At 43.2% G+C, this 243,803-nt stretch overlaps 4 protein-coding genes, 2 long non-coding RNA genes, 1 other non-coding gene and 1 pseudogene across 16 annotated transcripts; 3 read left to right on the forward strand and 5 right to left on the reverse strand.

Annotated features, from left to right (window-relative positions):
- Positions 1–21,014: 21,014 nt before the first annotated feature.
- LOC118966941 (uncharacterized) lies at positions 21,015–61,695 on the reverse strand. The gene is made up of 3 exons (XM_073240035.1): positions 61,650–61,695; positions 60,457–61,213; positions 21,015–21,164 (listed from the first exon to the last, which is right to left on the reverse strand). Exons 1-3 carry the CDS (start codon positions 61,693–61,695, stop codon positions 21,125–21,127), a joined length of 843 nt encoding a protein of 280 aa, XP_073096136.1. The 3' UTR covers positions 21,015–21,124.
- A 3,465-nt stretch (positions 61,696–65,160) lies between these two features.
- NKX2-3 (NK2 homeobox 3) lies at positions 65,161–68,762 on the reverse strand. The gene is made up of 2 exons (XM_017681265.3): positions 68,069–68,762; positions 65,161–66,559 (listed from the first exon to the last, which is right to left on the reverse strand). Exons 1-2 carry the CDS (start codon positions 68,421–68,423, stop codon positions 65,817–65,819), a joined length of 1,098 nt encoding a protein of 365 aa, XP_017536754.2. The 5' UTR covers positions 68,424–68,762; the 3' UTR covers positions 65,161–65,816.
- Positions 68,763–70,290: 1,528 nt separating this feature from the next.
- Positions 70,291–92,044, forward strand: LOC118974153 (uncharacterized). Of its 7 annotated transcripts, XR_005063771.2 has the most exons (6): positions 70,291–70,613; positions 86,265–86,417; positions 87,997–88,171; positions 88,294–88,426; positions 90,160–90,681; positions 91,087–92,044. It is a non-coding gene; the product is annotated as an uncharacterized lncRNA (long non-coding RNA). The 7 variants fall into 7 exon arrangements; XR_005063766.2 differs by having other exon boundaries at positions 87,997–88,426; XR_005063767.2 differs by lacking the exon at positions 87,997–88,171 and having other exon boundaries at positions 88,294–88,513.
- LOC108410287 (uncharacterized) lies at positions 88,290–150,655 on the reverse strand. Of its 2 annotated transcripts, XR_012133081.1 has the most exons (4): positions 150,311–150,655; positions 146,746–146,854; positions 101,803–101,905; positions 88,290–90,075 (listed from the first exon to the last, which is right to left on the reverse strand). It is a non-coding gene; the product is annotated as an uncharacterized lncRNA (long non-coding RNA). The 2 variants fall into 2 exon arrangements; XR_012133082.1 differs by lacking the exon at positions 101,803–101,905.
- Positions 100,542–101,024, forward strand: LOC118974152 (large ribosomal subunit protein eL21-like; annotated as a pseudogene).
- Positions 150,656–150,689: 34 nt separating the features above from the next.
- GOT1 (glutamic-oxaloacetic transaminase 1) lies at positions 150,690–174,555 on the forward strand. Its single transcript, XM_017681266.3, has 9 exons — positions 150,690–150,913; positions 159,969–160,150; positions 167,031–167,154; positions 167,630–167,742; positions 167,956–168,060; positions 169,836–169,986; positions 170,072–170,237; positions 170,974–171,116; positions 174,164–174,555. Exons 1-9 carry the CDS (start codon positions 150,796–150,798, stop codon positions 174,301–174,303), a joined length of 1,242 nt encoding a protein of 413 aa, XP_017536755.1. The 5' UTR covers positions 150,690–150,795; the 3' UTR covers positions 174,304–174,555.
- A 545-nt stretch (positions 174,556–175,100) lies between these two features.
- Positions 175,101–237,156, reverse strand: CNNM1 (cyclin and CBS domain divalent metal cation transport mediator 1). Of its 3 annotated transcripts, XM_017681268.3 has the most exons (12): positions 234,014–237,153; positions 205,789–205,932; positions 203,666–203,806; positions 201,618–201,787; positions 199,846–199,945; positions 199,435–199,482; positions 196,031–196,093; positions 189,623–189,786; positions 182,848–183,031; positions 182,547–182,696; positions 180,790–180,891; positions 175,101–179,601 (listed from the first exon to the last, which is right to left on the reverse strand). In XM_017681268.3, the coding sequence occupies exons 1-12, from the start codon at positions 235,575–235,577 to the stop codon at positions 179,522–179,524; spliced, it is 2,910 nt and encodes a 969-aa protein (XP_017536757.1). In that variant the 5' UTR covers positions 235,578–237,153; the 3' UTR covers positions 175,101–179,521. The 3 variants fall into 3 exon arrangements, with proteins under 3 accessions (XP_017536757.1, XP_017536759.1, XP_017536758.1); XM_017681270.3 differs by lacking the exon at positions 203,666–203,806 and having other exon boundaries at positions 234,014–237,156; XM_017681269.3 differs by lacking the exon at positions 196,031–196,093.
- Positions 180,143–180,331, reverse strand: LOC118966963 (U2 spliceosomal RNA). Its single transcript, XR_005053717.1, has one exon. It is a non-coding gene; the product is annotated as a U2 spliceosomal RNA (small nuclear RNA).
- Positions 237,157–243,803: the final 6,647 nt, after the last annotated feature.

The raw sequence follows: 243,803 nt of genomic DNA on the forward strand, positions 1-243,803 counted from the left end.
TGGGGCTCTGCAATATGGATTTAGGAGTTAACTATACAGAGGCTATAGTTAAAGCCATTGAGTGGGTGGAAAATGCATCAGCTGGAATAATGGCTCTTTCTTTTTTTAAATCCTTTGAAAATAACGTGCATAAAATGCCTATATAACATAAAGCACACAGCTTGATAAATTTTTACATATGCACACACCTGCATAACTACTACACTGACAGAGAATGTTTCCAAAACTCCAGAAGGCTGCTTGGTGTCCTCTCACAGTTAATAGCATCCCCCAAAAGGGATTGCTCTTCTGATTTCCGTTATAATAGATTAGTCTGGCCTGTGTCTGAATGTTAGAAAATGGATTCATATGGCACATACTCTGTGCCAGGTTTCTTTGGCTTAACATGATGTCTTAAAGATTCATCTCTGTCACTGCATGTAGCTGTTTGTTCTTTCATTGCTGTGTAGGTTGAATATACTACAATATATGTATCCATTCTCTCGTTGATATTTGGGTTGCTCCTAGTTTGGGGCTATTTCCAATTTTTTCTACTATAAACATTCTTATAACTGTCCTTTAGTGGATATAAGCACTCTTTTCTGGTGGGTAAAAATGTAACAGTGAAGTTAATGGCTTATTGGTAATATTTAGTAGATATTACCAAACAGTTCCAAAGTGGTTCTATCAATTTATGCTTCCATCAACAATGTGTGAGAGTTTCAGTCCAGTGCAAATATTTTTTTCTACTTTCCGACTTCAAATTTGTATATAATTTCACAATTATAGAAAAGTTGCACCAAAACAGTACAAAGAACTCCCATAAATTATTTATCCAGATTCTCTGCTAACATTTTGCCCCATGTGGTGGTTTGTCCATTTTTCTCTCTGCATCTGTCTGTCTACCTGTCTAACCTATTTAACCACACACATATTTTTTTAATTAAAGTATCATTGACCTACAATGTTATGAAGGTTTCACATCACACACATATTCTTAACCATACTTTTTTTTTAACTTCTTTCTCCATTTATTATTATCATTGTTATCCATTATTGGTTATTATTGTTATCCAACTACTATGCCTTCTTTACCCATAAATACTTCTGTGTGTATTTTCTAAGAATGAGAACTTTCTCTTAATCACAACACATTTGTCAAAATCAGATACAAAATTATCTGATCCACAGTTTATATTCAAATTTCACCAATTCCAACTATGTCCTATTTTATAGCTTATTTTTTCCTGATCCATCATCCAATCCAGGATCACACATTGCACTTAACTATCACAGCTCTTCAGTGTTTTTAGTGTAGATCAGGTCCTTAGCCTTCCTTTACCTTTCGTGAACTTGACTTTTTTTCTTTTTTAGATTACAGACCAGTTATGTCTTAGAATACCCTCCGATTTGGTTTGCTTGATGATTCCTCTTGAGATTCAGGTTCTGCAGCCCTAGCAGATGTGCCATAGAAATAATATTGAGACCCTCTCGGGGCATCGTATCAGGAGGGACATGAGGTCAGTGTGTTTCTCTATTGGTATTGTTAACTTTGACTAATTGTCTACGGTTGTGTTCACCAGGTTAACCCACTATGGAATTACTACTTTTCCCTTTGTAGTTAATAAGTGATTTTTAGGACAGTGCTTTCAGTTTATGTAACTAACATGTTCTTCCTCAAACTTCCAAGTTTTGGCATCCACTGGTAATTCTTGTCTACATCAATTATTACTATGATGGTTGCACAATGATGACATTCTAACCGCATCATTCCATCTACATTTATTAGTTGATACTCTGCTGTAAAGAAGAGCTCTCCCATCTTCCTTATTTATTTACATCAGTATGAGCTCATAGAATTTTATTATTCTATGAATATTCTATGGTAATATTGCCATTGTCATTTATTTTGATGTTCAGATTGTTGCAGATTTGACCAATGGGAGCCCCTTCTGGTTCTTCTGTTCTTTTGACATATTGCCACTATCATATCAGCACTTCTTTGCATTCTGGTACAACATACTATTCTAGGCTCATCTCATACTTTCCCTCTCTGAGCCCCCAAACCAGCCATTTCTCCAAGGCATTAAATGCATTTAGTAGATAATGGCATTTAAAAACCACTATCTGGGTGCCAGATATGCTCAGTGCTACTCACTGTCTACCTCTAAGCCCTTTAGCAGATAGAACTAAGAAATATAAATACATATTTATATCTTAATTTATTTCTTTATCTGTACACACACACACACACACACACACACACACACACACACACACACACACAACCATGAACTCATACAGATACATCCAGTTCCAGTTAAATACCAGAAGATTCACTGTAATCTTCCCTTTCTCATTTGTAACTCTCTTCTCCAACAGCAAGAACTGGCTCCCTTTATGCCCAGTATATTAACTCATTTGTTTGATTTTACAGCACACAAAAAGTATTTCAGGATTGCTAACACATACCACTATAAGTAAAACTCCTTCTAACTAGAATTCAATATTCACTATGTTTTTGTTTGTTTAATCTCCCTTCAGTGTGGTAATATTATTCATTTGAAAAAGAGTTAAGTTCATTTGTTTCTATTTGTGGTCCCTTTCTAGGTTGTTTTGTTTTCTCCTGTCCTCATGCTTGTTGATTTTTTTTTTTAAGAGCAGAGTGTCCCCCACCTAATGCCTGTGGGATTTATGAATAGGCTTCATGGGGTCTGTAAACCCCCTGGAGTTTTATGCAAACTACTGGATATGTGTGTGCATTTTTCTGGGGAGAGAATCCATAGCTTTCAAAATATTCTCAAAGTGGTCTTTCACCTGAAAACTTGAGGGGAGCAAGAGAGAAAAGCAGGGATCCAGGGACCCTCCTAAAATTCCCTCACCAGTCGGGTCAGAAGTTCCACTGGACTGTGGCATTCTCCAAGGCAGACAGGATCCTATTTCTCTTATATCTCCAAGGCCAAGCACACACACAGATGCCGAGTGAACAGGAACTAAAGGAGAGAAGAGAAACTCGGGAGCAAGCCGGCTTGTTGAAGCAAGCTCAGGACGGCTCTCTCTTCCTCAGGGCCTCCCACCAGTAACAACATGGTATCAGGTCAGACGTGTTAGATGCTGGGCCTCCCAGAGAGGCCTCAAACCAACCCCGAGTTGAGGTTGTGCAAGATACAGATTAGGTATTCGACTACAGGTGTACACAGAAAATAAACTAGGAGAAAAATCTCAATTTGCTGCAGAGACACGGATGCAAGGCTCTGACACACCCCTTGCATGAGTTTCTTTTGGCTGCAAGCTCCCTGCCAAATTGGAGAAAAAGAGTGATTATACCTGAGCAGGGAAGCTGTGATTCATGCAGGGTTTTTACCCTGCAGGTACCAGCTGAAAGCTTTCCCTGGGTGTGGTGGAAGGGTAGGGACCCACCCTGTTAAGATCTGACACAGGATGTTTCATAGAAGGGCAGCACCGCTTCTCAAAGAGCTTCTGCTGCGAGAGAGGTCCTGGGAATGTAGATGATGAGATGCGAGCCTCATGGCCAAGGACGGCCTCCCCAGAGTGCCTCCTCTATGCAACACATCCTGCCAAGTGCTGGCCAGGAATTCAAAAGAAATGGGAGACCTAGTGCTTGCCACATGGCGGCTCAAAGAATGTTTAGAAAGTCATGAGTGGGCCACAGCAAAATCACTGAACACTAACTGAGCCCTTACAACTAAGTCATCAGTGGAGTGGGTAAATCAGACAGTTTCCCAAAAGACGAGTTGATACGGACTTTGAAGAAGGGTTGAGGCTGAAGAGAGAAGAGAGAAAAGACAAAGGTGTTCCATCTGGCAGTGATGGCTCAAGGCATAAGCAAGGGGTATGGAGAAGAGATGGCTGGTCCTGAAAACAGAGAAGGGAGGTTGCTTCAGAGATGACCTGGAGGGTGCTGAGGTCATATGCCCATAAAAGACACTGATCTCCAAGAGGGACAATGAGATGAAAATGTCTGAGGAAGAGCCTGTGTGTAGGGCTGAACTGGAGAGTTGCCAAATGAAAAAAGGATGGCAGAGGAATTATTAAACTCAGCTGGATGGGAGATATTTGCCTGGGCTGGGACAGATAGCAGAACAACCCTACCTGCCAGCCACTCAGTAAAAGGTGAAAAGAAGAATTTATACTTTATAAGGCTCTGCGGTCTAAGACCACATTTGCATATATAGAACTCTTACAAACAACAACAAGAATTATTTATCATTTATGGAGTGTCTGTTATGTGCTGGTCATTGTGTTAACTGCCCTGGTGAGCCTCATAAGCAGTGTCTGAAGGAAATATACAGGAAGCCATGTACTTTCTACCACTTGATAACATGTGTTGTAAACTTGCTCAAATGTGGGTCTCATAAGAACCCTGTGTGGTAGGGGCAGCAGGAATTATCCCCAGCTTGTAGATGAGAAAACAGATGCTTAAAGGTAAAGACACTTTGTCACAGCCACGCAGCAAAAGACCACCAACCAGACAGCTCTTCACACCTGTAGTTCAGGGATCATACATCTTACTTGTACTCTGATGTCATGCACACAGTATTGACAGAGACCTCCAGCATAAGACACCACTGTGGCCTAGATCTGCTGCCCAGTTCAGCTAAACACACCAAATTCCTGGCATTGATTTACCAAAGGTTAGTAATTCAATTTGTTCAGGGTCACTCAGCTGAGTCTGGTCGGCCTGCCCAAGGAACAGACGTAGAGGTGAGGGCAGGGGGATCAGTCCTCCTGGTCACCTCCCCATCTTTGTGAAGATGTAAACACTCCATTTCCATGCCTACCAATTCAGAGAGCCTGGGTTTCCGGAAGGCGGAAAGCAGGCTGCCCGGCAGACTGAGTGAGGGCAAGGCCCCGAGGTCACCATTAAGTCTAAGCCAGGGCTGGATCTTAGGGAAGCAAACAAAACATTGACAGGACTACAGCAAGCGAAGAGGAGACCCCTGGGGAGGCACTGTCCATGGCCTTCTCCTGCAGGGCACCTGTCAGTGCCGGAATCCACTCCCACTCCCTAGCCACCTTCAGCCATCAGCTGACTGGCCACGTAAGTGCCAAGTGCTTCTCCTCAAGGGGTTCTGCCCTTTTCCCCTCAAAGTCTCTCTCTTTCAGGACCATGAACTGCTTGTTTCAATTTTTCTAACCTACACAATCACATAGGTAGTTGTGAACAAAGGTAGTTCTTACTGATACCACCTTTGAAACATGTGAACCCCAGGTACGTTTTTCATCTGGCCAAGTCCTGAGATCTCTGCTTTATCTCTTGCCTGACTCACCTGATTCTATAAGACCACTTTCCACAAACCGCAGAGATGGCTACAACCAAGCCCTGGGGAGGGGGTGGGAAGTACGAGGCCCACACACGCTCTGGGAGGGCCCGGGGGAGACCCCAAGTGCAGGAGCTGGAAGACAGTCAATGCCTAGGGGGGAAGTGAATGGGCTGCTTTTTAGCTTCAGGTGAAGATCAGACACTGTATCTATTCTTATCAAGTTAATGGTCTGACATGTTTTCCATCTGAGAACAAGATATTCAAGCAGGCCCAGAAGCAAGGAGTTGGATTTGGGATTTAGCTCACTTGCCTGTCGCACAGAAGTTCCAAGACATATGGGACGGCTGTGTCCCTCCCTGGGGCCACTGCACACTCCTAGAAATAGCAGCTGCTCTAAATAGGAAACTCTTTATACAAGCATTTTCATACTCCAGAGCATTTCGTTCCATGAAATGGATTAAGCACTTACTATATGCCAGGCATCTGGAATGTGGTCACTGATTGAGCAATTTTGCACTTACTATATGCTGGGTTCTGTTCATTCATATCAGCCCTGTGGCTTAGCTATAAAAATGCCCCAGTTTTACAGATGAGGAAACTGAGGCTCAGAAAAATAAGAAATGTGCCTGAATTCACACATCAAGTACATGACAGAAATGGGATTCCAACCCAGGATTCCCAGGAAAGGCTGTGTGGCTTTCCACTGCCCCCCAGGGTCACTGGGAAGTGAGAGGCTGTCCTGCCTACAGGAGTGTCCCAGGGGGACGGATGTGTAAACAGATCATTAAACGTAAGGTGCTCCTGGCTCTAATAGGGACATGGAGAAAGTGCTTGCTTTCTCTTTCTGCCTGTTCCTTCAGTGGTGCTCACAGGTAGGACCCCAGGACCTCTGGAAATGTCAAGTTTAATACTTGTCTTTCTGTGGCTCTCACTTCTTTGCTAGTTGTTAGAGAGTCAAGAGGCCAGTAGGAATCGCACCTTGGAAGGTCCTTGCATTCAGATGACATCCAGATTTGATAGGCCAGGACTGTCACTTCCGCTGTCTCCCTTAGGCCTCTGCAGCTGCAGCTGCTGTTCCCTCTGCAGGAATGTGCTTCCCCAGATGCCACCCTGCTCCCTCTCTCACTTCCTCCTGGTCTCTGCTCAGGTCTCCCCTCCCCGAAGAGGTCTTCCTTCAGTCCCTTATCGAAAACAGTGTCCTCCACCCCCTCATGCCTTTCCGGCTGCTTAATTTCTCTTATTGCACTCATCACTGTCTGAAGTTTCATTATGTACTTATCTGCTTTTTGTCTGTCTCCCCAAAAGAAGACTGGGCCTTTTACTGTCTCAATCACTGCTCTACCCCTAGTATCTAAAACAGGATCTGGAACACTCTAGATGAGTAATTTGTTGAGCAAGTAAATCAATTTATAGCAATCCTGCAAGGAAAGTATCATTAGCATCATGAACCTTATCACCTTTTTAAAAATAAGGGAACTGGCGTAGAGAAGTCATACAGCAAGTCAAGTTAGGCAGGGCATACCATCAGCCTGGATGTGTGCCCAGGCCTCTCTCATTCCCACACCACCCTCTGGCCCAACATTGCCCTCCCCTCATCCCTTAACTCAATCCACAGTTCTGTGGTCCAGCGACTGTTAGCTGACTGAAGAAAGGAAAGAAACCCAACAACACCCAGGAGAGCCAGTTACAATCCTGGGCAGGGCAGAGTGGTGTCCTCTCAGAAGGGTAACACCACGTCCATGTCACCATCTCCCTTCCAGTTGCCACTTGGTGTCTAGCGCAGCACAATAGGCAGCACCTGGATCACCCCCCAGACAGCAAGAGCAGCTCAACGTCGCCCGCACTGCTGGGGTCACTTGCCTACGTCCCTTCTGGTCTCCCACCAGGAGCCCTGCGGCAGAGCCCCCATGTTCTGTCTCAGTGGGTCCCCTGGGGAGTGAAACAGTCCATCCCACCAACATGTGGATGAGGCCCCCACGCAATGGGCAGCTGGCCACTCCCAGCACTGTGAGGGTGGAGACCCTGGTAAAGACCCACCTTGGGTTCACTGTACTAGGCAGAAGCCACCAGAGGGAGGGGAAGTGAGGGCAGGACAGCATGTGTGTGAGGCGGCGGCAGTGCTCCAGAGCACCGGGACAAACGTGGTCTGGGAGCAAGAAGAACAGTTAAAAGTGGTGGGAGATCCAGGTTTGTGTCACAGTCCACCTCTTATCAGCTCTGTGGTGTGACATTAGGGAAGTTAGTTTTTGTCAAATGAGGAGAGTAAAATAATACCTGCTTAGAATACTTCTTACAGAGTAAGAATAAAATCCAATAACAAATATTCAATAAAAAGAAAGCATCTTAGAATCTCTAAAGTATCTGTAGACACAGAGATGTGTTATATGTATATTTTTTCTGGTTTAGAAAAGGAAAAATGACTCACCATAGAAAATATAATGGATATAATCAAATATAAAAGTATAAAGAAGAGCGGGAGCCAAGATGGCGGCGTGAGTAGAGCAGTGGAAATCTCCTCCCAAAAACACATAGAGCTATGAAAATATAACAAAGAAAAATCTTCCTAAAATAGAGACCACAGGACACAGGACAACATCCAGACCACATCCACACCTGCAAGAACCCAGCGCCTTGTGAAGGGGGTAAGATACAAGCCCCAGCCCGGCGGGACCCGAGCGCCCCTCCCCCCGACTCCCGGCGGGTGGAGAGAAACCGGAGCAGTTTTTTTTTTTTTTGGCGAGCGCTTTTTGGAAGCCTTAGAGGGACGGGCCCCCGTTGCTGGGGAGGCAGGGTGGCGGGACCGGTGAGGAGGTGCCTGGGAACGGCGCCGGAGGACAAAGAATATCCCGCGTTTCTCCCTGCGAGACCTGGGGGCGGGTGCCTGAGACCGGTGCCTGAGGACGGAGGAGGTCGCGCGTTTTTCCCCTTTTTTTTTTTTTTCTCTTTTTGGCAAGCGCTTTTTGGAAGCCTTGAAGGGACGGGGACCCCAGTGCTAGGGAGGCACGGTGGCGGGACTGGTGAGCGGGTGGCTGGGACCGGCGCCTGAGGACAAAGAATATCCCCCGTTTTTCCCTGCGGGACCGGTGGGCGGGTGCCTGAGACCGGCACTTGAGGACAGAGGAAATCGCGCGTTTTTCCCCTTTTATTTTTCTCTTTTCTGCGAGTGCTTTTTGGAAGCCTAAAAGGGACAGGGACCCCGGTGCTAGGGAGGCAGGGCGGCGGGACTGGTGAGCGGGTGCCTGGGACCGGCACCTGAGGACAAAGAATATCCCGCATTTTTCCCTGCGGGACCGGTGGGTGGGTGCCTGAGACCAGCACCTGAGGACGGAAGAAATCGCGCGTTTTTCCCCTTTTTTTTTCTCTCTTTTTGCCAAGTGCTTTTTGGAAGCCTTGAAGGGACAGGGACCCCGGTGCTAGGGAGGCAGGGCGGCGGGACTGGTGAGCGGGTGCGTGGGACCAGTGCCTGAGGACCAAGAATATTGAGCGTTCCTTCCCTGCGGGACCGGTGGGTGGGTGCTTTTTGGAAGCCTTGAAAGGACAGGGACCCTGGTGCTAGGGAGACAGGGCAGCAGGACCAGTGCGCGGGTGCCTGGGACCGGCACCTGAGGAAAAAAAAAAAAATCGCGTGTTTTTTCTTTTTTTTTTCCTTTCTGTTCCCTCTCTCATTGTTGCTGTTGTTGTTTTGGTTTGGAGAGTGCTTTTTGGAAATCTTAAAGGGGCAGGACAGGTCACTTAGACCAGAAGCAGGGAATCTGGGGATCTCTGGGCACTCTAACCCCCTGGGCAGCAGGGAGCACAGAGGCCCCTTACGGAGATAAATAGTCTCCTGGCTGCTCCCCCTCTAACGGGGCTCCACCATTTTGGAGGAACAGCCCCAGCCAGGCCAAGCCCACAGCAACAGTGGAGATAAACCCCAAAGCAACTGGGCAGGAAGCAGAAGCCCTGTCTGCGCACAGCTGCCCAGCACAAGCCACTAGAGGTCGCTATTCTCCCAGGAAAAGGCTACAAACCAACAAGAAGGGAAGCTCTTCCAGCGGTCACATGTACCAGCTCTGCAAACTATCTCTATCACCATGAAAAGGCAAAACTACAGGCAGACAAAGATCACAGAGACAACACCTGAGAAGGAGACAGACCTAACTAGTCCTCCTGAAAAAGAATTCAAAATAAAAATCATGAACATGCTGACAGAGATGCAGAAAAAAATGCAAGAGCAATGGGATGAGATGCAGAGAAAAATGCAAGAGCAGTGGGATGAGATGCAGAGAAAAATGCAAGAGCAGTGGGATGAAGTCCGGAAGGAGATCACAGATGTCAGGAAAGAGATCACAGAAGTGAAACAATCCCTGGAAGGATTTATAAGCAGAATGGATAAGATGCAAGAGGCCATTGAAGGAATAGAAGCCAGAGAACAGGAACGTATAGAAGCTGACATAGAGAGAGATAAAAGGATCTCCAGGAATGAAACAACACTAAGAGAAATATGTGACCAATACAAAAGGAAAAACATTCGTATTATAGGGATACCAGAAGAGGAAGAAAGAGGAAAAGGGATAGAAAGTGTCTTTGAAGAAATAATTGCTGAAAACTTCCCCAAACTGGGGGAGGAAATAATCGAACAGACCATGGAATTATACAGAACCCCCAACAGAAAGGATCCAAGGAGGACAACACCAAGACACATAATAATTAAAATGGCAAGGATCAAGGACAAGGAAAGAGTTTTAAAGGCAGCTAGAGAGAAAAAGGTCACCTATAAAGGAAAACCAATCAGGCTAACATCAGACTTCTCAACAGAAACCCTACAGGCCAGAAGAGAATGGCATGATATACTTAATGCAATGAAACAGAAGGGCCTTGAACCAAGGATACTGTATCCAGCACGACTATCATTTAAATATGATGGTGGGATCAAACAATTCCCAGATAAGCAAAAGCTGAGGGAATTTGCTTCCCACAAACCACCTCTACAGGGCATCCTACAGGGACTGCTCTAGATGGGAGCACCCCTAAAAAGAGCACAGAACAAAACACACAACATATGAAGAAGGGAGGAGGAGGAATAAGAAGGGAGAGAAGAAAAGACTCTCCAGACAGTGTATATAACAGCTCAATAAGCGAGCTAAGTTAGGCAGTAAGATACTAAAGAAGCTAACCTTGAACCTTTGGTAACCACGAATCTAAAGCCTGCAATGGCAATAAGTACATATCTTTCAATAGTCACCCTAAATGTAAATGGACTTAATGCACCAATCAAAAGACATAGAGTAATAGAATGGATAAAAAAGCAAGACCCATCTATATGCTGCTTACAAGAAACTCACCTTAAACCCAAAGATAAGCATAGACTAAAAGTCAAGGGATGGAAAAACATATTTCAGGCAAACAACAGTGAGAAGAAAGCAGGGGTTGCAGTACTAATATCAGACAAAATAGACTTCAAAACAAAGAAAGTAACAAGAGATAAAGAAGGCCACTACATAATGATAAAGGGCTTAGTCCAACAAGAGGATATAACCATTCTAAATATATATGCACCCAATACAGGAGCACCAGCATATGTGAAGCAAATACTAACAGAACTAAAGAGGGAAATAGACTGCAATGCATTCATTGTAGGAGACTTCAACACACCACTCACCCCAAAGGATAGATCCACCGGGCAGAAAATAAGTAAAGACACACAGGCACTGAACAACACACTAGAACAGATGGACCTAATAGACATCTATAGAACTTTACATCCAAAAGCAACAGGATATACATTCTTCTCAAGTGCACATGGAACATTCTCCAGAATAGACCACATACTAGCTCACAAAAAGAGCCTCAGTAAATTCCACAATATTGAAATTCTACCAACCAATTTTTCAGACCACAAAGGTATGAAAGTAGAAATAAATTCTACAAAGAAAACAAAAAGGCTCACAAACACATGGAGGCTTAACAACATGCTACTAAATAATCAATGGATCAATGAACAAATCAAAATAGAGATCAAGGAATATATAGAAACAAATGACAACAACAACACTAAGCCCCAACTTCTGTGGGATGCAGCGAAAGCAGTCTTAAGAGGAAAGTATATAGCAATCCAGGCACACTTGAAGAAGGAAGAACAATCCCAAATGAATAGTCTAACATCACAATTATTAAAACTGGAAAAAGAAGAACAAATGAGGCCTAAAGTCAGCAGAAGGAGGGACATAATAAAGATCAGAGAAGAAATAAACAAAATTGAGAAGAATAAAACAATAGCAAAAATCAACGAAACCAAGAGCTGGTTCTTTGAGAAAATAAACAAAATAGATAAGCCTCTAGCCCAACTTATTAAGAGAAAGAGAGAGTCAACACAAATCAACATAATCAGAAATGAGAATGGAAAAATCACGACAGACTCCACAGAAATACAAAGAATTATTAAAGACTACTATGAAAACCTATATGCCAACAAGCTGGAAAACCTAGAAGAAATGGACAACTTCCTAGAAAAATACAACCTCCCAAGACTGACCAAGGAAGAAACACAAAAGTTAAACAAACCAATTACAAGCAAAGAAATTGAAACAGTAATCAAAAAACTACCCAAGAACAAAACCCCGGGGCCGGACGGATTTACCTCGGAATTTTATCAGACACACAGAGAAGACATAATACCCATTCTCCTTAAAGTGTTCCACAAAATAGAAGAAGAGGGAATACTCCCAAACTCATTCTATGAAGCCAACATCACCCTAATACCAAAACCAGGCAAAGACCCCACCAAAAAAGAAAATTACAGACCAATATCCCTGATGAACGTAGATGCAAAAATACTCAATAAAATATTAGCAAACAGAATTCAACAGTATATCAAAAGGATCATACACCATGACCAAGTGGGGTTCATCCCAGGGATGCAAGGATGGTACAACATTCGAAAATCCATCAACATCATCCACCACATCAACAAAAAGAAAGACAAAAACCACATGATCATCTCCATAGATGCTGAAAAAGCATTTGACAAAATTCAACATCCATTCATGATAAAAACTCTCAGCAAAATGGGAATAGAGGGCAAGTACCTCAACATAATAAAGGCCATATATGATAAACCCACAGCCAGCATTATACTGAACAGCGAGAAGCTGAAAGCATTTCCACTGAGATCGGGAACCAGACAGGGATGCCCACTCTCCCCACTGTTATTTAACATAGTACTGGAGGTCCTAGCCACGGCAATCAGACAAAACAAAGAAATACAAGGAATCCAGATTGGTAAAGAAGAAGTTAAACTGTCACTATTTGCAGATGATATGATACTGTACATAAAAAACCCTAAAGACTCCACTCCAAAACTACTAGAACTGATATCGGAATACAGCAAAGTTGCAGGATACAAAATCAACACACAGAAATCTGTAGCTTTCCTATACACTAACAACGAATCAATAGAAAGAGAAATCAGGAAAACAATTCCATTCACCATTGCATCAAAAAGAATAAAATACCTAGGAATAAACCTAACCAAGGAAGTGAAAGACTTATACTCTGAAAACTACAAGTCACTCTTAAGAGAAATTAAAGGGGACACTAATAAATGGAAACTCATCCCATGCTCATGGCTAGGAAGAATTAATATCGTCAAAATGGCCATCCTGCCGAAAGCAATATACAAATTTGATGCAATCCCTCTCAAATTACCAGCAACATTCTTCAATGAATTGGAACAAATAATTCAAAAATTCATATGGAAACACCAAAGACCCCGAATAGCCAAAGCAATCCTGAAAAAGAAGAATAAAGTAGGGGGGATCTCACTCCCCAACTTCAAGCTCTACTACAAAGCCATAGTAATCAAGACAATTTGGTACTGGCACAAGAACAGAGCCACAGACCAGTGGAACAGATTAGAGACCCCAGAAATTAACCCAAACATATATGGTCAATTAATATTTGATAAAGGAGCCATGGACATACAATGGCAAAATGACAGTCTCTTCAACAGATGGTGCTGGCAAAACTGGACAGCTACATGTAGGAGAATGAAACTGGACCATTGTCTAACCCCATATACAAAGGTAAACTCAAAATGGATCAAAGACCTGAATGTAAGTCACGAAACCATTAAACTCTTGGAAAAAAACATAGGCAAAAACCTCTTAGACATAAACATGAGTGATCTCTTCTTGAACATATCTCCCCGGGCAAGGAAAACAACAGCAAAAATGAGCAAGTGGGACTACATTAAGCTGAAAAGCTTCTGTACAGCGAAAGACACCATCAATAGAACAAAAAGGAACCCTACAGTATGGGAGAATATATTTGAAAATGACAGATCTGATAAAGGCTTGACGTCCAGAATATATAAAGAGCTCACACGCCTCAACAAACAAAAAACAAATAACCCAATTAAAAAATGGGCAGAGGAACTGAACAGACAGTTCTCCAAAAAAGAAATACAGATGGCCAAGAGACACATGAAAAGATGCTCCACATCGCTAATTATCAGAGAAATGCAAATTAAAACTACAATGAGGTATCACCTCACACCAGTAAGGATAGCTGCCATCCAAAAGACAAACAACAACAAATGTTGGCGAGGCTGTGGAGAAAGGGGAACCCTCCTACACTGCTGGTGGGAATGTAAATTAGTTCAACCATTGTGGAAAGCAGTATGGAGGTTCATCAAAATGCTCAAAACAGACCTACCATTTGACCCAGGAATTCCACTCCTAGGAATTTACCCTAAGAACGCAGCAATCAAGTTTGAGAAAGACAGATGCACTCCTATGTTTATCGCAGCACTATTTACAATAGCCAAGAATTGGAAGCAACCTAAATGTCCATCTGTAGATGAATGGATAAAGAAGATGTGGTACATATACACAATGGAATACTACTCAGCCATAAGAAGTGGAAAAATCCAACCATTTGCAGCAACATGGATGGAGCTGGAGAGTATTATGCTCAGTGAAATAAGCCAAGCGGAGAAAGAGAAATACCAAATGATTTCACTCATCTGAGGAGTATAGGAACAAAGGAAAAACTGAAGGAACAAAACAGCAGCAGAATTACAGAACCCAAAAATGGACTAACAGGTACCAAAGGGAAAGGAACTGGGGAGGATGGGTGGGCAGGGAGGGATAAGGGGGGGGAAGAAGAAGGGGGGTATTAAGATTAGCATGCATGGGGGGGAGGGAGAAAGGGGAGGGTGGGCTGCACAACACAGAGAGGACAAGTAGTGACTCTACAACATTTTGCTAAGCTGATGGACAGTAACCGTAATGTGGTTGTTAGGGGGGACCTGATATAGGGGAGAGCATAGTAAACATAGTATTCTTCAGGTAAGTGTAGATTAAAAATTTAAAAAAAAAAAAAGAAAGAAAGAAAGAAAAGGGGGATTACTCCTTAACAGGATAAAACTATTGGTAAATCAAAGATCAACGCATGCTTTAAATATCCTTAATGTTGATCACTTAAAGGGTGTCAGATGATCAGCTATGGAGGTACTCTTTTCTGATAATATTCCTTTCTCTTAATTAAAAAAAAAAAAAAAAAGCAGTTACTGGGTGCTGACCTCCAATGAGTTCTGCACAGTGGTATAGAGGGCATGTCAAAGTGTGGGCAAAGGGTCTGTTTGTTTCTACGCAGAAGATCAAGGCCTAGCTTGGATACCCAGAAAATGAACTAAGATACGATATGAGGAGGAGCTTCCGGCATCAGCACTCTCTGGAGGACTCGTGCCGGGGGATGATCATCAAAAAGCCTCCACAGGGATCCGGACGATGCTGCAGTTGTGGCTGCATCCAGCCCACCATCTCCTGGACTTGCCATAAGAAGGAGGAGGGAGATGTCTAGGCTGGCATGTGCATACAGTGAGACAACGAATTTGACTGGATCTGTACTGTTGGAACTCAACCAGGAGTTGGGAGGGGTGCAAGTTGTAGCACCCCAAAATCTCATGACTATAGACTATCTATGGTTAAAAGAACATATGGGATGTGAACAGATCCCAGAAATGGGCTGCTTTAATTTGTCTGATGGTTCAAGTACAGTTGGAAAATATCCATCATATCATAGATAAATTTTCACAAATGCCTAGGGTGCCTAAATGGTTTTCTTGGCTTCACTGGAGATGGCTGGTAATTATAGATTTGCTTTGTTTATGTCACCGTATTCCTATTATGTCAATATGTGTGTGCAAATTAGTTAGTAGTTTAAAACCTATACATACTTAAGGTACTATACAAGAAGATATGTCAAAGAAATAATCAATCCTCCCAAGTTTCCTTCATATGCTACATCTATAGCTTTTCTTCTTCCTTCCTAATTACAAACTTTAAATAGAATTCGTGCCTCATATCGAATTTACCGAGTATCATAATTCCTCCAGGTGGTAAAGATACCTCGAGACAAGTGCTGGGCATAGAAGCCACAGGGCATAAATCTGCAAAGAAGTAAAAAGCTAACCTTTGCAAACAATATGGCTTCTCTCTCACTTACCAACTTTACATTTCCCTGTATGGCCCCGGAAGATGACTGGTTAGCCAGAGACGGGTAAGATTCCTCAAGGGAGGAACAACCTAAGACAGGCACAGTCGCAGGGGGGCCATCAGGTGAGAATTTGGGGATCAACAGAGGTGAGGCTCAGAACCTCACCCCCCCTGCTTTGAGAGAAATCTTCTGCATCCGTGGATGTCTTGCTGCCCTTGTCTAGCCTGGATTAATACTTAGTCCATAGGCACACACCTGATCATCTGATCATCTACATTTGCCTTCTTACAGCACTAAACTATGTTTTCTACCTTTATCTTGCATCTACCTACCACTTCAGCATTTTATTAAAAATAAAAATAATAATAATAATAGGAGAAATGTGGGATCAACATATAAATCAAGTACAAAAATCAAATGAATATTCATATTTGACCTGATGGTTTATAGGTCATATTGCATGATCAAAACCGAAAGTTTCTGTGATGACTGCCCTTGTACTGTTCACCATGTAAGAATTTATTCACTCTGTAAGAATTCGTTCACCATGTAAGAACTTGTTCGTTATGCTTCAGAAGATTGGAGACTGACGAGAATTAGGCTTGAGATGGATTAATGATTGTACATTGAGCATTGACCCCCCTATACTGAATTTTATTGTTGTTAACAACCATTTGATCAATAAATATGAGAGATGCCCTCTCAAAAAAAAAAAAAAAAAAAAAAAAAAAAAAGTATAAAGAAGAAAATAAAAATGACCTATGCTCACAAATAATCACTATTAACCACATTGTATATCCCTTTCAATTTTTTATCCAAAGCACATATATGCAAAAATATATGATATATGCATTGGCCCACTCGCCACAGACTGCATTGCACAAATTGTAGCTCCAAGGGCTTCTTAGCATTTTTTTCACTAATTTCATTAGAGTAGTAATCTCAGGAACTTTATCATTGTTCTGGCTAAGTAAGAAGCTTTAGAAGCTTACTGTTAATTCTTCAGTCCTCTAGTTTAGTAAATATGCAGTAATCTGGGAAACCATTACACTGGGAATCAGGGGATCTGAGCTCTTTCCCAGTGTCTTCCAACAAAGAGCAGCGGATACTCTGGCAAGAAGCCCGTGGGTTTCAGTTTCCCCATCTGTGAAATGAAGGTGATAGTTTATGCCTTGAGGGTCAGATGAGATCATGCAGGAGACAGCGCTTAGAAATCGCCCAAAGCAGCACCAGTTGGGAGGTACAGTTTGTAGCATCTCCACATACATTAAGAGTAGCTGAGGAGATAGGCCCGCGTTAATCCGGATCCGATTTAACAAGTCCTAACGTCTGAAGGCAAAGACTAGGGTGAGAGAGTCTGCTAGTTTCTGAGGTGCTGACACCATTCCCTTTGCCTCCAGCCCTTACTGAGTCATTCCTGCCTAAACCAGAGCTAAAGTTTGCCCAAGTGGTTGACTGTTACCCCAAGAAAAGGGAATACAGGACACCTCCCAGTTCCAGAGGCCCATCCTTGAGGAGCCAGAGCACGTCCTCTCTGAGGCCATCAGGTCCTGTTTTCTCAGAGGGAATTCTTGCAACAGCCTACAGCTGGGCTCCTGAAACATGAAGGTTCCCAGGGCCCCGGACCAGAGGCAAAGTCCTTGCGGGTGAAGCTCAGGAATCTACATGTTAACAGCTAACCCCCACATGGTTCGGGATGCACTCAAAGTCTGAGAACTGAAAACACCCAGCCTCTCAGTTTAGACAGGAAAATTGAGGTTCAAGGTTACAAAGCTATGAGCAAGTAAGTCGGGGCCACAGGACCAGAACTCAGACTGAGGTACTTTCTCAATCTCTCTCTGCTTCTTTCCCCTTCTGTCCTTCTTTCCTTCCTCCTTTCCTTCTTTTCTCTATTTCGAGAAAATAGACCTTTTTTCTCTAAGCACATACAGTTTAGCACACTGGTTCCATTTCACTGGACAGTTCTGCTCTATATAGTTGTAGAATTCAGATTTCTTGTTTGTATTTAAATAATGTTCTCAGGGTTTTTTCTTTTAAGGTCAACTCCTTTAAAAATCAGTAACAAGGAAGATGGTTTGAAACATAGTAATGAGTAGCCGTGATTTCTCATCTGCCAGAGGAAGTTCAGACAGGGGAAGAGGGAAACAGGGTGGAATGGGAGCGAAGAGAAAGTCGTTTTATCCATTTGTTTATGCGTGCACACGTTCATTTATTCACCAGACCATCATTAAACTTCTAGTAGGTGTTGGTGCTAGGGGTACCACAGCCCCTAAGACTGGGTCCCTCCTGCCTTTGTTCTACGTCAGCTCACATCACTGCATCACTGCCTAAAAGCAATGCTGAGGGAAGCGCTGAGGGAAGGGGTCCAGCAGCAGCCAGCAGGGGGAAACCACCGACCCCGGCCAGCTTTGTTCTTTCACATGACCATGCTCCTCAGCTACCCTCTTCTTGGAGAGGCAGAATCAGCAGTTCAAGAATCGCATATAGTGTTTCTGTTCCCAGACTGGCCACATCCTTGGTTCGGGAACAGAATCTAGGCTGGGGTAAGAAGGAGACACTTCCTCCCCTCCAGAACACCCATCAGTGTCTGGCATGCTGGGCACAGCAGAAAGTCAATGTGTGGTGCCCCTTGACAGCCTGGCAGGCTTAATAGACCATGCAGAGCCAATAAACATCACCTCCCTGGACTGTATTAAGGTTTGAATGGGATCCCACTTAAGCAGTCCTTGAGAAACTTGGAAAATACAACTGAATATGAAATTTTTATTAAGCAGAATGTTGGGAAAATTAATGGTGTCATTTAGCACCCCCCCAAAATAGCTTTAGCATTAATATGCTTTGTCCTAGGTGGTCTCCTAGCCATTCTTGTCTTCTTTCCCCTCTGTCTCTCTCCTAATCCCAGTGACCCTTTGAAATCATATAATGTCCTTCAGTGGGATTTGTGCAGCTTTGAGCAGGATTGTAAAATGGGAATTGTACAAAAACTGAGGTCAAGGAAGGTGTAACAACGATGTAAACAAAGGCCACTTTATGTTCAACCTGAATGTCAAAAACATAAAAACCATTCTAAAATACATGCTGTTTGAGTATATGGATAAAAATATTTCCTTTGGAAAATAAACTTTGTCTTATACAATCAGTTCACTATACACCATCACAAAAGTGTGGTCCAGGCAGGAGAAGAAGCATTGCAAAGGCAGATAAAGGAGTAAAAATTACCCAGTGGGTTCAGAGTGGGGAAAAGTCAGGGTGGCTGTAGCACAGGAGGTGGCTGAGGTTGAGGAAACTGCTCAGGGTTTCTGTCTCCCTCTTCAGCCACCTGGTCAACTCACCATTACCCACCTGCAAGAGGCAGAAAACAGAATGGAGAAAATAATAGCCACCAATGTTTACAGCCACCATTAGTGTGTGTCTCCAGATGCAGAGTGCTGTGTGAAGACATTTCCATACATTCTCTCACTTGATTTTTCCCACTTACTATGCCAGGAAGGCATTACGTATTCCCTATTTCACAGATGACCATGTCTATGTCATGATCATCTAGCTCAGGTGGGATTTAAAGTCAGGTCCCACATATTCCAAAGTCTATACTTTATCTTTTAACCACATTACAGAGAAGATGAATATAAATATCTATGCCTGTGATGGCATGAGCATTTCTCATGGTTTCCCCATATTTATTAATATATTTTGTATTTGAAAAATCTTAAAAAGAAACAACATACAAATCATACATAGGTAGTACATTCTTATAAAAGTCAAACAATTCAGACTGAACAGAATGACAAGACTTCTCTTTGATATTTCCTGTAATGAAAACTATAGATATAACAGAAGAATATGGGAGAGAAAATTTTTTAATAAGAAACAAAATCCCTCCACTTTAATAAAACAATTAGAGTGATTTAGAGTACTACTCTTCAGTCTGGCTTTTCTATGCTTGTGGGTTTTGCTGTGTGATGTACACACGATGTGTTTTGCATCCTGCTTTCCTGTAATTACATCATGGGTGTTTTCCATGTTACCTGCCTGGTCTTCTTACTCCTCAGTTAGGGGCTGGGTAATAGTTAATTGAGAACCATAGTTGGCTTAACAATCCCCCTATTGCTGAGCATTTAAAATTGTTTCTAATGATTTGCTATTATCAAGTGTGCTGTGATTAAGATCTCCATGCATTCTTTTTTTTTCTTTCTTTCTTTCTTTAGTTTGGACTATTTCCCTAGTATTCCCAGAAGTAGAATTACTGGGTCAAAGGGTGTGAACATTCTTAAGGCTCTTGCTCCATAGTGCCAAACTGTTTTCCAAAGGGATTGAACCAATTTTTTGCCATTTGGAAGCTTGATACTTCCTGGGGAAAGTAGCAAGAAGTTCTGGGGAAAAGACTTTGTTTAAGGCTTGTTATTCTGCTTAACTGAAATCACTACACTTTAATTTTACTATTTCATACGGCCCCTTTCAAAGTGCGTTGACTATGTTTGACCATCTGATTACTGGATGGAAGATTTATATTGGTCTCCCTGTCCCCGGGCTCTTCCTGCCTTCAATCTGTTTTGCATACTTTAGCTGGATTAATTCTTTTGGAAACCTCACTTGCCTTGTGTCACTGCCCTGTTCAGTAACTAGTAGTGATTCTATTTCCTCTGGGAGCATCCCCTGGGCTTTGAAGACCCTCCATGACAGGATCCCACAGCCCTTCTCAATTCCATCTCATCTCTACCACCCTCAGCAGACTTTGGCCACTTCCCTACTGATCCCCAGTTATGCTCTGTCTGCTTTCCAACCTTTTGCTTCTGTTTTCTCCCATCTGGAGTGCTTCTTCCTCCTTTCTACCTAAGTCCAAATCGTCTGCTCTCAGGGTGGTTCAGTCCCACCCAGTCAGTTAAGAATTCTGCAAGAAGAGCCATGGAAAGTAGGAAAAGACCTACTTTTGCAATGCAAAAAGAGGGGGAAATAAAGGTGGAAAGTGGTGGGGATCCCATTCATGCTATCAGGGGCCCAGAAGACATAGGTACCCCCACATTAAAGGCATGAATGGATTGGCAACAGAGATTGGAATCAAGGCAAAATTCTTTGTACTACTGATGACATTTAGGCTGTTTCTAATGGCCTAAAGAAGGGATCTGTGAGAGAACAGAACTGTAGGCTAGGGCTAATAAAATAATGTGACACCATTGGTAATAATTGTAGTAGATTAGCTAGGATTAGCTTCACTTACAGAAACTAAGACCTGAAAAATAATGGCTTTAATATTAGAAAAATTAATTTACATTTTATGAAAGAAATCCTCAGGAAGTCCAGAGATGGAATGGCAACTCCCTGCTCATCAAGGACCCATGTTCTTTAGCTCTCTGCAGTGCCTTCCCAGGGTATTGCCATCCTCTTCATGCTTCAAAATAGCAGTTGGGGCACCAGTCATCACATCTAGAGTTCAAATCAATAACAGGCAGAAGGATGATGAAGAGGATGTCCTTTCTTTAGGGAGACTTCCTGGAAGTCCCATGTCACACTTCTGCTCAGAACTCATGGCCTAATCACAAATCACATGCCTGCACCTACCTGCAAGGAAATGTATGTGCTCAGATGAAAACCAGGGTTATATTACTAAAAGAGAGAGAACAGGTTTGGGACCACACAGCTAGCAGTCTGTACTACCATCTGTTGAGGCACTGTGATAATCAATATTATCTCTCTTAATTTTTACATCAATTCTACAGGCAATTACATAGTGGAAAAGAGAGTAAGACCTAGACTGTGTCTGAGTCCAGAGCCTGGACTCTTTTTTTCTTTTTAAGCTTCATGGAAAATTTTTTCATGATATAAAAATCACAGAATAATTGGTAAATATCTCTTTTTTGGCTTGGCCACACACACACACACACACACACACACACACACACACACACACATATATACACAGAGTTTACCTTTCAGAGATTGAGTCTTACAATCTCTGAAATTGCATCTCACCATACAGAACTCACTGGAGTCCCTCCTTTACCATGTGTTCAGTTACATATTTTTTGGTGCATTACAGGTTGTATTTGTGAAGCATATATAAGATTCTCTAGGAGTGTAAAACACAAGCAATTCTCAATAAATAGTTTTGAAATGATGTTCGACAGGGAAAAAACAGCAATTAATTAATTAATTAATTAATTAAGGTATATTGATATATAATTTTATGAAGGTTTCACATGAGCAACATTGTGGTTACTACATTAACCCATATTATCAAGCCCCCCAACAGACACCCCATTGCAGTCACTGTCCATCAGCATAGTAAGATGCTATAGAGTCACTACTTGTCTTCTCCATGCTATACTGCCTTCCCTGTGACCCCCCTACATTATGTGAACAGCAATTTATTTTTGAGAACATTGAAGATAAACAGTTTTCACAAATGAGAAGTTTACTAAAATAGCTATGAATGTGAAAGAGAGTAAGACGAAATTCTTCCTCATTCAATTTGTATTGTTTTGGATTGTTACTCTACTTTTCCTGTACAGCAAATGAATGGGAAAATTGCCACATAGAGAGGCTGGGCAGGTCAGCAAATGCTAATTTTGTGATTGACTGGTGTCTAAGAAGAAGGGAGCATGAGCTCTTGGTGGTGTTGCGTGACTATCACAGCCCTGACTGGAGAGAGAGGGTGAGGGTGAGGCAGGATGGTGGGGGGCAAAGGGCATATTTGAATCACAAATGGAATGCTGTTTGGAAAAAGGGGTTCAGACTGATAGCGGCTGCAGACAGAGAAGGAAGAGAGTCTAGGGCAGAGGCTAGTTAAAAAGAAATACAGTAGGCATGGAATGGGGGAGGGGGTGCAATTGGAGTTTAAGTGTTTGCAGCTAAGGCAGTTTCAGTTTCGTGCTACTGGCTACCCTTGGTTCCTCCCAATCTCCCAAGCCTGAATTATACACAAGGCAGCTCATGAATGATCAGACCAAGTAACTGTCTCGTCCTGTCATTGTGCCCTTCCCTCTGTGACTGCGTAAGCCTGAGTTTCGTGCAGGCTACGGTGAGGGCGGGTTTGCATTCTGGAGGATGACAAATGCTGGGTGTTGCCAAGAGAGGGGAGCAACGGAAAACCACAGAGAAAGGCTAGTTCCTAGAATGTAAACAGTCAGAGGGCAAGGACCAGGCCAGTCATGTTCCACGCTACATCCGCATGTTAACTACAGTGCCTGGTCCATGGTTCCCTTTACCCTTACCAGTGAGATTTTGTTGAGTGAATGAATGAATGAATGAATGACTGTCCCTGACGTCACAAGCTTAGGAGGATCCATAAGTAACTTCCTGTTGGCCCTTTACAGTGAACAGTGGGAATATCAGGAAACTTTCTATGGGAGGCAGCCCTGGCCTATTTCAGCACATGGACAACTGTGGTTGAAGTTGGAGGCTGGTTACAACAATGTGGTGGGTCTCTGGTGTGGGGTCCAGGGCCTTAAATGGCAGAGACTGATAAATCAGTGAAATCAGATAAAGGGAGGACTTAGTCTTTTCTGTGCCTTTTTTCTCCCTCTTCCAACCATTTGTTGACCCCTTACTAAGTCTCAGGCATCATCCCAAAAGCTGTACATATATTATCTCATTTAGTCTCCTGATAATCTAGGGAGATTTACATTCACATCCCCATTTTCCAGTTCAAGAAACTGGAACTTGAGGTTAAAGTTTGACAGCTCTTTTATTTATTTATTTATTTATTTATTTATTTATTTATTTATTTATTTATTTATTTATTTATTTATTTATTTTTATGAAGGGATCATTGATATACACTCTTATGAAGGTTTCACACGAAAAACAATGTGGTTACTACATTCACCTATATTATCAAGTCCCCCATATTCCCCATTGAAGTCACTGCAAAGTATGACAGCTCTTAAGTGGGAAAGCAAGATACTAACCCAGCCCTCATCTTAAGCACTCCACTCCTGGCCTCTATCTGCTCCCTTCCCTGCTGTCCCTAATGTTCTTGTGCACTTACTCAACTTCTTATCTTGAGATATTTTCAGATGAACAGACACTTTTCAAAACCACTATGAAGAGTCCCCATATATCCTCCATCCCAATGGGCCAAATGTTGGTCTTTCACTGCTGGGAGTAAATATTAATTACATTTTCTGACTACATTTTTATATTCTCTTGGATTTAAATTGTCATTAATTTTTCAGACCCTTGCCAAGGGCAAGAAGAAGAAGCAACGTGGCAGCTGGCTGGTGGGCAGAAGGCTCCACTGACCACATGGGAACTCTGAGCCCCTGGAACAGATGTGTCGACTCCCAGCATTCCCTCAGAGGACAAGAGGGTCATCCAGTGATTCGCCTAGTGGGGAGGCTTCTGAGGAATGTCCCAGACTCCAGCCTTGAGAGATTCATTAACTACAAAAGATGTCTAAACAAGGCAAAGATTAGCAATGACAGCCCCTTAGAATAGTTCCACCTTGCACGCTGTCAACAAGGCTTATGAACCTACTGTGTGTTGAGACTGAATAAGATGTCAACGATGCTGTCTCTGTTGACTAGAAAAGATAAGGGACTTCGTAGGAATTTCCTCACTAGTCATGCTGAGGGACCCTTGGTTGGAGAAAAACCTCACAATTATTTTGGAAACAATATCAGGAGGCTGGGCGGTGTGGGCGAGGGAGGTAGGGGAAGATGAGACAAGTTCTCGCATGAAAACTAGGCAGCCCAGCTCTGTTCCCTACCTCATGCTGGAGGTCTCTGGGAGCAGGGGCAAGGGGGCCCTGATAGGTTTGGCCAGAGAAGCCACGGGGCCACAACACTACAGTTCTAAGGGCAGAGCAGGTCAGCAACACAGGCAGATCCCAGTTCAGCCCCCAAGCAAATCTACAGACCGTAAAAAGGAGAGGGGATTTGGCTGATGCTTCTGGGACAAGCTTTGCATAAGGTAGGGGCAGAAGCCCTGGAGAGCCAGGAAGAGGCTGTGCCCCACCACCCTGGGGATCATTCACTGTACCCACAAGCCTTCCCAATCCTCTTCCCTTGCATGTTTTCTTTGCCTTCCTTATGCCTAGTTTTACCCCGCAGACCTTCACTGACCAAAACAAAGCAAAACCCCCTGGGGATATGCTGAGGCTCTCAAGTCAGACAGATCTTGATCCAGGTCCCAATTCTGCTACTAACCAGCTAGATGGTCACATAACCTCTCCGAGCCTCAGCTCCTCAACTGTGAATTGGAGGTGTTGAAACTCTTTTCATAAATTTGATGTGAGGATTGAAAGAGATCATGTAGGTAAAGTGGACAGAGTGACTCTAGGCAAACAGTCTTCTTTCTGACCTCTCAGGCCACTTTTCCCTCACACCTGCCTGTCCTTGATCTCTGATAATGTCCATGACCTGTGTGCAGCTCTCTCTGTGTGCATTTTTTTCTATGTTATGGTGGAAACATACCAAGGAGCCTGCATCTGGGTTTAACTTCTGGTTCTGCCACTCAACAGCTATGTGATCTTGGACAAGTCACTTAACCTCTCTGAACTCTAGCTTCCTCGCTTGCAAAATGGAAATTGTACCTTCCTCAAATGAGATAATGTAGGGAAGTGCTTTGTAAGTGTTAAAGCACCTCATGAGAGTCAGCTGCTGCTCTGCTGCCTTTTCCCCCAGAACTCTCCCATGGTCCACCCTTCACCCCACTACACCAAGCACAACTTGGGTGGAAGGAGCACTGAACGGGGAGTTAGGACTCTGAGCTGGGATCCCAGCCCCATCATCAACTTTGGTTCCTTCAGTAAACCATGACCTCCCAGGGCCTCAGTTCCCTTACACATAAATTAAAGTGTTTGAACAGAATAGTTTTCATGGCCTGCTTCTACCATGAGGTTCTACACATTCATCACTGAAGGGGTCAGGAGTTCATTTTCCGACAGGAACACAGTTGGGCTTTGAGGCTGTCCCTGCTTCTGTGCTCTAATCTGCCCTCATTGCATTCTTCTATTAACATGGCCAGGATCATGCACTAGGGTGTCCAATACTCAGTTTAGGGTAATTAGTCTTTTTGACCCCAGCAGGGGAAATGTCTCCAGTTGGGGGGAAATGAAGTTGTCAAACACAGTCCTTAAGGAGAGGGAGATTTATAGGGGATCACATACAAAAGCACAGGAATTAAACAAACAAACAGGGAAAGGGCACTTAAAAGCCCAGCTCAAACAATATATACAGCACGCTATGCTCAGGCAGGTCAGCCAGTGGTCCGAGGTCTCCCCAAGCACCACCCAGGCATAACAGCCCAGACATTGTTCATCTTCCAAGAAGCCCTTCCCAGAAACCATAGGGCTGCGGAAGGTAAAGCCAATGACTTCATCGAGGGTAAGGAGCAGCAGTGGTCAGTACACGACGTTGGTGACGATTTTGTTCTGTACAATTTGCCTTTGGGTAGCCCAGGACTTCGGCCTGCTGCTCCCCTAACCCTCCTTGCAGCACCCTGCTCCGACGGCCCCAGTCGCCCTGCTCCACTCTGTGTACCTCCAGCTCCGCTCCCCTGTTGGCCGTCTTTCAAGTAGGGTCTCCATAAAATGCAGGATGTCCAGTTAAATTCAAATGCAGGTAAATGACAAGCACTTTTTTTAGTATAAGTATGTCCCATGCAATATATGAGATATGCTCATACTAAATATTTTACATGGTTTAACTGAAGTTTAAATTTAAGTGAGCATTCTGTATTTTTACTGACTAAATCTGACAACCTACTTTCAAGGTATTTTTACTTGCTGTTATCTCTGCCCAGAACACACATATCTTCCCTTGGCCAGCTCCTTGTCATCCAGGCTCCACTCAGTGTCCCCTCCTTGGGGATATGCTCTCTGGCCAATTTAAATTCCACTCTGACCCCATAGTGCCTCTAGCACATTCCCCTGCACTACTTTTTCACTCTGAAATGCATTTGCTTATTGGTTTTCTTGCTTAATGTCTGTTTCCTCCAGCTAGAATGGTAGGCATTGCTGTCTACTCTCCATCACCTGAAGGTTGCTGGCATATACCTGGCATTTAAAAAATATTGGTTGAAAGAATGCATAAGTGGAATGTATGCGTCAGAGCAGTGCTTCATAAACTGGAAGGAAAACCCTAGAGATTTTGTTCAATTCTACTAAAACCCAGATTCTGATTCGATAGGTTGGACCTGAGCTTGTGCATTTCTAACAAGCTTCCACTGATGCTGATGCTGCTGGTCTGTGGACCACACTTTCTGAGGCAAAAGAATTCTCTGTGATGAGGAAAATGTCCTAAATATGCACTGTCCAATATAGCAGCCACTAGCCACATGTGGCAACTCAATACTTGAAATGTGGCTAGTGTGACAGAGGAACTGAATTTTAAATGTGGCTAGTGTGACTGAGGAATTGAATTTTAAATTTTATTTAGCTCTAATTATTTAACTGAAATAGCAACATGTGGCCAGTGGCTACTATATTGGACAGCACAGCTGCAGGGAAGCAGTTCTCAATCTTGGGTGCATGTTAGAATCACGAGAGGTATATTAAAAAACACAGATGGCTAGGAACCACTCCAGACCAATTAAATCAGAATCTCTAGGTTAGGGGCTTAGAGCACTGGTTATTGTTCTTGTTTTTTAAGGCTGCTGCAGGTTATTCCAAAGTGCATCCAGAGTTCAGGCCCCTGCCTTAGAATTTCAACATAGCCACGATTTCCTGCTCATTTAATCCTAGACAGCAAATAAGACAAGTATGACTAAATATCATAAATCGTATTTTACTGGGAGGAACTGAGGTTCAGGAAGGTGAAGGGATTTGCCCACGATACACAGCCAATAACTGACACAGCTAGGACCCGCACAGCCCTTGTGATCCCACAGCCAGCCTCTGCCTCAAATTCTTTGGAAAAAAAAGACAAATGTTTATCCATCAGTTACCTCTGTGAAAAGAGGCTAATGTCCCGTATCATTTCCCAGGGAGGTGAGCCAGTTAGAATCCTTACTGTTTTCATCATTAAAAAAATTTTTTTATTAAGGTATTATTGATATACACTCTTATGAAGGATTCACATGAAAAAATAATGTGGTTCCTACATTTACCCATATTATCAAGTCCCCACCCATACCCCAATGCAGTCACTGTCCATCAGTGCAGTAAGATGCTACAGATCCACTGTGTGCCTTCTCTGTGCTACACTGTTCTCCCAGTGATCCCCCACACCATGTGTACTAAACATAATACCCCTCAATCCCCTTCTCCCTCCCTCCCCACTCGCCCTCCCACACCCCTCCCCTTTGGTAACCACTAGTCCCTTCTTGGAGTCTCTGAGTCTGCTGCTATTTTGTTCCTTCAGTTTTGCTGAATGAGGGAAATCCCACAAATGAGGGAAATCATTTGACACTTATCTTTCTCTGCCTGGCTTATTTCACTGAGCATAATACCCTCTAGCTCCATCCATGTTGTTGCAAATGGTGGGATTTGTTTCTTTCTTATGACTGAATAATATTCCATTGTGTATATGTACCACATCTTCTTTATCCATTCATCTACTGATGGACACTTAGGTTGCTTCCATATCTTGACTATTGTAAAAAGTGCTGCAATAAACATAGGGGTGCATATGTCTTTTTGAATCTGAGAAGTTGTACTCTTTGGGTAAATTCCAAGGAGTGGGATTCCCGGGTCAAATGGTATTTCTGTTTTTAGTTTTTTGAGGAACCTCCATATTGCTTTCCACAGTGGTTGAACTAGCTTACATTCCCACCAGCAGTGTAGGAGGGTTCCCCTTTTTCCACATACTCACCAGCATTTGTTGTTCTTATTCTTTTCAATGCTGGCCATCCTTAGTGGTGTGAGGTGATATCTCACTGTGGTTTTAATTTTCATTTCCCTGATGATTAGTGATGTGGAGCATCTTTTCATGTATCTGTTGGCCATATGAATTTCTTCTTTGGAGAACTGTCTGTTCATATCCTCTACCCATTTATTAATTGGGTTATTTGCTTTTTGGGTGTTGAGGCGTGTAAGTTCTTTATATATTTTGGATGTTAACCCCTTGTCAGATATGTCATTTACAAATATATTCTCCCATACTGTAGGATGCCTTTTTATTCTGTTGATGGTGTCCTTTGCCATACAGAAACTTTTTAGTTTGATGTAGTTCCATGAGTTCATTCTTGCTTTTGTTTCCCTTGCTCAAGGAGATGCATTTAGGAAGAAGAAGTTGCTCATGCTTATATTCAGGAGATTTTTGCCTATGTTGTCTTCTAAGCGTTTTATGGTTTCATGACTTACATTTAGGTGTTTGATCCATTTTGAGTTTACTTTTGTGTATGGGGTTAAACAATAATCCAGTTTCATTCTCTTGCATGTAGCTGTCCAGTTTTGCCAACACCAGTTGTTGAAGAAGCTGTCATTTCCCCATTGTATATCCATGGCTCCTTTATCATATATTAATTGACCAAAGATGGTTGGGTTTATATCGCAGCTCTCTAGTCTGTTCCATTGGTCTATGGGTCTGTTCTTGTGCCAGTACCAAATTGTCTTGATTACTGTGGCTTTGTAGTGGAACTTGAAGTTGGGGAGCATAATCCCCCCAGCTTTATTTTTCCTTCTCAGGATTGCTTTGGCTATTTGGGGTCTTTTGTGGTTCCATATGAATTTTAGAATGATTTTCTCTAGTTTGTTGAAGAATGCTGTTGGTATTTGGATAGGAATTGCATTGAATCTGTAGATTGCTTTAGGCAGGATGGCCATTTTGACAATATTAATTCTTCCTATCCATGAGCATGGGATGTGTTTCCATTTACTGGTATCTTCTTTAATTTCTCTCATGAGTGTCTTGTAGTTTTCAGAGTATAGGTCTTTTACTTCCTTGGTTAGGTTTATTTTATTCTTTTTGATGCAACTGGTTTTTCATCATTGATTAATTAAAGAATGGGTCTCTCTCTACCAGACAAGAAGGAAATCCAAGTTTGAATGGAAAAGGGCACCTTGCCATGGAACTCACCACTCCCAGGGTGGGGTCTCCAACCAGAGCCAACTGCTCCTTCCTGCAGCACATGCCCCCACAGACTGAGGGGTCTTAGGGAAGAGAGGCCAACTGTGGGGTGACCCAAAACCAGTTGGGGGTCACATGGTAGGAGTGGACATGTGTGTTGGTGATCCACTGAGAACTTCTAAAATGTTTAATATTTGTGTATTTATTTTAAAGTATACTAAGAAAAATATAGTTCAGTAAATCTGTAATTTCATAGATATTTCTGATATTAAGTTCCTGGCAAATTATTTAAGAAAAAGGGGAGCACATTTAAAGCAAAATGTTAAAGAAATAATAATAATACAAGCAGGACTTGGATATGACCAACATGGTAATGACAGCTGCGTGTATCCCGAGCGTGCCATGGGAGGGGGTGGATAGTGTCCTTTTACGGAAGGTCAGAGTGGAAGGGAAGGCTTTCGTGGAAACATTCTTGTCAGCTGCATGTCTTTCAGTAATAAGGAATTACTGCTGCTGACAAGAAATCTATTATCTTGGAATAATGGCCAGGAATGAAAACAGACAGCCTCAAGCCTCCTAGGCCTGCAGTGAGGTCCAGCTGAGGGAAGGGACTAGAGCTTCTCTGGCCCTTTCAAGCCTCAACAAGCCGGCGCAAGACCACACTTAGTCCTGCTGAAGACACGCCAAGAGAAATGCGCTCGTTGGAGCCCAGTGTCCGAGGATAGAGCCGCAGGGAGGCCAGAGAGCCTGGTCCCAGCTGTCCAGGCACAGGATTTCCTCTGTCTCACCAGCCCCTGCCTGGAGCCTGGATTGACTCCAGAGTAGTTACTGCTTAAAAGACACACCCATGTACACCTAATTACCACCTTTATTTCTCACTGGGTCTCAGAGTTCCCTGGCCAAGGGAAGACCTGGGACTCTGGGATGGGGAATTGATGCATGCTCAGTTAATGGGCTAGAAGTCACAGTCTGAGAATGCAAAGGGACTGGATCCAGTTTTTAGGAATGAGAGTTGCCATCTCAAAAAGTCCCAAGTTGGGGAAAGTATGAATAGGCAAAGCACAGAAGATTTCTAGAGCAGGCAGTGACAATACTGTGTGTGACACTGTAACGGTGGATACATCTGTCCAAGCCCATAGCGTGTACAACATCAAAAGTGAGCCCAGCTGTAAACTGTGGACTCTGGGTGATTGTGTATTGATGTATGTGCATAAAAGTAACAAAAGTAACTCTCTGGTGGGAGATGCTGACAGGGAGAGAGACTGTGCACGGATGGGGACAGGGGGCATATTAGAAACCCTTGTATTTCTCTCTTAATCTTGCTGCGGACCTAAATTGCTCTAAAAAAATTAAGTCTTGCAAGTTTTGCAAGAATAAAAGAAGCCCCTCAAGAATCTGTGAACACCCAAAATCCAATCAAAGTACCCTGGGGTGGGGGCAACTTCAGGGAGACCGACTTGATTGTGGGTTAACTGAGAAAGCTTAAACTGTCTATGTAGTGGAACTCTAGCTAAAGAAAGAATGGACACAGAGCCAGCATGGTGTGTACAGGGCGCTCATGAAGGAGTGCTCACAGAGGTGGCCGGCCCTTATGTGCTCAGGACAATGCAGGGGATAAGGTACCCAGACCTACCACCTGGAGGTCGTTCAGAGGCAGGTAACAACCAGCACCACAACCACATCAAAGGCTGACATTAAAGGAATCCTTACCATGCCAGTCACCATTCTAGAAGCATTTCATCTTTACAACAACCCTAGGAGGTAGGCACTAATATTGTCCCCACTCCACACATGAGGAAACTGAGGCACAGAAACATTTAGTGACCCCCGAACCCACATCTTGCTAGTGGACAGGGAAATATCCCACATTCATAGCAGTTTGATACTGCTGTCAAGACCATCCAAGCTACACCCATGCTCTGAGCTCATGCTCACCAAGCCATCCTCAAAGGCAGTGCTGGCTAAGAGTCAGCGGAGTGGGGTTCAAATCTTGCCTTTACTTCTTTTTTTTTTTCTGTGATTTATTTTATTTTCTTTTATTAATTTTTTTATTAAGGTACTATTGATACACACTCTTACGAAGGTTTCACATGAAAAAACAATGTGGTTACTACATTCACCCCTGTTATTGTGTCCCCCCATACCCCATTGCAGTCACTGCCCATCAGTGTATTAAGATGCCACAGAGTCACTATTTGCCTTCTCTGTGCTACATTGTCTTCCTCCTGATTCCCCCCCACCATGTATGCCAGTCATAATACCCTCAATCCCCTTCTCCCTCCCTCCCCACCCACCCTCCCCCACCCCTCTCCTTTGATAACTGCTAGTCTCTTCTTGGAGTCCGTGAGTCTGTTGCTGTTTTGTTCCTTTTGTTTTGTTTCATTGTTATACTCCACAAATGAGGGAAATTATTTGGTACTTGTCTTTCTCCACCTGGCTTATTTCACTGAGCATAATATCCTCCAGCTCCATCCATGTTGTTGCAAATTGTAGAATTTGTTTCTTTCTTATGGCTGAGTAGTATTCCATTGTGTATATGTACCACATCTTCTTTATCCATTCATCTACTGATGGACACTTAGGTTGCTTCCATATCTTGGCTATTGTAAATAGTGCTGTAATAAACATAGGGATGCATATGTCTTTTCGAATCTGAGAAATTATATTCTTTGGGTAAATTCCTAGGAGTGGGATTCCCAGGTTGCCTTTACTTCCTTAACAGCTTTACATTGCAGTCCCTCATCTGTAAAATGGGAATGACAACACCTGGAGGGGTGTGCAGAGGAAAGGAGAAGATACGCTCAAAGCCCTAAGCAGCATTCATGACTCCAGTAAAGCCCTCACAGTTATTCAGGGTTACTGACCAGTTTAACCTCCCCTACAGGTAAATCTTGGGAAACCAAGTAACAATGTCTCCCTTTGCTGCCCGCTTGCCACATTCTCTGCTAAGAGCTTTAGGTACATTCTGCAAGGCAGACATTACTCTAATTCCAAACATTTGAGTTCTGGTTTATCCATTTACTTCCTGTGAATTTAATCATTTCCCCAGAGACAAATGTCTTCTGGGAATAGAAACCAAATAGCACCATTGGCTGTCAGCTGTCAAAACTGAGGCCCAGGCCCCGGACGGCTTTGTGGGGGTGCCCAGCAGGCCCCTGCCAGGCATCAACCATGACACCTGGAGTCACCTCTGTAGGCTACCACAGGATATACACCTGGGACACCCTCAGCTGCTAATCCTAGCATCAACACTGTGCTTTTCCTGGTGGGATTGCCTTCCCTTTAAGGAAATTGGTATTGACTAATATTAACACATAATCACAAATTGTTAACACCAATGCTTGTTTGATGTGTGGCTTCCTAGACATTTTCATATGTATATACACATCCTTTTTTAAAAAGACAAAAATGGGACACATGTACTATTCTTGCTTTTTCACTTAATGTATGATAGAAATCTTTCCATGTCAGAATGTATAGTTTTATATCATTTTTAAAAATGCTACATAGAATGCAGCATGTTCCTTTTTTAACTGGTTAAGGAAGATTGAACGTTTTTCCTTTTTACTCATTTGCATTTTGTAATTTTTCAACAAGGAAGATACATTGCTTACATAAAAAAGAGATCATACTTGCTTTTTAAAAAAATAGTATTGAAAAGATAATGCAGCAACACTTTTAAAATAAACACAGCTAGTTTCATTTTGGTTATTTTCCAGTTCTTGTCCACATAAAGAACGAGAACAAGTATTTTTACCCAGTTAGAACCAGACTGAAATACTCCTTTATCACATTATCTCAGACATTTGTCTGTGTTTCTACAGAGCTCCCTTAAAGGCTTCTACCAAGGGGTGGAGGGCGTGGGGAAGGTGTCGGGCTAGTCCATAGGGCTGTGTGTAGAGCAGAGCCCCAGGGGCAGAGCCCTCAGCAGTCTGGTGAAACCCTTGGCCCTTTCTCAGGATAACACTTTCATAAGTATAGAAGAAAACATACAGGATTACAAAAGAAACCAATCCCATTGAAAGACAATTATCAAAATAAAAATACATGACACAGTAATAATTTTGTGTACTTCTTTGTGTAATAAAGAACAAAAAGTCTAGCCATAAGTCTAATTTCTATCATAATTTCAAAGTAGTGATGAACATAAAAATTTCATGATATCTACAACACAATAATGTGATTTGAGAACATCTGCCATTTCTATTGGTGATAAGTCTCAGGTTCATTAAATAGCTGCAGTCTGTTGTATACTTCTGTAACTGAAGAAAATGCTATATTTCATTTTATGTTAGTAAAAATGAAGATGTCTTTTTTTTCCCCCACCCAAGTTCATACACCTCCTGAATTCTACAAGGGTAGTGGGTCTAAGTTAACAGATGCCTGTTCCATAGAATTCTATTCTTATTAGCATGGAAATGGTGAGGGGAGAAAATAATTTCCAAATCTCTTTTCCTTTTCATTTTTTTCTATCCTTTCTATCCAAACCACCAGCCTCTCCAGCTTCCATGACTATGAAATCATTTCGAATTAATTTTGGGGTTTCTCCCATCTCCAGCCATCTGCCCAGCCCCCAACCACTTTTGCTTTCTGGTCATCCTCTGCACATACATAGAAAGAAGCCTGTCTTGCCATCCTCCGGCTCAGCCTGTTTCATATTTACGCGCACAACCTCCTTCCTTCCTGGTAGTTATGAAGTCGTCTAACAAGTCCCGTCAGTTCTGAACGAAGGAAACTGGATAATCTACCTGCTAACTGGAGGTTACCTAATCCACAGAGATGTTTTTCATCACTGAAGGTATTTCTCAGGACTCTGCAAATCCGGAGGATCCATTTCCTTCCTGCACACAACTATTGGACTGGATTCACTTCTGAAATCAACAGCACCAACTAGGCTCTGGTTCTGAGCTGGGCTTTCAGAAATTATCCGCGACTGTTCTCTCTCTGTATTCACCAATGATTATAACATACTGCATTTGTATGGCACCTTATGCTCTCAGAAGTAATGTTCACATACAAAACGCTGTTATTCCAGAGGAGGACGTGGACACAGAACTCTGGATTCCTAACCCAATGATCATTCTATGATGTGCTGATTCAATTACTACTATTAGTTGTTAAAACATAGAATTCCTTAAAATTGTACATTGGTTTACCTTTAGCCAGCCATGAAAATCTCATGCTCTCCTTTAATATTATTTGAAAATTTAAAATACTAAAGATAAGAGCAATGGGACTTTTAGGCATACTCTCAATTTTATTTTTTTAAATACTAGTCTTTTTATTTTTAAAAATAACATGTATTTAACTTCAAGTATACAATATCCTAGGGTGATCAAATTGTCCCAGTTTGCTGGGGACTGTCCCAGTTTTAAAACTGAAAATCCTGCAGTCCACACACCCCTTAGTCTCAGGTAACCCCTCAGTCTCAGACAAACCCTCCGTCCTAGGTAACCAGGATAGTTGGTCATACTAGATGTCACTGTGAGCTGTGATACAGATTACTGGCCACAATTCTTATTTAATCCTGCATCGGATCAAAGAGTGTAAGGGTTATTTTCATCACCACACCTGTGCTGCTCCACAGAGATGTGTGGCTTCTTCCCCATCAATGCCGCACTAAATGGTCACATTTAGACAGAAAAATTAAATCAAATACTTATTTCTCTAAATGATTTTAAAAATTAGAAACATACCGAATGTCAAAAAGGTAGCCCTCATTTGTTGTGAACAACAGAAATTAACTAATTCTAATTTAGACAAAAAAGGAATTTCTCAAAAAATTTGGAGTAGCTCACAGAATCCAAGGAAAACTTGAAGAACCAGGCTTTGGGATAGTCAGGAACCAGGATTGCTCCTGGGATCTAGGGAACAGGAATTAATGGGCAATTCCTTTAGTGTAGAGCTTAGCAAATCTGTAGTGTAAAAGTATAGGTAATACGTATTTCAGGTTTTATGGGACAGTCTTTATTACAACTACTCAATTTTGGCACTGTAGCATGAAAATAGCCATAGAAAATACATAAACAAAAGATTGTGTCTGTAACCCAATAAACTGTTATTTACAAAAATCGCTGGTGGGTTGGATTTGGTCTGTGGCCATCCTCCTGCTTTACGTCCTTTGGCATGAATCTGTCACCCGTGGACTGCCTCATGTTTCAAGTGAAAAGTACACTCCAGAGAGAGAAGAGGGGTCTGCCTGAAACCAAAAGCAGGCCAGCTCACAGGATTAGGTTGGCTTTTATATTTTTGTAAGATGACAGGAAGTCCTGCCCTGCAGTTTACGTCATTTGATTGACAGGTTGATCGACAGCTCTAGATTACACAACCTTTTTCTCAGTGCTCATGCACCTTACCCATAAGAACCTAAACGAAGCCCACAGGGAGCCAAAATGACAATGCTAATTAGATTTAGAGGTTATTTTAATGAGGTGGGGATTATTTTCAGACAAGGTCTTCGGACCTTTTGCATACACTGTAATCAGGGAAGCCCCTGTGTTCTTGTCGCTCTTGACAATCCAGGTGTCCTTGACTGCCTGGGAGTAGGTCCTGAGAGGCAAGGTGTCCTTGACTGTGTAACTGGGAACTAAAGAGGGCTTACCGGCTGGCCAGGAAGGAGTCCTCCTTGGTGATGGGCTTGCCCCTTTCCCCTGCTTATGTCTAACTAACTGCTCACTCCAACAGATGTGCTCTATTTTCAATCTTCACATCAATTGACTCAACATTCACCTTCAAGGAACACAGCATGTGATTGGCAGAACTTGGGTCTCTTGCTCATTCTTTGACCAGGGGAGAGTAGGGTGCTTTGACTGGCCAGACTTTATCCAATCAGGAGGGGCGATTCCCCAAAGCAAAATTAAAGACAGTCACCAAAAAAAGGGGGAATGGATGCAGGTGAAGCTGAAACAACAGATATTCACCTTGTCATCTTGTAAGTTTCTCTCACTTTACTTTCTAGGGAAGGAGTCAAAGAAACCCAGAAGGTGCTAGCGTCAAGATAAATATTTTTTCGACCAACACTTACTAAATAAGCGTTGTGTATCAGGACCTCATTTCTTCCAGTGCAATGCTTAGAATTGAACCATAAGGACTGTCAATTGAATGATAAAGACTATCGTCAACTGCAGCCCTTCATTTTGTAGAGGAAGAAATGGAGGGCCGAAAAAGATATGGGGCTCCCTATATTGCTAGCTCCAAGGGGTCAGTCACCCGTCTCTCTGAACGTCATCTACCTCCTGCAGGGCGGCTCTGGGAAAAGTGGGTGGCTAGGAGTTAGCATTAGTTCATGAAAGGGATGGGAATGAGAACTCTGTTTTCTGACTTTCAGTCCAGCCCTCTCTCCATTACACCATTAAATTTAGTCTAATTAAGCCCACAGCTCAATCTCTCCAATACAAACAATCCTCTCTCTTCTCCCCTCCAGCCAGCCAGGACCTGACAGTGTTGTCCTTTTGCATTCAGAGCCCGCTGCACAGTTCTGCCGAATAAGCATAGCTTTGAGGTAGGATTTGAGAAATACACACTGAACTTCCTCATATCCCACTAGCCTATCACAGGGCTAAAGTTAGAATAATCAGTGAGTGAGGAAGATAGCTGCTCTTTTACATTCTAGCAAATCAGTCCCGGAAGACTGCTCTGTGTTTCTTTATTCTGGAAACAAAGTATTCCCAGTCTCCAGAATCCTGGAATCATTCTACTTTGTGTTTTTGTCTAGCCCTATTTTGACCCCCATCCCCACTTATCCTCTCCCAACACCTCCCCCACCTTCTTGGTGGTGGGAGTCGGGGCTCTTTGATCTTGGCTCAGGTGGAAACCAGAGGAAATCCCTAGATTAGGCTCTGATGGCCAAAGAACGTCCACCAGGCCCCAGGGAGGGGTAGTCAATGGGGATGAAATAAGAGAATGGATTTTATGTTAATGAAAAAAAACAGCATTTTGTGATATTTCTGCAAAAGTTGCGCTGATCAAAGTAGCTACTGAGTAGTACAGTTTTGATGGAGAAAACAAGCCCACATTGCACTTGGCAATAGGGTTAAGGGTAACCAAACATTCCAGTTTTCTTAGGATTGAGGGACTTCCCAGGATTTGGCACTTTCAGGGATAAAACTAGGAAAATCCCAGGCAAAGAGAAATGAGTTGGTCACACTAGGGGTAAATAATAGTAATAACAACAATTTACTAGGTGTTGGGCACTATTCTAAGCACTTTACATTCATTTACTACTCAACCAGCTCAGTGAGAGAGCTACTACACTTATTTCTGTTTTACAAATGAGGAAATTGAGGATCAGAAAAGGCAAGTACCTCATCCCAGGTCACACAATGTTGCGCTCCGTTTCCTTGAGTCCCCCGTGTAGAGCCGCAGTCACCAGGCTCAGTCACGAGATGCAAGAGCAAAACAGGTCTTTATTGCTAGCTTGAGCTAGGGTCTCCATGGCCCATCAGAACACAGGTCTGAGACCCTGAACAAAGTTCCCTTTTTTGCTTTTATACCTTTGGAAAAAACAGGTAGGGGCTTTCCAAGGGGGTAGTTTATTGGTGACCTTAGCTGATTGACTGAGGAGGGTCAGGGTCTTGTTACACAGGTTGCTGGGCATGGTTTCCATGGGAATGGGTGTGGCTTGAGCAGGAAACTTCTTACTCAAGATGGAGTAAACAGAACAAAATGGAGGCAGGGGGTCAAGCTAACCTTCCCGGGGTTCCACAACAACAAAGCCAGTTCTGTCTGGCTCCCAAATTCATGTTTTGAACCATGTTCTTAATCATGATAATTTTTTTCCTTCAAATATTGATGAAAGTAGACATACATTATCCTTATAGGGATTAATGTATTGAATTGGGTGGTTTGGGACAAGCCACATTTCTATGCCCACTCCTCAAACTGGAAACAGGTTTAGAAAAAAAATTTTTTTTGAAACATTATGCTTAACTATTCTTGTAAATTAAATAGAATGTTCAGAAATAGACACAAATACATATAGAAACTTCCTATTTGATAAAGATAGGATATCAAATAAGAGGGGGAAATGTGAACTAATCAATTACTGTTGCTAAGACAATTACATAGCCATTCAAAAAAAAGAAATAAAGCTGGGTCCTAATTTTATACTTTATACTAAAATAAATTCCAGTGGAACAAAATTTTATGTGAGGAAATGAAATCAAAGAAATACTAGAAGTATGGGAGTGGAGAGCCTTCTGAGTATGATACAAAATTCAGAAGCCATAAAAGAAAAATTGATAAATTCAACTATATTTAAAAAACACTCTGCATTGCAAAACAAAGTTAAAAAGATAAAACCAGCTGTGGGAATATTTTCAATGCATCTCAAACCAAGAATGAATTTCCTTAATGGATGAAGCATTTGTACAAATCATAAGAAAAAGATTAATGAAGACTACAACACAATAAAGAAATCATGGGGCAGTTTGCAGAAGACACTGACTACCACCCATTTAAAATGATATTCAGCTTTACTGATAAAAAGATGAATGAAAATCAAGACTACCACAAAGCATTGTGTCCCACCCATTGAACTGGAGAGCCAAAAATCTGATAACTCTGTATTAGTGTAAATTGATACAGTATCTTTAGAGGGCAACTGGCAAGGTCAATCCCAATTTTAAACAAACATAACCTTTGATTTGGCAATCCCACAGAATCACATGAGTAGGAAAATGATCTGCAAGGATTTTTGTTGCAGTATTTCTAGTCAACGGAAACAACTTATTCATTGATCCAAGAGAACTGGTTAAATAACCGCTATATCAATATGGTGGAATATTATATGGCTGTGGAAAAGAATTATGTAGTGATAAGGAATGACCTCCAGGACATATTGTTAAAAAAACAAAAGTCAGAACAATGTGTAAGGTGTGCTACTATTTGTATGTGTGTGTCAGAAGGAGAGTAGATAATATATTGTGTATATGTATGTTTGTAAATAAATGAAAATCTCTGGGAAGATACACAAGAAACTGGTAACAGTAATAGAGATTTCCTTCCCTAGAGATTTACTTTTATATTTTTTAAAATTTATAATACATTAATGTCCTATTTATAAGTAAATAAAAAATGATTTTTTTTTTAATGAAGAGAGACTAAGGGCTAGTTTTGTGGATGTACCCGTATTATATGTTTGCAAAGGGCCCTGCACTTGGTTTATTGCTCTGATGTTGCCTCTTGAAATTCTTAATAATTTTTGAACAAGGGACTCTTCACTTTCATCTTGCACTGGGCTGTACAAATGATTTAGCCAATCCTAGAGAAACTTGGTTTCCAAGTGCTCTCCGAGGCGGAATCCTGATTTAGAATTAGGTACTTGTGGAATTCAAAGACATTTTCATTTATTTGTGGCCACTAATGACTACTCACAAAAAATAAAAATAAAAAAATTTACAATTCCAGTGCAAACAACCAAAACAATCGGTATTGACCTGATTACCAAAAGCCACACATTTGTCAGCAGGAATACCTGTCCTCAAAAGATGAGGTCCACTGCCCAAACTGGAAAAGCCATTTAGAGTTTTTCAAAAACCACCTGACATTTTAGCATTTTGTGAAATGAAGGTCCGCACAATAAAAATATCATGTGGTTTCTGCCTGCCAAGGAGACTAAACAAAGTGATGTTTCTGTTAAAACATATCTGCATGAAATATTTGGCTTTTAGGCATTTTGTTATGATAACCTCAGGAGGCAAACACACACAGCAGCACACGCTCCTACTTGGCTGGGCTGCAACAGTCTTTCCGTCTCAAATCCAAATAGTCCCTTCAATTGGGGCTGTTTCAGTAAAGATGCTATCTGCAAGTGAATGGATTATACATATATTTTATTATAAGTTTAGAATAAGTGCCAGAAACACAACAACAGAGTGAACCAAAGACAACACTCAAAGGGTCGGGAGGGAGAAAGATGCAGGTGAAACAACGGTGGTGTGCGCTCCTTGTACACTTAGTTTCTCTGCTATAAAATGAGTAAAACATTACCTATCTCACATAACCATGCCATGGACTAAATGAGATAATAGATGTAAGCATGCTTTGTAAACTGCTAATTGCTAAGGGATCATCATCCCCATTATTATGTCAGGATATTATTTTGAGTGCATATTTGTGTTTTTATAGCCAGAGCTGTTTTGAATGGGAAAGGGCAGCCACATTTAGTATCTATTACACTAATTAAAATAAATTCTTTTCCCCCCTCAGGACAAAAGCAATACAGGGCCTCACAGTGTAAAACAAACAAACAACCCAGAAATAGATAAGATGAAAAGTGAAAGTTCCCATTTACTTTCTACCATAAATTCTACTCCTTTATTAGCATAGTATGAATTCTTCCAGGAGATTTTTTTTAACACATCTGAGTAATTTAAAATATAAAACCACTAGAACTCTCTGAAATGTATCACAGCTCTCTCCCCTGCCTTAGGGAATGTCATTGCTTCTTATGGGATAATATCCTCACCACTAAACCCTTTGCAGAATCAGAGATGCCTCCAACTCCTAATCTTACTTCATTAAATAAGTTGCAATTGCTTCCTGGCTGTTGAGAATATTCCCAAGCTGTCATTTTAAAAGTAGACCCTGCCTTAGATACTAGAATAATTTTAAAAGCACTTTACATGTATCAACTGTACAGTTTTTACAAAGACCCTACGAGGTAGGTAGGATTCTTAGTCTCATTTTAGAGATGAAGAATCTGAGGCACACGGAGGGTCCAGTGGCTTGTACTTTAAGTGACAGTCTGTACTTTAAAGCCCAAGTGGTAGATGATCCTCAAGCAGTGCTTTTGGAAGGCATGAACACAGCCAGTCACACAATGTCAATGTCTCTCCAAGGTCACCTGCATCAAAGTCCCCAGAGCCAGAAAAAAGCAGGTTCCTGGGTTTCAGACTAGGAATCAGTAGTGTGAGACAGTGGGATCTAAAAAAAATTTGTTAACTGTGCTAAAATATACATAACATAAAACTTGCCCATTTTAATCATTTCCAAGTGGACAATTCAGTGGCATTAAATATATTCACACCGTTGTGAATTTAACAACATTTATGAATCATACAATATTTGTCCTTTTGTGTCTGGCTTATTTCACTTAGCATAATGTCTTCAAGGTTCATCCTTGTTGTAGTATGTGTCAGAATTTCATTCCATTTTAAGGTGAAATAATAGTCCATTGTATGTGTATGCCACATTTTGTTTATCCAGTCATTCAACTATGGATACTTGGGTTGCTTGCACCTTTTGGCTACTGTGAACAACGCTGCTATGAATACGGGTTTGCAAATATCTCTTCGGGATCCTGCTATCAATTCTCTGGGGCATATACCTAGAGATGGAATTGCTGGATCAAAGGGTATTTCTGCATTTTTAAAGGAACCACTGTGCTGTTTTCCTCAACAGCAGTACCATTTTACATTCCTGCCAGCAATGCACAATTTCTCGACAGCCTATCCAACGCTTGTTATTTTAGGTTATTTTTTAAAAGCATTTAATAATAGCCATTCTAACGAGAGTGAAGTGGTGGTATCTGCACTTTTAGCAAGACCCTCTACGTGATTCTTATTCCTACCAAAGTTTGAGAATTGCTAGTCTTCAGATATCTTAGCAGAAAGAGGAGAGGCAGTGAGTTAGTTTCCTGAGTCTGAGAAGCAGAGTAGGGATTTGCCTATATGTGTCATCATCAATAGCATATATTGCATCCTAGGATATTGATAGGGAAACTTGACCACCCCCTAAATGAGGAAAATTTTGTAAAGGAATAGTCTTAAACCACCCAAAGAAGAAGTTGGTAGGCTGGAGAGCAACAAACAGAAGGCTTTTGCCCTTGGTGGGGTCTCTCTGAGCCAGGTCAGAGCAAAGAAAGTCTTTCAAACCAGAGTGTCCCGCAGCAGTCTTGAGTAGTGCTTTGAAAAAAATAACACTTAGACCGCAGTCCACGAAGGGAAAGAAAGCTCCTTTCTGGCAATACCTGTCTGAGTAAGCCTAGGAGGGTCCGCCACTGGCAAGGGGCACTGACGCCAGTTAGGACGGAGAAGAGGAAAGGGGGCAAGGTAGAAGAGGCCCGTGAAAGGGTGGGACCTTGAGCCTGTGACCTTGGGTGTCTTCCTTAGGACTTAGGTTCACATCCCCATCATTTCGGGACGGAAAAATGCACTGGTTTAGAAAAGGGGAAATGGGATGTATCCTTTCAAGTGATGAAATTGTGCCCCCTAGTGGTGCTCTCTCAGACATTCAAGTTAATTAAAGATTCCCAGGCGAAGGCGAGGAATGCACCGGTGGCGGTGGAGAATAGCAGTTTCAACTTCATTCTTTATGATTGGCTGCTGTGGGGAGAATTTGAAAACATTCCCCTCAGTCTTATTCCCTGTAGTAACTTGGATGCTGGCAGTACTTTCTGTAGCAAAGAGCAACAACCAGTGCATTTCTTACATGCTTCTACGTCATCCCATGCTCCTCTGTACAACCCCAAAAGGTAGGCTTTATTATTATTGTTATTATTATCACTATTCTCGTGTAACACGTGAAGGATAGAGGCTCAGAGCGATTAAGTGATTTTCCAAAACAACAGGCTCCTCTCAACATGTAAGCACGTAAGAACATAGTAGAAAAGAAACAGTAAGATCATCATAAGAGATTCCATGCCCCCTCCTTAAGTTCACTTTCATGGCAAAGGGGGAGCAGAGATATACACCAGAAAATAATTGTATGTATTTTTGTACCATACAAATAATAAGATTATTTTCAGAAAAATTAGAAGATACAAACAGGCAAAAAAAAAAAAAAAAAAAGAAAAACAAAAGTATTCATAATCTCACCATGCAGAGAGCTATACACTGTTTACATTTTGGTGAATATTATCCAAGATTTTCACTATGCATGTGTATCATTGTTTTGCTAAGAAAGAAATCATAGCATTTTTGTTGTTACTCATTGAGGCATTATATCTGTCATATTTATTACATCCCTAGAAAAAGAATCCTAGTATTTTCCCTCCCATGGGTTTTGGTCTTTCTTCCTCTTCCATGATGTCGCTAAGGTCATTAGAACAATGAAACCTAAACTGATGGGCTGGAAACAGATTATTCTGTCATTTCTCTAGATCACTGCATTGCACAGCACATCTGGGGCTGATCACCCCATGCTTGTCTGACCTGTCTGTGAGGTTCACGCCACTTTCCCTGCTCTGTGATCATTCATGGTTTTGCATTTGCCAATGTAAGTATGCTTCATCATCAGTTAGAAACCAGATGATGCCTTGGGAGCACAGCCTGCCAGGAACCTGGTATTTGCCTCTCTTCTCAGCAGTGTTGATGCACCATTATGGTGGAATGGAAAGTTGGTGGAAAGAGCATAATAGTCTTTTGCGACCTACTTTCCCTCTTACTACATCGCAACATTCAAAGGCTGCCTTTAATATTTTTTTTTTGGTGGTTTATTCACAGTAAACAGTAGAAAAGAGCCAAATATCCATCAACCAGTTGAATGAATAAATATTCTGTGATTGATATATAAATATTATATACGTATTTATATATTTTATAATTATAAATATTATACAATATACATAACATATAATTTACCTCTTACCATTTTAGCCATTTTGAGTATACACTTCAGCAGCATTAACATTCACATTGTTGTGTAATCATCACCATCCCTACTTTTTTATCACCCAAAAGTCTCTGTACTATTGAAAAATAACTCACCTTTCTTCCCTACCCTAGCCCTTAGTAACCTCTGATCTATTTTCTTTCTCTATGAATTTGACTATTCTAAGTCCTCATATAAGTGAGTTCATACAGTATGTATTTTTGTGACTGACAAAAAAGTTTTCACTTAGCACAGTGTCTTCAAGTTTCATCCATATTGTAGCATATATTACAGTTTCCTTCCTTTTCAAGGCTGAATAGTATTCTATTGTATGTCTGTTCCACATTTGTGTATCTGTGCACCCAGAGATGGGCCCTGTGGGTGTGCTTAACTTCTCAGATTTCTTTTCTTGCCACCTGTCTAATTATAAAGCCATTAGAACATTTGTGAGGCTGGCATATGGTGGTGGAAAGAAAACATTAGGTGCATGCTTGCAAGAAGTTACCTCCAGTTCTTAAACCTCTACTGAAGCCTGAAGGAATTCGCCCTGTTATAGAAAATGCCTGCTGGACACTGTCGGAAAAGCATTAGAAGTAACCAGAGAGTGTTTTGCTGATCTGTAGGAACTTATGGTGCATGTTGCATGTGGTTCTGACCTTGAGACTTCAACCAAAACACAAATAAGTTGAAATAGTCCTGAGAAAGACTAGTCCTGAGACCAAGGGAAAGGCCAGTTTCAGGAAACTGTAAAGAATAGGCAGGAAGTAGTAGGCATGAGTATTAGGGGGCAGCCCTAAGGACCATCTTTGGAACTTAGCTAGAGTGATTCAGGACAAGCCAAATTATACAATGGGTAGTGAAAATGTAGTGGTCGTTAGCTTCAGAGGAAGTTGAGGTTAAACTACAGGTACTCATTCATATCTGCAGCATGAATAGTTGAATGAGTTTACATGAATCCAGGCTCATAAGAGATCATCACCCACCATGTATTCATTTTCTATAGTGCTCACCTTCTTATTGCCTCTTTTGGGTAGGTCCTGATAACAACCGAGAGAGTCGGGAAGGGAGGCTTCACTCTCCTGGCTGCGCAGTTCAGGAACCCCAAGGCCCAGGGAGGTGAAGTGATTTGTGGTGTTATGGAAAGTACAGGGTTGGGCTTGGAGGTCAAAGTTCTCTGGGCTCTGCCACGTGTAACTACCAAGGCTTTCCCGTGACACCATGCGATAGAGAATTAAGGAGCAGATCCCTCATCTTTAGTGTCTGATGGAGCAGAGAGTAACCTCTCCCTCCACTGGGTGTCCCTAGAGGCCACGGCAGAGAAGCTCAGTTGGGACCACGGCTTGGCCCTGTCGGACACGTCTGTGTCACGACCCCTCTGAAAGACTCAGCGGTAGGGGTTTGCCTATGGTTGTTGACTAGGCTATGAAGCCCTCCGTCCTTTTCTTCCTCTATAAAAATGCTGAGTTGGCCTCTGAGGGTAGCCTTTAAATTTAAGGCTGTAATCTTCCCAGGTCTAAATGCAATAATCCCTCTGCCCACAAACAAGGTAACATTTTAAAATCAGGAGGTATTTTATAATCAACACGAAGAGAAACTTTTCTGCCACCCCTTCCCCAGCCCAGGCCTCTGAATCGTTATCAAATAGATGGCATCCTTGAATTAAAGAAACCATTGAGCCTCTTGGGGCACAAGAGAGAGGAAAAAGGAATTGCTTGGGGTGGATTCTGGCTGCCCTGTTGGTGGTGAGATAGTTCCTGACTGCTCACCCAAGTCCCAAGCCCAGGCTGAAACTGCTGTGTGAAAAGGCTGGCCAGGAAATGCATTAAAATGCACATGCAAGAGCTGTGCACCAGTGATCCCACTCAAGAGGAAGCACAGAGAAGCTGCCCACGAACGTTCACAGCAGGGAGTGGAAACAACCCAGTGTCCATCAATTGATGAAGGGATAAACAAAACATGGTATATCCATGTAACGGAGTATTGTTTGGCCATAAAAAGGAAGGATACTCTGATTCATGCTACAACACAGATGAACCTTAAAAACAGTATGAGCAGTGGAAGAAGTCAGTCATGAAAGACCCCATAGTGTATGATTCTATTTGTATGAAATGTCCACAATAGGCAAATCCACAGAGACAGGAAGCAGATTAGTGGTTGCAGGGCTGGGGGAAGGAGACATGGGAGTGACTGCTAATGGGCATGTGGTTTCCTTTTGGGGTGAGAAAATGACCTGGAGTTAGACAGTACTAATGGTTGCATAACTCTGTGAATATGCTAAAAAAATCACTGAAGTGCACACTTTAAAATGGTGAATTTTAGGGTATGCAAATTGTATCTTGATAAAATTTTTCAAAATCAAAAAAATAGCTGTGTAAATAATTGTATAAGTTACACCTCAATAAAAATAATAATTAAAGGGAGAGGGCTTTAGCAGCTTCCTCTTTTGAATCTGGAAAGCTAGTCAGGAAGCACCTCTTTGCTCAGAGGACAGGACAAATTCCCATGAAGCCAGAGTCTTTCAGGCTCCAAGGCTTCCGGTGGGAAGACCTGCAGGGGCCAGAGAGATCCCACATTATATCTCCAGGCATATGACGTCCCTAGGTTGTTCCTGAGGAAGCACACTTGATGACACAGGAATCCACCCTAACCTACCTGCAGGGTGGCCATGTGACCGTGATTGGGCTTCTGAGTGACTCCAGTGGGCAGAGTCAGGACCAGGGGAGGAAGTTAGAGGAAGGCACAAACTTGTCAATGAGACAAAAGACTTCCGACAAAAAGACGCGCGCCATCCAAAGAAAGTGTGAGGGCCCCGTCTGGGCTGCATTCAAACAGGCCAGAGAACCACCTCTGGGACAGTGGGTGTTTACGTATTTGCTTACTGGGGACTGGGTGTTCTAACCCTAAGGTCCTAAGAGTCTATAAGAAGGATGACAGAGGAAAACAGAGAAAAAGAACCTGGGAGAAGGGAGGGTCCAGTGTGGGTGTTGCCAGAACCTGTGACAGAGGCATCAAGGTGGGGCAGCTCCCTCTCATTTTGAATGTGGCTGTTTCTTAGCAGGTGGCCATTGAGACGAGGAAGCTGAGCTGTTATCAGAGCTGGACTGACCCTGTGGGAGGGGAAAAGCTGTTCAAACTCAAACCCTCAAATGCTGTTGAAAGTCTCGTGATTACGTGCAAGGGCTCTGGGTTTAGCAAGTCCTGGCTTCAAATTCTGATCCATTACTTACTAGTTATGTGACCGTGGACAATACAGTAAGATCTCTGAACCTAAAAGAGAGGAATAATAACAAGACATACCTCACAGATTTGTTCTGAGGTTTAAATGAAATAGGGTAAATAAAGTCCTTAGCCTAACATACATTAACAGTAGCTGTTGCACACTAACCTAAACAAATTTAATTATGCACAAACCGTTAGGGTGTTTTTGGTAGCTACAGGAGGCTTTCAAACATGGGTTGTTGAGGGTTAGCTGCTCTCCAACAATTCACTTCACACAAGTTTCATATCAAATTCTGCCACACTTTGGACATTTATTAGACCCGCTTTTATCAGCAAATAGACATAAAATCTGTTCTGAAAGCTGATCACAGCTCTGTCCTTTCAGGCAGACCGGCCATGAAAGCTTTGCTCAAAGGATCTAAAAGCAGGTTTAGGTTAACATTAAGCTTTGAGCAAATAAAATTCTTTGACGTTATGACTGTACACAGGGCCATGTGAGAATCTAGCTGCAGGTAACGTCCAGCTCTGCAATGTTCAGAGCTCCAAAGATTTTTTTTTCCTGTCATGCAAAGGTGGGGAGTGACTGTAAACTATCAGAGCCAATGCGCATATCTTCCATACCCCTGATTTTAATGATGAAGGTTCATTTCTAACTGGGTTAACAATCCACATTTCCCCCCTGTGAAAACCTGTCTAGTACACTTATTATACTAATACAATGCTCTGGTGCTAATGGCAAATAATAATGGCAGAAGCCTTCAGAGTATCAGTGACTAACCTTATGATAGCCAATCACATCTGTCCTGTGTGTTCTTGATTAAAGCACTGACCTTCCCTAGGGCACAGTTTAAATGACTATATATTTACTATCATATTGTAAAACACAGACATCTGTGAGCTCACTGCTTTTCTCCAGTGCCCTGGTACTTTTGAAATAGCAGCTTGCTTTTAGTAGGAGCTAACTGTGTGGTTACGGAATGCCTCCAATGAACCAGCCACTAAAAATCTTTTGAGGTGTGGGCTATCACTCCCAGATCATCAATGATGAAACTGAGGTTCAAATCCATAGAGCTGAAGGATATTTGGCAGAAATAAAGTGAAGCAAAGAGAAATAAGAATCTCCTGTAAATATTGTATCACATTTTAGGTTAGAAGCAAGAAAGAGATGTGTCCAGCCCATCTCCTGCAGAGAGCCTTCCCTCAATAAAAAGAATGGCTCGTCCTCTCAGGTAACCCAGTGCCCCTCATTTGCCTCCATTTGAGTGCTAATGTCATACTTTCAGTTGACGGCAGAGAGATGCACTCTCTTCCCACTGCCTGGCTGAGGACCTCCAGGGTCCATCCATGCTGTCCTGTCCATCCCCCCAGGGCCCAGACCACCTCCAGCTAGAGTTACAGTAAAGCCCAAGGCTAGGGTTACTGCACTTAGCACTGAAAGCTGCCTCATTCCAACCTTTTAGAGCCAGGCAGCTAATCACTCATCACTTGCCAGTTGGCTGGTGTATTTTGGGCCTGCTTTGTTTCTGCCAGGGCTGACAACAAGCAAAGAGTCGGGGGCCATCAGGAATGCAACAGGCTGAGCAAGGCTGGAGGATATGAGTGACATGGGAATTCAGAGAACCAACATCCCCGGGGCGTTAAGGCTTGTGGACAGGTGTGAGGGGCTTCACAACTGACATCAAGCATGTGACTAAGGGCCCGCACACATTGTCCCCAGCTGGGATTACCAACAGCCTACTATGTGCAAGGCATTTTCAAATGGGGACACTTGAAAATGGGAACTTCAACACAGTTTCTGTTTTTAAGGGAAGGCTTGTCATACAGAGATAAGATAGGTGTCCTCCTAATTTATCCTAAACACACTCAACCAACCTGTTCCTCTCCTCTTCCAGTCTCCGTGAAAGATACTCCCCATTCAACTTCTCACCTAGTCCCGCAACCTAGGAGTCACCCTGGACTCTCCCCTCTGCTTCCCCTCTTACAGCCAATAAATAGTCACATCCTACAAAGGCTGTCTCATTTTCTTGCCCATTTCCATGATCCTCCTTTAGTATTTCATCATTTTTTACTTGGACAATTGCAATAGTCTTCTCACTAGTTTTCTTGACTCCAGATCCTTAACTCATGAACCCTCACTGTACCCAGAGTGATGGCTCTAAAAAACAGAGGGATCTGACCATATCATTTCCCTGCCAGAAATCTTTCAGCAGCTTCACAGGCTGCAGAATAAAGAATGAGCTCATTCTTTCGGTAAGTATTTGATGAGCACTTTCTCTGTAGTAGGTACTGTGCTAGGAACAAGTACACAGGCGTGAACAAAACAGAAATAATCCCTGTCCTCAGGAAGTTTGCAGACTAGTGGAGGAGACAGGCGAAACAAACAAACAATATGACATCAAAATGTGCTAACAGCTGCCAGGTAAGAGAGCTGGGGGCTAGAAGAGAGAATCGCAGTGGGTGCCTACTTGAAACCAGGTGTGCAGAGAAGGAACTGCAGAGAACTGAGGGAGGAGCGGGAAGCAGCTTAATGTGCTTTAGAGACAGTAGGAAGGCTGCGGGGCTGCACAGTGATGTACAAGAGGAAGGGCACGGAGAGGCTGGGGAGGTCACCGGGGTCAGACCCTGCTTTGTAGGCCATGGGGAAAAGTTTGGATTTCATTCTAAGTCCATTGAGAAGCCGCTGAAGGCTTTAAAGCAGGTAATTCAGTCTGACTTCTATTTTCAGATGATCACTTTGGTGGCTGCATGAAGAACGGTCAGAGACTAGACGTGTTGTTCTAGTCGAGACTAGAAGTGATGTTCTGGGTTGTGCCCCCGCCAAAATTCAAATTGTTGAAATCCTAATCCCCAGTACCTCATACTGGATCTGGAGACAGAGCCCTTAACGCTGTAAGTGCATTAAAGGTTCGGTAGGTCCTAACCCAGTATGACCGGGGTTCTTACAAGGAGAAGAGATCAGGACCCAGGTGCACACGCAGGAGGGAAGAGCATGTGAAGACACAGGGAGAGATGATTGTCCGCAGGCCTTGGCGAGACGCCTCTGGGGAGCCACCCTGCCAGCACCAGGACCTTAGGCTTCCAGCCCTGAGAAGTGTGAGGAAATGACTTTCCATTGCTCAAACCACCTGGCCTGTGGTACTTTGTTCTGATAGCTTGAACAGACTCATGCAGGCGGGGTGTCTGCTTCAGGGGCCAGTGAAGACACCAGGCTGGGAGAGAGATGATGGGGTCTCATTCTGGAGGGGCAGGAAAGGAGACAGAGTGAATTGGATGGATTTCAGGCAGAGCTGGAAGTACCGTCTGCAGAACTAGGTGATGGTCTAGGTGTGGGGTTTGGGAGACGGAGGGATCGAGGATGATTAAGTCATGAATTCCGTGGCATTCCATGTACCCAGTGACAGTGAGGATAACATTGGCTGTCCCCACCCAAAATAATTAAATTAACTAACCCAATGTAAGGGTTTTTAAAAAAATTAATAGACTTTATTTTTTAGAGCACTTTTAGACTTACAGAAAAATTAAGCAGATAGTACAGTTCCCATACACCCCTCTCCTCTGTGCACAGTTTCCCCTCTTATTCCAGCATAAGTTTTAAAGCCAAAGGAAATTGGTCCTAGAATCAGAACAAAACCTGTGCATGTCCATCTGTTTATCCCCCATCAGAGAAGGATGGTTTCAATGTGGGAAAACTTCACAGTGACACAAGAAGTGAGCCCAACCTGCCCCAGACCTGTCTTATCCGTCCTCCCACCCACTTCCCGTCTTCACAGAACTAGTTTTACTTTTCTTCCCTTACTTGGCTAACTGCTATTCATGCCCCAAAACTTGGCTCACCTCCCCCCGGAAGCCCATCCTTGGGTTGTGTTGGATAGTAGCACCCTGTGCTCATCTCAGAGGCAGGGAAGTGTTCATTATGAATGTCCCCCAACCCCCACAAAACTCTGACCAGCTGAAGGGCAGGGCCCCTGGCTTACTGTGCCCAGCATAGTGGTTGACTATATTCCATAAATATATTTGGACTGAACAGAAAGTGATCAGTCCATTAAAGAAAAGAAAAGAAAAGAAAAGAACAGAGTGCTCTGGGAATTCAGGACTTAATAAACTCAAAGCCAGCCAGCAAGACTGCCTGCTAATTGCGGATCACAGCCTCCCCAGGAGGAGGAATGGCATGGTTTGCTGCAGAAGGTGCTTAGAGGGGCAGCAGGGCAGATAGTCACAGGAGCAGCTGCTCGTGGTGAGCTGCTGTCTAACATGTCAGTAAGGGAGGCGTGGGGTATGTGCTGAGTGCCAAAAGGAAAACAGATCATCTGTGTCTATGGCCCATATCCCTGACCCCTCCATTAGAGTGACCTATTGTGTATGCATCTGAATTTGACATGTAATCTATAGACTTTGGAGTTGAATCCAATTTTGTCCACCTCATAAATGAGTGATGGTTAAATGATCTGTCTTCTCCCTGGAGGTCATAATTATATTTAAATGGTAACTAGGTCATATTACACTGTTTAAATTCTTGCAGCTCCTGAAATGTTCTCATATTATATACCCCATATTACATATTTGTTGTGTTCAACAAACAGATTTATACAAGGTTTTGCCATGAACTGGCTGTGTGACTTTGGAGAAATCATGTAACTTCTCTGGCTCTCTATTTCCTGTCTGGGGGCACTGAAATTATCTATTTGCCTTCTCCAGAAAACTCTGGAGGAGAGAGCATGGAAACTTGGAGTAGAGGACCCACCTCTGACATTCTCCAATCCTAGACCCTCCTTGTGGCTGGTATCCTGAGGATTTCCCCTTGATGTTAATCGGATAAGTGCCTCCTTGCTGGCTTCCCTCCCCTCCCAGCACTGTATGAACTCTGTTGGGGGAGATGGGGCGGGGGTAGTTTTTCTCTATCAAAGATCACTGATGCATAGAAAAAAGCTGTATGGTTTATATACAAAAAGCAATTTAACAGAGTTGTTATTTTCATGAGAGAATTATGATTGGTTCAAGTTGTCTTGTTTTTAAATATAAATAATAGAATACAGAAAGCTAGTGGACACTCTTTACTTCCATGGCTTAAGTCAATGAGTAAAAAGAGAAGTGAGGAAAGAGAGGAAGGGAAAAGGCAGAAGAGAGGAAGACAGAATGACACGCAGAGGTTCGAAGAGGAAGAGGCAGGTTGGGAGAGGGCTGGAATGGGGGACAGAGGAAAGTTGGGGAGAAGAAAGGAGCGAGTGGACAGGGGAAACAGAAGAGAACAGAGTCAAAAATGCCCTGGAAAGGCCCTGCTCTCACCAGGGCGGCCACCTTTCATCACAGGGCTGTTTGTTCTCGCTGCCCTCAGAGTATAAGTCTCTAATTCATCACTATCCACAAGCCAAGTCTCCATCTGTAGCTTTTAATGACATAAGGATTAAAACCACCATAGAAACTGCAGTCAGTTAAGGGAGGAATTCTTCTTTAAGCTGTAGGGGCACTGACAAGAACAGTATCTGTTCCAGTACCTGAGAAAATCAAGCAAACCAAGGCAGAGGGCTGGACTTTCCCTCCCCCAGATAGAGGCCAAGCCACATATTTATTGCTGTATTTTCCCCAAATCAGTGATTGTTTTGGTGTCTTGTAAAGGTAGTCAGCATGTGCATTTAGTGTCATGTTGTTTAGGTAGTAGAGGGGGATTAATAGATGCATATTTGACACCAAAGCCTCCACATTTGGTTGTGCAGGTTGTTCACTGAACAAGGGGGCCCAGTCCAAGAGACACCTGTATCCGCCCACCAAGCCAGGCACCCGCTGAACTCATGTCCCCTGCAAGGAAGCCATGCCTTTTTCTAACACCCAAAGGTGCCAGTGGTCCTATGTGACCCAGAGTCCATTCAGAGCGGATTTGCTTATCTATGGAAGGAACACTGTGAGATTGTGAGCAGCTCTGGAGGCTCCATCTGCACATGGGCTCCCGCATTTTGCATTTGCTCTCTGGCTTGATCCTCCTCTCATCCCTATAGGGTAGATGAGGCAGGTGTTCCCTGTGTTCAGATGGGGACATTGTTGCTCAGAGAGATTAAGAGACCTAATCAAGGACACGCAAGTTAAGTAAATTAGGGAACTTTACACAATACCAGGCATAGGTGTGTCAATGAACAAAAGACTGGTGAAGCTAAGAATAGACATGAGTTACACAGTTTCTGAGTCAGATACTCTTGCTGACTCTCTGAAGAGGAATTTGGGGCTGTTGCCAAGTCCAAGTCTTAACTGATTTTGATCACTGTCAAGCATGGGTGGGTCTTCCTTACAGGACTAGCAGGAATAGGAGATCCAGAGAAGCCAGGTCCTTCCCCACCCCAGGCAAGCCTGGAGACATATGTACCACTAAAGCCAGAGTGTACATGGCCTTGGGTCCCTGGCCAGCTCCAGAGGGTGCAGAGGTCCTCCGGGACACTGCCTTAGAGAGTTGCGCGTGTCCCTGTGACCACTAGAGGGCGGAGGCAGGGCTCTGCTCTGTACTCCAGGGATGCTAAACAGATGGGTGGGTGATAGAGCCAACCTAGGGACAGTTCTTCCCTGAGAGCCCTCACCAAAAGTGGAGGAGGGAGTTGAGCATCCAAGTGAAGCCGACGACAGTCAGTGTGCCTCAAAAAGTTTTCTGGAGAAGGCAGCTAGATCAGTTCAATCCCCTGCTCTGCTGCTAGCTGAGTCAACTTATCGAATTGTTTGACATCTCTAAGCCTCAGTTTACTCATCTGTAAAATGGAGCTAATATGATTTGGGGTTGCAGAGTTTCCATGAGTCTTCTAGAGTGTCTAGTACACTCCCTGGCATTTTATGCCGCTGGACTATGGTTTATGATTATGAAAATCCTACAGTGTTTCTGGACTCAGGGCAATTCTGAAAGGATGTTTGAGTCCTGGAGAGGGCCCCTGAAGAGATTCTGAACTGTAATGTGCTGGTGGAGGTTGTGTTCCTCCCAAACAGTCACAACCTCGGAGGTATTTTTTGTTTACATTCTCAAGAGCACTGTTACATTCCAAGAGGGCTGGGAAAGGGGATGTGGGAAAGGAAAGTTACCAGAGAGGAAGAAGCGCTGGGGATAGGTGCATGGACCGAATATTGGAAAGAGGGGGTTAGTAAAATATAGTGGGAAAAACACTGGGATAGTGGGACTTCAGAAGGCTACTATGAGGAAGGGTGGCCTGGGGGCAGAATTCTCCTGTCTGGGATGATTTTTCTCATCCTTAATATGGGGAAGCTGGGCTGATCCCTTCTAACTCTGATGTCGTCTCATCCCAGATGGGGAAGCAGAAGAGAATCCCAAGGAAGCGGAAATGTAGGACACCCCCACCACCAGCTACAAGTCAGAGCTCCAGCTGGTCGTCCTCTTATCAGTTGTGTGATATCCAACATCCAACTTGTTCTGTGCTTTTTATCAAGGTGCTGGAAAAAAACTGGATAGAAAAGTGTGCCTTGTCCTTAAGAGGCCAGTCCTTTAGTGGGTAATGTAGGAGCCTCTCCTTTTACACATTCACACAGAGGACAGGAAGGTGTTGTTAAGGATTAAACAGGAGGAGGAGAAGAACTCTGGGTCTGACTTATTTATTGAATCCCTCAAGTTTCTGCTATTTGCTGAACCTGTGCCCAATATCAACAAGGCAATAAATTTTGCCCATGTTCATAACATTAGTAATGTTAAGAATAATACTTTGTTTATATTACATATTATTCTTTCCTAAGCATTTTCTCTTAAATTATTTCATTTATATCTACTTCTGTAGGCAATACAAAAGAAGCATTAAATGTGATTCTTACCCTCAATGAATTTATTTTCTAATCAAGGATGGAGACAATGAGACAACGAAAAAAACTACTTAGGTCAAGAGCTAAATTTTGCAGGTGAGGCCATTTGGTGTACCTTAAGAGATTGTGACATGTAATGGCTGTGAGCTATGGTAGCTGGAAAGACTTCATAGTTGGGTGGCACTGGACTTAGAATTAGGAGTGTGGGGAAAGTTGGCGTTCCTATGGCCAGGATCCTCACCTGAACTTAAACTACTTGATGATGTAACTGGCCTGCTGCTAGGCTACTGCTTCCACACCCATGGGCAATAAGCTATTACTGACTGAGTCACTATATAAAGAGCTCCACCCAGTGCTCTAGGTGACATGGTGGCATGGTTGTACAGCTGCAAGGCTGTGGGAGTGCAGAGACTGGAGTGGTGGCAGCACCGAGGCCAGAGACTGAGATGGCTGCAGGGGCAGAGAGGCCCAGAGGCAGAGACCGGCTTGCTGCCTACAGACTCGCTCTGAGTGGACGGGATTCTAGTGATTGACCTGCCACCAAGGAAATAAAGTTGGGTATAAACCCTTTCACCCCAAGAATGTTCCATTGTCACTTTTCAGTCTCATTAAATCCATAGTGAACTTGCCCGGGGCTGAAACTCACTGGCAGGACAAAGCTTTGACTGGGAGGAGCCTAGATGTTCCTGCAGGGGTGAGTATGGCAGATGAATGGGCCAGGGGGAGAGACAGTAAGATTTTATAGATCATTTTTTTAAATGAGAAATTTGGTTGAGAGTTCTACAGAGGGTTCATGAGTGGTCTTGTGAATATGTTTGGTCCTACACACAATGAGAATCCGTATTATGCACCTTTTATTAAGAGGCATTTGGAGAAAATGAATCTGGTACCATTAGGAGGATGGGATTTATCAGTGATCTGCCCAAGCCAAGGTGATAAGTTAGGAGGCCATTATAATAAAGTGCTTGGGCTTTAGAGTCAGGCAAACCGTGACTGAACCTGGGAGTCTGTCACTCAAGAACTGGGGGTCCTTGAGCAAGGTGTTTATATTCTCAATTTTTGATTTTTTAGCCCATAAAATGGATATCATGACACTTACTTTTCAGGATGGCTCCAATATTAAATGGGTCAGAATATGTAGAGCCTAGTGCCTAAAATGTCCTAGGTGATGACTGTCAGTTCTCCCATTCTTTCTGCTCTAAGTGAAGAGAAACTGTCAGGGAAATCATTTGTTGACTAATTGGTTCTGGCTTAAGGGAAGAGAACAAGAAAAGGTGATGCCATTGGCAGAAGTTGGGATGTGAGCAGTTTGAGTGGTGGGGAATTTGAGCTGACAGTGGGATAGATACAAGGAGAATCATCCCGTAGGCACTTGAAAATATGGCACATAAGGGAGACCAAGCTAAAGCTGTAGAGCCAGGGCCCCTTAGTGTAAAAGTGAGAGTGGGCACCATGTGTGCATACAAGCTTTAAGACAGCAAGGGTGTAGACAAGTTGTCGAGACTTGGAGGGCTCAAGGAGGGCTGGAGAGGGAAAGTGAGCAACTACTCTTTGAGAAAGAAAATGACACAGTACAGGCTGTCAACACTACAATTAGACTTTCCAGAAAATAAGTCATTATGCCAAACAAGAGGGGTAATAAAGCACAAGATTGAAGAGAAGCCATTTGATCTTGATCTCACAAGAATGAGTATTAGATAATTAGGGGCAGGTGGCAGGACTTAACTCCTCAGGAGGGCTGGAGAAGGGTACCAGGAGCCAGGGAAAAAGCCATCCAGCTGATCACAGAAGTGACTTCTGACTGGGCATCAAGAGTCACCACTTGGGAGGTAAGCATCCCTCAGGCTCAGGGCAAGGAAGTAGCGGGTGAAGACAAATATTCAGAAATCTAACCAAAAAGGAAGGAAAGATAATTGAGGAAGGGGCACCAGTTTTAAAGAAGATAGTATGGAGAGACTGCCATATGTTTGAGGTTGGGAGGAAGATAGAGAATATTAGATTATGGGGTGGTGGAACCTCAGAACTCAAAATAAAAAGCATTATTTTTAGAAATAGAAGTTGTACCTAGACTTTAAGATTTTAAGACTAAGGAATAAAAGCAAAATTAAGGAGACCCATGAGGGAAAGCCTCCCAGTGGCCTCAGGCTTCTTAGAAGAATAAGGAAGATGGAGGGGTGTAAAGGCTTCGGAAGAAGGGACCTCTTGTGGGGGATACACCAGATCATCCCAGGCACAGAAGAACAGGGTGAGTTAGAAGTCACCCAACGAAGGGACGACCAGGAGACTGAGGACAGTTAAGGAAACCGAGGCAGTATCATTGGGAGAAGTGAGGTCTACACGGGAGTCAGTGGTTGGCTTCAAATATCTGAGGAGCTGACATGCAGCAGGAGGAGACCTCTGTGGGACTTGGGGGGGGGCAGGTGATGGGAGTTGCAGATTCCACAGCAACAGAGGCAGAACTTTCTGACACTGAAGGAGTGGAGAAGTGAGTGTTCCCCCCGAGGTGTGTCCAGGAGATATGGGACAGTCATTGCACAGCATGATGCAGACAGGACTCCGCATCTTAAAAAGTCAGACTTTCATGATCTCTAAAATCAGCTGCTCACTGGCACAGCTGAAGACTATAACTGAATCTATGGGCATTCAACAACTTTAAAGAAATTAAATTTGAGAGGCTGGAAGTCATCTAATCTAACAACCCATTTGACTTTTGAGTCCCCTCCCTGAAAGGCTCCCAAATAATCAGGGAATATAAAAGGCACACCAGGTAAGCCTGAATCCACTAGTAGCCACTGGAGGCACTGGGCTTCTAGTTAATTATCTGAAGAGAGAACACCTCGGTGAAGTTCCCAGATAACTCACTGTTGAGATGGCCCCAGAGACACTTTCACACTTTCATAAGAACCCTTCTCAATGAAAGAGGAAATACGTGTGAAATACTGATAAATCTTGAGTATAATTTTGAGTTGTTCTTCACCCTTGCTTATTACTTGAAATCCCAAACTTACAAAGCAAATGCTGGGTTAGTATCTACATTTCAAAAGATCTTTTGCTTTACAAATTCTTTGGGACCCTTTTAAGCAACAAATGCCAAGGATGAACTTAAAACGTACTTACTTTTTCTCCCCGTGAGCAAAAAGTTCTTTGTACATGACTTTCCAAGAATTTGTGTGTCACACAATGTGAATTCCATGGGTATTACAACAGAATAAACACTTCCTTTGCTTAATTGGCCACACACAATCAGTCAGTGATCAGTTTGGGTCTGTCCAAAGGGAGGTTTAGCAGAGGACATCTCATTTGATCCAGAATTTTAAGATCTGCCCCAGCCAAGGGTTCTGTTTACTCAGGAAAGTGAGGTAAAGAAAAAAAACGTCAGAAATGTTCTCAGTGGCATCAGGTAGAAAGTCCTATTGGGATTGCTGCTACTGTTTACTAGGATTGCTGCTACTGTTTACTAGCTGTGTGGCCTTGAGGGGAGTGACTTAATCTACCTTAGCCTCTGTTTCTACATGTGTAAATCAGGAATCCCTAACTCATATGGTTATTCTGAGGATTAGAATGTCTGCAAAGCAACACACACATACACACACCCCGCACCCCAACACAGAGTAGGCAGACCCTTCTCCGCCTCCCCAGGGCTTACTTTCTTCCTCAGCCAGCCAGTGATATAGCACATCCAGAGATTGTTAATGCCATTTTATACAAGGCAGAGCCAAGTTGCAAACTCCAACTGAGCCAGCACAAAACCTGGCTTCTCTGCCATGGCTGCAGTCTGCCAGACAATCTCACCATCTCCTTTGGTGGGATATTCCACTCGGTAATAGCAAAGCAAGAGAGGCACTAATTTTGAGAAGCCATAAAGTACCACGAGTTATGGGAGATGTATCACTTCCAAACACATAGCCCCTTACTAATGCCGTGCTAACCCTGGTCCATTTCTCAGGGGCAAAGGCTGACTGGGTGGGAGGCCTCACTGCAGGGGTCAGATGGTAAAAGGGTGAACTCTAGACCCCTATAACATCTCTCAGTCCCCTAGAGTCCTTCCAACCACCACCCTCCTCCTCATCTTTACTAAGGTTAGGTGGCAATTTTCATGAACTTAAAAGTGAACAAAAGCTTTTTAAAAAATTACATGCTCATAAAAATGGCTAAAATGAAAAAAGAAATGAAATGAAAATACTAAGTATTGAGGAGCATGTGGTACTACTGCTGGTGGGACTGTAAATTAATACAGCCCACTTGAGAAAACTGCTTGGTGGAATCTACAAAAGCTGGTATTCATATTCTATGACTTAGTGATTGCATTCCTATGGATTTATTGAATAGAAATGTTTATTATAGTCACCAAAAGACATATTAGACCTGTGCTGTCCAATATATGTGGCTCTTTATATTTAAATTAATTATGATTTTAGAAAATTAAAAATCCAAATCCTCTGTTACACCAGCCACATTTCAAGTGCTCAGTAGCCACATGTGTCCAGAAGCTATCCTATTGCACAGCATGGATAGAGAACATTGCCATCACCGCAAAAAGTTCTATTGGATATTGTTCTAGAATGTTTGTAGTAGCACTATTCACAATAGCCAAAAACTAGAAATTACCCAAATGCCCATCGCAGAATGAATAAATTGTGGTGTAGTCACACAATGGACTAAAGTAAGAAATGTGAATAATCTACCACTACACACAAAATGGATAAATCTCATAAACGGAAAGAAGCCAGGCCCGTAGAGTACACACTGTACGATTCTGTTTAATGTTCCAAACCAGGCAAAAGTAATGTATACCGTTAGACACCAGGATAGTGGCCACCCTTGGCAGCGGTAGTAGTGACAGGAGGGAGCATGTGGGGGACTTTCGGAAGGCTGGAAATACTGTTTCCTTCATCTGGGAGTTGGTTCATGGCAGTGTTCAGTTTAGGAAGGTTCAGTGAGCTGTGTGCACTTACGTCTTTTCTGTAGGCAATTCACACTTCAATAAATTTTCTAAACGCCTCTTAAGAAAACTTTGCTGTTTTTAATGTTACGTTTACCTACAGTCTGGGCTGAAAACAAAGCAGGTCTTTTCAATTAAACAAATGTGGTTTTGAGATCACTGCCCCCTCCGCAGACGCTTCCCCTGGACTTCCTACAGGGCCCTGATAAACTCAGCAAACCCTCCCAGAGCGTCCTACCTCGGTGCCCAGGCTGCGATCCTCAGGACCGCTGCTCTGCGAGCTTGGGCGCTCCCGGCGACAGCTGGCCAGGCTCTCCCCGCGCTCGCCGGCGCGCTTCCCGCCCAGCGGGCTCCAGCCTCCCCGAGCCGGTGTGCGAGGCGGCCCAGGCCCCGCCGCACCGGCGCCGCACCGGCGGTTCCGCGCGGAGCCAGGCTGAGGCAGCGCCAGAACTCTGGTCGCAGAGATTCCGCCGTCCTTGCAGGTCTCCAGCCCCTCGGGTTGGGAGAAGGCGCCCGGGAAGTCCCCTCTGGGCCCTGAATCTTAAAGCGAAGGAGGAGGAGGCTGCGATCCAGGCCTTGAACCAGCCCGCCTCCTGCACTGGCCCTTCTCCAGGGAAGCGCCCGCCCACCAAGCCCCACCCTTGAGGGGATGCGCGGGCCCAGGTCGCTCTCGCTGCGCCGGGAACCCGCGCAGCGCGGGACCCCAAGGAAGCCTCGTCGACTGGGGCTGGATTTCCCCTCCCTACCCTTTCCTCCCGGCAATGAAGGCTGGAGGACTCGCGGCTCTGCCTGGAACCCCGTCCGTCGAAGTTCCCAGACCCAGCCGAAGTCCAGGACTCTGTGACGCTGTCCTAGCCCCGCAGGCCCCGCCCGGAGCCGCCTGACCCTCGCTTGCAGGCAAAAGCTCCGAGCCACTTCTGTGGTGATGCGCGCCCGCGGTGTTGGGGTTCCGAATCCTCGGGCCTGTCCTGCTCTCCCCGTGGACCTGGGGCTGCCTCAGAGGAAGAGGAGACTCCTTACTTCTCAGCATCCACAGAGCCGAGCCCCGCCTGGCCTAGAACATTGATGCCTGATGCCTACCAGAAACACTAAACTGTTTTTTGCATGGACCATCTGATTTTCAAAGCCAAGGTGACTGGTACATGAGTGTTTACATATATAAACATTCGCTGAGTTGTATGCCTAATATTGTGCATTATGCACAAACTTCTGATAGAGTTGCTATACAAATATCCATTTTATAGCGGAGGAAATTGAGGTTCAGAGTGCTCCTAATGTACTTAAGGTCTCCACCACTGATTGTGGTGGCCCTGAGATTAGAATGGAGGCAGCCTAACTCCAGAATCCAGCATCTTAACCCCTCAAAATTAGAAAAAGACTGCTGATTTTCTAGAACCTATTCCATCTTCCCCACCAGTGCTGCCTACCCACCTCCTGAGCCCAGTAGGGTACCAGTCACTGGGTCGGGATTAGTCATTTATTCAGAGAAGCAAGGAGGTTTGGGCCAGGAAATCATACAGTCCACCCTTATCTTGGCCTTTGGGCTCAGAAACCCGAAGGGAGGACTTCACCTGCTCACAGGAAAATCCAACGAAGTAGCAGTTTGAGCCTGGGAGGGGTCTTTTCCCCTGCAGAGGGAGCTCAAGGAAGAGGTAGCTGTGTTGGTCAAGGGTTTTCACCCTCGGATGCCCAAGGCCCTGGAGCCCCTGGAAGGAGCAGTACGGAAATCCTCATGCGAAGAGATGGGAGCTATTTATACCCGGAGACTGCAGGCTCTGGGGAAGGGTAAGAAGTCGCAAGGGGGCTGGTCTAGTCTGGTTCTAAGTATCTTAAGACACGCAAACTGCGCGGAAGCCCATCCATAGAAACAGCTCTGTTTCCTCTATGAGGGTCGCACGCCTCTTTTCCAGAACAGGGGGGCTGAAGAGTGAAGGAAGACTAACCAACCCCTGGCTAGGAGGAAGCCAGGCAAGGAAGGTGGGGATCTGAGGCTGGGAGCCCTAAGAGGCCACGGCCCAGCAGGATACAGACTAGGTTGGAGAAAAAGGAGTTGCTTACTTAGGAAACCCCCAGCGGAACCGGGGCGTTGCTCCCGAACCCTGGGATTCCTAGAGCGCAGGCGCTGAAATCCCGCCTTGGCAGCCAGAGCTCCCGGAGTGCCGTGCAACGTCCTGATCACCTACCGTACTCCTCACCTAGTCAATCTAGGGAAAGTGGAATTTGGTCCCAAATGCAGGTCCCGAATTTATCGTATACATCGCAGCTTTCCACAACCAACCCCACCGCACCCTGAGTCTTCGCTCTTTCCTAATCCTGCATTCTCCTCAACCACTAAACTTTATGTCCTAGTGTCAAGGTCATCACCAAGTTCTCAGTCCTCCTTTCTTAGGTTTTGAGCTGTGGGGCAAAAGACGACAATCCACTGGGGAAGCCGCGTCCCCAGAAGGCATCAAGGGCACGGAAAGCAGGACCTTCCTCTGGGATTGCGGTGGTTTGCATGTCTTCCCTGAGGATTGCAGGCTCTACCCAAGTGGGCCAAGAGTTCAGCGCCACATTTCCCTTGCAGCCAGCACCCAGTGCCACCACTCCACACAACTGGGGCTTCCGCATGGTTCTGGAACACTAGGGGAGGCTGGAGCTGAAGGAGCCTGGCTCCATGATCCCCTACTGGATTATCTGTCACAGAGGAAAAAGATGCCAACCTGCTTCCACCTGCAAGACCTTACTAGGACCTCAGGTGGAGGGAGAGAGACAAATATATCTTTACAAGAGACACTATGTCTCTTGCATATTGTGATATTGGAAAGTCCCTAAGACTCTGGTGGTATATATGAGGGAGTGGCTCCCTCCACTTGGGCGGCTCAGGAAAGAAGTTTGGCCTTGAAAGACTAGCAGAAGCCTACCAGAAAAATGGGGGTAGAAGGGCATTCCAGACAGAGGTGAGGGAGTGTGCAGACGCATGAGGCTGCCATAGTGAAGGGCTATTTCCATTGGCTTCCTTTTTGTCATTCAGGCATCAGCTTAAATGTGATCTCAACATGGCTTTCTCTGACCACCTGTCTGAAAGTACCCTCCCTCCAGCACTAGGTTCTCTTTCCTTTTTAGATTTATCTACTATTTTTATATTTATTTGTTTGTTGTCTACCTCCCCCCCAATACACATCCCTGAAAAACTCCATAAGCCTGTGGACACAGTTTTTTTTTTTCAGTGTCCCTAGCATCCAGAACAGTGCAAGTCTACATATATTAGTAGGTGCTCAGTAAATACTGTTGGATAGATGGGTGAGTCGCTCGCAGCTGCAGGCAGTGAGAAACATGTTAGGGAGGGAGAGTTCCATACCCAGGCTTTATCGTAAGCAACTCTGGGAAGAAAACTCCAAAAGAGAGGGCTAGGTAGAAGGGGGCTTGGAGCGTCACGGTGGTGAAAGCCGAACGCCGAGGTGTGCGGTGGCTTGAGAGAGGAGACTGGCGGACTGGCGGAGAGGAGCTGAGGGCTGGCGGTCTGGGGCACTAACTCAAGCTGGCTTCCAGGGTCTTTCTCTCTCCGGAGAGGCGAGGGGAGGGAGGGTCTTCGTCCCCAGGGGCCGCCTCTCCAGCCTCCCGCTAGGCCCCTTTGGACGCGTCCAAGCCTCATCCTGGGCGGTCAGAGGGTTTGGGAGGATTCCCTAGCCTGCCTGCCTGCCCCCCCCTTCCTCCCTTCCTCTTTTTTCTTCCTCCTCCTCAGAGTCTCTGCAGCTCTCCAGCCCGGCGGCCCCGTAGCAGCCTAGCAGCCTCCGCCCCCTCCTGTAAGGGCAAAATTGCTAAACTTGTAGCAATAATGACCCTGCATTCAGGCCACCGACTCCCGCTGAACGTCTCTGCGCCCCGGCCGGCCGGGCCTAATCAGCGGGCCCCTCCCTGCTGCCCGCCCAGCCCCCGTCTCCCCCTGGCCGCCTCCTCCCACAGCGCACAAAAAGTGGGGAACAAAACCCCCGCGCATTTCTCCGTCCCTCTGTTGAGCAGACTGCTGCACAAAGCCCCCGCTCTGAGAAGCAATGGGGAGCTCGGGGGGGACGTCAATCCCGACGCGCTGCGGTTTTTGTTCGCTCAGGGGACTTCGCCTTCCTACCACACCTTTTGTTCGGGACTCCAATAAAAAGCCATTCTTTCCGCACCTTCCCGGCCCGGAGCCGTCTTTCAGCGAGGCCCGGCCCCACAATGGCGCGGCGTTCTGAGGCCTCCCCATTCACCCGCCTTGGCACGCTCACAATCGGCCGTGTGGCAGCACAGGCCTCGCACAGGCATTCTCCGCAAGTGACAAGGAGCCGCATAAAGCCGCGGCCGCCGGGGGAGAAGGGAGGGCGGCCGAGGGGGAGAGCTCGGCCGCGGCGGGGCGCAGCGCCCCTGGGCGCCCCTGCGGAACCCGAAAGAGCCGCCTTCGCTCCGCCTAGGGCTGGGCTCAGGACGAGGTTTCCTCTTCCCGGGTGACCCTTGTGGTGGGGCAGAGTCTAAGCCTTGATTAAATGCAGGCCCAGACATTGGCCTAAGCATCTGGGTAAAACTTATAGGGGATTTGAAAGTCCAGGACCTCAGAAGGCCCTGAATCTCCGACCTCTCCTCTACACAAGAGTAAAGAAAAATTAATGAACAAAGCCTGAAGGGACCACATTTGCAGCCTGGGGGCTGGTGCAAGGAAGCCCAGGCCTGCAATTGCTCAGGGAGGACTGCTTTTCCTTACGCACCTTTTCTTTCCCTGATCGCCCTGTTAAAAGGATCCCTCCCCGATTTTTCTGCTCTAAACATAGTCTGTAGTTAGCCAACAGTTTGGAAATATTGCACCTTGTTTATTGACTCCTGTAGTGTATGGCAGCGGGTGTGTACACGGCATGTGGATAAAGTTATATATATATTATATGTGCTGAATACAGAATACGAAACAGAAAGGAAACCCAGTAACACCTCCGGTGGGCCACCAGGTCCCGGATTTGTTCAGCACTCCCACCCCCCACTTTTGATCCGGCTCCGCTGGTTTTTCGCGCAGAGTTCTATATCCCCCGACAATCCAGAGGTCTGGGCCGAGGTATCTGCTGCGGAGGCAGGAGGCTGGGAAAAGGAAAATCAACTGCGGTGTGGCGCTGGGGGCCCGCAAAGGTAGCAAAGGGTTGGTAAGGCCTGGGGATTTCTTAAGCCACGACGCCCCCTTTTTCTCTCCTTCATGCTTTTTTTGTCGTTGGGTTCCCCGCCGACGTTCGAGGAGGCCACGGGAAGGGCAAATGAGAGAAGCCCTCCTTGCTCTGGGAGAAGCAAGCGACAGCCGGAGCCCCAGCCGCTTTTACCCTTTTCTGGGCCAGGGTCAGGGCCATCGTCCTCCCCCGCCCCAGCCGGCGTTTCTGCCTGGGAGGCTTTTCGCGACCGTTCCCAGGGATCCTATTTGCCCCTATACCCCCTTCTCCAGGCCTCGAGTGAGCTATGCTCCGGGACCCTGGGGACCGAGACCTGCGCGTGCTTTTTGTTTTGTTTTTTAACAAGGGGGCCTGGCCCTTGGATACAGCCCTTCTCGCGCTTCTGTCCGCGGCGCCAGGCTGCGGTGGGGGGCCCACCGCGTGACCCGCCGCATCCCTACCAGGCTCGGATGCCCTGCAAGGTGCCCTGCGCACACGCGGCCCCGGCTGCGGCACCCTGGTGCAACGGCTGCCCGCCGCCACCGCCGCCAAAGCCGCCCAGGTTGCTCACGTTCACAAAGGGGCCGCCTCCGGCCGCGCTGCAGGCGGGCTGCATGGCTGAAGTCGCTACGGAGGCCCCGCCACCCCCACCACCCCCGCCGCCGCCCGCCGGGTACGCACAGCCGTAGCTGCCGGTGTAGGCCGCGGCGGCGGCAGCGGCAGCCGCGGCGGCGGCGGCGGCGGCGGCCGAGTTCCCGTAACCGTAGGCTGGGAAGCTGTTGTAAGAGTAGGCGCCCGCGCTCACGCTGTAGGGCGCGCCGTAGGCTTGAGCACCTGGCGTGACGCACGGCTTGCCGTCCCGCACCAGCACCGGCACCGCCACGCGGCGCGGGGGTGGCGGGGGCGCGTGCGCGCCGAGCTCCAGAGACTTGTCCTGCCGTTGTCTCTTGCACTTGTACCTGCGATTCTGGAACCAGATCTTCACCTGCGTGGACGTGAGCTTCAGGCTGCTGGCGAGGTGCTCGCGCTCAGGTGCCGACAGGTACCGCTGCTGCTTGAACCTTCGTTCCAGCTCGAAGACTTGAGCTTGCGAGAAAAGGACCCGGGGCTTCCGGCGGCTGCGTGGCTTGGGCCTCTCACTCTCCTCTGCCGCCTTACAATCTCCGGGCGCTTCCAGAGGCTTCTTCAGCTGACAAGTTTCTGCAGAAGCAAAACAACAGCGTCCCTTTAGCTGTTCCTGGCCTAACCGCGGCTCCGATTCTGGAGCATTGTGGCCTCTTTTGGTGGCAGTGCAGAGCGTGCGGTAGTAAATGCCTGGACTTTTTGGAAAGTTTGTGGCTCCTGGCTCTCTGAGACCCTGCAACAGCCCAAGTATCCTCCAAACGCCCTCGGCTGGAGGAGGCACGTTCCATGTGGAGGGATAATGTGCATTTATTTAGAATTCGAGCTTCTGCGAGAAAGATTATCTTGTATTACATGTGTGGGTCAGCGTACTAATTTCAGGATGAAAGTTTGCAACTACATAATAAATACAGTATTTGTAAATTCTCTTGCCTTCCACTCTATCACGGATAGCTGAAGGTGCGAGGTATGTTGGTATTTGGGGGCCGGTATGAGTGGGTTGCACAAATATCTTTCTGTTAGGAAATGTGAGTGTAAATAAGGCTCGTGCATTTCCCAGTAACTATTTTTGCTTTTAAAACACTACACGTTCACAGCAAAATGTCTACCTGACGATGTCTGTGTTATCATAGGGAGAAAAAGAAATTTGACTGATTTAGACAGTTTCATGTCGATTTTAGGCCCAGGGGAACTGGAACTGTCAGAGCACAAGCCCTGCTTCCACCACATCAAACCTCCTCTTTCGGAAAGAGATTCTTTGACTCTATCCCCTCAGAAACAAACTTTTTCTTGGGGGCTTTATTCAGTTATCCGATCTCCCTACCCAGCTCACTACCCGTCCGATGTGAGCAGCGGGGGTCTCAGACTCAGTGCGGCGGGGTTTCCATTCGGCCTGCAGTCCCACAGCCTGGGACACAAAGCAAAAACGTTACCAATTTTCAAAAAAGGCCGTCGCCTCAGGAGTGTGAGTGCTAGGCTCCCATGGAATGGGCTGTGTTCCCACGCCGTCTCCGACCATCCCCTCCCTCTCTGCTGGGTGCTGAGGGTGCGAGGACACTGAGCTCCAAGCAGAGAAGGAAATCACCCAGCTAGTATCTACAAAAGTTCCTGCGTCCGCAGGCGGACGCTGGACACAACCTGCTTGGACCATCTTTTCGGAGAAGAGGGGCTGCTGCCCTCTGCTCAGAGAACTCGTCTGACGCTACAGAAAACTGGAAAAGGTTCAGGCTCTTGCCCCTTTAGCTCTTAGGAAGAGCAAAAACACTGAGTTGTCAGGACTCAGCAGCTGAGCCCATGCAGCTTATCAGCGTCTGGGCGGATCAACTACTTTCGTTTCCCTAGGGGGCTGCATCGCCTCCCCACTCTGGGGCAAGTAGTTGTCGGGGTCACCTCGTCCTTCTCCCTCCGCCCCGGCTCCCTCGCAAGGCGTCTGGGCTCTGAGGAGCTGTCGTTGACCAGGGCGAGACATGACCCCAGCCAAAGAGGTTAAAGGAGCGGGCAGCCGTGGTGGCAAGGTCTGTGGGCTCTCTGCGGGCGCTCCGCCATTGCTCCAGATGTGCGGTGCGTTTCCTTTCCCCCTCTACTCACTTTGGCTCCGGTCCCTCACGACCTCAGGCTCCTCTTCATGTGCCTTAGGCCCGCTACACGAGTCTCGCAGGACCGTGTGGACATAGCTCTGGGAACAGAGCCCCGAATCCCCTTGGCCGTCAGCGGTGGCTAGTGAGTTCAAATAGGCCAGTTTCTCGCCGTCCTCCTCCTCCTCCTCCTCCCCGCCGTCAGAGAACTGCGTGCCCTCCGCGGCGGCCAGCATGCAGGGCGCCGGGTGGAAGTGGTGCTCCAAGTCCGCTGGCAGGTGGGCGCCGTGGAAGCGCTGCTGCTGCTCCAGATTCAGAATGTCTTTGACTGAGAAAGGGGTGGAGGTGATCGGGCTTGGTAACATCATCAGGACCACTTAATTGTCCAGTCCAAATATTCAATAAATCCCGGCGGGGGCGGGGAGGCAGCGTGGCTGCTCCAGCCCTCCTGGACTCTGTGGCTGCCGCCGAGTGGAGCTTTTGACAGACGCGGTCTCGCTTCAGTCTAAATCGCCTCCATTGGCCGGGACCTGGGGGTCTGGGTTTTGTTACAGCCGCTGCAGGGACTGGGGCCGGGGCTGCGAAGCCTGTGTCCGGGGGTCGTGCGTCACATCAGGGGCGGGGCTCTCGCCTCGGCCTCCCTCCCCATTGGTTCCGGCTCCTGGGGACCACGCCCCCCCGCATCCACTAGGAGGGGTGCGGTGCCGCTACCAAAAATAAAGGACTAGTATAAAGTCGCGAAGTAGAAGTTGCTGCAGGCCAGGCTGCACTGTCCTGGGTGCCCGAACTACCAAATCTCGCCCACCCTAGTCGCACCTGCCCGGCCAGGGCAAGTTCTGGGATCCTTCCTGTCCGCGAACCAACTGCCAGGAAGGATGGTCCAGACGCTGGGTTTTTCCAGTTGCTGTGGGGCAGGCAAACTTCCTGGTCTGTAAATATTGGGCATTGGATCCCCTAAGAAACGGAATGTTTTATATATCTATGGATGGGCGACGTGTCCGTTCCTGCCTTGTTGATTTTGTTTAAGCTGTTCCCTCCTCTTGGAACGTCGCCCCTGCCCTTGTCTCTCTGAGTCGGAAGCTATTTTCCAAGGCTCTGCTCAAATATCACCTCCTTCAAGGAAGTGCTCTCTGATCGCCTAGCCGGAAGTCATCTGTCCCGCATCTGAACTTGGAGCGCGTGGTAGTAAAGGACATTCGTGTCAATTATCACTTCCCACCTAGTACTATAGCTATATCGACTGCCTGGTCGTCACCGGCAGTCTATGAGTGCCCGAAGACTGTCTTGGTTGCATTTGCCCTTCAGCCCTTCCAGCAGCTGCACTAAGCAGGTATGTGAGAGACAGGGCAATGGAGTTATTACTGAACTTTGTTGTCTGACAGCTCTTGGTTCAAATCCTAGCCTAGTTAGTGTGTAGCTTTGGGAGTTCGTAAGCCTCAGTTTGTCTACAAAAAGGAGACAATAACATCTTCTTCAGGGTTTTTACCAGGAATAAATGAGGCAAAACCAAAACATGCCAGGAGCTCAGATCAGGACCTGAGCATGTGAAGTGCTCAACAAATGTCAACTACCTTTATTTTGCATCAGAGGTCAACAAGTTGTTGACTGCATTAGTGATGATGTGGCTGGAGTGCCGTACACCCTGCTTCATACGGTCTTGAGAGCAGCATCTGTCACGGGGAGGTGACCCACCCGTCTTTTCTGCCTGTTGAATTCGGCGATTGGGTCCAGGCCTTGATCCTCAGAAGCATCTTTCTAGTTTCTCCAATCTACACGCCTTCTGGCGCCCTCGTGCGGCCCTGGTTGTTTTCTGGACTAATCTATGGGGTCCCCTGAGATTCTGGAAACTCCTCGCTGGTGGGGATCATCTTCCTCCACAAAGACGTTCTCTGCTACCACGCCTAGCCCAGTGGAGATAAGCGGGCTCTGCTGTGAGGCACATAGGGAGACCGGTGCTCAGAGCTGGCCTTAAAAAATCAGAGACCCGTTCTAGCCAACCGTTGCGTCCCTCATATGGCCAAACAGGGTTGAGCGGGGAGACCTGCTTCAGCTAGGAGGGGCGGGTGGAAGAAGCTCGGTGGCGGCAGACACTGGATGGGAGTGGGGTCTATAGTAGAGAGCTGCTTTGCGGAGGCCCCTGCAACTGCGGGAGCAGTGGGTGCCCAAGGCCCTAAAGGGAAAGAACAGCCGGTCGGGAGGTGGGGGGGAGCGGGGGAGAGGCGGGGCTCTTCAGCAGGGAGCGGAAATAGTGCGGGGAGTCAGCCCCTGGGGCCGCTCGGGGAGCTGGGATGCTGCTCGGGCCACGTGCGCCAGGGAGTACTTAGAGTGGCGGCGGCCTGCTGGTGGTGGGGGAGACCCTCTGTGGGCAGGGCCTTGAGCCGAAGCACCATCCCTCAGCGGCAGGGCGCCCCATGCTTTCATGCTTTGAGTTCTGGGACTATTGACGCCCCAGGCGGGGCCGGCCTTTCCACACCTGGCCAGGGGCGGCAGAGAAGAATGCGCTCGGTTTTGCCGCGAATCGCGAGCCCTCCGGCGCAAAGATCCAGAGAGAGGTGGGGGTGAGTGCGCGGCACTGCCGGGTGTGTGTGTGGTGGTGGTGGTGGGGATGTCCTGGGGTGTGCGCGTCGCGAGGCAGGCGAGTGTAAAACAAGGAAGCTGCTCTTAAGCCCCACTCCTCCATAGCCATCCCCAGGGCTAGGACGTCGCGGGGGAATGTTTTTGCTCCCCTCTAGTCCCCGATTTTTTTTCGGCTCTGGGTGATTTTCCTAAGTGATTTCAAGGGTCAGGAAAACAACAACAACAACAAAAAAGGCAAAAGCTACCGAAACTCTCCCCAGTTTCCAACGGAAGCCTGTATTTTTCCTCACTGCGTTCTTATCCGAAGCGCTTCGCTCCTAGGCCTTCTCTAAGCCCATCCCCAAGCACCCCCTAGAACCGCTGGCCTGCGGCGCCGATATCACCTAGACACGCCCACACACCCGCCGCAGCTGCCCTGAATCCACTGGGTTGCCTCCTCCCTGAGCACGCAGAAGCCTATCTCCTCCCAACCTGCAGGCCCACGCAGTCCGTTCTCCCCCCCCCCCCCCAAGAACCGCTGCCATCACCACCCCGCCAGGCACCCTTGGGTCAGGCCTGAGTGGTTCTCTTCTGCAGCCCGTGACCAGGTTGCTCCTTGGCAGGCCTTTTGGGATCACAGTTCAGGCGCGCCGCGCTGGCGGTCTGTAAGGATCCCAAACGCGGGCAGCCTAGCCTGAGGTTTCTGTGCCCTGTCGCCCTTTTCTCTTCCAGTCCCCATCCCTGCTCAGGGCTGATTTACAGGGCGGGAGACATCTACCTACCAGCTACCTGGAGATGACTTGGCCTTATGCCCTGAACAGGGGCTTGGGCTGTGTCCAGCTGCCATCACTTGGTTTGTCAAGCTCCCTTTGGTCGGTCTGGTTTCCTCGCGGCGGAGCTTCCCAGCAGGGATCCCGGGCCAGGCCGATGCCATCCAGGCACTCAGCAGTCAGGACTAGCGTGATAGTGAGCACCGCCACCTGCGCGCCGCTGTCTGGGAGGAAAATGCCAGTATACTAGTTATACTATAGCAGTGGTTGGTTCTCGGGAGTCACTTATCAGAATGTGAGATCTGGTTCCAACGCGTATATCCAGTTACGATCGTTCTGGGGCATTTGCATTCTCTTGTCTGAAAAGAGGATCTTTGAAATCCTGGAACTGTGCTTGACTAATAATAGGTTTTCGTTCCAGACAGTTTAGCTAATTACTGCCATAAAGTAAATACCGTTGCATCCACGGAAGCGTTTCATTTTGTTTAAATCGAGTGTATCTGTTTCTGTACGCTTTTAAATCGAGTGTATCTGTTTCTGTACGCTTTTGTCACTTTATACATTTATTCAAGTCCCCCTCCTCCCATGTATGATTAAAGATCAAAGTAAAATGATGGCAAATTCTATGAGGCAGAAGTGCTACATAGATGCATAAGCTATAAATAAAACACCTTTTTTGGAGAAAAACCATCTGCTGATCATTACAATAAATATCAAGTAAAAGCATGATGATTCCTTGAAAACTGTAAAGTGTTCCCGTTATTATTCTCTATACAAAAATTGCTTAATATACGTATAAATGCAGGCAGATCATTAATCATTTTAGTTATATATGCCACTGCTATGTTGTTACCTTCCATTTCATTATGCAATCAAGGCCACAGAAGTGTTGAAAGTTCTCACTGCTTTCTAAGTTAAATTAGCACCAGCCAGAAGTGATTCCCTATTAAAGCATGAAAACCATCCTGTATGATTAAAGATCACAGTACAATGAACTCAGCCAGCCAAAATTATACAATACTAAGAGCAAATTTTTTCGAGTTTTTCATTTTTTACTACTCTTCTAGAAATTTCATTTTCAGTGACATCTTGAAAGAGAAGGAAGAGAAAGGAAAAGGTTTCCTCTTTTTTAGTAGCAGTGAACAGGCTTTTTTATTTTGTTGGTGGTGGCACTGTGTATATGTGTATGGGTTTTGTTTGCTTTGTTAGTTGAGGGATGTTAGAAAGCTATCCAAAATTTTTGAGCAATCTAGAGGCAATAGTGTTTTTGTGAGAAGGGTGAATACATTTTCTACTTTTAAATAAATATCAACTAGGTAGGTCAGTCCAAAAAAACATTAAACTGATCTAATTTCTTGAGGGGAATTTTTTACTCATTTTGGCAATTCTGTAGGAGAGATTTTTTTTTTAATGGTGTTTTGAAGATTTTCACTTGTTTTGCATGTGTTTGTATAAATGCCAGCTTTTCCCAGATTGTGTTTGGAATTGTTTTAAAGTAACCAACCATTTCCCTTCCTTCGGAGACAATCAGTCCAAGTTCAGTAATCTGGGTAGTTCTTTGTAAATTGCAGGCCTTTGTTGAGGAAGTGAGTTTCGATTTCTCCGGCGAGGACCTTCCACATCTATGTGCATCTGCCCCACTCGAAAAATATTGATAACAATGTAAATACAGCTTACCTCAACAAAATCAGTTATATTCTGCCAACATAATATACATCAGAAAGGTTAACTTTGTCGAAAGAAAATCAATTCAGTATTCTTCGAACAAAAACTCCTAGATAAAGGACGTGTTTACACAGATATTTATTTGTACTATTTGCGTGTGCTATTTGGGAGTGCAGTGAGCAGTTTCAACTTGGGGATTAAATTGGAATTCTGGATGCATTCCTTAACTTTTTTTTTACGTGTGAGTTTAACTTCCTGTAGCGAAATTTCAATGTCTATAGACCTTTTAAAATATGATCTGACTTCAGAGGAGCGGCTGCAGTCTTTGGCGAATTAATTCAGTTCAACCTGATCGCCTGTCTGCTCTCTGCGGATATCTGAGCGTAAGGGGGGTAGGGGCTGGGTGGTGGGGGATGTGGTTATCACGTTCTAAGAAGCAGAGATTCTCTGTGACTTCATAGCGCGATCTTCTTAACTCTTACCTCAACCACAAGTCGTGGACCTCGGCCTCCTAGGACGTAGAAATCTTTTCCCAAATCTCCCTGGGGCAAACCACATTGGAGCGAACAACTTCAAACTGTTTCGTGGGAACGAAAACGACCTTTCTTACTCAGAAACTTTTGCCGCAGTCCTGTCGCTTAAAGTGACGCCTTACCCTGCCCTCGCTGCCTCCGACCTGGAGGTCCCAGCCTTTGGGCGGCCCGGGGAGAGCGATTCCCTAGGTGAGGCAGAACCTTTGCTCTGTCAGCGGGCGTCGGTGTCTGCGGACCTAGCCGCTACTTGCCCTTGGTTCCCTGAAGCTTCGGGGGGCACCGTATGATCGCCATTGCCCCGGAGACAGTTCCGGCTTCCCTGACCTTGCTGGGATGTTGGGGCACGGGCGTGGGCGGCTGGCCTTGTTCAGAACCGACCAGGAACCCGACCTGCAAAGGACGGAGGCCCCAGGCGGCCGCGGCGCACCAACGCGCACAGCCACAGAGGGGGAAGAAGGGGTGACGCCGGGCCAGCCAGGTCCAGGCCCGCAACTCTGGGCCTCCGGACTGCTCAGCCTCGCCCTACAGGACGCTAGTGTGGATGGCCGGAGGCCAAGCGCTGGGCGGCCCGGAGGCTGCGGGGACTGTAAGTGGCAGGCCTCACTCCGGCCTGCCGCCCTCGGGCGCCGCGTCTCCGTGCTTGAGCACCTGGTCCGCACTGGTCGGGGCCCACGCTTCTCCCCGTCTCGTCTCTCTCCAGCTGCAGGCCAAGAGCCCGGGGCCTTCGCTCCTCGGGGATGCGTCTGGGCCTCTATGCTTGGAATTGCCTGTAGGTTCTCAGTCCCGCGAGACCTCTCCGCGTTCCTGCCAACTGGAGAGAAAGGGGCTTCTTACCTCTTGCGGCTCCCCGCACCCGGAGACCGGACAGAGCCTCCGAGTCCCGGACCCCAGAACTTCCGTGGCCTCCTCTTCCCCCTGGCAGCCAGTCTCCTTCCTCTTTCAGCCCCTTACCCCTGCCTTGGGCCCATCAATGACTACCCCATCCCTCCCTTCCTCATTCTGCCTTCTTCCTCACCACGCTACCCCCACCGCCTTCTCCCTCACCTCTTCCTGGGCTCCCTGGCTTCCTGTCTCACTTGGTCTCCACTCTTTCCCACCAGTTTCACTTTTCCTAATTTTTTCTTTTTACTCTCTCCCCCATTTTATTTTACCCCCCTATCCCCTCTTTTCTCACTCCTCCGACGAGGCTCTCCTGCTCTTTGTCTCTGGCCCCTGTAGGTGTTTGACAGAGAGGGAATCCCCCCCTGGAATGGGTGGGCTGCACAGGGTATGATCAGACTAGTTGAGCAAGGCCCCATTCCTGAGCCCCAGGCCCCTTTCTCCATCCCACCCCTGTGCTTACTGTCTCCTGAGCTGCTCATAAAAATGCCCAGGCACCTTTGGGTGTGTGGTAGGGACGCTACTCTGCACTCCGCTTGGGTCTGTAGGACCTGCCCTACCTCCCACCCCCTACCCCTCTGCAGTCTCAGCTATGGGCCCACTGGTCTGTGGGGCTCCAGACGGTGGGCTTGGCCACCCTCTGCATGGAAATCCCCTCTCCAGGCAGATCCCGTGGAGCCTCCATTTCCTTCTATTGTGGCAGTCCCGAGGATCCCAGTGGAGCTGAGGGTGCCCAGAAGGCCTGGGCTCCAGGCATCCCTTGAGGACACAGATGGAGGCTCCAGACCAGGACCAGTCTCCTCCCCACTACACACAGGCTAGAGCATACTGAACAGACCTTCCTTTCTCTCTTTTTCCTGCTAGCCCCACTTTAGATTGGGTGTTTAGCCTTGAGATCACCCCAGCTGGGAAGTGTTCCAGAGACTGCCTTAAAATTGAGAGGCCAAAGCTGGGAGAGGAGAGTGAGGTCCCCAGCTCTCACACCAGTCAGTGGGGGCAAAGTCTGAGTACTTTGTAGCTGTTCCCTGCCCCCTATAGTCTCTTACTCTCTTCTTAGCTGCTGTGTATGGGGCCAGTGGAGCAACTGAGTCACTGGTCTCCATAGAGGACACTGGGTCTGGGGCCTTCTCCCCTGTGACTCAGGCACCCCAGCTGCACAGTAGGCAGCTGGCCAACCTCTGCCTTTTTACCTCCCATCTGCAACCACATTTCTGAGGTTGATGGCAGTTGTATCACTCTAATAAATACTCGGATGGATGCAGATCTGAAATATATGTTTCTATGGACTTATCTTTCTCCTTGAATGAAAAGGAAGGTGATTTCCTATGTAACACATCAGTGTGTGCACATGTGGATAGGCACAGGGAAGAAGGCACTCAGGACACCCCATAAATGAAGACTCTGCATTAGGGTTCTGCTCTTTCAGAGAGTGTGGTCAAAACAGGAGGGCTGGACCAACACTCATTCTGAATCCCCCTACCCCCTTTTCCCATAATAATGTGAATTACTGGTAGTGACATGTGATTTGGAGAGAAATATTTATATGATCCAAGATGAAAACTAGCTTTCATGAGTATCAGATGCACTATTTTCATATAGGCAATTTATGGCATCATTACAATTAGTCTTGTACAAAGTGGTTCCCATAATAACTTGTCTAAGCTGCAGCCAGAGGGAATAGATTTTATTACCAGAGTTGTAACAACTGTGTGTATTGTTAAACATAGTAAAACCACACTGAAAGTCTGCAATTTAGACTTCTAAAAACTCCACATGCCCCCCTACTATTAGTATAGTAGAGGGGGTGGCCTGTGTGTGTGTATTCATACTGTGCCCCCCATACTGAGTGAGCACAGATGTGGGCACATATGAGCATTTTACACCTCCCACAACCAGTAAGAAGTATGTGTATGTGAATGGATGCACACAGCTCATGAGCATCATGTGTAAGAGTCTGCACCTATGACACCCTCCTCCGCAAGGAGAGCCCACAGAGTGAAGGAGAAGGGGTGGGGCATGGAAGATGTGGCTTTCTCTAAATCATAATCACACATCATGCCTCTGTCTGGCTGAAGCATTGACCCTGCAGTCCACCAGAGGGGCCTGGAACCTGTCCTACCTTTGTAGTCTTGTAATCTAGAACCAGTCCTTCAATTCCGCTTAACAGCAGTTTTCTCACCTATACAAGGAGATGATAATGGTTCAGACTTTACAGGCCTGCAGGAAGGATTAAAGAAGTGATGGTAGGGAAGCACTTCAGAGCCCTCAGCAGCAAGAGGACAGTAGTAAATGTTCTTTTGATGGGGACTGAGGGTGGGCACGAGGGATGGTTGTTAACACAAGGAGGGAGGCTCTGAACCTTTCCTTCACGGAGAGATCAGGGAGCAGGATTCCCAGGTGCTCCTTCGCAGTTGGGGGAAAGAGCATTATTTAACTCTCAAATGAAAATGTGTACTTTTTTCTTTTTTTGGCCCCCAAACAATGAGACTAGTTCTCTTAATCGAGTTTTAGGGTATGCTCTTGGAACCATGAGCAGCCTCCTCTTGGCTTCCCTCCCCTCGCTCCTCACCCTCTGGACCACAGCAAACAAATCCCACACCCAGACTGAGCTTCCCACTCCCACAAATGCATCATTTTTAGTGGCAGTAAACAAATCCCCCAAGACTCATGTCATTGTTATAGTGTTTAGATAAAGATCTGTCCAATTAGTCTCTATGCTGGAATGTAAATAGATCAGCTGCCCCTGACCTGCCCAGGCAGTGGGCACCCTTCTCCCACCGGGGCTTGCCCTGCACGCCTCTTCTCTCCTTTTCCTTCTGGTGTGGGCAAGAACATCTGGCCTTTGGAATCACATGTTTGTTTCTAATTTCTTTGCTTTGTCCCACATCCACTGTGTGATTTCAGACAAGTTACTTACCCTCTCTGAGTCTTTTGCATAAGGAGGAATTAATAATGACTATCTCTTAGGGCTGGGGGTAAGCAGCATTAATTGTAGAAATACTGCTCATAACAATAATAGCAAAAATACTCACACCAGCAATGTTCACATGGACAGCATTAGCTGTTCATAGCTACAAGCACATGGCATGGCTCAGTGATTAAGAACTTCCCCACTCCCTATCCTCCACCTAAACTGTTAGGCCGGAGGTGGGCAAGTCATCTGGGTAGGGCTGGAAGACACATGGGTATGAGGATAGGAGAATAGCACCAGGCGTGTTGTTAAACCTTAAGCTGTCCACCACTGTTATCATTTCTGCTTCTTGCAATAGCTCTTCTCTATGACCCTATTAATCTAACCATTTTACAGACGAAGCAACTGCGGCTCAGAGAGGTGAGACAATGCCCAAGGTTAAGTTACTTGCCTTCCACACTCAGTTCCCTCTCTTTGCCCCTCTCCCTTTCCTGGGCAGCTTCAGAGTGACCAGGCTGACCACTGTGCACAGAGCACCTGCCCAGGCACTGTTCTCTCTGCTTTTAAAACTTCCTACTGGGAACTTGACAGCCCTCCCCACTCCAAATCTTCCTGCTGGCAGTTGTAGTCCACAGCCCCTGAGAAAAATGTGCCTGGGCAATGGGATTCACTGGAAGCCGCCTTAAAGACAAACATAGGCTGGGCAGAGCCTCCTCCCCTTCTCTCCCCACATGCATCCCCACAGGCTGCTTCCTCGCTCCATCTCGGCTGGTCTTTGCCTTCTCTTCAGCAAGAAGAGGGGCTGCCAGCCCTCTGCTCTAACTTCTCAGGCACCTGTCATAGAGTTAATACTAATCACCATAAAAAAATTCCCCACTGGTAAAAAACGCATTCCACATGTATAATCTTTCAGGTGGTTACAACATCCTTTCAAGACAAATATTATTGCTCCTCCCCCATCGTTTCAGAGCCATAGAATTTGCAGCCTGCAGAAATAAAATGACTTCTATACTGTCACAATGCAGGTGACAGGTGGATGCAAGACTTCCAGGCAGGTGAACTAAATGCCCCCACTCTGTGGTCTGGCTGGGCTGGAGAAAGTGGGGACTGTCCCAGTTTTGTCCCCGCCAGATTCCAGGAACCAAGACTCCATGGCCACTTGCTGCCAAGGAGACCTTCCCCCAGCGTGTGGGGACCCCAGAACTGACCCTGTAGCCAGAGGCTTTGCTCTGGGAGCAGCTCCTCCTGAACCCTGATGTCTCCGCGCTTGGAGCAATGACTGCCTCAACATCCCAGAGCAAGCCCACCGAGGCCCCTGGGAGCCCCGAGAGCCTCACCCTGGGCACCCTGGGCTCCCTGGGAACGGGCCACAGGGCTCTTCCAGGCGACTCCCCTCCTCTGTCCCGACCTCTCAGGTCACTCTGCCTACGCCCTCTGCAGAAGTAGGAACTTCCCACTGGAAACCAAACCACTGCAGCCCGGCGGGGCCAGGGACGGGCTGGAGCCTGGTTCCAGACCTTGAAACTCGGCCTGTTGGAATCTGAGCAAGTGCCTGTACCTCGGGTGTGAACTGGTGTGCTTCCTGAAGCTCAGTGGTGGGTTCAAATCCTGTCTCCACTCCGTCTCCGGATGAATTTCTGAATTCTGAGCACTGCTTTTCTGATTTGTAGAACCGATAATACTAAAAGTACCTACCTCTGGTTCCTCTGAGGATTAAAGGAGATTAGTTGTATGAACCACTTACTTCGGTGCCTGGCACAACAAACGCTCAATAAATGTTGGTTTATTACAACTCTGGGACTAGTGGAGGCTGACTTTTCCCGTTTCTGGGTGTGAGCTCCGCGTCTCTTCTGTGCACAACGAGGCTGCGGATGGGGCCGGGCGGCGCCGGTAGGCGGTGGCTGGACGCCTAGGCGCGAATTTTTGGAGAAGAGCCATGTTAACCCCTGTTTCGTGGCTTTGGGGCTGGGCCCAGGCGGTGGCGTTAACTCAAGCCGCCGCGGCGCGGCCTTCTCCGCGTGTGCGTCTGTTCCGAGCTGCGTGCGTGTGGAGGCCCGTGCGTGTCGGCAGCCGGTCCCTTTGACGCGCCTGCGGGGACCTCACCTGCGCTGGATTTAGATTTCGTCCGGGACAAGAACCTCTGGTTTACCTGACGGATGCGTGGTGTCCGCGCTGTGTATACAAACCCAAACAAGATTCGAGCTCTCGGGTGCTCGGCCTCCTGCTCATCGAACGATTTGCGCTATTAATGGTTATTTTATTTATATCGTTACAATTGTCCCCCCCGGGTCTGTTTACACCAACGTCTGGCCGTCGGGGCCGCAGTGTTTGGACAGGGGATTACACTAATGGATGGTGAGCTGGGAGGAGGGGAGGAGGCGCGGCGGCAACCGGGCTCCAGGCCGCCGCGCGGGGTGGGCCTCGAGCGAAGAGGGAGCAGGCCTCCTCTGGGCTCGACCTCTGATCTTAGGAGGGAAGGAAACGTGTCTGCCCGCGATAGGAAGCTTCGCCTCCGGTGGGGTGGAGGCTGGAGGTGCTTGCTCCCGAGGGGCCCCTACCTCTCTTCTCAAGGCTGATTCCAAACGAGGTCGTCCCGCTTGGGTTAGTATATGTCAACAAACAAACAAGACCTGGGGCTACCAGGATGGCAGCCGCCTCGGTTTTCCCTGCCGGTGGCGGCCAGCTTCTAGTGCTCCAGGCCTCCAAATCCGGATTAGAGCCGAGCCCCGGGCGCCTGGCGGCCGGCGGTGTTAGAGCCGCCTTCAAAAGGCAGGCGCCCAGCAAGTGCGCCGCTCCCCAAACTGGGGAGGCCCGACAGCACTCTGTCTCAGGTGCGCTGAGCAAGCCCACTCAGCACTGGTGCAAAATGTGGCCTGCGCACCCACCCCATATAGTGCAAAGGCCACTATTTGGCCAACAGGCAGGTGGTCTGCTCGCTGGCGTTCAAGACCAACAGGGATGTCTGGGATCTCAGCAACTTTCATCTTGGAAAGAATAGGTCTGGAATTCTTGGCTTTGGCGCAAAGCCGCTTTGCTCTAGGGCTAGGGCCGATGCGTAAAAATATGTAACATTTAGTTAGCATTTATTATGTGCCAGATACCATGCCAAGCATTTTTACTCTTAACAACAATCCTAAGAACAATTATCCCACTTTACAGAAGAGGCAATGAGAGGCTTCGGTAACTTGGGCAAGGTCTCACAACTACTGTCGGAGCCAAAACTGACCAGGTAGGCCAGCCTCAGAATAGCACGTTTTGGGGTTCGATCACACATTTGGGACCGTGATATAAACTGTGGCCCCTCTTCCCAGAAGAAAGCTCATGGACACTGCAACCCTTTGTCAACAATTCCAGGGGCTTCCCAGAACACCCCTAGACCCGTCCGGGGACAGCTGATGAATAACTTTGGCTTGACAGGTCACACAAACGGCCTTTCATTTAATTTCTTGAATATAGACTAGGAAGGTAGTACTTTTCATATCCGTTTTATAACTGACGATTCCTTAAGTTCAGAGAGGTTAAAGCCACTTGCTCGAGATCACAGCTGGTGAGTGTGGAGACGGGCTCTCGGGTCTTTGGACCCTAGAGTCTTCTTGTGCACCACTTCTTCAGTCTCTCCAGACCCTGAAGTTCTTCTTTTCTTTCTCTCTTCTCTCTCGCTTTCTCTCCCTCGGACGTGGGGCCAGCCCTTTGGAGGAGCTGGGTTTTTCTTGGGGGCCTCTGCGAGGTACTCCGCTGACGGGGCCGCAGCGCCAGGACCCCTTCCTTGCCCTGTGCACTGTGGGCCGCGCTGCCAGAACTCGCGCTCCGGTAAACGGTTTATCTAAAGACAACTTCTGTTTCTCGTTCGCTGTCGGGAGTTGCCCTGCAGGCAGCAATGAAAAATGCGCCTTTTCCCGACTCTGGCGCTGGTGATTTATGTGGGAACCGTCCTCGCCCGCAGGGCCTGTGCTGCTCAGCCGGCCTAGCGGGTAGAGGGTGGGGGTGGCTTGGAAGAGAACCGGTGCCCCGGCCCATCCAGCGCTCGCTTTTACGGCGCCCCCCTCCACCCCTACCTCCGGGACATTTTACAGCCGCTCCCCCAGGAAGCTGAGCGCTTTATCGCGGTAAAGTAAACACCATTATCCCAGGTCCATTAACACCGAGATTTTGGCGTTGTAAATAGAGAGCGAGAGGGAGAAGAGCAGCCCCCGCGAACTCCCTAGTAAAACGCTCAAGGTTCTCCAAGATTTATGGCCGCTGATTGGCCCCCCAACCTTCTAAGAAATCCCAGTCTTGACCAAAGCCAGAAGGTGGGGCGTTCCCCCCAGCCTAGAAATCCCGCCCTGGCTGTTAGAACTATGAGGGTAGGGAGTCCCCAGGCCGTATCTAGCCTAGTCATTAATTTTCTGTAAGTCACAGGCCCAGGAATTCTGATTCCTTTCCGCCTGTGGCTGCACAGATAAACTCTGCAACTCCCCAGAAGCTCTTAGCACATTGCAACCAGTGTAGATGGTGCCAGGGGCCAGGATGCTTGTGTTCCAGGTTCCTTCCTCATTTGTAAACTGGATAGTGCTTTCAGCAGCTACTTAGGAGTCCATAAAGCGCAGAAGACTTGCAGTTGGTGGGCGCTGCCCCACACCCTGTGACCTGGGGCTGTCATTTGGCCGGCTTCTATATCCTTGCTTTTGTCCCTCTTTTCAAAACGAAACATCCACCGTATCTGCTCTCAGCCCAGCCTATATATGAAATCAACTAAGGATGATGGTGCTGGCACACAGCAGAGAAGATAGTCCTAGATCTCCACCTCTCTGAGTTTCTATTTTGGATGAGTATCTAGTGACATGTTCCAGGAAGTTTCTGCTCATCTAAGAGCGTGGTTTCTTTATCCCCTCAAGTCAATATTTATATTGAGAAAACAGTGGATTTTGAACTAGAAAAAGTGGCTTAGTTTGATTGAGAAAACAAAGGGATAAGTTTTCTAGACCAAGGGAAACTTGAGGAGAAAGGCCACTCCTCCCATAGTCTTGAGAATTCAGTAATTCTTGACAGTCTTCACTGGGCTGAAGAGTTGGCTTTTGGGGAGGGGCAATAGGAAAAAAAAAAACGGTGCAAAAGGGGGCCAGAAATTGTTTCTGGTCCTGTGGCATAACTGGTTCTATCTAGAGCAGGGACTTCAACCCTTTTTTTTTCTGTACCAAGGACCCCTTTGAAAACTTTGACAGTCGGGTGAAGCCCACAGATCCCCTTCAGAATAATATTTGTAAATGTACAAGATAAAATACATACCATGATATTGAAACACAGTGATCAAAATCTTTTTAAAGAGTGATATAGTAAATTAATATATATATGCTTCTTTATTAATTGATTAAATAATAAAATCTAGTGGCAGGCCTAACAACAACCATAATTTCAAAGTAGTGATGAATGTAAATGGCATTTTCAGGTATCTGCAGAAGCAGTAATGTGCTACGATGATATCAGTGATTTCTATTGGTAACAAAGCACAGATACTACTACTACTGGAGTTTGTTGCCTACATTCAAAAGTGAAGAAAATGCTAAACTACAGTTAGAACTAATAAGACACAGATATAGTCTTCCATTCAAATTCATAGATTCCTGGAATTCTGTCCTCAAGTCCCTTGGGGATTTATAAACTGCCAGGTTAAGAGCCCCTAGTATAGGGACAAAATATAGACCAATTCATCTCAAAGACTGGTCTTTGGGTCACTTGCATCAGAATCTTCTAAGGGTGTTTATGAGAATCACTGCTTCTACTCACCATCAATTAGCACCAACACTCTGCCTGGCTGCCTGGCTGATGAAAGGAAGATCCTTTTGGAGAACTGAGGGGTGGCGTGGGAAAGCAGGGATTCTGGGCAGAAGCTCTTCCATGGAGACTACTTTGAGGTGGTGCATGTGAACTTGATGGGCACAGAAAGCTGGAGCATGGGAGGACACCAGGGAAGGAAGCTGGAATGGGACATTTTGGTGAAGTGTCCCAGTGTGCTGCAGAGGGTCTGGATAAACTTCAGAAAGGAACTGGTCCACATCTCCACCTTGTTCCTGTATTTTACATGTGAGAAACTTGTCAAAGGCCACATTGTTGGTGGTGAGTTCAGAGCACACCACACGGTCAGGGGCAAGCCACATCCCTATGACCCTGTTTCAATTTCTCCAATAGCTCTCTGCACTGGCTTCCTTTTTGCTCTCAGGTGCTCCTGAGTTCTGAGCTTTTACAGAGCCTTCCCATGTGGGCATCTTTGGCACTTTCATTCATTCACTCAATGAATGCTAGGGACTAGGCCTTGTCCTAGATGCCATGAAAGATATAGAAATGAGTACTGAGGCAGTCACTACCTTTAAGGGATTTTCAGATACTCTCCTCATGACCAATCTTAAGTAATCCCAGTAAGCATGGAAACTCTTGACCTAGGCCTGCTTTGACTTTTACAAACATGCCAAAAACCAAAGAAATCTCATTGGAGGGGAGGAAGAGCTTGTAATATATTGATTAGTTGATTAGTTGGGTCCTGTCTTTCATATGGTAAAAGGCAAGTTTTGCTAGTTAGACTATGAACTTTGATGAGCATCATTATAATGTTAAAGTGTTGTATAAAGTGTGACTGGTTCCAAATGTAAGAAATGTGCAAGACACACCCAACACAACACTTGAGGATAATTATGAAATTGCTGGCCCCAGATCAAGCAAGTGATTATAATTGACAGCACAGAGTAAACACAGCTCTAACACATTTCTACCTGGCTTGAGTTTAGCTCTAGCCGCACTGTTGGCCTAATTTTGTATTCTCACACATATCTTCATCAGGTTCTTGGATCATGCTCCAGAGATAGCAGGTGGGTCTGTGTGCAGAATTCAGAGTTTAATAACAACAAGGAAGAGCAGGAAGGGAAAAGGATCTAGAGTCAGAAGATATGGAGTCAAACAGATCTGTTTCTGTCATGTAAGAAATTTTGGACTTGGGCAAATAAATTGAATTTGGATTTTCTCTTTGGTGAAATGAGTATAGTAATGCCTATTTCATAAACTTGTTAGAAGGAGTAAGATGATGTGTGACAAAAGTGCTTTGTAAACTGTAAGTCACTACATAATGTGAATAGTTATTATGTGCTTTGGAGCCAGATGGACCTGGATTGCAAACCTGGCATGAACCACTTACTTGCCATTTGTGGAAGTTTTTTAACTTTCAGGGCTTGGTCTTCTCATCCATTAAATGAGACTAATAATACCTATTTCTCTGGATCATTGTGGTAAGAGTTAAATGAGATCATTGTATGTAAAAGAATGCCTACCACATTGTAAGGTAGCCAACAGCCATTCCTAGGTTGTCAATGTTGGGATGGGGGTGACTGTGTCCTACTTGTCTTTGTGTTCTTAGAACATGGCAGAGACCGCTGAGTATAGTAGGCTCTTAATTTTGGTTGAATGAATGACTAAGGAAGCTTTGTATATGTGTCACTAGGCACAGCATAAGCTATATTTACCCAAAGTCCTCACTGACCCAAGAACACTTGTCCTGGGTCATTTTCAACCTTAGTTTTACCAGAATGGGGCTCCCCTGAATTCATCCCTCTCCTAGAGAAAGATGGGGTCATGATGAGATTCAGAGCATTAGTAACAGCAAATGGCTCCAGGACATGGCTTAGGAAAAAGATGCATGTTTCTAAACTAAATTCATCAAGGAAGCAAGCCATCAACAAATGTTTGTTGAGATATTATGTGTGCCAAGCATATTCTAGGTTTTGGGGATTCAGCAATAAACAAGACAGACAAGATTTCTGTCATCAGTCCCTTTAGCCAATGCAGAGTGACACCTAGAGTTTCTGTTTCTTTTCTTGTTTTCTTTTTGAGATGAAGAGCTGGAGGTTTTGAAAAATCTGGAGGTTGAAGTGCAGGGCACTTGCCACAGTGACTGAACCTGAGAAGGCAGTCCGTGGAATTTAAAGATGTACAAAGGACTGGGGAAGTAGCACAGCACGTCACATACACTGGTCACAATTAACAGAGGGAGAAAGAGGGAGAGGGCAGCGAAGAAACAGAGCTGGTTTTCTATTGCTGCCCTAACGAATTACCACAAATTTAATGATTTAAACAACACAAATTTGTTATCTTACAGTTCTCTAGGTTAGAAATCTGACATGTGTCTCACAGTTTTAAACTCAGTGTTAGCTTTTCTGGAGGCTCTAGGAGAGAATCCATTTCCCTGCCTTTTTCAGCTTCTAGAGGCTGCTCACATTCCTTTGCTAACAGCCCCCTTCCTCCACCTTCAAAGCCAGCTAAGGCTTTCTCAGCCATTTCTGACCCTTCATCTATAGTCAAGTCTGTCTCTGACCACAGCTGGGGAACTTCCTCTGCTATTAAGGATTCATATGATTAGGTTGGGTTCACCTGGATAATCCAGGATAATCTCCCCATATCAAGGTCTGTACCTGCAAATTTACCATGCAAGGTGACATATTCACTAGTTCCAGGGATTAGGATGTGGACATCTTTGGGTGACCATTATTTTGCTTACCTGAGAGAGAGAGAGAGAGAGAGAGACAGACAGACAGACAGACAGACAGGAGAGTGGAAAGGGGAGACAGGGAGGGGTTGGGAGGAAGAGCTCAGAAACATTTGCCTGGTGTCTTTCTCCACAAAATGGACTTCCCATAACTGAACAATTAAGAATGCAGCTAACATTCAGCATTTTCTAGTATATTACATTTTACGTTTTGTTGCATATTCAGCAGCTGTAGACATAACATGTGACACTCAAAGCACAAGCCAGTGCCATTAACTCCTGCCCCCTGATCTCATCCAGGAGTCCCCTGTGACATGCAAGCTATCTACAAGTGTGCAGGAAGTCAATTCCTTGTTAAGTATGCTTTATCTTTGTCATATTTCCAGGTTTCCATCTGATGCAAGATGAGCCCCAGGCAAAGCTGTGGGAAGCTGATGTTTGTCTTTGGTGCCGTTCTTGTCTTTTCCACTAAACAGAAGCCTCTTCTTAAAAGCACATACACAACTGTCTGAGGATTCCCCCCCAGCCTTTTCTTTAAGGTATACAAATGGGGAAAGACTAAAAAAGGGTATTCCAAAATGATAGTAATTGTTAGGAGATAAAATTATGGATTTCTTTCTTATTTCTCTTGTAAACAGTATCTACTGTTCTTTTGAATATATCAATTAAAAATGCAAATTCACAAGTGTTAGCCATTTGATGGAGAACTAGTTTTGTCATATGGAACTGAGAGCTGGAGATCAAGATTTAGATTTTGTGGTTATATATATTCAGGAGGCAGCCTGGCCTTGAAGTGAGGAAGGTCAGACTCAGGCAGATCTGGGCTGGAGCCCTGGTACCTCCATCTACAACCTGGCTAACTCTGCACAAGTGATTCAGTGTCCTCAGGTGTAAAATGAGTAAACTAAATAGCTTTTACCTCATAGTGTTTCTGGGAATTAAATCACAGATGCATGCAAATTGCTTAGGCTGGTGTCTAGCACATAACAGACTCTCAATAAATACAAACTATTATTTTTAGATAAGAGCACATAACATTCCTTAATCCAGCCTTCAAAGCAAATATCAAATCAATTATCAGGGACAGCAGGGGTGGTCATGTTCCCAATTTCAGAATGTGGCAATTATGGACAAAAAGAATGTGTCTCTATTTGATAACCTTCAATTTGGGTGAAGGCCCCCCTTAAGTAACTTGATTATATTGACAAACATCATTGGTAATGCAGGATATTAAAACAAAGAATAAAAAAGCAGTCTTTCAAGTTTATTTACTTAACGGAACACTTTGTATTTTCCAGACCCTCTAAGATAGAGAGCTCTGTCCTCAAGAGTTTGTAGTGTATGAGGGGATAAATGAATCCAAATGAATCCAAATAAAAAGATGCAGAATAGATAATAAGCACCATATCATGGAAGGTTAAAGATGGAGGTTTCCCTGAAGGGTGGAAGGGTGGTCAGGCTTCCTGGAGGTGGTGGAATTTGAGCTGGGCTTTGAAGGATATGGGGGGTTTGACAGGGTGACTGGGGGTAGAGGGACATTCTGGATTACCCTGCATGCATTTTCACATACAAGCTTCCACCAGCACAAAAATTCAGTCCATGTCATTCCTCAGAGCTATGCTCTTTGAAATAGGGAAGAAAGAATTTCAATTAATATTATAATGGTTCCTAAAATGATAAATGTGCAAAGAATTTAACATAAGATGCTTATGTTAAAAAGTCTCTTAAAAAGGCATATGTTAAAAATGTATGCATAATATGATCTCAATAATGCAAAATGCACAGAAAAAAATGATAAGAGATACTTTAAAATGTTAGTATTTGTTGCATCTAGGTGTTGGGATCATGGATTTTTTTTCTTCTATATCGATATTGTGTGTGTGTGCTAAATACCTATAAAGGAGTATATAAAACCTCTATGTTTAGTCTAAATAATAATAACAATATAAGCTATTATGAACTTAGCACCTAGGTAAAGAAATAAAACTCTACTGGTATCTAGAAATTCTTTCTGTGCTCCTCCCCAATTGTATGCCTTCCTTTCCACCAAAATAACTATTTCCTTGGAGTTTTTCAACATATATGTGTATGCCTAAATACCATATTGTTTTAATTTAGAGGAAAAAGGCTGAGTGTCAAACACAAATCTAACTGTGTGAGAGAGCACAATATTGCCACTATTATGAAGGCTCCCAGAAGGAGAGGAGGTGAACAGTCTCTGGGTCACAGTCCTACTGAAGCTTTTGTGAGTGTATCTGAACCATCTGGGAGAAGTCAATGATTAAGCCAATAAGTAAGTCCTGAAGTCTAGGGCTCTGGGACCAGAAAATCTAGTAGAGCTATGGATTTATAGACAGGTTATCCAGTAGGTACATGGGCAGAGGCAGTGGGCTGTATGTTTGTTTTGCTTCTAAGCACCTATAGATTCTCTCAAACGCTCAAGAGTAAATCCAAGAAGGAGTGGAATGAATGTCTTCAGCTGGCCCACTCAGCTAGAATGGAAGAGAGAAGCAGAATTTGATCACATGGTCATGGCAAGCAAGTATAGGTAAGAATCTGGACCAGGCTTACCTGGGCACTCTGTCCTCAGGTTCAAAGGAGTATAATGGCAGAGGAAATCCTGGTGATAACTGAGGTAAGAATGTCTCTAGTCTTCAGTCTAACTGCTCCAGTCTGAACTGGCTGTCATCTTCAACGGGGTGGGGGCAAACTATTCTCTTGGGATCTCCACCACTCTCTCAGGGATTCCTTTTAATGCTCTTGTAGGTTGGCTTACTGGTTACCGGTATCCCATGTTCTCTTCATGGTTATTGCTTTATTTTGCACTATTTTGAGAATTTTTCAAAAAAGGAAGTGTTCACGGGAAGTCAACAATGTGAGACCTTGAATATCTTAAAATGATTTTTATTTTATCTTCATATTTGATGGATTGCTTATCTGGACCTAGAATTCTTGTTTGGAAAATAAATTTTCTTCCGAACTTGGAAAGCATTGCTTTGTTGTCTTCCAGCTTCCTTCTTAGTGTTGAGAACTCCTCTCCTCTCTGAACCACCTGTGTTCTCTGTCTGGAACCTTGTAGAAGTCTTTCACCCAATGCTGTGAAATTCCACACTAAGGTGCCTTCCTGTGTACCTGTTTTCATCCATTGGTTGAGTACTTGGTGGACCCTTTCAGCATATCAGTTCATGTCCTTTGATTTGGGAAATTTTCTTGGGTTATTTCATTGATTTATCCCCTCCAGTTTTTTCTTTCTCATTTCTATCATTTAGATATTAGATCTTCTGGATTGAGCCACTATTTTTCTTTTCTTTTCCTTTCTATTTTTCACCTCTGACTTTTTGCTTAACTTTCTGGGAGATTTCCTCAAGGGTATCCTGCCTTGATAGCTTAGCTTTTCATTGTTGTTTCCATGTTTTTCATTCTCAAGAGTGCTTTTTAATATTGTCCTCTGAATGTTACTTTGTTGAATACATAGCCTGTTGTTGTTTCATGACTGAAATATCTTCTTTTATTTCTTTGAAGGTAATATTGATAATTTTGTTTTATTCTGTTTTCTTCTCCCTGCACAATTGCTGTTTCTTCCAGGTTACATTTTTTTTTTCTGGATCTTTAGGTTTTATTTTGGGCTTTTTGATCTTTGCATTTCACAGTAATGGCTTTCCTCAGATGTCTGGTCATGCCTGAATGTCTGGTGGTGATTAAGAATGGGCACCTAAAATGTTGACTGGAACTTCTGAGAGCAGGAGTGGGGCTTTGGACACTGAACTTCCCTGTATGGTGATTTGGGTGGGCTGCTTTTTGCAGAACCCCTGAAAGCAAAATCTTTAGGTATTTCCTGTTGGGCTGGTCAAGTTCTCAAGGAAGAATCTTCCAGTCTGCAGCCTGGTGCTGCCTGTTCTGAGGATTCTGTAGTATAAACTGGACTGGTTCTCAGCTTTCCCCATTGCTAGCTTGGGATTTGGTTTTCTTGGTTCTGTTTCCTGTCCCTACTCTTACAGTTGGGAAATGAAGAAACTAGAGAACATACAAATGAAGGGGAAAAAATTTTGTGAGAATGTTTGATGTCTATTTTTTTCCCTCATGGTACGATCTTTAGAATATTTGATATCTTGATCCAGGTGATGGTTACATTTGTGTACACACATGTCAAAATTCATTGAGCTGTACACTGAGATTTGTGCATTTTACTGTGTGTACCTGAAAAAACAAAGAAACAACAAAACAAAGATAAGATTATGATATGAGGTTAAATTCTGGATCTCAACATTCATTTTATTTCAGAAAGAAGTCAACTGAATTATTTATGTCCTAGATGTTCAGCTCTTTCATCACCTGGGGTAGTAACCAGCAGAATGCCGGAATTGGAAGGCACTTTGGAACTAACTCAAGCCTCACCTATACAGGGAAAGAGCCCTGTATTTGCTCCAGAAGGCATTCTCCGAGCACTCTGCTGGGCCTATTATACAGCTAGCTCAAGATTCTTGGGCATACATGTCTGCCTAGGGGAGAAGGGAGGCCCAGAGGTCTGGATCTTGAGGGAAAGGAACTTTCAGAGGTAATCTGCCCAGTTGACTGTGTCTTCGCAGAGGCACCAAAGCAAACTGCGTCCAAGTTGCTTTATCAGGTTTTGTCCCTTTTGACAAAGTTCTGAACATTTGGGAAGAGCTTGTCCTGGAGGAGTGGGTCATAGTGTGACTATGAGGAAGAACCGTGGAGGAACACCTCACCTGCTATTGCCCTACCAGGGACAATCCAAAGCCAGAGACCCAGTTTCCAAGCCCATCACTAAACCTGTGCCATGGGGTGAGTCAACACAAAGTACTGTTATTCTAAATAGCCTCAATTGATAGAATCATAGTAAACATTAGGAGCCAGAGGCTTTTAAATTGATCTTAGGTGTCATTCTGGTTGTTCTTTCTACTAAAATTTCCCTCATTTGGTAATGTGCTGATTTAGCTTCATATCCTCCCTTTTTTCATTATATTTTGCATTTAACTGTAATTTTATTTATTTGTTTGAATAGGTATTACTACATTTGTTTTTCAAATTTCAAAAGGTGCAAGTCTCCCGTTTTCCCACATATCCCAGCCCCTAGTTTCCTTCTCTAGAGGCAATTAATGTTATACATTTTTCTAAGTCTCTTTCAGAAAAATTTTGTGCACATGCAAGCAATTAAATACATTCTTTTTTCTTTTGCCTTTTGCACAGGTGGAAGTATTCTGTACACAGTTTTCTGCACCTCTCTCCCCACAAAATGGTGGGTTTTGTTGATGTTGTTTAATATACTTCTACATAGTATTTCATTGTATGGATGAACTACAGTGTATTCAACCAATCCACTAAGGATGAGTAGTAACATTTCATCTCTACTTTTTCTTTTGCAGACTTTATATTCTACTCTTTTTTCCTCACTGTTCTTTTAAATTTTTATTTTATTTTTTAAAAATAAGATATAAATAAACATATAGAATTTTAATAGATATTGCCAAATTGAACACTAAAAAGGTTATACAATTTACACTCTGACTTAATACATGAAAGTGCCTGTTTTGCATTGTTCACAACAGGCAAATTATGGAGACAACTCAAATGTTTATAGGCAGATAAACAGATAGAGACAATGTGGTATATACATGCAATGGAATGCTATTCAACCTTAAAAAAGAAGAAAAATCTGCATTGTGACAACATGAATGAACCTGGAGGACATTACGTTAAGTGAATCAAGCTAGTTAAGCTAGATAATACCGTATGATATCACTAATATGTGGTACTTAAAATAGTCAAACTCATAAAAGCAGAGAATAGAACAGTGATTACCAGGGACTGGGGGAAAGGTAAATGGGCAGTTGCTACTCAACTGGTGTAAACTTTAAGTTAAGCAAAATAAATACATTTTAGAGATCTGCCAGTTGCCATAGTACCTCTAGTTAACAGTCCTATATTGTGCATTTAAAAATTTGTTAAGAGGGTAGATCTTATATTAAGTGTTCTTAGCACACAAAGGGACACAAGGAAGCTTTTGGAAGTGACAGATATGTCTATTTTCCTCCACTGTGGTGATGGTTTCATCGGTGTATGCGTATGTCCACTCATCAAATCATACAATTAAATATGTGAAGTTTTTTGTATATCAGTAATGACTCAATAAAGCTGTTTTAAAAAAGAGGGAAAGTGCATTTTTTTTACAGCTTCACCAATATAGGTTACTCTCAATCTGTGAAATATTCAACCATCTAATAAGCTTTATTTGTTCATTTTTAACTAATACTTTCCGTAATCTTATCATGCAGAGGTAAGTGATTGCTTGAACAAATTTACAAAATATTGAAGAGCAAAATAAGACAATTAAAAAAATATAAACATAATCCCACCCAGCAGCAACCAAGTTACAATTTGGGGGGAATTTACTGCCAGTGCTATAATTTACGTTCCTTTTCTTCTTTTTAGGGGTACAAATACAGTTAATATACTACATATATTGTTTTTAAACTCACTTTTTAAAGTTAATAATATGATGAACATTTTCTATATTACTGATTACTTCTCTGTCTTCAACACATTAAAATTTTTATTATAAAACATTTGAAACATATGTAAAAGCAGATAGAGTATCATAATAAACATCCACATATAAAATGTCTAGATCTAAAAATTATTAACATTGTCCCATTTCACTTCACCTATTTCTTTTTATTTGCTGAGTATTTTAACTTACTTTCTGGCCATCATATTTTACCCTACATCCATTTTTCTAGATTTTAGTAAAACTGTTCTGTCTCAGTTTTCTCCTTAATCTGGTATTATTACAAGTGATTTTTTTATACACACACACACACGTATACATATGTGCAAACATACATACATATTTATAAGTATGTGATACCTATATATATTATATATATAATGTGATATCTATATCTATATCTATATCTATATCTACATCTACATCTACATCTACATGGTAGAATTACAGGGCTTCCCTGAAGCAAAATAGTAGAATTAGGCAAGCTCCTTGCCCTGAGGTAACCAGCACTGTTGTCCTTTTTCTAGGGACCCAACAAAAACATTCACACAGAAATGCTGGGAACTTAAAAAAACAACAAATACTACTAAAGAGCACACGAGTCTTAAAATCTTTCTCTTTAAAGCAACATTAGTTGTAAGGTAGGTGGGAAGATATTAATATCCTTATTTTACAGGCCAGAAAACCAAGGGTCCATGAAGTTTACAGGCCAGAAAACCAAGGGTCCACGGCTAATATAAGCCACAGGCTAATGAATATAAAAGGGATTCTAACTCATCTTCTTACTTCAAAACCAAATATTCTTCCTTGTAACAGTTTTGCATCTTAAAAGAAGACTGCAGAAGGGAGCGATGCTTCCCACACAATGATGAGTGGGTGGTGTGGGATTCTGGGCTTTGGAGGAAGATATTTTGGGAAAGAACTTCTTTTCCAAAGACCAGTCTTTCTGCTCTACCCGGAGTGGGAGCACACGAGGGTCTGCCTTGAGGGAGGAAACAGTTGGGGGAGATTTTGCAAAAAGAACAGAAAGGATTTGGAAATTTGCTGGACACTGGGAATGAGAAGGAGGCATTGGGGAGGATGCCAAGGCTTGAGCTTGGATAAAAGGAAGATTTTGGACTTGGAGCTGATTTTAGAGAAAGGATGACAGTACCCATTGACTTTGACATACTGTCTTTGGAAAATATCTAGATAGAGGTACTGAGTGGTTATTTGGAGATTCAGGATTACAGCTCAGAAAAGGAATCCGTAAGGCTGTAGAGTTAGGAATGGTTGAAATAGAGACAGTAGTAGGTAAAGGACATGGTAGGAGATGGATAGAGACAGAGAGAGCGGAGAGAGCCAAGGATGAGGTCATATATAGGGTCATCAGGACAAGGAAGGAGAAAACCAAGAACAAATGGAGGACACCCAGAAGCAGCATCAGAGAAGAGAATGAGAGGAGGATGGTATAGTGTCATCAGAGTCTGATGAAGGGTCCCACCAAAGAAGGCAGAGCTTATCAACAGACCAAAAGCTACAGGACAGTCAAGGAGGATGAGAACTGAGAAAAGGCCATTGGATGTGATGACAGCTGGGGGTGTGTCACTGAACTGAATAGGGGAAAATCAGGTTGCAGGATTATGAATGGGGTGATATATGGATAAAATAAGCATATATCACTCCATCACCTCATGCTCCCATACATAAGGGGTCACTGGCTCACACCAGGGCAAAGTCACGGGACACCCCCTCCTCTCTCCCTGCAGCTCCAAGCCCCAGCTCCCATTCTCTTGCAAATACACATTGCATTCATATCTGCTGCTGTTGCTCATTTAAACTACCTTCTTCCTAAATAAATATTGGCAACAGGTTATAAAACAAGGCTCTTTGCCCTCCAGTATCACCTATGTTCTACACAGGTTGTGTACAGAAGGTTCCAGTAATAATAAGAGAGAGAGAGAGAAAATGTGTGCGTGTATAATTAAGGTATAACATGCATATATAAGAAAGTGCACAAATCTTGTGTTACAGCTTCATGAATTTTTATGTAGTATATGTCTGTGTATCTATATCCTGATATAGAACAGTTTTAGCACTCTAGTAGGTGCCCTTGGCTGTGGTTATGGAGAACTGGTCCAATCCCAGAGATAAATCCATCCTGACTTCAATATTGAACTCGTGAAAGGCAGCAGGATAGCATGATGGTGCAAAGTATGGACACAGGGCTCCTACCTGGGTTTGAATCTCAGTTTCACCACTTACCAGCTCTGTGACCTTTGGCAACTTACTTAACATTTCTGTACCTCAGTTGCCTCATCTGTAAAATAAGGCAATAGTGGTACCTATTTGATAGGATGATGTAGAAATTAGGAGAGGCCCGAGAATGTGCCTGGCATATAGGAAGCACTCAGTAAGTGTTAGCTCTTTTGAAGCCATTGGTGGGAATTCCAGTTGCACCACTAGACCCAGTGGAGCATACATTTAGGGGTGGGCCATGTTGACCCTTCAATCCCACCTGCGGTCATTTCCATCTTGCTTATAAGGAGCCATGGCTTTTCACTTCATCTTCCCAGTCTCTTCATGGATTTCTGATCTGCCCTGTCCTTGGGTACTGCACACTCAGCTGAGGGGGTGGAGACGCCCAGCCTGCCTCTGGTGGTGACCTTATCAAGATTTTTCCATCACACCCGCTGGGTCATCGGAAAGGCTTATTCACTGTGCAGGCCAGTCAGCTTCCAGGGAACTCATCAGCAGACTGGAACTGGGGTGTGTGTGACCTGCAGCTGCTCCCAGGGCTTTTCCCTTCCTACTCCCCACCCTGGGTTCACCTCTGGAATTGGACCAGTTCTCCACAATTGCAGCCACGGTGACAGGAAAGTGTGATGGATGGACAAGGAGCTGTGGAGTGGCAGGGTGCTTGGTCAGGAACCCAAGGCTGTGTTTATGAGAAGGAAGAGGCTGTTTCCTGCAGCAAGCATAATGCAGCTCTAAAAAAGGCAAGGGAAATACATCATGCAAGGGAGCATAACCCTGGGAGGGCCACTGGGAATCCGAGTACCAGAGAAGCCCTGGCAGGTCAAGGTGCCTCTGACAAGGCCTTTTTTATAGGCCATTTGCGTGAGGGTTCACTGCTGTTCCCTGCAGAGCTGACAGCCATTCAAGGTCTAGATGCAGAGGCTGGAAGCTAATCTTAGCTGTTGCTTTACAGACCTTCTCCACCGGCCCGCTGATGCATTTAGAAAAGAAAGAACAAACTACTGTTTTTTAAAAAACTGCAAAAATGATAATTTCAGCTGTTGATTCTCACAGTGCTGCAGATAGATTGGGAGTTTCAACTCCTTCCCCTCCTTCCAAATTCAGGGCCAAAGAAACTGGATTCCCCCAATGGTCAAGAGACATGTGAAAATGTGTTTCCCTTAAAGAGCATTAATATCTCTGTTTATCTCTAAAGATTCTTGTTCCCCTGAAGATCCTGCAGGGCCATAAAGACGACTCAGGATAAAACCAGCACTCTTTCAGTTTCCCATGGCTGCTGTAATCAACTACCAACTTAGTGGCTTTAAGCAACAGCAATGTATTCTCTCAAATTTCTGGAAGCCAGCAGTCCCAGCGGAAGCTTACAGGGCTAAAATCAAGATTCCGGTAGGGCTGGTTCCTTCTGGAGGCCCCAGGGGAGAGCCCGTTCCCTGCCTCTTCCCGCTGCGGGGGTTGCGGGCATTTCTTGGCTCGCAGCCCCTTCCTCTGTCTTCGAAGCCAGCAGCAGAGCATCTTCCTTCTCTGCATCTGCTTCACCCTGCTTCTGTGGTTTAATTTCCCTCTGCCTCTTTCTCTTTTTTTTTTTGGTAAACTACACATAAGATAATTTATTATCTTAGCTGTTTTTAAGTGTGCAGTTCAGTAGTATTAAATACATTTATAAGATTGTGCAACCATTGCCACCATCCATCCATATCCCTTTTCATCTTGTAAAACTGAAACTCTATATCCCTTACAGAATGACTCTCCACTCTCTGCTCCCTTTTGGCCCTGGCAACCACCGTTCTTCTTTCTGTTTCTATGATTTTGGCTACTCTGTCTCTTGTAAGTGGAATCACACAGTGTTTATCTTTTTATGACTGGTTTATTTCACTTATATTACTGGCATGATGTCCTCAAGGTTCATCCATGCTGTAGCACATGTCAGAATTTCCTTCCTTTTTAAGGCTGAAAAAGACTTTAAAAGGATTATTATTAATGGAATAATAGCTGGATTATTCAGGAGGGTCTTAAATGTAATCCTATTAATGGAATAATAATTGCTGGATTATCTGTTAATTCCAATTTTGTTTTTTTGAGAAAAAACTGTCACACTATTTCCCATAGCAACTGTACCATTTTACATTCCCACCAAGTGTGCACAAAAGTTCCAGTTCCTCCACATCCTTGCCAACACTTGCTATTTTCTGTTGTTTTGATATCAGCTACCTAATGGGCGTGAATGAGGTTGTACCTCACTGGAGCGGTTTTTTGCATTTTGCTAATGGAAAAAGTGGTTTTGATTTGCATTTTCCTAATTATCAATGCTTTTGAGCAATGTGCTTATTGACTGTTTGAATATCTTCTTTGGGAAATGTCTGTTCAAGTCCCTTCCTCATTTTTGAATTGGGTTTTTTTAAAAATTTGTTTTACTTTCTGTCTCCCTCTTATAGGCACTTGTGATTGCATTTAAGAGCCCCCTGAATAATACAGCATAATTTCCCCATTTCAAGATCCTGCAAAGTCTCTTTTACCATATAAGGTAACATTCATGGGTTTCAGAGGTTAGGACCTGGATATTTTTGAGGGCCATAATTCAGCCTATTACAACCTAATAACCATAGGAATTCACTGAGCCTTTACTAGGTGCTAAGTACTATGTTAGGTGCCTTAATTCAGGCCCCCTTCTAATTCTCCAACTCTGTAATGTGGGTACTTCCCCCTATGTGCAGACAGTAATAGCTAACACTCACTGAATTCTTAGTATGTGCCAAGCTCTCTTCTTGGACTTGAGATGCATTAACTCTTTTAGTTGTTAAAGCAACCTCTGAGGTAGGTATTATTATTATCTCCATGTTAGGGATGTGGAAACTGAGGCATAGACAGGTTAACTACTTTGCCCAAGATTTTCTAGTAAGAAGCAAAACTGGAATGTAAGCCTAAGCAAATAGCTACTAAACTTTTTGCTGATTCAGCTTTGCTCTTCTTACTTCATAGCAGGTTTACCTGGCTCTTTATTGTCTTTATTCCACTGACAAGGTGAACGAGGGTTACCTAGGTCAAATGGACAAATATCAGTTTTTTCTTTCCCTGGTTATATTCCTTTGCATTCAATATTGCCTTATACTCCATTAAAACTAAACATTCTTCGGGGAAGGCAGTACAACACAGAGAAGACAAGTAATGATTCTATAGCATCTTACTACGCTGATGGACAGTGACTGTAATGGGGTATGTGGTAGGGACTTGATAATGGGGGGAGTCTAGTAACCATAATATTGCTCATGTAATTGTATATTAATGATACCAAAATAAAACAAACAAAAAACCCCCCCAAAAACTAAACATTCTTAGAAGAGTAACATATTAAGCCAATATCTTTGTGTGAAAATGTTTACTGGGTAATTTTTATAATAGAAAGAGAAGCATGAACTTGAAGGTTAAAGAAGAGAAAGCTGGGATGCCAACATCAAAATCATGAAATAGATGGAAGAATGGCTAATAAAATGACCCAACTTTTGCTCTGAGAAGAGATGATGCTGAGGAGGGAGGGGGAGAAAAGGAGAGAGAGACAGAGAGACAGAGAGACATGACAAGTGAGAACTGGGGTATTCTGAACCACTGCAGTCCAGTTTGCTTCCAGGCGGCCAGGCTGAGAGTATGTAAATGAATGGGTAGCCAGCCACTGGAGCAGGAACTCTACCGGAAAGCAAGGCAGAGAGAAGATGATAAAAGGGACTCGTTCCACCAGATTTTTCAGCCCAGTAAAATCTTGGTCCACCACTACAATCTAGTAACTCAAAAAGTATTTATTAAATTCCTACTGTGTGCTCAAAGGTTTTCAAAGGGCTGCCATTGAGAGGCTGCTGTTGTCATTAATACAGCCATGAAGTAATACCTGGATTGCAAATTGACAGTCCAGGAGCCTAATTCTGGAAGCAATATTTTTGCCACCAAAGCATTTAAAAATCTGAATTTTATATATATATATATATATATATATATATATATATATATATATATATATATATATGTTTTTTTTCATTTTGAGCATGTCCTGTCCAGTTCTCACATTCTATGCTGGTGTATTCCCATACACTTCACTCAGTACTTATCCAGCCCCTGAAAGCATTTGAGTTTACAAACCTAGGGGTAAGGCCTTTTGCCATGTGACAGAGCCTGCGAAACTTTCAGAATGAAAGCTGTTAAACCAAGGAAAACTATGCTTATAACCGTCTTGACTCTAGAAGGTCACACACCTGACCTTTCAGCCTCATTTGTCCACTAAGTGTACCCCATTAGAAGACCTGTATATCATGAATTTTACTGTCACAAATGACAGGGTCAGATCATTTCCCATTTGTTCTCCACACTTGGCTTTCCTGGGAGGCTGGTGGCTATTTCTCTTTTGGAGTAAATGGGAAGTGTTTGTCTCAATGGCTTTTAATGGGTGGTCAAGATTAACTTTCAGCTTCCTCATGTACATGGGTTGTAGCATAGTAAAGGGGTAGTTTGGGCCAAGACTGGGGCCCAGTTGTCACTGAGGTCTGGCAGGGTTGAGGGACCAACACTACTATATCAGGTGATTCTCCCAAAAGTGATAGGCTGTTAGAGCCAGAAGAGACCTTAGGTTATTTATTCATTCAACAAATGCTAGCATTTTGCTAGGTGCCAGGGTCACAGCAGGAACAGACAAAGTCCCTGCCTTCATGAAATTTATGACTAATAATGCAGCCTCTCAGAAATCATGTCTGAAGTCCAGTGCCTTTATTATATATACATAGGGAATCAGGACCAGAGCAGGCACATGAATTGTGAGGTCATGCAGTTTGTTAAATACAAAACCAGGACTGAAAATTAGGTGTGACGCTGATTTTCCGGCTTATTCTACTTCTTCCCTCTTTTCTCTCTCCAGATCCTTCTTAATGGGATTTTATCTGCCTTCATCTTCCACAGTGATCCATTCCAAACCATCCTTCTACTGAAGTGATGTTATTGAGGTTCCCTGAGATTGATTATCAATTGATTCTCTTGTCTTAAAGGACTGAACAATTTGTCCTGTATTTTTAGAGTAACTTCCCTCCTTTATTGCCATACTATATTCTTTTTTCCCTTTAAATTACAGTCACAGGCTTCACCACCAACTGCAATTATTATACTTTTATGAGTTACACCCTTGTTTAAATGGGTCGTTTTCACAGACTGCCTACTGTACGTACGATTCCATTTATATGAAATTCTAGAAAAGGGAAATTCTATTTTATGAAATTCTAGAAAACTGTAGAAAGGAAAAGTGTATGAATTAGTCACCTAGTATCAGGGTTGGGAATTAACTACAAAGAGGGACAACAAAACTTTTTGGGGTGATGGTAATGTTTTTAACATGGTGGTTGTCAAATGGGTGGATATGTTTGTCAAGGTCAGTTAACTGTATACTTAAGATGGATGTGTTTTAGTGTTTGTAGATTATATAATGATACAGTAATTTTTTGAAAATGAGACTTTTGAAACAGGCTAGCCTCTCTACAGAGAGGCAGATGGGATCTGCCAGAGATAGGACTTAAACTGAAAAGACTTACTAGTATTGGCAATTCTACCCACAGAGGAAGTGAGACTGGAGAGGTGAGTCTGCTCTTGACTTGTCCAGTATCATCTGCCATGAGTCTGTGATGATGTGAGCATCTTGCTGCACTGAGTGTGAGCCTGGTGTTTGAAGTCAGCTGGCTAGGCTGACTTAGGGAGGTATCTTTAGAAAGGCATGTATGTATGGGTACATCCACTTTACAGCTGATTTAAGGAATTCTCCAGCATCGTTTTTATTATATATGATTTTCACCATATGAGCTTAGTTAAAAACTTAACTATCTGCTCTTTTTTTTTTTAATTGGCTGGAGCAACCATCTTCCAGTAATTTGCCCAAATGACCAACATAAAGGGAGACAAGAGAGGCATCCATTATATGTTCTCTAGGACTTGAGAAAGTATAGAATTGTTCCTTGGCCACATACATGCAATTTGCAAGAAAGGTGACATTATCAATATCAGGGGGATGGGCACTCTTCCAAAAGGAATGCCCCCCAAATGCTACCATGGCAAAGCTGGAAGAGCCCACAGTGATACTTGGCAAGCAGCTGGCGTTTTTGCAAATAAGAATGTTAAGGGCATGGTTCTTGCCAAGAGAATTAATGTATGTAGTGAGCATATTAAGCACTCTAAGAGCCAAGATAGCTTCCTGAAATGGGTGAAGGAAAAAAATCAGACAAAAAAAATGGAGGCCAAAGAGAAAGGAACTTGGGTTCAACTGAAGCAGTGGCCTGCTCAGGCCCAAGAAGTACATCTCGTGAGAACCAACAGAAAGGAGACTGAGCTCCCTGAACCCATTTCCTGTGAAATTATGGCATAATTGTGTGTTAAAAAATAAAAAGACCTCTGTACTATTAAAAAATGAAAATAAAAAACAAATCCTTAACTATCCCATGGAAAAATCAATTCCATTATTTGTTCTCAGCATGCTTGGAGTTATGAGACAGAAATTTAATTCTAGGTCTATCATAGTCTAACGCCCCTACCCACTGTGGCTATTTGACAGATTATTTTCCTGGGGTCTTGAAACAGTTTATCTATCTGCAAATAAGCCTAGCCCGTTTTGTGTCTCTGAATATGGATGTCTGTGTGTATGTGTTGAGTGTATGCTTATGGTTTGTGGCCTTGTCTTTTCTATCAACTTGGAATCTCTTCCAAAGGCCTGGAATTGGGAGGTTATGTTCATTTTTACAATAGTATAAACAGGTACAATGGTCTCTGTGGTTATACTCTCTGATAAATACTTGTGGACCACTTGATTCCCTGTGCTCTGCTAACCTCAAATCATAATTGCAATTTAATATTTAAAGGGCTCAGTTAAAAACACTTGGTGTGCAAATCTCCCCACAGAAGCACCACAGAGCTGGTGAGACCATCCCAGGGAGTCTGTGCAATGATCAGTTCACAGAAGTTACCCAGTCTTTCTCCAGCCTCACCCAGCCTCTGGGCGATGGACATACACTTTTGGGGAGTGATAGATACAGGATCTACCTAATCCTAACAATACCTTAGATTTGCTGGGCACTTAATGCACTTGATGGTACTTTCACAGGCACTCTCCTCATAACCAGCTTGGGAGGTGTTTTGGGTATTATTACCTGTATTGTACTGATGAAAAGCCCAGGCTCAAAGAGGATCATATGGTGAATCAGCAGCATCATATGGTGAATCAGCAGCAGAGTTGGAACAAGGACCAGCAGCCTTGGGCAATTAAGGAGAAAAGGACAGAATAGAAATCCTGTAGTTATCAGGAAAGGATTTATAAGTACCTACTATGTGCCAGGCATTGTGAGAGGTGCTTTATATATATTATCACATGCAAGGTGATAGAAGATGTGGGGTTGTAATTATGTGGGAGAACTACTTCTTCTTCTTCCATTTTACAGAAGAGGAAATCAGGAGTCCAAAGGCTGAAAGTACTGAAAGAACGTCCATTTGCTGACCCCTTCTATAAGAACATGCCAGAATGAAGAGATGACCAAGCTCCAAGACCCCTCACCCTCAGCTTGCCTCCGAGACCCCTCACCCTCAGCTCGCCTCTTCTTCCTTCTCCTCAGCCTCCACCCTCGTATGGGTCTTCATTTTCACTTCATCTTCAACTTTTTTTCCATCTCAACCTCATTTTCAGTCTTAACTTCATCTTCTCCCCCAATCAGGGAGAATCTGTCTCAATAAATAGTAGTTGATGATAGGGAATTCCTTGTTTCTTGAGTAACCCCACCTAGTCTCTGGATCACCAGCACAATTTCCAACATACCATCTTTCCCACTCCAGTCTGTATATAATTGCTTTCAAATATTTCTGTTGAATTAAGTTGTGTGTTGTCTTCTCCATTAACTTGTAAGCACCCCCAGGATAGGAATTATTGCTCTACTTTGCTTTCTAAGTTAAGAAGTTAGCATAGTTATTTTTGGATTGTGGTGAGAAAATATGTGTTTGTTCCCAGGGATCTCATGATTACAATCATACTGGGCACACAGGATTTCTTCACTAATCATTCACATTTCATTTGTGTTGGATCCAGAAGTTCATTATCACCTTTTCTTACTTTCACAACACATTATTTACTATTACCATTAGATTTTACTCCAATGTATTCATTTATTCACTCAACAAGCATTTATTGTGCTAGGTAGCAGGAATATAGAGAGAACAAGACATAACTCAGACTTCAAATTTGTTTTTCTAATTTTTAAGGCATTTTACTTGTTTTGGCTCTGTAGTTGGTTTACAAGCAATGATTTGACCAGAGAAAATAGCCATAATTTTACAAACAATTGTTGGATTATTCCTACAAGAATCAGGAGAGACAGCAGCTTTTGAGGTTCTTGTGTGATTCTTTTCCCATAGTCTTTAGCCACAATATGGCTGAATTTACTCTTACATTTGACATGCTCTGCATTTCTTAGCATTCAGCCAGACTCTTCCACTATTCCCATTCCATGAGGAGGTTTAGGTTAAAAAAAGGAGCTCCCCCAAAACATTAAGATGCCAAAGAAACATTAGAATCAACTGTACCAAAAACAGAGAGATCCTTTCATGATTCATGGGCTTTACTCTGTAAGGGGATTTATTACTTGAAAGACCCCCATCTACAAAGAGTTGCAAGATGTCCCTGGTCAAGGAACATAACAGACTGGAGCTGTGGGATTCTGGCCAGATTGAATTTTGGTAAAGGGCTGTGCAGGGGCACATGCTGCCTTTTCTTCTCAGCGTGCTGGTTTGGTGGGGGTAGATCAGTATGTGAAAGAAAAGAGAGGTACAGGGTTCTGGTTTCTAGTGTTTGCTAATTAGGGAGATGCTTTGTGGCACCTTTCAGAAGACATCCAACTGAATAAACATCATTTTGTTCTGAGAGCATAAAGAATACATTTCAAAGTGCCTCCTCCCTACCTATAGCATCCACCAATGTAACTGCTTGATTATATTATTACCGTGATAATTTCCACTGTCCAGTGTAGTTCTCAATGGTGCTTTTGCAGTATGAACCAGTAAATATTTCAGAAAAGAGGAGTATTGGATATATTCTGTGATGCAGGCAGGTAAGAAGTTGGTGAGCATCTTCGACCCAGTATCTTTCACTCTCCTATCTCTTTGTTTTTCTAGATCCTTCATAATCAGAGGCTCCCTTATCTCCCTAACCTTATTTTCCATATGGTTCCTCAATCAAAACCCCTTTCACAGTTTAAGTCAAGCTTCCTTACTTCCATCCTTCCCCCACAGGATACAAATCCCTCCCTCAGTTCCCCCTGGGAGGAATGCCTTTTCTGCCTTTCCCAGTCTTTTCCTTCCTCCAAGGTCCACTTTAGACCAAGGTCCTCCATCAAGTCCTCCCTGACAGCTCCTGCCCAGTCCCCTCTTCCTTCTCTGACCTCCTAGTACACAATGGTATGTGATAATAATAGCCTGCATTGGCCTGGTGGTTAACAAAGTACTGCACTTGCTTGTGATTTTCAAAGCCCCTGAGGTTGGTAGGTGAATTTTCATGTCCTTTCAGAAAGAATGAAAAGCCATACCAAGGCCATACTGCGAATGGCAAAATTGGGATGTCAGCCCAGGTCCTTGAAGTCCAAAGCTTTTCCACCACAGTCGTTTGTCTTTATCTCATGTTTCTATACTCCAATAGTGCCTGGTTCAGAGTTGAGAAAAATTAGATGCTCCAATAGCTATTTGTGGATTGCTCTACTGACCTTGTCAAATCTTCATCTTTCCTCTTATATCACCCTTGCTCCCAACTCAAAGTGGCTGTTTCCACCTGTCATGAACCAGGAGTCTGCAAAGCACCAGAGGTAGGAGGTCTGCTTTCCTCAGACATCATCCATGGAGGAAGCTGTGTCTGGGGTGTGGGGCTGGTGTCTGCTCTCCAGGGATGTCTATGAGGAGCACAGTCTCCCTGAAGAGCTAGAGAGGGGTAGAGATCTCTAAAGCATGGCAGAATGAGGACATGATTTCACTTGTTTGTATGGGAAATTTTTTTTTTGAGTCAAAGAAAAGAGGTATTAAAAAAAAACACTAGCAGAGAAAATCTCTCTTGGCTGAGTGACGTTTCATGCCTGTTAATATTGTATGTCAATCTTTGAAAAATGAAGAGCGAATGCAGTCAGTCTCTTTCTTCACTGGACAAAAGGAAGAGCTGGGTGTTTCCCACGTAGGAGACCCAAGCGTGATGCGTGGAACATTAGGATTGAGGTTGAGTCGCTGGCATTGCAGGGGGAGTGGGCCAGAGCTTTCCCCTGGACTTTTAAAGCCAGTAGATGTGCTGAGGACACAGTTCCACACACCTGCCGGCTGCAGCCCATGCTGGTATTGTCAGCATCTGGGACATGGCTCAACACAAATCTCCAGTTGTCTTTAGTTCTTTCAAAATGGATCTTCTCTAGATCAGGTGTGCTAGTGTTTTATTTTTTAATAATTTAAAAAATAATAATTTAGGACTCATAATCAGTGGCAAAATAGTACAGAGACTTCCTGTGTACCCTTCACCTAGCTTCCCCCCTAACCACATTTGTTTGTTTTTAAGGTTGTTTCTAAGAACAAACAACTTCTTCGTATCTCTCATGGTTCTGGGGGTTGATTAGCTCAGTTGGTGGTTCTCATGTGGGGGTCCTTCATTTGGTTACTATTAGATGGCAGCTAAGGCCTAGAGCCATCTAAAGGTTTCTTCACTCATGTGAAGCTGGGCTGGTAAGTCATTTCTTTCTCCATGGCAACTCCAACAGCTTCCTAATAGGTCAGTCTCCCGGTAATCTGATTTCTTATGTGGGGGCTGGCTTGCTCCAGAGCAATTGTTCCAAGAGGTCTGGGTAGAAGCAACAAGTAGCTTTTTAGGAAGCTTTTTAGGAAGTTGCTTTTTAGGAAGTAGATCTTACGATCTAGTCTTGAAAGTTCTAGGACATCACTTCCCTCACATTTTACTTGTCAAGCAAGTCACTCAGGCAAGCCAGATTCAAGGAAAGAGGAATTAGACTCCACATCACAATAGAAGCAGTAGCAAAAAATGGATGATCTCTTTATTCTTTAACTGAAGGGCAGTGGTAGTGTAGACCACCACAAAAGTGAGTGGGCATGCATGCCAAGGAAGAGCTTGTCAGAAGTGCTGCTGATGTCATTAGGAGGGTAAGTCCTTATGTCTGCTTGGCACTAGGAAGATTCTCATCCAGTCCCAGGGTCACAGCACCAGTAGGCAGCATGTACTCAATAAATGTCTGAGAGAGCAACCGAATCACCTTCTCAACCATACATAGGAAGTGGAAATAAATGGGAAGTAGCCAATGTGTCTGTGGACTTTAGGGTAAACCCTGGAATTGGCCTTGTACTGCTGTAGCTTCCAATCTTCAAATAGGCTGGAATCCATCACATTTTTTACTATATTCCTGTTTGTTACAAAGTAATCTGCCTAGACTAGATAAGGCACTGGGCTAGGTACTGTGCAGGATACAAGGTGACTTATGCATGGTTCCTGTGCTCAGGAAAGCTGGTAACAATTCCTCCCTACCTTTCTGCTGGGTCCTATTTTTAGCCTGGGTGTTAAGCACAATTGGAAAAAAGGAGAGGTCCAAGGAAGTCACAGGAAATGGTTAGGGCATGCAACTGCCACAATATTTGTGATGATTAAAACGGATTATAGAGGTTATTCCATGAGGGAATCATCAGCTTGCTTCCTGTCAGGAGCCTATATGACTCTTCTGCAAGGAAACATCTCTTCTGGTTCTTTTAGGCAGTATGAATAGGGATTAGCAAATTGGATCTTGATTTTTTTCCCTAAAAATTTACCCTCTCCTCAGTTAGGATGGCCAACATCCAAAAGATAAGAAACAACAAATGCTGGTGAGGATGCAGAGAAAGGGGAATCATCCTACACTGTTGGTGGGAATGTAAATTAGTCCAACCACTGTGAAAAGCAACATGGAGATTCCTCAAAAAACTAAAACTAAAAATACCATTTGACCCAGAAATTCCACTCCTAGGAATTTATCCAAAGAAAACAAGATCTCTGATCAAAAAGACATATGCACTCCTATGTTTATTGTAGCACTATTACAATAGCCAAGATATGGAAGCAACCTAAGTGTACATCAATAGATGAATGGATAAAGAAGATGTGGTACATATACACAATAGAATATTATTCAGCCATAAAAAGAAAACAAATCCTACTATTTGCAACAACATGGATGGAGCTAGAGGTAATTATTCTCAGTGAAATTAGCCAGGTGGAGAAAGACAAGTAACAAATGATTTCCCTCATTTGTGGAGTATAACAACAAAGCAAAACCACAAAACTGAAGGAACAAAACAGCAGCAGACTCACAGACTCCAAGAAGGGACTAGCAGTTACCAAACAGAAGGGGTTGGAGAGGGTGGGTGCGGACAGAGGGAGAAAGGGATTAAGGGGCACTATATTTAGCAATCACAAATATTGGTAGGTCACCGGGAAGGCAGTATAGCACAGAGAAGTCAGTAATGACTGTGTAGCATCTTACTACGTTGATGGAGTGTGACTACAATAGGGTCGGTGGGGGGTGGGGGTGGACTTGATAATATGGGTGAACATTGAAACCACAATGTTGTTCATGTGAAACCTTCATAAGATTGTATATCAATGATACCTTAATTAAAAAGAATTTTACCCTTTTCTGTGCCCAGATGTCAAATTATCCAGGAACAATTCTTTGAGCACACATTGTTTGGGTGGAAAGCTATCTTCACCAAGGGGTGGGAAACATCTAACTCATGGTGGGTGGAGCTGGGGAAATCTTTTAGGTAGGAGCACAATGGGCTTCAGCAGAAGCTGATGTGGCAAGGAGAGAGCTAACAATGAACCCTGTGCTGCTCGAATTAAGGAAAAGGAGCAAACTGAACTACACAACTGGTTTGTGTATTGAACATGCTTCCTGTGATCCTCTTCCTCAGATTAAAGATGATTGTAGTTCCAGTCCTGGGGTTTGTGAGGAGGAAATTCAGGGTAAAGGAAATCAGCCGGTGACCGAAAATGGGTGTGTCTGGCAATGGCAAGAGAACTGAATGAAAGGGCTCCACCTGGTGGTACTAGAACAGTGGGACTGGGTGTGTCTGGGAAAGTGGTCTTGGGGTCTGAAGAGAGGAGGATTCTCTGCCTGAGACTCCCTCATACATGGTATCATAACTATGGAGTTTTGGGTTGATAGAATGGGCTGCATGTCTGACTGAAACCTGAATAGTGCTTTTAAGTGGAAGGGGCAAAGACTGCCTTAAGCATAAGGGTGGAGGGGGGCAGAAGCTGTCAGACAAATGCCTGGGGTTGGGCTATGGGAAACCCCCTCAACTATGGTACTGCCAGTTCTCTGAAAGTGTCATTCTGTTTCATACCTATATGTCCCTGCCAACACTGTTCTTCCTGCTGGAGGACTCTTTCTTCTTCCTGGGCCTGGATGATATGAGGATTAAAGATTCAAGGGAAACTTCAGGACCTGAGGGTCTTTTCTTCATTCTCAATTTGGATTAGGGGCCCCTTTTTCTGTGTCCCTTGTGACTTGAGATTCCCATTGGGCATGAGCTCCATGAAGATAGGATGGTGTCTGTCTTGCTCGTTAACACTCCTAGTGCCTAAAACTTGTAAATTCTCAACAAATATCTATTAACTGAATGAAACACCTCTGTTATAGCAGTAATAGGTATGAAAATTGTGTGTAGATTGAGCTTTCTAAGGGCTGGGACCGTGGCTTACTCATCTTTGTATTCCCCAGCACATTAGCTCAGGGTCTGGGAAATAGAGAATGGCTTATCAATATTTGTCCAGTGGATATTAGAGAGGGAGGAGGCAGTCTGGTTATACGTAAGGCTAACTAACCCATGATTCTAAGCTCTGGTTCACAGTAAGATCATCAGAAGGGCTTTAAAAATACTGATACTGAGGCTCCACACCAGACTCATCAAAACAGTCTCTGGGGTAGGGCCCAGTCATCAGTATTTTTAAAAAGCTCCATTGGTGAATCTAAAAGCTCCATTTTGGGAACCTCTAGGCTCAGCTCTAAAGGAATGTCAAAATCTAGGGCAGCTAAGAGAACATTCCAGAACAGAGTCCTTTTTCACTGGAGAGGGAAGGGATTTAGTTTCCTTCCAAAACTGTATAGGTACTGTAGCAGAAGATTTCATATTAACACTCAATGGATTCTCTCTGAAAGAAGAACTTACACAGCCAAGTGCACTTTGCTTTTTAGGAAGTAGAATATTTCTAAGAATGGTCTTTATTACAATTTCTGGGATCCAAAGAATCAGTATCATCTCGAGCTTATTAGAAATGCAGATCTCAAGCCGCAATCCTCACAAACCTACTGAATCAGAAGCTATAGTTACACAAGATTCCCAGGTGATTCTTGTACATTGAAGTTTTAAATTTTAATGAAGTCCAACTTACCTGTTTAATAGAATGTGCTTCTGGGGTTGTGTCTAAGAAATCTTTACCTAACCCAGGGTCACAAAGATTTTCTCTTACGTTTTCTTCTCAAAATTTTATAGTTTTAGGTCTTACATGTAAATCTATAGTTAATTTTTTATATAGATATCTGATTTTTTTCATCATTGTATGTTGAAAAGACAATCTACTGAATTGCTTTCTGCCTTTGTTGAAAATCAGGTTACCATAAATGTGTGGATGTATTTCTGGACTCTTTCTGTTCCTTTGATCTAATCGTCTGTGTTTTCTCAAATACATTTTCTTAATTACTGCAGCTTTATAATCAAATAATGTTAGTCCTAGTACTAGTTTTTTGTTCCTTTTCAAAGCTGTTTTGACAATTCTAGGTCTTTTGCATTTCATTTGAATTTTAGAAGCAACTTTCCAAATTCCACAAAAAAACTTTCTGGTATTTTTGTTGAGATTGCGGTTAATCTACAATTTGGGGAGAACTGACATTTTAATATGTGCTTCCAAGTCATGAACATGGTATATCTCTTTATTTATTTAGATCTCTAATTTCTCTCAACATTGCTTGATAGTTTGCAGTGTACAGTTCTTTTATATATTTTCAGATTTATGCTGAAGTATTTTATATCTCTTGATATTCTTGTTAATGGTGTTGTTTATTTAATTTCAATATCAGGTCACTTATTGCCAGGACGTAGAAATACCACTAATTTTTGCATATTGATCTTGTATCATACTACCTCACTAAACTCCTATTTTAGTTACAGTAGCTTTTGTAGATTCTGTATTTTCTACGTAGCTGATCATGTCATCTGTGAGTAAAGACAGTTTTACTTCTTCCTTTCCAATCTGGATGCTTTTGTTTTCTTTTCTTATTGCTGTGGCTAGATCCTCAGTGCAATGTTGAATAGGTGTGATAAGAGTATATATTCTTATCATATTCCTGATTATAGGAAGAAAGCATTCAGTCGTTCATCATTAAATATGATGTGCCTTTATTTATTAGATTAATGTACTACTACTTAATGCAGATTTTTCTAAAATCAAGTTGAGGATGTTCTTGACTATTCCTAGTTTGCTGACATTAAAAAAAGTCAGAATAGATGTTGGATTTTGTCAAATTATTTCTCTGCATTTGTTGAGATAATTACATGGCTTTTCTCTCTTAGTTTATTAGTATGGCTAATTACATTGATTTCTGAATGTTAAACCAATCTTGCATTCCTGGGGTAAACCTCACTTGGTCATGATATATCCTCTATATATTGTTGGATTCATTTTAATAAAATTCTATTTAGAGTCATTGCACTGTGTTGCCAATGGGTTTCAGCCCTGGGCAAGTTCACTATGGATTCAGTGAGACTGAAAATTGACAGTGGAACATTCTTGGTGTGAAAGGGTTTATACCTAACTTTATTCCCATGGTGGCAGGTCAATCACTAGGATCCTGTCCACTCAGAGCAAGTCTGCATGCAGCAAGCTGGTCTCTGCCTCTGGGCATCTCTACCTCTGCAGCCATCTCAGTCTCTGTCCTCGGCACTGCCACCACTCCAATCTCTGCTCTCCTGCAGTTGGCAGCCATGCCACTGTGTTGCCCAGAGCATTGGGTAGAGCTCTTTATATAAAGTCAGTAACAACATAATTGGCCACATGTGTGTAGCAAGGTAGCCGGCCAGGGCCAGGTAAGAATCCTGGCCATAGGAACCTTCACTATATCCACAGCACCTCTGTTTATAAAGGATGTTGGTCTGTAGTTTTCTTGTAAGGACTATCTGATTTTGCTATCAGGGTATAATGCTGGCGTCATAGAATGAGTTAGAAGTGTTTATAGTTTTTCAATTTTCTGGAAGTTAGAATAGAATTGGTGTACTTCTTCCTTAAATGTTTGGTAGAATTCACCAGTGAGGCTACCTGGGTCTGGAGTTTTCTTTTGGAAAAGTTTTTAATTATGAATCCAATTTCCCTAATAGATAAAGGGCTATTTGGGTCATCTATTTCTAGTTGAGTGAACTCTGGTAGTTCATATCTTTCAAAGAACTTGTCCATTTCATATAAATTATTAGATTTCTTGGCATTGATTTTTCATAATATTCTCTCATTATCCTTTTAATATGTGTAGAATCTATAGTGATGTCATGTCTCTCATTCTTTATATTAGTAATTTTTATCTTTTCTTTTTCCTGATCAGTGTAGGTAGAACTATATTAATTTTATTGATCTTTTCAAAGGACCAACTTTGGGTTTCATTAATTTTCTTGATTTATTTCATTTTTTATTTTATCTATTTGTTATAACTTTTATTATTTCATTTCTTCTATTTTAGATTTAATTTGCTCTGCTTTTTATAGTTTCTTAAGGTGGGAGCTGAGGTCCATCAATGATTCAACTCATTGACTTAACATTTCTTCTTTTCTAATATAGACAGTACTATAAGTTTTCCCCCATATATTGTTTTAGTGGTATCCTACAGATTTTGAGATGCGTTTTCATTTTCTTTCAGTTAAAAATATTTTTAATATTCCTTTTGATTTCTTCTTTGATTCATGGATTATTTAGAAGTTGTCATTTAATCTCTAAATGCTTGGGGATTTTCCAGAGATCTTTTGGTTTTATTTATATCTTAGTTCTACTGTGGTCAGAGAACATATTTTGTAAGACTTGTAGTCTCTTAAATTTATTTAGACTGGTTTGTGGCTAAGTGTATGATTTATCTTGGTGAATGTTCTATGTGCATATGACAAGATTGTGGATTCTGCTGTTTTGGAGTAGAATGTTATATAAGTATCATTTAGAACAAGTTGATTGATAGTGTTAACTATTCTACATCTTGATTTTTTTAATACTTGAATTGTTGAGAAAAGTATACTAAAATGCCAAATAATAATTGTGGATTTGTTCATTTCTCCTTGCAGTTCTATCAGTTTTTGCTTCATATATTTTGAAGCTCTGTTATTAGGTGCATAAATGCTTAGGATTGTTATGTTCTTTTGGTTACTTGACACCTTTATCCCTGGTAAGTCTTTTCTCTGAAATCTATCCTCTCTTAAATGAACATAGTCACTCCAGGTTTCTTTTGTTAAGTGTTAGTATGTCATATCTTTTCCTATCCTTTACTTTTAACCTATTTGTATCTTTAGAATTGGAGTGCATTTCTTATAGACAGCATATAGTTGGGTCTTGCTTTTTTAAAAATCCAATCTGATGATCTCTGAATCTTAATGAGATATTTGGACCACTTACATTTAATGCAGCTATTTGTATGGCTATGTTTAAATCTACTGTCTTGCTCTTTGTGCCCTTTACCCTTTTTCTGCCTCCTTTTGGATTAAATAAATGTTAATGATTCTATTTTGTCTTCTTTTTTGGCTCATTACCTATAACTCTTTAGTTTTAGTGTTTGGTTTAGGGTTTATAGTATATATCTCTAGTATGTCATAGTCTACCTTCAAGTGATATTATTCCACTCCATGAATATTATAAGATCCTTATAATAGTATACTTTCATTTATTCCTCCCTGACCATTGTACTATTTTTGCCATACATTTTACTTTTACATAAGTTATAAACCCATACTAAAGTGTTAGTATTTTTGTTTGGACATTCAACTCATTTTCAAAGAGACATAAATAATAAGAAAATTTGTATATTTAACCATGTGGTCACCATTTCCAGCTTTCTTTATTACATTTTGTAGATACATATTTCCATCTGTTATTTTTCCTCTGTCTGAAGAACTTCCTTTAATAATTCTTGGTGTGTCTGCCAGTGATGGATTCTTTAGACTTTTGCTTTAGAAAGATATTTTCATCAGATATAAAATTCTAGGTTTTTTTCTTTGACTATTTTAATGATGTTGCTCCATTGTCTCCTCATTTATATGATTTTAAAAAAGAAATCTGCTGTCAACCCATCATTTCTCTGCGCCTTAGTTTAGGTTTTCATGTGCCTTGTGCTTAGAGTTCATTGAATTTCTCTATGGGTTTTCATAATGTTTGTAATTTTTTTGTCATTATTTATCAAACATATTTTTGGCCTTCCCTCCTTTCCTTAGAGGACTCCAATTACATGTATTTTAGGCTGCTCAAAATTGTCTGAGTGATCACTGATGCTTTGTTATTATTGTTTTTGTAATTACCAAGTTTTCTTTTTGTTTCATTTTGGATAGTTTATTGTTATTTCTTCAATGTCACTAATCTTTTGTTCCCATGTCTAATCTTCCATTACTCATCTAGTGTATTTTTTTCACATTACACATTGCTGTTTTAATGTCTACAAATGTGATTTGGATCTTTTTATTTTTGAGATATATGTGCCTTTGGTAATCGAAAGAAAACCAAATAACTCAATAAAAAAAATGGTCAAAGGACTTGAATATGCATTTCTCCAGAGATGACATAAAAATTTGAAATTATGAAAAAATAAACTATGAAGAAACTATGAAAAAATGCGCAGCATCATTGATCATTAGAGATATGCAAATAAAAGGCACAATGAGACATTACCTTACATCCATTAGGAAAGGTACTATACAAAAAGAAACAGTGGAAAGTAATGCGTTGGTGAAGATGTGGAAAAACTGGACCTTTTGTGCACTGTTGGGGGGATGTAAAATGGTGCACCCACTATGGAAAACAGTAAGACTGTTCCTCAAAAAATTAAAAATAATTACAGTATGATGCAGAATACCACATCTAAAATAATTGAAAGCAGGATCTCAAAGAGCCATCTGCATATGCATGTTCATAGAGGCACTATTCAGAATAGTGAAGAGGCAGAAGAAACCCAAATTCCATTGATGGATGAGTGCATAAACAAAACATAGTATGCATATATATATACTACACAATGGAATATTATTCAGCCTTAAAAAGGAAGGAAATTCTGATACATGCTACAACATGGATGAACTTTGAGGACATTATGTTAAGTAAAATAAGTCACAAAAAGATAACTACTGTATGATTCCACTTATATGAGGTATCTTGAGTGGTCAAAGTCACAGAAACATAAAGTAGAACAGTAGTTGTCAGGAACTTGGGGGTGGGGAGGGAGAAATGGGAGTTGTTTATTGGGTATAGTGTTTTAGTTTTGCGTGATGAAAAAGTTCTGGAGATTGACTGCATATAGTGTGAATATATTTAACACTCCTGAGCTATATACACTTGGAAATGGTTAAGATGATAAATTTTACATGATACATGTTTTACCACAGTAAAATAATCCACACCAAATTGACTGACTGTAAAGCAAAAAGATAATAAACAAGAAGTCTATTAACATAATGCCAAAATATTTAGTGGAAACATAACACATTGCTCATCCCTCTAGAAAGTCTATTTTAAAAACATGATTTTTCTTATCATCTAATTAGAAAGAAAAAAATAGTATTTTTAAAGAAATATATCTTCCATGTCTCTACTTAATTTTTGAAACATTTTATACTGTTATAACTATCTTAATGTCCTTCTCTGCTAAATTTAATATCTGTATCTGTTCTGTATCAGTTTCAATTGATTGTTTTATCTCTTCATTATGAATTGTATTTTCCTGCATTTTTGCATCCCTAATAATTTTTTATTGGATTCAGGCATTGAAAATTATTTTGTTGAGTGCTGGCTATTTTATATTCCTATAAATATTCTAGAGATTTATTCGAGGGTTTGGTTAAATCACTTAGAAACTGTTTGATCCTTTTGGTCTTGTTTTTTAAGATTCGTTAGGCAGGACTGAAGCAGAGCTCAGTCTAGGACTAATTAGTCCCTACTACCAAGGCAATACCCTTCTGTCTATTCTACCCATCCCCTTTCCCTGATTAAGCTTGAGATTTTCAAGTCTGGCTGGTGGGAACAGACATTATTCCTAGCCTGGTGTGGGTGCCAGTCAGTTACCTCTAATATTTTTGGATGGTTCTTTCTCTGGCCTCAGATATTTTCCTTATATGTATGTGCTAATCAGTCCTCAGGTGAATACTCAAGAGGGAATCCTCTATAAAGCTCCAGAACTTCCTGTCTCTGCACAGTTCTCTTCTTTCTTGTACTCTGTCCCAAGAACAAAGTTTGTAGGAACTCTGCCCTAGCAGCCTTGGTTTCCTCAGACCGTCAACTTTGTATTCTCAACAAATTAAGTTTCCTGTCTCTGCCTGGGTTCCCCCTCTGTGTTATGGGCTGGAAACTCTCTTAATGCAGTTAGCTGGGATCACTGTAGTACTGACTTCATTTGTCTCACATCTCTCAGGGTTCACTCTTCTTCTTTGCCTAATGTCCAGTGCTTTTCAAACTTTTGTTTCAGATATTTTGTCAATTTTTTTGGTTGTTCAGGTGGGAAAGTAAACCAATCCTCCATCTTGGCCAGAATTGTCTTTAAAATATAAAGTATGCTTTTTTCCTAAAAGTTCTTTATGTATTTTACAGAATTAAAAATAACTGTTTTATGCATTTCTCAACTAAAACTACAGTTCTGTTCATCTGAAAACTACTCCCAATCGAGTGAATAGCCTTTTGCTTTAATAGTTACCCAATTCCTCACTCCAAGATGTTAGAACAGAACTGCATCTGAATATAAACCAAACTGCATTAAATCACTGTGCATGTACTTCACAATGACTGGCAAAACGCAACTGTAGTTCTACGTATAGCCACTTGAACTAGAGTAGCAGCATTAAATCTTCACCTCACTCAAGTATGGCCATTCTGTGGTTTGCTTTGCAGCTGACACCTCAAAGACATTATGAGGAAGAAGATAAAACTCAAAGGTAAGATTTATAAACACATGCTCCCTGCTCTTAGATTAAGTGCCCCTGAAGACTTCAACCTAAAGTGGATCTCTGTAAGTCAAAATCCTGATCATTCACATGCTGCTGTCTTCTATTTGGATACCAGTGGAAACTATTAAGTGACTATGTAAATCTGATGACAACGAAGCATAAGCATTTATTTGATAGTGTTGAATGGGGGGAGATGCACAATGTAAAGCAGGAATGAATGAAAACTTTAGATATAGAGAAATGACAAGGATATATCAGGCATGTATTGGGGTATTAAAGTACAAGTACACTATAGAAATAATGCAGGCTTTGGGACTTGGATTCAAACCTTATCTGTGACAGTTATAGCTGTTGTAACCTTGGGGAACTTACCCTATTTTAGTTCTCACAGTATTACCTCAAAAGGTTGTTGTAAGAATTAAATAATATGTGCAAAGTACTTAGAACAGTGTCTGGGCATAATGAGCCCAATATAATGTTAGTGATTGGTGTAATCATTATTATTGTTGTTTCGGAAAATTGCATGTGCAGGGGCAGGAAGGAATGTAGAATGTGTAAAGCATCAACAGGAAAGGTCTCCTCAAGAAGGTAGAATCTGAGCTGGCATTGAAGCATAGAAAGTGCTTAAAACAATGGAAATGGGCAGTGATTCTGGGTATAGGAAACAGAATGGGCCAATGTCCAAAGAAAAGAAAGTTTGAGAGCTGAGGAGGTGTAGCTGGTATGTATGGTTTTGTACAGGCAGTACAGAGTGATAGGGCTGGAAGGGAAAAAAAAATCACAGGGATTAACAACTGTTTAGATATGGCAAATGAGTGAGAGGGAGGTGTCTTGTGTAACCTAGATGTAACGTCCAGTATCTGAGCAATAATACACTGAAAAAGCCTTCTAGTAACCAAAACTATGTTAAAAGTAGTTCAATATTTTGCCTGCCATTCTCCAAGACCATTAAAAAGCATGCAATTCATAAGCCTTAGGAACCATTCAACTTCATTTTCTTTTCAGTAATTCTTACATCTTATTAGCTCTGGAACTTCTCATTATCTTAACCCCTCACTCTCCGTTTCTCCTGCCTGGAAACTCAACAATTTCAGCCTATGAGGCTTTTGTTTCCCTCTTCCTTTCCTTCTGCCTCTGCAGTCCTGTTTCCGTTTATCCAGTCTCCTCATTTTGAATCATGAAGCCTAGGGGCCATCCTGGAAAGGGCAGAACTCTCCTTAAAGGGCAGATGTAGCAAAGCTATCAAAGACAGTATTTTCTTTATGGGTGGGTGGTAGAGAGGTTTATGTTATGGCAGAAAGGTTATGTATTAACACTCTCATGTTAATTTTAAAAATCATCACACCAAGATAACACTAAGATTTTGAGCCTTGGTGATAGGATAATGGAAGGTTTTTACATTACAGATATTGAAACACCAAGGAATAGAAGTGCAGCAGGGCAAGACGTTGAGTTTGGGACCGAGAATGTATTAGAGCTAAGCATTGTTCCAGGTATAGAAAAACAAAAGAAAGCTGGATGAACAGATCAGGAATTCAAACGGATTTGGGGTGATCTCCAAAGAAGTGGTGTAAAGATGTGGGAATGAGTGAGAAGAGAAATACACATAAAATACAGAGAAAGATGAGAGGTAAGGACAGAACTTTAGAAAATACTTACATTTCAGGGTAGGAGTTGACAAGGGGATACAGAAAAGGAGAGAGAAATTCTGGTGTCCAGGCCTCACCCAGGCCAATTCTATCAGAATCTGGAGGTAGGATTCATGCATTAACATTGTTAACAGCTTCCCAAGTGATTTTTCTGTGCAGCCAAGGTTGAAACCATTGTTCTAGTGGCTTATGTGATGCTTGGAGGTTTTTAGGGTCCTGTAGGAAAGCCGTTGCTAAGGAAAAAAGACCTGGTTTATTGCATTTAAAAAATGAAACTAACATTCTCATTTTGCTGAGGAACCTGAGACTTAAAGAGATTAGTTAATTTTGTGACCTTAAACAGAAATTTAATGAATTTCCCACTTCATACATACCTCTTACTGTCACAGACACAAACTTGCCTTCTCTCATCCACTCCTCCTCACCCCAGCTCAAACCCTCTCCTTCTCCTGAGACTTTCTGCCTCTTGTTCCAAGGCTGTGCGCTCCTTGTAAAGGCTCTGGGTTCAGAGTTTGAACACTGTGTTTCTGTCAGGTTAAAGGCTCACTTGAGGCACCTTTAGCAGCAGCAGGCCAGACCACATTGTCAGAGAAAACCCTCGAAAGGGGCTTTCTCAAAGCTTTGTGAGTCTGGGGGAGGATTAGCTTCTGGAAGAAAATGAGGGGTGTCCTGTATTTTGAGGTGCTAGAGGTGGAGACGTCCTGACTTCTATCTAGTACAGCCCCCTCCTCAGAGACTCCAGCAGCAGGTCCCATGCTGTTTATGAACTGGCGTCAAAGTCTGGGGCTGTGGTGGCAGAGCCTGCCAGAGCCGATGAAGACACAGCATTTGTGGGAATTCTGTGACTCCAGAAGGCGAAAGGTCAGTTTCTTTTCATTGACAGTATTCTTGCTTCCCGAGGGTTTATCTCTGGGAATCTTGCCTGGTTTCCAGGGTCAGGCTTCACCGCCATCGTTATCTGGAAACACAGGAATGGCCCTTTTGTCCTGCCAGACTGGGTTCACATTGGACCCCATTCCCCATGGCACCATAATCATACCTTTGCCCCATTAGTGAAGTTTTGCACTCTTCCAAAACATCTGCAAGTGTATTTTTAAAAATAGACAAAGCTGTTCATGTTCCTCTCATACTTATATTTATACTTGATTTATATTCCCCTCTGCATTTCATTTTTTCTCTGGGCTCCATGGAATTGCCCATGAATGGGATTCAGCGTTGGAATGCACGCAGGAGCTGAGGACACACCTGAAATCCCCTGCAAACATTTGTCTGTCACTCATCCTCATACACAGAAAGGATCTGCACATGTAACCCCTGATCTCACACCTGACACCACCAGCCCACAGTCACACTAAAAGTGGGTTCGAGTTACACATGTGCTTGCTTACACCTCAGCTCCCACATTCTTTCCTGCAGGTTTGTGTACACAGGGCCTGTTCATTCCAAGCTAAGCCAACATCTGTGTTCATAGCCACATCAAAAACATACCTTTAGGTTCCTAAAGGACAAATGGCAACAAAGAAGGGCAACAGGGCAGCTGAAAGAATGGCCCTGCTCTTTCCTCTGTGTGTTGAAGCAAAACCACCAGAATCTTTTGGGCGAACTTGGTGTGCTGGGCTGCAGCGCAGATGGGCCTTGATCTTACTCCAAGGCCGAGAGCAGCAGTCTCCTCCCCAGCCACGTCTGCTGGGTTCCTCCAGCTGTCTCCAGGGCAGTTCTCCCTAAACGCAAACTATTAGCATTTCCTGTTAAAACATTTCTAATAAATAAATGAATACATCATCTTCCAACCCTAAGCAGGTCTGAAGGCAGCCTAGGAGCTACTCTGAGCTAAGGATGGACATGGACCACCCAGCACCAGCCCCCTGGCCCAGGGCCAATGCTGCTTTTGTTTGAATTCCTGTATGAGTAACTTCTCGAGCTGACGCCAGCCAAACTCAGTGAAATATTATTTTTAATATTAAATAAATAGATGGTGGGGTGTGTTATCTTTTTTCCCCCCAGTAAATTGCTGCATCACAACATAGAGGCCAGCTCTTGTATCCAGATTTCCTCAGATAGCAGAAGGAAGGTTGACATTCTCTTTGACCTTCCTCATGGAGCACTTACCCCCCAGGAGACAGAAAAGTCCCAGTTGGTGTTGGCAGGAGCCTATTTGAAGTAAGCTGGGAGTTCAAATGGGAACAAAGCTTGTATATGATCACCAACCATTTTTGTTAATTTTTCTAACTTATTGTTTCCTTTCTATATACAAAAAGCACATACTATTTATATAAAAATCAGGAAACACAGATAAACAAGAAGCTGCTGAAATCCCACAAGAAATAATTACTGCTAAATTCTGGTGAACACTCTTTCTAGCTTTTATATATATGTGTGTATATACTACACTTGGTGAATGCTGATTTTGCAAAGATGAGCTCACATTGTACATATGTATATTTTTTACACAGAATTAGTGTTGGGCATTTATTTTATACTGTCCTAAAGCTCTACTTGCAAGGGCTGCATAATACCCCACCATATGACTATGCCACAGTATGCTCAACTGGGCTCCCACTGTTGGATATTAAGGCTGTTTCCAAGTTTTTGTTGTTATAAACAACACTCCAGAAAAATCATTGTAGCTAAATCTTTGCTTACATCCTTAATTATTTTCTTAGGATAAAGTCCCAAGAGTAGAATTTTTAGACTTTAACTATATATTGTCAGACTACCTTCTGGAATGATCACATTGACTTACGTTGCTACCAGCAGGGGATCAAACCTTCCCCTGCTTGTGTATTCCCCTGCATGTCTCTCCCATGCTGTGTATTGCTTTTCAAAAATGGTCTTTGACTTTGTTAGGCCAAAAAAAAAAAAAAACCGCACACTTAAACATTTAACATGAGAGATGACCAATATATAACTTCCGCAGGTCTGAGTGGTGCGTGGCTGCAATGTTAGGCAGTGAAGGGTACAGACAGAAAAGGAGAGACTCTGGCTGTGGCAGCCTTAAGAAAGGCTCAGACAGTGAGAAGACACCTTGACACTGGGCATGGCTGGATGAAGGTACTGCCCAAGGTGAGTCAAGACAAGATGCTAAGCCATGGGGTGTCCCAAAAATGTATGCTCAATGAAATTCATTTAATTGGAGGGAAAAGACACAGAGGTCAAGGAGGTTTTGGGGAACAGTGCGATAAGTCAGGTTAGCCCAGTGTTTTCACAGCAGGATTCCTCAGAATCTGTAAAATGCTATTTGGGGATGCTGAAGCTCCAAGGGGGGAATGTGGTCTGCAATGTTTCCTAAGTTTATTTAACCACAGATCCAGCCCCAGAATACATCTCATGGATCTAGTGCTTGGTGGAACACACTTTTAAAAACACAGTTTGATGCCTTAAGTGGAACATGGTTTTCACAGGAAGGGTGGAGAATGGGAGATAGGACAGAAGAGATGGTAAGTGGGGTGGGAAAGAAAGAAGAGGATCAGAAAAGCAGAAGAATGGAAGGGACATTAGAAAAGAGGACTGGAGAGACACACAGAGGGAAGGAAAGGAGAAAGGGATGCAAAGAGAGGTAGGAAAAATTTAAGGGAATGAAGAAAAGAAAGTGGGGAGTAGGAAAGTACCAGTAGAGAGGTCCCTTGTGACTAGGACCACCTCATTGATTTTAGGGGAGCATCCTTGCCTGTAATCTTTTTCCATACGCATCTCTTACAGGCCTTCCCAGCCCTGAGCATATCACTCTCCCTGGCAGGTTTTCTCTGAAGTGTTACCCATCTCACAGCCCCTTCCTCAATGGCTATCACTTAAAATGCAAGAATTCATTTGCAAGGGAAGCTCAATATAGAAATTACTGGTAGGCCCTAAGGAAACCTAGAAAAAATAAAACATAAAATTCCTAAAATATTTAATCACAGCATCTTTTACTGTTGTATAGCTTCTTGTAGCACAATAGGACATGACCAAAATTAAACTAACATACTCTGCTCAGCCAAAAAATCCAGTTACCCAAGGAGCAGATGGAGGCAAATTGATGGCTTTTAAGCACCAACTCGGCCTCTCACTCAGGAGGGCCTGCTTTCAAGCAAACTGAAAGCACCAAAGTGGTAAAATAAATTCCTAAAAGCTTAAATGCAGTATATGTACACAGTGTTGAACCCTTTGGAATTTCACAAAAAATATATTTAATGGAAACTATTTGTTACTTTTTAAAAGTCTCAAATAATACATGTGAAAATAGAAATAGGCATTTTCTATTCTGTTTGGATGACCATCATGGACCATCCAAATCTGAAGCCTGTAGAGTTCTCAGAAATATGGGGTAGCATTTAAAGCAGTTACCTTAAGACTGATGCTAGATTTCATTAAAACAATGATTCTCAACCTCTTGGTCACCAAGACTCCTTTTTTCTAAAGCATTGTTCCCAGCAGTCAGTCATTTACCTTAGGTCTTCCGTCTGCATTCATGCCCACAATTGTTCATGTGTTCAGTGCTGGACTGTGAGGCTGACCAATGACATTCCAGAAATTTCTGTGATTACAACAAATGTAAGCCATAGTGACTAGCACGATGCAGCCAGGGTTAGTGAATAGAATTAATACTATTGTGTCCAAAAATGAAAGAAACTTGACCTTTAGTTAACCTAGTCAACCCTATCACAGATATAGAGTTGACCTTTCACATTATTAAAAATAAGACATAAGCCATTATTACTGACTTCATAAATGCCCCAGGAGTCTAAGATTCTAAGGATTAAAACCTTCCAGCTCTCAATGTTTGCCGCATTTTTTAGAGATGATTTGTCTTGAATCTGAAAACCAGGCATGGCCAGGGTGGCACATGCACTGCTGCTCTCACTTTCCTTGCCTGTGGCAGACATGACTAATCAATCTCTGTAATCTTTCCCACTGATAGTTTTTATTTAATATAGTGTTAGAAGCAACTAACAAATCAGCTGGTGTGGAAGATGAAACCAACTTGTCTTTCCTTCTCTGCTCTATATCTTAGGCAATTTGATCATGAGGCAAATACAGGGGATATGAACTCAGGATTCCTTTGGGTAGGAAGCTGGAGATACCATAATAAAGATGGGAGATATAGAAATGAGGAGAACCAAGAGATGCAGAGTCACATGAAAATAAGATCTGACTTTTCTCCCATCCCCACTGACAGCTGATTATAAATAGCCCCTCCTCATTCTTTCTGCTTCCATACTCCTCTTCCTTGTACAGGTGCAACAATTAGACAAAAAGGTATCAGAATGAAAAGGGAAGTTTAGTCCAGTAATGGATTAATTTGGGCTGGAGAAACTTCCAAAATGGTCTTGAAGTAATACTGATACCATCCTACTGGACCATAGCATCAGAGTTTCCTAGTCTCCCAAGCCCTTTCTCTCACATTAACTACTTGACAACCCTGTGAGAAAAGCAGAAAAGATGTCATCTTCCATTTTATGCATGAGGAAAGAGAAGCTTAACAAAGGTGAGTGATATTGCCAAGTAATATGGCTAGGAAGGGATGGAAATGGAAAAAGAACTTTACACTAAAACACAAGATTTTAAAGATTTTAGCACTCATGTGGGCCTTTCTGGTCACCGCCCAGGCCTTCTGATGGTCTGCTTTCATTGTAGTCTGCTGTTCTGGGGGAAAGGAGTAAGAAGTACTGCTCTTTACCATGCCTCTTACCCTTCTTTGCTCCCGCTCCTGTTCCTCATTCTTTGTCATCTTCATTTGTTGCCACCCTCAGAGTCCCCAAAGGCAGCTTGCTTGAGAGTCGCTTCAGAGGCATGGGGCTGCCATGGTCAGGTTTGGTGAGGTGTCTTCTCACCATGTCCCCACACGGCAGAGAGAGAGAGAAGAGACTCTCTGCTCTATCTTCTTATAAGGGCACTAATCTTATCATGGAGGCTCCCCTATCATGGGCTCTGCTATGCCTAATTATCTCACAAAGGCCCCATCTTCTAATACCTTCACATTGGGGTTAGGGTTTCGACAGATGAACTTAGAGGGGACACATTCAGTCCATAGTGATCAATCAGGATGATTTCAGTTGTAAGTAACAGAAGATGCAACTCAGGGGGTTTAAACAGCGAAAGCATCTGTTGGCCCAGATAACTGAAGGGTTCACCTTTCATCTGTACTCACTCCCTCCTCGAGATCTGATTTAAGGCCGACTTCAATTTTCCACATGGAAATTGGCATTTTATCATACCAGCCTGGTAGAATCTGAATTTTTACCTTATTTAAATCACTTTGCAAATGATTTGGAATATATATAGTTTAAAGTTGACAGTCCATTATACTAAGTGAAATAAGCCAGTCATAAAAGGATAAATGCTGTATGATTCCACTTGTATGAGGTACCTAACTTCATAGAGAGAGAAAATAGAATGGTGGTTGCCAAGGGCTAGAGAAGGGGCAAATGGGAGGTTATTGTTTTATGGGTAGAGTTTCAGTTTTGCAAGATGAAGAGTTTTGGAGGTGGATGGTGGTGGTTGTTGTACAACAATGTGAATGTACTTAATGTGCCTGAGCTACATATAAAAATGGTTAACCTTACTTGCACCATCATTTCTATAAAAAACTCTTTCTTATTCCTATTACAAATGTCTTACTTGGTCAGCAAAAATGTTTCCCAACTCAGGCACCCAGACTTTCTTTTAACAGTTAAATTGAGACCTCCCTTCTCCATCTGCTCAGTCCCTCCTGGCTCCCCGCAGTGCTCTAGCTGCCTCACCAGACCTACCCCAAAGGGCACTTCAGTCCTCTCCCTGAGACAGCCCAGGTGGAGACAAATCCCCTTCATCTCTTTTTTGAGCTGAAACAAGGAGAGTGCTTTTCAAAAGTAAAGGAACCTTTACTGTGGCTGTAAGATGAAACCAAACCAAACTACAACCAGGAAAGACACACTCATCCAGCAGGTGCACTGACAGGAGGAGGAGTCTCTTCATAATTTCACTGCAGTCCTTCCAGAGTGGCTGCACTTCCATTCCACACTTGCACTGCCAATCCCCTTGTGGGGCAGGAAACAGATTCCTTCATCCTTCCTGGGCCAACAGTGGGCCCGGGGGCCAAACGGACCATTACTACTGGATGGGGAGCATTCACATCTAGCACTGAAGTGACATGACCAATCCCCATTTCTGGAACCTAGAATCCTACCCTCCTGTTGAGGCGCACAGGAAGCTCACATGTTGAGCATGTAGTGTGAGAGGTACTTGACAATTTAACTCTCAAGGTTACTCCCCCAAATGAGATATTGTAAGGAAGAGCTCTGAGTGTGTTCAAATTCTAGTAGTGCCCACTACTAGCTGGAGAGACAGTAGGCTGACAAATCATTCCACCCCTCTAAGTCCCATTTCCCTGCTATATAGGCAATCAAAGAGGATTAAAGGGGAAGATGCACACAGCACTCCCCAACTCTCCAGAATGTTCACTGTTATCAATCAGTCTATGAGCTAGGTGTCAACAGTCCGATTTCACACATTAGGCAGGCTCTGAGCCCAGGTGGTCTGTGGTGAAGGCCCATGTTCTTTCCGCATCCCCACTGCTGCAGTCCTCATGTGAGGTCTTGTTCTCATACTGTCTTGCACCGTTACCAGGCTGTGCATTTGTGGAGGCCATACTAGCCCTAAGTAAACAATTGTTTGAATTGAATGCATGAATGCCCATGTTAGTAAAAGGAGAGGAAATGATGTGAAATTGAGAGACAGAAAAAGCACTTTTACCAGAAGCTAATAGATTAATTCATTTAGACAGTCAGTTAGTTAATATTTACTGAGTATTCATAGGATGCCTGGCCTAATGCATACAAATTGTACCATTTTGGATGCCTGGAGGGAGTAGGGAAGGCAGGGTGGAGGGACTGGAGGAAGGGGGAAGTTGGTCTACAAAAACTGAAAGTCTTAAATATAATTTTAAGTATTATTTTATTATTTTCAGGTAATTGTAATCCTCAAACTGGGCTTTTAACAGTATTAAAAAAGTATTAAAAAAAAGGTATTGGGAGAGAAAGGAAAAACTGTTAATATAATATGATTTGTAATAGCAACAATAGTAGTTGTCATATGAAAACATTTCAGTTTTCTTCTATCCCAAATCCTGGCTACATTAATACTCTGCCTAATCTCCCAAAGCTAGTGATTTTAAATTCCAAATTAGCATCGGGTCCAAGTAAAGGTTTTTATCAGTCTGTGGCTATGGGAAGGAAGGACTTGAAAAGAAGCTACCATGCCTTGGACTGGAGGACAAGATTCCAGAGAGTAGGACTTCATGCCTTGAAGGAGGTGCATCTCTTGATTCAGTCATGCCTTTAAATGAAGCAGATACATAAGCAACACAGGCAGGAACCTCAAAGGCCAGAGGCAGGCAGTTAGCTGGGGTAACTCCCCTGTTGCTGGGAAGACTTGATGCTGCTGGGGTTGTGAACAGACTGGTGGGGATGGAGACGGGGAAGAGAGGGAGAAGCCCACAGCCAACGATCCCTCAGTGTGGGTATCTGCAGGTTCAAACAGGTAAGAGAACAGACAGGTTAAAGCAGGTTGGATCACAGGTGACACAGCGAGAAAGGGCTCATGGGAGTGGTTCCTGAGCATGTATCCTCAAGATGAGTGTTGAAATAGATTTGAGATGAATTAGGGACCTCACTCCTCTTGCAGTCAGTCTTGAGTAACTCGATGGATTCTGGTTGATGCAGAAAGGGAACTCTTAAAGGCAGTTTAGTAAGGTGCCTCCAAGTATATTTGAATCCCAATCTGTCACAGGTTGAGCAATCTTGGAAAATCATGTAAGTTTTACGCTTCCACTTCTTCATCTGTAAAGTGGGGATGACAACAGTACCTGCCCCCTGGGATGTTGTGAGGATTAAACAACTTCATGAATGTCACATGCTCAGCATTGTACCCAGCACATGGGTGCTCAGTATCAGGCAGTGATGATTATTAATGAACTGTAGAGACCCAGGGCTACCACTTTTGGTTTGTGAGCCTCTCAAGGCCAGGTTTTATCTTTGAGTACTCATTACATCATTAGTTCATCATCGTTATTGTGGTAAATAAAATAACATTCAGCTATTTTGAAACATGGTTTCTGCTTCAAATGGTGACTAAGATCTGATAACATGCAACCTCTCTGCGGACCTGGAACCAACTCTTCCAGAATTTTTCCACAAGAAAAAGAGATAGCTGAGTCCTAGTAATACAGTCATGCTGTCATATGCATCTTCCCTGCTCCCTCTGCACATTCTTATATTATTCCTGAACCTCAGATCCCAGTAAAGGAGACCGCACAGAAAGGTAGAAGAAAGAAATATGGAAGCAGAAGTAGAGAACTGGTGACTAGGAGGGTTGGGAGGCGTTGAAGGTCCTCCAGACCAACTACTCCAGTCCATTAAGAGTGGTAACAACTTATGCCAAGCAGGGAATGGAGAGAAGTAAAGGGCAGAAGGAAGCAAGCCCACCAAGGAAAGGCAGAGGTAAAGGCTCTAAGGTGGCTCAACAAAAGTTTTGCTTCTAATTACAATGTTTACAACTGACCAGAGTTATACTGGATAGGCTGAGATCCCTGGGGAGCAGACATGCAGTCTCTTCTCCAGATCCTGAGACCTCTAAGAAGTTTTTTGCAGAGAGGCAGCTATTATGTATTGCGGATATTCTCATCAGATGACCTAAATTAAATTATAATAGACTTTTTTTTAACCCTAATTACTTTCTTCTACTTATATTTCTCAGTACTTGATGCATGTCACCATCTTTTCTTTTTAAATGTTGTCTCTCTACATCTCTTGCATTCAGAGTATAAACTTTTTTTTAAAAGTCTGTGTTTCCTTATTTTCTCCCCCTCTGCCTTTCCAACTCTCTATCTACAGCCCTTTTGCCCTTCTGTTCTTTTGGATTATTTCCTTTTGTGATTTACTTGCCATTCATCTTTCTCTAACACTGCATGAGTTTCTATTGATACCAGGTCTACATCCTCAAGCTAGAAAAAGCCCAGAGCTCTGGGTTCTGGCCCTTCTTTTTAATATGGCTGTTATTCCCTTAGTGCTTTCAATTCTTAGTCTCAGCATTGAAGAGTGATTGAACTAGGACACTACTCAGTAATGTGCTCCATGAATCACTCCCACTTAAGGCTTTGAAGACACAGCTTCACTATTTAAAGTACGAGATTTCCCAGGTTGATATTAATGCCATTGATATTATGCTCTTACAGGATTAGGTAGTCTAGCTGAATCTCAGCCTCTGCTAATCTACTGCCCACAGGCATTGGGACACTTTGTAATTCTGGGTAGGCTTCACTTTGGAATTACAGAGACTTTGGCAGACAAGTTCTTCAAAAAGAAATGTCAGTGCAATCCATCTAGCCACCTGATGTCTGCATTCCCCCTTCCAGGAAAGGGACAAAACACTAATTCCCAAGGCAGCTCAATTCATTCCATGGCCAAAAAAGAAAGCTGAATTTTCAAAGAAAACATTCTTATGTTTGGTCATGGTGGTGACTTGCTTAACAAACTATCTTTCCATGAATGAGTTAGTCTTAATTTTCAGTAGCCACAAGACATTCCCTTCCTATCAAGATCTCTGCAAGAGAAAGGGATTTAAAGTTACCAAAATTCTAGATCATTTGTCTTTTTAAATTTTATAGATGTGGAGGTAAAAATATGTTTTACAGTGCATGGATCCATCCTCATCAGCCTCGTCATCATGTATAATAACAGCTTCTATAGAATTACTGTGTGTCAGACATTATTCTAAGCATTCTGCATATATTAAATCAAGAAAATACGATCTGTCTAAACAACTTTTCCTATTTACTTCCCTACAAGGGTCCAAAATATGATGGCACATCAACAAAAGAAGGACTCTAGATGTCATTTAGTCCAATCCCCAACTTTCCAGATAAGTCCCAGTGAGGGTATATACCTTACCTCAGGTCACACAGCTATTAATCGTAAAGGAGTATCTCCAATGTCTTGAAAACAACTCACCGTTCATAGTGAGGATCAAGTAAGGTATTTTAGGAACCCGAGATTCTTTTTCATAAGAATCTGCCTCGTTTGCTCTACATGTGGCTAATACTCTGCGGTAGGTGTCAAAATCACCTATTTTTCTTACTTTCTTATCTTTTAAAATAAGCCCTTCTTTGAATATTCTTTCAGGCATTCATTTCATCTCTCCTTCCATTTCCCAGGCTAAATAAAAACTTCTCTAATATAGCCAAGTGAATTTCTCTCCAAGTTAGAGTGAGATTTCTGGGTTGGGAACAAGACAATTATTTCAATTTCTCTGCCATTAACTCTTTTATCAGAACAACTGACAAACACAATTCAGGTGATATATTCAAGATCTGCTGCATCTTTCTCCTGAGTGGCTTCTGGTGAAGGATGTAAGCAGCAGGAGAGCAGGTGTCAGGGAGAGGGGAGTCTGGGTAGGAAAGGAGATGGATAGTGTCTCAGCTGCCTACATTGTAGAACAGAGAACCTCTTTGGCAGGAGAGAAGGGAGTTGACTGCCTGGCTGTTTGCTACCATGGAAATTCACCTAAATTCGGCTCCTGGGACAGCCCAGAAGCACAATATGGAAACCTCTGCCCAGTTCTGATTGTGAACATTTTTTCCCAAGAACCTGTGTCTGTGGCCTATCCACACTTGGAACTGGATCTGGCAACATTAGTAGAGAGGAAAGACTTTCATCCTGTCACAACAGGGGAATATTCTATATTGGCAACTGTTTTGTCAATATGAATTAGGTACATCAGTGTGTGGGCTACATAGAATATTTAAAAATCATATTTGCCTTTAAGCAATGACAACTTTATAAACACTATGGACTCGGACAGATGAGTCAAATCCAATGTGTAACTAATGCTAAGACAATTCCTAAACTATTTTATTATGTGAAATATTGTCCAGAATTTATTTGGTTTGGGTTTCTTTTATCTTTAATACAAACATTTATTATAGTTTGTTGGTAAAAAAATACTGAAGAGAGACTGGTTGATTTTTAGTTAGGTTTTGGGTAAACTGTGTTTTTCCTGATTGTCTGAACTTTTCTCTACTTCCATAACTACAAGGGTGGAGAATTTGCAAGGATTTCAGGGTCATACAAACCTGGGGCTCAATCTTCATTCTGCCACTTACAATTGTGGGAGCTTGATTATGTGACTTAACTCTTGAATCTCTGCCTTCTTTCACGTGATAGCACCTGCCTTACAAGGCAATGTGGGTTTCAAATGAGATATTTGAAAAGCACATGGAATAAGTTTGTATGCTGCTAAGTATATAGACACTCAGCAAATGTTAGTTTCCTTCTTTGTGTGTGTCTATTCGGAAGGAAGAGAGGAACTGAGCAGATGAGTAAGAACTGGAGGACTGTTCTGAAATAAAGGATCTGTAAACAATCAAACAACAAAAGAACAAACACAAAAAGAAAGGGACAAAAGTGTGAAATGGACAAAAAGTACAGAAAAATGCTATCAATGACAAATATTTACTAAGCACCTCCTGTTCATACATTTAGGTTCCCTACCAGGTAACCAATGTATGGGATTCTAGGATAGTTCTTGTCCTCAGAGAGCCTACAATAGTTTTGAGGAGACAAGATTTATTCATTTGTAAAATAGATAATCAAAATGCAAGGGAGTTGTTACTCTTGGGAGTTGAGAGGAGACAGTAGTCTCAGTATTAATAGTATCTTTGGAGACCAGATAGTAGTTCAATGGTGCTGTGGGTAGGAGACAAGGACAGATGAAAAAAATCTTGAAATAACCAGTCATTTGGATCTGATGACAAAGGCTTGGGTATAGCTGAAAAGGGGAGACAGCTGGGGTTTTTTTTATTTTTAGAAACCAGTAGTGGTGAAAAATGATCTTGATATACTTTGGGACAACAGAAAATCTCCCAACAGACCTAAATAGAGCCTGGTCACATCACTGCTTTTACACTAAGGGGTGAGGGGTGGATCAACAACCTGAACACGTGTCCTTCCTGCTTCTGGTTTCCTTATTTGACCTGAGAGACACCCGTATTCTTTGTGGAGTTACTTACCAGATCCTCTTGAAGCTCCATTTCTTTACCCAGCAGATCCCTGGAGAGATGCCCTTTCAACCTCCATCTCTGCTAAATGCCTTTTGGATCCCAGCAGGGGAGCCCCCTGGATGGCCGGCTTGACACACAGCAGACTATTATAGAGGTCTATTAGTGCTGGCAAAAGAGAATTCTAGCCAAATCAGCCAGCTTAGAGAGAAATGACAGCTCCACCCAAACTTAAGTCCTATGACAAAGCATAGCAACCACCCTACAAAGGGTTAATGTCCCCCCCTCCTCTGCCCCCCAGCTTGCTGCCAGAGATCAGCTAATCTGATAATTACAGCAACAAACACAGTTTAGACAAACAAGACCTGACCCTGAGGGTTTGGAATGAAAACATTTACTCTCTCCCTCCCCAGAGAGACAGTGCCTGGAGCAGACACACAGAGCGACACTGGGAAAATACCCCTGTGCTGGAGCGACAGGGTGAAAACATCTGTGCTCCTGAGCTGCTTAAGAAGATAAAGTTAATGGGAAGAAGGGCTGGGGTTGGGGAGGAGGGAGTGCACAACGGTGTAGTGAAAGGGTGTGCACATTTGGAGCAGATGGAAAATGTACCCATAACTGGAGACATAAGCCAATTGTAATTGATTTTACAACCGAGGCAGAGTGAGGGCGAGGTACAAAGGAGCCTCAGTGATGCAGAATTCTAGTGAAAAATCTGGAGTGGCTAAAGGCAGGGAAACATCTTAAAACACCAAAGTGGGATTTATTCCTGAGAGATAGCTGAGAAGGCTATCCCAAGTGGTCCATGATGCTAAGTGAATTTACCATATGTCTGCCAAGGAGTGAGGGTCACAGTCCATGTTGGCTGGTCATTATTTTCTCCCTCCCAGTTTGACTTTGAAACTGAACAACATGCCCCTTCATCCCTGCGTGCCTCAAAACTTGACAAGCTACTTTCCCCCTTTACTTCTGAAATGCTGCTTCCTAGATAAAAACTTTCTGGACTGCTTACACTGGAGATTCTGACCTTGGCCCCCATCAACCTGAAATTCCAACAGTCACTCCTTTCCCTACACCACTGTTAAGTTCTGCGCCACATATCCATGTCCTAGGGCCAAATATTATTGCTTTTTTAAATACAGGGTTCATGGAGTGCCACCTGGTAAATGCTCCTTGCCCCTTAAAACTCCCCAGATTATTTCTAGGCATCCAAATCCTAGGGGATTGCAGCTCATATATATGGATTACAACAAGCTAAAAGGACTAACTTCTGTGATTGATGATAGAACCAAGGTTTAAAATGAATTCTATAAAGTGAAAGATGGTCTAAAATCAATCAAATAGGATGTGTCAGGAATGGGAAGCAGTGCATTTAGCTCCAATAATCAATTGTACAAGTATAGTGTGGACAGACACAAAACAGCAGTTTATGTAAAAACAAACCAAACCAAACAGAATATTTTTTCGTCAACAACTGGTTGCAATTGAGATAGCAATGAACCTATCTGCTTCAATAGTGAATACAATCATAGTAGGTATTAATAAAAGTATTGTTATCACATTAGCCTTTTACTGTGTTCTTAATAGGGGAAGGTTAGGACTGAACACAACCTTTTTTTTTTTTAAAGTATAAATGTTGGCTGACCTAGCACAGAGTCCAGGAGGCTGTGCAGAACAAATTTGTTTAGTTTGTATTTTAATTTAATTTCAGATTCAAGTCTCCTGCTGCAATGTAAACAGGGTTCACCTCAGCAATTGTCAGTGGCTCCCCCATGTCCTGGTCAGCTTTCCACTTGTCCCTGTGTCTTGATATCACACAGGCCCACTTAGCTGCCCCTTTGCTGGCTGGTCTGTGCGACAGTCCCCCATTCCTCAAGGAGAGACACATGTTTCCAGACAGGTCATTCTTCTCGCTGTTCCTCACACACTCTGTGGTTCATTCATTCACTCACTTACTCACTCATTCACTCATTCATTATATTCACTGACCACTTGCTATGTGCCAGGCTCTGTTTCAGGAACTAGAGATTCAGTAGTGAACAAAACATGGTCTCTGCCCTCATCAAGCTTTATGTTCTCATGGGGGTAGGCAGGTCCTAAACAAAAAGCAAAAAAGTCAGGTAATAAAAAGGTGTGAAAAGTTACCAAGTACTTGAAAAGCCTTCCACCTTCTGCCTAGGCTTCTGAGAATGAGATCGCCTGCTCCCTAACCCAGCTCAAGTTCCCCCTTCCATTTGGTGGCAGAGGACGCCTCACAGCACTCTTCCCTGAACTTCAGGTGCCTAGGGGCTAGTAACAGGTAGTTAACATTCAAATGATCTCTAATTGTTTCCCTAATGCTAATTTTGCCTTCCAACAGACTGTAGGCGACAGTAAACTCTTTGAAGTTACAGGATATGCCATCAATTTAAAAATATTCAATCTCTATCTAGGGTGCTCTTTAAAAGGAAATGAAAAGCACAGTTCAAACATGATTTGAGGTTTTTAAGCTGATTCCCAGATAACAAGAGTTCTTCCAGTGACTCTGAAGTCCTCTAGAAAAAAAATGTAAAGTTAGGATAATCAGTTTGTTTATTTGCTGAACTTATCCAAAGACTCCTAGATTCGGTAAGGAGAGCTTTAAAGCAACAAACATACCTTAAACTGAGCATTAGGATGATTAGAGGGAAGAGTAGGAGGGAAACATCCAACAAGCTTAAAAAGGGAGGAAAGCTAAGGACAAACAGTGGCAAATTCGGAAAATGCTCAGTCCAAAATTGAGTCCAAACAACATTCTTTTGGGCCCCTCACACTCTGGGAAAAAGTGGGCCAGAAAAAACATCCCAGAAACAATATAAATAGCCATCAATAAAGGACATGTTAAATAATAGTGCCTTCATACAGTGGACTGGCATGAGAAAAGAATAAAGTAGGTCAAGCTTTATACACTGACATAAACAGATGGCCACCACATTGTCTAAGAAGCAAGTCGTAGAAAAAATGGATAATACAGTCCTTTTCATTTAAAAACTATATTGATATATGTGTAGAAAAATGCATGTAAAGGTATATATATCAAATTGTTAACAACTATTTCTGGGATGGCGTTATAGGCAGTAGAGTAGGGAAGAATAGGAAAGAGAATTTAATAATTTATTTCTAACTTAGGATTTCTGAAGTGTTGCATATCCTGCACTTAATTGTATGCTAAATATATAAAACACACACACACATATATGTATATGTACATGTACATATATATAGGATGAACATTTATTGCTTTAATAAAATAATAAACAGTTAACAAAAGCAGCCAGATTGTTCATTGATCTGTCTTTTGGAGAAGACACACATGTTGTAGGGAAAAAATCATTACTAATGTTTGGTTTGCTTCTTGGAGAATTATGCATACAAATCCAGAGTGCTACCTGAATTCATATAGGTGCCCTTGTGCCACATTGGAGAACTTCTGAAGAGAAATCCTAAGCATTTGCCAGAAGACTGGACATGGCTATGCCCTACACATTCTTAGGTAGAACGAAAGCATATGCAAATCAAAGATATGGCAGGGCACACAGGAGAGAGATGAGGGGGCTCTAGCTAGAGCATGTTTCACAAATTTGCTTCCTCAGTACAACTTAAGGATGCACAGAACAAATTCCTTGACAAATTTTTTTGTTGTGTAAATGAACTCCTGAGAAAATATGTACAAATTAAACTTCTACATCAACCATAATTTTAGGCAGTAAAGGAAAATAATATTTAAGGGATGTTGAGGTCAAGAACTTAGCTTTGGAATGATAGGGATATTTTAAATTCTAAGTTGGCTGCTTACTAGCTTTCTGATCTTAGGTAAATTATGTCACCTCTCACTGTTTTCCTCTCCCCCTTCTGAGTCTTTTGGGGGCTCTACCTTCTCTTTCCAGCCCTGAAATGTTGGTGCTCCCCCGGCTGCCCTCTGAGTCTCTCTTCACCCTTTCCTGGGTAATATCTTTTCATGGCTTCTGTTAATCAGCTTGCCCATGATTTACAAGTCAATGGATCAGGCCAAATCTCTCTTCAGCTGCACGCTCTAACACTTTTTAGTGGATCCCCATTTCCCACACACTGACACCCTTTAACATGCTGCACATGGTCCTTCAAAATCTAATTCTAGACTGTCTTTCCAGTCTCACCACTCACACTGCCCCTTTCCCTTTCTGCTCCAATCATAGCAAAGTACCTTTCATTTCTTTGATTAACCATGTTATGTGCTTTCTTGACTCTGGACCTTTACAACTACTACCTCCTCAGCCTTGAGCCTCCTTTCTCCTTTTCTCTTGGACAATTCATGTTCATCCTTTAGATCTCCACTTGCCCCTCACTTTTTCTGAGAAGACTTTCTTGATCCTCCTGGTCTAGGTTATGTGTCTCGGCACCTACCCTAGTGATTTCCTGGTACTGCACTCCTCACACTGCACTACATGACTTGACTCACTAGATCATGAACCCCATAAAACAAGGACCATATTTGTCTTGTTTGTCACTGTATACTTTGAACGTAACCCCCAATACTGGCACTTAATCATCATAATAGGTATTTTAATTTTAATATAATTTAAATTTTTATTATCTATTTTAATAATAAAGTAGATATTTTTGAGTAAAACACTATTATTATTAATATGAGTGAGGTGATAGAATGGTTAAGAGTTGGTCTCTCGGGTCCATTTTAGTTCTGCTTGGCAAGTAGATTAACCTGTTTGTGCCTCAGTTTTTCATCTGTTATGCCATCTAAAATACTTAGGTGAAATGAAGGACTGAATGAAATCTTTTTCGTCAAAAAGCAAGTGCTCAAATATCAGCTGTTTTAACACACAAAAAGTGCTAGATAGTACCTGGCACATGCTAAAAACTAATGCATATTATTTATTTATTATTTAAAAATTATGATTATCACTATAATTTTTATAATGATAAAAATAATCTCTGATTAGTTTTACAAGTTTAGATATTTGAGCATAGATTTTCTTAAGCCACAGCACATGTACTTGGTAAGTCAGGTAGTCTAGGAGCCATTCCCTCTAGGAAAGCATTTGAATACCTGGACAGAAAATTGTTAGGGACAGTAAGAGGCCAAGGAAGGAGAGTCCATTGTGTTCAGAGCTAATGTTTTAGATTTCAGATTTTGCAATACAGTGGCTGGACTTTAATAAAAATAATATTACTTCTGTGAATGTTGCTTTTGTTCTACATGGTAGTTCTCACACTCTGGTGTGTATTGCATCATCTGGTAGCTTGTTGAACTACTTACGGACTGCCTCTATGAGAGAAGTGGTTTGGGGGATGAAGCTCAGTCCGTGGACTTTAACCAAGCTCACCTGGTGATTCTGATGGATCTAAGGTTTGAGAACCTGTGACCTAATAAAGAGCTATTGGTTAAAATCAGCCACTACTATGTGGCTGCATGGGGTTCAGCAGGGCTTTGCTGGGAGTTGCCTTCCACAAGCGGCTCCGACAGACTGGTCTTTGGGAGTGGCCTATGGGGACTATTGTCACTCCAGGAGAATCCTAGAGACAACTGACTCCACCCCCATTAGGAACAGCTGCTGAGAACCCGGCTCTGGGCCTGTTGGCCCCAGGGGGGAGGGGCTCCTGCCAAGAAGCACCATTAGGAGCCCTTGCTGGCGGCTGCCCTACACAGCAGCAGGTAGCAGCTGCGTTTCTCAAAGTGAGGCCCCAGGATCATCTGCATCCAAATCACCTAGAGTTTGTTAAAATGTAGATAGATCTCTTAGTCCTACTCCAGACCTATTGTATCAGGATCTGCATTTTAAATGAGCACCACAAAGTTTTCTGAGGCATGTTAAAGTTGAAGAACCACTGGCAAAAGGTTGATTTGAAGAGATGTTGAAATAGCAGTGTATGGCAGCCTCTGCAGTTTGGAGGGGAGAGATGTTTTGGTTTTGTTTTGTCACACCCCCTCTCCTTGGGAGAGTGCTGGAGGCCTCGACTTTCTGCCTGGAACCTCAGACGGGCTGCTCAAGTCTTAGATGGAGGAGGGTGTGAGACCAGGTGGAGGGTGTAACCTGGAAGGGACTTTTGTGAATTCAAGCGTAACTGTCTCTGAGTTATTACGTGTTAAGCACTTTCCTGAGGACTAGCGTGGGCATTTGGTTCACAGGACTGTCTGGTTAAAATGATTTCCTTTTGAGGGAAATCTCAATTGCGGTAGGGAGGCCTTGTCTGGATTCTTCCTGTAGGGTCCTGAGAGGGCGACAGGGCTGTCCCGGCATGCTCGGCTCAGGTGAGGGAAGTGTTTTGTAGGTGACACCTACTCTCCTTATCTGTCAAACAGAGAGAGATGAGCAGGGACTTGATTGTCACAAGGGATGTTACCGCCTTGGTTTTCTCATCGAAGTCTGTCAGGCTTTGTAACTTGAAGAAATGAAAGGCGGAGCAGGAGAGGGACAGTTGCTAATGAGCTGTCAGCAGGGCCCCACCACGGCTGGAAGCCTTGCTCTTTCCTCTGCCTGCCTTAGCCCTGACTTTGTTCCAGTGCTATTAAGGTAAAATCCTTGAGTTTCTCTCAGAAAAATAGAAGTGGCCTGGGGCTGAGAGGCACAGAGTGCTAAGTAATTTCTCTCATTATACACTTCCAGTGCTTAATCACCATTTCAAAGAGGAAGAGCTAGCACAGTCAACTTGGGGAATTTTTCCCTAGACAGGAAGCACATCCCTCATGCCACAGCTTAATCGGTGTGCTTTTCTCAATTGCCTAAAATGTAGGCGACCTGACTCTCAGCAAGGCTGAGTCGTAGGTGGCCTTCTGTCCCCAGTGACTTTTAGGGCTGGTTTGAGGGAGAATTTACAAAGTATTAATGTAGAGCTCTTTCTAGAAGTGGGATCTGTTCATATGGGTGAGTAATCTGAGGAACCAGAGAGATGTTAGTCAGTGCCAAGTATAACATTGTGGGGGAGGGCATATAGAAAAGTCAGAGCCAAACAATTCAGTAATCCCAGAGTTGAGACGTGACAGGTTGAATAACAAACACTCTGGGTGCCCTAGCATTTTTTATTTATGTATGTATTATAGATATGTTTTATTTTTGTCAGCCACTATGCTATTTATTATAAAATTATGCATTCAAGATTATAATATTAAAATAGTTATTAGTTGAAATAGTCTGTTATCCAGGATTACAGATGGTATGACAGTCAACAGCCCTGGAATGTGTTCTGAATACTTACACAAGTAGTGCATGGATACATTCTTCTTGTAAAATATTTAGAAGTTTACACAGCAAAAAGTCCCTTATGCTCCCATTCCTCTTTCCAGAGGTAACCACTGTCAACAATGTGGTGAATATCCTTCAATTATCTTTCTAAACATTTATATACACATCTATGTATATATGCACACTTATCTTTTCACACAAATGAGATCATATATCACATATGGTTATGTAACTTTTTAAAACTTAATAGTATATATCTTGGAGATATTTTCTGGCATAGATATACGTCTTCCCCATTCAACATAAGCACAGTATTGCATTATATGGATGTGCCCTACTTACATAATCACTCACTAATTGGTGGACATTAAAATCGTTTCCAACATGTTTGCTATTACAAACAATGCTGCAGTGAGCCTCTATGCACAGGCATCTTTGCATACACGTTCTTGTAGGATGGGTTCCTGGAAGCAAAACTGCAGGATCAGTGGCAGAGCTCAAGCCATTTTTTTGTTGTTTTGTTTCCATTTGTACATTTGCTTATTGCACCATATGTCTAACTCTGCTCATCTCTTGATTCATCTCTACCAATGGTTCTTAATCCCAGCAGTATATTAGATTCACCTGAGGAACTAAAAAAAATTAGGTATGCTCAAGCTGCAACCCAGCCCCACTGAATCAGAACCTTTAGGATTAGGGCTCAGGCTTTGGATTTTCAGAAAAAAAAAAATCCTAAAATTCTAATGTGCAGAAAGGATTAAGAATCATTAATGTTTAATTGTTTACTCTGACAACAGCTTGAGTAAATCAAGTTGTCCAGGTGAAAATTTGATAACTTTGATAAATAGATTTGATGTTTAATATTTGTATAGCATTTTCATCTCTTGAAAATGCTTTGCTTTTTTTTTTCTTCTTCTTAAATCTCATAGCATCTTCATTTCAAAGCAAGGTGGTCCAGGAATGACCTTGTCCATTTTACAGTCCCAGAAGTTGATGGGGATTATGCTTCTCAACTTTAATGCGCTTAGGAAAAATCTGGGAGTCTTCTTAAAATGCAGATTCTGACGTAGTAGCATGGGGTAGGGCCTGAGATTCTGCATTTCTAACAAGCACCTAGGTAACGCTGCTGGTGCTCTGAGGACCACACTGATTAGTAAGCACCTGGATAAAAGGTAGTGAGCTAAATACAATGGAGAACCAATCTAATAGAAGAAACTGGGTGTCATCAAAATGAACACTTGGTATAACTAAGAAAGGAGTAAAAGGAGAAGGGAATACAGGGGGGGGGGGGGAAGAAAGGAGGTCAAAGAAGCCCTTTCTCTACATCTGCTGAATGAGGATACCCTTCATGCTGGAATCCATACCCTAAACAGGGGGCACATCCTGAATAGGGCACTAAAAGCATTCCAAGCCTATTGACTCTCACACTATCTTGTAATCCTGGAGTTTGTCTAATACTGCTTCTTGTCTCTGACTATAACCTTCCCTTTTGGGGGATCCTGATGGGAACCCATGGGGCCTTTAGTGCTCATCCCACTGCCTTTCTTCCTTCCCTGGGGAACTAGAGGTCCCAACTCTGAACTTGACTTGTCTCTGTCCATCACTTACTCTCTTGGTTCGGTAGTCTTCCAGGTAAGACATTGCAGCCAGTGCTGACTCCCATGCCCATCATACAAGAAGGAGAGGCTGCAAGTCTCTTGGTGATACCCACTCGCCATCTATGACAGGGCTGCTCTCTTTGGGTAGTGCCCATCATCAACTTTCCTCTTACCCATTAGATATTATTGTCCTATGTAGGATAACAATAATAAACACAAAAATAAATGTTGCTGATTCTCCCTTCTCTTGATATATGTTACAGTTTTTATCACTGATACACAGTTTATCAAAGCACATATTGAGAGTCAAATACTGCCTTGGTATTCTAAGAGAAGTTCCAGATACCTATAGTTTAATCAGGGTCTTTCTCTGGGACAGTGTCCCTCTATACCAATCTTATATTGGTTTCAAATGTACAACACAGTGGTTCAACAGTTACCCATATTATTAAATCCTCACCCCCTCTAGTGCAGCTACTATCTACCAACATAAAAAGATGTTACAGAATCACTAACTGTATTCTCCATGCTGTACTACTGTCCCCACAATCACAAATTCTTTGTGATTGTGAATTATAGGTCCCTTTTATCCCCTTCCTCTTCCCTGCCAATTTCTGCCCCTTCATAACCACTAATCACTTAGTGTCTGTGAGTCTTCTGCTGTTTTGTTCCTTCTGTTTTGCTTTGTTTTTATATTTCACAAATAAGTGAAATCATATAGTATTTGTCTTTCTCTGCCTGGCTTATTTCACTGAGCATAATACCCTTTAGATCCATCCATGTTGTTGCAAATGGGAGGATTCTTTTCTCTTATGGCTGAATAATATTCCATTGTATATATGTATCACAACTTCTTTATCAGTTCACCTATTGATGGACACTTAGGTTGCTTCCATATCTTGGTTATTGCAAATGGTGTGGCAATAAACATAAGGGTGCATCTATCTTTTCGAATCAGGGATTTTGTTTAGGTAAATTCTAGAAGTGGAATTACTGGATTGAATGGCATTTCTATTTTTAGTTTTTTGAGGAACCTCATACTGCTTTCTACAGTGGTTGCACCAATTTACATTCTCACCAATAGTATAGGAGTGTTCCCATTTCTCTGCATCCTTGCCAACATTTGTTATTTCTTGTTTCTTGTAGAGTGGGCATTCTAACTGGTGTGAGGTGATATCTCATTGTGGTTTTAATTTGCATTTCCCTGATGATTAGCAATGTGGAGCATCTTTTCATATGTCTGTTGGTCATTTGTACTTCATCTTTGGAGAAATGTCTGTTCAAGTCCTCCACCCATTTATAATCAGTTTGTTTTTTGGGTGCTGATGCATATGAATTCTTAATATATTTTGGATATTAACCCCTTACAAGATGAGTTGTTTATGAATATATTCTCCTATACTGTAGGATGCCTTTATGATCTGCTGATGGTGTCCTTTGCTGTACAGAAGATTTTTAGTTCTTTGTAGTCCCTTGTTCATTTTCAATTTTGTTTCCCTTGACCATGGGGATGTGTCCAGGAAAAAGTTGCTCTTATGTTCAAGAGATTTTTGCCTATGTTGTTTCTAAGAGTTTTATGGTTTCATGACTTACATTCAAGTCTTTGATCTGTTTAAAGTTTACTTTTGTGAATAGAGTTACACAATAATCCAGTTTCATTCTCTAACATGTAGCTGTCCAGTTTTGCCAACACCAGTTGTTGAAGAGGCTGTCTTTTTCCCATTGTATATTCATGGCACCTTTATCATATATTAATTGACCATAGGTGAGTGGGTTTATATCTTGGCTCTCTATTCTGTTTCATTGATTTATGGGTCTGTTCTTGTGCCAATATCAAACTGTTTTGATTACTGTGGCTTTGTAGTGGAGCTTGAAGTTAGGGAGCATAATACCCCCAGCTTTGTTCTTCCTTCTCAGGATTGCTTTGGCTATTAGGGCTCTTTTGTGGTTCCATATGAATTTTAGAACTATTTGTTCTAGTTCATTGAAAAATGCTGTTGTATTTTGATAGGGATTGTATTGAATCTGTAAATTGCTTTTGGTAGGATGGCCACTTTGACAATATTGATTCTTCCTATCCATGAGCATCGGATAGATTTCCATTTATTGATGTCTTCTTTAATTTCTCTCATGAGTCTTATAGTTTTCAGAGTACAGGTCTGAAAACCTATGGTTGGGTTTACCCCTTGGTTAGGTTTACTCCTAGGTATTCTTTTGATGCAATTATAAATGGAGTTGTTTTCCTGATTTCTCTTTCTCCTAGTTCATTGTCAGTGTATAGGAATGCAACAGATTATGTATATTAATTTTGTAACCTGCAACTTTGCTTAATTCAGTTATTAGTTCTCAGCGTTTTTTGGTGGAGTCTTTAGGGTTGATACTTATTACTTTCAGTAATAATAAAACTTGATGCTGCCCTTAAAGTAAATTTCTTACTTGTTTCACATTTCACAGCTGAATCACAAAGATAAAAAATTTGTATCTTACAAATGGAAATTAGATTTTAAAAATAATCTTGTGTTTTTATCTTTGGAACAAAAGATAAAAGAAATAATGGAATCATAAATTAAAAGTATTATTTATTGGGCCATTTTCTCTTGAAAACGCTGCCTGGCAAAATGGAGTTCAGAAATTTTAGATTTATATGTGCCAACTATAGGGTATGGGAGGGGCTGCTGGGGTAGAAATTAGAAGTAAAATGCTATCCATGATGGAAGGAACATTCTGAGTGGGAAAGAACTGGCCTCAACTAGATGAATTCCCCCTATTACCTGCTTTCATGTGCCTTTTCCAGGAAGATACACAGTGCTTACCATGACTGTAATTTTAGTAATTTTATTTATGCAATGCTCTTATTATCTGTCTTTCCCATTAGATTAGAAAATCTGTGAGGAGAAGAACTTTGTCTTTTTGTTTTCCATGTTATCCTTAACAACTATTGCAAGGCCTGGCACATAGTACATGCAGATTAATTGAATGAATAAATGTACAAATAAATCATGAAGAAAAAGAAACACTGTTATTATGTTATGAGATGAAGTTAAACTAAGGTTAAACTAAAACTAAAACTAAAACCAAAACAACAAAAAAAGCTCTTAAGAAGTCTACAAAGCTTAGCTACAGAAGAAAAATTCCTGGTTGGTAAATTTGGAGAGCCATTGCTTTAGCCATGTGGGAGTAAAACTCACACATAACACTTTAACCCTTTAAATAATTTTGACATTGTTATGTAATTCTTCTCTGTAAGCCTTTATGCCTCTTTGATTTCTAGAGCAGGATGTTTCTCTGCTCAGAACTTAGAGAACGGTTGTATGGCAATTAATCTGATGTCAGAAAGCAAATACAGTGCTATTCATAACAGGAATAAGAACCTGCCATGATCTTTTTAAACACAGTAAGCAATACATTAAAAACATCTTAAAAATATGCTCTACCTCAAAGGGACGTTGTGAATTGATTTTCAGGGATGATTTGATATAAAATATTCTGAGCTCTCTGGAATAAAATCACAATTCATTTATTCTTTCAAAATAACATTCATTCTTTCATTCAATACATTTTTATCATATGAGAGGCAAAATGGCACAGCGGAGTAGGGGCAGACTGTCCGCGTTCATATTGCCATTGTTGGCTAGCTGTGTCATCTTGGGCAAGTTGCTCAATTGCTTTTTGCCTCAATGGCCTCATCTGTCAAATGGGATAATAAGACCCCCTACTTTAAATGTTGTAATCTGACCGAGTTAGTGTTTGTAAAGCACTTAGAACAGTACATGGCATATAATAAACACTATGTACATGGTTTTCTCAAAGTCCTGACATGTGCTAGGCAGGTATTAAGTACCAACAGGCCCCTAGGAAAGTAGTGAACTAGTATCTACCAAACACTTACTATGTATCAAGCACTCATCCTTATGCAGTTTTGCATCAATTCTTATTACAACCCTGATGGAGGTATCATCCTCATTCATTCCTTCAGCTAATATGTATTGCCTACTAGATGTCAGGAATTGTTTTACGTCTTGGGATACAGCATCTTGAAATGCGTATTTTAAAAAATCACTACTTTATAAAAAGTTACTTTCAATATCTCCCTTCATTTTCAGATCAGCTCTAAATGATAGCATACCACCTTATGCTTTTTGAAAAAACAGTTTCTCATAACTCCTGAAGTTTTTAATTACTGACATCTATAATGCTTTGGAGAACTATTTTTTTTCTCTGTTCCACTTACCATTTGTAGAGACTTTCTTAATTCTGTGTTCTTGTGAAATCTCTTCCAAATCTTATTTCTTCAATAAAAACTTGAGTTTTTAGGTTATAAAATTCCAACATTTGTCATCACATACTATGAAAGCAATGCTATGATGCATAACAGTGTACCACTAGACCTATCTATCTTTTCAGACTTGTATGAATGTCTTTAGGATGGATTCCTAGAGGGGAAATTGCTTGGCAAAATTGCATGTACCTTTTAATTTTGACTGATATTGTCAAAATGCACTCTAAAAGAAGGTCTTAATGACTGATACTCTTACCATTGTACATGCAAGTGCCTTTTTCACTGCAGTTTTAACCCTGTTTTTCAATATTTAAAATTTTCAGTCTGATGGGCAAAACTAGATAAATTGGTGAGGTTTCAATTTAATAATGAGGATGAGTTTTGGTATATTCTCCATTTGTATTTATTTTCTCCTTATTTATTTCTTTATATCCTTAGTTTATGTTCCTATCAATACAATGAAGTTCTGATTATATGATAGACGTGACTGATAAGCATGCTCCAAATATTTTTTCCAAGTCATCAAACTTTACTTATGGTATTTATCACCATACAAAATCAATTTTTTTCTTTATGGCTTCTGAGATTGTGTCAATGATTGGGAAAGTCTATCCCACACTCATACTGTTTCAAAAACTTCTTTTATTTCCCCTATTTTGTTTATAGTTTAAAATGTTTAAATCCAAATCCATCTAGAGTTTATTTCTGTTTATTTTTGCTTGGTGCAAAGGAGAAAACCAAATTTTTATTGTCAATGAATTTGACACGATAATTGACAGTCATGACATAAGATGAAGTTTTGTGCTTGAAAAGGTGTATTGCTTCTAAAAGCACATATTGAGAGTCAAATACTGCCTTGGTATTCTAAGAGAAGTTCCAGATACCTATAGTTTAATCAGGGTCTTTCTCTGGGACGGTGTCCCTCTATACTCTGGTCCTCTTACATACCAGCTAAATAAAACTGCTACTGGGGTAGCAATAATGATTGAAAATAATACTGTTATTTTCAGAAATTAAAAAAAGTCAGATGTTCTGCAAATCAAATAATGGCAAGTGAGTTTATACTTTAACCTGATAGTTTTCTTCATCTAAGTACTTAATTATATGCTAGATATAAATTACTTGTGAAAGCTCTTTACAGAGGCGTCTCCTACTTTTGGCATATATTCCAAGGTTTATAGAAAATTGCTGATCTACAGGTTAGAGACTAGGGTAGAACCTCTATAAAGGGAGTAGGAATTTAAAACATAACAGAAGTCTTTTGGTTACCTTGTTCCATACATTCCTAGCTATGGAGTGAAAGTCCTATACATTTTTTCCTGTTTTTGCCCGATCAGTAAAGAAGCACTTTGGAAACTATGTGATGCAGAAGATAGTATTAAGAATTAATTCTGGATGAAAATGTTCTAGAGATTTGTTGTACAACAATGTGCACATAGTAAACATGATTGTGCTATATACTTTAGAATAGTTAAGATGGTAAATTTTATGTTATATATTTTTCACCACAGTTAAATAAAAAGAGTTAACTTGAGTCTTCATTGTAGTTTGTGTTTTTAACCAAGCAACATATATTTGAGTATCTATTTTGTACCAAATATCTTCTTGTTTTGGAAGATAACAGAAAATATAATTGATGTTTCAGCTCTCAAGGAACTAAAAAGCAATCAAACTGGAGGAAAAACTTAAGTACATATGAAAATGAACAATCTCAGGCCATATAATGACACCAAATGATGAGAAGAGATGTAAAGTCCCAAAGTTTAGAAAATGCAGGAATCTCCTTGGGATGGAAATATTTGTTAGGTACTTAAATGGCTTTCAAAACACTTTAATACATGTTTTCTAAGTTGATCCTTTTATTAGATCTAGGAGGCATTATCTCCACTTAACAGATGAGGAAACAAAGGTTCAGAGGTTGTAATTTTCCCAAGTTCACATAGCAGAGCTGGGAACTGGACTCAGCATCTGCCAGCTCTTATGTCTGGTAGGATTTATTTAAATTGGCATTGAAGATTTGCTACCAAAAAAGTTTAAAGCATTAGAGCAGTATCTAAGTGTGCTAGGGATACTGTGCCTATGTATTTGCTAAAATTAGGATTCTTCTCTCTCCTCTGTCATTCTGCCAAAGAGCATAAAGTAACTCCCAGCACAAAATAACATAATTTTTTCTTGTTCCTTACTGGATAGAGAAACTCAAATCATACTGCAGTAGAAGGAGGATTGGCATGGAAGTCTTCAGTTTCACTATATATACACACACAGTCCTTTAGCCAACTGCAGTCTCATGAAAGACATTCCTTACTCATCATGTCTAACATCATTCTTTAAAGTCTTAATACATGCAGTATAGTTGAGATAAGTCTGATCTGACCCAGGTGTGACAGGAAAACTAACACAGCGGCATAAAGTCAGTGAATTAGAATTTCAAGCAGTTATCAGGGCTAAGAGCATATGAGTTATACACATTTTTTAAACCACATCCTGCTAGTTCAGTAGATTGACTTCTACCCAGAAAGTACAGGAGGTCTGTTCATACAACAACCCTATCTGATTGTCCAGGGTCAAGCTACTGTTTATCTTTGCTCGACAGAACACATATCCTGAGCAGAGGACCTACAACCTTCTGCATTTTTCACCAATTACTTCAAGGCAGTACAGGCTCTGACGTTCTTTCTACGTGATCACCTAAACAATAAGAAAAATACTAAAATTTTTTTAAGTATTAGGTAAAAGTAAACACAGACACAGTAGTCAAGAGCTTTGCTTTGATTTTCTTACAGGCACTCATTTTGCAAAAGCAGAGCGGTGCTGCCCTCTACTGCTGGATGCTGAAATGTTCGCAATACACTCAACATCGTCTCGGCCCTGTGGAGTACAATGATCCATTACTGTGTTTTAGACTGTCCCTCCAAGTGTTTAAAAGAAATGTGGTCTTGGAGAACACAAGAATTTATTTCCTTCATTATATCTTCCTCTGCCTTCATCTTGTACCAAAGCACAGGACTTTTGGACGTGACCCAACAAAAAAGAACATCACAATTTGAGGGGGAAAAGCATAAGACATTGCTTTAGAAGCTAGAGGCTGTAACTGTGATGCATTTAGAAGAAACAGGGCAAGGAGAAGAAATTTATTCTGACCTTAAGGTCTGTAGCCTTCCAGTTCTTTTGTCATTTGGAGCATCTTCATTTGGTTTTTGCTAATGTGATCCACTTCCTTTGTGTTTCTCTGACAGCAGATGACAGTCACCTGGGAAAGTTGAAAGAGAGTGGAATAGTGTTTCTAAAATATAGAAATACAATATAGAAATACAAAGGGTTATCATTAATATAATTAACATTTTAGTTAGTTTTAGATATGTTGTCTTGTTACCTTTCAATTGCTTTTACAGCATAGGGAGTATAGTCAATAATATTGTAATAACTTTGTATGCTGACAGATGGTAACTACACTTACCATGGTGAGCATTTTGTAATGTATACAATTTTCAAATCAGTAGGTTGTATACCTGAAACTAATATATAATACTGTATATTGTATATCGACTACACCATAATACAATAAAAAAATAGATTAATCCATTCACAAGAAAGCTGCTTTGAGATTTTACAGATCTCTAAAAAGCTTTCTTGGAAAACTAAATATTTTTAAAATTGTGTTCTATGTTTTCTTTTCCATTTAAAAAAATTTCAGAGTATATGCCTGCAAGAGGCCAGGACAGACTTCAAAAAGAGTTAGCCTACCCATTACTCTACAGCTACTCAGAGACTAAAGTGTAATCTTTATGACAATAATTATTACAACTGTGTTAAAGGTGTGCATGTATCGACACTAAGCAAAAATCTTTTGATCCCACTTTACAGATAGAATACTAAAACTAGACACATTAATTTACTCAAAATTTCAAAACCAGAATATGACTACAAGTGCAAGCCTATGCATTATTGTGTTATGCAGCTCATCACTGAATGAACTAATCTCAAAGGCAAGTGCTTGTAAACAACATTTGTGATGCTGATGCTGATGCTGATGCTAGCTAACATACTGAGTACTTACTAAGTGTCTGGTGCAATTCAAAGCATTTTATGTTAAATCATTTAACTTCACAGCAACTCCAGAAGGTAGAACTACTATTATCCACATGTACAGATGAGGAAATTGAGGCATACAAAGGGTATCTAGATCCAGAGGCTCTGCTTTTAACCATTATGCTATACAGCTTAAGTACAAGACCCTATATAGCACAACAGTTTCCAAATGGTGCCCTAGAACTTAACTACATTCAACTTGTAGATAAAAATATCAATTGTCATTTTGTTGACTTCTCTTTTATACAAAGGTCTCAGCAGCTATATAAAAGTTCTGCCCATGTGGGTGCCCAGTTCAGGAACTAACATTAGACCCTTTCTGCTCCAGGCCTCATTGGACATGACTTCTATGAGACTGGGAGCAGCAAGGGACTCTCACTTGGTCTAATCCACGTGCGGGTGGGGAGAGGAGTCATACATAAGGGAGGAGAGAGAAGCGAGGGAAGAGAAGCAAGGGTAGGTGGTTCAGCAAGGCAAACCCAGGAAACAAGCCAGTTAATCTGAGGGGAGAGGGTGATAAGTGATCGCTTTCCTTAGCAAGAGTAACTCAATACAGTGAAAAACTGCACCTTAGGGGCTCTACAATTATTGCTCACTATTTAGCCATACAATGACTCGAACAAAACTCCCCTTAGGGTTTTGGTTTTTAAGAAAACAGTTGTTTAGCACACAACTCAGCTTCTAAATAATACCCTGCCCTATAACAGCATACACTCAAATAAAACCCAAGGCACTTTGAGCTTGAGTAAAAAGTGTGAAAAACTCCTCCCCCTTGACTTAATTCTTAAATTTAGACCTTCTGGGTATCAGGGCCAAGACTGAACACAATAAGCAGGAGTGGATTTTCTCAGAGGTCCATGCAGTTCCTACTTTTGCCCTGGTCTTGCCTGACTCTTACACTGTGGGGAAGTGCAGCCCAACCCTGAAAGCTTCAGATTTCCAAAACAGTATATTCTAAAGGAGTTCATTCCAGATAAAGCTGCTGCTGTGTGAGTTTCAGTTCCTCCCTTCCAATTCTTTTCAAGAGAAGAAAACAAACAAACAAAAAAAGGCAGAAGGGAGATGGCAGGGAGGACGCTTGAAGAGACAGTCATAGCAGTCAGGAGGTAGGGAGAATGCCAATCCTTTCTTTTGACCTTTATTGCCCTCTCCCTGGACACTCTCTGTTCCTGGCTGCCTACTTGTCTGGGCAGTGTTTGCCTCTTAAAAGTCTTTTGCTTGGTTTATCCATTCAGCAGGAAGGCAGTGTTGCATTAATTCCAAGTCAAAGTGTTAAAATTAGCAATGGCCTGGGAAGCATTTTGTTTATTTCAAGATTGGCATTTTATTTAGAGGGGCAGCCTGCAGGGCTCAAGACAGAAGGGTACTGAACTTAATCTCCAATAACCTCATAGTCCCAAGGAAAAAGTTTGAGACTTGGATCCCACATAATATATAGTCCTCCTCCTTGCCCACCACACACCCAGTTACTATTTAGTCCTTTCTAAAGTTCCTAAGAGGTATTACGGAGACCCGATGAAAAACTGCACATGGCACTTCCTTTGCCCTTTTCAGGACTGACTTGGCTGCTTAGGTTGTCAACAACTATTTGGACTTAGCTAAGTTCACAGTGTTTAGGTAACCTTAGGGTTGTTTCTCCCCCATGGAATGATGTAACGAGCGGCCATGATATTGTCAGTCAACCCTGTGAACATCATAATTTTCAGTGAAACTCTGGGAAGGCTGCACCGTAGAACAACCCTCTCAGCAGTTGCCCTCTGCCTCTGCTTTTGGAAGCACTTCATGTTGAACTTGCAATCTTGGAGGAACATGTGGTTAATGAAACACTGCACAGTTACCTTTAAAACCAGGCAAAATTTCTGAAAAGAAACTGGTGATACAAAGGTTGGTAGGTGTTGCACAGAGTTCTTTTGGCCTGTGTTCATTACTTTGAATGGAAACTCGTTTTAAGATTTGTCATATTATCCGATGAATAGAGGCTGCAGCACTGTTTTCTCCTAAAACACCAAGAGAATTGACTCTTCCTTTCACCATTATTGAATACTTACTAAGGGCGAGAGACTGAGGGGGCTTATACAGGGTGAGTTCTCTAGCCAACAAGCACCTTACCATCTACAATGGGTGTGGCAGATGTGCAATAACAAAGCTGACATTTAGGGAACGCTTAATATATGCATCCAGACACTTTATATATATTACCTCACATAACTCCCACAACCCCGAGGAAAATATTCCTATCTCCACTTTACAGAGCAGTCACACAGAGAGTAACTTGACTAAACCTACTCAAATTAGTAAGGGGCAGAACCAGCCCCCTTGAGGATCAGACGCTCTCTGCAAGGAAAGGGGAGCAAAAATCTCAAGTTGTTTAGAGTGGCAGAAAGGAATTCCTGATTAGCTCCGTCACTGTGAGTGGGACGTCCCCTGTCTGAGACCGAGTTGGGCGGCCCACATTTCCCTTAGCGGGAAACTGCTGGCCGAGAGGGTCAAGGTCGCCTGCGCGAGTCCTGGGTGAGGACTCGCGTCTCCGACGCGGACGCTGGGACTTGGCTGCCAGCCCGCGCCGGACCAGGCAGGGTCAGAAACGTGTGCGCTGCGGACCTGGCAGCGAGAATACCTGCTCCGCGGGTACCGGAAGGCTGGTGCTACGAAACTCCCACCGGCCACCTCCCCCTCCTTTCGTAGCTCTCGAAGGTCGAGGAGGCCGCCTACTGGGCACACCCGCCGCCCGGCTCCTCCCCTCAGCCCCGGGAGACCCAAGGAATAACGACCTCAGCAATAGGAGCCCGCTCTGCCAATCAACCCTAACCCCCGCCCCTACCTCAGCTGGCCTACCTTGCATTGGTTGCATCATTACCGGCCTTCGAAAAGATTCTCTTCTTGGATTGGCTAACAGCATTCCTCCTGTCCTTTTTACGTCAGAGTCTCGCGATTGGTTAACAGCGTTGCCAAGCTCCGGACGCAGCCATGCCATTGGTGGCCGCGGGCCCGCCCCTGCAGGCTTAGTGAAGGTGAGAGTCTCCTCCAGCAGCCACGGTGACACGGGACCGGCCGGCTCGGGGGACAGGTTGGAAGCTGCCAGCCGATTTGTGCTCTCTCGCTATGGCGCCTCCGTCAGTCTTTGCCGAGGTTCCGCAGGCCCAGCCGGTCCTTGTCTTTAAGCTCACTGCAGACTTCAGGGAGGATCCGGATCCGCGCAAGGTCAACCTGGGAGTGGGAGGTAAAGATGCAGCCTGGGGAGTGGGGCGGACCCAACCCGGGCTGCGGGGACTGTGCGAGAGGCCGAGGCCCAGCTTAGCGCTGGCGGGAAAGGGGAGCCGGGAGAGGAGACATGATCCACGAGGTTAGTTCAGCCTGCCCATTTTACAGATGGGCAAAAGGAGTCCCTGGAAAAGGGAGATGTGTTCAAGGTCTCAGAGAACAGACCTACCCGCCAGGACACAAACTCAGTTTTTCTGATTTCCCATTCTGTGTTTATACCCCATCCTTTTGCCTCAAGCAACGTGGCGGCCAGAGATTGTAAGGAGAGGGAGGAAAATAGGAAGCCTTGATAGGCTTGGAGTCCTTTTTGCTGGAGAATGGATAAAGGAGAGCTAACCTGAAGTCCCCTAGGGAGCTCTGGTCTGGGAAGATTGAGGTTTGGTTTTGGTTTTGGCCTCAAGGAATTTAAAATCAGGAGGTGTTAAGTGATAGAGACCGAAAATGTATCTGAGACAGATTAATGCTGCCTGGGGAGATCTGGAAAGAATGTTGTGGCCCTCAGAGATGTGGTGCTAATGGGTAGGATTAGTGGAAAGTGTGTGGACTGTAGAAGCTCACTTCCCACATGTCCTAGTCTTCATTTCTTGTATTTTTTGGACCTTGGACAGGTCAGAACATGGGTCTCAGTTTCCCCTTCTGCCAAGAAAAAGATTTTGACTGGAGTACCTCTGAAATTTCTTTAACTCTAATCTCTGGTGAATTTGTTAGAATGTTTGAAGCCCACGGACACTTACTCAACCACATGCAAATATCAGCCAGGAAGAAGAAAATGAGTAGGCTGATGTCCTATGTTGGGGAACAGACTTAGAATAAAAAGACTAGACATTTGAATATTGAACTGTTTTTTAGTAGAGGGTGGTGAGGAGGAGGTTTCCTACAGTGACTGTGTCTGTACACAGTACCTGTTAAAGAAAGTCTTCACCAAGGACTATGGGGAGGGATGAAAAAAAAGTCATTAAAAAGTATAGTTTTTTGAAGCTGAGTAATGGGTACATGGACATCTAGTATATTATTCTTGCAACCTCTATATATGTTTGAAATTTTCCATAATAAGGCATTAAAAAAAAAGTCAGTATTAACGTAGTTGGACCCATGGAGGGAAAATGATGTTTTAAGCAGGCAGCAGAGTGGAAGATTGAAAGATTGCCTTGAATTGAATTGGAATGGGCACCATTCATACTCTTAATTTAATTCTTTTTTTTCTGTTTTCTTTTTTTCTTTTTATTTAATTCTCATCCAAAACCTCCAAGTATTTCTTTAGGACCAAATATGTACTGAAGAGCTAATTCTGATGTTGACCTAAATACCTCTTTTTAAAATGTCAGATTTACTGACTTTTTTACCTTTGAACTATCTTACAGGGTTTTTGTGAGGATTAAATACATTTAAGGTGCTTAGAACAGTGTCTGGCACATAAGTAGGAGTTAGGTAAGTATTAGCTATTACTATTGTTTTGGCATTTCTAAACGGTGTTGAACAGACATTTTCTGCTTAAGAACTGCAAAATGAAAGAATTTCTGACATTGGTTTAGAAATTAACTGCTCATGCAGAGACTAAACACCCTGCCAGCCTCGGCCAGAAGTGATGGGCCAGAAGCACAGTCTGCAGCTCAGATGGTCACCCCAACTGTAATAGTGCCTTTGTCATGTTTTCCAGGAACCTAGAAACTCCAACCTCATACTCTGAGCAAATAACTTATGTATTTAATCTCATTTAATACTTGCACCAACTCTGGGGGGTTGTTTATTATTATTCCTGTTTTAGAAGTAAGGAAACGGAAGCTTGGATTGATGAAGCAGTTTGTCCCAGGTCATATAGCCCTCAGTGGTGAAGCCAGGATTCCAGGCGAGGTCTCTTAGGTCTGGGGTCTCTGCCCTCCCCTCTATTTTGGGTACCTTCAGGTGGTCCTGAGGCAGCAAGTACACTGTAGTGGGAAGAGCCGGGAGATCTGGGTACAGGCCCAATCCTGCGGTTCAGCTGGGTGACCTTGGGTGGGCTAGGTAACATCCCAGGACTCGGTGTTTTAAACGAGGCACCAGGGCAGAATGGCCTCTGTGTAGAATTCTACTCCAAGATTCACTAGCACATTACATGCCATGACTGTAGCATAGAATAATAATGTTACTGACCTCCTTGGTTGATCAAGGATTAAATGAATTATTATGTGTGAAATGTGATATGTAAATGAAAAGTATTATATAAATGTTATTTTTATATTTGATGATCACGGTGACCTGTCTTTTTGTGGATGGCAGGTGCTCAGATAAGGGCCTAATTAGAGTAGCATAAGATGTCCCTTTCTAGCTTTTGTATGTCCTAACTTTATTTATATGCATCCCAAAGTATATCCTTTGTGAAGGAAATACAATTAATCACTGACTTTGGGGAAGATACTTTTTTTTCCCCAAGTTAAGATAAAGCCCAATGGAGGTTATCCAGTTTTATTTCTGGTGATGTTGAACATGTTTAGAATAAACTGCCACTATAACTGTTATTAAACTCCCAAATCTGGATTTGTGTATGTAAGTCTGGGGAGAGGAAATCCTGGGGCAAAATACCTCTAAAAACCGACATCAGTCAAAGGGAGAAATAAAGTTTAAAACCTGTTTATTGCTTACAAACTGTAGTCCAGGATCGTCTTTCTCCTCTGCTCAGGAAGAAGCAAAACCAGCCTTCCCCCATCCCCTCTTTGATACTGATAAGCCCTCTGTTGCCCAGGTAATTACCCATTGATATGGAAATGAACTTCTCTCTACCACTGAGGAATGATGCAAATGCACTAAAGCCATACTTCTTTAGACCTCTGAATGCCTGTTTATATGCAGATGTACTAAAGCCAGGCGAGATATGCCTGAAATAATTAAAATTTTACCCACAGTGTGCACAGTAAGCCAATATCTGAGTCACTGGGTTTGAAGCAGAGAAAGCTTTATTATAGGAAGGGCAGCCCAATGAGAAGTCGGAGCATCCTTCCCAAATCAGCCTTGCCCACTTGGGCTGAGGAACAGACTAATGGTGAAGGAATATGTGGGCTAGTGCAGAAACTGGAAGGGCCTTGAAACTTCTCAGAGTTATGCACCGATCCCATCTTCCTGGGGCCCCGGAAGGGCTTGGCGTGGTTCATGTTGACTCCACATCTGGTGTCACCTGTGCAACATAGATGCTACCAATCAGTATCTCCCCTGATTCTATAACCTGCTTTAGGGAAGAGGACAAAAGATAAGACCAGGTTAATGATCCTTGCAAGGTCAAGTAACATGTAATGTTACTGTATAAGGAGAGTCTAGTGAAGGTATAAACAAATGGAGAAATATGTGTCCATGTTCATATTCTCAGCCAGTTCCTACTTGCACATGGTTTCCTCAGGAATCTTTTTCTTTCTCTATTTACATAATTTCCTTATGGTTAGGCAGAGCAGAGTATCATATTTTTGACTACTAAGTATGACACTCTGAGTTTCAGTGCTTCTCAAAGTTTCAGACAAGTGGCTTTAGGGGCTGGGAGACATGGGTCCAGCCTAATGCAGCCTGAAGCAAGACATTCCTTCATAGACTCCAGTCCGTTTATCATGTAAACTTTCTTTTGTTCCAGATAAACTGCAGTTACTTTAATATGTGTTGTTGTTTTTAATGTGGGTTCCTAGCATCTTCAAATAAAATTGTTGGATAGATGCTGTATCAGGTTTTCTGAGTACTCCCTGAGCCGTAAGAGGCAGACCTGCATGCAGTCTTGGGTGGGGTGGGTGAAGGAAGTGGAGATCCTAGGAGGAGAAGGAGGGTGATGGTGTGATTATCTAATTCTCTATGTTCTGTTCTGTTCTTCTGGAAAACAAGGCTGCTGGGCTCACCTGAAACCTGTGTGACTCCTCCAAAAGAGCTTGTACCCAGGGAGAAGGGCAGTGGTGCATGGAGCTGGGGAGCAGGTCCTCTGGGGCCTGCTTGTTTCAGGCTTTCCCTAGACATCTCTTGCTCTTAAGAAAAACCACAGGGATCCATGAACTTAATAGTATGACAGTCTTTGTGATCGTGGGCAAAATTCAACTTTTCTAGCCTCAGTTTCCAGATCTGTGAAATAGGGATCATAATGTCTATTTTGTGAATTGTTATAAGAATTAAATGAGAGTTTAAAAACAAGTATTTAGCACAGTGCCTTGTATATGCTAACTACTCAGGAAGCCCTTGTTATTACTATGACTTCAGCTCCTGCTGATGTGTCTATTTATGAAGTCTATCCCTGGACATCTTCCCTGAATGCCAAACTCATACTTGGTAGTTTGCTGGACACATTCTACAACCACCTCAAATTCAGCATGTTTAAAACACAACTAATCATTTCCACCTTCCCCTCAGTCTTTTCTTTTTTCTTCCATTTATGTGTTCTATTGTGGTCAACATCACTCCCCACACCCACCCTCCACCTACCCCTGCACCAGTCTTTATCCAGACCAGAGACTTATGAGTCATCAGTGACCCTTTCCTCAGTCCCACATCTATTTATTTGGCGATTACCTTCTGTCTTTTCTACTTCAGAAATCTGTTTTGAATTATCTCCCCTTTTCTTTATCCCTGCTGTGTCACCTTAGTTCAAGACTCATTATTTCCTTTCTGGATTATTACAGTGGCCTCCTGACTTAACTGTCTGCCTCTGTCCCCCCTCTCTAGTTTCTTTGTCATCGTGTACTCAAATGATCTTCTTAAAACATACAGTTGTCCATGTCACTCCTGTGCTTAATTGCTTTCAGTGGTTACCCTATTGAAAGGAGTTCTTTAGAAGACTCTTCAGGACTCTGAGCCACTCCTTGCTCTTCCTCCATGGATCCTATTCTCAGCCATGGACAAGTAGGTCTTCGAAAAACCTCAACTCTCCTTCTTCCCTCTGGTGAAAGGGAACAAAATATACTACCCCAAAATATGTCTCTAAGCTGGTTATTTTTAAGAACCTACAAACACAGGAGGAGCTTTGAATACCAAGTAGAAGTTACCCCTTTTAAAGGAATATTTACATTTATAAGGAATATTTCTGTGTTGTACCAGGAAGAGGGAGATGACTAATTCTCTAGAAATGTATCAGGGACTTCAATCTACAGAACAGCCTTCCTCTGTTTATTGTACTTTTCCTGGTGATTTCCCTTAACTGACTCCCCACCCCCAACATCTTTTGTCTTTACCTGAAGATGATATTTAAAGTGGTGGCTTTGACCATTTCAGGAGTTACTGTTTTCCTGGGTCTCTCTCATGTATACAGGAGGTACGCATGTTACAAACTTGTTTTTTGCCTGTTAATCTGTCTTAGGTCAATTTAATTATTAGATCAGCCAAAGAACCTGGAAGGGTAGAAGAGAAGACTTCCCCCTGCACTGGAATGCCCTTCTTTCCTTGTCTACCTTTTAAACTCTTGTCCTTCTTTCATACTGAATCCTCTGTAAAACCTTCCCTGACCGTCACAGGAGACTTAAGGGCTCTGTGCTGTGTGTAGCTGTTTCTGGCCAGTTCATGGGAGATTCAGTATGTCCTTGTTAAGTGAATGAGTGAATGAAGGAATGAATGAGAAGCAAATGGGTCCAATAAACAGGAATAAAAATCTCCCAGGTCAGGAATAGTGGTTATTGATAGTGCTGGATCTCACTGCTCCAATCTCCCAAGAGTAATCTGCAGTTCTCTTTCATTAGGGTAGTTAGGTGAGGCGTTGAAAGTAAATATGGAAGCGAACCTGGCAGAAACTGGGCAGTGAAGAAGGGAGGGGAGGTATAATGGATAATCTCTTTTGTCACAATATGGATACAATGCCTCCCTGCCTCCAGCCATATTACAGGATGTTTTTACAGTTCCACAAAGTATATATGTTACTGGTAAAAACAGCAGTATTGTGATTTTTTAATCTTTCATAGTTTATTTATATATTTTGGTATCATCAATCTACAATTAAATGAGGAATGTTATGTTTACTAGACTCCCCCCATCACCAAGTCCCCCCAACATATGCCATTATAGTCACTGTCCATCAGCATAGTAAGATGCTATAGAATCTTTCAGTTTATTTTTAATACATGCTTTACAAATGACATCATTATATATATAGTATAAATATATTTATGGCATCCAAACAGATGTGAAGCATAATAGAACTGGTTTTTCTATGAATGCCCACACCTTTGTAAATAATATCCTCTGTAATGTAGTCCATACATCTCACTATAGTGCAAACATTTCTGGAAACCCTCTTGAAATAGCCTTCAAGGCATGTTAGACCCATGAAGAGACCTTTATAATTATTCTCCATTATATAATTTATTCACCCACCTACTTAGCTAGATATTATGCAGCTACTGTTTCCAGAAATTAAATTTACTTTCAAAGGACAAAGATTGGGTATCATTGAGGATATTCAAAATAATGATGTCACCTCTAAAAATACTTTGAAAAGAATTCTAAGAATATTTTGAACAATGGTAGGTAATAGCATTGTGATCATTGATAGGTTGATCTGCTTCAGGGACAACTCTTGCTTGGAAGTAGTTATTTTGATATCCCTTTTAGTAACCAGACCAAATCCCACTGATAAAATAGGCTTTTGAACTTGTTGAGAGGGAATTTGGTGGACCACGGTATAACGTGAGTAGTATGGCAGGAGTGTGAGTTACATCACCTACCAGTAGAAAACTAGTTGGTTAATAGCTATGCTGGTCTGGAGCTCTGTCCACAGTGTTATTACCAGCCTGATGTGCTTTTTGGATTTGCTGATGACATATGCCTGGAGGGAAGAGTTAGTTGATGGAAGACAAACACAAAATCAAAATGATCTTACAAAGTCTTATTTGTTGTATCACTTTTGACCTACTAACTTTGCCTCCACAAATTTTTCCTAAGGAAACACTGAATGTGTAAAGATATAATATTCATCACACTATTTATAACAGCAAATAATCAAAAGCAACACAGTTAATGAATTTTACAAAGGAAGGAATATTGTATAGCCACTAAAGTCATGTTGTAAGTGGCTCATATATGAAGAGTGCCTAGTTGCATTCATAATAAGGGAAATACAAATTAAAACCACCCTGAGATACCATTTACACACTCATTTTGACGTAAAGTCACCCAGTGAGTAAGGCTGTAAGGAAGCAGACACACATACATTGATGGTAGGAATGTAAACTGTTAAGTTCCTATGGAGGTCCATTTGGCTCTATCTGTTCAAAACTACAAATGCACATACTTCTAAGACCATTTTTCTGTTTTCAGCCTTGCATCCTACTGATAGATTTGCTTACATGTAAGATGATATATGTATAAGGTTGTTAACCGAAGTACTGTTTTATAATAGCCAAAGATTGGAAACAACTGAAATGTCTATCAGGAGACTGGCAAAACAAATTATGGTACATTCATCAGTTATGTAGCTATAAGAAGGACAAAGACACTATGCACAGATATAAAAAGATTTTTCAAGTGGAAAAAGGCAGGGGAAAGTAAATGATATAGCAAGGTCAAAGTAGAACATTGGATAGTAGGCCGTATGTTACCTTTTGTGTAAAAGGAGGAAAATAGAAAAACGCTGTATTTGTATATGTGTAGGGAAATTCTGAAAGGATACACAAAGAAATTAAGAACAGTTTCTTATGGAGGGAGAGTATTTGGAACTAGGTAGCTGGAGGATAAGGATGGGATGGGGCATGTGAATATATCACCTATTAGAAGAATAGTTAATGACAGTGAAAGATATTCATAATATATATTTAATAAGTGGAAAAAAGCATGTTGAAAATTCTATATACATTGATGCATATTTTATAAAAGAATGTACTCATGTAAAATAAAGTTTAGAAGTTTGTACATCAAAATTTTTATACTCCTTATCTGTGAGTGCTGGGATTATATGTTAATCATAGTGTTTATCATTTACTTTTCAGGCTTTTAAAAATTTTCTGCAATCAACATGTGTTGTTCAATAAACAGTATCAACCACCCTAAAAAGTGTTGTGCTTTGTTTTAATGTCAGGGATTAAGGTTGGGCAAAAATCAGCAAGATAAAACTTAATCAGAATTACTCAAAAATTGTCTGTTTCAAAATCACTTGCAAAAATACAGGCTTGTTGGAGACCTAAACATTCTAGCAGAATCAAATGTCCCCTTGTCAGTAATCCTGTTCAGAGCAGTCATTGGCCTTGGGTACAAGCCAAAGCAGCTGCCCTCTGAAGCTACCATCCCACAATAATCATAGGGTAGTTTAGGAAAAGAAAAAAAAATCAGTATAAGGGTAACTCAAAATGGTCTAAAAATACTTTTCACATAGAAGAAATGTTTAGAAAATTGCTGTAGGCAAGATTAAATATTATGAAATACATAAGTTTAGGTCAATATAAGTGTGAAGCAGATGATGCAAAAGAACAGTGGAAATGGTAAAAACCTGGCTGACGTACAAACAGGGCAAAGATGTGTTTCAGTGGGTTGTTGGGTGATTGTGTAACCAGTTGTTGGAATCTTCAGTCGCAGGACATTTGTTCACCATTTCTCCCATTTCTGTGCGAATAGACAAGGTTGTGGGTGGGGGGAATTCTACCCCCTTTCCTCTCCATGTTTGTGTTGAAGGGGCAGCATTCATCTGAAACAACACCGAGCCCTTTTCTGGAAATCTCTTGGGGGAGGTGCTGATGGAAGATGGCAGGGCCTCCATGCACTAGTAATATTGGCAATGTTTGTAAGATGTTTTTAGTTTCTTCATCTGGTTCAGGCTCTGTGATGTCACAGTTTTATTTCAGCCTTCTACTTTTTGGAGGTCACATATTTAAGAGCTCTAATTTTCATAAGGACAGGAACCGAGTCTGTCTTTCTGCTTGTCCAGCACCTAACCCACTGCCTGGCCCAAAGCAGGCAGTCAGTAATGAATGAACTTTAATTTTCTCATTGTTCTATTTTGACTTGCAAGTGCTAGATCTCTCCCTATTCACAGTTGCAGCCCTTACTTGGATGAAGCCTAAGACTCCTGCATTTTGTGGCTCTTTCCCATGCTCCAGCGTATCGCACAGATGATTGCCAGCCCTGGGTTTTGCCAGTCGTGAGGAAGGTGGAGCAGAAGATTGCTAATGACAGTAGCCTAAACCATGAGTATCTGCCAATCCTGGGCCTAGCAGAGTTCCGGACCTGTGCTTCCCGCCTTGCCCTGGGGGATGACAGCCCAGCTCTCAAGGAGAAGCGGGTGAGTGTTGGTTGAAGACATATTTTCTCTTTATAAACTGTGAAGGTCAAAAGAGGCTGAAAATTCCATTTGTTTTAAAGTATTAGATGTTGTGTCTGTTGAACTCTCAATGAAAAAGGGTTTAAGTAGCCTGACCTCAGGAGCCTGATGGTGTGAATAATGTGGCCATACACAGAGTATGGCTTCTTCGATTGTTCAGTTTTGTTCAGTAGGTGATCAGATTTCAGCTTCTGGGTTTTAAGCTGTCAGAGTGGAACTGGCAAGCTGAAGGAATTTAATGGAATGATCAAGGGATCAGGGTCTAACCCCAGGTCTGCCACTACTTTTGACCATAGGCAAGTCATTTACCCATCTTGTCCCTGAAACTCATCCATGTTTTAGCAACCGTTTGTGGTTCATGGTCCCATAAGCAGTACTTGCATAATGGATCATTTAAGGGGCCTCTGAACCTCCTGAAATTTTATGCAGAATTCCATGTATGTGTATTTTGGGGGAGAAGGCTCATAGTTTTATCAGACTTTCAGAGGGAATCTGTGGCCCCCTATAGTTCACAAGTCACTAGCCTAGATACTCTCTGAAGTTCCTGAAAATTCTAATATTCTTTAATTTTTCTAGTCTTGATCTCAGCTTCTCTGTTCTAGTACTTCCTGGTATATAATCTCTGTATAAATAGAGACACACGGAGGAAGGACACATTTGGAAGTAGACACAGTGAGATAGGCTCTATGTGGCAGGAAGTGGTATAGTAGAGAGTCTCAATGTTGTAGGAATTGGGAGCAGAGGGAGACTGGGAAGGGCTGGAATTGGGACTTGAGCTGAACTGTGGGAAATGAGACCAGGACACTGGTTTCAACTCTGGCTATACATTAATACCATCTGGGGAGTTTTCAAACCCTACTGATGACTAGACCCCCTACCACGTGAGTTAAATTAGAATTTTGGAGGGTCCCACCCTTCCTTGACCTTGCACTCCCTCTCCCTATCAATTCCCTTTCCCCCATGGGCATATTTTTAATGGTTCTCCACGTGATTCCAAAGTACAGCCACAGATGAGAACCACAAAGTACAGAGGAAGGAAGAAGGAGGAGTGTTTGTCTGGAGTGGTATGAGTCCAGGGGCAGAGGTAGGAGGTACACAGGTTTAGGTTGTGAAGAGACCTTCCTGATCAGAGCTGGGAACATTGGACTTTTGTAGGTTGGTTTTGGCAGCCAGAGCAGGGGAAGCCACCTGAAGGTTTACGCAGAGGAGTTACTCAATAAAAGTGTTTGTAGAAGGTAGACCTGCCTGGATGAGTTGGCAGGGAAAGAGCCCAGGTTTTTGCAATAGTCCAGTTAGGTATTGTGACATTTAAACCATCTGGCTTTATCACTCCCCTGGGCCAGTGTGGTAGTGTAGTCTTTATGCGTGGAAGGGATCACATCTTGGAGTCATTGATTTGTTCCCTATGTGCTATTCCCCAGCTGCCCTGCTAAGCAGAATGGCGGGTAAAATGAAGGTTGCTCACAGGTGCAGTCCTGTGTGTATCAGGAGGCTCTGTGTGGAGCTCTTGGAGCTCAGGTCATTGATTCAAGTAATGAACTCTCTTAGGCTTTTGTCTGGATTGGTATGAAGAGACTGTGACTTACTTGCCTCAAGGAACCCAGGGAATATGGGTAGAAAAGACAAGAGTTTAGTGGTTATGGGCAGCCTCAGGAAGTTGCTCTGCAAACCCAGTGTTTGCACAGAGGGAGAGGAGAGTCCTCATGACGTCTGAAAGTGAAGAACTTCCGCAGCTGGTGATTATCTCCTGAGACACTATTGATAATCTATTTGGAATTCTATTGTTGACCAATGACAACAGAGATTCTGTGTTGGGGAGCTCCTTCCTCCAAGACTGTACATTTCTTATACACTTAGTAACTGAGTTGGGCAGTTGTGGGCTCCTTTGTCCAGTGCTCCCTATTGTAATTGCTTTATTCTGTAGGACTTGGGCTGTTGCTTGTGGAACATAGCCTTCCCTCTTAGTCTAATTTATCCTGTGTTATGTTTTTGATCATTGAACAAATTTAAATGGCAGTGCTCATGGTAGACTGTAAGTATTTGAAGACTTTTTGGGTGTTTGTGGAATAGTTTAGGATACTGTCTTGGTATCTTTATCACCCTGGGTACTGGTTGATAACTGAGCTCTGAGCCTTTCTTCTTTCCCTGGAGGCCTTCTCCATCCCTGGGTTACTCTCTTAGTTCAGCCCACCATTATCTCATCTGGATTATTGTAATACCCTCTTGCCTCCGAGGGTGAAGTTACATCTTCCCCATTCTAGTACATTCTGCACAGTGCAGCTAGAATGATCTTGCATAGCATAAAAAGGCTAATTGTGTCACCTGCTCCTCCTTTCATACACATGTACTAGTTCCTCCATTATCTACAGGGTGAAATGTAGACTTTGAACTGGGCATGCTGCATATTTTGTAGCCAGCCTTCATGCTGTTCTTCCAGTTTCTTTTTTTTTTTAGGAGAGCAAGGCAGAGGCTTTTATTTAGAGAGAAAGTGAGAGGACAGAGCTCCTGGCTCACAGGGAGGGGACAAGAGAGTCCCAGGGTGGCGCATTGTCTAAGGGTTTTATAGGTGGTTGAGAGACAAAGGGCTAGGGATGTACACCTGCTAAGTGGTCCCAAAATATTTATCTTTGAAGAGACATAAAGTTTCATATTAGTCTTCCAGGTAACTTACAAGAAATGTACTGCTCCGATTTCCTCCCAGGACAGACACTTCCCGGTCTGGGAGCATATCACTCAAGACTGCCTGCTTTGCTTCCAAGGTGGGCTGAGTTATTGTCTGTTTGTTAAAGTGTATGTTATCTTCAAGATGGAATCCTTCCTGTTTTTACTATGTTGTTTTGCGCTTGCTTATTAAATTGCCCAGGTTGCAAATCACTTAATTAGGACTGCAGGAAGAAAAGCAGCACCTGGGTAAGGTCACAAAAATAAGCTGGGCCCCCCAGCAGGCCAAAGCAAATCTTACAATGGATTATCTTGCTTTGTTTTTTCTGGAGGCCCTTACCCTACACTGTCTAAGCTCATGGTCCTGTCTCATTCTCCCCTCTACAGATGGAGACCCTAGCTGCTGCTAGGGAAAGCTGGTGACGACTGCTGTAACTGCTTCATGCTGAGAGGGGGCGCAGTAAAGGGTGCAGTTAGGTCTCCATCACTGGTCAGTTGAGAGGGCCTCTGTTCTTACAGTTTCTGACACCCCCGTTCCATCTCCCGTGAGGTTCTGCCATTCTAAGAGTCTGCTGTGTTGTAGACCACCAGGCCCCATCATGACTTAGAGCCTTTGCCTCAGCTGTTCCCTCTGCTTGGAATGCCCCCCTTCACGTCTCTAAATCCCCCATCCCTACCTCTAATTTCTTCAGGGCCCAATCAAGGGTCACTTGCATGCTGAATCCTGCTAGTTGTTTGAGTCCTCTGGGCTAGCACAGGATTTGTCCACAGCTTGGGTTTCCTGGGCTTACTGTGCCCTGTAATTTACAAGTCTGCCTCTCCCATAAGACCGTAGCTTCCCCCCAGGTCAGGGATGATGGCTGATTAATTTACCTCGTAAATTTTCAGCATTAAGGTCCTAGCTTGAGACCTCAGAGATTCTCGCGTGTATGAATTCACTCATTCATTCAGGCAGCAGATGAGTGCTCACCACTAGGCATGGGCCCAGTTCCAGATGTGGACACAGTGGTGAGGAAAACACCCAAGATTTCCCTGGCTTACAGTTTTGTGGCAAGAGACCCACTGTAAATACAGTAATTAAGAACATGATGTAGTATAGTAAAAGGTGATAGTTGCTATAAAAACAGAGCAGGGGAAGGCATAGTAAAGTGCTGAGGTTGGGAGTGAGGGTGGATACAGTTTTAAATAGGGCGGTCATGAAATAGAAATAGAAATGCATTTCAGTCCAGACTTGAGGGAGAGGAAGCATGAATGAATGAATAAACCAACAAACAGTAATCGGGTCTTACCGTAGTTTTTTCTTCTCAAAATTTAAACATTACCAGGTCCATCAACCATTTTGAGATGTATTTTCTTGATTCATCTCTGCCTTTTTCTGCTTCTTGTTCTCAGACCTTAGGATCCAGACCAAACGTGCAGTTTTCATCTCCTGCATGGTAACGTTTCAGTTTCTGAAATTACTGAGCCCCTGTAGGTAGGTAGGCTTGGGGGCCATGTGATGTCCCAGTTTCTCGCTTTGACCATGGTCTCTGGGAGACTTGGGGATTTTTCTGTGGTCCTTACCTTTTCAACAGTGTTTTTCTTCACCTGGTTCAGCCCATGTCTATTTAGAACCATGGGCCAAGCACTGTGTGAACTGCAGGGGTGCCCGGGTCAGTGTATCCTGGCCTTGGCTGCAAGCTGCTCATCAGCAGTCCTGCTCCTCCCAGTGCTGTCATCACGCCAGCAAGCTGGGTTCCTTGACAAGCATCCTCCGTGCTGCAGGGCTCTCGAGTCCTTTGGGCAGTGTGGCTAAATTGGGGGGAGAGTTACATCAATATAAGGAGGACAGATTCCCTGCTGGCATACCTTCACACCAAGTCTTCACACCTGCTCTGGAGACCTCTGTTCACCTATTCAGCTCCAGGTGCCGGGCTCATTTTGAAGCCTGTACTTACTTTGTTTGATGTTATGATTTTTCCTTCATATCAAATACAAGACGTTTTTTGGTGTTAGAGCAGCCTGCCAAAAATTAGTTGACAGAACAAATTGATACATGACTAATTCACCACAAATTTGTTTCTGTTAATGTTGATACAGTTTAGAGCAATTTGTGATCCACTGAAGCCATCTGGGGTTCAGTATATTTTTAGGGAATGATAATTTCTTGAGAACTTGGTATGTCAAGCGTCATTCATGTCATGAATGTGAAGGATTCATTTGTGTTAGTAAAGGGGGTTTATCTCTTCCAAACACTTTAAATCCAGTCTACTGACTTTCTGACTTGTTTTAATTAATGACTTTGCTTTCTGGACTGGGGGAGAAAAGGTGAGGTTAAAAGTTGTGCACAGGAAGTAAAGAACTATGCCTGGGAATGCTTTCATTGATATCCACACGCCCGTGTCATATCCACGATAAATTAAAACCATGTCCGAGGGAAACCTTGTTCATTTGTATAGGAAGTATCAGCATTCCAGAATTGCTTAGGTGGTTAAAATGTGAAATAATGAATAAAGTTGATAATTCAAATTAACTGATGACAAGTCCACATAAATAAGTGCACATTTGGTTTACATCACCTTGAGAGTGATTTCCGTAAAGAATTTAGGTAGATCAAAATGTGAAGGCAACACCTTTAAAGTAATGGGCAGGGACCAGTGCTCAGTAGGGACCACTGTGAAGAACAGAGGGGTCAGTGTGCCCAGTCCGCCACGCACCCGCCGCTCCACCCAGCCCGTCGCCATTGCGTCTCTCTGCTGTGTACAGCCATGTTCAATTCCTCACCTCCTTGACCGTCCACTTGGCTTGTTTCCCATTTCAGACAGGGTTCTTTCACAGATGCTCAATCTCAATACCAATAGAAAAGTGGGGAAGAATAGTGGTGGTAACTGGTATCCCTGTCTTAAAGGGAATTTCTGCTAATGGTTCATTTTGTTTATCATGAAGCTGACTTACTCATCATGGCTGAATGGATATTTTCTTTCCAGTTATTTTCAGGACATAGCCATTACCTGTTTTACTGAGCATTTATATCAGGAATGGCTGCCTTTTTCTCATCTGTTAGGAAGATCATTTGGGTTTTCTCTAGCAGAGTGACAAATTTTAAATCTCTTAATAATCATTCATTCATGGATGACTCTCTTGATCAAGGTGGTACTTTTAATATACTCTTGGATCATACTGTTCATTAATGCTTATTTGGGAAGTTAGTATCAATACTTGTCAAAGAGCTTGGTCCCTTTTTTCTATTTGTTTTCCATTGTCATCTTTTAGCATCAGCGTTATGCTGTTCTTTTTAAAAAAGATTTTGGAAGCTTTTCTTCTTTAGGAAGATTTTTTTTACTTTTTTATTGTGGAAAATTTCAAATATATACAAAAGGAAATAAAACAGTGTAATGAACAAGCCCCCATGTGTCCACCACCTAGCTTCAACAGTGATCTGGATTGTGTCAGTCTCGTGTACTCCCTGCCCCCTGCCAAAGCCGAATTATTTACTGAAAATCCTAGACATCTAAATAAATTTTTTAGGTTATTTAAAAATTTTACAAATGATACATAAATACATTCTCCTATTTTTAAAAAACAACTTATAGGTGAGGTGGAAGTCCCTTTGACCATGATTCCTGTATCCCAGGCTCCTCCCAGGAGGTTACCACTGTTATTTGATTAGTGCTCTTCTGTTTATTGAGATAGACTTTCTCATGTGATCATTTCGTTTTCCTTCATCCTTTGGATATATTAAACAGCATGTACCTTAGGACATTTCTCTACTGAGCGAGTGATGCTAAAGCCTGATTAGAATTGTGAAAGGGTAAAGCCGAAGCCCTGTGGGTAGGGCAGCAGCAGAGCATGGCGGCTGCAGTTGGTGGGAGACCTGGGGTTCTGCCCCGCTCTGCTGCCACCAGCTGTGCCTCCTTTGGCAAACCACTTCTCTCAGCCCATTTCCTCATGAGTAAAGTTGGATCTAGAACTTAATTTATAGGGTTATGTGAGGAGCAAATAAAAATGTGTGCTGAAGGTATTCTGTAAATGGTAAAATATAAGACTTTTTTTCTTGCCCATGTGAGATCATTTTTAAAATGAGAGGAAGTGTAAAGAGAGTATTTGTATTATTTGCATATCTCCTTTGTTTTGTTAGAACATATTTCTAAGGATTAATGACTCCCCATTACAACTAGTGACCTTGCTTCTTCTCTTTCAGGTAGGAGGTGTGCAGTCTCTGGGGGGAACAGGTGCACTGCGAGTTGGAGCTGATTTTTTAGCCCGATGGTACAATGGAACCAACAATAAGGACACTCCCATCTATGTATCCTCCCCAACCTGGGGTGAGTCCTGTAGCTGTAGCGAGAGGAGAAACTGAGATGCCACGGGGAATTAGCCTCAGACTGTCACTGCTTTCACAGAAAATGTAACCCAGCCCTGGATCAACTGAGATTTGGGAATGGCTTGAACAGTGGGTTATGGTAGTTATGAAAAACCTGGTACTCAAGTTCAGATTAGGAATGAATACCTATTCCCAAGACTCCTGGTAGACTTGTATTTTAGTATATATTGAAACTTCCCAGAGGAGGTATAAAATATTGATACAGGAAGTCCCACTATAGTAGGGCATAAGTTTATCATGACTGTACTGGTTGAATGTGTTCTTAGTTACAATCCTTCTAAATCTTAACCCCTTGGCTCGATGTTGCCCAGTAGACATGGAGCCTAGAGGGCCCATAATTGGAAGCTGACTGTCCTTTTCAGTTATGCCTCCTTGTGTTTGTAAAAACGTTTAACGTTTTGCCCCTTTGCTTGCAGAGAATCATAATGGTGTGTTTTCTGCTGCTGGATTTAAAGACATTCGGTCCTACCACTACTGGGATGCAGCAAAGAGAGGACTCGACCTCCAGGGTTTCCTGAGTGATCTGGAGGTAGGTGATTAGATGGAAAAGTAAACAGAGCTCTGTGGTGTCGGGTGGGCAGGGAAGTCTTAGGATCAGTTGATAAGCTCAAGAGTCGGAGACAGCCTACCCAGCCAGATGGTGGTTCCTGAAAAAGCACGTAGGGAGTGAATGCACTGCCACTGACTCTGTCCCCTCTCATTCCTGCTGGTGTGAGAGCTGACATAGCTGCCTTCTCCTCAGAATGCTCCCGAGCTCTCCATCTTTGTCCTCCATGCCTGTGCACACAATCCAACGGGGACCGACCCAACTCCGGAGCAGTGGAAGCAGATCGCCTCTGTCATGAAGGTAACTGCCTTTTCAGAGCAGCTCTTAGTGGTATGTATTATTATTTAATGTGTTCCAAAGCAAGACCTGTTTACTGAAGAACTGGAAAATGGAGAAAAGCCCAAAGAAGAAAATAAATTTTAACTGTAAGTCCTATTACTCAAAGGAAATTGCTGTAAATATTTTGTGTTACAGAATGTGAGACTTTGTTTTTTTTTTTATGTAGTTATACATGTAAATGTATCTATTTGACAAAGACGGGATCATTTTGTCTATACTGTTTTGTAATGTACTTTGTCTTTTATTTGAACTCCTTTACAAGTCACTAAATGTTTTGTAGCATTGCTTTCTATGTGTGGATACATCGCATTAGGTATTGATTAAATCAGCTGATGGACATTTAGATCTCAGGTTTCTTGCTCTTGTGAACAATTATGTAATAAAACTCCTTTTAACTGTTCTTTGGGATAACTTCTTAGATAGGAATTTCTAGCTCAAAATGCATATATTATTCATTAACATGTTCAAAGAATACTTACTGAAAACCTAGTATGTGCCAGGCATCATGGGGATACAATAGTGAACAAAGCAGAGATGCTCCCTCCCTCAGAGAGTGTGCAGCCTATTCGAGCAGATGGCCAGGTACCCTGGGACAACCACATTGATGGCATCAGATGGAGGCTCAAAGCCAGACCTCAGGGAGTGTGTGTGCATTGGGAGGATGGTAGTGGTGGAAAAAGCCATGTTGAGACTTGAAGGATGAGGACAAGTGGGGGCTGGCAGGGAAGGAATGTTCCTGCAGAGGGAATAGCATGGTCAAAAGCCCAAGACGGAGGTCATGGCCTATTTAAGGAAGTGGAAGTGACTCTTCATATGGTCTGGGGTTCCCAGGGGGCTGGGGAAATGTGAGTGATGAGGCAAGAGAGGTAAAGGGGGGCCGGACCCTGTGCTGAGGTGTTGGGCCTTCCTCGGAGGTCAGTAGGGAGCCACTGAAAGGCCTGGATGTCATGGGTGATGGGATGTACACCATCTTCAGGTGACCCCGGCTACCTGGCAGGGAGGACCAGATGTGGGCAAGGTTAGACAGGCTGGGAGAGCAGTTAGGAGGCCAGTGCCACAGTCCAGGCAGGAGTTGGTGGTGACCTGAAGGAGGTAGGTGGCAGTGGCAGATGTGAAAGGATTCTAGAGCTCCCAGTAATCAGGCGTGATAGGTCCTGGTGTGACTGGCTGGGAGGGGTGAGCTGCAGAGGTGGAGTGGAGGATGCACCCTGGCCTCTGGCTGGGACAGTGGGGGGGGGAGGGAAGTGGTGTCCACCCAGAGAGCGAGCCCAGTAGGAGGAGCAGGCTCAGTGTGGAGAGCTCTTTGAGGGGATGGGAGTGGTAAGAATAGAGACTAGGTTGTTTCCTTTGTCTTGAGTACCCAGTAGAATAGCCTCAGGGGTGTGAGGAGGCCCTGGGGACACCAGGCTGACCAAGCTGATCCCACCAGGAATTCCTGGGAAGAATCCTCCAACATAGGACATTACCTGCAGGCCTCAAAAATAAGCCCTGTTGGCAAAGTGGGATTGTGACATTCTAGGACAAATGGGGTTTACTGAAATGGTTACATTTGTTGATTGGTTTTTAGCTGAACAGAGAAACAGATGTAAAGTGGTGTTTGGATGCAGAAAGAAGAGATATAGGAGAAACAGGCAGTGTTAGAAACTCTTTCTAGGCACTGGCTGGGGAAGGAAAGCTGGTGTCTGAGGTTGTTTCTAGGAGGATTTCCTGCGCTGACTCACTTTCCTTCCATGCAGCGGAGGTTTCTGTTCCCCTTCTTCGACTCGGCCTATCAGGGCTTTGCATCTGGAGACCTGGAGAGAGATGCCTGGGCTGTTCGCTATTTTGTGTCTGAAGGATTCGAGCTCTTCTGTGCCCAGTCCTTCTCCAAAAACTTTGGGCTCTACAGTGAGTGCTGGCCTCAGTTACAGCCCTGCTCGCCACCCTGCCTCCTCATCAGAGCTGCCAGGGCCAACTGTCTCCCTCTCTTTAGATGAGCGAGTGGGGAATCTGACCGTGGTTGCAAAAGAAACTGATAGCGTCCTGCGGGTCCTTTCCCAGATGGAGAAGATTGTGCGAGTTACTTGGTCCAATCCTCCTGCTCAGGGAGCGCGAATCGTGGCCTCTACCCTCTCGAACCCCGAGCTCTTTAAGGAATGGTAAGGGGCTCAAAGCCTATTGGATGAGGGGTGAGAATGCAGAGCAGTAATTGTCCCACTACATTTAACTCTTGCTTTAATTTTGGCAGAGGCAGGACAAAATTACTTAAACCTCTTTGAGTCTCAGATATTTCTGTGAAATCGGGCCGGCCCCTGTTCACATGTATGTACAACACGTATATATAACACAGCATGGGTAACAGAGGAGGAGGCACTCAATGAGTGGGAGTTTCCCCCGCTCTCCCATCACCTGGGCTTCCTCCCCTTAAAGCTGGAAAACACAGGAAGGATTTCCTGATAGAATATTGAACTCGGAGTTAATGTGACAATTTTGGGTTTCTTCATTCTTCTCTAATTCACATATATTTTATCTTTTGAAACAGTGCAATTTTCATATAGTAGCTAAATCTGTAATCTCTACTTAATTAGGCCTAATGAAATATGTTGTCCTGTTGAGATCAGCACCTAGGTGAAGTCTGAGTTAAACATGGGTGGTATTATACAGCCACTATGCTCAAGACTAGCACTGAACTCCATCAGTAAGTGTAGTCCTTCCCTTCTGCCCAGCAAGTCCATCCCTGCGGTCTGCCTATCCGCCCATCCAGGCATCCACACTTAATAGGCAGGGCATGATCCCATTTTCAGCTTGTGGATTACACTATGACTTTTAACAACCTCTGGGTTTTGTGTACCATCTCTCCTGTCTGGATTGGTACTTATATTGCTGTCCACTCAGGACAAGTAATGTGAAGACAATGGCTGACCGGATTCTGACCATGAGATCTGAACTCAGGGCACGATTAGAAGCCCTCAAGACTCCTGGAACCTGGAGCCACATCACTGAGCAAATTGGAATGTTCAGCTTCACTGGGTTGAACCGTAAGTGGCCCCCACCACCTCGAACGCTCACTGTTGGACAGCACTCCCCTGCGTCCGTGTTCTTGGGTGCAGCTCCATTAGCTGTCGCCTACTTGGTCAGTCAGTACCGTGGGCCAGAACAAGTTAGGTTTTCCTGGTGTGTCCCACCCCTAAACCCCTTGGGTCTCAGAAGAGCACTGTTGTGGTCTGGCTGCCCTGCTGACCCATAACGAAGATTTTTTCATTTTTGTGGGCTGGAAAGTAACTGGATTTTCAGCTTAGAGTCATGATTTGTAAATGGTCTCTCATAAATGCTTGGGTACCTTTTGGCTTTTCCTTAATCCTGGTATAAATATATATGATTATCTAGGAGCCAAATTTCTTAACAGGTCTTTCCTAATCTCCAGGCATTGCCCTCAGAAAGAGGTTACAAAGTTATCTCTCCATTTCATAAATAAGAACATCGATTGGTAGCTGAAATTAAAAGCCAGTTGAAAGTCTAGTGGACAGCAGCCCATAGGGCATATCAGTCATTCACTGTCCCTTCTGAGGATAGAATATTCATTTTTTTAGTAAGAATTTCTAAGTGCTTTCTGGCCAAGCCACTGGTCACATGGTACAGATGTAGCCACTCACCTACATGTGGGTGGAGCATGTGTCGGATGGTTCTAGGGACAGATGTGTGCCTAGCTTGGGTAGTAAGTGGAACATCAGAGGCACCAGGAGGTACTGTAAACCAGGGCCATCAGAGGGCCTGTATGAAATGGGCTCAGAAAAAGCCAAAGGAAAAAAAATACAAACAGGAAAGGTGGTAAGGATTGTAGAGTTTAGACCCCTTGAGATACTTGGGGTAAAATGAGATTACCCAAGAAAGTAAAGGGGTAGCTCAATTAGCCATAGGTGTCCTCAGTGATTCTGGAGTGGGAAATTAGTTCACTTAAGTAAGTAAAATCCTTACATGATTTTTAACATAAGTAAGTGTAATGGAAATGGTGTTTGGTGGTAATATTATGAAAGCTCACAAGATGGAGGTTGTCTCCCCATAAAATATCCCACTCTCCAGAGCAAGTTAGTTTTATTATGAACTGAAAAATGGTGGGAATAGACCTGTATTTGTAACACAGAAGTTATATTTTTAGCACTTGGCACCATTTGCTCGTTTTAAAAACAGGGTTTTTATTTTCCTCCCAACATTTTATTAGGAAAAATTTTAAACATACAGAAAAGTTGGAGGAATTGTACAGTGAACCCTATATATCCTCCACCTAGTTTCTATAATTCTCATGTTATAGTACTTCCCTTATTACATTTTATCCATCCCAACATGGGCTTTCAACCTGTAGTCCATGGATGTAGGACTTGTGAAGCCTCTGAAATATTTTTTAAATTGTACATTGGCCTTTTTCTAGGGAAGGAATCCGTAACTTTTACTAGCTTTCCAATTATATTGTAGCCCTCACCCACCAAAGTAAGGGCGTTTAATTTTTATTTAAAAAACAAGGGTGAGAGCCTATAACCACATCTGCCCTGGGGCACAGGCTTCACAACAGTGGTGTGCCTGTGGCTCTGCTGGTGTGGGAGGTTCGGCTTCATCTCCTTGGATGACTGTAATTCACATGGTTAAAGCCCGCCTAATACTGCTTTGTTTGTTTAGAGGGGCGCACGGATAGCACTGGGTACAGGGTCCACGTGTCCCACCATCAGAGGCAGCATAGCATCCTGGCTGGGAGCTCAGACTTGGGAGTTACACTGCCTGCCTTAAAATCCCAGATCCACTGCTGGCTAGCTGCTGATCTTGGGAAGGTCATTTAGCTTCCATCTGTGCCATCTGTAAAATGGGGATGATAAGGTTATTATCAAGATGAACTGAATTACTAGAAAGTACTTACAATATAAACACTGCCTGGCACATTGCGCTTGCTCCTTTGACTAGTATGATTTTATTACCATCTTAGCTTGGGCCGCTGAAACAAACTACCATAGACTGTAAACAACACAAGTTTACTTCTCACAGTTATGAAGGCTGGGAAGTCTGAGATGAGGGTACCAGCACGGTCAGGGTTGGGGGTGGGGGGTGGCCTCCCTCCAGCTTGCAGATGGCTGTCTTGCCATGCCCTCACGTGGTGGGGAGAAAGAGTGAGTGAGCAAGCACGTATGTGCACAAGCTCTCTGGTCTATAAGGGCAGTATTCCCCTTGTGGGGTCTCCACCCTCATAACCTCATCTCAACCGCATTACCTGCCAGAGGCCCCACCTCCTCATACCATCTCCTCGGGAGTTAGGGTTTCAACATGAATTTTAGATGGACACAAACATTTAGTTCATACTAATTATTATCATCCCATTCCCTCAACTTGTTGGTGTCTTATGGGTGCTAATTTCTTTGGCAGAAATCAGCTAAACTTCTTTCATGGCTCTGCAGTAAAAAGCAAAAACACCTTAGACATTGTGGCATAAAGGAAGTAGAGGCAGTCCTTTCCTATTTCGTACTTGCGCATTTCTGCAGACACATGGGAAGGCCCTCCTGTGTGTGAGTGAGAACTGAATGCCAGGTCTGAGAGGTCTTTGCAGTTTCTCAGCCCATCGGTTCATGCATACATTGTTTATTCATGCACACCTGTCATGCACAGGGCCTTGTACAATGTGCTGTGAAAATGAAGTGTCAAAGGGAGGTTGCTGCTAGGTACTCAGGGATAAACAAATACAGGTTAAAGAAGAGATAAGGAAGCACTTCATAACCAGTTTTTCATGTCAATGGAATGTTCTTAAATCTGAGGTTATTTTAGTTGATAGGGTGTCCTGGTGAACGTAGCATGTAAGGTTTGGTTGGGACGTAGTCCCAGATTAAAATGCCCTTCAGGAGGAGCTGTATTAAACCTATTAGGAAGTTAGCTAGTAAGAGTAGTTTCCAGAGTCTGTTGCACGTATTTCACGTGTCAATTGGACAAAATAGCTCCTCTTGTTTTACCTCACCATATTAGGGGAAAGAAGGAAAATTATAATTGTCATAGAATCTGGACCTCTGTTGTTTAACGGATTTCTACTACTCTCTCTCTCGGTTCTCCACAGCCAAGCAGGTTGAGTATCTTGTCAATGAAAAGCACATCTATCTGCTGCCAAGTGGTCGGATCAACATGTGTGGCTTAACCACCAAAAATCTAGATTATGTGGCCACCTCCATCCATGAGGCAGTCACCAAAATCCAGTGAAGAAACAGCCCCACACCAGCACCACCAAAGCCGTCCTCTGCCGCGCATTCCCTGCCTGCCCAGACCTCCCTGTGCCACAGACTGCTGCTGAAGGGCTGGGAAGGCTGCCCTGGGAGGCGGCCTCTGGTCACGCTGGCTCCACGGGAAGAGGACATCCCTTGAAAAGAAATGGGGGCCTGGGATTAGAGCCCTTTTGGAGGCCAGAGCAAATTAAGGCTTTCATTTAAGAATAAAAAGGTATTTTGATCACGAGACCTAGCTATCTCGCCCCTTGCTAAAGGCAGGAGTGCTGCCTGCATTGCTCACGTGCCTCTGTGTTTGCTTGACTCTGTACAAAGTCTAGTCCCAAAGATCACGTCTGAAGTGTCAGGTGTGATTGTAGGTGTTGGCTGTGTCATTAAAGCTCATCGCTACCCAGAGGGTCTGTCCCCCTGCTTTTTCTGCATGGTTGTGTCCCCAGCCCTAAGCTTTAGTTCTTCAGGGCGGTGAAGGTAAGAAATACATTTACATCTCTTAGACACACACACACACACATATTTAACTGAAGCACATTTCACAAAATGTTATTTATCCTTGCTTTGTATAGTGCATTCTGGTATTATTTTCTAGTCCATTCTCTTATTGTGTTCTGTTTCACTGAAGAAATAAAGTGCTAATGGAGACCCATTGAATTGATTTTGTGATCCACTAATGGGTTGCAACCCATGGTTTAAAATGAGTGCTACAGAGGGACTTGCTAGTTGCTAAAGAAAGAACTTGAGTGTTTTTTCACTGAAAAAATGTGTTTTCTTGCACTATGTCTCCCTTTAGTGGACTCACTGTCAGTTTGTGGGCTTGTTCTTCAGAAGCCAGCTGTCTTCCATTACTTAAGAAAGTGAACTTCCTAGATTCCCGGAAGGGTTGCCATCACTCAGAGCGATCCCAGAACACAATCCCTCCCATTGCAGTTGGAGTACTTCTAGTCTATTGAAACAATTAGAGCCACTTAAACAGGGATCACATTTTCCAGAGCCTAGGAGGCTCTCCAAATGATGGTTTTGTAGAATTTTGAGTCTTATTAAAATGAGAGGGCTACTACTACTTGGGAGTTTAAATATTGAAAGATAATTCTTGTTAACAAGATCTGCCCCTTTCTAGGACACTGTTGAGTTATAAAATCCTATGGTCTTGAGGGCTGATGGGGGTCTTAAAAGTCATCAGCTCCAGCCCCTCCCCAGTGTATAGTCTCCACATTGTCCCCAGCTCATTTCTACTGGGGAGTCTCTGTTAGTTGGAGTACTTCCAGTATTGGTGAAGCACCCATTCTTTTGATGGAGCACCTTAATGAAAAAGATGTTTTACTTTGATCTGGAATTTGACCTCCATCTGTCCTGCTCCCTGGTGCCGTCTTCCCCTCCGTTAGACCACAGGCACTGAGTCTGCTGGCACTTCTAACTGCTGACCTTTCACATGTTTGAATGCAGCCCTTGATATTCCTTGTTTTTGCTTTGCCTGTGAAACTCCACCCTCTCCTTTCTATCAGTATTTGTTCTTCCTATTTAAAGATGCTTGCTGTAGGTGATTCTACCTTCTGTCAATCTTCTATCATTTTCCCTAAGCATACATAGCTTTAAACCATGAATTTTCAGTGAGGGGTTAGAGTACCACCAAGGAGCCAAAAATGGGTCCTTGGGCAAAAAGAGTGAGATTAAAGTGCTTTGTGGCCCTCCAAAGTGCAATTCTATATGACAAAATCTTACCTCTTAGGATTTAATTTCCCTTGTTAGGTAGATAATTACTTTTTATCTCTGTTTGGGGGGGCACTTGTGAAAAAAATTGTTAAAAACACTTCTTTAAACCAAATGCCCCTATCAAAATGCTCAAATGTTTTTAGCATTTTAAAAAAAGCCCTAATCTCAGTGGGAATTTGGTCTCTCTTCTCACATATATTTTGGCCAGGGTTTCCCCCAATTGTTCACATAAAAAAGGGTAAGTTTGGGAAAGGGGGCTTATGCAGGTTTCTCTCCTGCTGCTCAGGGCCTGTCACATGCCTCTGAATTTCAGAGGTAGGATTGTTGCCCAGATTTTGCCTGCTCAGGAGGAAGGCATACCCAGCCTGAGGCTTGGCCACTTGCTGGCTATGTAACCTTGAGCTAGTCACCTAATGATGACTCAGCCAGTTTCATAGGCTGTAAAACAAAAACCATTAAATCCTCCACTGTGGTTTTGAGAAATAACTGAGTAAATGTATAGTTAATATAATACTTGGCACATAAAGCTCAGCAAAATAGTTGTGGCTATGATTTATTATTATTAATGAAGTTAGCCTCTACGGAGGCTTCTGGGAACAATCTCAAGTTGTCCACAGGCCATGAATTGCCCTGTGTGCTGGTTTGAGAAATGTAGGTGTCAAGTTCCAACCTTCCACTAACAAAGACAAATCCTCAAACACACCTTCCCACCTGCCTGGCTGTTGCTTCCCTCCTGCACTGGTTTAAAACTGACAAATAAGCCTGTTCCTTTCCCCAGCCTTTGGCTGGAAACCACTGTGCCACCCCCACCCTCAGGCCTTGAACTAGGCAGGTGCCCAGCCCAGTGCTTGTTGCATCACGTGGGTTCAACAGATGGCAGCCCCTCTCATGATCGATCATCTCAGGCCCCTTCCTTGTCCTCATTCTCACTGACTTCTCATTTGGGTTTTATTTCCCATTTCTGGCATTTGCTTCTGCAAAACCTTACCCCTCTGGCCTCCAAGAATACAGCACCAGCACTTTCCTGTAACCCTAACTGCAGCCCCACACCTGGCCTGGACAGTGCATCTGGTGAGATAATTACACGGGTGCTCCACCCAACCTACACCTCAAATGAAGCCACTTCAGAACTTGGAGATTCCAGGGGTAAGGAAAACGTTTCAGGAAAAACATGTTCATTTTATTTAAAAATTATTTACAATTTATTAAGCCTTCATAAATGCTTTAAAATCCTTTTTTTCTTTTAACTTTTTTAACCTGAAGAAAATCATGGTGGGGAGGAGTAGGGAACAGGGAAGGGAGCGGTGACAGGCTCCTTTGGGATTCTGCAAAGGGATGGATGTGATGCAACAGCAGTGGCCTGAGCTGGTGGCCCACAGGGAAATGAAAGGAAGAGCAGCCGGGCAGGTCCCCTCGGGCCAGCGCCGAGGTGGGCAAGAAAACCCTATGATGGCAGGACTTGCTCAGAACTCACCATTGGCTGGTTTGGGTCTGCGGCACCCAGACTGAGGGATGACACTTTGCGTATTCCTACTAGGCAAGAGTAGGTGTTGGGGATGGGTGGTAGCCATGAGTCATCTGCTAGAAGTCATGCACTGTTGAGCCTCAGGCAGAGCCAGGAAGGGGTGTCAAGTCCTACTACATGGCTAGAAAAGGCATCTCCAGCTGGAAAATCTTTACTCTCACATGCTGTGGCCCTCCTGTCTGCAATACCTGCTCTGGTTGTCTGGGAAGAGGGGACACAGTTATGTGGGGTGTAAGTTCTATAGTATCCTAGGGTGTGCCAAGAATTTCTGAAGACTTCCACTTTTTTGTGGGTGCCAGCTTTCCCCATGTATTTGGTGGACACCTGAGAGACCACTTGTGGTTAAAAATGTCTGGAACCACCCAGTATTCACTTCATTCTGCATTGCAGAAACTTTGGGCTCAGAGTTCCACTAGTTACAGTAGTGGTTTTTAACCCTTGTGGGTCTGAAACCTTTGAGAATCACTTGAAAGCTTTTGCCCTCTGGAAAACACTCATAAGAACACATACACTAAATCTGACAGTATTAGGGGTTTCACAGACCTTCTGAAGTCCAACAATAGACCCTCTAGGTTGATGGACCCCCAAGTTAAGAACCCCTGAGTTAAAGGTTCCTGTGGGTAAGCATTTTCTTTTGAGATGCAAATAACCCAAAGGAATGATCAGTCTTCTTCCTCCCCATGTGATTATTGATTGATTGGGTGTGGGGATGGGGAGCAATTAGTGGTTTTGAAAGAAGGGAGGTAAGCCTAGCTGGTATACCCGAGGGAAAAGTTTGGGAATAGTTTGGGGATTTCAGCAGGCAGCACTGGATCACTGGGTCTTTGACTGGGAGTTCCGGAGGGGTGGGTGGTAGGTCAGGACAGCCTTCACTATCACATTTTCCCATAGGCTGGCTGTGTGGTTCCTAGTCATTATTCTTAGGTAGGTATGTGGAGTCATTCTGCCATCTGGTGGTTATTTCTGGAGCTGCATTTACCCCAACATCCAGGTGACAAAACAGATGTTAAGTTCTTGGACTATAGTTAAGTACGTTTATCTGACCTGCTGGGAGTAGGGGGTGGGGGTGGGGAGAATGGATGGAAAAGAAGAGTGATTCTTCAATGCTCCTGTGTACTGCACACTGAAGTCCTGTGGGAGCCGCCATCCTTCTCCCCTGACCTGGGCACGCTTTGGTTTGTCATGGCTAAACTTAAAATTTTTCCACATAAGTTTTTTTTTTCTTTGATTTAAACTTAAAACCTGAAATTCCATCTCTGGCTCCCAACTGGGTCTCTCTGCTCCCTGTTCCTTGTCTTTCAGAGCAGATTTATTGAAGGACTGTGATTGTTGATAAGGAGCCAAAAAGATGTGTCCCTGGGAAAAACAGTGACTTGAGGTTCCATCTCACATTCTTTCCATTCTGGCTGAGACACACTTCCCAGGCTGCTAGAATGCTTATCTAACAGGAAACTGGTCACTGACAGTTTTCTGTACTGCTACATCACCAGCCAATATGGCCAAGACCCACTGCTCAAAGCTCTGGAGAAATTCTTGGTGCATCTCCTGAACTAAGTTTCATACCTGCTACCCCAGCCTCCTATGTGCCTGTCTGCCAGTGGCACTTTCTGAGCTAAGCTAAGCATGAAATATGGCATCAGTGGATCCCAAAGAACAAAAAGGACATCAGGGTTCCCAGAGTGGTGTTGTCAGCTTGGGGTCATTTCTTCTCTAGCCTCAGACTGCTGTGGACAAGACCATCTCTAGCATGTTCCACCGGAGCCACCTCCTTCGTTATGGCCACAGTAAGGCTCTGAGTCAAACTGGAGGCAATGAGGGAAAATCTGCCAAACTGACAGCCAGGAGTGAAGAGGTGGTAAGCAAAGCAGAGCACTCTGTCACCGTGGGGAGATGCGGAGAGGAGAGGGTGGGTTGTCTCCCACAGCTCTGGAACCTCACACACCCAGCAAGCACTGCCTGCCTGTCATGTGATCAGAGGTGTTAGATTGGAGTTCTCCTCCAAGGCTCTCCCTTCATCCGGTGACCGCTTCCTTTTTCGACCACCTGAAAAACACAGTTTGCAGGAATCAGTCTGTAAGACCGGGAGGACATTCATACTCTCTTGGTGGCCCAGGCTCGCTTCCAAAGAGAAGCAGAAATGAAGATGAAGCCCTTGACAGTTTGGCAAGAAGTAATCTACATTGTATCCTGGTACTGATATCAGCATATTTACATCTTGAAGGATTAGAATACACCTTTCACCTGAGATGACATCTCCAAAGGCCGCAAACCCAGGCTAGGGACAATGGAATGGAGATTTCCTGGAGAATACTGAGTAAAGCCCACATACTGCCTCCGGATCATGCCTTTCCTGTCCCCTGAAGGTCCTGGTCAACTGAGTGCCAGGTGCCCTCTGGGAAAGGATTGGTTTCACAGCCTTCATGTCCCATAAGCCAGGGATTCCAGGATGGAGCCAGAGCCATTCCCAGGGACCCCCGTTCTGCAGCTCGGAGGCAACCTCTCTTCTGCATCAAGGCAGGTGGGAGTAACTACACTTGTCCTCAAGGATAGAAGGGCAATCTGTTCCCAGCTCTGTTGTCTTGTCTTCCCCCCCACTGTTCCCGGGGGTACTGCCATACCAGGTCGATGCGTGGAGTGGACAGAGCAAGCTTATATTCCATCTCCCTGCTCCAAAAGCCCATTTAATATATTGTCCTCAAATAGAGGGCATATCAGATATTGCTGATAAGAACAGATACTACACTGGATCTTAGCCAAAAGATCGAGCAGTGATGCTCTGTTGTTTTTAGGAAGGAGTATTTTCACCTTGTTCTCTCTGTCACTGACTCCTTTCTATGGAGGACATTACTTTCTTTTCTACTGAGTCTCATGGACAAAATTATTTCTTTAAAGTACCAGATAGTAAACATTACAGGTTTTTCAGTCCATTGGGTTCCTGTGGCAACTTCTCAACCCTGCCATTGTGGCCACAGATAACAAATGGGCCTTTGATCCAACAAGTCCTTATTTACTCAGGATTTGGCTGGTGACCATGGCTTGCAGACTCCTGTCCTCGATGACCACCTACGTGACCAAGGGTGCATTACTGGCCGAAGCCCTATTATGGGTTTCCACGACTGTACCTCATTAGGGTTCCCCAAAGAAGCCAAGGCTTCCTCCTCCAGGAGTAATATCTTAACATGCTTTTAGGCAGCTGGTGGGTGGCTTTCACCTGGGTGAAGAGCTACTCACTCAGGGTTCTCAGCAGCTTCTTGCCCACGGTCTCCTCAAAGTCACTACTGCAGGGGCTGGTCTCCGTGTCCAAGTTGATATTACAACATTCACTGTCTGATGCTGAGGGGAAAAGATTGAAGAAAGACTCGAGTCCTCCCACCCACACGGCAGCCCAGGCAGGGCAATCCCGACTCACGATTCTCAGCAGGTGGAAGTTCAGAACCAGAGCCGAATCGTGGAGGCCTCAACAAGGGGGATGCCCAAGAAACCCATGGCTCTGGTTAGTTCACAAGGGGTGTTTTAGTGCCACAAAAGGAACAAAGAGTCAGAGAATAGGAGCAAGAGTCCAAGTATCCACACAACCGTTTGGCAGGGGAGAGAAGAGACAAGATATTCTGGGCTTAGTGTTTCTGCCAAAGAGGAGGCACATCTGAGGCCATCTGGGGATGCCTCCTCGCCCTACTTGACCTGGCACAGGAACATCGCAGGGCTCAGTAACAATTAAGCACACATTCTTGTCTTCTTCCACTGAGCCCAGCAGGGATTCCAAGACTCACAGAATCTCAGAGCCAGGAAGAGGCTGAGGCCCTTACCGCTAATGCCATAAGCACCTCGCTCGGGAGGCAAAGAGGTGTGCTGGAAACTGCGCCAGACCCGGAGCCACAAGGCTGAGTGTACTTCCAGTGCAGCTGTGGCCTGGGCAAGCCACTTCCCTGCTCCAGGCCTCAGGGTCTTCACGTGTCAAAGAAGGAGGATGGACTAGATATCTCCACAGACTACTCTCTCTCCCCTATTCCTATTCCTTTGATACAATTTCTTGTTGCATGCTTATCTACTGAATTCAGTATGTGTGGGAGAAATCAGTTCTAAATCCAGGTCTTTGAATGTTGATTGTGTATGTCCCAGATGTGCTGAGATAGCCATGAGTTCAAACATGCTATCTCACTGACTTCAAGAATCAGTGAGCACTTGTTGGTCATTTCTGGACTAGAAAAGAAAGGTCTTAGACTATGGATGGGGCAGGTCTGAGCAGCTAGGTGGGATAACTGCTGGCCTGGGGGATGGGTCTTGGAGGGCCTGCTGAATGCTTGGGGAAGTCTATCTCAGGGAGGCAAGCAGAGAAGGATCTCAGGACCGGTGAGACTCTGGTTGTTCGGGGAACACCACTATCAAGATGGAAGCATTCAACATCTCAGAGGGAGGTGATATGATCTCAGACCTCTGGATATCCAACACATTACCTCTAGTCTCTGGGGCCCAGAGGAAGGGAAGGGCCCTGCCAATAAGAGTGATGGCTGACTTCAGGTTCCTAATCTGTAAAGTAGGTCCAGTAAGTACCTGATATTTATAGAATGTGCTACTATGCACTATCTATGTCATCTCATTTATGCCCAAGGCTACTTATGAGCTAGCTAGCTACCGTGATTTATATCCACTAATATAAGGAAACTAATCTATTAAAGAAACAATCTTAGGTAAAAGTAACTTGCTTAAAATTGCATAGCTTCTAAATGAAGGAGCCAGGATCTGAATCCAGGCAGAACGTAACACTGGCCCCCTCACTGTCTTCCTGGCAGAATGCTTAACATGAACCTGCCGGAGGACAGGTGCTCAGCAACAGGAAGGTCCATTTCCCTTCCCTGGCCACCTGAGGAGGGAGAAGCATCACAGGGGCTGGGGTGCATGGCTTGCCACACGGGGCTGTCCCGGGCCATCCTGGAGTCCAAGGGCGATGACCCCCCCTTGCTCCTCCAGGCCCGGGGTGTCTCCCTGACCTGCTCTCGTGGGAACAGCTGTAGGTGACAGTGAGAGCTGCTGTGTGCTGTGCTTCTCGAAGTCTGTCATTTCTTCCTGGGTGAAGGCCATCTCCTCCATCCTCAGGTACACCACCTCGCTGGGGCTTCTCAGCCCGTCTGTGCGGCTGCCTGGGGGCGACAATGAAGTGCATCACCTCCCTGCTTTGGAGAAGACCTGGGGCTCCGTGTGGCACAAGAGGGCAGCTCTGGGCAGGGCGGAGGGAGGAAGGCAGGGCCCCTCACTCCACAGCAGCCCGGCCAGTCCTCCCCACTGACTTACACGGCAGGCTGCTCCTGGTGTTCAGGAGGGTGACAGCAGGGTCATCCTTAGGGGTCTGGGGCGTGCCCCGGGTCACAGGGGCCTTGGTGGAGTCTGCATCAGTGAAGGCCTCCATGTCCGGGGACTGGGGCGAGCTGTCCATGCGGCAGGCTGTGAGCGCGTTCTGGTACTGTTGCCGTGTGACCTGGGGAGGAGAGGCAGGGAGGGGCTGAAGTCAGAGGAACTGGGCAGGGTCCCCTGCATGTGGCCAGCCTTTCTGCTCCCGAAACAGCTCCACTAAGGTGCTTTTCAACCCAGCCACAGGTCCTGCCATCTAGGATCCATTAACTGGGGCCTTTCTCAAGCCGTACAGCCCAGTGGCTGGGGGACGACAAAGGGGCTGTTTGCTTGTTTGACACCACAGTTCCCATGCTGTTTTTGTTGGCTCCAGATTCTCACAGTGCACCTGGAGGAGCCCGCCCTGCTGGGACCCCGGAGGGGATGAAGGGCGCCTCCAGTTAGCAGGGAGGTCGCCCATGGGGAGTCTCACACACACAATCACAGTACTGTCAAGGACCCTCTTCCTAAGGGACAGTGGGGACGCTGGAAGGAAAGCTCTGCTGGCCCGGTTCTTACTGTCAGGAAGCTGGAGGTTGAGGTGCCAGAGGGCACAGGGATTTTTCTTCTGGACTTGGCTCAGCACCAGATCTGGGATCATGCTATGGGGGCTGGTCCACCCAGAGGTCTCCCAGGTGCCCTCTCGGACCATGGGTGCCACAGTCATGTCAAACTCTTGATGTGTCACACCTCACCTGCAAGTGAAGGCATCTGGAGAGCTAAGCCCAGCCAGGCCAGAAGGGGACTTCCAAATTCCAGGCAGGAGAAATATGGACAAAATGTCTTTTCTTTAGTCAATAGGGTTAAAGAGAAGATTCAGACAGCTACATCCAGGATACCTGACATTGGTGGGAAGAAGCATGGCAGAGTGTGTGTGTGCGTGTTTGTGTATGTGTGTGTGTGTGTGTGTGTGTGTGATGGTGGTGGGGAGTCACCCAGTACAGGGGGAAGGGCAGAGGCTAGGGGAGGGTCTGCACTGTTGATGAGTAGCTGTATACAAGGAAAGGGACCACCCACTGGTTAACTTCTCTGCCTCACTTCCTTGCTACACACTGCTTTTTAAAAAGAAAACAAATCATGCACTACTGCCACGTCAGTGCGTCAACCTTAAAAGAAACTCTTGATGAGGCACCACTCTGGAAAAGGTATTCAGGGAAGCAACCTCTCTCCAGCTGCATTTCTAGATTCACGCCTTACTTTTGGTCCATTCCCTTGTTCAACCGTCCAAGAACTTCTTTCTATCGAGTACAGTGCCATCCACTAGAAATATGTGAGGCACATAGGTAATTTAAAATTCTCTAGTAGTCACATTAAAAAGAAGTAAAACACACAGGTGAAATTAATTTTAATAACATGTTTCATTCAATCCAACATCCTCAGAATAATTTCACTTCGACCTGGAATCAATATAAAATTATTAATGTGTAATTCTAGATTTGTTTTTGTACTAAGTCTTTGACAGCTAATATGTATTTTACATTTCAGCACATCAGTTTGGGTGGGCCACATTTCATGCACTCAACAGCCACATGTGGCTACTGGCTACTGTTTTGGACAGCAAAAGCCTAGCAGATCAACCTGAACCTCTATGCTTAGTTCTGATAACCTGGCCAGTGATGTTCCCACTGCTTGCCTGTGCATTTATTCACCACCCCCATCCCACCACCCAGCCTATTTTAATATGAAGAGAGTTTTTGAGGAAGCTAAAGAGAAGATGGTGTAAAAGGGGTGTTTGCATGGGCAGAAGCAATGGCCTAGCTCAGAACTGCCGGTCCAGCTCAGCTTCTCTCTCTACAGCTCCTTGAGTGTTTACGTGCCTCCTATTGCCCTGTTTATTGGTGTCTCTTTTCTTACTCTTTCCTAATTCTTAAAAGTCTAGTATATTCTTCAGCCAATATAGTGCTTAAAATAGGTGCCACAAAAATTCATAATCAATTAGATACTACTTTGCTATGGTCACTCTTAGTTAACTTACATTTCTTCTCCCTAACTAGATTTCAGTCTCCTCACAAGGAAGAGGAAATGTTTATACATCTTTAATAGAGCTCATGGTGCCTAGAACCATCCTTAATGCTCAAAAAATACTTACCAATTGGTTCATTGAGGGCATCAAACCACTGTTCATTTCTTAGCAACAGCTTGAGTTCACATTGTCTTACCTCTATTTGACTCAGTTAAGTACTCAAGCATCCTCTAAATTACAAAGGAAACAGAGATCTGTCTATCTTGAAATGAACAAAAAGTAAGGGCACTCTTTAGGACATTTTGACTCAGCAGCCAATGTGTCCACAAGTTAACCTTCAACTACTGTGATCATTTTATGATGTTCATTCCTCAAAACACAATCCTGCAATTTAGGGATCCTGCCACAAGATGGTGATGGTGCATCTTGGTCACAGTTACACAATTCAGACTACAACATCTGCCAAATATTCTTAGTTAATAATGAAATTTACAGAACACATTTGGATTCTTTGGTACTTCCTAACTGGTAACTCCTATTAATCATGGCTTTTAATATCTTTCCCAGATAATCATTTGGTTATCTTTATTTCTGATTTTGTAACTTATCTTGAAGTCAAATTACTCTGGGTCTTAACAAACAGTTCTGAAACTCCATCTGTTGGACATGAAAACCCTTGTAGAATCTTCCTGCAGTTGGTTACAGGGGCTTCTGCCGGTGCAAACGCCTCTTTTACACCATCTTCTCTTTAGCTTCCTCAAAAACTCTCTTCATATTAAAATAGGCTGGGCAGTGGGATGGGAGGGGGAGTGAATAAAAGAATAGCCTAAACAACGGCCCTAACGAGTCAATTAAATCAGGAGGAGAGAATTTTTAACTTCAGTCTAAGATATTACCTTAACTTACATTAAAAAACGAACAGGAGAGAAAATCAACATCAAAATAAAACAAATGCTTGTGTTAAAACAGGAGTGTGCTCTCCCAAAGTTCCCTTCTATGGAACTGCCCATTAAAACGAAAGTTTTTAAGAGGCTGGAACCACAAATTGAAAGAGGTTTTTGAATAATGCCTCAATTGGTTTCTATTTTCCCCTCAACTTCTCCTTTTGACCTTTCATCTTCTCAATTTCACAATGTCTAGGGGGAGAAAAGGCCTGTGTTCTTGCTGCTTGGTTGCCCCGGTCGCAGCAAGGCCTCTGCTCTGATCAAATGGACAACTCCAGTACCTGAGAACTGGCCTCAGATTTGGGATTCTCAACACCCCACTGTCTCACATCAGGAAAGACACTTACCTTTCGTGTCCCTCGTTATTTGCAGAATATACCCTTTCCTTAAGTTCTAGGGGTGGATACATGGGCTCATTTGTGAGTTTTGTTTTTTGATTTTTTAAAATTGAAGTATGGATGATAAACAATATTATATTGGTTTCAAGTATACAGCACAGTGATTCAACGGTTATATACATTATTAAATGTTCATCCCAACTAGTGTAGCTGTCAATGCAGAAAGATGTTCTAGATGTTACTGAAGTATTGACTATATTCTCTATGCTGTACTTTCATCCCCATGACTAATTTATATTGAGATTTTGTGCCTCTTTATTCCCTTCACCTATTTCAACCCCCCACCTTAATGCCTCCCCCATGGTAACACCCAGTCACTTCTATGTGTCTACGAGTCTACTGCTGTTTTGTTCGTTTTGTTTTGTTTTGATTTTAGAGTCCATGTGTAAGTGGTATATGTCTTTCTATGTCTGGCTTATTTCATTGAGCATAATACCCTCTTAAGGCCATCCATGTTGTCACAAATAGCAGGATTTCTTTCTTTGTTATTGCTGAATAGTATTCCATTGTGTGTATGTACCACATCTTCTTTATCCATTCATATACTGGTGGACACTTTGGTTGCTTCCAAATCTGAGCTGTTGTAAATAATGTGGTAATAAACAGGGGTGCATATACCTTTTTGAATCAGAGATTTAGTATTCTTTGGGTAAATTCCTAGAAGTAGAGTTACTAGGTCATATGGTATTTTTATTTTTAGTTTTTTGAGGAACCTCCATACTGCTTTCTATAGTAGCTGCACCAGTTTACATTCTCACTAACAGTGTAGGAGGGTTCCCATGTCTCCACATCTTTGCCCAACACTATTATTTCTTGTCTTTTGGATGGTGGCCATTCTGACTGGTGTGAGGTGACATCTGTGAGTTTTAAGAAAATCCTCACAGACTTAATGCCAAGTTATTGAAGAGTTGCCAAATCTGTCTCCTGAAAGTGCTCCCCAGGCTATGCACACTAGGGGTGCTCAGAAAGCTCTGGGCTCATCACCGCTGCTCATTAAACATGACTCCCCCAAAATCTCATCATCTTTCTCCCTACCACAGTCAGCCAAGTCCTTACATTGATTTTCTGAACTTGTGATATAAATGGTATTATGGACTGAATGTCTGACCCCCAAATTCATATGCTGAAATCTGAACCCCTGACATGATGGTATTTGGAGGTAAATAGGTCATAGCAGGGGAGCCCTCAGCAGTGGCATTAGTGTCCTGACAAGAAAAGAGCCTGCTTCCTCCCCATTGTTGTGTGAGGCTACAAGGAGCTGGTCATTTGCAAACTAGGAAGTGAGCTTGCACCAGACATTGGATCTGCTGGTACCTTGAGCTTGGATTTCCAGCCTCCAGAACTGTGAGAAGTGTTTGTTGTTTAAGCCACCCAGTCTACAGTAATTTGTTAGAGCAGCCCAAACAGACTAAGACAAATGGAAAGACTGGAGAAACAAACTGAACAAAAATTCCCAGTGCACTTAAAACAGAGTCCAAATGCCTCCCTGTGGTCTGAAGATGCGAGGCAGCACTGCTGCTGACACAATGTTCTCACCTCGCCCAGCCTCTGTCTTTGCCCATCATGTGCCAGCTCTCAGATCCTTGAAGCATTGAGCTCTTTCCTGCCTCTGTTGTTTCTATCTTGAACCTTCTCCCCACTTCCCCTTCCAGGTCTCAGCAAAGGTGTCCTTTTCCCAGACTGCTCTGATAACCATTTCTAAGGCAACCTCTTCGTCAGCTCTGCCCAATCACAGTTTATCCCACAACCCTGTTACTTCCTGATTCATAGCCTCCATTGCTACCTGAAATCCCCTAGGCTGTTTATGATGTGGTTACTTGTCATCTTTCTCCCCTAGCAGCATGGAGGCTGTAGAAGGGCAGGAGCTTGGTGTCTTGTTCACCAAAGTATCTTGCCAATGCCTAGACAGTGTCAAGCACAGAGCAGGCAGTCAGCAAATATTTGTTGAACCCCTGCTCATATTGTGTCTTTCAATTTCTTTTCCCACAAGCCATGTGGGCAGTACCACGAACAGGTAAGAGCACAGCAGTTTCTCTTCTCCCATTTTGTTTTGTTGGTACCTTCCCTTCTGAGGCAGGTGTATAGTGAGAGGACTTCAGGGCTGGAAGCAATAGGGAGGTTTTCTGGGGTTTAATCTCACTGTCACATTAGATTGTCAAGTGTCCACAGTCATACACACCCATGAGTCTCTGGATTTGTCTCCAAAGCCACTTCTCCCTGGTCCCTTCAACTCTGATTTCCCCCGGCTCTCCCTAAAGCCCAGGGATCTGACAGCTTGGGCTCTGCAGACAGAAAGCCTCAACTTGGAAGCTTGGCTCTGCCACTTACTAGCCATTGGCCTTCTACTCCTCAAGCCCCCGTCTCTTCATCTATGAAATGGAAATGATGGTAGAATCAACTATATAGGATGGTTGTGAGACTAAGCGGATATTTAGACAAAGGACTAGTAAAGCGTGTTGCCCAGGGTGCTCCACAGTTATCATCTGACCCCACTCCCTAGGTTCCACCCCTCCCTCTGGGAATTTTTTTTTTTCACTGGAAAGCCAGCCAGTGCACACTGCTCTCATATAATCATGGTACGTGTCCTCGGCAGACGGGAAGGACTTTCTCCCACCTTTGTTAGGACCTCTTCATTTCTTGTTAGCCAGCCTGCACCTGGGACAAGAGTTACCAAGTGAACCACTGGGTATTTTGCTGGACTCAGATAAACGGGGCTCTCTCCTGATCACAGGCCCAAGCGTGTAATGGTTTGCAGAATGCTAGCAAACAAAGGCAATACAATCAAACCTGTCAGACCAAGAGGAAGAAGGAGATTTTAGAAGTTTTCTGCAAAATACCCATCTCAATGAGGGCTCTGTAGGAACAACTCCCCTCCTCCTTAGTTACAAAGCAATGAGCATTGCCGCCTCTCTCCACTGTGTTTGCAAAGTGGTTCACTCTTAAGAGCTCAGTGACGTCAAGGGATGTAATAGTTATATGTGGGATTTTCACTTGCATTTTAGATTTCAAGTACTAAGATGTAAAAAGATACTATCACACATAAAATCATAGCATGGCTTCCTCTACACACTTGGTTTATTAATCACCTGCGAATTTACCTTGAAGAAACAAAAATCAACCTGGTGCCAACGGCAGGGAACCCTAAGGAAGCAGTCCTGCCTGCAAGCTAATTCCCTATTGTTTTGCGCCTCAGTTTTCCCCACACCAAAAAATGGGGACAGGGAGATCTTAAAAAGAATGACAAATCATGTGCAGAAACCAAGCTAACAAGGCCAGGGAATAAGGAGCCGCTGGCTTACCTGGGGAGCAGCGGGGTGGGGTGCAGCTCCACCCGCCTCCCCACCAGTCCTGCGGCTGCCCTGCTGGGGAGTTACCTTCACAAACTGCACGTCGCTGAGGATGCGCACTGAGTAGTCAGGGGTGTAGAGGTTATTGCCGCTGCCGCACAGCTGGGTGTTGCTCCCCCCAAAGTCACTGCGCTCGCGGTTTGGAGACTCCGAGCGGTTCAGCCCGCTACAGCGAGAAGGGGACCGGTTTACTGCAGAAGGTGAAGGGGAGGGAAGGAGAGAAGGCAAGGACGGGCGGTGGGGAGAGAGGGAGAGAGGGAGACAGTGCTGTTTACTGAGGTCCGGTAGGCCTTCAGGCAATGGTAACCCGGTGGTGCAACCAGGCCCTCACGCCTCCCCTCAGAGACCAGCAGCTCCGTCCCTGTTTAGTCCTACGAGGAGCAAATACCTAAGACAGGAACTTGATGGCCCAACTCCGCTCAGGCTCCTGCTGCTCCCAGGACCTCTAACAGGGGGGAGCTGTGGCAGAGGTGGCCCCCCGCCTCTCTGGGTTCTGGTCTGCAGTAAGTGCGGGAGGTGAGGACCGTGCTGTGAGGGCGGTTAGGTACCAACCACGTGACCCTCCAGCAGGTGAGTTATTTACATCAACTCCATTCACAAACCTTCTTTTACGAAGGTGAAGGCCTCCCGTGTGACCCCCCAGATACCCAGTCCTCCCCTGGTGACGCATTTTAGTGGCGTTAACTCAGTTGGCAGGGTCCGGATAAGCGGAGGCCCACAAATTATATGGATGTGTATTTAAATCACATTAATAAACTGTTAAAATATGTTCTAGCCTTGTCCTTGGTAAAGGCCTTCAATACAACAACCTGGAAGGCCAGGTAGGTCCAACTGCTTACAGTTTTGTGCCAGAAAATAGGTGCGGGGCAAACCAGTCCCTGTCCAGGGCTTTAGGGCCCCCTTCCCCAGGTTCTTTGGGTGGGGAACTCGGGGATCCCAGCATCTGAATCTGCAGGAGGGAAGAAGGCAGGCCCCGGGTGGGCACATCTCTAAGGTCCTGCAAACTCCTCACCCCACAGAGAGGGCCAGGGCTGAGGAGGGCTAAGTGGGGTCCTCTGAAGTGAAGCACACACATGAGGGGGGACTGGACCTGCTTACAAACCTTCTGTCAAAGGCCTCCTGAGTGTTCAGAGTCAAGTTCTTTCTCCATTTTCAAGAACTACTTCTTGGGAAAGTTCAGTTAAGACCATGATACTGGTTTTAAGCTCAACTTTGTGAACTACCTTCTCCAGGATCAACAGAAGACAGGCTCTTAAGGTGAGCCCAGGGTTACCTCAACCACAGAACACCCCACCTTCCCAAGGCGGAAGCTCTGCCTCCCAACAGCCGCAGCAATGCGTTTCTTCCCAGGAGGGGAAGGGGGAGCCATGAGCCAGCCGCTCAGAACACAGACTTAGGTCAGAGGCTCAAATGGAGAGACCGGTTCCTCAGAGGGTCTGCTCCCTGTCCTTTTAGGGCAGAACCTCAGGAATTTAATTCTGTCTTGAGATAATGCTGCCATTCATCAAATATTTTGATTAGCATCTATTGGGAGTGAGTCCTGGAGGTTGACAATCTGTCTAGCTGCCAAGATGCTATTGTTGCTGGCAAACCACACAATAGCAAGATAAAATAACAATAGGTTGAATCACTGTTCTCATCAGAACCATAAGAATCAGTGCCTGGCTAGGATTACAGAGTCAGGGATCCCACTTCCAGCATGCCCCTTCTCCGTGAGTGTCATTCACACCTACTGTGACTTAAACTGGAAACCTGGGAGCCTACCTCAACTCCTGCCGCCCCCTCATCCCCACGTCAAGTCCTCTCATCTCCACTTCTGACATAATAAACCCAGCTGCTTGTACCGCTGTCCCCACTCAAGTCCTAGCGGCCGTTGCCCTCGCCTGGACCCCAGACTGGCCTCCCCATTTACAATCTTATAATCTGTTCTAACCTCAACTGCCAGAAGCACATTTTAAAAACACAAATCAGCTTCCTTTAGTTTAGTCTGAATAAAATTTAAACTCCTTGCTTTGTCCCCTAAACACTTCTATGACCAGAACCCTATTTTCCTGTCTGATCTCATTGTGGGGACTCACGTCCCTCCCCTGCATGCTCTGCTCTAGCCCACTGGCTGCCCTGGGGACCTTCAATCATGTAAGAGCCCCCCCCTTCGGTAGATGCCATTTCTTTGCTCCCCCTTTTCTTCACACCCCCTGCCCCAGTGCTTGGTTCTCAGTCATTAGGTGTCAGCTGCAATTCCCCCTCTCTGAAGACTTTGACCACCCTAAGAAGATCCCCCTCTTTTCCTCTGTCACTGCTCCCTTTTGTTCCCCTTTCATTATTTTGGTACTCAGCACAGGCATGTCACTCTGTTGTCACAGGGACCCCCATGCCAAACACAAGTGACATCACTGCTGGGAGGAGAAATATGGCTTTTTCTTTTTTTAAGTAAAAATAATGCTATTGAAGGTTTCTTTATAAAGTCCCAAAGGATTCCCAACACCAAAAGATACCATTGTCTTACAAAGGTCGGGTCTATAAAAGCAATTTTTTAAAGGAGAAGGAACATTCATTTCATGACAGAGTCCCAGCTCACTGAGGGTTGTACAAGATCAATGTCTTTGGGTCTCAGAGCCTGACATTCCTCACTAGGTAGGATGCTGACGCCTCGGCGTTTTGGTAATTGTGCACATACACTCAGAGGCTTCTGAGCAGGGGAAATGGACATGCTTTTAATGAAAAAAAGAAAAGAAATCAGTAACAGACGAGTGTCCCAGCAGCATGGCAAACTAGTTCAAGTTGTGTAATTTCCCTTGGCATTTGCTAAGAGCACAGAGGCACAGCTTGGGGAAGGGAAGCAAAGAGGAAATCTGAAGTATGGTGCAAAGAGGTCTAAGTGGGGACAGAGCCAACTGTGTGCATAAAACTGACCACAGGACACCTGAACAGGAGGGAGACCAGGCAGCCAACATACCCATTGCCCACTGCTGTTGCAGTACAACTGCAAGCTGCCCCTGGAGGGACTGGGTGGTAGGGAGCTGGGTTTTCTGCCCTGGACCCCCAAGTGCTGTGGGGGCCATCTGTGTTCTCCATACTGGGTGGGGAAGTTTAATTACAGAAGCACATAAGAAGCCTCATTGCTGCAGCCTTTGCAGAGGATCTGCAAGAGATCTCTGTCCTGGATGGCAAGCTGGAGTTACTGGGGTTGGGTGGAGGAGACACTGGGGTGAAATTAGGGGTGGGGTGGAAGAGGATTTCGTACTGTAATCGATGGAATTTCCTCTCACTCTGCACTGATAGGCTGGGGCCCCCAAAACCCATACACAGTTCTTGCTTCACTCATGACACCTGTTTCTGGGGAACAGAACCCACAAAACAGAAGAATGCCCCACCCTCCTTTTCAGTCTGGGGATTCGAGGGGGTAAATAGTGTTCAGTGGCTGTCTGCTTGGCATCAGTGAGGGACAGGGGGAAGCAGCTCACTTCGGTCCTAGTCACTAGTGCCACGGGCCATCTGTGTTCTCCAGACTGGGTAGGGAAGTTTAATTACAGAAGCACATAAGAGTACAAACTAAGACTATTAAAATTCATCATTCTGGGGCAATATTCAACATCAGACAACCAAATGCTAAGAGCTCTGTCAAAGCTACAACGTGAACTCTGCAAATCAGTCCAAATTAGGAGCCCAGATGAACTTGCTCACGCTATGGAGCTTTAATGGTTCCCAAATGTTGACTATGCAAGAGCCAACCCAGAGGAATACTTCCACTTACCAAATTTCATAAAGTAAAAAGATGTTTTTTGGGACTCTCCATATATTCCTGTCCCCACTGACCTTACAGCACACCGCGGATGGATAATCCAGCACCAAAAAAGAATCTGGGTTCCCAACCTCTCCCCCGCTGTGCTTCTGCGGATTTGGAAGGGTTGTCAAGGGCAACTTGAAATTGCCCCCACTGTCAGGACAAGAGAGAAGGGATGAATCTGGGGAGAGGGCATGGTGACTGCTATGGGTCGCGTACTCTCAGTGGGCTGGTCCAGAGTTCCATTTTTAAATGAAAGCATCCGCAGGACTGGCAAGTTTCACCACGCTCTGCTCTTCTGATTTCAAACTAAGGCCCAAGCAGATGGAAACTCCCTATGGATAATGGTGGCAATATTTGGTGCAGGGACTGCCAGCTTCAATCCACTGTGAGCATCATAGTCACTAGCCCAGCTGTTTTCAAAATAAGTCACAGCCCTCTAGGGGGCACAAAATGCTTATGTTCAGAGAGGGAGCTAGTCCTAGAGCAGGACCAAGAGACTTGAGAGTCCAGTCCTCAGCCCTCGATTTTCTTATTACACCTATGATACTGACCGGGTGACTTAATTTCTTAGAGCCTGTTCCTCACCTATTATTCCTTAACAAAAATTCCTGCCCATCTCCTAACATGGTTGTGGGGATCAAATAATATGACAGGGCTCTTTTTAAACTTAAAGCCCTACTAATTTCTGGGATTTATCTTGCTCCTTACGTGTCATGGGGATAAGACATAATACACGCAAATTACTTTATCTGGATCGTAAGTCAGATATGGGGCCAAAGGGTGCCCAGGACTGCTTTGCACAAAAATCCTATGATGAAGGCTGCTTCTTCTGGTGATAATGGAACAGAAGTAAGAGTGGCCACAGAAATACCACCTGGTCACGGGGAAGACTTGGTGGGTGGCCCCAGATGGAGACCAGACAAAAGAAGGGGGGGGAGGGCAAAGCCAAGGAGCAAGGCACCCCCACCTCTCTTTCCTCTTGCTGTGCTCATTGATTCGCTGCTCTACTTTGCAGAGTTAAAGCAAAGGTGGGCATAAATAAGCTGTCCTTGCTTGCACCTCTTTATCTCTCACCTCTTTCCTGTTGGGTTGAACATCCACAGGGATGGAAAATGGGGGAAGGGTAAATAGCACTCAGGAGCACATGTCACCAAGCAGAGTTGGATCAGATGTCTCAGCACCTCCTGGGGTGGGAGGGATTGTACAGAACGAATGAGTCACCTTAATCTCTGACACTGGGTTACCATGAAGTCTTTCACATAAATAACAATGAACTAGAATTAGCCTTCCTTTCAGTGAGAAGTTACAATTAAATAGGTTGTCTGGTTAAATGAGGGTTAATGGAAAAGGGAAATATACCCCTGCTTTGATCCTTTTGGTTGAAAATCTTTAAAAAATGTGCATCTTCCCTTTTTGCTGAAACTTCATAGCATGTGAAGATGCCCCACATGTGAAGGACCTTGAAGGTCCATGATGTGGTCATTTCTCATTTTGCTGGCAGGAGTAGACCAGCTAGCTGGCGAGGCATCTCATATTAACCATACTGTCCTGCAGTCATAAGGAAGGCATGAGAGCTCACAAAGTAAAAAAAATGTTATGTCTTGGTGGAAAATCATGCAATCAAGTGAGAGAGAAAACTTGGGTGAAATTTGAGAAGGTGGTTAACTTGTCCTGTACAGATAAACATGGGAACCAGATGGTCTTTGATGGGAAAAAAATGTGATTTGGGAGAAAGAAGTCAATATAAATACTTCTGAAATTGAAAATTTGGGCTTGAGGTCTTTTTTGAGTGTTGAGAGTCTACTGTACAGATAGCAAAACATAACTGGATTCTTGATGGCTGAAGGTATGGATGGGGCTTCAGAATCATTACCGTAGCATTGGGATAAGGGAGGCAGAGGGAGAGGTTACAGGAAATTGGAATATGTACTAACTGCGGGGCAATTTAGCAAATAAATTGCTGGCCTGGTCATTTCTTGTTCCATAAGCCTAGAGAGCAACCTCTGGAAATGAAACAACACTTAATTGATTGTCCAAATTTATTACAGTCTTCTCAGTCCTTGAGTTACTGTGCAATGCTATAAAGAGCTGCTTTACCCAAGTAAAAAGAAACCCAGTAGCTTATTTAATTAACAAGACAGGTTAAACCTAATGAAAGCTGCTTTGAAATTTTTACATATATCCTTTGTCTGAGTGGAGCCAGAGAGAACGTGATCACCACACGGTAACATTACTAGGAAGATGAGGTGGGGTAGTGGTCAGCTAAAGGCAGAGACCACATAGGAAAAACAGGTGGAATATAACATAGTATTCTACTGTTTTTTCCTATTTTTCTCCTACAACACACCTCACTCCTCCATTCTGCAGTCAGACAAATGATGAAGAAGCACTCACACTGCCCCTAACCCCATCACTGCTCCATGTACATACACCGATACCTCCCTGGGAGCTGAATTCACAGGTGACACCGTTGAACCAGCAATGTCTGGGCTGTGTGTGCAAGTGAGTGCCATTTGTGCCATGAGCTAAGCCTTAATCATGGCTGGGCCTGCTGGGAGACACGAGTTCTCATGTGGGTGACCAAGACCAAGGGCCCCTTGAAAACCCCACTGGATCTACAGAGAGTGCAGACACCCACGCATGTTTACCTGGGGAGCCTGCCAGAGAGTCCCCTCTGCTGAAGGCGAAGGTACGAGACACAGAGACGGGCACTAAAGAGGCAAGGGCCAAGGATTTGTGAGTCGCGAAGGGAAGATAAACACAAAGGAGAGAGACAAAGAGCAAAGTGGGTGAGACAGTCTGTTTCTGGATCTTCACAACATCACATTTCTTTGCCAAAGGGAATCTTGCCTCTGAAAAAATGGAAATCGCATCCTTTTACAAAGTTACTGCCCAGAAAGAGGAAAATAAAATAAATGTTGCAGAAGGTCTTCTGAAAAGACACACGGTGATCTTAGAGGGAATCAGATCTGCCAATGCCTGAGCAGGCAGTGGCCTGGGGGAGCGTGTGTCTGCAGCATCTGCTCTGAGCAAGTGTGCTGCCAGCCCAGCACCAATCCCCCCGAGCTCTCCCAGCTGCCACAGGTGCCTGCTCTGTGCTCTGTGTTTGCCCACAGCAAAGTGCATGCTTCTGCTGAGGCATCCTGCCTCAGACTCCTAGGAGCTCCCTCTGTGGTCACAGTGCTGTGGCGTCTGTGCATTGCTTACAGCTTGGGACAGAGGAAGGCAGGACTTCTAGCAATCTTATTGTGAACCAGCTTGATAAATGAACTCATGGTCACGTCCTAGCAAAGCACTTCTCTTCCTATCCCCATTTCCTTCTCTCTCCTTCCCCACAGAGTCCAACATGGTGCTGGCTATCACTTGGGGCCTTGGTCAGGTGGACTGTCCAGCAATACTCCAGTCCTTTCCTGTCTTGACCCTGATGATGGCGTGTTTCTGTATGGCACTCTGTCTTCAGCTCTCTTATCTGATCATCCTGAATCCCGTCCAAGAGCTAAATGAAGTCAGTCTGCAGGAGACAGCACATTAAAGTAGGCAGTGTCTGCAGTCTTGTGCTGCACCAGATTTTACTGAAATCACCTATACACACAGGGGAGTGGGTGGCAGGAAAAAAGAGCTTTATACCTACCTGGCAATCATTTACTCTGACAGCAGATGTCAAAGAATATTTGAGTGGGCCCCCTAATCTGAGACATACTGGAATAGGAAACTCCATAGTCTCAAGAAGAATCCTAGGGCTTCCTGGGCTGAAAATTAAATGCCTACTATGCTGAACAGATAGGAGACTGCTCTCTCCCCTCCTGCACACCCCTGTGGACATCTGTTCTGTCTACCGTGAGCTTGGGCCCACTTCCTCCAGTGCCAGGCTCACCATGGTCCTCTCGGATTCCCTGGCAATCAGAACCAAGATGGAGGAGACAGTGCTGGCTGTGTTCCCGTGGCCCTGCACAGGAAAACCAGAGTGACTTACTTGTAACCTCAAGTCTGACTTGGAGGCACAGGGCCAGTGTTCTGCAAACTCCTCATCTCATTTAGTACCCCGAAAGGCTGACAAAGTTACAGGCTGACTTCAAGGATGGGGTAGTTTACTAGACCAAGTCCCTACAAGTTTACTGCCTTGTGGCTCAGCCTTGAGCCTTCCTTTGACCTACAGGCTGAGGTTCTTGGCCACTGAAAGATGCTGGGTGGCTGGACCCTGGGCCAAGAGCATGCCTGGGACAACTGGGGGGGGTGGTGTCACAGCTTTTGCAGTTATTTCACACTTTACTCAGTGGGGAGGGTTTGGAGTGGATGGAAAATGTCTCCAGATCCATACTGGCTAATTCAATTTCTGTTTCTTCCTGGAGGTTTGAAAAGATGCTTAGAAGTATGGGGAAGGAAAGAGTTTAATGCTTCCTTTAGTTAACCAGTTTTGTAGGAGAGATCAATGTTGGAAGTTTACTCCTGTCTTACTGATAAAATGGAAGGATTTTGACAGAAATAACTAGAGACAGGAGGGCAGGAACGGAAGAAACCAGATAGCATTTCCCCATTACTTTTAAAATAATTTTTTTTGAAAGACAGAAGGTCATCTAAATTAGGTAGGTCAGGAAGACTTATGTAGCTCTTTTCCCCCCCCTGAAGTTCCACATCTTTTGATCTTCTGGAAGAACCAGAATGGGGCCAATGTGTTTTGGTAACATTTAGAATCCTAGGGATGACTCCACCTTGAACAATCCTAATGTGATGGATGGAAATGTCCTTTAGAGAACCAAGGTTTACCTGGTCTTGAGGCCAGCCCTCACCCATCTGGAGTTCTTGTTTTGAGTACTAATGCTTCCTTCACCAACCTTGATTGAGATTTCTTGGCTTAGGTAAGTACAATAATATACTAGGGTTTTTTATTTTACAGGCCTTCAATTCACATTTTGCCACCCCTTGCATGTGGGTAAGGGCCTCAACTTCATTTTAGCCCTCTGCTGGGCTAGGATGCAAAATTACCCTGGAACAATTTACTTGTTCCAATATTCCCATGTAGAATTGCATTCTGGAACATGATAGATCTCTAATCTGTATTTCATTGAGCTGTGTGAAGTGGTCAGGACACCAGAATGCATCTGGGTATGTCTCCAACTTCCTGGGTGATTTGGAGCAAGTCCTTTCTTTAGTTTCTCTGTATCAAAATGGTAACTACCTTTCCTGTGCCAGGGATTGTGATACCAAGCTTTGGGATCCTCTGATAAGTCCCAATACAAGGCACTATGTAAAATCTTTTTATGATGAGTAAAAACACCCCACTTGGCTTGAATAGCCCCTGTAAATGCTAACAGCTGAAAGCAATGCAAAATCCAGACCAAGGAATCAAAAAGAAATCTAGAAAAATAATTATTTCTAGATCACATTTGCATCACAATAAACACCATGCCTTCCAAACACAAGTGCAATAACTCTAGGCAGGAAACAACGAGAAGGCAGAGCATAGAAGGGGCAGAGCAAACCAGCCATCAGCCTTGTGCTAGGCCCCTTCCCCCAGCAGCATGCACAGCCAGCTGGCAGACATACCTCTCCACTAGCTGAGGTGTGCTGAACAAGGAAAGAGAAGCAGATAAGCAACATATTGCAGCAGCCTGGGACTTACAACCTAAGACCTTGCAGTCACTTCTTACTAGGTCCACAGAACAGTAATAGCGTGTTAGGGGTCCAAGTAAAGCCAGTGCATGAGTACCACAGCAGAGAAGGAAAGGCGGAACCTCCACTAGAGCAGACAAATCACCAGCCTACATTCCCTGGCAGGTGAAAATAAATGGTGCCTTCCTCACAACCTCCCTCCCATATTTGTCACTTGCACATGAGCAGGGAAGCAGCTGAAAACATTCCAGACACATCGAAACTAAGCCCCCATGGACTGTGGGTACCTGGCAGGAGGCAGTGTTCCTGGCAGAGCATTACAAAGAGGCTGCCAGTGTTTGTGTTAGCCCCAGCCCAGGCTCAACAGGCTTGGTCCAGGTCCCCAGAGTGGGCTGAGGTGGACTGATGGGGAGGGTGGAGGAGGGGTTTGAGAGATACATACGAAAGACAGAGGATCCAGCCAGACTTCCAACCTTCCGTACGTCATTATCTAAGGATAGAAGGATGCAGTGTGTTTCAGAGGCAATTCAGAAAACACACCTTTCTTTGGAAATTCCTCATCTCTTACCCCACCCTCAGCACTGATTAACCCTGAGAAAACCAGGGTTATCCATCCTGATTGACTATCCATCCCTAACACTTGATAATGTTACAGTCTACGATGTACTTCCACAAGCAAATTCTCTGAATGAAAAATGATTCTTATTTTACAGAGGAGGAAAGTCCTCTGAAGCCCAGGCAGTTAAATCGCTTGTCCAGGGTTCCTAACAAGAGTCAAGACTTGGACTTAGATGTTATTTTTCACACTATTTCATTGCTTCCCCAATAAGCTATGGCTTGGGAACTAGAATACCTGAGCAGGCAGTGGTCATGATGGCTGGGGCACCATAGTAGGTGAAAGCTCCATTCTCGAAGCGAAGGCCTTCCTTACCAACCTCCACCTCCACTCTACCCTGGAGAAAGAGGGAAGTGTATTAAGGGTGTGTACTAGCACTTCCAGTTCTATTACTGACTACAGTGCTAAGCACTTCTGTCTGGGTAACAAGTAGACTTAAGTTCTTATCACAGGGAGTGTGAATTCAGTCGAGACTTACGTTTCAGAAAGAGCAACTCCAACTTCAGTAGCCTTTTCCTATAAATTAACTGCTTAGGCTATAAAGCAGCATCCTCTCATGAGTGGCCACGCTCTCCTTGTGTACTCTAATGGCCCTTCCAGGATGCACGTCCAGGCACCACCCATCCAGGGCCCTGCAAACTGCCCCACTGGTCTAGTCTGAGATTGGACCATATCTAAATCTGGTTGAGATAAAATCTGATTCTGCGTGAAGCTTGTTTAATTCATTGCCAATAATAATGATGATGACTAATGTGTCACCTATAGTGTGTGTCTAAGGGCCGGAAACTATCATGTGCACTGTGTGGATTCTCATTCAGTTGGTCCTACAACCCTATGGGGGCCCATACTGCTTTTATCCCCAGGGTACAGATGAATCAATGTTGAGGCTCAGAGAGATTAAATAACTTGGTCAAGATGAGTTAAGAAGTGGCAGTATTGGGAATTTAAAGCCAGATCTTTCCAATTTCTGAAACTACATTCTTACTTCTACATTTCACTCCCTCCAACATTTATTTAAAATTGGTTAAGTTCATATTAAGCATAAGACAGTGGATTGTATTGGCTCATTTATATAAACAGTGTAAGCACAGGACTCTTCTTGATTTCCAACGGTGAAGAAAGTGACTCCATTTTTGGAGAAGGGAGGTCATTTACTGAGGCTGTTTGGCAGGATGGGTGTGGGGCACATTATAGCGCCAGAGCCGATAGGCTGTGGGTGGGCCCTCTTAACCATTCTAGGTTAATCTGAGCTAAATTAAGATTTAAAGACAATCACTATACTTAGGGTTTGTATGTTTCTGTTGGGAAGAGATGGGGTCTAGTAACAGCGCTAATGGTGGAGCCGGGTCAGGATGCCAGCACGGTCACAAAGTGGGACCTTGCCTGACACTTATTTATGGACAGGCCTGTCCAGGCACCCAGAGAAGAAGGTATTTGTACTTATGATAGCACGGGGAAGATGCTGCACCTCTTTCACTCGGTCATTAATTTCCTTTCTGGTCCTCCTGAGGAGGAGTTGATTCAAGTGACTGCCAAGGCTGAAAGGTAGCAGGAAGAACGGATGTGTCCTGTGTACCTCCAGGGAACAGAGCTGGGACAAGTGCGTGGAAGTCAGAGACGGTGAGAGTTCAGCTTGAAAGAGGGGAGGACTTTAAACCAGAAGTATCTGAAGTTTGGGAAGAGGTGGACAGTTCCATTTCTGGGATGTCTAAGCAGACAGAAGGAGGTGTTAGGGATTTGGAAGGACAATAGCTTTGGGAGTTCACAGAACCCCTCTGCTAGAGAAGTACCCACCCTGCCCCACCACAACCATCGCTGAGCGGTCAGACAGGATGTCATCAAGAGCCCACTAGTCCCAGGACACCAGTCACACTCTTCTGTGGGTTATGGGCGAAATGCCCACAGCAAGCTGAGACCTGGAACCCAGCACTGAGGAGGCACGGCCATTTGTCTCCAGCCTGGAGATGCCCTCATCATGCCCTTAGAGGGTCTGTACATCTTCCACTCACCTGGAGAAGCAGCATGAAGTAGTCCACGGGGCGGCTGCGCTGGTAGAGGTAGTGTTCAGGGGCCTTCTTGTTCTTCTCATCAAACTTCAGCTCCTGGATCACGTTGGGATGTTTCAGGAGTCGGAGCAGGATCTTCTCCGAAAGGTACAGGGACTTAAAGGGCTCCACTTCTAGGGGAGAGGGGGAGGCAGGAGCAGTTGGCAGCTGGCAGGTGTCAGGGTGGGTGTAACGAGGGCATGAGTCCATAGCCACCTGCATGCCTGCTCCTGGACACCAGGCTGGCAGGGCTCCTACCGTTCCCTTGGGTGTGAGGGGTCTTAGACCCAAATGTGCGACTCAGGTCTTCCCCATGCCCTCTGCGGTTGTGTGTCCCCACACTGGTCCATCAGGAGAAACAGGTCATCATTTTGGAAATATCTGTTTCATGATTAATTTTCTCCTTGATTTTATTTAAGGTTGTTCATGGACTTAAACAAGAGGGCAAGCTTGCCATTTTTGAAAACATGGAAGAACTTGGAGGACATGACACTAAGTGAAATAAGCCAGACACAGAAGGACAAATACTCCATGACACCACTTACAGGATGGAATAAAAAACAGTCAAAGTCGTAGAAAAGCATAGAATGGTTGTCCACAGCTGGTGGGAGGGGAAGGGAGGGGAAGTATTAGTCAAAGGGTACAAAGTTTCAGGTGCCAGATGAATAAATCCTAGTGATCCGCATACAAAGCACAGTGCTTATAGTTAACAATACTGCATTGTAGTCTTAAAAATTTGTAAGACGGTAGATCTTATGACATACACACAAATAATAATAGAGTAGGAGGAAAGTTTTGGAGGTCACAGACATGTTTATGGCATAGATTATGGTGATGGTTTCATAGGTGTATGCTTATCTCCAAAATCATCAGGTCGTATGCACTAAATATGTACCACTTTTTGTATGTCAATCATACTTCAATAAAGTGGTTAAAAAATAAAAGAGTTGGGTGTGGATAAGTAAGCCATGTGAACAACAGAGGTTTTAATGCTATGCATTAATCAAATGAAATACAGAGAATTTCACCTGACTTATTTGTATGATACTTGTCTGTTGAATGAACTGTAATTCCAAATTAATAGTTAATTAAAACGACAATTTCTCAATAATATGAGGCATTTCTATATTACATTTATATGTTAACAGGTATATTGTATATTATGCTATGTTATGATTTATTTTATTTTAATACATTATATCATATAATTTTAACAGATACAGCTGTTTGCTCTGGGAAATCAGACAGTAGTTATAAGAAATCTGTATTCAGAACTAGATAGTATGTGGAAACTCTAAAGCAGCTCCAACTTAAAATTTTCTAGTTTTTAGCACATGGACCAGCACTAGTACTCATTACATAGTTGGTAAATATATGTTGGATTAATTAAGTATTGAACTTAGTAATGGGTGTGATCATTCTAGGTGTGCACATTAAGTAGGGGTGGAATAGAAGGTTAGCAGGTTCAAAGACAAATTTTACCTGCTGTATAAGGAGGAGAAATTTATCTCAGGGTCCTCTCACTTTTTTGCCCTAAAGATTCCAAGATTCACAATCCACTTCTATATTTTAAGAACTTGGGCTCACAGGCCTATGTGGTCCCTGGAGGGTACTGGGCCCCAGGGCCTTGGTGCTGGGTAGACAAACCCTCTGGAGCACCCCAATTCCAACAGGATGGAGGTTGGCCTTAAGCTCCTGCCAGGAAGCAAGTAGAGGAAGGGAAAAGTACATCAGTGGTTTCTTTAGCTCTTTTCTTGAGCAGACGAGAGAAAAGCAGAGTTGAGTTGTAATCACTTCCTCACTAGAAGATGAGGCCTGGGGCTGAAAATGACAGTATGTAGCATCCTGTCATCCTCCCTAAGGCAACTTCCTCTCCAGGAGTAGTGGCTCTCAGTCCTGGCTGCACATTAGAATAAGGTTGCAAGATATTAAAAATGATTGGTGCCTGGGCCCCACCCTGCAGATGCTGCTCATCCTGCCTGGGGTGGGGACGCAGGTGGGCACAGTCATACCTGTGGCCATGAAGCGGTGGGTGGCCAGCAGGAGCTGCGGAGAGATCTTCACCCTTATCTCCGAGTCAGAAAGCTTAAACAAGGAGAAGTCATGCCGCTTCCTCTCCCGGTGTGGGACCCTCTGCTTTTTCCGATTGTCAGCTGCGGGATCACAGAGGACAGATTGCGGCTATTTCAGAATCACTGTTGGTTTTTGGAGGTTTTCCCAGAGTCACAAGGGACAGATAAGTCCTTTGGGACCAAATGAATTTCTGCAAAGTGTCAACTGTAGGTGACATTACATCTCTTTCCCAGGGCTGAGCAGATGCAGTGGAAATCAAAGAGAATGAACCCCAGGGACAGGGAGGGAACCAGGGCCCCAGAACCTGGCCCCCCTGTTCTCGCCCTGTCCTTCCAGAGCTCACTTCAGCCATTCTGTCTGGGTTTTCTGCTAGAAGGCAGAGTGTGCCATTCCAGCGTGCAGCCCTCCTGGGGCCCTGCCTCGGACTCTGGCCCCTGCTTTCACACTCCTTTCGCTTGGGTGGCAACACCAGGGAGATCAGACCCAGCTGTCCTGTGAGTCAGGGTCAACTGAGAAGAAACAGCATTCCTGGCTCCTCGGCTTTCTCACAGCACTTTAGAAATCATGCCAGAAGTTTACTTATAAGGGTGGGAAAACCCTAACCCTCTTCTTTAGAAAGAGGATTGGTCAGTAAGAAAGCAGCAAATACATGTATTGGACAAGTTCTTTTGTTCTCATTGGTGAGCGACCTTCTGATTTGCATGACACATCTACCTAAATATGCCCTCTTCCTCCTCCCTCAGAATGCCACTTAAGGTTTCGTCATTGGAGAATCAGTCCTCTGATCTCCCTCTTCATTTCTTTTATTTTAATAGTGAGTGTTTGAAGCATTAAGCTTGTTAAAACAAATGCCCCAGGAGGAACTTATTCATTTAAACTATAATCAGCCACTGACACTTTAGTATGAATGTCTTTACCAGTGTATCTGTTGAGACACTTGGAAATTCTAAATCAAGAAAGGTGGGCAGAGGTGGAGAAGGGAGAAGGGGATGGGGGAGGGGGTGGTCAATCCTTGTTTGAAGGACAGGCCTGGGCAAGGTACCAGAGCAATATCAGATACTGTGACACTCCTGTTATTATATTGAGGCCTGGCCCAGCTTTTAGGTTTGATCTCATCTTAGTTCAAGAGAAGGCGCTCATTCTGCACCACTCACTGTCTTACAGTACCAAAGCTTTTTCTCCTGGGAGCTATTTTCGGAAGGGCTGCTTCTAGGAAACTAAGGACTGGGGTCTAGAACAGGTTATCTGAGGGGAGGAAAAGGGATTGCTATCCCATAAGGTGAAATTCAGAAGGAGGAAACACTTCTTAGCCCAGGACTCCCATGGATTTAGATAACACTCCCATCCCAGAGGCAAAACAAGCCTTTGTAATGACCACAGGCAAAGCTTTGGTAAGGACCAGTAACCAAAAGCAGTCACTCTCTGCATACAGTAGTCCACACTGTCACTGAGAGTGAGTGAATAGGAGGGTGAGGAGACCAGAAAGAAGGGAGCAGAGCCGGGACTGGGGAGGGAAAGAGAGAGGAGAGACCAGGCGGTCGGACTGAAGAAGCATTTGGGACAGGAGCAGTGTCTGAGGAGGGGCTATTTAAGGTTTTGGCTTAGGCTGCAGGTGGGCAATCTTGTGACAGTTTTCAGTGCACGCTGATGCTGTGGTGTGAGTCAATCATGTGCTGAACCCCAGGGAGTACTGGGGCCTGTGTCTAGGTGGATGAAGACAAAAACAGGACAGCACAGGGGACAGAACTAAGGGCTGAACAGCCAGCCAAGGTACACTTGGTTTGCGCTAGTTCCTTCTCCAGCCAAAGGCCCAGAGGTCTCCTTTGCTTGGCTCAGGCCCTAAAAGCTCCCTCCTGATAAACATTTAGCTAGCATGTTCAGTGACTTGGGGTGGTTCGAGCCAGGGTATCTTGCTGTGCCAGCACCTGGCATGATGAGGCTGACACACAGCAATGCATGGGGCCTGTCTTGACTCCCTCTCATACTGTATATCATACTAAGCCAGCTGAGACTCAGAGGAAAATAAGATGACCTTGGACAGTAGCCAAGGCCATGTACTTACTGTAGAGGTCAGTTTCGTCCAGGATCTCTGACTTGATGATCTCCTCTATGATGTCCTCCAGTGTGACAATGCCCATCACTTCATAGAAGGGGTCCCCTTCTCCCTCATTATTCACCCGCTGGACAATGGCCAGGTGAGATTTTCCTAGAGGACAAATGAAGTCGAAGTTAAGCATCTGGGACATTTTCAGAGATGTTTCTATTTGAAAAAATTATACAAAGTTGCTCTCTGTAGGGAAAATGGAAGGGCCTATGACCAGGATGCTCACCTGATGCTAATCTACTTGCCTACTGCACATGTGCACTGATAACTGGCCTATCACATAGGCACATGCTTATGCACCTGTCGGCAATGAGCCATCATTGTCTGTGTTGTTATGTAAAGAGCTCCACCAGTGCTCTCCCAGGAGGTAGAGACGGAGACAGATTGCAGACTTGTCAGCTGCAGATGTGATTCTAGTGCTTGACCTGCCACCACGAGAATGAAGCCTGGTATAAACCCTTTTAGCCCCAATGTTCTGTTGTTATTTGGTCTCACTGAATCCAGAGTGAATCTGACCCACTGGAGCTGAGACTCTCAGGCAGTATATCTCTACAGTGAGTATATCTAAGCTGAAGGAGGATGAGTAATCTGATTTAAAGAACAAGAATTTGTGATCAGAAAAAGATTAGAAGCCTTTTTCCTTCTCCAGACTTTCCCCATCCCCCATCCTTTAACCATTCCAGTTACTCTCTGTGTAACTGACCCTGGGAAAAGCATTTCACCCTTACTGAGCCTCAGCCTTCTCATTTAGAAGTAGAGAACAATGCCATAGGATGATTTTAAGAGAGGGCTCCCGAATTCTTTGTTACAACTTCCATCAGAGGTGTGGTCTATCTTCCCTTTCCTCGAGTCTGGGTGGGCTTGTGACTGCTTCAGCCAGTCGAGAACAAGGAAGCACTGGCTATGAGACTGCCAAGGAAAGGCCAGTAGCTTCTGCTGCTGAAACACTCTAAGAAGTCTGATGACTTTCCTGAGGCCCCCACAGTGAACATGTCACATGAGGGTGCTTAGCTGACAGTCGCAGCTGAGCCTGGCTTTCCAGCCATCCCACCAAAGTGCCAGACAGGTTAGCAAAGAAGTCCTGGCAGTGGGCCTGCCCTCTCAGCTGACCCAGCCCCATCCACTCAAGGCTCTCCAGCTGGGCACAGACACAGAGAAGCAGAGAGAAGCAATTTTCACCTATCTGGTTTGAATTCCTGACTCACAGAATTTGTGAACATAATAGAATGGTTGTTGTTTTATGCTTCTAAGTTTTGGAGTGTTTTGTTAATAACAGCAAGAGTAACTAGGACAACCAGTACCCGTAGGGTGACTATAGAGCTCAAATGACCTACTGAATATGTGAAAGTACTTTGTAAACTATGTCTTAGGCAATGAGTTGATTTTTATTGCCAACAACTGAATAATAAAAGTTAACATTTATTGAGTTCTAACTGTATGCCAGGCACTATTGGGAGTACTTTACATGTACTGATTCATTTTATCTTCATAACAACCCAAGTCCACTACTATTACTATCCCTATTTTACAAATTAAAGAACTAAAGCACAGACTGGTTAAATATCATGCCTAAAGTTACTACTAGTAAATGGCAGAGCTGGATTGTGAACCCAGGTAACTGAGTTCAGTCCCAACCTAGGGACTGAGAGTCCTGTTTGGCTTTGGTTTATTTATTTTCATCTACTGATAAGACACATTTCTCGGTCCTGTTTCCAAAATGCAGACTGGTGGTTCTTTTCCTTGGCTAAGAGACATTTAAGGTGAAAATCTAGGGTACTGACTCCAATGTTATTCTTGCCAAAAAGAAAGGAAGTTCATGATTTATCAGTGTTACCCTTTATAGCTTGGCCATTGCTAAAAATATCAGATAAGAAGAGTTGTCAGTTTGCTGAAGGCATAATTAACAATAGAATCGTAAACACATGAACTGTATCAAATACCTCAAATTACAAGATAGCTACCTATTAGGATTTTTAATTGAAAAGATGGCATTTGTATCTCTCAAGAATCATCTCTAATTTCTTCCCCACCTTCAACCTACTCTTTGACTTACTCCCGTACTCATCTGATCTTGCCACTGTCCTGCTCAAAAATCCTCCATGGCTCTCTAGTATGTGCAGAATCAAATCCAGACTCATTCATTTGGTATTATCAAGACTGCACAATGTGGCTCTTTCCTATCTTTCTAACTGCATGCCCGGCTACATCCTCTAATCATTCTATACTCCAAATGCACCAGGTTACCTCCACTTCCTCAACTGCCTCCATGTCCACTTTCTAAATCTTCACTCACACGGTTTCCTTCTCCCAGTCTGTCTACATAGGCCCTTCAACTTCCAGCTCAGGTGCAAGCTCCTCTAGAAAGCTCTCCTGGATCTGCCCCACTGTGAATCCTAACCACCTTTCCTTGCCTGTGTTTCTAAGCCCTTGACAACCCCATTAGAGAACTCATCACAATTTGCTGCTTCTCATAACTTGCACTGTGTGTGTCCTCTATCAGACTATGTTTCTCCATCAAATCTTAAGCTCCTTCAGGACCTACCCTTAGATAGGATACCCTTCATACAACAGGCAGCCAAAAAATGTCTGATGAACTGAACTAAGACTGAATAAAAATCCATAGTTGATATAGCAGATGATATTAAAACCAGACATTAAAACCTTTATTTTTAATAAAATATAATGTGTTCAAATTAAAATTTAAATTGTGAATCAGTGGTTCTAAAACTATCCTTCTTTGAAACACCTGCATCCTGCCCAAATGGACTGAAGTGTTCTGCAGCTGCAATTAGATTATGCTAATTCTTAGAATGTACTCAATTTAAAGTTTTTTCCAACACATTTTTCTTAAATTTGTGGTACCTGTTCTCTCTCTCTTCTGCTAACATGTGCTAGTAGACAACAAATGACTAGTATAATGGGAAAAACTTGGAAAAGTAATTTCCTAAAATTATTTTCTATAATTGGTTAATTTTTGTGATATAGGGTGCAGAATATACATAAGACAGCCAAAATTCCTGACACTGGGAGATCAGTGCATATGATGGAATTAAATAAATTAACATCTTATGATATTTTACAAAAAGTGCCATAACTTACATATGAAAATCCATCATCAGTCCATATATGGTCCATTTGAGGACACACTGTGATCACCAGAGAATAGAGATTTTAAGTCCTAATTATATAATAGTCAAGACAATATATTTATGCAATCTGTTTAGAAATCCTTTATAATTCACAGACAGCCTTTATGATTGCCTCAAGTGCCTGTAGAGGTCTCCATACAAATGAAGGAAGGCCTTCCTTGGGCACAGACTGCAACAGGAATCAGCAATCACATAACCGTGTTCTGAGCTGACACTCACAGGGACAAGAAATCCAGCTGTTCCCATGACACACATACCTGAGGTCCTTCCTCTCTCAAAAAGGTTGGCCTTAAGGGATCTATCTCCTGTACCCCTCATCTTCCTGGGTCCCAGAAGTGCTGGGGGTGGCCCCAAGTGAAGCCAATCTTGAGACATGGAGAAGTCAGTCACTCTCTCCAGCCACAGCACTTTGTACATACCTCTCTATTGGCATTTATAATAACAATAACAGCTATTATTATAGCAGCTACTATTTGCTATACACACTCTAAGGATCAGGCACAGTGATAGGCATCATAAACAGATTATTTCATCATGTTGTTGTTTTCTGATTATATGTGATTCCCCACTATAATGGTAAGCTCTCTGAGGGGTGAAAGCTATGTTCTAATCTCTGTTTCCCCAGAATCTAGAATAGCACCTAGCACAGAGTGAAAATTCCACAACTAATGGGTGGTAGCTGAACATTCACATGTAAAAGAATGAAGTTGGATGCCTTCCTCACACTGTATTAAAAAATTAATTTGTAATGGACCAAATGCATAAATGTAAGAGTGAAAACTATAAAACTCTTAGAAGGGAAATATAGGAGTAAATCTTTGTGACCTTGGAGTAGAAAATAATTTTTCAGATAAGATACCAAAAGTACCAGCTATCAAAGAAAAAAATAAACTGGACTTCATTAAAATTAAAAAGGGACACCATCAAAAAAAGTGGAAGACACAGACTGGGAGAAAATATTTGAAATCATATATCTGATAAGAAGTGTGTATTCAGGATATATAAAGAAAATACACAGCTTGCCTTCTCCGTGCTGTGCTGCCTTCCCCATGACCTACCTGTATTGAGAGTCGCTATTCTCCCAGGAGACGAGGGCTACAAACCAACAAGAAGGAAAGCTCTTCCAGCTGTCACTCGTACCAGCTCTGCAAACTATCTCTATCACCATGAAAAGGCAAAACTACAGGCAGACAAAGATCACAGAGACAACACCTAAGAAGGAGACAGACCTAACCAGTCTTCCTGAAAAAGAATTCAAAATAAAAATCATGAACACGCTGATGGAGATGCAGAGAAAGATGCAAGAGCAATGGGATGAGATGCAGAGAAAAATGCAAGAGCAATGGGATGAAGTCCGGAGGGAGATCACAGATGTCAGGAAGGAGATCACAGAAGTGAAACAAACCCTGGAAGGATTTATAAGCAGAATGGATAAGATGCAAGAGGCGATTGAAGGAATAGAAAACAGAGAACAGGAACGTATAGAAGTTGACATAGAGAGACATAAAAGGATCTCCAGGAACGAAACAATACTAAGAGAACTATGTGACCAATTCAAAAGGAATAATATCCGTATTATAGGGGTACCAGAAGAAGAAGAGAGAGGAAAAGGGATAGAAAGTCTCTTTGAAGAAATAATTGCTGAAAACTTCCCCAAACTGGGGGAGGAAATAATTGAACAGACCACGGAAATACACAGGACCCCCAACAGAAAGGATACAAGGAGGACAACACCAAGACACATAATAATTAAAATGGCAAGGATCAAGGACAAGGAAAGAGTTTTACAGGCAGCTAGAGAGAAAAAGGTCACCTATAAAGGAAAACTCATCAGGCTAACATCAGACTTCTCGACAGAAACCCTACAGGCCAGAAGAGAATGGCATGATATATTTAATGCAATGAAACAGAAGGGCCTTGAACCAAGGATACTGTATCCAGCACAACTATCATTTAAGTATGATGGTGGGATTAAACAATTCCCAGACAAGCAAAAGCTGAGGGAATTTGCTTCCCACAAACCACCTCTACAGGGCATCTTACAGGGACTGCTCTAGATGGGAGCACTCCTAGAAAGAGCACAGAACAAAACACACAACATATGAAGAATGGAGGAGGAGGAATAAGAAGGGAGAGAAGAAAAGAATCTCCAGACAGTGTATATAACAGCTCAATAAGCGACCTAAGTTAGGCAGTAAGATACTAAAGAAGCTAACCCTGAACCTTTAGTAACCACGAATTTAAAGCCTCCAATGGCAATAAGTACATATCTCTCAATAGTCACCCTAAATGTAAATGGACTTAATGCACCAATCAAAAGACACAGAGTAATAGAATGGATAAAAAAGCAAGACCCATCTATATGCTGCTTACAAGAAACTCACCTCAAACCCAAAGACATGCACAGACTAAAAGTCAAGGGATGGAAAAAAATATTTCAGGCAAACAACAGTGAGAAGAAAGCAGGGGTTGCAGTGCTAATATCAGACAAAATAGACTTCAAAACAAAGAAAGTAACAAGAGATAAAGAAGGACACTACATAATGATAAAGGGCTAAGTCCAACAAGAGGATATAACCATTCTAAATATATATGCACCCAACACAGGAGCACCAGCATATGTGAAACAAATACTAACAGAACTAAAGAGGGAAATAGACTGCAATGCATTCATTTTAGGAGACTTCAACACACCACTCACCCCGAAGGATAGATCCACCGGGCAGAAAATAAGTAAGGACACAGAGGCACTGAACAACACACTAGAACAGATGGACCTAATAGACATCTATAGAACTCTACATCCAAAAGCAACAGGATATACATTCTTCTCAAGTGCACATGGAACATTCTCCAGAATAGACCACATACTAGCTCACAAAAAGAGCCTCAGTAAATTCCAAAAGATTGAAATTCTACCAAACAACTTTTCAGACCACAAAGGTATAAAACTAGAAATAAATTCTACAAAGAAAACAAAAAGGCTCACAAACACATGGAGGCTTAACAATATGCTTCTAAATAATCAATGGATCAATGAACAAATCAAAATAGAGATCAAGGAATATGTAGAAACAAATGACAACAACAACACAAAGCCCCAACTTCTGTGGGACGCAGCGAAAGCAGTCTTAAGAGGAAAGTATATAGCTATCCAGGCACACTTGAAGAAGGAAGAACTATCCCAAATGAATAGTCTGACATCACAATTATCGAAACTGGAAAAAGAAGAACAAATGAGGCCTAAAGTCAGCAGAAGGAGGGACATAATAAAGATCAGAGAAGAAATAAACAAAATTGAGAAGAATAAAACAATAGCAAAAATCAACAAAACCAAGAGCTGGTTCTTTGAGAAAATAAACAAAATAGATAAGCCTCTAGCCAAACTTATTAAGAGAAAAAGAGAATCAGAAATGAGAACGGAATAATCATGACAGACTCCACAGAAATACAAAGAATTATTAAAGACTACTATGAAAACCTATATGCCAACAAGCTGGAAAACCTAGAAGAAATGGACAACTTCCTAGAAAAATACAACCTCCCAAGACTGACCAAGGAAGAAACACAAAAGTTAAACAAACCAATTACAAGCAAAGAAATTGAAATGGTAATCAAAAAACTACCCAAGAACAAAACCCTGGGGCTGGACGGATTTACCTCGGAATTTTATCAGACACACAGAGAAGACATAATACCCATTCTCCTTAAAGTGTTCCAAAAAATAGAAGAGGAGGGAATACTCCCAAACTCATTCTATGAAGCCAACATCACCCTAATACCAAAACCAGGCAAAGACCCCACCAAAAAAGAAAATTACAGACCAATATCCCTGATGAATGTAGATGCAAAAATACTCAATAAAATATTAGCAAACAGTATTCAACAGTATATCAAAAGGATCATACACCATGACCAAGTGGGATTCATCCCAGGGATGCAAGGATGGTACAACATTTGAAAATCCATCAACATCATCTACCACATTAACAAAAAGAAAGACAAAAACCACATGATCATCTCCATAGATGCTGAAAAAGGATTTGTCAAAATTCAACATCCATTCATGATAAAAACTCTCAGCAAAATGGGAATAGAGGGCAAGTACCTCAACATAATAAAGGCCATATATGATAAACCCACAGCCAACATTATAGTGAACAGCGAGAAGCTGAAAGCATTTCCTCTGAGATCGGGAACTAGACAGGGATGCCCACTCTCCCCACTGTTACTTAACATAGTACTGGAAGTCCTAGCCATGGCAATCAGACAAAACAAAGAAATACAAGGAATCCAGATTGGTAAAGAAGAAGTTAAACTGTCACTATTTGCAGATGGTATGATACTGTACATAAAAAACCCTAAAGACTCCACTCCAAAACTACTAGAACTGATATCGGAATACAGTAAAGTTGCAGGATACAAAATTAACACACAGAAATCTGTAGCTTCCCTATACACTAACAATGAACCAATAGAAAGAGAAATCAGGAAAACAATTCCATTCACAATTGCATCAAACAGAATAAAATACCTAGGAATAAACCTAACCAAAGAAGTGAAAGACCTATACCTTGAAAACTACAAGTCACTCTTAAGAGAAACTGAAGGAGACACTAACAAATGGAAACTCATCCCATGCTCATGGCTAGGAAGAATTAATATCCTCAAAATGGCCATCCTGCCCAAAGCAATATACAGATTTGATGCAATCCCTCTCAAATTACCAGCAACATTCTTCAATGAATTGGAACAAATAATTCAAAAATTCATATGGAAACACCAAAGACCCCGAATAGCCAAAGCAATCCTGAAAAAGAAGAATAAAGTAGGGGGGATCTCACTCCCCAACTTCAAGCTCTACTACAAAGCCACAGTAATCAACACAATTTGGTACTGGCACAAGAACAGAGCCACAGACCAGTGGAACAGATTAGAGACTCCAGAAATTAACCCGGACATATATGGTCAATTAATATTTGATAAAGGAGCCATGGACATACAATGGTGAAATGACAGTCTCTTCAACAGATGGTGCTGGCAAAACTGGACAGCTACATGTAGGAGAATGAAAGTGGATCATTGTCTAACCCCATATGCAAAAGTAAACTCAAAATGGATCAAAGACCTGAATGTAAGTCATGAAACCATTAAACTCTTGGAAAAAAACATAGGCAAAAACCCCTTAGACATAAACATGAGTGACCTCTTCTTGAACGTATCTCCCCGGGCAAGGAAAACAACAGCAAAAATGAACAAGTGCGACTATATTAAGCTGAAAAGCTTCTGTACAGCAAAAGACACCATCAATAGAACAAAAAGGAACCCTACAGTATGGGAGAACATATTTGAAAATGACAGATCCGATAAAGGCTTGACATCCAGAATATATAAAGAGCTCACACGCCTCAACAAACAAAAAACAAATAACCCAGTTAAAAAATGGGCAGAGGAACTGAACAGACAGTTCTCTAAAAAAGAAATACAGATGGCCAACAGACACATGAAAATATGCTCCACATCGCTAATTATCAGAGAAATGCAAATTAAAACTACAATGAGGTATCACCTCACACCAGTAAGGATGGCTGTCATCCAAAAGACAAACAACAACAAATGTTGGCGAGGCTGTGGAGAAAGGGGAACCCTCCTACACTGCTGGTGGGAATGTAAATTAGTTCAGCCATTGTGGAAAGCAGTATGGAGGTTCATCAAAATGCTCTAAACAGACCTACCATTTGACCCAGGAATTCCACTCCTAGGAATTTACCCTAAGAACGCAGCAATCAAGTTTGAGAAAGACAGATGCACCCCTATGTTTATCACAGCACTATTTACAATAGCCAGGAACTGGAAGCAACCTAAATGTCCATCGGTAGATGAATGGATAAAGAAGATGTGGTACATATACACAGTGGAATACTACTCAGCCATAAGAAGAGGGAAAATCCTACCATTTGCAGCAACATGGATGGAGCTGCAGGGTATTATGCTCAGTGAAATAAGCCAAGCGGAGAAAGAGAAATACCAAATGATTTCACTCATCTGAGGAGTATAGGAACAAAGGAAAAACTGAAGGAACAAAACAGCAGCGGAATTACAGAACCCAAAAATGGACTAACAGATGCCGATTAGATGTCTAGATTGATGGACAGAAGGCCATACCACATGATCTGGAGTTGAAGAATATTCACAGCTAAAGATACAAATTTGAGAGTCAAAGGAACATAGATGGTATTTAAAGCCATAGGACTGGATGAAGTTATCTACGGAGCAAAGAGAAAAAAACTGAGGTCTGAGGCTTGGGGCGCACTGGCTTTTAGAAATCAGACCTAAAAGAAGGAACAGAAAAGGAAGATAAGAAGGAACAGCCACTGAAGAAGTGTAGTAGCAGGGAAATCAATAGAATAAAGTGGTCCAAGAAGGCAGTAGTGGCTAATTGTTTCAGAGAAATGGAGTAAAATAAAGATAGAGGAATTACCAAAAAAAAAAAAAAAAAAACACAACTCAACCAAAAGGTGGGCAAAGGATCTAAGGAGACATTTATCCAAGGAAAATATATAACTAGCCAATAAACACACAAGAAGATGCTCAACATCTTCATAATTAGAGAAATGCAAATCAAAATCCCAGTGAGGTAGCTCTTCACACCCACTAGAATGGCTATAATAAAAAGACATTCAATAGCAAATGTTGATAAGGATGTGGATAAACTGGAAAACCTTAGACGTTGCTGATGGGTTATAAAATGGTTCACCTGCTTTGGAAAACAGTTTGGCTGTTTCTCAAAATATGACACATAAATTATCATATGACCCAGCAATTCCACTTGTATAAACCCAAGAGAAATGAAAACATAAGTCCACACAAAACGTGTACATAAATGGTCATAGTGGTATTTTCCTAATTGCTAAAATGTGTAAATAATCCAAAAGTCCATCCACTGAGGCATGGATAAACAATATGTGGCATATCCAGACTGGTATATTATCTGGCCATGAGGAGACGGAAGTACTCATACATGCAACAACATGGACAAACTTTGAAAACATGTCGAGTGAAAGCAGCTAGACACAAAAAGTCACACATTGTATGATTCCATTTAGATGAAATGTCTGGAATTGGCTAATCTATAGAGAAAGAAAGTAGTGGTTTCCAGGAGCTAGGGAAAGAAGGGAACAGGGAGAAACTGCAGTTTCTTTTGGGTTGATGAAATGCTCTAGAATTAGATAGTGATGCTTGCACAGCTGATGCTCCACTGAACTGTACATCTTAAAAGGGTGAATTTTATGGTAGTGAATTAAAGTAGTAGTAAATAATAAAATTAAATAAAGTAATAGATAAATAATAAGATAATAAAAGCATATTTATGGTATGTGGATTAATAAAGCTGTTATTAAAAAAAGAAAGCAAGTTGGAAAAAAAAGTCACCAGCCTGAATGAACAGGAAGTGGTGGGGTTGAAAGTTGGAACCTACAACCAGGTAAGTATAAATAGGAACTGATTTATAAAACAGGAATAAGTTGAAATGAAAGAGCAATACTGGTTTGGCCACGGTGGTAATACTGGTAAGATGCTAGTTTACAGTGCCTGTTGTGATTTTGTGCCCTAGAATGTGGCAGAGACAAAAAGCGGATACCGGTGAGGTCATCAGACCAGAAATTGGGGTGAGGTCAACATCTTTGATTTTCTATGGTGATGGAAATGGTGAGCAGGGATGAAGGCCTGTCACAGAAAGGAGGAGAGAATCTGAGAACACAGAGCTGTGGGACTGGGGCACAGCAGGTTAAGTCTTTATTAGAGATCTTAACAACCCTGAGGGATGACTTAGCAGTACTTAAAATTTATAAGCTGGGGCAAACCAGAGCTGTGGGGGCTCAAATTTCCCAAGTGTTTTCCATCTTTTCTGGGAAAATGCTGGCTTCTAACAAGTATTATTTCTCCTTGCATGGATGAATGTTGTGTTTCCTTCCTAATGATACCTGAAGGCGTGGCTTACATTTTGACTATTTCCCTCTCTGCCCTTCTATGAGGTTCCGTGAATATATGTCTTTCTTGTTCACCTGTCCCTCTGCAGCAGAATTGCTAGCAGAATTTCTCAAGTGCCTTCTCATGACTATTAGTCTATTAATTTCAGTTTCCTTCCATCTTACTAGAAACATGGGTTGCCTGTGATATAATTTAGGCTAACAAGGATGATGATCATTCACATTTATACCAAACTCCACAATTTGTCAAGAGGCTTCATACAGAGTACAGGAGAGCCTTGAAGTTGTGAGATGTTCCTGAGAACTGCAAGAATCCCTCATTTTGTGAATCAGAAATATTTGGACAGCCCCCAGCTTTCTCTTGAATCTCTGAGAGAAAATAGGAACTGCTATCTTATGCATGTGTCTTATGCATAAGCAAGTTAGCCTCTTTTTCAACTTCCACTAAAGGTTTCTCTTGCTTTTGATGCTCATTTTCCTTGAAGAAGAAGGAGGGGGAGAGGAGAAAGGAAGGGGGAGGAGGAAGTGGGAGGAGGGAGGAGGGAAGAGAAGAAAGAGAAGAAAAAAACCATTTCTTTAGGATCATCATCACAAACAAGATGTAATGGAGAATTGCAAAGCCACTCTGAACTGCAGACGTTAAGAGGCTGCTAAGTGTTTTGCTTTGCACACTCTCAGCCATGAGATAAGTCCAGAGCAGCTGGGGCCATGGCAAAATCACCCTTCCATTTGCTAAGAATAGTCAAAGTGACAAACTTTAAGCTTACTGATTCCAAGAGCCTACTGGATCTCATTAAGATATAATGAGGCAAAAGGTAATTCCTTCAATAGAAAACTTGAGAATGCTACTAATTTACATGTCCCTTGACCATACTGCTGTGGCACTGAATGATAGTAAAGAAACAGTGACTTTTATTGTGATGCACTTTAAAAAATTAAGGCAACATTTGTCTCTGTTGTAAGGAGTATATTTAGTGTAGGTTCACTGGCATTCTAACTTCTCAACTGGTCTCTGGCATGTATCTCTGCTGTGTTCCTGGTATTCAGCCTCAGCAGAAGTCCCAAACCTGTCTTGATGGCTTGGCTTGCTGACATGCCTTTCCTGGCATCTAGCACCCTTAAGCCTTGGTTTGCTTCCCTCCTGCACAGACTACTTCCTCCCAGCCTCTGATTTACAATTTCTAGCTCCAGTACTGTCCACACTCTGATAAGACACGAAGGTAGAGAACATGTACATATAGTTTGCACCATGTTTGGACCACTGTGTTAGGATGGTTTTAGTTGGAACTGCAGAAGCAGCCCTCAATGAAGCAAGTGGGTCAGAGTCACACTTTCCTGAGATTAAGTCATATTACAGCCCCCCATTAAACAGGGCCACCCTGTGAGACCCTCCCCACCCAATGCTTTAGAATGCATTTTACCTAGTTCAATGGTTCCAATGCTGGCTGAACATTACAATCATCTGAGAAGCTTTAAATACCTTCTAAAGTCTGGATCCCATACCCAGAGATTCTGATTTCATCAGTTTTGGGTGAGGCCATGTCATAAGTAGTTTAAAATGCTCCCCGAATGATGCTAGTTTCATTCAAGGCTGAGAACTATTACTTAGTTTATATCAATGGTTCTCAAAGTGTTGTCCCTGGACCAGCAGTATCAGCATCCTTTGAGAACGTAATTAGAAATGCAAATTCTCAGGTCCTACCCCAAACCTAGTAAACCAGAATCTCAGAGGGTGTGGCCCACTGATCTGTGTTTAATAAGCTTTATAGCTGGTTCTGATGCAGGTTAACATTTGAGAACCACTGGTTTATGAGCAAGCTCTATAGACTCTGGTTATTTGTCTGATGGCCCATTAATGAAAAAGAGAAACAAGCATTGAGGTGTTTGGTAATATCCTGGTCCTTTTAGTATACCTGGTTTAAGTCACAAGATGCTAGGTACTCATGTAAAGACAGAAGAGAACCTCCTGGAACAAAGTGTAGTGGTAGTGGCAAGCTGAAGAATGCTGTCTCTAATAAGACGTGGTTATGGTGTTGTGGACATGGAGTGGAGTGGTAATGGATTGCTTAATGCTGAGCTTGGAAAGAGGTTTCTCATAGCTTTTGTGCCAACCACCTCTGAGACAACCTAGAGGTATTAGGCTTTTAGTGTGTCCCGGGTCAATAAAATTTCCCCCTGCTGAAAGCCTAACTAGTCTTTTCTGTTGCCTCCAAAACTCAAAGGGTAGTCCTAGGACTGGTGACTGGTAGTGCTCTACCTCACCGCCACCTGGCATCAACACATCCTAACTGTAAGTCAGGTTCCTTAGGAGGGCAACTAGGTTTTCAGACACTGTTTTTTAAAGCAGTGGTTCTCAGCTGGGGCTGATTTTTTTGGCAATGTCTGCAGACAGTTTGGGTTGTCACCACTTGGGGTGGGGATTGCCACTGTCATCTAGTGGGTAGAGGCCAGGGATGCAGCTACACATGCTACAGTGCTGGCTCATGCAAGGAGCACAAGGGGTGTCAGTAGTGCTGAGATTGGAAACTTTAAAGAGATGGAAAGTTAGGAACTGGCAGCAACATCACAACTGTATTTTGGTATTTGAAGAAGCTGAAAAAGAAGCTGAAAAACACCTGACCCTTGAACAATATAGGTTTGAACTGTGTGGGTCCACTTATATGCAAATTTTTTTCAATAAGTATATTGGAAAATTTTTTGGAAATGTGCCACAATTTGAAAAAACATTTTTTCTCTAGCTTTGTAAGAATACAGAACATGATACATAGAGCACACAGAATATGTGTTAATTGACTGGTTATGGTCAGTTAGGCTTCTGGTCAATTGTAGGCTATTAGTAGTTAAGTTTTGGGGGAGTCAAAATTATACACAGATTTTCTACTTTGTGGGAGGTCAGCAGCCCTAATTCCTGTGTTGTTCAGGGTCAATTGTATTCTCCAAAGGTCTTTAATAAATATAGCCTCTAGATGATTTAGGACTCTGTTAGCATACCTCCTTTGGCTTGAAAAAAAAAAAAAAGCAAGTAATTGATTTGCTTCCTCTCTCTTTCAAAAATAGGAGCACTTTGGTAAGGTAACTGTTCCCAAGATAAAATATAGAAACTAGGAGGAAAACATATTGCTTGGAAATAGAGAACTAAGGAGAGCAGAAATCATTTCATGGTTTTATGGTTGCTGTCTCCTTTATGACCTTCACCATAAAATACAGAGGCTTTTGCTACATTCTTATTCTCCCCGTGTCCCTGCGGCATCTTTTATTCATGTGGTAGGCAGTACTGAGTGCTTCTTGTTTCTTACTTTGATCTTGCTGACCCTCTACCAATCGAGGTGTTTTCCTTGCAGCATCAGCATTGAACATCGCCTGGTTCAAAATGCAGGTTCTCAGGTCCCAACACTGACCTATAGAATCAGGATCTTGGATGTTGATGTGGGGCCCAGACAGCTATTTTAATGATAGCCCAAGTGATTCTTATGCACACTAAAATTTGAGAAGCACTCATCTTGACACTTGCTACTCAAAGTGTGGTCCCTGGACCAGAAGAGCTGGCATCACCCAGGAGCTGGTGAGAGACGGAGAGGTTCAGCCCCCATCCCAGCCATCTAAGTCAGAATCAGCATTTCTTCAAAATCTCCAGGTGGTTCTTGTGCACATTTGAGTATGAAAACTGGACAAAATTTCCCTGGTTTTCTTCCCACCTTTATGACTGATATTTTTGTTTCCATTGTGGATTCCATTACTTCATCTTTACCTAAAGATGAATGTACGTCCAAGACTGTAGCTCAGTGACTGCATGTGGGAATCACTTGGGAGCTTAAAGCCTCCTGATCCCTGTGTCCTGATCTAATTGGCCTGGGGGAGGGTGCAGGCACGGGGACATTTATAACTGCTTCGGGTGCAGGTAAGAATCTCTGCTTCAGACCTTGATCCTCTGCTCTTCTCTCTCAATTAAAGATCTCAACAGAGCCCATCACTTTAAACGTCACCATCACCTCTTTCCTGAGAACTAAATTTATATCTTAACATCAGTGTCTGTTCGAACTCTCATCCTGTTGTAGACATTTTGCCTAAGCTGTCCCCTTGTCTTGTCAAAGTCACTTATCTGAACAGGAACAGGCTGTGATCTTCAAGACCCTCTATTCACATTCTTCCTCCCTCCTCACTTCAGCAAATGGGACCATCAACCTTCTAGTCACCCACAGTCGTAACCCAAGAGTCATTTTTTACCTTCTTTTCCTTTGCTCCTATTTAGAAAAAAAATCCCCACATTCTTCCCAATCATCTTGTCTTCCTTTATTCTTTCAACAAGTATTGACTGAATGCTTACTATGGACCAAATACTATTTTAGACATCAGAGAGGCAGCAATGAACACAACAGACAAAATCATTTTTCTCCGGTAGTTTATATTCTGGTAAGTGGGGGGTGAGACATAATAAACCAGATTAATATGTAAAATCTCTAGCAGAGTGCTAAGGGGAAAAGTAAAGCAGGGATGGGAGGAGGGAGTGTGTGGGAATGAGTAAGCAGGTGTTGTCATTTTAGGGGGGCCCAGGATGAACTCCCTAGGAAGGTGGTATTTGAATGAGGATCTGAAGGTGCAAGATAGGAAGCCCTGTGGATATCTGGGGGATTTCTATGCAGTAGAATAGGATGCAAAGGCCCTAAGTCAGAAGTGAAACTGATGAGCTTCAGGAATGGCAAGGAGGCCAGTGGGGCGCTTGAAGAGAGTGGGAAGAGGAGATAAATGCTAAGGTCAGGGAGGTGGGGCTGGGTAGAAGCAGCTGCATTGAAGCCTGGAAGGCCTCTGTAAGGACTTTGGCTCTTGGCTGAATGAGAGAGAGCCACTGCAATTTTGTGTTCTGTGCATTTGTTAGTTTTTGGCAAATATGTGATATGATTTGACTTATGTTTGTAAAGGATCTCTCTAGCTGTCATGTTAAGAAGGGACACAAAGTGGGCAGAGGTGAAAGCAGAGCATCATGGGAAGTTCAGGCACTCATCCCAGTGAAAGATGGGTGGTGGCATGGACTGGGATGGTGGTAGCGGAGGTGGTGCACTGTAGACAGATTTGCTAGATATGTAGAACACAGAGCCTTCCCAAGGGACTGGAGGTAGGGCAAGAGAGAGAGATAAGTTTGGGCCAGCACAACTGCAAAAATGGAACTGCAGCTTATAGTGCTTGGGAATATTGTGTGAGGAATAGGTTCAGCAAAGAGAGCAGCAGCTCTGTTTTGGACAGATTTAGGCTTGGGATGCCTTGTAGACTTCCAAGTGGACATGTCAGGTGGCAACTGGAAATGTAAGTCTGGAGTTGATACCTTTGGAAGAATGAACAAATTACCAAGGGAGTAAGAGTGGATGAAGAGATCCATTTCTGAGCCCTGGGAAGTCCCAACTTTTAGAGGCCATAGAAACATACATTCATGCAACAGATATGAGCACCTGATAAGGGTAAGCCCCACTCCACATGCTGAGGGTGTATCAGTGAGTATGATGAGCAATAAAGGAGACAGAGAAGGAGCATAATGCAGTATCAGAGACTTCCCCTCCTTCCCTCTGTAAGTGCATAGTCCTTAATTTCCACATCCTCCTCACATCCCGTGTGACTGCACTAATATCCTAACTGATCCTCCTTTTGGTTTTTCCAGCTCTAATCCTTTCCCAAGACCAGACTGATTGCCCTCAAACCCTGCACTGATGAGGTTATTCCCATTTCAGTAACATGTATCAGTTACAGGGAGTATCATTTCTAAAGCCTTCTTGCTGCCATTAAAGGACCATGTTTTTTGATGTATACCTTGTGTTCTTTCCCACTAATCTATCAAAATATGTTGGGCTTATTCCCCATTCAGAAAACAAATGGTCCAGGACACTCAGCTAATAAATGGTAGTGCCAATATTTGAATGTGTGGAACTGAACAGGACCCACCCTAGTTGGGGTTTGTGGAAACCTTCAGGAAACAACTAAACAAAATTGGCTACTTTAACCTCAGGTCTCCTAGGCTCAAAACTGGTCATGGAGGCTGCCCAAAGGGCCAGTTTGTCTCTCCCAGGTTCAGGCTAAGCATAACCAGGATCCTCTGCTGAAAAATCACCGTGAAGACCTAGAGTGACCTGGCTGATTTTGGCTGATGGTGACATTCTCAGGCCATAGCAGTCTCAGGTACAAGGAGGATCTACTGAAAGGCAAATAGGGCTGGCCTTAGTCACCCAGAGATCACTAGTTCTAGGCCAGTCCAGGGCTTATGGTCAAGTGAAGCTGATTCCTGGGAGAAGACAGAGATGGGCTCTGAGGGCCTCTATTTGAAGTAAGCCAGACCTTAAAACTCGCCCTTTTGAAGGTTCTCATCCCAGGTGAAGACAGCCTACAGCTACTCCAATGTTTTCTACACTGTTTCTGATCTAAACCAAGCTGATTCCTGAGAACACAGGTCAATATGCACCCCATTTCCCAGTCTTTGCCCTAGTAGTGATTGTACACCTGCTGTTCACTGGGTGCATACATTAACCTCTGGTCTTCCTCACATCTCTGCAAAACAGAATTGTTACGCCTAATATGTGGCTAGGGAAACTGAGGCTCAGAAAAAGAGAGTGACTTGCCCGAGGCCACGAGTAAGTGTAAGAGCCAGGAAACACACCAGGCTGTCTGCACAGCCTGTGCACTTCCCAACATGCCTCACAGACTCTACATTTCAGGCCAAATCTCAGGTTTCCTGTTGCAAATAATTTCAGAGCAATGGGAAATTATTCTGTAAAGCCCAGAGCCTGCAGGGAAGTATGCAAAGCTAATGTCCAGCATCTCATTAGTGAGTTAGGAGGAGGAGAAGGGCTCTGAACTGAGAAGGGAAAGGGGTCACAGTCCCATCTCCCCACAATGCTGCCTTCTGGTCCAACTCTTCCCAGGTCTAGCCTGATAGTTCACTTTAGTGGACTGCTTGGCTTTTCCATTGATCTTGACTGTGATTATTTGTTTACATGGTCATGTTTTTTTAATTTGCCTGCAATGTCTGAAGAATAGCAGAGTGATGGAGGAGGAAACCTAATGTTAACTGATGACAGGATAAAAAAATTCTAAGGCAATTGTCACAGCTCAGTTTTGGCTCCTGGGCCCTATCCAAGGTAAACAGCTTCCACTTTTGTTCATTACATACCGAGGCTTTTATGTGGGCTGCATCAGAGAAATTATTTGCTATAAAAATGATTGACTGGGTACAATTCATTTAACTTGATCAGTGAGGTAAGAGGCAAATGGTAGAGTGTCTTGAGTGCTATATAGGCATTACCTTTAGCCTTCATGGTTAATGTACAATGTAGTATCATTACTCTCATTTTAAAGAGGATAAGCCTCATTCAGAGTGGTGGAGTGACCTACTTCAGTCACACAGCTAGTGAACTGAGGAGCTGGGGTCTGAACGAACCCAGGTGTCTACCACTCTATCTGTGGCTCCACGGTCTGAGGAGGCGAGTCACAGACATGGCTTCTGGTTCAGCCTCTGTCACTAACATTGAGCAGGACACTTGTGTCTCCAGTTCTCAGGCGCCTCAAATACAAAATGGGGATAAAGTCTCCTGACTTCACATGCACGGTGGGCACAAAATGAGTGGCTGTCTGGAAAGATCTTTGCAAACATAAAGGTTTTGTAACTATCAGGGGTTATCATTGCTCTTTTTACTATATGCCTTTTCCAGGCCCCAGTTTTCTCTACTTTAAAACTAAAGGATGGGACCAACTGATTGGCCAGGTTCCTTTCTGGCTTTGAAATTATATATGTTTATAAGTCTAAACAGTCCTGAGCTACAAAAAGTTTGGCTTTACAGGATGCTTCTTTGTGATGTTCTATGCTATGCCAACATTTTAACAGTGCCAATGGTTTACAAAGGGCTGTGAACTGCTAATGTTTATATATCTTAATACTGAAGATTTCCATGGGAACAGGATGCCTGGACATTTGCTAGATATTATTTTAAATCTACATAAGTCAAATCCTTTTCTATCAAATCAGGAAGAAAAATACAAAAAATGATATCCTATGCCCTGCAGCAACCACCATAATTTGGAAAGACAAGATAGTCCCTTTTTGTAGCTAAAAAAAAAAAAGGCGGCTGTATTTTGTAGTAATTTTCGTGCTTTTATTCACTGGAAATAGAGTAATCAACGGTTTTCACAAAAAAATGTCTTGAGCCACTGAAAGGCAATTATAAAAAAGCCAATCCTGTCACCCAAAACACCATGGTAACCAGCATCACCAGGGCATAAAAAGTAGTTGTTAGTCACTAGAATCTAAGCCGGTTGGCAGTTTGGCTTGCTAAGCAACACGGCAAAAATAGCAGAGTAACCACCCATTATCGGGAGGTCTGACTCTGCATGGCTTTGAGTCTGGTCCCAGAAGGAACTATGCCAGGGCCATACACCAGCTCAGCACTAGGCTCCCAGTCAAAGCCTAATTAATCATTTATTCAACAAATATTTACTGAAGCTTATTGTGTACTAGGCACATGATTTCCAACATGTGTATTTTACTTGGTTTCTCAGTTAAATAGGAGCTATGAAATAGACACAGAAAGGTTTTGTGATGAGTGAGGTGGGGGCAGGGATTTGCTTGAGGCCAACACAGAGAGAACTCGCAGCTGATGGCCAGAAGGCAAAGAAAAATTAAAAAAACCCCAGAGAACTGCTTTACAAATGCAGCCTGAAAAATCACATTCTCATGGCCACGACAGTTGCATCACCAAGAAAAGGTTAAGTTACACTTAGACTCCTGTGCTAAGGCGGGAATAGGTATAAAACCTTGTAGAGGTATCACCACTGGAAATAGTAAAAATACATTTTTGGCATTTGGAGGGAACAGCCATGGTGTTTGACAACTACCTTATTGTGCCTAGGTGCCCGTTTTGCTGGGAGCCAAGCAGCATATGGTTACTGCTTTGCCAGCACGCAAATGGAGCGTCAGCCCTCTCTGCCTCTCTCTTTCTCACTCAAGTCCTGCCCTAGCTGGAATGCCCTTGTCCTTCCTAACTGTTTGTCAGAGTCCTCCTTTCACCTCCTCAGAGAAATTTTCCCAGCTCTTTCCCGGGAATTGTTCCTCCCTCCAGCTTCACCACAGATGTGGTCTGATGCCTTCGCCCGTACTCAACGCTGTGGTGTGTCTCTGCAGCAGGGCCCTTCCTCCTTGCATGCACCTAGAGGGCAGACTTATCTCCATTTCCTAGAGCCCTGGTAGCCTGCACCCTGTGAATGTCGCTAACCTCAATTGCCTGGATGCTGTGGACAGTCACTGGGAGTAGAGGGAGGGTTGGAACAGGCGGTGCTTTCCCTGACGGATGCCAAATGGCCCAGGGACCCAGCACCACACCCACGCTGACCCTCTTTCCTGAGCCTCTGCATGTCTGCACCCTTCCAGAAAGCTATTCCTCTGGTGACCTTCTCATCACCCATTAGGATTCAGCTCAAGTATTATTACTTGGGGTTGGGGGAGTCTATCCTTACCCACAAGACCAGGTCAGGGACTTCCTATATGCTCTCATAGCTCCCTACACTTTTTCTTCAAATCACTAGTCACTGTTTGGATTTATTGGTTTAGCTCAACTGCTAACACCAGGAGGGCAGGAGGCCTGACATAGAATACTGTCATATGGAGGGAAGGTGGGAAGGCAGGGAGGGAGGAAGGGAGGGAGTGAAGCAGAAAGGAAGGGAGGGAGGGAGGGAGTGAAGCAGAAAGGAAGGGAGGGAGGGAGGGAAGAAAGCAGGGAGGGAAGGAGGGAGGGAGAGAGAAAGGAAAGGAGGGAGGGAGGGAGGGAAGAATGAATGAGAAGAATCTCAATTTGGAAAGAAGCAGACAACAGAAAATGAAAAGAGGATTCAGAGTTATTATTGAAGGTCCAGGAGTTCCCAAATGTGGGCCTAGAGGTAAACCAGCTTAAGAGAGTATTAAGAAAATCCAGAACCCTTCCTCTGAGACACCCAAATGCTTTAGGGAGCCAGAAACAAAACCAAATGTACTTGGTTATTAAAAAACAGAACTGATATATTCTTCAAATAAAAGAGGACTCATAAAGGATGATAAAAAGAGGAAATGGAATTTAACTGCAGTCTGTGGGATTTAGATTAGATAAAAAGATAGTCTGACAATGAAAGCTGTTATGCACTAGAAAGGATAACTAAATCTAAAAAAAAAATAGCAATCATAATGAAAATTTTAAAGAAATATGAAGACAATTTAAGCACTTTGTATAATTCATTATTTTCAGGTTTTTTGCTTCCACTTGTTCTTTCTCCCTGTATGTGATGCACTATGCCCTGTTTAGTGTCTGCTCTAATTATTGTTTAGAAGGTGAACATCTTAAATTTTACTAATTATCATTTAGCTATGGTTTAACACACTTTTAAGCAAATTACATTTAAACATGCCAGTGATATAAAACTTTGAGTGAAAATAACTTTTTGATTTTTTTTATGGAAGACAATGTAGCACTAATGTTCTGGTAGCTCTTCATTGAATTAAACAATAGGATGATTATTCTTCCTGCTAAAATATCACACACCAGAATTGTAGTGATAAGCAGAACACTGACTTTTCAACCACATTACTTCTCAGTGAAAATGTTATACTGTGTATCTATACCAGGAGCATTTCTTTGCTGATTGGGTGTACTTCAGGCAACAGATCATATGCAGTAGGACCAAAGATTTCAGCTCCATAATGGCAGTTCAATGGGTGTTTTGTTCACAGCTGTATTCCCAGGGTCTAGCACAGTGCCTGGCCCAACGCAGGAATTAATAAAGATTTACTGAATGAATGAATAAGCAAAGACTATGAAACCCACAACAGTCCCTTTTAGTCTATACATAAGAGTAACCCAACAGTATATGGATTATGCTGTCCTTTGTGTAGGAATATGGTGTGACTAACAGGAGCCGGTCCGAGCCGCCAGCCTGATGACACAGTCCAGGCAGTTGGAGGGCAGGGACTGCACAGCGGCCTTCTCAGAGGAGCAACCCCGATATCCCTCCTGCTCAAAATGCCCCTCCTAATACATTTTCTTATTTTGGTTTCAATTCAAACTGCCCCTTCAGGGAAGAGGCCATATCTAATTCTCCCTGAAAATTTTAGGTACTGGCCTTAAAGGGAATTGGAAAAAACCACTACTGCCCTGTGACTACCCCCGACGATGGGAAAGTGAGACCCCATGATAACTGACCCCAAGTTTACTAGAAAAAGAAATAAAAAAATTTACCTGGGTCAAGGTTCCTTCCCCTGCCCCTATGTGGCCTCCAAATAACATATTTAATGATTAATGGCAACAGGTGCATACAGAGAACAAATGCTATTCTGTAGTTAGCCAGCCAGAGAACAGCCTGATAAACTATAAAACAAATGAGAACAGGGCATTACCTAACTCCATATGAGAAAAATCTCCATTGTAAGTCTTAATAAAAATGGGTCCGAGGCACAGTCTGTAAAATTTGTCCCTGCCTGCCAAAAAATCATTGTGTTCTTTTAAAGAGAGCCTCCTTCTTTCCTACTGGAGATAAAAAATGAGAGTATAACTATGAAAGAATGAGAGCCTTACAGAAAAATAATAGTGAACTTTACATAGTCATCTGTAAAAAAACCAAGAGTCTGGCACCTACCTAACCTTTGTGAGATTTTCTGGCCGCAATAACTAAAAACCAAGCTTACTTAGAAACAAGTTAACTACTAAGACCTGCCAAATAATGTAATCTCATTCTCCAAACTTATGTAACCGTGCTATGTGTCAATTATATGATTAATATCTGTACTTTACTTTATGTAATCAAAAAGTATATAATCAAACTGCTACTTTTCATTAAAGGCCAGGCTCAGCTTGCTAGTGTCTGTGTCCTCATTCAAAAGCGCCGATGCCGTCCATCCTTCAGGAACTCCTGGACTCGCTGGAGCTGGACTCCGGCAACTAACCCAGAAAAGCTAAATTGTTTAACTGAGTTAAATACAAGAGCTGTGATGCCCAGAGGCCTTTGACTTCAGGAGAGTTTTATTCCTTCTTTCTGTGAGGGGCGGTTTTCTCTTAAAAACAACCCAATAGAGTAGTAGACTTTAGAAATTAAGTTCAATAAATCTCTAAGGCTCTGTTTTATAAATTAGTTTTCCTCAATTATAGGACTTAATCCCAAGGAGACTACAGTGAACATAATACCATTATATTAAAAAAATCACTCTTGGGATTACAATGGGATATTTGATTTGTGGAAGAAGGCAAGACCATGGTTTTTCTTTTTATTTTAACAATTTGATTAAGGTTGTTATTATGTGCAATACATTTTTAACATGACAAAACATTAAGAATGATCATTTCAGGATAGTGGGATGATTATCTTTAGGTGATGTTCATACTTGGTCTACCATTCCATATTTTTCAATTTCCTATAATGAATATGCAGTATAGAAACTTAGAAACTTTAGTAAAAATTGTATAAAAGTAAAATAACCATAGTTAATCTCTTCTCCGTGTTCTCATTGCATTTTTATATTTCTATCACTGCACTCTGTTTTAAAGATTTATATACAGGTCTGTCTCATCCATATACTTATATGCTGAGATATGACTTCTGAGTTATAATGTTGGAAGTTGTGGGGGGAAAGGTGAGTCCAGCCTGCTGCCTAGCTCTATGAAAGGAATGCTATTATCCATCAGAGTTGGGTGTAGGGTATTTTGCGAACAGGGATTGTATCTTATACACCTAACTCTTAGCATGGAGCGTTGAACATGAAAAGGGCTAAATAACTGTTACAATAAACAGATGTACCTAAAGAAGCATAGAAGCAGTATATGCAACACTTTTCTTCTAACATTTAAAATTTGACTTTGTTCTGCATTGTCCAAAATGATTGAAGATAATTAATGATTCATTCACTAGAGCTGTGCAGATGCCTTCCATTATATTAAAATTTAACTCCTTCAGTCATGCATTCAGTCATTCAACAAACATTCACTGAAAACTTATTCTGTGTCATATCCATTGTTAGAAGGCAGATAAGACAGTCTTTGCCCTCCAGATGCTCATTATGTGGGTGGGTGGCACTAATAAACAATTACTGATAATACGGCCTATTAGTTCAAAAACAGAGATATGGAACAATTCCACTGGCCCAAACTTTGGTTTAAAGGAGAAGCTTCCCAGAAGAGGTGGCCCCTGTGCTGAATATTAAAGGAGCTGGAGTAGGGATTAGTCAGGCAGTGCATATTCCTGACAAGTACAGCATGAGTAAGGAGACAAAGGTGAGATATAGCAGTGTGGCCATGGTGTTACTGGATCACAAAGCTGTGGCAGGCAGTGGACAGTAATAAGCCTGGAGAAGGGGGCAGGGAGTATGTCAGGAGGGGCACAGCTTAGACTTTATCCTGCAGGCAGTGGGGAGTGCAGGAGGGTTTTAAGCAGGGGATGATGTCACCAGAGATTATTTTAGCGGCATTGGAGAGGATAGGTTAGAGGGAGACAAAAATTGGAAGAAGTGAAACTTCCTAGGAGGCATTTGCACAAATAACAGATTTATGTTTATATTTAAGAATCAAAGCTAAATTTATTCAGCATTTATTATATGAGAATTAAATAAGCATTATAATGCAAAGTTGTTTTATTATTTCAAACGACTCTATGAGTAAGTACCATTAATCCCCTCATTTTATAGCAACTGAAATAAACAGTTAAGTTATAACTGGCCCAAGTTGAGGATGTAATCCAGGCAGTCTGGCACCAGAGCTGATGCTCTTAATCACTATTGCATTTGTTTGATTTCTGTCTCTTGCACTAGAATGAAATCTCCATGCAGACAAGGACCATATTGTTGGTGTTCTCCACTGTAAGTACACAACAGGCACATAATAACTATTTGTTGGATAAAATCAATGGCTAACCTAAATGGAAGAAATAGTGGACTATATATTTTGGATGCAGACATCAGTGATTGTTATGGACTTGTTTGTGGGTCTCCTGTACTTAAATGTGTATGTTAAAGGGCTACCCACCCAGTGGGGCCTCTAAGGAAGTAATTCAGGTTAAATGAGATCATGAGGGTGGGCTCCTAATTGGGCAGAACTGGTGTCTTTATAAGAAGATGAGAGACTAGAGATCTCTCTCTCTCTCTCTCTGTGCACATGCACCAAGAAAAGGCCATATTAAGATGTAGTGAGAGTGGCCATCCACAAGCCAGAAACAGAGCACACCAGAAACCAAGTAAGTTGGAACCTTGATCTTAGACTTCTAGCCCCCAGAGCTGTGAGAAAGTACATTTCTGTTGTTTAAGCTACCCAGTCTATGATATTGTTATGGCAGACCCAGCAGACTCAGACAGTGATTAGTAAGGTAAAGGTGGGTGTGAAGGAGAGGTTTCTGGCCTCAGAGACTGGAGGGGTAGTGGTGCCACTAACTGGGGTAGAGAACTTGAGAAGAAGAAGAGGAGATTGATTGTGGTCAGTGAAACAACACTAATTATTCACCTTGCACAGAAATATAGAAGTTAGCTGCTTAACACCATCTATTCAATAAGTGTTTATTCATCATCTAGTCATGTGGCTTCTGTGCTTGCCCTTAGAATACAAAGTAAATAGGATTCATTGATTCATTCTCAGCCCTCAAGGAACTCCCAGTCAAGTGGGGAAAAATAGTGTTCCTGTTTAGAAAGCTAGTACGCTATCTGGAAAGACCATTTTTCCTTTCCCTCATTTCTAAAAACCTAGGGCTCACAAAAAGTATAGAGGTAGATCCCATATGGACTAGAGCTTTGGAGTCACATGACCTGGAATTGACAATGGCCCTCGGAATATATTAGCTACGGGATGATCATAGGTGGGTCAAATGATCCTTGTGGGTCATAGAGTCCTCAGCTACAGCTGCAGAGTTGTTTTAAGGATCAGACAAGAGAAGGGAGGTACAACTATTTTGAAAATACAATACGCATGTTAGCAATTATTGTACTCTTAAAAGCTTCACTTCTAACCTGTAGAAACTTAGAGGTAAATCAGCCATAGGCAGCAAGTCAGAGGTGAAAGGCCAGCTTTAAACCTTGAGAGGGGTGGAAGTTCTGGGATGGAAGAACTGCTATAGTGGGAAAAAGAACAGGCTTTGGGATCCTACACCTGGTTCAAAGCACAATTCTGTCGATTGTTAGTTATAGAAAGCTGAGAAGGTCATGTAATGGATCTGAGTTTTAGTTTCTTCATCCATAAAACGGAAGTGGTAATACCTACCTGGGGGGTTGTTCTGAGTATGTAAAGAGCTTGGCATGGTGCCTGGCAATCGTTACTCAAGTAACGGTTACTGTTGTTCCTATTAATATTATCATTTTCCTCTCATACCTACTAAGGGGTTTGTTTAGGTAGTTAAGTTACTTCAGATGCAAAGAACTGAGGGAAATGGAAGGGCTTTTATGACTGACTTCAAAAGTTATTTTTAAAGGTAAACAAAAGTAGTTTGTTCAACTCAGCTTTCCTCTCTAAACCTATGGTACAAACATAACTCTTAGAGAAAATGACCAGTGTTATATGGCATGAAGCCAGAGAACACCCAGTTTGATAATTATTGCATGTATGTATTCTATTCTAAATAAATCTACCAATCATTGGTAATAAGGTTTCTCTGAAGGCAGTGCTTCTCAGACTTTCATGTACACATGAGTCACCTGGGGGCTTGTTTAAATGCAGATTTTCATTCAGTGGATTTAGAGTGAGGCATGGAATTCAGCATTTCCAAGAAGCTTTCAGGTGCCCATGCTGCTGATCCATGGACCACTTTAAGGAGCAAGTCATGAAAATATCTTCCTTGGTGTGGTGTTCACTGCAATGTCCTGCTTTCTCTATGGTGATCTACTTAATTACAGACTAACTACTACTAGAACGCTAACAAGACTTTTCAGACCAGATTTAGAAATTCTGCAACAGGACTCATTGTAGAGTGCCTCCTACAAAATAGTCATTCTGGAAGTTTCTACACTTATTTTAATCATGTCACTGTTCTCAAATCACATCTGGAATTGTTTTCAGGGTCTGTGAGATAGTCTCCTGAATGCTTTCAGTGGTGACTTTTGAAGGTTAGATTAGATGTTCAAAAACAACAAAGGATCCTTCTGGGTCAGCTCTAATTAGGGAAACCAGTCAAACTGTGTAATTCCAAGATCCACCCTAAGGTACCCAAACTGAATACTCAACCCCAGAAGGCGATTTGCAAGACAAACTCCATACAAGTAGTAAATATGTTACAGCCATGACATCCAATGGGGGATGGAGACTGCCATGAGGGAAATACCATTCAGATAGGCAAGTTTTCTAGTGGTTCTTCTACCAGAATATTTCCTCAGTTCCAGATCCACTCTACCTCAGGGGACCACAGTTCCCTGAAGTGCAAGGACCTCACTGCCTTAGTCAACTTTTAATGTCTAATCTGGGCACTTGATGTGTGTCCCATGAGTAGCTGATGTAAAGTTAAATATGAGCAAGAATGCAAAGCATGTCTAAGGTGTCTGGGGCTTACTCTTGTGATTCAAAGGGTAGAATTAAGACTCAGAGAAAAGAAGCTCCTGAGACAAATTTCTACTTCAAGTTAGAAAGACATTGTCAGCAGCTGGAGCTGTCCAGCAATGGAGTTAGTCTGCCCTGGAAATAGTGAGCTTCCAGCACTGGCAGGAGTTTAAAAGAAAGGCTGTTTGTTATGGAAACCTGTGGACCTACAACGGTTCCTCCTATGCAATGACCTCCAAGGGCTATCCCTAGAGTCCAACTTGCAGGATATCTGGCAACTGTAAGGCCCTGAAAAAAATACCATAATGTAATGAATGAGGAATATGGGCATCTTGTGAGCCAAGCAAAGGGGAAGAGGCTAGGGCTCAGTCATTTGCAAGGAAGGTAGGGAGAAGTGAAATGAAAACAGCTAGGGAACCATGAGGTGGGAACTTCCTTGAGTTTTTTGGTACCATAGGAAAGTTGCTTTGGGTACCAAGAGCCTCACATGTGTATGAAAGGGTAATACTTTCGAGGGGGTAAGAGTTGAGGGAAGAGACAGACCACTGCTCACCCTTCTTAAACTCCTCCAGCACCGTGTCCAGCCGTGTATCATTGAAGACGCAGTGCAGGGGCCGGTTGTAGAAGCGGGTGACGGTGAGGAGCGGTGTGCAGTCATCCGGGTCCACGAAGGCCAAGTCCTTAACAAACAGGATGTCCACAATGTTGTGCCGCTGGTCACCCTCGTACACTGGGATGCGAGTGTAGCCGCTGCGCAGGATCTCTGAGACTGTGGCAAAGTCCAGCACGGCGTCAGAGCGTAGCATGAAGCAGTCCCCGAGGGGGGTCAGCACCTCCTCCACCACCTTGGTGCGCAGCTCCAGGGCGCCCTGGATGATGTTAAGCTCCTCCTTCACCAGGTCACTGTAGGGGTCCGCGGCCCGCAGTGTCTCCAGCAGCTTCTCCCGCGTGTAGAAGGTGCTTATCTCCTGACGCAGGGCCCAGTCCAACAGGCGGCCCAGCGGGTAGCACACGGGGAAGGCGGCCGCCATCAGAAGCCGGGTCAGGCAGACGCTGTGCGAGGCGATGGCGAGCCCGTGCCGTGAACACACCGAGTAGGGGCAGATCTCGGCTCCCAGGAACACCGCGCCGGTGCACACGAGAGCTGGCAGCCACGGGAAGTGAATCCCCGCCTCGCTGTAGTCTTCACCGGTGCCCCCGACGCCCGGCGGCAGCGAGGCGTACAGCCAGCCGGCCAGGGCCGCGTTGGCTCCGGCTTGGCCCAGGAGTAGGGTGCAGAGCAGATGGGTCCCCCGGCCGCGCACTGCCTGCACTCGGCGCGCCTGCTCCTTCTCCGCTGCAGAGCCGCTGTTCCGCAGCACCCGTAACTCCACCGGGTCCAGCGAGAGCAGGCTCAGGCGCAGGCCGCTGAACAGGGCAGACAGGGCGAGCAGCAAAAGCGCCCCGAGAGCCCGCAGCCACGAGGGGGGCAGCAGATTCCCGCCCGGGCTGTAGAGCCGCGGGCGGACGCGCAGCAGGAAGCCACCGGCAGCGCCGTGGTGATGCCAAGCGCGCCCGTCCCAGGCGCACAGCGAGAAGAGCTTCCCGCCACCGCCCGCGCCGCCCCGCTCTGCCTCGCCCTTGCGCAGCTCTCGTACCCGCACCTGGACTAGAGCCGAGCCCGCCACGCCTCCGGGGCGCAGGGGCCCCAGGACCTCCACGTCGGACGCCCAGTCGCTCTGCTCGCGGCAGCGCTGCGGCCCCGGGGGGTGCGTGGGGACAGCGCTGGGAGCCACGCCGCTCCCGCCCGGGGGCTCCTCGATAAACATGAGCCGCGGAGCCCAGTCGCCGGTGCCGTTCTCCGCCGGGGAAAGGGTGGGTACAGGCACTGGCGCCGCGGGCGCCGCCGGCCCGGGCTGGAAATAAACGCGCAGGAGGAAGCTGGTGCCTTCCGCGGCGCGCAGGGTGCCCCCCTCCAGGGACACGCGGCCTCCAGCGGTGTCCTCGGGCCTCAGGCCCAGCAGCCAGGCGGCGGCAGCCGGGGGCCGAGGGGACAGGGAGAAGAAGAGCAGCAGCACAGCGCCTCGGCTGCAGCAGTCCCGGAGCCTGACACTTACCGCGCCTGCCGCAGCCGCCATCCTGCACCCGGCGCAGCTGCACGTGATACTGCAGAAAAGCAGAGCGAGATCTGGAGGGAGGAGGAGCCCCAGCCGGGAACCCGGCCCCAGGCAGGTCACCACGTGTACGCCCCCTACGCGCGTGGGCTGGAGGCGGTGGAGGTTCAGACTGTGCGGTGGCCGTGGGTCCCGGCTGGATGCTGGAGATGGCCACACATCCCTGCCACGTGCATGACCCTGACGCACTTAGGTATGTCCGAGCTGCAGCGTAAGGAAACCTTGGCTTGGAGCACCGCCTCCTATTCTGGCAGTAGAGCGCCCCTCAACGAACCCGAACCCGGCAGTAATTCCCCCCAGGCCCCTCCGCTTCCCAACGGGCCAGAACATTTCCCAGTGTTTCGCCTCTCCTACCTCTTATGGTCCCCCTTCTGGTCAAAAGATATTCTGAAGACAAGTCTGTGAGTCTGAAAACTTTTGTGTTTGGTCTCAACTCCAGCTGATCTTTCATGTTTTAAAAATTTACAAATTACTTCCATTCATTTCCTTGTTAAGATCCAAATGTCCATTAATAAGACGTTGTTGAAATATATTATGATGTTGCGGCGAGATGGAATACTATGCAGCAGAAAAAAATGCTGTGGCTCCATATGTCTGTGATATGGAAGTACCCCCAAAGTAATAATTGAAAAAGAACAAGGTGCAAAACTGTGTATAATATGCTACTTTTTGTATTCAAAGTACTTGTGTATAAATTTACATGTGCATGTATACATATATAGAATATTAGATTTTAATATGCAGAGGAATGCACACAAAATTGGTGTTACCTCTGGGGAGCAGGACTAGAGTCTGGAAGTTTGGTTGAGAAATACTTTATAGACATAGATAGATAGGTAGATTAACAGGAAGTCACAACGATAATACAGAACTCCTAGTACCCTTCACCCAGTTTCTCCCATGTGGTTAAGGTACTATCTTGACTATAGTATAATGCCTCCAAAACAGGAAATTTACATTGGTATAATGTGTGGTGTACTTTTGTCTCATTTTATCACATATGTAGATTTACAACCATCACTGCAATCAAAATGCAGAAATAGCCTATCACCATGAAGGACTGGGAGGGAGTTTTTTTATGAATTCCTTTTGTTGCTTGAATTTGCCATGGGCCTGTTACTTTGTTTTTACTTTTATGCATTTATTTTTAAAATTTATATATATAGTAAAATTGACTTTTTAGTGTGCTGTTCTATTAGTTTTTGACAAATGCCTATTCATGGAGCTATCCAATCAAAAATAGTGCCATCACCTTCCAGTAATCCCTTTCACTGTCTCTTTGTGTTCAACCCATCCCCCATCCATCCTCTGGCCAAATTAGATCTCTCCTACAATTTTCCTTTTCCAGAATGTCATATAAGTGGAATAATACAATAAGCCTTTTGGATTTGGCTTCCCTTACTTAGCATAATGCATTTGAGAGTTATCCATGTTGTTGTGTTTGTCAGTAATTCAGTCCTTTTTATGGTTAGGTAGTATTCTGTTATATGAGGTGTGATAATTTGTTTACCCATTTACCAGTTAAAGAATGTTTGAGTTATTTCCAGCTTTTGGCAGTTATGAATAAAGCAGTTATAAATGCGTGCAGGTTTTGTGTGAGCATACATTTTCATTTCACTCAGGTAAATTTACCATAGGTCTGTATTACTTTTTTAAATGTAAAACTAACAATTTTGCATACTACTCTTGGTAATTCTGACTGATTTAAAAGGTCATTGCTGTTTGTGAAATCTAATTTTCTATAGATTTGTGAGACCTTAAGGGTATTGATTGAGAAAGCCTTGCAAAGGATAAAGCTCAATACAAATGGTCCCAGCTAAAACTTACCTTTTTTCCCACAACAAACCCTTATCATCCAGAGTGGAAATAGCCTCTTCCTGGTTTGGGACTAGAGAGGCCTTACTAGGCTGCTGGCCACTGCCTTCATAGGCTGCCTTTTACACTTTGCAGAGTACGTGAAACAAACTTGCTGTTGCCTTAAAGTGAACTAGGTCCTGGCCACTACAAGCTGCTTCTTGCATGGGCTGCGTAAGAGACTGAAGAGAGAATGTTGAGGCATTTGTTGTAAGTATAAGAGAAAGGGAGAAGAGGGCTCAAGGATGTGATTATTTCTCTTAAGTGTTGGCAAAAAATGCTCTCATTTTTCTCCTGACATTTAGATCTCTCCTCTTCCAACCTAGGCTCCTGAGCACAAAGGTACGGCGTTATCCTAAGGGTTCTCCCACCTCCCTTAGGCCACAGGACTTTATCATCATTATAATTTCATTATAGTTTGTGAATCCTTAGAGTTACAAGGAATTTTCATATTTATTTCGTATCTATTCATACACACACACAAAATAGCCCCATGAAATAGATATAATTATACCTATCTTACAATTCAGGTTAAATGACTGGTATAACTTCTTTGGACTCTAGATTGATGCTCTCTTACCGCAAAGTGCTGACCAATACCAAAATAAAACCTTTAAAAAATATTAGATCAGGAATAAAAAACCTAAATTTCTGTTTATATAGTATTATATGCTCATTGAAAATAAATTTTTAATGCATAAAAACATAAACTGTAACCCCATCAACCAAAGATAAACACTTAATACTTTGGTATACTTCCTTTTTTTGTTTTCTACATAGTTAAGTAACTGAGAAATGCATACACACACACAGGTGTGTGCCCTCCTACGTTTATATATTTTATAATTGAATACATATTATACATACAATTCTAGTCTTCTATTGTTTAATAAATCAAGAGCATTTTCCCTAATGTAATAAAAATTCCTTCATAAACAATTTTTAATGAGTGGTACTATTAGATTATATGTATTATATGTGTATATATACATATAGATACCATCTATACATCATATATATATTAAAAATGTTTCAGGATGCAGTAACTCAAATCTCAGATGGGCAAGGGAGAAAGTCTGATTAGGACAGTGTTTAATGTAGGCAAACATTCGTTTTTTCTCTTTACAGAGCAATGACTCAAATTTTATTGTGCATAACATCATAGAAATCACCTGGGGGGTTTGTTTGAACAGATTCTAGAAAAATACACAGGAAGCTGGTAATAAGTATCTCATGTGATTTCAGTACAGTTGATTGCTGGCTTACTTTTTAAGAAATAATGATAATGAGATTTTTTTTGATTTATGCTCTCCTATGACTTTCTAATTAAATATAAGGAGAGCTATGGGTCTTTTCCCTAGAACACTGCATGTGGACTCAAGAACACAATAACGTGAATACATTGTGAATACAATTGCAGGGGGTTCACGGGAGTCCCACTGGCATCATGTCCATGACCCTTATGTTGGGGACCCTGATATAAAGGTTTCATTCTATATCATGGCAAGAAGTTTTTTTTAAAAAAAGGTCCAGAGAACCGAGAATATTTTTAAGTATGTGCATGCAAGAAAAATGCAAGGGCGTTTCTCCTTTTGATGGAGGAGTTCTTTTTCCATTTCTAGAACCAATTCGTAACTAATAAAGGAACAGAAGATAGATCCCTCAACAATTCCCTTCCAACTACATCCTGTCCACAAACATGCTAATGAAATTTTCAGATGACCCTAGGAAAGGATATGTTGTACACACCAGGAAAGCCAAAGAAATTATATAAAACATTAGCAACATGGCGAAGAGAATGACACTTAACTTGGAAAATTTTCAAGTAGAGGCATCTGGGGAAAAGTAATTGGAAAGAAATTTTTTCATGGGGAGGGCAATACCTGGAAAATAGTAATGTCTGTGAGAGACCCAGGGGTGATGCTAAATGGCAAATTAGGTACATGTCTGTGGTATAATAGTGCGAGAAAAATACGATGCTGGCCTCTTGTCACAAAGCAGGGAGATAATGGCTATTTCTGTTCGGCCCTAGTGAGATAGCACCTGGGAAGCTGTTTTTAGTTTCAGACACTTCATTAGTGGAAAATTGCTGATTAGCATTCGGGAATTTGGAGGAAAGAAACAAGAGCAATTAAAAACATTTATTTGACACAACTCAACCATTCAAAACCAAGGACCCGGAAGGAAAGGAATAACGAAACTCTATACTTACATTGTGTTGCTGAGAAATCAAAGAAATTGAAGGTCTGTTCCTTTCAGTTTCAGCATAGAATCACTGATTGTTGGAGCTGGGAGGGACTTCGGAGATAAATTTTGATGACCTTTAAGTTCCTTGGCAGAGTTAAAATTTTGTTAGCAGAGCAGGTTGTTCTTAGGCTCTGCTTTCACAGAGATCTAGAAAGGGTCCTCTTAAAACATAGATCGAATAATATTAAATCTACTAAACCCTCCACTGGATTCTTTCAGCATTTAGAAAAAAATCCAGCCTTTAAACAAGGCTCGCATTGTTCTATTGAATATGGCCTTTGCCTAAGTCTTGGCTTCTACCACTCCTCCCAGAGGTCACCAATCTTCAGCCACACTGGCTTCCTTGCTGTTTCTAGAACTCTCCAAGATCGTTCCGACCTCACAGGCTTTGCATTTGAAGTTTATTCCTCTAGCTCCTTGCATTATGGTTCCGTCTCATCTTCCGTCTATAACTATGTTATCTGAAGTCTCCATCCCCATTCCATCATCCTGTTTATAGTGTTACCACAATTTGGAATTATCCTTATTTACTTACTTGTCTATTATCTTTCCCCCCTTTGAGGATGTAAAGTCCAGGAGAGCAAGGACCTTTTCTATCTCACTTATTCCTATGTTTCGAGTGCCTTGAATGTAGTAATAGCTAATACACATTGAGTTCTTACTATGTTCCTGACCCTGTTCAGTGTTTTACATGTATTAATTTATTTAATCTTCACAGCACCCCTGTGAGGTAGGACTATGATTATCTCCACCTTTCAGATGGGGACACTGAAGTGCAAAAGTTTAATTTGACCAAGATTAAACAACAAGTAAGTGGTAGGGCCAGAATTTGAATCTCAGCAGTGTGACTTGCCCAGGGTCTGAGAAGTTAATAGAAAAGCCAAAGCTAGCTTTTAGGGATTCTGTCTGCCTGGTGCTCATCTGCTTGGGGAACAGGCAGTGGATTAATTACTTGGTAGGTATGCATTATTATCTTTTCCCCTTTGAGAAATTCTACTTAATGAGGATTTTCCTCTGTATTTGAGAATGTGTGGTCTTGAGTCATTCTGTTTGGGGATGATGAGGAAAAGAGACAATTTAAGAAGGGGAAGAGGAACAAAGACAGGAAGTAAAATATCTGGCCGGGCAAGATTTGAGCTTTTTGTTATACAGTCTTGGGAGAGAGGCAAAGGAATCTAAGAGGAAATAAAGGAAGAACTTGTTTTCTGGACCATCAGGAGGCAGGGCATTGGGCTGGTATAAGAGGAGTTGAGGGTATGTGCCTTGGCATGTCCTTGTTTATTATCATGGGCTGAAACAAGACCTATATAACCCCATATTTTGGATAGAGGATTGAGAAATAAATACTTGTTCTCCTAAGCCAAACAGATTAAACAAAGTGGCTAAGGCCTTTTTGTATGAGTATCTAAGTGACTTAGTTTCTGTGAACCTGTAGGACCAAGGATGTGGGAGTCAGTGGTAACCCTGTATTATGAAGTCAGAAAGACATATTTGGATGGAGCAGCCAACAGGGACAACAACTCTTCAGTTTGTAGATTATCTGCAACCAAGCAAAACAAATTTCCAAGTATCTTGTCAAAATTAAGAGGTTTTTAGTAAGCATGGGATGATACATTGAAATTATTTGGACATATCACTATTATTCACACAGTTGAATGTTAACATTAACTGCCTTAACTGTTTTATTAGCAGGAATGAAAACATACCAGTAAGGAATTGTAGGATGTATAGGAAGGTGTGGTGGTAATGAATTCCCTCAGATTTTGTTTATGGGAAAAGATCAATATTTATAAAACAGAATATGGCTCACTCATGATGGTTTTGGCATTGTCAACTCTATGTTACCTGACTCCAGGCTTATTTTGTTTCTCCATTCTTTATAAAGCAGAGATTGATCTTTTTTAAAATGTCATTTAAAAAAAATTGACTTTTTCACAGTTTTAGGTTCACAGCAAAATGGAAAGGAAGGTATAGAGATTTCCTATACACACCCTGTCCCAGGGGTGAGATTCCTCCATTATTAGCAGTTCCCACCCGAGCGGTATATTTGTTACAGTTGATAAACCTACATTGACACATCAAAATCATTCAAAGTCCATTCTTGTACATTCTGTGGATTTGGACCAAAATATAATGATATATATCCATCATTATGGTATCATACAGTGTATTTTTACTGCCCTAAAAATCCTCTGTGCTCTGCTTATTCATCTCTCCTCCTACTCCCTGGAAACCACTGATCCTTTTACTGTCTCCATAATTTTACCTTTTCCAGAATGTTGTAGAGTTGGAATTGTGTAATCTTTTCGCATTAGCTTCTTTCACTTAGTAATATAATATGCATTTAAGTTCTACCATGTCTTTTCATGACTTGATAACTTATTTCTTTTTAACACAGAATAATATTCTATTATATGGCTGTACCACAGTTTAATCCATTCACCTGCTGAAGGATATCTTGGTTGCTTCCAAGTTTGGGCAATTATGAATAAAACTGCTGTAGATACTTATGTGTAGGTTTTTGCGTGGATGTGTTTTCATCTCCTTGGAGGAAATACCAAGGAATGCAATTGCTGGATCATATGGTAAGAGTATGATTAGTTTTATAAGAATTTACCAAATTATATTCCAAAGTAGCTGTACCAATTTGCATTCCCACCAGCAATGAATGAGATTTCCTATTGCTACATATCCTCACCAGCATTTGGTGTTGCTCATGTTCCGGATTTTGGACATTCTAATAGGTGTGCATGTGTAGTTGTATCTTATCTTAGTTTGCACTTCCCTGATGACATGATGTGGAGCATCTTTGCAATATGCTTACTTGCCGACTGTATATTTTCTCTGTATGCTTTGAGGTATACATTAAGGCCTTCAGCACATTTTTAATCTGGTTGTTGGCTTTCTTATTGTCAAGTTTTAGGAGTTCTTTGTATATGTTTTCCAGCTTTATTGAAGAATAATTGACAAATAAAATTGTATGTATTTAACCTGTACAATGTGATTATTTGATATACATTGTGTAATGGTTACCAGGAACAAGTTAATTAACATGCCCATCATCTCACATAGTTAACTTTTTTTGTGTGTGTGTGGTGAGAATGCAAATTTCAAGTATTAAATACCATATTATTAACCATAGTACTCATGCAGTACATTAGATCTTCAGAATGTATTCATTTTATAACAAAGTTTGAACCCTTTAACTTCATGTCCCCACATCTCCCTATGCCCTTGTCCCTGGCGACCACAATTCTACCGTTTCTGTGAAATGAAAAAAAATTTTTTTTTAAGATTCCACATATAAGTGAGATCATACAGTATTTGTCTTTCTCCATCTGGCTTATTTCACTCAGCAGAATGTGCTCCATGTTCATCCATACTGCTGTATCTGGCAGGATTTCCTTTCTTTTAAAGGTGGTATAATACTTCATTGTGCATATATACTATATTTTCTTTTCTTTTTTTAAAATTAAAGTATCATTGATAAATAATCTTATGATGGTTTCACATACACAAAACAGTGGTTCAACATTCACCCACATTATCAAGCCCTCACCCCCATCCCCACCGTGCAGTCAGTGTCTATCAGCATAGTAAGATGTTATAGAATCATTCATTGTATTCTCTGTGCTGTACTACTGTCCCAGTGACCTACCTATGTGGTGACTGGGAAGATATACTACATTTTATTTATCCATTCATCTGTAGATGGGTATTTAGGCTTGTTCCATATCTTGGCTATTGTGAGTAATGCTGCAATGAACATAGGAGTGCAGATATCTTTTTGAGATACTGATTTTGTTCCCTTTGGATATATAGTCAGGAGTGGAATTCCTGGGTCATAAGATAGTTCTATTTTTAATTTTTGAGAAACCTCCATATTGTTTTCCATATGGCTATACCAACTTACATTCCCACTAACAGTGTATAAAGGTTCCTTTTTTTCCACATCCTTGCCAGCATTTGTTGTCTCTTGTCTTTTTGATAACAGCCATCCAACAGATGTGAAGTGATACCTCATGGCTTTGATTTGCACTTTCCTGATGATTAGTGATGTTGAGCACCTTCTCATGTACCTACTGGCCA

The sequence above is a fragment of the Manis javanica genome, chromosome 7 (genome assembly GCF_040802235.1).
Source record: "Manis javanica isolate MJ-LG chromosome 7, MJ_LKY, whole genome shotgun sequence".
Lineage (NCBI taxonomy): Eukaryota > Metazoa > Chordata > Mammalia > Pholidota > Manidae > Manis > Manis javanica.

Coding starts and splice junctions, on each gene's coding strand:
- NKX2-3 (XM_017681265.3), bottom strand. CDS start 68,423: ATGATGTTACCAAGCCCGATCACCTCCACCCCTTTCTCAGTCAAAGAC. Junction 66,560..68,068: donor CGTGAGGGACCGGAGCCAAA/GTGAGTAGAGGG, acceptor TTGCTTCTGCAG/AAACTTGTCAGCTGAAGAAG.
- LOC118966941 (XM_073240035.1), bottom strand. CDS start 61,695: ATGACTAATCCCGACCCAGTGACTGGTACCCTACTGGGCTCAGGAG. Junction 61,214..61,649: donor TACCCTACTGGGCTCAGGAG/GTGGGTAGGCAG, acceptor TCTTCCTCTGAG/GCAGCCCCAGGTCCACGGGG. Junction 21,165..60,456: donor ATCGCAGCCTGGGCACCGAG/GTAGGACGCTCT, acceptor TTTGAACTCTAG/ATGTGATGACTGGTGCCCCA.
- GOT1 (XM_017681266.3), top strand. CDS start 150,796: ATGGCGCCTCCGTCAGTCTTTGCCGAGGTTCCGCAGGCCCAGCCGGTC. Junction 150,914..159,968: donor GGTCAACCTGGGAGTGGGAG/GTAAAGATGCAG, acceptor CCCATGCTCCAG/CGTATCGCACAGATGATTGC. Junction 171,117..174,163: donor CAGCTTCACTGGGTTGAACC/GTAAGTGGCCCC, acceptor GGTTCTCCACAG/CCAAGCAGGTTGAGTATCTT.
- CNNM1 (XM_017681268.3), bottom strand. CDS start 235,577: ATGGCGGCTGCGGCAGGCGCGGTAAGTGTCAGGCTCCGGGACTGCTGC. Junction 205,933..234,013: donor GCTGGAGGAGTTTAAGAAGG/GTGAGCAGTGGT, acceptor TTTGTCCTCTAG/GAAAATCTCACCTGGCCATT. Junction 182,697..182,847: donor CACCAGGAGCAGCCTGCCGT/GTAAGTCAGTGG, acceptor TGTCGCCCCCAG/GCAGCCGCACAGACGGGCTG.